Source organism: Ischnura elegans, chromosome 8, assembly GCF_921293095.1.
Source record: "Ischnura elegans chromosome 8, ioIscEleg1.1, whole genome shotgun sequence".
In the NCBI taxonomy this organism is placed as follows: domain Eukaryota; kingdom Metazoa; phylum Arthropoda; class Insecta; order Odonata; family Coenagrionidae; genus Ischnura; species Ischnura elegans.
Genome location: NC_060253.1, coordinates 114,496,834 through 114,730,766, shown reverse-complemented (window position 1 = coordinate 114,730,766; position 233,933 = coordinate 114,496,834). Strand labels below are relative to the sequence as shown.

Below are 233,933 nucleotides of genomic sequence, written 5' to 3'. Positions count from 1 at the left end.
TTCAGGTAAATGGAAGCTGCGAGTACAAAATTGTATTTATGTGTTCCTTTAATACCAAACACCTTGCTGTGGGATCGTGGTCTGTCAAAGTTTGCAGGGGCAAGGTGAAATACTACTACCATTTCCAACGAATGGGAAGTCATGGAGGTGATGTGGGTGCCGGGAGCAGCGTTGGGTCTGCAGAGACTTGAGGAGTCTCCTTGCACTGCATATCTCATAGTAAACATGTATTTGTTGTCTGTGTGAATTAAAGAGTTATAACAGAATGTTTGACTTGTTCCCCAACTGTACCAAACCCGAACCCAGGCTTTTTTATTTACGCTAAGCGCTTACAATTTGTGTCAGTGAAGTAGGATTTTCCTCAATTGAACACTGGTATTACCGCACTTTCCTATGCCTTAAGGCATTAAGTGAATCGTCACTTACCTTTTCACGACTGGTATTATAACCTCTAATTAACAATACCAGTCGTGAAAAGGTATGTGACGATTCGCTTTAGTTTATAAGGTTGTGAAATGGAGCTCCAACAAGCAGTGGATGAACTGCATATACAGCTTAATGGAGAAAGCGTGAGTTTTTGAGCCCGCACAATGGATCATGTGGCAAGAGCGGGGGAGAACTCGAGGAAGTCATATTCAATGATATTAGTGATTGAAAGCTTTTTCGGGATCCACAAGGGAAAACATTGAAGCTTTCTCCTCGCAGTTAGAGCGAATGGGAAGGTTGGATGGCTGGGATGATGAGATCAGGCTATAAGCACGCGGTCACACTGCACACTTGTGGAGGGGCTGGGAAACTCCTGAGGGCAAAGACAAGTGCGTGGGAGGTCTTCACCTACCCCATAGCAACGATTGAGAGACTGTTGGAGAGATATGAGGGGGTGGGGAATAGAAGATTTTACATGGAGATGCTGGCGAACCTGAAAATGGGCCCTGGGGAGCTAATAGAAGAGTTTGTACACTGCATCAGCATATATAAGTAGCCACACATGGAAGGAGGATGATGATGTCGCTGCACCTCGCTAGTCAGAGGCGAATGAGAGGGCTTTGGACGCCTTCCTGAATGGCCTGCTTGGCAATGTGGGGGAGCGCATGTACCTCAATATGCTGGAGACGTTTGGCTCTGCAGCCATGTGCATGTGGGAGGTCAAGGAGAGGATCCAACCAGTGAAAGAGGGGCACAAAAAAAGGGAGGATAGAAAAAAAAAATGTAGTTCATGCACCGCCCAAGTTCCCCATTACGTAGCACTTGCAAATATAGCGGACTGGCGGCAAGACGCTCTCACCCATTCCACCTCAGCAATAGTCTGTGATTAAAGCCCTCCGCGGCTCCGTCACAATACGCACCAAAACTCAAACACTCTGTGTATATGAACGTATATTATATAGTGTCAAGAAAGCCGATATCACCTGGATGACGCTTATGCAGGAAAATTGGTTGGAATCATTGAAATCGAATATTTAGTTGTGAATTATAAGCGTCAAGAAAGCCAATATCACCTGGATGACGCTGCTATGCAGGAAAATTGGTTGGAATCATTGAAATCGAATATTTAGTTATGAATTATAATAGGGTATCGCCATAATTTTTTCCAGAAATGACACTTTAAATTTCTAGCGTTTCAACTCAAGTCGTATAGCAGCGGTTTCTCCAATGTTGTATTTAGTTCTTACAAAATCCGTAGCGCGTCGCTGTTCCAATTATTTTCCGTTGCCCATGGTTGCCGAGTCGCCGTGTTGTGGGGTTGTGGTGCAGTGACCCTTTCACAGGACATAAATTGATGTGGTAAACAGGCCTTTATTAAACCACTGTGACCTCTTCAGCCGCGAGGACGCCTAAGGTTCTGTAACTTATTTTGGGAGATGTGCTGTCTTTGTCCTTAAACTGCCACTTGATTGCATTCATTCTGCTGTCCTTATATGTCTAAAGTCTTTTCAAATCCGCCCTCTAAGTGATTCTAACCGAGTGATTTTGCTAATTCAATCAACCAACTCTCTCTAAATGGATTGACGTTGTGAAGATATAGATCGTTTTTTCATTGAATCATTACTTGATATCGTGTCCATATATCACGTAATTGTTTTATTGTTATTCCATTCATCTTCAAACGAAGTCAGTTGCTTATAGAACATTCTACTAAGTAGATTGTTAGCCATTTAACATGGCGCGGAAGATATCAAGTCGTTTAGAAGACTTGGATCTAAGCCGGGAAGAATTGAATCGAATAGGGGAGGCTTTGAAAAAAGAAGAATTCCGTGATCTTCTTATGCAGTATGTCCGCGAAATTAGCGATCCAAATAATAAGAAAAAGTATGAAGAGGAAATAACCCAACTGGAGAACGAAAGGGGTGTTGACATCAAATTCGTTCATCCTGAGCCGCAGTATGTTTTAAAAACTTGTTTTAATCCAGGTGGTGAAAAGGTTTTTGTGAATATCTGCAGTAACTCCTTGGTTGGTAAACCGACCATAAAGCCCTCCCGCGACTCCAAGGGGTCCTCCGGTATCAGCTGGTCTATACCTCTAATCCAAGCACCTCCTCGGGAGGACCTGGATAAAGCGAGAGTGATTTGTACTGTTTATGATGTTTTATTCCACCCGGATACTCATGCGATTGCTGCCAAGGATAAAAAATTCTGTGCTATTTTGGAAGATACGGCTATGAATGCTGTGGAGGAAACTTTTTCTGTGAAATTGGATCGAAATTCTGTTAAGAGGCCTCGCATGAAATTCAAGGGCGTTCCAAGACCCACCGTAATTCGTTCCAGAATTCCAGAATCGAAAGCTGCGTTTGAAGATGGCGAAAACATAATTCAGCAGTTGCCTTATCCGTACAGCATGCCGCCGGAAGAGACGCCCTGCGCACGTGAGGTACAAATATTTTTCTATTTACTTTTTTATCGCGGATATCATCAGTATCCAAAGTAGTTCATTAAAAAAATAGCTACTTTGACGTAAAACATTCGTAATTTCACTTGTATCTCATGTATTGCTGTACATGTGAACCCAACGTTATCTTATAATCGTATCCGAAATTGAGAAAGGACGACGAGATAAATCAAGGTTCGTTTCGTACATCGATAGATATATACCATCAATTTAATGTCCGTGACTAATTATAGCATGAGCTTGACCTAATGTAATGATATCGATGCAGTCAGAGGAGTTGTTTGTGGAAGATTGTAAGTTTTACCATCAGGAGACTTAATTATCACTATGTACCTTTGCTGTCCTATATTTTATACTACATTTACAAATTACCGATGATATTTTATGCCTCCCTTTTGCTTCAAGGAATTAAGTCCTAAGTATGTCGATTAATTTTTTTTCACTACATTCAAGTTCTGGTCTTTAGCCAAATGGTCACGTTGTACATATTAGTAACGCACCAATTTATAGTCGCCATTTGTCTAATAATATAGCCTTAGATCTCGTTTAAAGTTACTTCAACGGAGAACCATGCAATTGGTTGCTAATATGCTATAAGTAAGTATGCAGTGAAAGTGTATTTCTAGGAAAAGAATGTTCTGCTCCGTAGCTATTATGGTACTATGGCCAACAAGAGAAACCAATATTTGGTTTCCCTCTTAGTTATATGTTTGGCAAAATACAAGTTCCATAATTTTATTTAAATATATTTTTTTTCGGTGGTAGAGAAAACACGAAAGTGGCATCAACTTCTCATGAGTTGGTGATGTCATAGTTGAGGGTCATTGACTCAATTGGAGAGAACGTTTCTGTGAGGGAAGGAATTTCTTTCAAGATAGTCAACAGTAAAGAAACACTCCTGCACAAGGCTCCTGAATTAGCGACCAGCAGATATGGCAACCCACTCTGCACGGGTTGCTCATGCCAGCAACTTAATCTGTAAAAGGGTTTAGGCTGTCAACTTGTCTGTGCAACTAGCCGTAGAAGTAGGAGATAGATGGAGAAACGGAAAAATATGGATCTATTTATTTTTTAAATTGTATCACAATCGTCTATAATGAAATTGGTGGATTCAATTCTTGTCTATAATTAATGTCTTCCTTTACAGTCATTTTCTTTTCAGATTCATCATGTATATTTTTACTATCATTCTCAGCATCAATCGTAAAGGTTTGTCCTCTGTTAGAGTCTATTGAGGCAGACTCTATCTTTGAAAATGAAAAGCATTTTCATTAATAATCTGAATGCATACATATTAAAATATTCTTCACATTCTTTAATCAAATTGTGGGTAGCCTTTGCTTCTTTCAACACGTCCCATTTACAATACAAGTACAATCTTCTACTCTTGGCCCTAGCTCTTCCCTTAACTTGAATCCAAGCTTGGCAACCATAAGTTTTTGTCCCTTATGGTTTTTCCCGGGAAAGACTCATTTTACTCTATTACGCAATGGCTGTTTTAGAATCTGTGGACACCTTTTCCTTATCAAAGCAGCAGTATTTAATGCTTCTGCCCAAAATTATTGTGGCACACTGGAATCGGCTGCGCATAGGGCCAAATCATATTTCTGAGCTATTTCATGACAGGAGGCATTGTACTACAGGGCATGTAAGACAATAAGCTACTTCTAGCACTAGAATACACTCAATGAGTTAAAACGAGATTTCTTCATTTTTATTGAGGCCTAGCCTCATTTTGGTATTAATTCCTTTGTTGGTTGATTCTTGGTGTGCCATGCAGTTTTTGGGCTGAATCGTAAATTACTTTTTCTTTCATTTTTATCAACTAACACACCTTTACTTATAGGTCAATGTTTTAGTGCATAAAGTATTGAACTGATTTAGGTAATTCCTTGGTGACTTGATATATGAGGAAATTTGATTCAAGCTATGCAATATTGTGATGCAATGTAACCTTGACGTAGGTCAGTACCATTCTCACTTACTGATCTAGAATCAAAATAAAATAAGCTCAGTGGTGAAATAATTGGGGTGAAACTCATTACCTTCTTACAAACAAATCATCAGTTTTTCTTTGTATTAATTACTAGCTGACCCGGCGAACTTCGTACCGCCTAACATTCAATGAACTGATAGTTTAGTTGCACCATTTATAAATAAAGAGCGGCTGTATCGTTTTAATCATATTTGATTTTTTATAAATTAAATGAGAAAATATTGATGAAATAAAAATTATACGCATTCAGTTGTTCGCTATTTGTGTTATTAACCGTAAAAATATGTTTTTAGGTCTAAGTCCGTAGCGTAAACTTGGCTCGTTCACGGGGCAGGTTAACGCAACGCTAGACCGACGCTTGACCGATGCTCAAAATAGTGTAAGAAAAGCTCCTATGAAGCAGCATTCGTATCAAATGGCTTTAGGCGCGCCAGTTGTAGTATCTCTGTTTGGAAAAAATACACTGCGTAAACTTGCTGCATGCGTATCAAATGGCTTTAGGCGCGCCAGTTATAGTATCTCTGTTTGGAAAAAATACACTGCGTAAACTTGCTGCATGCGTATCAAATGGCTTTAGGCGCGCCAGTTATAGTATCTCTGTTTGGAAAAAATACACTGCGTAAACTTGCTGCATGCGTATCAAATGGCTTTAGGCGCGCCAGTTATAGTATCTCTGTTTGGAAAAAATACACTGCGTAAACTTGCTGCATGCGTAGACGCACCACGGTGTGCCCTACACATTCGGGTGCCCCACACATGTCTTGCGTCAAGCGCCTTCTGATAAACAACAGTTTTTGTTTTGTTATCAGGCGCAAGATAAAGCGAATGAAGCTAAATAAAAATAGCGAAGCGATGCAGGGACGCAGCGAGGGGGGTTTTTGGGGGTTAAAACCCCCCCAAAAGTTCAGAGAATCTTTTTATAAAACATTTGGTTATTAATATTAGGGGGACGGATGAGTCACAAAATATTTAACTGTTCACACAGCCGCAAAACCTACCATATTGAACCTTTTATCCTAAAAAATGTCTGGGGAGGACCCCCACACCTCTCGCTTACCTTGGCGAGTTTTCTATACCCTACAGACCCGCCAGTATTAACTGCGCCTATCCTTAATTCCTAGCTGCGCCCTTGAAGCGAAGGAAGAAATACAGCGGATGGTTTACCGACTCGTAAACATACCACATATTATTTACCATGAGAAAATCATGGGTTTTCACTGACACATGAGAACAAACATCACAAAAACTGAAAGACTGACCATGCGATTTGTTAATCATTATCACGAATGCAGCACGAATTGGAAATTGAATATGTTTAAGCTCAAAAGGGCATATAAGTTGGGATCATGGAATCTTCGGATTGAGAACTTCCTCATCTTTGAATTTTCCTTTGAATATAGTGGCGTGAATCACTTTCATTATCAATTTCGTCCTAAAACCATAAAAATCTCTCAATCTTGATAATAATACCTTCCCAGAAAATTTCAACTTCGTTCGTAGTGAGCGCACTTCTATTCATTGTAGTGATGAGCGATATATCGCTAACTGTGATTGAATCACCGTTACTGAAAAGTAGCAGTCACTGTCGGTGATTCAATATTCGAAATCACTGTGATCGGTGATTCAATCACTGGATTCGGTGAAGATAGCTCTGGCTGCTACCAAGTGATATGCGATATATCGCCACCTGTGATTGAAGAGAAGTAGCCGATCACTGCCGGTGACTGAAAAAAATATCGAGTTACGCGAGAACAATAGAAACGTGTTTCGCGCTCCCCCCTCTTCTCACCCACTAACCTTTTTCAGCTTAACTCCTTTAAGGTTCCCAGTTCCTGGAGGTCAACTGCTGCATGTGTCACCTATTAGCCCAAAAGGTATCTTACAATGATATTCAGCAATTGCTATTACGCTTTTATTAGATTGAAATGTTAGTAATTTGCACGTAATTAAAAAAAACGAGACCAAACACGACGTATTTTAAGCAAGGAAATAGATGGAAAAATACGATGGTGATTTTTGGCGAAATGCGATATCCTCGTAGCTGAGCTTCTCGGCAGTTAATTCTGCATTTTGTTCCGAAAACATGATATCAGGTTGTTATCAGTTATCAATTTACGAGCTATACTATAAGTCTCACTTGTCAGAGTTACTGACGAAGGGATATCTTCTCAGGATTTTTGTTTCTCCCTACTAACAATCCAAATTCATCTGCTCATCGGGCGCTACGATAGTTAGAAAAGAATGGGTATCTTTAGGGTGAAAAATGTCATGGCGCAGTCATATATGGTCACGCTTCGCCCTCTGCAGTATGCTCTGCGTACCCCCGTACGCGATAGCATCAGTTCCGAACTTCTCCTCGTACGAGTGGTTCCCTACTCTCCAGGGTGGCTGGACTTCGAACCACCGAGTGTTTTCCATGTGGGTTTAATAAAGTCGGGTTCCATTTTCACTAGTTCAATTTTATTCGTCTTCGGACCATGGCCCCTCCGAAGAAACTATTGAGATCTTTAAGAGATGGACTGGAAATAATTGAACATGAAGAAAAGAATCCGGGCTAGATGCGCGTGAATATTGCAGAGCGCCTTGGGTTGTCCGCTAGCACATGACGGTAGGGGTGGGGGTAGAGTGAGCTACCTGGAGAAAACAAGTAGATATATGAAGGCGAAGATCCAGGTGGGCGTGCCACTGACGATTAACGCAACATTATTCACGCTTTACACACTACCTCAATTATATTAAAAATATATTCATTAGACAGGAACAATTCAAGTAATAGACTATTTTTGGCCTTCGTGATCCATCTCACAACCAGTCACTGCGCCGGCGAATGAGGTTGTTTTAGGCACAACATGCACATTGCTCTCGTGAATACGTGTACCGGAAATGGTGTTTGATGGATAAGAATTTTTACATCAGACTGAAATCCATGATAGCAGTGTAAATGCCGAGTGGAGAGCAAACATTTTTTTAGTGAGGTGGCGTTTTCCTTCAGAATTTTGAAAGAGATATGGGTCGAATCAACAATATGACCTATGTGTCTTGATAAAGTACTACTATTCCTGTTATTATCTAAAATATTGTTTGAAACCTTTAATGAATATCTGAATTACTCGCCAAAATCCTGCGTTTCCTGGGACATAGGCAACCTACCAAAAAATAAAGCATTGATCGTTTTTCCGCATTCATTTTATAAACGTATCGTTATTAGGAAAAAAAGTTTTTCCCCTGGTGGAGTTCCAAAAAAGGAGGGTAGTCTTAGAATCGTGTTCGTCTTAGATTTGTGCTAATACGGTGTATGAAATTGTTTTTCGATTTATTATGTTCTATAAACAATTTTCGTAAAATATTTTCCGTTAAATAAGAAAGAATCAATTTATTATATTCTATAAACAATTTAAATAAAATATTTTCCGTTAAATAAGAAAGATGGGGGAAATTCGGTTACTGTGCAGTAATAACAACGTGCTCAAAAAACTATCTCTCGGCGAGGAATTAAAAAAGGACCTCGGGTGTCCGGACGGAAGAAGGTCCGAAGGGTTTTCGGCGTCCAGGCAAGAGCGCGGTTGGGCTGGTCCTTTAGTCGGCCCTGAATTTTGCAAACGATAGATCACGTCATAACAGATATCACTTTTCATTGCGGAGTTAGTCGCGTACGTTAATTTTCTGTTGATATACGGCCAGTGATTTTCTTATTGTTGGCTTATTAACGGACCGTGAATTTAGCGAAATTGAGACCGTGAAAACCTGAAAAAAAACGTGAAAACCTGAAAAATAACCGTGAAAACCTGGAAAATAACCGTGAAAACCTGGAAAAAGCCGTGAATTTCATTGTTCAGGTAGAGTGGGAACCCTGTAGAAGTAGCTTATTGTCTTATATGCCCTGTAATACAATGCCTCCTGTCATGTAATAGCTCAAGAATATGATTTGGCCCTATGCGCAGCCGAAGGCTCTGCTAACTTCAGCAATTTGATTAGGTCCTATTCACTCTTAACCTACAAGAAATTCAAACAGTATTTCTATAACCTATCACAGAAAGAGGATATCTTTAATAATAGGGTAGTTTCCTTCATCAAAGAAAACGAAAGGCATTGATTGCGATTCGTTACCCACCATTAGTGTACTCATAATACACAAATTATTTGGTTTTTGAAATACCGGTTTAGACGAATGGCAAGGGTCAAATTTTATCCTCATTTGAAAAAGGCCAGATTGGCGCCCATGCGATTCCACTCCGCATGACGTCACAGGGACCTAGTTTCTACACGAGAGGATAGGAGTTATACATCGTCTGAGGTTACCAATGCATGCATGAGGCATAGGGCTCAGGGAAATATGTCTTAATAATCACCTATTAAAACTGGCTAAGTTCGGAAAGTTTTCTTCGTTTGATAAGGTATTAATAAACCTTTTTTAAGCCAAGCGCTACCATCCAGCAAGGTACTCAGCTATCCGCTAGCATCCTGCGATGTATCAGCGCTAAGCCTCACCTCAAGGTCACCTCACCGGGCGGGAGGGGGAACCAGAAATACGACGTACGGAGATATTTCCCGGCATTCATACTTAAGCGTCGCGTTTTCGCGCGCTTGAAAATTTTCACTTTTCATTTAATCGCGAAAAATAGATGTTGTCATTTAAAAATCTAAAAGCGTGAAATACGTACTCCAGGAGTAATAATCTTTCGATTAAAGCAATAAAAAAATAATAGGAAACCACCCTATTGTTGCAAATTATATAGAATCTTTAACTTGCTATCTGGCATGGAATGAAATGTATAAAAAATCAACGAAAATGTTTCAGAAATTCTTGGAAGAGTACCTGACCATGAAATTTTATTATTTATACTGTAAATTGATTTTTTTGTGTTGATAACAATGTTAAACGGAATCAATTTTTTTGTGCCTGATGTGTTCCTTTGTGAACACATTTATATTTTGTATTTGACAAATCATTTTGTATTTTCATAACTGATAAATCCAATACCTACACTTGCAAGGTCTGAGGAGAATAAATAATTATTATTATTATGTACTCTTGATTAAGGTATCTAAAACTTTGCTGTGATTCTAGTTGTCTCAAAGTTGAATTTAATAATGTTGTTTGGTTGATTTTCAGCTGAAATGCAAAGGGTCTGATGTTGGGAGTGCTCCAGAAGTGACTTTCATCCCTCCAAAGTACACATTAAAGCAGAGCAGTGATGTGGATATGTCCAATTATGAGCAGGTTCATCTTTCCCACCACGATGTAACCATTCCCCAGCGATTAGTGCTGATCGTGGATCTTCCTCACGTGAAGTCCTCCTCGGAACTGGACCTTGATGTTGAGGAACAGAGACTGTCATTAGTCAGCGCAGGGAAAAGAAGGTGGGTTACATCATCAACAACAGAAGGGATCACACTATCAAATATTATGTTTATTTATAGTGCAATGGGTGTAAAAAATGGATTTATTACTGCAACTTGAAGGGAAGAAAGTGTTCGAGACTGCCTGCAGGCAGTGCAACCATTGTTATAGCGCTATGTCATTTGCTCGGCCGATATTCACGCTGTGAAGGTAATGCTGTGTATTTGTGTTATTTATGATGAAGTGTCGAAACCAAACAAAACCATTAGTGGGAATGGTATGGACTTCAATTGATGCGATTGAGCTGAGTACTGCGCAAAAAATGGTCACAATATGAGCAGAGGCATGATAAAATGATTCTACAGCATGACAACGCTCAACCTCATGATGCCAAACCCATTAAAACCTGCCTGGAAACACTCAAATGGGAAGTCCTAACCCACCCTCTATATTCCTCAGATATTGCACCATCCGATTATCACTTTTATTTCCTTTGATGGCATATGGACAGGCTGATGAGCAGTTACTCGAGCATGAATACCTCAAAAAATGGCTTGATTCCGGGATGGCCTCGTTAAATGAACACCTTTTCCCATAAGGGAATTCAAACTGCCAGAAAGATGGGAAAATGTTGTAGCTAGTGATAGAAAATAATTTGGATGATTCATTTGTAAATATGTTTTTACAATTAAGCTGTGCTCATTAATAAAAACAGCGAGAACTTAGTTGCGTACCTAATGAATAATGTGGTAGAGTAGCAGCTATTTCATTTGGAAGTCACCAACAGCGTTAGAACAAAGAGCAAGTGTTAGCCTATCTTTCATAGCCTTGTGGCCAGGTAGACTCTTTTCTTCAGCCATGATAAACATGCGCCTAGGCATTTGTTTCCAAAATAACCCTGTTTCATCACAATTGAACCCTTGTTGCGGCAGATTTCCTTCTTCACATTCAATTCTTTTTTAAATCTCGTGAATATCATCTAATTGTTGAAGCTATCGAGACATCTTCGGGTCCAGAAAGTCTCTCACCTAGCATTTGTCATCTAGAAACGGAGAATTGAAGCAAGTAGGCCAAAAAAGGTCAGTTGGTGAGACTGGGTTGGGATGAAACACGCTTCAATTGTTCTCTTGTAATTTGATATTTTCCTTAAAGGAGACAATGATTTAAGGTCTCTGTAATTTTTGGAAACAAAAAAAAAACCAAAAGAGGCACGGGCTAATGGACGGCTGAGGGTGGTTTTCTGAAATCTCCGACGTAGTTACTTTTAACGTGGTTATTATTCTACGATGCTGAGATTCCCCCTATGATTCTCAATCTCTTGGGAAGAGTCACACTATGGGCCGTATTCATAGTCGCATCTTGATTGTTTACTTGAGACCGTCTTCATGAAGACCGCCTTATTGGTCAAGGCGAGCTTATTTGGTTGCTACTTTCATAGTCAACAAATAAGCTCGTCTTGACGAAGCTGGTCTTGATCAAGCTGGCCTTATTTGAAACAAGGCGAGCTTCGTCAAGGAAATGCTCAAGCAAATGCTTATTTGATCGACCAATCACCGACGACGTTACATTTGTTTACTTGACAACCAGCGCCACACTACCGCGGTAAATTCGAGTGACTTTAATAACATTCACGGAAGCGCGATCATGGCATTCGCGTCTAATAAATATCGACATAATACTCCAATGGAAAGGAAAGTATCCCTGGATATACTTGCAAATGTAAAAAAAGAAGATAAAAGAGGAGATATGGCAACACTTCGACGAAAGGAAAATGTTTGGCGACAAATACCGCAGATGTACCACACGTCGTCTGTCATAACGCGAGAGGTAGGTTAACATTTTATAATTTTACAGTATGGAATACCTGTGTGTTCATTTACTTTACCAGTAAAATGTGAGTGCACGAAAATTCGTTCATTTCAATGGCCTTTGCAGCAATAATATAAGAGGTAATTATTATGTTACAGCGATCGGAGGCCTAACACAAAACATGGTGGTCTAACATAAAACAGAAGGAGTGCATCGACCAAGGAAAAGCAAAATCGTATGAAAACTGGCGGAGGCAGGCCACCTAAATCCCTGGTAATTGATACAGAGGTACAAAATATTGTTCCGGATTTGATGGATAGAACCCCGATACTTTTTAATTCCAACATGCCTCCTGATGAAATTGCAGGTAAATATTTTGTGTTGCATAAATAGTTAGAAAATATGTCCACGAAAATTTATTCCTTAAAGAATGTGCATGCATACTTGCGGATTATATTTAAATTTAGATGTAAATAGAAGTTAAAAAAAATTAAGTATAGCTGAGACTTGAAATGGATAAACAAAATACGATTTTAAATTATGAAGATTAAAAAAACCGATGTAACTATAGGGCTTTCGGAAATATTTCATGTTATATTAGTGGCTTTTTATCACTGTCCTTCATAGTTGATTAACCTTTTCGCGCCAGGCTCCTTCACGGGAAGTTGCTTTTGGCTGTACGAAGGCTTTGAGCATTTCTTTTTCGCCCCGTCCGGAGTTGTTTCTCGGCAACGAATCGTCCAGGTAGTCGCTCCCTCCACTTAATGACCTTTTCTAGCGGGGTGCCGGACCCTTTCCCCGGCAACTGGGCAAATATAATCCTCGACCCTTTTCCCGCAGGCAGCCCATCACGGTGTACTTTTGCGGTCAGTTTATTGTTTCTAGTTCGATTGTAATTTTTTTAAATTTTTACCATTGCATTAAATGTCAGTTCATCAATGTATACCTTTCATTTTGCAATGCCTATAGAACTTGTAAACGAAGTTCTACGGTTATTTTTAGGGTTTTCAGCAAAAGGGCATTAGATCATAGGCCAAAAAATACTTTAAAGGGAATGAAATCTTTCAATGTTCCTAGCATACTTCTAGGTATTTACAATTTATGATATTCACATATTTTATATCCATGATGCCCAAATCCACACTCCTCATTCGCGTCTGCTCTCCACGAGTTCTCTGAAAACATGGGAATGAAACATTTCGAAGTTTTTAAGAAGAATATTTTCCCGAAAAATTCTCATAAAACTACTTGAATCAAACAAATTTGTTGTTTGAAATTGCAAAATTATATTTATAAAGCAATTTCACTTAGATAAATATAAATTAATTTTACGCACGAAATAAGAAAAAAAACAAAAACCTGTTTCTAGAGTCACTATCCTCGTCTTCATTAACACTTCTGGTGAGTATTTCCAGGATCGATTGATCTGCAATTAGCCTGGACATTTTCCCAGTGCAAGGAAATTCCCGTCCAGCAAGTTTGCCTAATGCTCCACTCGTCCAAGTAACTCTGAACACGTCGAGAACGTATGCAAAACTAACAAAAGCTCTAAGGAACCATCGAAAGGCACTTCATAAGTTAATTTTACGCACGAAATAAGAAAAAAAACAAAAACCTGTTTCTAGAGTCACTATCCTCGTCTTCATTAACACTTCTGGTGAGTATTTCCAGGATCGATTGATCTGCAATTAGCCTGGACATTTTCCCAGTGCAAGGAAATTCCCGTCCAGCAAGTTTGCCTAATGCTCCACTCGTCCAAGTAACTCTGAACACGTCGAGAACGTATGCAAAACTAACGAAAGCTCTAAGGAACCATCGAAAGGCACTTCAAGAAAAAAATCCTGGCTGTATAATTTCAAGAAAAAATGTAATTCCACCAAAACATCATTTGAAAGACAATCCTTGCAGAAGTAGGAAAGGGAATGCGTACAGAACATTTACGGTTAAATTTGAATACACGCCAAGAAAATTTTGAAAAGAAATTGAGCTATTCCGAGAAGAATGAGGTTATCATCTTCCACAGACATATTTCAGTAGGAGGATACTTGCACCAATATACTCTTGGGTGTGCCAGTTGGAGGGTAATAAGTTTTTCCAAGAAAACGTTAATGCGCTAATGTGTCCCGAAGTAAGCCCGTGAGGTGCACAGGGCAGACCACCTTAATGGATCCTGACCAGAGAACCAAGATATGAAAGTAATTACCTGGGTAGAGCAGTTCTCTTTCCATTCATGGTATGGGCTGCATCGCGCAGCAGGGTTCTACGGAAACCATCCCTTGTATAGGTAGCGGAATGCGAACGGGGAGTTAACGGCTATATTTGAATACACGTCAAGAAATTTTTGAAAAGAAAATGAGTTATTCCGAGAAGAGTGAGGTTATTTTCTTCCACAAATTTAAGTAGGAGGCTGCTTGCACCAATCTACTCTTAGATGTGCCAGTTGGAGGGTAATAAGTTTTTCCAAGAAAACATAAATGCGCTAATGTATCCCGAAGTAAGCCTGTGAGGTGTACAGGGCAGACCACCTAAATGTAACCTGATCAGAGAACCAAGGTATGAGAGTAATTACCTGGGTAGGGCAGTGCTCTTTCCTGCAATGGTATGGAATGCTTCTCACAACATGTGTCTACGTAAAACATTCCCTATTGGTACATTAAATTTACGAATTTTTAGGATATGCATTAATCAGTATTTATAGCGAAATTCGTTTATAATACCTTTGTATTCAAAGGTTGGTAAGAGGTTATTCAAAATAGTCGCTGTAATTTTGGCTCACGACAAAGAACTGAGAGAATCATATTTTATTACATTACGTGGGCTTTTTTTCATAGAAGTTAAATCGGATATTCTATCGAATTTCACCGCAAATGTACACTTAGAATGTAGCTAACAGAGTAACGTATATTTTTAGATGTAAATCATTACAATATCGCTCCTATAAACTTGCTAGTAAGTTATAAAAATAACAATTAAACATCTAACCTTAGCGCCTCCAAAAATTGTTCGATATGGTGATGATCAACTCTGTTAATATGAACGCTAGAATTCCGTTTAAAATTTGGAACCAATCAGCAGAACATACAGAATGTAGTTCCTTGCATTGATTTTCAATAAATGCAACATGAACGTTTTTAGTTATATTAACTTATAAACAAATAAGTGACCATGAGCACCTTCCTTGAGTGGGACACTGAGAGCCGGAATGGGCCGAGGTAATCCCCACACGGACAATAGGAAACGGTCGGACCTCTCGCGCCGAGGGACCCTAATGGCGGTTGGGACCCACTTGGCATTCTTGACCGCGAAACCGTGAAAACACGGCCTTTGGCTTTTTGCTTCGAAAAATTCAAGCCGTGAAAATCCGGCCTTCCATCTTTAGCATCAGAAAATTCAGGCCGTGAAATCACGCCCTGCGTAGGGAAGAGGTTAACATGTATTCGGTTTCCTTGGAATAATTAAACTGCAGATATTATGGCTACTGATGATCAACCTTACATTGCTGTGCCAATTAATTTTTCATTTTTTTGGTAGCATTTTAATTATGAAAGTCATATCAACATTCTTTTAATGTAATTGTTTTTTTTAATAGAAAAAGCAGACCTCATATCACAAGAAATAGGTGAAAACATTGAAGTAATATCCACAGGTGAGGTATATGCTTAAGGGATGGGTATTAATGATGGATATACATGCTATTTATTTGTAGTTACATTTTAAATTCTATTTTAAAATTATTTTATGGTACCTCAAGTATGTAAATGGAAAGATATAAAATTTTATAGTTTCATACTTCTCCTTTTGCAAATGCACACAAGGCAAGAATCAATTAAGTATCATATTCCTACCATTATCAAGTATTTTATTGAATTACAAAATTTAAAATATAGCTAAATAAACTTCAATCAGTGTTGTAAGTAAGGAGAGATGTTAAACTTGTTTACATTATTAAATATAACAATTTATTTGCTTCATTTATTAATTGTAGATACAAATGAAGTGGAGGTAGGCATGCATGACACAGTGTGGTGTGGCATCATTAGATCAAGGTGGGTGGATTGATTTTATCATACGTGTACATATATTTTAATTACACAGTACTTCTGTCAGCTGTGCAAAGCAGGCATTGTTTGGTACAATGGGTAAACCTTAAATTTTTTGATAATTTCACCCTACGACACCCTGACTGCAGCATTGATTGCCCTAAACATTATATGTTTCATCATGGGTTCATTCCAGTGGCTTGATTAGATGTATATCAGAGAGAGAAATATAAAAAATGAGCTGTGAGCTTGTAGTACAAATACATAACCTTCAGGCAGGTGAAGTCAGTATCGAGGTTGGTGTCCATCAGCTCTTATTCATTAACCAAAACACAATAAACGAACTAATGCACAATATTTCACTGAGGTACATGCATTATCTGTTAATGAATCCAAAATTAGGAATGGTTTTGTCGGTGATTACTTAAATATACATTTACAAATTTTAACTGCAAACAAGAATAAATTAATGATATAAAATCTGCTTTTAAGGGATAATTCTTTTCTCACAAATTAAAGGAAGATTTGATCAATTAATGCTTGTCCTATAGCAAAACCATCTCCTGGATGCAAGTCAGGGAATCAACTGTAACCACTTAATCTTCTCTATGATCATCTTCTATGAGAACATTATGGAATATTAGGCTCAAATTGTGCAGCACAGCACAGGCTACAAAGACACTTGCTGACCAGAGAAGTTTTTTGGAAACACTCTTTGAAAGGAATGGAAACCTCTTCTTCCAAATGCCAAGCACTCTTTCCACAAAGAAAAAATAAGGCTACAGTTAGCAGCATTGCCAATATGACTCCAAATAAGATTCCAATATATTTAACTTAAATATGATGTATTTAGAAGCGTTATGAAGTTATATTGGTTTCCTTTACTCGAGTATCTACTCTCTACAGGCATTCCAATTAAAGTGAAACACTATCTGAGGTGATTCCAATGTAACATCTACATTAAGTTACACTCCACCTAAATTATGTGGTCTCAGGAAAAAAACCAGGACTCTGTTCCTTTCAATAATATTCCACACCTTGGACCAGCTTCTCAAACAGTCCCTGCTGTCAATATACATATTCAGGTGTAAAGAATTCAACTTCTGAATTCTTTCATTCAATCAGGTTCTTCTTAAGGCAGCAAATAAATGCAATGAAAATTTGAATGATTAGGTTCACTCATCAGAATGAATGAAAAATAAAGAATTCAATAACCACAGAAACAACACTATTACTATTATCATATCCATGGATACCTTAGTATCATAAAATTTTTGGAATTTAACTCAATGATTTCCGGAGTAAATAACTAACCTTTTTATCATATCCTGATTTTAGAGGCCATGATGAGCTTTAAATGAAATTACCTCATCAGTTTTATTTAAGAGATTAAAATGATAGTGTTTTTGTTGATCACAAGATTGATTCTTATAAATTAGAATATGCAGTCTCCACCTGACATACCACACAAGTAATAAATATAACCCTTAGTGGTAGTTCCCTGATTATAAAACTGAGTAAATTTTCCTAAGTAAATAACTTTATTACAACTCCTGCATCATCAAGAACAGAGGGAGGAAAAAAGCTTCGCTAAATCCGAGTTATCCTTGAAAAGAGGGTGCTATAGGAAACTAATGCAAAAGAATGAATTATGAATTTTTGTTGCTTCTTTCATTATCCCAATTGTGTTACTGTGTTGTGTGTTTCGTTAATTGTAAAACATTGTTTTGTGTGTTACATTGATTGTATTGTGTTAGAATTATTTTGTTACGTACAACAGCAATTGTGTATTTGTGTTACATTGCTTCTAAAAATATAATAATATTAAACATTTGTAATTATTAGAGGTCCGTGAAAGTGGTTTTATTTTTTGCTAAAATTCGTTTTAAAACCATGTGATTTCGGTGTTATAGGAAATCTTGGCAGTGTTATTATAATGCTATAATATTCTCACGTTTGTACGCATTTTATTTTTTTATGGTACACATTTCATGAATACTTTACTTTTATTAAGCATTTTACATAACATTTAACACAATTTCGATTGTACAAAATTTATTGTGAAACTAAATGAAAGAAATGGTTCAAGGTATATGAATGGTTCAAGTATATAGTCTTGGTGAATACGATCGGCAAACTGCAAATGCCCACTACCTCGTATGTGTATACTTCGAGAGCCATTCCAGAATTTTTGTATTGTCAAGTTTCTCTACACTAAATAAAGCTTTTAAAAACGCTCCTGTAGTAGCAACAACAAGCTCCTCCTTTGCTTTCTTTGACTGAGTGACTGTGTTTTCAAATGATAGCTGTCGTTTGTGGGTCCCCTTTCTTTCGCATGTTTATGTGTATCGCTACTGATGTGCTTTAACAAAGTGTCACATCTTTCAAATTAAAATCTTTTATCACAAACTGCACAGTATTACTCTTTCACATAAAATCCTTCTCAGGTGAATTCACTTGCCCTGGTATGAACATTATCACTAGCTTTTGGCACTTTAAAATTCCTATCCTTTGTTCGATATTTAAAGCTGGAATTACGATAAAAAAAACAGTCCTACAGCAAAACACAACCTGTCACAATGGTGTTTTCAAACTGAGTGCTGGGTAGCTACAGTATAACCATAGTACTGTACAACTTACAAATTGGCCGAAATGTTTCATATAATGGGTTCCCTTTCAATACCCCTCACCCAGGTGTTGAGGGAAAGTAGGAAAGCAGCTAGATACAACAAAATTGCTTAATTTTTATTACGGCTGTTGCCAATCAGTCAGGAAAGTCAGTGAAAGAAGCTTATCTTAGTTAGCCACACTTAAAAAAACATAATCGGATTCAAAGAAACTTGAAAAATTACTTCCCATTTATCGATCCTGAAACATCTTGAATGAGACGCTTTCTCACCCAAAGAATTAGATATTAGATTTGGCCAATGTCGAAATGATTTATTTGCATTATAAAGTTCTTCCAAATAACCATATGTGTCTACGGATGTCTTCAAACGAATCGAATCGCGCAGTTGACCGCACGGTGCCGTTGACGGCCGCCGTGAGCACCACGGCACCCATTTCAATCCGGCCGGGCGGTGCGCCGTCTACGGCATGAAATACAGGCAGTGCTACATTGAGGCCGCTTTCTGACGAAACGACTTTTCGCCGGTCGCCGTTCACGTCGTGACGCCGTGAAATTCAGGCCGCTTTCAGACGAGACGACTCTCTGCTATGCTGTGGGCCGTGCAGTGAACGGCGGCCCGGTCCCAGCCAGCGGCCGTGTTTAAGTCAACGAAATTGTTACATTAGACCCACACTCAAGGTTTTCCTGCAACGAGTTATCCAATAACGCTGTCTTATGCGTCGCGGTGAGTCACCGGAATTACTACTCGGCATTGATGCGTGCCGGGCGCGTGAGCTTGTATTTCCGCTCTTCCGCGGCCGCGTTAAATTTCTTTCCGCACATTTTTAATCCATAATATCTAATTCTTCAGGTGAGAAAGAGCCTCATTCTAAATATTTAAGGATTGATACGTGGGAATCGAAGAGAGAGGCTGTGATAAATTTAACGGCAAATTCTGGCGGAGAAATCACTACGGTGCGCGATAATACGCGGATGCGTTATGCGCGAGACTAAACGAGCCAATTGACCTTGAAATCGTAATGAGAAAGTGCAAATGAACTTCGGCAGCGTTAAACAATGAAGGCTTAGGTTTTAATAGATTATGACTCATTAGTTGTGATTTTTTCGCTAATCCACCTAAAATCGCAAAATAACGCGAAATTTCGTTTTTATTCACCGATTTCGCGTTATTTCGTTTTATTTCGCGTTATTTCGCGATATCGCGTCTCGCGAAATTCACGGACCTCTAGTAATTATATCAAAGATTTGAAGAATATCATTTTCATGAAAACCTCCTTTTCTAACAACTTTGCAGGAATAAATGATTAAATGGGAGCCTGACATCATACCAAACCATTTCCTGGAAATCAGTTTGGATTTTACTTTCAGTAATTTGAATTCAAAGAGGCTCTTCTTTTATTGAATAGGTTTCCAACGTGTCGGTTATGACCACTTGTGATGTGGACTGACCCTTTCACAAGGGTTTTCGGAAACCATCACGAAAAAATATTTAAAATTACAATGATAATAAATACAATAAAAGTAGCAATGAATACAATTCCATGCTTTTTATATGGAGGTCATGGCAGCAAGAAAAGTATTTTAGTATTATGGCCCTAGGTAGGTCAAGAACCACAGCCCTGAAGGAACTTAATTGAACAATTAACCACAGTTGATTCTATAACAAAAACAGAGAGGTAAATACTCCCCACTGATTTTGAAATATACTTAGGGGAAGTACCGGTATTGGAGTAGGCCTACTCCAATATGTAAATTGACTTAAAAACAATCATATCTTATGCTTACATAATACTAATTGAGTACAGTGGAACCCCGATTTATCGTTCCCGCATTCATCGTTTTCCCGCATTCATCGTTCGCCGTCCCTGGTCCCAAAAAAGTCCCATAAAGACAATGTAATTTTTTCCCGCATCTATCGTTCCCCGAAGTATCGTTTTCCCGCATTTGTCGTTCGAAGATCACGGTCCCGATGTATTGTTTTCCTGCATTCATCGTTTGACAAAAATGAAACGACGTATTTATGATGTGGCATTCGCGGATTCGACCGGCACATAGTATTAATCTTCCCCAAGAGATGGAAGCACCATAGTGCCCTCCGGAGCAGCTCGGGGCCGTGGGATTGTCTACGTTGCACAGTTCTCACCGTTCTCACAATCAGCTACCCCCCTCCCATCAGCCCTTGTGCCCCACCCCCTCTGACTCTTTCTTCCTCTCTGAAACCAACCAAGAGGCATTTAACGACCCGGGTCACGTTTCGCGACTGGTTCGTGTTACGAAGGCCATAACTCATTAGCTCCGAAAGGAAATATCAAGTTACCCGAGAAAGATTGAAAAGTATTTCACCCCTCCTCCTTTCGCTCCCCCTGACCTTTTTCATCTTCAAAGCTAGCATTTCTGGAAGCCAATTGCTGTCTGAGTCACCTATTGGCCCCAAAGGTGAGTAACAAATGACTGGTAAAAGACGAGGCAGACGAAACTCGATACCCTGGCATTTGAGCTTCTTGGCCGTTGATCCAACATTTTTTTCCGTAAACAATATCAGATTACAAACTATGACTTGCTATAAATCTCTCTTGTCAGATTCACAAACATAGGGATATCTCAGGATATTTTGTTACACACTTTGGTCGCGCTTCACCCTCGACAATCGGCTCAGCGTCAGTTCCGAACTTCACCTCGTACGAGTGGTTCCGTATTTTCCTGTGTTCGCTGAATTAAAGCCAGTGTTTTCTTTGAGGCTTTGCGAAGCCTGGTGTTATTTTTATTAGTTCAATTTTTATTCGTCTTCTGACCATGGCCGTCCCGATGAAGCAAAAGAGAACTTTGAAAGATCGTCTCAAAATAATTGAAGAAGTGGAAAAAAATCCGAGGGAAAAGCGAGTTGACATTGCAAAACGTCTCGGGTTGCCAGCAAGTACATTGAACTCTATAATGGCCAAGAAGAGTGAGATTCGAGAGCAAATAGACAGATGTGGAAGCGCATCCAAGAAGAGAAAGACTGGCAAGGAGTCTACATTTGCCGAATTGAAAACGGTGCTCTTCAATTGGTTCCAGCAGGCACGGGAGTCTAATATTCCCGTTGATGGAGTGATGTTAAAGGAAAAAGCGAAGATTGTTGCCACCCAATTGAACGTCGAAAATTTTAAGGCTTCCAATGGCTGGATAAGTCGATTCAAAAATCGACATGGTCTTGTATTCAAGAAGCTGGCGGGAGAGAGTGCAGAAGTAAATGCTGAAACCACGGATTACTGGCTGGAAAGTCTGCCATCGATTCTGGAGGGCTACGATCCAGGAGATGTGTATAATGCGGATGAGACTGGTCTGTTTTTCAATGTGCTTCCTGATAGAACATTGGCCTATAAAGGAGAATGCTGACATGGAGGTAAATTATCCAAAGACAGGCTAACGGTTTTGCTTTGCGTGAATAGTGATGGCAGCGACAAGCAAGTGCCGATTGTGATAGGGAAATCGCCAAAACCGAGGTGCTTCAAAAACGTAAGAAAATTGCCGACAAAATATTACGCAAACAGTAAATCATGGATGACAACAGAAATTTTTATTTCGTTCCTCCATGCATTAGACGCGCAAATGGGGGGGAAAAATAGAAAAAATTATCCTCTTTGTGGATAACTGTGCGGCACACCCCAAAGACACGTCTTTTTTGAGGAATATTAGAGTGGTACGGTTCCCAGCAAACTGTACAAGTACGCTCCAGCCACTTGACTTGGGGATTATACGCAGTTTAAAAGCGTACTATAGACAATGCCTCGTACAAAAATCCATTTGCCTTATGGAGTCAGGAAAGGCAATGAAGAAAAAACTAAACGTACTTGAAGCACTCCACTATATTATGGCAGCATGGAAACAAGTGAGCCAGAACACAATTCAGAATTGCTTCCGTAAAGCTGGGCACAGATACCCGATTGATAATAATGAACTTGCAGATGATGATGTTGATGATTTTGGTCAAGAATGGGAAGAAATGTGTAGAGCCCAGAAATACGATTTTCAGAGCTACGTAGCAGTAGATCATCATGTGGTTACAAGTGGCACTGAAACCATTGAAGAACTGTGCGAAGCGCACACATCTACTGGGGCTGTAGAGGAAGAAGAGGAAAACGAAGTAGAAGTGATCCCAAGCTTTGTCGAGACTTACGAAGCTTAAGAAAAAGTGAAAGTGTTTTTCTATGCGCATAGTGGAAGCGACGAGGATCGTGAAAACATTTTAAGTCTCGAAAAATCATATTTTCGACTACGGCAGAATGCCGCTAAGAAACAGAAGACAATGCATGATCACAATGAAGACAATGCATGATCTCGACAAACTTAAGTTCAATGTTTTTTTTCAGCCTCTGTTATGAAATGGAACCCGACATCAGCAAGTAGCGTCGCCTTGGAGAGAGTGGAGAGGCAGTGGCTGTATCAAGCGGAGACTGCGTAAAGTATGCAGAGAGGAAGAATTCAAAAACTCGTGTTGTTTGTTTATTGACTTAATATTTTGAAGAATAAATTTATAAATATCATGAAGTTGTCTATTCCATTTTGCCTATCTGCCTTATTTCCACCTATGGTTCTCATTAAATGTATTATTTTTCTTTATTTTAATTGGATACGTCGGGTACTTATGTCATCGGAGAGTTTTCTTAAATAAAGGAGCGTAAAGTATTTTGAAATCTTAATTAATGGGCTGGTAGGGGCCCCGGCATTTTTGTAGGCTATTTCAAAGCCATCTATCGGAATTATTACGAAGTGGGTAATTTTTCTGGTTCTCCGGGTAGTTCCATTAATTCACACGTGGAGGCGCCAAATTTGCGCCTATATCATATTGGAACTGTTATAGGAGTCCTCTAAGACCTCTTGTATGAGCTCCTTCAGAGTCGTGTGAGACCGCGAAAAGAATTCCTATACGAGTGCATATGACCTCACGGAGACATCATTATGAGGCCATTTGGGACTCTTTTGTAGGAGTCCTACAAATTCGTCAGACTTCTTTATGACCTCATGCATGAGTCATACGTGTTTACTGGGGACTTCTTTCAAAAGCGTAGTGATTAAAATGTGAACAGTTTTAATAGTGTATCCTAGCCAAAAGTAATTCAATAGGTACTATTATTTAATGGGTTTTATCAATCATAATTTGTGTTTGTTCGACAAAGTTTGTTACTTATTAAAAACCACTAAAATTCCAATATGCTTGAGGTACCTGTAGTACCATAGAGTAAGTATGTACTTATTCTATGGTAGTACCTACGGTGTTTTGGCGCCCAGTTTGAAGAGAAGCGATGCATTCTCGAGTGAATGAATGAGTGCATGGAAATCAAATAAAAAACGCGATAAAATAGGGAGGAATTATTTATTTTTTTAAGCCTTATAATTTTGAAGAGGGCTTTCCTGATTTTATGACATCCCATCAATATTTGACTATAGCCTGAAGGACGCATTAAAACAACAAGGAAGTGCCACACCTACGACTAAAATATTTTCAGATTGGTTACTATTTTCTTCAGTTTCACCAAGGGAGTTCGTGTGGGGATTTAAATACCCACTGAGGTAAGAAAACAAAATTTTAATATATCAGCGCATGAAAACATTTCCCTCCTAGAAAATAAATAAAATGTTCCGTTAGTTGGCTCGTTATTTTTGGGTTGAATCCAGAACTTCTCATCCCAAGTGGACGACCGACGTTGGGTCTTGAAGACCACTGACGAGGGGAGATATCGTACCTCGATACGCCTTTGTCAATGCCATATTTTGACGGCAATCGGAATGCCGAACGCTTCTCGAAATGGGTACGGTTCCATGGAATTGGCCTTAGTTTGATTGAATTTTTATGTGGTACATTTAACATGACTTACATCATTTAAAAATAGCAACCCTCTCTCCATGAGGTATGGTGATGTAATGATTATCGTTGTGATTATCCACCGGGGAGGCAAGGGTTTGCGGCTCCGAGAGAGCGATGTATTTTGTCGTTCTCAAATAGATCAGTTTTGCCCGGATTCAATGTAATTTAAATTGTAGCAAGCCTAGGCCAGAGGATACATTTTTTACCGTCGTAATGGCTTCTGGGTATTGAAGCAATCTTATTCCGAACGCGGAGATGGGAAGACTACTCTAGAAAGTGTTGGTGCCCCACAGGCACAATTCGTCTTCGGAACTCCGACGAAAAAACAGGCCTGCAACAGATTTCGGAATACACTTCTGATGTGCACAAGTTTTGACGCAAAGCATGCGTATTTTAGCATGCAGTTGAATTTCGGTGATGAGAGATGGTCGTAATAAGACTGCCGAATCCGTCGTGGCAGTGTGAATGCCGAGACGGCGAGCAAACATTTTTTAGTGAGGTGTCGTATTCCCAAGGATTATTGAAAGATATATTAGTAGAACCAAGTATATGCCCAAAAGTATTACATAAAATTCAAATAAAATATTCAAATAGAAAACAGCTATATTCCTGCATGAATCCTTTATAGAATATCACTATTACGCGCCAACATCCTGCGTTTCCTGCCGCATAGGCAACCACGCCAAACTTTCCCGTATTCATCGTTTTCCCGCATTCATCGTTCATTTCGTCCATCCCCTTGAAAAACGATAGATCGAGGTTCCACTGTATCACTCACATTTATGGTATCGTACTCCAAACACCAGAGGCAATACTTACTAGTTGGTTCCTCTAATTATAGAAATATTGTTCATTATTGACAGCATATTTTTCAAAATTGGCATTTAAGTGATAATGGGTGAAAAGAAAATGCAAACATGGCAAATTTGTTAAACGAAAGACCCCATTCTGGTAGCATGACATGAAGAGATTATACTATTAGCTCAAATAGGTAATGTAACTGTACCTTCTCTATGTTGGCAAGGGAAGTAAGTATCGGCAGGGATAATTCCTTTATCGTCACTTACTCTATCACTTGCACTCAAAAGATGTGCTATACAAGGTACTCTTATAGGCTTTCTTAAATTAGACAGCAGCAAAAAGTAAACACATATTAAAAGCTTAGGCCAATCTCAAGCTGTAGCTTAATTTGATATTCGAACAGCATTTTAAAAAATTCTGCAACTGATACGCCGGGAAAACCTAAGATCATACATTTTAAATAATTGTCACCTTTTTAGAGCACAAAATATTTCATCACAATACAACTAAAATACCACAACTTATACACTGCCTCAATTACAGCAGTCTTCAAAGCAGCAGCTATTTACTTTATTTCAAAATGTATGCCTATTTCATTCTTATTGCACTCTCGAAGATCCACAAAATACATGTTGGTAGGAACAGACATGCATTCCACTAATTGGAGAAGTTAGAAATAACTGGAAGAACAGGAATTACACAGTGCAACTAAAGGATATATTTCTTTTCAAAAGGAACAAAATATTTCATAACTGATTGACAAGCACTCCAGTACAATGACTTTGTTTTAAATGTTAGGTACTCTCTGAAGAGTATACTACTGTCATGAATAATCAGATACGCATAATGACAAGGTTAATAATGTGTAAAACAATTAAAATGGAACAATTTATGCCACAAAAGGTTTGCACAGGAGCACAATCGCGAACTGTAGGTAACGGTATGTTACTCGCACTTTCTGACACCACTTTATCAATGAAATACCGTATAAGCGCGTGTAAGAGGCGCAACTTTTTTCCTAGAAATTGCAGCCGAAAATGAGGGTGCGCCTCTTACACAAACTTCTTATCTTCCCCCCCCACCCCCCTCCCCTTCACCGGTCGCAAGCCTAAGGGGAACTGAGTGGCCTTGGTTTTCAGTGTGAGTCAGTCATCTGTAATCCTCGGTCAAAAACAAGCGGCAGGCAGGGGAGTTTCTCCCTTTGTGACCTATTTTCAAAATGCTCCTGTTTGCTTTTCTTGTAAGCATCGCGCCGTTACGTCGTTACCCCAGAGGTGAACATGGAAGATCGCGCAGGGTTTTTTGCTCCGGAGGGCGCGCTAAATTTACTGCCACGATTGGGCATCTCGCGGCATTTATACTGCATATAGTAATCGGTTATCAAAAGTAGAGAAACGCGTATTTTTGAAGGACATACCTAGTTAATAGTCGATATCTGTCTTGCCGAGTAATTTCCATTACGCTGAGGACCTGATTTTCCAAAAATCATCTTCAGACGCTAATATGAGGATTATTGCAACTGAAAATTATATTGGTGTCAAAACCTGCGCTTAAAAAAAATTCGAACGAGTGTGTTCATTGTTGGACTAAATTGTGGATGGAAGAAATCAGAAATACTTATAAGTGAAGAGCGCGGAAGGAGAGGTCCAGGGGAAGGAGCGCGATCCCTCCGTCTTCGAAGCAATTAACGAAATACGGAGGGGAAGGAGCGCGCTCCCTCCCCTCCGTATTTCAAGCTACGAGGCTATGAGCGAAGGAGCACGGGAAGAACACGTCCGATCTCGCATGTGACGTCGTTGCCTTCAAAGCGAAGGGGCGAAGGCGCAGCAATGTGATATACGCAGTTTGCGTTGCCTAAAGTTTCCAGTCCGTCTCGTCTTGTTTGAATGCGCTTATGCTAAGCTTGTTTCTTCCGAAATTGTCCTGTTTGGACTATTTTGAATATTAGTAGCCTTGTTTTAACCATAAATCTTTGTGTCAATCAATTAGAGCTTAAAAAACTTAAATTCTGTCAGATATGCGTCGCGTTAGATCTCTTTCTTTTTTAGAACCTCGTGCGTGTCATACAATTATTGAAAGCTACCGAGATATCTTCGGGCTCAGTAGATGACTCACCTAGCATTTGGCCTCCAGAAACTGGGAGATTGATCAAGGTCAGTTGGTGAGACGGGGTAGGGATGAAACACGTTTCCATTGTTCCCCTGTAACTTGATGTTTTCCTATTTTCCTGTGGGGTCTCGGAAAGAAAAAAACGGCAGAGGCATTGGCTGATGGAGGGCCGAGTGTGGTTCCGCTAAATCTACAACGTGGTTATTATCCTACGGCGCTGAGATTGCCCCGATTGTTGTCCAAGCTCTTGGGAAGGTTCATGCTATGTGCTTGTCGTGTTTTGCCTTAAAATTTTCCACGGCTGCAATTCTATTGCAATACTCCCGCGAGAGCATTTAAACAAAATTGTTCGTGAATAGGACAAGCATCGTAGAGCAACGGCGTATGTGAAGAGAGGATCGGAACTCTTTCTACTCCCTCTTATGCCGCTATTACCGCTAATTAATATTGAAAGAGAAAAGTTCGATAACTGTCGAAATTCCAGGCGAACGTCTGCAACACCGCGCGATAGTTTAAAAAAATGCCGCAAATTTTTTTCTTCATATGCTCAAAATAGGGGTGCGCCTCTTACACACGCTTATACGGTATTCCACTCGAACACGTAATCCACGTCAAATAAGACCCATTGATATTCGAAATGTAATTACTGAAGCATATAAGGCGAGGTATCCTCTCCTTGCAATGAAAAACAATGTTTTACACGCACTTTACTGGTTGTCCACTTCCCATTTTGTGACAGCAATGAAGGGAATCAAGTCGTCAGAGAAGTTGGCACAGATATCATTAGACTTTACGGCATAACCCGCAGGATACGAATCAGCCACATTTTTACGTCTGTTGTTTCCTAAAATTTTTAATTTAATTTTGAAATTTTATACTTATGTAAAAGTTTAGTTTTTTTTCAAAAAAATTTGAAAAAAAATCAGGATGAAGGAACGTAATAGTATTTATATAAATCAAGAAAGAGATTTTACAAAAATTAAAACTGGAGATATGGTTAAAAAACTAATAATCATGTTTCAATTTTTTTGGGGCTATTGTCAATTGCAGAGGCCTGAAACTTGGGAGAAACACATAACTTTGGATGCACTTTAAGTGTATATTTTTTATTTTTTAAAATGTCTGGGGGCACTTTTCACCACCTTAACCTGCTAGACCCTTTCTCCAATCGCTTGACAGACTTGAGTCGGGAGAAACATTTTCTCCAGGAAAAACATTTTCTCCGGAACTGGGAGAATATTTTCTCCATTACCGGGAGAATGTTTTCTCCGTTACCGGGAGAAATGAGTTGCAGTCTTAGGGTTGGATGAAACGGTAGCTTCACGAGTCTATTTTCTCCCAACTCGGGAGAAAACGAAGTAAGAGACTTAGGCCCATGGAGCAGCAGGGGAGGGAGTGGAGTGAATTTCCACCACCTGAATTGAAGTGCATATCAGATCCAGATCTGGATCCGATCTGAAGAAATCCTCGAACTGTCCATCCCTAGATTTTACCCCATGCTAAGTCGAAGGTGTGTTATTTCACTCGTTCAGGTTAAGGGTTCAATTTATTCTCCCTGGGCCATCTTGCATTGCTAGGATTTTCTCTTGCTGGCAGTGCCAAAAGGCTTTGTCTAGATTTGAGCGTGGGGCAAGTAAGCTGTACATTCATGTTGCAGCATCCCTGCTGTGCAGAAATGCCCTAAATGGTATTGAAGCCACCAATTCTGTAAGTTATATCATTGTGCCAGTGGATATGAGGCCAGGGGGGTGTTTCAGAGTCTCGTAGGATTGGCGGCGTCGGAAACGGATTCATTCCGAGTCGATCGGGAACCTATCCTACGCTCGTCTTCCATGCGTTTCACACATACTATCGGAAAGCGTTCCGCTTTTGGTATGACGTCAACAGTCATCCTCCTCCGGGAAACGAGAAAACGTCACAATTTTCAAGTGACAAGTGAGCAGCGAAAATAACCTCCCGCAAGATTTGATACTTGACAAGGGAGGCGAAAGGTATATACGGGCATAAATAAGTGCTAATTGATACATTGTCACATAATTGACGTTGTTACCGGGTAAAATTATTTTAAAATTGTTCGTCTGTAGTTTTTTTAACGTAATACCCTGTCGTTTTGAGCAAATTACGGGAGTGAAGGAAAATTTTGAACGAGTTTGTTCTTTTCATTCTCGTGAGAGCATAGTTGATTGTTCTTAAGAACTAACCTACTGGTAGTCGTGATATCCATCATTTTTTCCAACAACATATGGTTTACTTACTCTATTGTTTAACCAAATTGTCATATTTTCATTCAGTATCTCAATTAAATATGAATATTGACCATCATAAACGAATAAAATAAATAGTGTCCATTATTAGTAATCGCTTGAGTTATGTACGTTAAAATAATGCAAAATAATTTGGTTAGTTTGTTATCTGTTTTGCATGTTCTCGGTTATTTCTATAACACCATTTTATTTGGTACGAAAATGACAAATTGTTGCTATCGATGCACCTTTAAATACATCTTCTAAATTATATTTCAGTGAGCGATAATTCTACAAAGAAAAAAATAGTCGCTGCAAAAGGGAATCGAACTCATAGTCTTTACCTCGCTGGTTACTGCCTTAACCCGCTGCGCCACCGTCACTTGTTTAATAAAGACAGAAATTTGTAACCTATAAATAAAAGGATGGTATGAGGGAGCTTCAGTATAGTTGATACCGTGGCTATTCCTGTTATGCTTGAACTAATATTTCACATTAAAATGAATATTTAGAATGTATACCATGGAATCAACTGAATTAGGTACATACCCACATCTAATTTCGATGTAACTACGATGCCAAGTCACACACACAATCATTTCAAACTAGACAATTGGTTATACTTCCAAACCCACGGACAGCTATTCAATGCGTTATGCTACCTGCATATTTGTAAGTCTTTACGCCATGCATTCCAACTTGTTTCACGTTCTTTTTGCCAAATTATTCGTCCAAATAACAACGCAAACGAACTTGTACCGTCAATGATACAGTCTGCCTATTTATCGCCTAATAATTTACACGAGAATTAAAGTCACTTACACTCATATTACTCTATCAGAATATCCACATATATCAGCACTCATGAAATAATGTTGTATGATTTTATTATAGCCAAATACTTAATAAAAAACAGCATTATAAGATATCTCCACTCGCAACCGGAATGAGTTTCCGTCACCTCTAGCACAATCGACTTCTATCCGATAGGAAAGCCGGCCTTGAGTCGATAGGAAGCCAGTCTTAAACGCACGGATTGCCTGGCCGATAGTAAGTGACGTAGAATCCGGGTCAAGTCTCCCGATCCGCTCGGAAAGGGAGACTCTGAAACACCCTGCAGGCCCTGATGACGATGAGAACCTGTGGCATCTCTGTTTTCTTGTTGCCTCTTAAACTGAAAAGTGGAACTTCTCCTTTTCAGGGTTTGTACTACTCTATGGTAATGATGATTGGAACAAAATTTTTTTGGTTGGTATATTTGAAGAAGAAAAATTTTGAATTTAAAAAAATTTAAAGAATTCAGAAAAGAATATGAACAAAAATTTGGGAAATCACTCAAAACAAACTAGGATATCATTTTAGTACCAAAATTATTGTCTTTCATACAAAAAGGAGCACATCTCTTAAACAGTTTCTGAGACATGAGGATTTTAATATTTTGCAACGAATCGCATCCATAGGAAAAATAACGCCTGCAGGTCCATGTTCAGTGTACTGTATCTAGCTAAAAGTTTTTGGACAAAACTAAAAATACTTATTACTTTGTCCTGAAGTTTGACGTAAGTTAAATTGAATAACATCTGAGACTAAGGAGGTAACCCCCCTGCCAGAATCGATATGGACTTGGCCCGTGGTTCATTATGCTCGTCCATGTATTGCGTAACTATGAAAGAACTAGAAAAGACCATCAACTGGGATGAAGGCTTCGAGTTAATCAATACTTTCGTAGAAGAGCACAATTAACCACAGCATATGACTACTGATGGGCACTGTGCGAGTGAGTCAGTTCAAATGTGTGACTCAGCAGATAGAGCTGTGAGGCGATAGAGTCTTACTTGGTGAGTCGCGACCCCTCCCCCCCCCTGCAGACTGCACATGACTCCCTCCGTGCACAATTTGCACGTTGGAGTCTTGTGCGGAGTGAGTCGGACTCCATGGGAACACAACTCCTTTTGCGCACACTGTGAGTTGGAGTCGTGAGCGGTGGAAGTTGGACTCCATGCGCACACAACTCCTTCAACAAACATTTTCCGTGTCAGGATCATCGCACATTTGGCGGGTCAAAGGGAACACAGGGCACTTTTCACAGGTAGTCCACAGATCACCTTTTCACACCACTTGAAATATTCTTCCGATTCATTTTCTTGGTACATATTACTCTAAAGAATCTAATATGACCCTTATCAAAATTCTCTCTCCTGCATTTTCCATGCATCATGAAAGAAAAATGGTTGAAGATACTCATGTAAAAGTTTTCGACAATGGCAAATTTATGAAAATAATAAGAGACACAAATGAGAAGTTGTTCTAACACTAACAATTAAGATTAATTGATGAAATTAATTATGAATTGTTAACATGATCATGTAGTTTCAGAGAGAATATTTTGTTACAGCAGAATTTTTTAAATTGCCGACATCTATGAGCACAGGAGACTGAATACATTTTCCATCTTCCATGAAAGATATTCGCGATTCCAGAGCGGAAGACGCCAACTACCGGCGAAAAATGTAAGCAGCACGATGGTAATGGAGTGAACTGTTTACGTGTAACTCATATGCCGAATATAAGCTGCGTTGTGCCTTGTAGTAATCCCTGACGCCTGTTGGCTTCTAGCCTGACAGTCATCCCTCTTTAATAGATCTTTCGCTAATTATCTCGCATTTCTGTGATACCTCCAAAACTGTATATATTATGTAACTCTTAGCTGTAACGTAACTGAATTTTCTTTTCTCACAGCTCAGCCTCTCACATATTCGAACTTAGTTTGCAGTCTTTTCCATCATTTCGTCTCGGGCATTAACTGTAATAACATCTTAACACGTTCCCTGCCACGCGCCGCCATAGGGCGTCTCACATTATTTTAAATCCGAGTTAGTGAGCCGCCATATGGCGTTTCGCATTGTTGCTGGACGCAACTAGTGAGACGCCAATGGGCGTCAAAGTAGCGTTTTCGTTGAATCATCAAGTGATGTATAGAACTTGAGATTTAATCTACATTAACTAATACATAGGGGCACCGAATTTTCGCGAACCGCGAAACGCGAATTATAACGCGAAATTTCCAAGGCTGCGCGAAATTCACTTGGTTCCACGAAATTTCGCGTTTAAGCATTTTTTCTGCGAATTTGGCGCGATATTTTGTACCATTGCCGATAAAAAATACCCCGTCACTTCAAGGTCTATTTATAAACCGGTATCAAGAACCGATCGCATAAAGTAGGTGCTTTGCAACCGGCTCGGAACGTAGCGAGGATTTGAATTTGGCGCCCAAATCCGAAATGGTCTGCAGCGTATTCATGGCCAAAAAGTGAAAAAAAGTCTTAAAAACGCATACATATATTACTTTCCGATTTTATGGCGTCCATGTTTTTTTTTCTTTTGCGAGTTGCTTGCTAACTCGCGCATTTAAAGGTTCGTCAGTTTGTCGCTCTCGCCAACATTGTAACATTCTGTAGCCGCGGCCACGTAGGCCGCTTTTAAACAATCTGACTTATCGCCTGCCGCCGTCCTTAGCACGGTGACGTTCTCTCAATTGACTATAGGCCTCTATGGATGTCTCCAAACGAGTCGAATCGTGCCGTCGACGGCACGGCGCCCATTTCAATCCGGCCCGGTGATGCGCCGTCTACGAGGTGAAATATACACTATGCTACATTGAGGCCGCTTTCAGACGAAACGACCTTTCGCCGGCCGCCGTTCACGTGAAATTCAGGCGGCTTTCTGACGAGACGACTCTCTGCAACGCCGTGTGCCATGCCATGGACGGCGCCCGCGGAAAAGCGTTTCGTCTGAGAGTGGTCTTAAGATTGATTCATGTATATATACAGTAATTCTTCAACATACGAGCAAAATGCGTTTCGAGAGCCAACTCGTAATTTGATAAACCTATGCAAGGCGTCGAAAAGGGTGGTTATCCTGCATAATGCAACACCGCATTACAATTTTGCGTTAATTCATGGCCGCTCAGTTTATCCAGTGTCGCTGTACCGGCGTGTTGAGCAGTTTATTGTTTAGGTTATAAGAACTGTGACAGTGAAGCATGCAAATAAGTTGTCAATTAAAGTAACAATTTAAGCTAGCCACATCACAGAATGTATTTTGATCTGACTTACAAGTTACAACAAAAAACCTGGTGAAAGAACCAGTGGCTGCCTGATGTAATGAGACACATTGGTCGATCATGCATTCTTAACAACGTGTTATTTTACTTGGCAAATAAAATTATGGAGGCATTTTTTTACAGAGCTTTCCTGCTGATTAACATCTTTCGTGAAATTATTTTCATTCACTTCTTGAGGTTGTTCATTTAAATTTGCCATTAATTTGCCAGATAATTAGAACTAAGTATCGAGAATCAGTGGGGGAGAACCAGACCTGTATCTATCGAGAATTGAATTCCTTTACCCTAGTCAGCAATGCACAGTTTGGAAAAGAAAATGAATCTTCTCTTAATAGCCTCAACATAATCTGTGCAACTTTTCATGTGTGAGGTCCTGAAGCAAATAGGTTTAAAGACTAATATGAAGTTGTCATTCCTTGTAAACAGTGACCCAGGGAGGAACATTATTACAGCCATGGGAAGATTATTCAACACAAGGTGTATATCGACAGCTGATGTGATGGACTTACGCACACTCGTTGCTAATGTCCCCATATTATCATTAACAGAAACTCATGAACTTCTTGGCTATTCTACTTTGAAGGATTCTGTTAGATCAGTTCAGGAAGAAGGAAAAGAATTTTCAGTACTTCCACTAATTCTTGCCCTTTAAAATGATTTTCCCCATTTTGTAGAAAATTGTGTGAAACCCCTGTGGATACCTGTGGCAAATGTAGATGCAGAAAGTGGTTTTTCCATGTATGGAAATATAAATAAAAGAACCACTGTACTTCCAAAAAATTCAGAATTAAAGTCAAGTTTGACCAATGGATCTCAATTCCAGTAAAAGAAGGATTCAGCCAATTTTAAATTCCAGAGTATGCATAATTTCAGATGGCATATTCCAAAAAACTTTTATAGATAGAAGCAACCCATTAGTAGATAAATACACATTTGCAAGTGTTGATATAATTTTTTTGTGTTAGACCTTAAAGACATTTGTTATCAATGTAATAAGTGAAAACCATAGGCGGATCCAGAGGGGGGGGCACAGGGGCACGTGCTTCCCCCCCAGACCCTCAAAAATGTGCAAGATTGTAATATGGCCATTATCATTACCATTATCATTGCGTTGTTGTTGTAATTATTTTTTAAATTATTGTTCTTGGGATAAAAAAGAATATTTATGACGAGTGAATTTTTATAACGAAACTATTTTTTGTGACGAAATGGTATTTTTTTGTGACGAAATTGAAATTTTATGACGAAATTTTAAACCGAAATTGACAGATTTTTATGACGAAATTCACAGTTTTTATTCACCGATAATCTTTGCCTCTACTAATACACTGATGAGACAATGTATTCTTCTATGAGGGGAGGCTATTGGTAACACATTTCAGCTCGAATTTCATGGTTTTTTTTCGCCTTCAGTTTCCCGTTTTTTTGGGAGTGGCACATTTCAATGGCTATATCTCTCAATGTTTCAAGTGGAAGTGTTGAGGTATTATATACCCACACAATGTTTCAAATAACATTTCAAGAGGTTTTATTGCTTCTGTTACTACATACACAATGTTTCAAAGCACATTTCCAGACCTTTTGTACCTTCTGTCAGTTGTGGCTCAGGCCTAACAGAGTGAGGAGCGTATACCAAATAGTGTCGCTGTGTCTGTGCCTTTGATACGGAAGTGATAACTAGTGTAGTGAATTTATCATGTGTACTACGAGACGCATTATCGGAGGAAAGAAACGTTTCAACGAAGAAGAAATCGAGCGTATGTTTCATTCTGACAACTCGGCCTCCACCGATGACCTCGAAGGATTTTCTGATAACGACACCGCTGATTCAGAGTGTTCTGAGGACTCGTATGCATCATCAGATAGTATTTCCTCTTCTAATACAGGTATGATCCCCCAACAAATTTTTAATCATTCTCTTGCTGTAGTGAGGTGTGTCATCCCACGTGTTCATACGGCTCTTGTAGCTTATTGTTTTGGAATTATAGAAAAGAGTAATTGATTTGTAACAAGTTATCCTACGAACCTTATACGCTATATTTTGCGCTCAGCTGTCAATTTTTTATTTATTCAATATTCATTCAAGATTTATTTTGAAGATATTTTAAAGCCGTTTATCAGTATGCTAATAATAAAATTGTAATAATCAAAACAAAATGATCATAAAAGATTCTAGCTGTAATTTTGACGACAGTTTGAAGAACTCTTACGCTTTTCTTCATTTTCCTCTGTAGATGAAGGCCACAATAGAAACAGAGTGAATGCCGACACTGATAATCAAGAAAATACGCCGTGGGGACAATGCATTGGCGGGCAACGTATAATTCCATTCACATATACAGAATTAATAAATCTAGAAGGCAATAGGAGTTCGCTGACGCCTACGGATGTTTACCAGTTATTGCTTACCGATGAAATCATCGATTATATGGTGACACAGAAAAATATCAATGCAAATAACTAGGTATATTGCATCCCACCAACTTAAACGCTCTAGCAGGGTAAAAACTTGGATTGACATCAATCAAAAAGAAATGAAGGAGTTTTTAGGCCTTCGCATTTGGATGGGACTCGTCAAACTACCTCAAATTACAGACTACTGGTCTGAGGCTACAATGTATGAAAACGGTGTTGCTAGGAAAGTCATGTCTTGCAATCGCTTTCAAATGATCTTAAAATTTTGGCATTTTGGTCCAAATGATCCTAACTTTGGCCGCCTTCATAAAATTCATCCCCTACTGGATATGCTTGAAATACGGTACAAGGAAGTTAAAACACCAGGAAAATTCCTGGTCATTGACGAGTCAATGGTACCATTTCGTGGGCACCTTATATTTAGACAATATATGCCCTTCAAGGCAGCAAGGTACGGTGTGAAAGAGTTCAAAATATGCGACCCCACAGGTTACACCTACAAGGTGATTATTTATGCTGGGAAAGGGACATGCACGTACGGTGCGAATCTCAGTATGGCTACTCAGATAGTAATGAATTTAATGGAACCTTATTTGGACCGGGGACGAGTTGTATGCACAGACAATTACTACACCTCCATTGAGCTTCTGGAAAAGCTTTTGGAGAGAAAAACTCATTTTGTGGGAGCCATTAGGAAAAACAGGAAAGGGATCCCAAAAGTAATTACGACTGCAAAATTAAAGAAAGGAGATATTTGTGCTATGGAAAACTTAAGAAGTGGAGCCACGATAATGAAATGGAAAGATCAGCGCGACGTCTTGATGATCTCCACCACCTTCACATCAGAGGTAATTCCAACGGGGAAAAGAAATCGAAGAGGGGAAGTGGTTACTAAGCCAAAGATGGTGATTGAATATAATAAAGTAAAGGGTGGCATTGACATCGCGGATACCCTTTCGTCGTATCATTGCACCCATCGAAAGAGAGTAAGGTGGTACCACAAGGTGGCGGATGATGCTCTTTTTGGGACTTGCATTGTTAATGCTTTTCTACTATGGAATGAAACACGGAGTCCAGGCGCCCGCATGATGTCTCTCCAGCAGTTTAGACGAGAAATTGTTGAAGAATGGCTGCATATTCCTCGGGATTCCGTAGATAGGACCACTAAAAAATCCACACACTACCTGGTGAATACTGATAGCACTGAAGGAAGTCTTCAAAGGCAAGTACTTTACAGAATCAAATTATCAGTGCATGAAATTGAGAATAAGTATTTTTCGCACTATTTTTACTGATGTTTCCTCATTTTAGAAAAGCCCGTGGCGGCTGTCGCGGATGTTACCAAGAACTCACCCGGACGATGAGCCGCAAAGTTGCCCTCAGTAAAGCCAAACGTGTTTCTACCAAATGCATGACCTGTCCGGACCAGCCATACCTATGCCTCCCATGTTTTAAATCTTTCCACGAATCATCTCCGGATAGGACAGCAAATTGTAGCTCATCAAAATAGATTGAAAAATATTTTGTATTAACTCCTATTGGTTAAATTAAAAAAGGCTATGTAAAACTGAGAATTAAAAGCATAATTTTCATTTAAAATTTGGGTTTACATTATTTTCATTCATAGCTTTGGAGTGCGCATTAATAAGTTGGAACGCAGATCCAATTGCCTAAGCCGCCATATGGCGTCTCATCAAATTTTAGGCATTGCCAAAAGTGGGAAGACGCCTTATGGCGTCGCACACGACTCAAGTCGCAGGTGATAGAGCATCATGTAATGAGTGCAAATATACCGAGAAATATTAATATATCCCAGGGTTAGGCTCAATACCATTATTGCCGTTTGGTAATAAGTTAGAAAAAATGCGCATGGCACATGCGGAACAACCCTGGGATTGTGGCCCGGCAGGGATGGTGTTAATAAGTCTCAAGCATTTATAGTTTAATATCTTTCTTTCCTTCTTCTTTCTTTTTCTGTCGTCGTACACTTTCATTTATATCCTTTATTTCATTCAAGAGGAAAATAAGCGGCAAGGTGACTGTCTTTCGGCGTTTTTTTGTGGAAATTCTTCCTCAAGAAATATTAATTAGGAAGAATGTGTCCTCAAAGCTAGGCGTAGGTATAGTTCCTGTCGGCGCTAAGGTGAAGAGAGAGGATCACGATCCAAAACATATTCATTGTATTTTGATATCCTAATTGGAGACATGGTGCAGTGAAATAAGTTGAAACATTTTAGTAGATTAATAACTTTTCTTACTTAATAACATTCTTTGTTTGAGAACTCAGTGTTAACTTCACCTCATAAAATCAAAGATTCCTTATAGTTTTCAGCACTTTATCAAGCAGGAAATTATCTTATATATAAATTTAGCAGCATTAAATTATCTACATTAAGTTTAATATCCCTATCTGGAGTATGATACATACAGATGACAATAATATATAAAGAAATAAACTTAACAAAAAAAAATTCAAAAACATTGTGCATGGGAATCACATTTTTACGACTAATTGATTGAAAAAAATACCTTTTCTTACTCATGCGAACGTTCCTCCATTTTTAATCTCAGTTCTGCAGAATTAGCTTCCCACAAAAAAAAACAAGTGATATTACTAGTTAACCCTCCTTTAGGACATTCATATTATATTATTTGTAACTCCTCAGAGTTTATGATGTTTGAAGTAGAAATCATTTATAAAAGTACCTAGTTAAAATATTTTCAATTTGTTACTCTCCCCACTGTGTGAGCAAAAAATAATAAACCACTACCTTTGGTGATAATAATAATGTATCTTTTAGTAACCATAGGTCATGTACCATTTGGTTCACTATGCTTCTTATATACGCTCCAATTTCCTTGCTCCTTTTACCTAGAAGAAGCTTCTCAGTATCAATAGGTTCTCATATACAGTAAAATTCGGTTATAACGCGGGTCTAGGGGGACATAGTTTACACCCGCGTTATCGGACAACCGCGTTATAACGGGAAATACGTGGGAAGCAATAAAAAAACCCTTAAAGGTAATTTTTATAGCCAATTTATTTGCGTAATACATTATTAAAATATTTATTTTATGATTTAGACGCTCTACTATAACGGGAGTTACTAAAATACTCTGATATTTTCTTTTGCCGCGATAGTTGATGGCTTTTCTTAGTCACGTAATTTTTTATGCTTTGCAAGTGCAACAGATGAATACTATCGCAATCACTTTGTCCCTCCAACCAATTCATCAATTCACTTATATTATGTAATAAATGGCCAATTTTTGGCATCTCGACCTCACATTCGTCTTCTTCATTCTCGCTCTCATCTTCCGATGATGCAGCTGTTTTTGCGCGGCTCTGGACTGCAGCCACAATTTCTTCGTCACTCTTATAAGCAGATACAGGAGTTTCCTCGTCTTCGCGAACCCAGGCCTCGAGATCACTCACAAATAGTTTATTAGAAAGAACATCTGAAGCTTCACGTGCGTCCTCTTCCGTGAAACCCAAAAACTCGTCTTCGTCTTCCATGCCATCGCCTGCTGTATACTCGCACTTTGACCAGCAATTTAGGATTGTAGCTGAAGTTATTTTCTTCCATGCCAATCCAATATTATAAGCCATATTCTTCAGGGTGACTGTTTTCAGATATTCTTGTACCTGCAGTTCTGAATTTATGACACTAGTGAGCAATTCCCGCCGATAATGGGCTTTAAATGCTCTAATTATCCCTTGATCCATGGTCTGAATAAGAGCTGTCGTATTTTTTGGTAAAAACGAAGCCACTATTTTGCCATCCCTCGATATCAAGAGCTCAGAAGACGGATGGGCCGGACAGTTATCTAACAGAAGTAGAGCCTTCTCTTCTAACTTTTTTGATCTTAAGTGGCTCTTAACCGATGGAACAAAATCCTCATTGAACCAAGATAAAAAAATGTCTCGAGTCATCCAGGCATTCTGACTGTTTTTGTAATTTATGGGTAGTGCTGTCATATTAACGTGCTTGAAGCACCGAGGACTTCGATTTTTACCAATGCACAGAGGTTTTAACTTGTGACTTCCTGATTTGTTCGCGCACAGTAATAAAGTCACTCTTTCTTTGCTCATTTTTATTCCGGATTTATTTGCCGACTTCTTAATATCAAGTGATTTTGTCGGAAGCAATCTGTAGTAGAGAGCGGTTTCATCGCAGTTATACAATTGCTATTCAGTGTACTCACCCTCATCAATCATCTTGCGTTAAGTCCCACAGAATTCTCTAGCTGCTTCACTGTCACTGGAACGAGATTCTCCTTGCATGTTAACTTGCGCTACCCCGTGGCGAATTTTCCTCCTCGATAGCCAGCCAGCAGAAGCAATCATGAGCACCACCTATTTGTTTATTTAATTTAATTGCCTGTGCTTTTAAAAGTGGACCGTATAATGGTACACCTTCACTGCGCTTCTGAACAAACCACGTGAACAAACATTCATCCACATCACCAGCAGCACTCAATCTGGCCTTTTTTCTATCAAGTCCTATTTCGTCATCCACTTGATCAACGAATGATCGTAATTTATCTTCTTCTTTCATCCAACCACGAATAGTTCCTTCAGGAACACCAAACTCCCTGAATAAACTTGATTTTGAATCACCGCGTTTCACTCTGTCGATTATGCCCAACTTTTCTTTTATTGTGTAAGTTTTCCTTTTGGCAGACATCGTTTTAACCCTAAAATCAATGAAAATTTTCGTAAAAAAGTAATTTTCATATTCATATTAAGACAAAGGTAAAAGAGCCCATTCATTATTAAATGCTCGAAGCCTGTGAGCATTGAGTACCTACCTTGGTTTGAGCGCTGCGGTGCGAACGTACGAATGAGAATTATCTCAATCTCCCAGAATCTCGAAAATTATTATAGCCGTGCAACACACTTTTCAGCTCGAGTTCACAAGACACAATGACCGATCAGGCATTACCGAGTTTTTTTTATGGCTACGAAACAATGTATGGAATACGTCGCCAACCGTGTTAATACAGTCGCTTGAAGTTGCAACGCGTCGGTAGTCACGCCGAGATAAAATTCGCCACAAAGTTACCTACCTCAAAAAAAAGGTCAATGTAATCATCTCGGGGGACATGGTGAGACCCGCGGTATATCCGAAACTGCCGTAAAGTGAGGTGCGTAATAACCGGAATTTACTGTAGTTCTGTGATAGTTGTTCTGTAGACACTCTACTGATAGTTAGATAGTGTGTTGATTAACATAATCTCAAATGATGACTTGAAGTCAGGTCCTTTCTTATAAGGCCAGCTGGATGCCTTCACATTATTTATGTCTTTTTGATGAGAAGTGTTTATCTATAAGTCTCTGATTAAGAGTATGGTGGATTGGAGAGATTGAATAAGGTGGAAGTGCAATATGGATATGGTGGCTGAATAAGCCAATGCAATCATTTCTTCCAATTGCACCGTCTCCTTCATCACTCCATCCACTTATAGCTTATTTCACCTCTCCACCTACATATTTTTTGGTCTTTCTCCAGTCATTAAGAACTAAACATCCAGTTGACATGCTAAAGTACAGACCTGACCTAATGGTATCATGCAGCTGCTGTACTAGTGAGTGACCATTCCAGCCCACTTAACTCTTTCTTACTTCCTTCTCACTGGCCCCTTTCCGTACAAATTACTCAAAATAGACTCAACCTAAATGAGTCTACTCTCAAATGTTGAATAAGCAATTTTGAGATGATGCTTCCTATCATTGGTGGTGAATACAAGTTACAAGTTGGGATGGCAATAAACTATTTAGGGAAAGTTAACAGTTACAAAGCGGTCTGAGAAGTACAGAATGTTTCTGATTATTGGTGGGCAATCCTTATCCCTAATTCCTACAACTGCTTCACTTTTTTAAATTGATGTACGAAATTGGTAAATTAAAATGCAACAAACCCCAACTGAACAGATAATACAGTCCTAATTATAAAACTTAATGGCACCCCTAAAAAGCCTAATTGGACCCTACATTAGGTATTTAAAAAATTAATCATGTACAATCACAACCACCCATGCACTGGAGAGGAAAACTATCTCAGGCAGTTCTTGAACCCATGGCCTTCGGCTTGCAAAGTGAGTCCTTTGTCCCACCACAACGAGGCCAGAATTATTGAGTTTAATTTACAAATACCCTTCGATGGCTGTCACTTAGTGTGACTGGACTCTTATCAAGTGATGGTGGAGTGGATAGATTAAATGAAGGTGCAACATGCAGACAATATCCTACTTTGACTCAGGATCAACTTTGTGAACACAACTTATATTAACATTTAAGGATAACAACAAAGTTTTTCTTTTCATCTATGATACACTGACAATCACTAAATTGGACTTATATCATCTACATACTGCAATATTTTGTTTACAAGTACCTACCTTAACAACTACAACTACTTTTTTCACCACTCCACTCCACTGTACTTTTCATCATCACAGCCCACTAACTACTTTTTGTCAATCTCCTCGACTCTGTCCCCCATTATTCATCAAAATTAGCGAACAACAAGTGACCTGGTAAAATTGATTCCATGAACTAAGGTACCAGCAATACCACAGAAAATTAGGATGGCCTTAAGCAAAATTGAAGAAAATTTTACGTGAATTCATTTTTTTATTATACTTTTTGGACATTTTAAAAACACGATACAAGAAAGAGGTAGGTAGAGAGTAACCAGGTTATGAAGAGTACATGAGTGTTGACTCTTAAGGAAGAATTAAGTGATGGGTTTCCTACTCAGATCAGGGACGTAAACTTGGGGGGAAAGAAAAACCATTTGTGGTACACTACATAGAAAAGTGACAGGTGGATAACATGAAGGGCTTCGAAGTCAATATAAAATAGGTTCAGTTAGCAAGCTCGTTCATAAAAACAAGGCCATTGAAGTCAACAACTATAATAATAATACTCTTTATTTGCCTAGAGATCATTTTACAGAACAGTGAGTTATGTACATGACACAAGGCACGTCAATTATTACCAGGGATTACCACATATTACAATCACTAAGGTTAAACATAGGACATATAAAACAGGAGAGAAACATAATCTAAGATTGAACTCGATCATGAAACAAATTTTGAGTTCATAAACTCCTTGATAGAATAAAACATTATTTTTTAGAAACATCAACAATTTCCTTTTGAACATCATTGTGTTCTCTTGATTTTTGATGTCAGGAGGGAGCCTGTTGAAAATCAACAGGTCATATGTTTAGGACCTTGAGCAGTGTTTAAGGTCCTGATAAAAGGTTGGTGTGGATCTCACAGTTCAATCATGGGCCCCATACTCACACGAGTGATTTGTTAGAGAGAGCAATGATAAAATGCTTATGAATTAAGTTTCAGTTAGCATGCAGTTTCATCAATACAAAGCCATTGAAGTAAAAATAAATGAGGACATTAAAAGCACAGTTCAACCATGGGTATAATAAGAGGAAGTTATATGGAGAAACCTGTTTCAAAAAAGGAATCTGAAGGGAATGTATGTGATCAGAGTTCCTATTTCAGGGTTCGATAAGGCCACCGAATAACATTGAGAAATGCTTAATTTCTCCTCATCGTCGTTTTCCTCAGTGAGACCATCGCCTCGTTAGTATTTTCCAAGACTCTTTACAAGCTGAAACATTACAATAGAGTTCTAAAATGAAGTTAATAATGAACCAACGGAATGGATAATTGTTCATCAATGTCATGGAGAGTGGTTCAAAAAACGATATACAGTGGAACTTGTTTAGTACGTTTCTGAAGGGACCACAAAAAATGAACGTACTAACCAGGAAAGTAAATAATAGCAGTCGGGGTAATTGCAATATGTGGAAAAGTCGTCATGATTACAATTACTATCGGTAGTTCTCGTAGGATCGCCTTCCTGAACTCTTTCCACCTTTAAATCACGAAAATGAGCGCTACATTGAAAAACAATACCATGTGAATAAAAATCACAATGTTTCATAGGTTTCCCGAAGACAATTACATGAAAACGGCATCTTTCTCCCGTGATTTATCCTATATATATTTATAGGAAGAGGAAAGTAAAGATAAGTCATTTCTTCTTTCTCACAGCATACTCGGAGAATATAACAACAACCCTGATTACGTCCACTGGTTGTTTTTAAACATCATAAAAATGGGACAAAATTGTATTAACCTTAAATTACGGCAACAGCCGTACACATTCGCTTCTGGAATAAAACCATATCGATCTATATATCGATTAATAACATGCAAGATTACGTAATTACAAGAAGATTTTATATTCTACAGTTGAAAGTTACTTTAGAAATTTGTATAGTAATAATAGTAATAATAATAATATTTTATTGGTCACAGAAAAGATATGAATATACATATATAGGACCCGTCAGGAAAACATAAAAAGCAAATCAAAAATACAAAGAAACTCACAATATATTACAATACATGTATATTGTGATAGATCACGGGTCTATTACAATAATATCGTGGAAGTTCTGCAGCGCGCGTTCGCGATAAAGGTATCTAAATACTGGGGATGGATTGACCTCAGTGCAGAGCACAGCACAAGATAGAAACGACCTCTTACAAAATGATCGGGTTTACACATTTATTTTCAAAATTGACCGTACAAAAACAAAAATCATAGAAATACCCTTTCCTAGTTCTAATGAGGGATGAATGATTTGACTTTTATGATGATACATAAATGAAAAAAAAAATGAATCAAAAGAGACGAAGAACACTACCCCACCAAAATTACCTAATTCTAATACAAAAAAAATCAATAGGATGAATGGATGAATGATGAATTTACAAATGCCAAAGAATGTACAGGCTCCTCGTCCGGTTCTGCGAAATGTCCAGCACTATCGCTTTGAATATGCAAACCTCGTGGACGGGAGATTAGTGATACAACTTTTCTCTTTGAATGTTGAAAAAACTTGGCAAAGGGTTGCGTGATATCGTTCCACAAATCACTAACTTCGAGTGAACAGCACTCGGGGTCTCTTCTTGAGGAATTATGTTGGATCGAGCAGGGAGAGTGGATAATGCACTATCCGGGGAGATGGGTTTGAGTATTTTACCGCGTCAATGGTGTGGTTCTCTGTCGAATCACCGTCTCGGCCGGTTGAGCCCAACAGGCTTCTCTCCGCCTGCGGCTTCGAAGAACAGCGGGCGAATCCCACGGTGAGTCGTGTACTCCGACTGACTCCTTATCTCCCGTTGACTCTCGCTCTTTGTGCGCCAGGCCTTATCTGGGCTCGGAAGGTCTCTCTGCTTCCGCGCACTTCCAAACACAAATGTCCTCCCGTCTCCTCGTGAACACCCGTTATATAGCGGCGTTCACGTGACATACCAAAAAAAATGACACTCGAAAAACCCTTGTACTTGATGGGGACGCCGCTCTAACAGTGCTGTGCCCGCTAAATTTAAATGAGCGATGGCTCAAACCTGGAACCGACCGCGATGAAAACATTGAAAAAACGACGGTGCAAGTCGTACCGTCACAATATATATATATATATATATACACACGTTTGAAATAAACTCACACGAGCATTATAAATAATGTAAAGGAACTTCTTCTTGCCCTGGGGTGGGCACACAAAAAAACTTAGAAATTGACAGAAAAACGAAAAATAAAATAAAAGTGAGGAACTTACGGGGAAAGGTTGTTTTTACAAATTTTCGATGGGACGCAGCCCATCTTTCTCAAGTGAGAAGAGGAGGGAAAGTCACGACTTCCTCCTCTTCTCACTTGAGAAAGATGGGCTGCGTCCCATCGAAAAAATGTGTAAAAACAACCTTTCCCCGTATACTATATATACTAATGTAATATATATATATATTACATTAGTTGCGAGGCATCCTCAAAGAATTCATCAATTGAATAGTAGCAATTATCTAAAAGATATTTTTTAAATTTTGCTTTAAAAAGGCCAGGTCTGATTTCGTCTTTGATTGATTTAGGTAATTTATTATAAATTTTAATACTCATATTGATAGGCCCTCTACTGAAGAGAGAGAGATTTTGTTGCCTCACTGCGAGCTCATTTCTACTTCTTGTATGATAATCATGAATATCGTTATTCATGGTAAGGCACAACTTTTGTTTTAATTCTCTAATTAACATCACATCATAATAAATATATATACAAGGAAGGGGAAGGATCTGTAACCTTTTGAAAAGATTACGGCAGCTAGCTTGTTTTTTAGCTTTGCATAATATTCTTACCGACCATTTTTGTAGTTTAAAAAGACGGACTGCCTTAGGGGAGTGACCCCAGGCTAAAATACCATATTTTAATCTACTATAAATGTGTGCATAGTAAATTGATTTAGCTGTTTCTATATTTGTGAGTTGAATCACCCGTCTAATTAAGTAGCAGCCTGAAGCCACCGAGGATGAAATACAATTAATATGGGTATCCCAGTTTAGATTTTCATTTATGGAGATGCCTAGAAATTTGGTATCAGTAACATGCTTAACAGTACAGGATCTCATGAGAGCTCAAGGGGAGCTCTTCTGGGATACAACCACCGGGGCCCGGAACCAAGCCCGAGGCTTATACGCCAGGACACCCGGGGAGGGGCTGGAGTGGAAGGAAAAAGGATGGAGACGCCGTCGCGATCGGAGCCTGCCGACGCCTCCAGGGAAGGGAAAGGGTTGGAAGGAAATGGGAGTAGGGATAAAGCACCCCAGTGCTATGGAAGCAAAAGGGGCCCTACCTAGCGAAACCATGCGTACGCAATTTTTCTTCCACCATCCCGGGGAGATTTTTCTATGAGGAAGAAAAATTAACAGTACAATCCGAAAATTTAATATAAGGGCTGTAATCAATTTTTTTTTTAGTAGGATGGAAAAATATAAAGGAAGACGTGGATTTATTTATAGCCACTTTGTTAGTTGAACACCATGTTTCCATTTTGATGACAGCATTCTGAGTGGGAACAACAATATTGCCATCACGTTTCAGTCGATGATTCGTATCATCAGCATACATAAAAATATTTCCTTTTAATTGTGAGGGTAGATCATTAATATATAACAAAAAAAGCAGGGGCCCAAGAATGGAGCCTTGAGGAACACCCCTCAATATCTCCTGGTGAGGTGAGGTATGTTTAACCATGTTATTGGTTATCATGGTTACTGCCTGGGTTCTTTTTTCAAGTAAAGACCTGATTAGATTGTTTGCAATTCCTCTCATACCATATATATGGATTTTTCTCAAGAGAGTCTCATGGTCAACAGAATCAAAAGCCTTAGACAAGTCATAAAAAAAATACCAACAGTATTGAGGTGATGATCATGACCTTCAAGAACAGAGTCAATAAATTTATAAATGGCAAATTCTGCCGAAAGACCACCTATGAAACCAAACTGAGATTTGGATAAGATGTTTTGTTTTTATCAGGAATGACATTATTCTTTTTGAAATGACACTTTCTAATATTTTAGAAAAAACTGAAAGTTTTGATATGGGTCGATAGTTTTCAATTGATTGAATATCACCCTTTTTGTGTAGAGGAGTTACAACTGCCATTTTTAGTTTGTCAGGGAAAATACCCGAGGAGAGAGAAGCATTGACCAAATGAGTGATAGGAGTAAGAAGATATCTTATGCAATTACCCTTCAGGAGGGAGCAGGGAACCCCATCCCACCCAGCTGGGTGTTTTGTATTAGTTTTATTGATGATTGATTCTATTTCTTTCTCATTAGTAGGGTAAGGGTACATGTTATTTAGAACATAGTTATTTTGAGGACAATTATCTGTATTGACTTGTAACATAGATGATGTTTTCAAGGGATTGAGAAAATGCGTATTGAAATTAACTGCAATCATGTCTGGGTCTGAAACAAGAATATCATTGTGTAAGATTTCTTTGGGTGATTTATTCTTTCTCAATTTTCCAGAGGTGTTATTTATTATATTCCAAGCTGTTTTTGATTTATTATCTGAAGAAGAGATGGAATTGATATTACAAGTCCTTTTAGTAGTAGTGATTAAACTTGAGTAGTACTTTTTGAAAGCAATATATTGTTCCTTAATATCATTGTCATTGGTAGCTTTGTAAGCTGACCACAGAGATTTTAGAATTTGTGAATTTTGTATTACTCCAGGAGTAACCCAGGTTTTATTTTGAGGCCTATTTGAACTAGCTTTTACAAGAGGAAAGCAACCATTGAAGAGCGTAAGGAAAATATCAAGGAAATTATTAAATTTATCATTCACTGATTCTGCACTATATACAGAATCCCAAGTAGTAAGTTGCAGATTATTGCAGAAATCTTCAATGTTTTCCAGGGTGAAAATTCTTTTTTTAGAAAAGAATGATTTGGCAAACGAGAGTGAGGATATTGGTACTTCTATGGTTGTAACTATGGCCTTATGATCTGAAAGATGGGACTCAATGGCTTGACCTATACAGAATTGTAGATTGCAGAATATATTATCAATAATAGAGGCAGACTGAACTGTTTGTCTAGTGGGGACAAATATTGTTTGCTTAATATCATAAACTGAGAAAAGGTCCCACAAGCAAGTAGTCATATTGTTGACCTGATCAAAATTAACATTGAAATCTCCACAAATAATGATATAATTTAGTTTATGAAAGCATTTCTCCAAGAGCATACCCAAATTCTCTAAAAATAAAGAAAAATTTCCAGAAGGTGATCTATAGACTCCAACAACAAATAAATGATACTTTTCAATCACCAGGTCCAATACACAGCACTCAAAATCCATGTCACAACACAGGTCCAAAGCAATTTTAGAAATGGAGGCATTTAATCCATTTTTAATATACACCAACACACCACCACATTTCATGTTCTCTCGGCAGTAGGAGGCAGCAATAAAATAACCATCAATGCAAGCACTTTGCACTTCGTCACACACCAACCAATGCTCTACTACACATACAATATCAGCATCTTGCTCTTTTAAAAATAACTCTAAGGTTTCATATTTGTTTCTTATACAATGAATATTTAAGGATAAGACTTTAACATGTCGCACTAGTCAGGATTTTTGGACATCAGTAACAGTGACATCATTTTCAGCACCTGTGTGCTTATTGATCGAATGATTTTTACCAAATTTAAATTCCTGAATCCCAATATTCTCTGGCCATAAACTTAGATCATACAGTTTCTTTGCAAGTTTGAGATCAACAGATATTTTGAATGATGCATATGGACCTTTAGCATTGAGAGGTTCCACTTCTACAGAAGACATAAGCATAGCATCCAGATATTTTTTTAATGTAAGCGAGTCTGTCTCAGGAGCCGCCAGCCGCCAAACATGAACATAAGCTTTTCGAGGCAATGCTTTTATAGGGCAAGAAATGTCACAACTGGCCGTGCCGTATAAGCGCGTTCGACGCCGTTGCTTCCGACTTATCACGTCAATGTAGCCGGCGTTTGAAGCGTCATGATCCACATGTTTACTCAGTTGGCTAGATGTACTTGTGAACTGCATACCTTGAGAACTCACACTCGGTGGATTGTTGTTGGAGGGTTGCACTGGTGCTTTCAATGTCGGCATTTCACGAGGGGCCCGCTCCGACGGTTCGCTCAAAGGTGCCGTACGAAGGTTATTAAAAGGCACCGGTTTATCATCACCAACACTTCTCGAGGGCACAGGAGCCTTCTTCATGGCATTAGCAAAGGTCACACACTTCGTTTGAGTCGGGATAGATTTTAAATCAGATTTCAAGGTCACCAATTCTTCCTTTAAAGACTGAATATCGGCCGCCATGCTAGAAACTTTGAACGTCGAAGCACGGCAGGAAAAACACTTCCAAAATATTTCGTGGCTCTCAAATAATGCCTTCAAAACTATGTCATTCAATCCCGTGCATTTATGGTGAAAGATATTCGGACATTGATCACAAACGATTACTTTATCCTTAAAATTAACGAAATCATTGCACGAGGCACACACTGGTCTTTTATCAACGGACGCCATCTTGGAGAAAAAAAAAGAAAAAAAAATGTCGTCTGCTTACGTGCCGAGATAACGTATTTTAAGCTAAGCATCGCGTGGAGATCCAGAGCATTGTCTGCTCCCGCAGCAGTAGTCAAATACGCTAGACCTAATCTAGACCATTTAAAAGGAGGCAGTATAATTCTAATTGTAGAATGTTATCTCAATTATTTCTACTGTTCCTTGGAAAAAGAAGCAATGCAGTGCTTCCATAGCCTTATCATGATAACTCGTGCAATGGGGAATTTTCACATTTTTTGAAAACTCTGTCAAAATGTAGTAAACCTCTAGGAAAGAATATCTACCGGGGGAAATTTCAATACTAGCGTTAGTTTTCAAGATATTAAAGGTCAAAGTGGAGGAGTGGGGGGTGCGAACGAAAGTAGTGTGTCCAAGAGGAGTGACGTCATTTCTCCCCAAACAGAGTTGCTAAAGTCCGAGGCATGGAGCTTCGAGATTGTTGCGGTATATGTACTCCAGGAAGACGGTATGTTTACCTATGTGAAGTGCTGTTTATAATATCGAATAATAAATATTGCGTGGTGCCTATGTGTTCAAATACATCTCAAAATTCTAATAAAATATTCGTCCTTATGTCGAATAGTAAAGCGAGAAGAAAGAAGTGGGTTAAGGCGATGAAGAGGAAGAACGATCTGTCGACGAAAACGACGGGATTTGTTCGTGAAGATCACTTTACCTTAAGTAATTACGACAGAATTATGCTGAGAAATGGCTTGAGCGTGTGGTGCGGAGGACGTGCAGTTGCCCTGTTCGCGCAGTACCCGCCTGTCGCTTGCATGCTGTTTTTGCTGAGTTATCTTAGGTTGACGGCCCTCGTAGTACCCGATGTCTTATAATTATTGTATGTTTTGAATTCGTCAATGATTAATCATGATAAGAATACTTAAAGGGTGCATACAGTAGGCTATCCTCCCTCTCTCCTAAATCAATTGATTCACATGCATAGTATTCCAACTGAACTCCCTCGAAACCATATTTGCAGTGTATAATTAGTAAGAAACTCACTGATGCATAATCACTACCTCCTCCAATCAACTGACTTAGAGCCATAGGAGTAAATACAACCTGAGGAAGTGGTGGATAGTCGACGTCAGGAAAAGTCATGCCAATTGAAACCAGAATCAAAAATTGTTGGTGTTCAGAAAAGAAACCTGTTTCCGCCAATGCTGCTACTTCTCCTATGAATATGATAAGTGACTGACATGGAATCAGGCAGGGAGATATGTAGCCAAAGGGTCAAGTACATTGTGTTTTTCTTGGAAAAAAGGCAGCATTGTATTTAAAAGTAGATTGTGAAAATTATTTTAATGTCAATATGCTATCAGGAAATACTGGGTTACCTGTTATTACTATGTTCAGGAAAATTAGACTCAACAAATCCTTCACTATTGTAGCCTAGAAGATCTCAATGTCTCACCCTCGACAGCGGCACGATATTTCTCTGCTTCCATTATTCCGGTGGCTACTCTTTTGAATAATCTAGTTTTTTTGGGTTGACAAAAATAAGATGTTGCTTAATATGCCAATTCCCTTTCCTGCTCACAATTCGCATGTAGAGTCAACTGTTGATTGTTTAGAAATAGGCATTGAAAAACCAGGTAACCCAATTTGCGCTGCGATAGGTATAAAGTAAAAAAGTGAATTGCGAAGGAAACTCTAAATCCGTTTTTTTTACAGTACTAATTAGTGCATTATACTGCTGATAGTGAAGAAAAATTAAAATAATGTTTATTCAAACGCAATTATTTCAAAAGGAATCATTTTTAACATTACTTTAAAATCAATGAATTGTTTATAGCTCAAATATTTCTATCTAAACTCAATAAAAAAAATAAATCATATGATTCTTCTTTAGAAAATTTCATTTCGAGGGGTAATGGTGGCCGGGCAATAGATAGTGTCATTCGCATAGACTGGATTTCTTGAGCAAATTCTAAAAGGCTGTGGGGTAAAAGTAGATCGCGCGTTCAAACTAACTGTTCACTCATTCAGTGGTAAAATTTGAGAGTTAATTAGACCACCAAGAGTTTCCAAGAATGTAGAGAGCTCTCAAGATGAAGTTAAGCTAACTAAGCAAATAGAAAGCTTTAGGACCCATGTGGAGAGAGTAATAAGAAAGGTTAGGGAATACAAGTTGCTTGTCCTTCATTCCTGCATTGACAACCGTTTGGTGCAAAAAAGCAGGATTAGAGGATAGCTTTAAAAGACAATCACCTCTACCATAACGATATTAGGGCTCTGCATCAATGATGGGGAAATGTTTTAGGAAGCGACGAAAAATACTTTGAATGATTCATTTATAACCTTTTTTAAATAGAGATGTATTTTTCATTTAAAAAACAGCGAGAGATTAGTTGCGCACCTAGTACTATTTAACATAAATGATTGAATTTTGTCATGCGTTTGCTAAATAGCATATAATTATTTTGTAGGTATCTAATAGAAGTTTCATAGCTAACATTAAAAGCTGTATTATCTTATGCTTATGCCTATCGTTAAGCAGCCACTATAAAAGCAGCTCCAAAAGTACATAACCTGTCAAAACCTGTACACACTTCAGACAGTATGCATACAGAACACTTCTTAAAACTGTCCATAGTATGATGTGTATAATGTGTACAGAAAGATTACCTTAAATCTGTGCACAGAAAGCATTTCACAACATACTGAATCAAAAAGCTGATATCATACAGAAAGCAAAAAATCAAAACTTGTACCATATAAACTATATTTGCACTCACTAGATGCATCAACATTTCATGCAGAAATTTTCAACGGAGGCCGAGTAGCTACTACTGTATTCGTAAAAGCTGGTCCAGTAATGCCATAATAAACTAGAAAACCTTACCGCGAAGCCTTCACTTCTCTAAATTCTGCAGCCAAAAAGTCTGGGTTACTTTTAAAATATAATGCCATCATTATGGAATTCACCTCTGGGAGATTATCGCAACAGCCTTTTCACGAAACTGTCTTCCATTTCGCATATATTCGATATATTCTTGTTCTACGAATACAGAAAATGGATAAAATATACTTGACGTGACTAAATAACGTCATAAAATGTCCGAGAGAAAAGACGGATTAAAAAAATACCGAAATATTTACTTACTCAACGACTGCTTCATTGTAGCTTCTGCGGCCGTACATGCAAAACGAAAACGCTGTAGGGAGAAATGACGTCACCAACAATCAGAGCTAACTTCGCGTTTGCAGACGCATTTCACTGTTTCAAATGAATTTCATGATAAAATCAATGTTTTACGGGATGTTTGATTGGTGAAAATGGATTCCTGGTGAAAATTGCTATAAGAATCATATATTATTTTGATGAAAAAAATTCATGCAACTTCCCCATTGCCCACTCATGAAATTTGTGCGCAGTGGGCACTCCAGAGGCAACAGAAGGTGAGGAGCTCGGGGTGGGGAAAATTGGGGCTTCTCATTGGCTGCAAATTTGCATAGTGAGACATTCCTGATAAATGGCCGAATTTTATTATTCATCACGTCATAAGAATTGAGAAATGCATTTGGATAAATCACGGTCGAAGAAAGAGATGTGGAATGAATGCAAGAATGTTAATGGCTAGTAATAATAAATTAAATCATGAATTCGAAGGTTTACGACCCTTAAGAAGATACTAGAGAACGAATTGCGGGTTGCATCACGGCAAGCAATTGAGCATACTAACCAGGAAAGTGCAATTTTTTCAAACGTACTAACCAAATACTTTACCTGTATTTTGTTTGGATTGTACCGGGACTGAGAGAAATTGCCGTACTAAGGAGGAAAACGTACTAACGAGGAACGTACTAACCAAGTTCCACGGTATATTGAATGAAAAAGTGCACTACATACGGAAAATCCTTTGTACTGTTAGTCCAGGAAATGAAGCATTTTGGCTTGCAATTTTTTCAAACTGAATCGATTTTCTTAAAACTTTCACAATAAGTAGGGAATATACCAAGAACCAAAATCTATATCATGCCGACGGGCGCTTTTACCCTGGGGGTGGTTTCCACCCCATCTCGGGGGTGGAAATTTTTAATTATATTTGGACCACAGTAATCGATAGAAAAGCAAATTCTAAGAATAAAATGTTTGTTCCATTTTTTTTGTCAAATAAATATTTTTTGAGTTATTCATGATTGAAACTAACACTTTTTTGACGGAAAAATCAACGATTTTAATCGATTATAGGGAAATAACTTGAAAAGTATTCATTTTATTAGGAAATCATTAATTAAAAAACTGTAGCTTGTTGAAAAGTAAATAAAAATCTTATTTTATATTTCCTTTATGACCAATTCGGACCGAGCTACAACTTGTTGATGGTTATCTATTGTTGGTCATACGCTAAATTTGAAAGATTCAATACCGAAAAGCGGGAAAAATGTATTTTTCGAGGAAAACTTACGCAATCTGTTTGAAAGTGTTTTTTAAAAACTTTCTTAAAATGAGAAAAAAAAATTTTATCATGAAATTTGAGCGAGTTATGATTAAAAATAAGATCAGTTCCTACTTTTTTCTACGAAAAAATCAGTGAAAACAACTCCTTATTACCACACTAGTCAAAATTGATCAATGCCCTTCAGAATTTCTCTTTATTTAATTATTGTTAATTGATCCTAGAAGTTTTTTAAATTTACAATTCTAAATTTTGAAAAAATTGGAGGAAAAAGTGAGAAGTCATTTTCTACAATTTCGTTAAAAATGCTCTTTTTTCAAAATAACTCCAAAAAAAACTGGATATATGAAAAAAATGCTAGAGTAATAAATTGTAGCTTCTTTATTTTCAAATATTTTGGTGTGTTTTAATTTTCTATACAATAAATATTTGGTGAGATATTGATAATTAAAACCTCTATTTCCAAGGGAGCTCCACCTTATTTAGACCATTAAGGAGGAACCTGCGCTTCGAAATACTGCTTTCATTAGTTAGATAAACTCGATAAAAACGAGTCATAATCGCTAAATTTGTCATTCATAAAAATTAAAAGTAATGCTAAATCAATCAAAATAGCTGTGCAATGCATGATTTTGACTAAAAATGGAATAATACTGTGATATGAAGAATGGCTGTTATATTGACTCTTAGGTATTGGAAGAATTTAAATACTTTCTCGGGAAATACAGTAAAGCTTTATAACTATATCATTTGTGATGAATAAAATGAACTTAACTAGTGAGACCTTTTGCTCTGTTAATTTCAACCTAATTTGGAAAAATGGTTTATTTATAATTGCTGATCACCAACTCGACAACGGTGCCAACATATCATAGTTTCACACGGGTTGAGCACCTTTGTTTATTTACTTTACCTCGTAGACTTACGTTGCATTGTGACAATGTTACTCGTTTTATTATCCACTTAAATTAGCCTTGAGTTATTAAATATACCTTTGGGCTGAAGTGATGGCTTCATTATGCCGATTTAAAGGCAAAGGCTATAGCGGGATAAGATGGTAAAATCTGCACTAGGCTGGATTCTTATTTGGGATTATGCACTCGAAAGTAATTATTTAGAAACCCCTTCAGCGAAATTTTTAGATGCCTAGGTGGTCTCACGGTCCTTTTATCGTAAAAAACGTGTTTTTTCGAAAATCATTTTTCCTGAGCGATGCTTTGCTTTAAAAAATCTGAAAAAAATCATGAAAGTATACTTTAATGTCCAAATACACCCTGATTTTTTTCATACTTTTTGGGTCAAAATTGAGTTTATGAAAAATATTTTAATTTTTTCATGAATTTTTAGGTTATGTTAGTAATATTTGGCAAACTTTTAAAAAATCATTTTTTGTGTATTTTTTATTGTTCTTTTGAATGGCCGTGTTAGATTTGCCATTTTTACTCCGGAAAATCCTCAAAATTTGAAAAAACCCAATTTTTGGTGTTTTTCCCCATACTTTTTAGCAGATAAACTCTACCGCATGTCAATTAATAATGATTTTTTAAATTATATTTTCGTTTTTTTACATGATTGGATCAGGTTTGCCGTTTGAGCTTTAAAGAAAATATAGCCCTGCGTCTTAGTGAGCTCCCTGAATACATGCTGCACGGTATACAACTGCTATGTATAATCTCTAAAATGATAAAAGGGAAAATATTAAAAATTAAATATTAACTATGCTTAATTAGCATCATTTTATTGGATTTTGAAATTTTATCGAATTCGTATTACAATTGTGGTAGATGCCGCATACTTTAACAGCTGATCAATGCGTATTTCAGCGTTTTAAAGGGGGACTTGGAGTCTTTGTAAAGATTATTTTGTTAAGATTATTTGAATGTGTTTGGGAGGATAATACAGAACTATTGGGGAATTGATGAGATATATTGTTGTAATGGCATGCTGGGGATATTGTTTAATTACGTATGCTGGATTGTTGCGAGGAGTGTGAAGTTTCGCTGAGGGAAATGTATTGTTGACAGTCGTCACTCGAGAAATGAACTTATCGGTGTTATTATCGGTGTGCGCGAGTGTACTGAATACGGCGAGTTATAACTGTGAGTGTGCGGAACTCTTAGTGAACTGAATTCTTTGTGAACTGACCTGTGAGCCAACTGAACTGTGAGTGGTGGAACTGTGCGTGTGCAAAAGGTGAGACTTTAGTACTTACGGTAGTTGTCTGTCTGTATATCTGCTATGCCTTGGGGGTTTCGGAATAAAAATGTTTGTTTTAACTATTGCGAATGAAATCAGATTTAATTATTTTGCAATTAATATATACTGTCAGTATCTAACTTGATAAATAATTCTGAAAGAATTTTTGCTGGTCTAATAATTTTTGACTTATACCTTGCATTACTAAGGTAATAAATAACTGCGGCTATGTAGTTTATGCAAAAAAACTTTATAATTTAAAAGATGAACTTGCTTTGATTTTTGATGGGACATATTTACGTCATCAAAAGAGTAAAAATAATGATTACCAACGCAGGTCATACTCTGGTCAGAAGAGATATCCACTCTTAAAACCGTTCACTATTTGTACAACTGACGGATTCATGGTAGATCTTCCTGGTCCTTTTCTAGCCACCGAAAATGACGCAACTATAATGCGTAAAGTAATGAATGATCCAGTTGGAATAAGAACTATCATGAAGGAAGGTGATATTTGCATTGTGGACAGAGGTTTTAGGGATGTGGTACCCTTCCTAGAAATTCTCGGATTCAAGGTTCTAATGCCTGCCTGAAAAGGAAAAAGATCTAATTTAAGTGCGATTGAATCCAATGAATCTCGCTTCGTCACAAAACTTAGATGGGTCGTTGAGGCAATTCACGGCATTCTTAGCAAAAAATATAAGCTCCTTCACCAGCAATTGGACAATAAGCTCTTACCAAAAGTGGGTTCATACGCTAAAATTGCAGGTTTCCTTAATAATACTTTTGGCAAACGCTTAAATTGTGATAAAGATGAGGATGGATTGCAGGATTTAATAATTCAAAGAATGCTTGATTCTAAATCTAACGAAAATACTTTAGCAGTAGAAGCTGAGACAGCTAGATGGTCAAGGCGGCCCACTTCTGCGGTAAAACTAACTTCTGAAGAAGTGGAAGATTTTCCAGAGATGACTGAGAGGGACCTCAAAATATTTTTTTCAGGGACCTATCAGTTAGGTCAAGCCATTTGCTACTTAGCTGAGTTAATGGATGAAAATGATAGCATTAATTTGGAGTATATTAGGATGAAACCTAGCATCATTAAAGTTTTCGTTAGGTCAAGACACATTAATAGTAAGACCTACAAATGTTATGTCGAATACAAGCCTAATTCAATGGGGTACAATGGAATTTTGCACCATGCTTGTGACTGTGCCAATGGATTAAGAACTGTAGGGTCATGTTCTCACATAGCCGCAGTTATTTATTACCTTAGTAATGCAAGGTATAAGTCAAAAATTATTAGACCAGCAAAAATTCTTTCAGAATTATTTATCAAGTTAGATACTGACAGTATATATTAATTGCAAAATAATTAAATCTGATTTCATTCGCAATAGTTAAAACAAACATTTTTATTCCGAAACCCCCAAAGCATAGCAGATATACAGACAGACAACTACCGTAAGTACTAAAGTCTCACCTTTTGCACACGCACAGTTCCACCACTCACAGTTCAGTTGGCTCACAGGTCAGTTCACAAAGAATTCAGTTCACTAAGAGTTCCGCACACTCACAGTTATAACTCGCCGTATTCAGTACACTCGCGCACACCGATAATAACACCGATAAGTTCATTTCTCGAGTGACGACTGTCAACAATACATTTCCCTCAGCGAAACTTCACACTCCTCGCAACAATCCAGCATACGTAATTAAACAATATCCCCAGCGTGCCATTACAACAATATATCTCATCAATTCCCCAATAGTTCTGTATTATCCTCCCAAACACATTCAAATAATCTTAACAAAATAATCTTTACAAAGACTCCAAGTCCCCCTTTAAAACGCTGAAATACGCATTGATCAGCTGTTAAAGTATGCGGCATCTACCACAATTGTAATACGAATTCGATAAAATTTCAAAATCCAATAAAATGATGCTAATTAAGCATAGTTAATATTTAATTTTTAATATTTTCCCTTTTATCATTTTAGAGATTATACATAGCAGTTGTATACCGTGCAGCATGTATTCAGGGAGCTCACTAAGACGCAGGGCTATATTTTCTTTAAAGCTCAAACGGCAAACCTGATCCAATCATGTAAAAAAACGAAAATATAATTTAAAAAATCGTTATTAATTGACATGCGGTAGAGTTTATCTGCTAAAAAGTATGGGGGAAAAACACCAAAAATTGGGTTTTTTCAAATTTTGAGGATTTTCCGGAGTAAAAATGGCAAATCTAACACGGCCATTCAAAAGAACAATAAAAAATACACAAAAAATGATTTTTTAAAAGTTTGCCAAATATTACTAACATAACCTAAAAATTCATGAAAAAATTAAAATATTTTTCATAAACTCAATTTTGACCCAAAAAGTATGAAAAAAATCAGGGTGTATTTGGACATTAAAGTATACTTTCATGATTTTTTTCAGATTTTTTAAAGCAAAGCATCGCTCAGGAAAAATGATTTTCGAAAAAACACGTTTTTTACGATAAAAGGACCGTGAGACCACCTAGGCATCTAAAAATTTCGCTGAAGGGGTTTCTAAATAATTACTTTCGAGTGCATAATCCCAAATAAGAATCCAGCCTAGTGCAGATTTTACCATCTTATCCCGCTATAGCCTTTGTGTCTGAAGTTGAAGGTAAGAGCTTGGATTATTTGAGAAAACGAAATGTGGCCGAAAGTGAACCCATCAATTCCATCGAAGCGATTCCAACGAGTGCATCTGTTGAAGGATACCGAATCGTCGACGTGCATTTTTAATTTCTTAAGGAATTTTTGCAATATTTCTCAACATAAAGTGTCCATAATTGTTTAAATAATCAATGCTTATGTCTTGATTTAAGAAGATTAAAGTCCCTGTCGTATGACTGACACAAAGTTCTTTAATGTTTATTTATTTGTAGATTTTCCATTCAATATCCTCATCCATACTATTAATAAGGAGTTGATTAGTGAAAATTAGAAACTAATGTTTCATTTATAACCCAAATGTAATTCGAATCATTAGTATAAGGATAATTAAATAATAATTGTTCCTAGTGCCGAAGTTTCAGTGAATTTGGAAGGCTGGCATTGCAGCTTCTACGGACTCACTTAGGTCAGCTGTCATCGATTGTTCAAGAATGTATCCTAATTTTCATCCTCCTGCAATGACATCATAAATAGGTAGAGGTATTTACTGTTGTTTCTTCAAATTATGCTAAATTGGACCTTTGATAAACGTATCAAAGTAAATTGTTTGGACAGTGAAAAAAGTACTCTTTTCTATTCTATTTTATACTTTCGAAGAATTGCATGGGTGAATATTCGATTAATTAGTACGTTCGCGAAGTTGTATTTCTAAATACTATATAGTCGGTACCCAACAGCAATATGCTTGTATCGTGGTACCTTCATTCATCAGTACTGTAATGGTTCAAGCCCCATTACAGTGCATTTCTACTCGGCGCATTTTCTTCCCTATCAGTTTACCCGCTCTTTCCACGACCTTTCCCAAAACCCCACCCCCAGACCATGGCCCGTGGAGGAAGGCGTGGATGAGTAAGAGGGGATGAATGTGTTTTCGCCGATTTTTGTATGGTTGTGTGTGAGTGTGTGTGTGTGGGAGGAAGGGAGCTCGGGTTTTTCCTGAGTGAATGGCGTGTTACTCCCCCCTTTTTTGTTCATTGTGCTTTACCCCCACCCCAAGTTGAGGGATAATAAAAGGTGGTGCGCGTAAGAGAAACCAGAGAATTCTTAAGTGACTGTCGGGCGGAGCCTGTGCCCAAAATCTGAGTGCGATGCACGGCATAGGAGACAAGGGGCCCAAACATCATTTCAGAAAGATTGATCTGAAAGAAGAATCCCCCCCTGTCCGAAGGAGCAAAGGACCAGCTGAAGAGGACGTATTACCTCCGTTCCGGATGCAGCTTCCTCCAACAAGGGAGAAAGGAGTGCAGTAAATGGAACGAGAGTTTGTTGGATCCAACCTGGTCCAAACTCGGACAACGATAAAGTAAGATTGCAGCTATCCCCCCCCCCCCCCCAAAAAGCCCCCTCGTGTCTCCTGCCAAGCCGTGTTTAGACAAACAGTCACGGAACGCACCCGTTACATTAGTGAAAGTGAAATTAATCACAAAGTACAATTAAAGTTCGCACCCAAATTTACATTCGTCGGGATGGACTATCATTTACCTCCCCAGTCAAGAAATCATTGAATTTGTATCATATTTACGTGTTCACCACCGAACTTTACTCCGTTGTCATCATTTTCTATATTGATTTTCATCTAGAAACCAAGTTGTATTGTTGTTGTTTTTTTTTATTTATTTATCATTGATGTTTCATAAGTGGCTTTCACCAATTCATATTTCATTAGCATATAAGAGGGTTCCTTTTGTTTTTGTCATATGCAACATTATTTTTGTGAATTATATTTTGTTTAATTGAAAGTGTTTGAGAGAGTGTTTTTGTTCTGATTTCCTTCACGGGTCACCCCATTGAAAATATCCTTCGTCCTTCCTTTCGCCCCGTCTGATTTCCTTCCCGTAAATGCGTGTTGGACGAGTGCATCAGCGCCCGAACGTCACCCATCAGTTTGAATCGGGAACCCCCCACCCGCAATCATCTTCACAGAAGGGGAATATTTTCTTTATTTTATGTGAATTACGAGAAGTGAGTGGCATTGTTTTGTCCCGTAGGTCCCATGCGGGAGGGATCTTCGCGGATTTGTATATTTCTTTTTATTTTTGTGCGACGTCTCCCCCCGGTTCTATTGTGGTATCCGGGCGAGTCGGGGGTGGGATGCCACAGTACTTTCATTTACCTGTAGACCTTATTCTAGACTTTTAATATCAATTAAATAGATGATTAAATACATAATGTGCTAGATAATGAACTTCTATTTAAATAAGTAATTTCTGCAAGTTGAAAACGATGTATATTTTTAGAAATAAACGTAAAACAATTTGAAGTACTATTCAGAAGAACAGATAAACTATCGCAAATCTCAATAAATTCTATCATTTTCGCTTTTGAAGCGATACGCTTACAATTTCAAGGGATGAATTGTATTCCGGTCATGATTATTCGCATGTTTAATAAAATTTAGGTGCATATAGGAATTACTTAAACAACCAGCACTGATAAATTACTACATATTTCGGTGTAAAGCACGTTTCGAGATGAACTGAATATTAGTTTAATGAATTCTCAGAAAAATGACACCGAAAAATCCAGTTCACTGGAATTATGCAGCAGTCGACAGGTGCAATATCGCTCTTCATATTTAACCTCCGTATGCTTTGCAACGTTGCCACTACCTCCGCAGCATAATGGCTGCTCACTCTGCAGAAAACCGGAAGTATGTTCTTTAAACTTAAATACTGGCGCTAACATATCGGTAACCCCTTCTAAAAAAATACATATATTGGGCATCGTGGTCTATTCTATGCTGTGCTAATTTTTCAACGATATATTTCGGGCCAAATTTGAGATAAAAAATGTTTTAAAAGGGAAGGTCATCATTCTTCCATAAAGACAATGTATTTCAAGGTGGAAATCCGTCATTTTCAAATCCATAAATCTTTTTTAGATGGCCGATGACATAGTAATATTTTTTCACTATTCGATAGAAAAAATAATGAGCAACAACATATGTGAAAATAGGGGGAGGTTTTCGGGCATGTTTGAAATGATGGTTCCTCCTTAAATCCCTCCCCTTTCAAAATTAATGACTCAAAAAAAATTTAATTCACATGACCTCGTAGTCAGTAAAAACCCTACAAAATACAATTTAAATGAACTTTCTAAAATAAAAAATAAAGGAGCTTTGTTTGAAGTACCAATCAAATTTATTTTCGAAAAATTCGAAATCCGCAATATAGAGCATAACATTCCTCATAATCAGCATATACTTGTCTACATAAATGTACATTTATTTGTTTATGTTACCATGACGAAGTTTGTTCTGTTTATTCTATTGTTATATCTTTTCAGTGCTGTGATTAAAATCATGAGAGAAAAAAGTGAATACATAATAAAAGGAGTAAGAAAGTGAATAAGAATATTGTGATAAATAATTTATATTTATAGGGTAAATAATTTTTTTTACACTAGCCCCCAATAAGGGTTGATTATTATGGGTTGAAACGCCTAAAAATTATTTTCCGAACAAAAAAATAATTGTAAAAATAATTTAAACTAAATTTGACACGTATTTAGCTTTAAAATATAATTTTTTAAGTTTTAGATTTTAGGGGTAGTTTTCACCCCTAAAAAATAAAAAGCGCCCTTCGGCATAATATAGATTTTGAAGTAGGGGGTATAATTAGTCTAATCCCAAATTTTTGTGCAAATCGATTCTGTTTGAAAAAATTGCAAGGTTTTTCACTTTTATGAGCTTCATTTCCTGGACTGTGTGATGTGCAAATACGATACTTATGAACTCGATAGATATTAAGGAAAAATATAACAGATAATGGAGCAAAATAGCCATATAAGGCTCATTGCGATCTAATCTATTAACATACTTTATCACCAATGTGTCCGCCATTTTGGTAAATTACGTCACCGACGCTAGTGGTGATTTGAGTCGCCAGTAACGTATCGGCAGAAATGGTTCCTCAGCTATATCACCTGTTAAACATTGTGACTATGCAATACATGATTGATTTGAGTCCAATTTTTCAAATTGTGTTCTAGGATATCTTGCATTTTAAATGTTTGTTCAGAAATCCCCCCCTCACCTCCTTCCCCTCTTCCCCCTCCCCTCAACCCAGAAGCACTTTGCTGAGTCGCACTGTGCGAGCAGCTCTCAGGAGTGTGCTATGAGCGGTGATGCAGCACCACAAAAAGAGTCGTTTATGCCATCACCACAGATGACGACAACACCAATCGAAGAACAATCAATGAGGGTCTGCCAGAATGGCACTCGAGTGCATTACTGCTAATCATTTGGCTCCATATTCTACCCCTGAGAACCATGGCATACTCTGCCATTTATATGTTCAGACCATTTACCCAAATTTAAATCCTGGTGGGTAACCCAAGAAACTTTGCTGCTAATCAATTACCTTATGTTAATTTATTGTCCTTTCTCTCATTTGAACAGGTATAAACTTGAACTGAGGCTTGCTTACCCAATTCAAGAAACCAAGGGAAATGCTAAATTTGATCGAGAAGCAGGGAAGCTCATAGTGACGCTATTGGTTGATCGTGAAAAGGTGGTGGTGAAGAAATGTGCGCTCTCCGAGGGCGATAGCGGAGTGGAGAGTGACTTGTGTTGTGGCCGAGGGAGCAGCGGCAGTGAAGAAGACGAAAGGGCCATGGAGGGAGGGGAAATGGCAGTGGAGGGAGGGGAATTGGCAGTGGAGGGAGGGGAATTGGCAGTGGAGGAGGAGCCTGCTCAAGGAATTGCTGCCAGTGATGCGAAATGCCAATTAAATGTTGATGCTGATGATAGTGTGCACTGCAACAGTGTTTCTGTTGGTAACCCAACAGTGCAACTACATATGGATGAGGTGATGACTGGATCAGGAAATCTGATAAAGGAAGCATGTGAAGAAGAAACGAGAGTTGAGCCAACAGGCAATGCTCAAGGTGCTCAATTCCCTCACAAAGTTCCCGAGGAAGGATATGTTATTGGTGGAATAGCTGCAGTGAAATGCCCAGTGACGATTCAAGGCTTGCTTCTACCCGGGATCCAGTATACTGTCCCTCCATTTTCGTGCAATTGTCTCAGAGAAGACGACTGTGTGATCATTACCTTTGTTCTTCAAGCCAAGAATGTTGATCCTTCTTCAGTGAAGAAAAAGGTGATCAATGAATTAGAAGTCCCCATCAATGCTGCTGTGAAAAATTCATCTCTGGGTTATCTCCCGTGTGGCATTTCTTTAGCTCCGGAAAATGGATCAGTGTGCAATGAATACCGGACTGTGGGGATGCTATCATCAAGTCCAATTGTCAAGCCTAGTGGTTTGGTGATTGGTGAGAAGAAACGGGAACATTTTTGTGACTGGACTGGATGGAGGAATGATGACAACGCAGTGGAGAGTCAATTGAGTGATAAGCTCAGGGATAGTATCGTGATCGGTGAAGAAGATGAAAGCCCTCCTTGTGATGCCGTATCGTGTGATACACATGTCAGTTGCATTCATGTAATTTTTTCATCTGTTGGTGCCGGTTTTTTCCCTCAAAACTTTGCTTTTTGTGTTGGATTTCCTCAGTCTGTGTGGCCTGTCACTGATGTGAATTCATCGGAAGCTATTTCTGTGAACATTGAGGTTTGGGATAATAATGTTGAGGTGCAGTTGAGGAAATCATGCAATGAGAGTGGAGAGACAAAGGACGTCGTATACTTTGTTGGAAAGGATCCGTGCAGTATGCAACCATATGCACTGCCTCCATTTGAGGAAAAGATGCTCGAATCGCAGGTATTTATTTCTTTGAAGTTATGGTTTAAAATTGTTTTATATCTTTAGAAATATTGACTTTTCATTTCCAGAAATGGGTAGAAGTACCAAAAAATACATAAATGGGCTCACTTAAAGTAAATTTTAAAAAGTTTTAATTATTTACAAGTACTGGTTACTATTGTAAAGAGTTACCAGATACAGTTACAAGTATAGTTGCTATTGCTTTTTGGATATTTTTGTAAAATGCCGCAAGAGACCTTTGCACCACAATCACTTAATTTTCAGTAATAACTAAGAAGCTACTTATGCAGAGAGGAAGAGAATTGGCAATTTAAAATTTCTGTGTGCAACATTAATAGGGTGGTTTCCTTCATCAAAGAAAACGAAAGGCATTGATTGCGATTCGTTACCCACCATTAGTGTATTCATAATATACAAATTATTTTGTTTTAGAAATACCGGGTTAGACGAATGGCAATGGTCAATTTTTATCCTCATTTGAAAAGGGCCAGATTGGCGCCCATGCGATGCCACTCCGCGTGACGTCACAGGGACCTAGTTTCTATACCTATATTATAATATCTAGAGGAGATAGGAGTTATACGTCGTCTGAGGTTACCATTGCATGCATGAGGCGCAGAGCTCAGGGAAACATGTCTTAACAATCACTTATTAAAACTGGCTAAGGTCGGAAAGTTTTCCTCGTTTGATAAGTTATTAATAATCCTTATTTAAGCCAAGCGCTACCAGCCAGCAGGGTACTAGGCTAGCCGCTAGCAGCCTGCGTCGTATCAGAGCTAAGCCTCGCCTCAAGGTCACCTCGCAGGGCGGAAGGGGGAACCAGAAATACGTCACACGGAGAGACTTCCTGACATTCATACTGAAGCGTCGCGTTTTCGCGCACTTGAAAATTTTCACTTTTCATTTAATCGCGAAAAATAGATATCGTCATTTAAAAATCTAAAAGCGTGAAATACGTACTCCAGGAGTAATAATCTTTCGATTTAGGCAATAAAAAAATAATAGGAAACCACCCTATTATACTGTATTTGCATGAATTTAACCCTGCAGGGCTCACGCCCCTTTTCAGAAAGCGAGTATTCGCTCTGAGCCTGTCAGACTCTATTTTCTTATTTAGGTCTTAGTCTATGAAGTGTCGATAATTTTTCTTTTTTTTGTTTGTTTAAATGGAATTAAATGTTCCATTTAATTAAAACAAAGCCCATTTACGCCTGATAAAATATTTAATTATCACTTCATTTCGGCAGGGATATAAAATACCTTGCCATTACTTGTTATTGATTTATTGACTCTTAAAACCCCTGCACAGTGTTAACCCTTTCGCGCCGGGCTCCTTCATGGGAAGTTGCTTTTGGCTGTACGAAGGCTTTGAGCATTTCTTTTTCACCCTGTACGGAGTTGTTTCTCGGGAAGGAATTGTCCAGGTAGTTGCTTCCTCCACTTAATGACCTTTCCTAGCGGGGTGCCGTACCCTTTCCTCGGCAACTGGGCAAATATAATTCTCGATCTGTTTCCCGAAGCCATCACGGCGTACTTTTGCGGTCTGTTTATTGTTACTGGTGTGATTTTAATTTTTTTTAATTGTTAGTATTGCAGCAAATGTCTGTTAATCAATGTAGACCTTTCATTTAGCAATTCCTCTAGAACTTTTAAACGAAGTTCTATGGTTATTTTTAGGGTTTTCAGCTAAAGGGCATTATATCATAGACCAACAAATACTTTAAAGGGAATGAAATCTTTCATAAATTTTTCGGTAGCAGTTGTGAAACATGCATATTACAGTGCAATCTCGATAAAACAAGACCCCACGGTGCTAAAATAAAGACTCGCTATAGGGGGATTTCATCTCAAATCAGGCAGATAGTGCAAAATCATGTCAGGTTACCATCACCGATTTCTCTGAAACTTATATATGTGAAAGCAGTACCCTTATGATGAATAATGATGCCTTTATCTCAGCTCAGAACTGAACCGTCATAAAGTTACTGTCCTTTGAACATTGCGGTGTCAGGCCTCAGAGTAAAAAATGAAAAATCACATAAATGCTGATTACTAAGGAACCATGGTCCATAAAGCAGTGGTTATAGTTTCATTTTGAAGAGAATTCATTTATGCATATTATGGCATAACTTGCAAGTCATTTGAAGCAATAATAAACAAATAGGACTTGTTTAAACAATAAAAATTAGTCATTATTTAACAATTTATTACTAAAAAAGGCCACCTTTTATTTTCTTTAAAATTTATCAGCGGGTAGTTTAAATGTTCTGCTTTCAATTAAAAAAATAAAAAAGGTAGTATTTTTATACTTTTTGTTTTAAGGCATGTCAAAGTTAGGCATGTTTTCGACTCTTTTGCACCAAGATTGCATACCTTCAAAAATGAAGTTTCATTCTACTTAGCATTCATAACAGTGAAAAGTTCATATCTGAATGATTGGTTACATCAATTGAGTGAAAGAAAGTTCAATCTTGTTTACTTCCATGGCATATAATGTGTGCAAACACCCACTGCTACTGGCTGGAAACGGTGAATGAGTCGCAATTTGCACAGAGTATTTTTCAATGGCACTTTACATAAGTCTTCTACTTTAGGCCATGTGTAACAATTCGATGGACATTGTGGATGTATAAGTAAGACACTAATGTCATTCTCTTCTAAACACACTGCAGTGATTTTAGAAATTCACCAGGTTTTTTGGAAGCACACGATGAAGTCATTCATAGTGAGATTTTGAGTACTGTATGTCTTTATATCTGATTTTGTTAGTGTCACAGCCTGTTTGATTGTGTGGATTACAGAGAGAGCTATAGTTGTCCCGTGTCTGTGAACTACCAAAACATGAAACTGCTGATGCCATGTACAGGTGCTCCTTTCACCCAATCATTTTTTTGTCTACATAGGGTGGTTTCCTATTATTGCTTATTGCCTAAATCGAAAGATATTACTCCTGGAGTACATATTTCACGCTTTTAGATTGGCCACTGGCTGCTTGCTGCCGAGCATGGCAGTAGCAGGTAGTGCTTGGTTTAAATAAGGATTATTAATACCCTATCAAACAAAGGAAACTCTCTGACTAAAAGCAGTTTTAATAGGTGATTTTTAAGGGATGTTTCCCCGAGCTCTTTGCCTCATGTATACATTGGTAATCTCAGATGATATAAAACTCCTGACTACTCGAATAGCATCTAGGTCCCTGTGACTTCACTTGGAGTGGCATCGCATGGGCGCCAATCTGGCCTTTTTCGAATGAGGTTATAATTGACCATTAAAATTCGTCTAAACAGGGATTTCTAAAAATCAAATAATTTGTATATTATGAATACACTAAAGGTGGGTAATGAATCGCAAACAATGCCTTTTGTTTTCTTTGATGAAGGAAATTACCCTATTCGGCTAGTTTAGCATGTGTCAAATGCAAAAGTTTGATATTAGGCAAGGATATACTCACATGTTCTACAAAGGACTTTTTTGAATTTACTTGCTACAATTGAAATATCTCAGGTTTTAGTTTGTGGCATAATTTTTGACCAATTCTTACAACTCTATCAGATGGCCCCTATTCATGACCAGTTGCACTGAACAACCACCTATGACTTTCTTCCCGTTTAAGACCTTTCTCCAAGTCAAATATCTGAAATCTGTTTTATTTTTTATTAGCGGCTGACCTTTATAAAATAAATATGATTTATTTCTCCATAAGATTATCTTTTTACACAATTGCTCTTATATTTGATTCATCCTAAGAAAAGCATGTGCAGTGTCATGTGAGAAATAATCTAAAGTGCCAGCATACCTTAGTTATTATATTCCACACATGTAAATATTGATATCTGTACTTTTTGCCAGTGATAGGGTTGTACATACTTAATCTGGAAGAATCACACTCCAATTCTCGGAAAAGTCAAAATGAAGCACCAATGCCACACCAATTAGTGTTACCAACTTCTCTTTTTGAATAGCTTCCCTTTCTATTTTCCGGATATAGTAGTGATCTATAGTAGTACCTTTCTTGGTTCAATCCTAAACTTCAACAATGAATTTTTCTGAATGATTCTCAATGGCAGTGAACACATCTTGCTGATTGGGAGTTACACAAGAACAATCTTTATCATCATCCAAGTAAAATGAGAGCTCAATGTCGATTGAGCACTATGAGGAAGAGGATACAATGTCCAAAAGTATACATCAGCATTGGCCCATATTCCTAGTTGTTTTTTAGCTATGCATGATATCTCAATTGTATGTTTGGTTGAAACTGGAAAAGCAGCCATATTATGTTGTTTAGATTAACTTGTGGAAAAGAGTGATAAAATTTGAACATGGTCACTGATAGACATTTCACTCTCGCTTCTTGAAAAGCTGCGGAGATATTATTTTCTCACGAAGTACATGTTTCACATTTATCACTTTCTTTAAGTAAGTAAATTCTTGCCTAATATGAAACTTGCATTTTACACATGTTAACTAGCTCGATTTAGACAAAAAAAATAATTAGGTGAAAGGAGCACCTGTACTCAAGATTTCACCATGAATGACTTCATTGTGTGTTTCCGAAAAACCTGGTGAATTTCTAAAATCACTGCAGTGTGTTTAGAAGAGAATGACATTAGTGTCTTACTTATACATCCACAATGTCCATCGAATTGTTCCACATGGCCCAAAGTAGAAGACTTATGTGAAGTGCCATTGAAAAATACTCTGTGCAAATTGTGACTCATTCACCATTTCCAGCCAGTAGCAGTGGGTGTTTGCACACATTATATGCCATGGAAGTAAACAAGATTGAACTTTCTTTCACTCAATTGATGTAACCAATCATTCAGATATGAACTTTTCACTGTTATGAATGCTAAGTAGAATGAAACTTCATTTTTCCCCCGTGAAGGTATGCAATCTTGGTGTAAAAGAGTCGAAAACATGCCTAACTTTGACATGCCTTAAAACAAAAAGTATAAAAATACTACCTTTTTTATTTTTTTAATTGAAAGCAGAGCATTTAAACTACCCGCTGATAAATTTTAAAGAAAATAAAAGGTGGCCTTTTTTAGTAATAAATTGTTAAATAATGACTAATTTTTATTGTTTAAACAAGTCCTATTTGTTTATTATTGCTTCAAATGACTTGCAAGTTATGCCATAATATGCATAAATGAATTCTCTTCAAAATGAAACTATAACCACTGCTTTATGGACCATGGTTCCTTAGTAATCAGCATTTATGTGATTTTTCATTTTTTACTCTGAGGCCTGACACCGCAATGTTCAAAGGACAGTAACTTTATGACGGTTCAGTTCTGAGCTGAGATAAAGGCATCATTATTCATCATAAGGGTACTGCTTTCACATATATAAGTTTCAGAGAAATCGGTGATGGTCACCTGACATGATTTTTCACTATCTGCCTGATTTGAGATGAAATGACCCTATAGCAAAATGTTGCTTTGCCGGAGGTGGAGCAAGTAATAGCCAATAAACCTATTGTCAACACCTATATAGGAACAGGATAGGTGTGGTAGCGGAGACATTTCTTTCCAATAAACTTAATCATAAATTTAGATAAAAGGCGATGTTGTTTTTAATCACTAAATTTCGTCGACTTAATGAAAAACTAGCCATTCAATTTACAAGTGCTGCACTAAATAAAAATCATGCAAAGCATGGCTTTACCAATCATTATTGTGATGCACAGCCAATGAAACCACTTTTCTGGGAAATTAGTGCATTTATGTGATCATTCTATTACCGTAAACTCTTGATTATACGAAGCAGGATATTACGAAAATTTTGATAATACCATAGAGTAAGTATATTCTAGAGGGCTCACGGCATAGGAGGAAATCGTATCGACTGTTTTAATTCTCAAACAGCGGATAGATGGCCCCGGAGTGGCGAGCAAGAGGCGAGAGAGACCACGTTCAAGGTCTTTTCCTGTCCCTTGCCTATCCTCTTTCCTTCCCGCCCTCCCCTCTTCCTAACCCTCCGCCAGTCTCCCAAGCATCAAAGAAAGGGAAGGCGATGTTTACATCGGGCTGAGAGAATAGGCTCACTCCTACCAGCAAGCAGAATCGGGCAATAGGCTGGGTCCTATAGGGGATTTTTTTCTCGCCTGGTGAGCTGCGTCTTACACGAATCTTCCCTCTGCTTGGCTTTCCTCATTCCAACTGAAAACAGTTTTACAACATGCAGCTGTAAATAAGTGTTTAAATTGTCTCATGCACTTCAAAGAATGCTGTCCGAAAGCCAAGCACAAGAGAGGGGGAATTTTCAGGGGGGTCCCAGGCCCTATAAATATATATTTGCATAACTAAACGAATAGGATATCAGTTAGATAGGGTCACGGAAGTATTCACTCCACCACCACAGTTTTTGATGAAATTGTGAGAGGAGATATGCTTGAATATCGAATTGATGTTGGAGAGGTTTTACATTTAGCAGTGTAATACTATGCGAGACAGAATGATTCCTTTGACGAAGTGCTACAGCCTTCCGCAATGCGTTACTGGAACATTGGCAAATTTGATACATAGATAATATCGCTGATGGTATTTTCATCTATATCTACATAATACCCTGCGAGCCACCTTTAGGGTGTTTGGCAGGGGGTGATCAATCACCAGCATGCAGCATGCAAAGAATTGCTTGCAAATTTTGTCGGAAGACATGATACTGAGCCACTTTGTGATACTTTCTCCACTCCATATAATTAGGCAAGGAAATATTACCTGTGAATTAGTTCTACACTGAAAATTTGATGCAAAAGCGGAGACATGTTTGAAGAAGGGGTGGGAATCAGGCATACAGAGTGGAGACAGTGGGAAAAGATACAAGTGAAGAGGTACGGGAAATCCACAGGGGGGGTTGAGAGGAGTAAAAAGAGGGGTAGGGTAGAAAGAGAGGTCGTTAGAAATGGAGAGGTGGCAGTAAGTAGCGAAGCAGGAAAGAGGCAGTGGAAAGGAGTAGCCGAAGGGTAGCTGAGAAAGAAGTGAGAATTATCAGGGGCACCGGGAAGGGATTGCAGGCTGAAAAAATGGTCAACACAATACGGAGAGAGAGAGGGTGGGCGGACGGAAAGAAAGACACTGTGGAGGTTGGAGTTGGTTAAGGAGTGGTTGAAGAAAGAATTTGACCATTTGTTTTCGGGAAGGGGCTCCTAAGGAGAGGAGAGTTGGTGACAAGCACTTGTTCACTGAGGAGAATATTTGTATTAATTTGTGCTATTTCAAATTGCTCTAAAACATCAAGCCTTGCACCCTTACTGAAGGGGTGTAGAAAATTCTGGTTGAAAATGGCAAGAATGTAAAGTCTGTTGCAAATTTTTGGTGAGAAGTGACGTTTCATCCCAATTTTCCTGCACCTTCTATGTTCTTTCATTCTGATGATGAAAATTCTGCCTGTTTGGCCAATGTAACACACGTTGCATGATTCACAATTAACTTTGTAAATGCCGGATTGATGGGTGGGTTCTACATATTTTGTCTTTGTTACGACACATAACTTTACCGAGAGTGCAAGGGTTGTAGAAAGAAACATTGAATTTATTTTTGGAGAATTTGTGAGCAAACCTGTTGGAAAGGTCTCCCACAAACAATGACCAGCACCAATTTTTAGAATTCTCTGTGATGGGGGAATGGAGCAAAGCTGTGAAATGGCTCGCGTTTTCTTCTTTCTCTGAAGGATTTTAGTTAAAGTATTTAAGCTGTAGCCATTTGAAATTGCAATTGATTTCATTGTGGAAAGTTCACAATTGAAATTGACTGCATTTAAAGGTAGATTGACCTATCTATGTAACATAGAATGAAAGGAGGATAACTTTTGGGAGGTTGGATGGCATGAGTAACTCGGAATAATTGTATCACTATAGCTAGTGTTTCTGTATACACCAAATTCATTTTTGTCGCCAACTATGGATATGGAGAGATCGAGAAAGTTTAGTTGCTTTATGGATTCTATTTCTATTGTAAAGGTAATACAGTAGACTCTCGTTATTGCGAAGTTCACGGGACCGAAAAACCGCAGGTTCGTAATAACAAAGTTCGTAGGAACGTTTCTTTTATGGATCTTCGAAAAAAAAAAACAGTATATTATAAACACGATTAAATTACGCGGAAGCATATATAAACAGAAAATTTGTTCCAGTGTTTCAACAGAAGAATGCAGCATGACACAATCGAGGGTTGATAGCTTCTCGAATGCAATAAATCCGATATACGAACTAGATGCGTTCCAAGACCTAGTTCCTAGGTTGATGAACTTACAGTCCGGGAGCCGAGAGTTGTCCAATGACAGACAAAATGGTCTAGGTCTGGGTAGAGGGCAAGGCTGCCAGGTAAGAAAGGGAAATGCTTACAAAGGATTCCGTGAAGAAAAGCACCGGAAAGGACGACGAGCGTGAAAGACCTAAAGGAACAATCACTTGTTTTGGTGTTTCCAAGAATGGGCTAGTTTTGGTGGATCAGGCTTATTTCGGTGCTCCTTTATGCATTTGACAACGTTTTATGGCTAGGCGAGGGCGTGAGGTTTGGGGGTCAGCGATTGGCTTTAAACCGTGCTGGCGCAGGGTTATCCCCCCTCCTATTGTGCCTTAATCGGACAACTCTCGCCAGCTGGACTGTATGTCAGTAATCGAGGAGTACGGTTATCCTGCAGAATGCAACACTGCATTACACGTATGCGCTAACTCACGATTGTGACGAACTGGTCTAGCGGGGCGTGCGATGCATCCGGAGCCGAAAAAATAGCTCCCCGCAGTGACAACGAACGGGCGAAACGCTGAACAGTTCCTAAATTCACACCGGATTTGATTATACCTTGTTCAGATTGTGATTACAGTGAGAGTTTCCCAGCACCACACCGTGTAGTATCGGCCAAATCGAAAGGTGCCAAAAATCAAAATTTGAAAATTTTGAATGCTCGTATCTCTGAAAATTCGTAAATCGAATGTGCATAGGAAGAGGACTAACTGTACATCCAATTTACGAACGGTTATGAGTGGGTCACCATGACTACACAGGAATGAAGCTAGTTATATGATGTTGCGTGAAAACTGAATAAAGAACCATAATTGACACTCTTAGGCACAGTACACGAGAAGAACTTGAAAGTGGCACGATTATTAAAACTTAAGTGTAGTGAATATCAACCTAAATGCCGTTGTTTATGCGTGGAACCTCATAATAAAGTTCATTTTTTAACCGCCGGGACCGGGACTGAGGTTCGTAATTTCGTAAAAACAAAAATTTCGTAGTAACGTTTCTTTTACTATAGCTTGGATAGACCTTTTCATCGGGACCAACGATTTACTTCGTAAAAACGAGAACTTTGTAATAACGTTGTTCGTATTAACTAGAGTCTACTGTATTAGGATGTTCAGCATTTAAAAGATACAGAAAATTCTCTAATTGTCTGACACTTCCGGTCCAGCGGCAGATGATATAGTCAACATAACGGTACCAGAAGATGTTGGATAAGATAGAATGCCCGAATCAAATAATTGGCGTTCTGAAGTGTCCATAAATATTTCGGCTATTACAGGTGAAAGGCAGTGGCGGCTGGTGGTAATTTATCTAGGGTGTGCATTAGAGCAGATATAGGATGATTTAATTATATTATGTTAATCCTAATCCATGAACGTCATATTTCGTCGTAATAGAATACATAGCAAGCAAAACATATCACTGGTACACTCTACCCTTAAAATTGCATGAACAGAAATAATATTAGCATGTATGAAAATAATTATTCTCAACACACCTTTACAAGTGACGGTAGTTGAAATTCATTCTCTTTTCCTTACACCCTATGAGGAAGTAGTGTAGAAAACGGCTATACAGATGGCTCTGTAGACGGACTAGGATCAGGATCCTGGGCGCAGGCAGTGTAGGTGGCGGCTACACCACTACCTGCTAGTCAGTCACCAAAAACATGCGCGTGCGCATTCGCATGGTTTTGAGTCTCTGCTCCCCCCCCCCCCCCCCCCCCCCCTCCCCGGCTTACCTCGTCCCGCCAGAGCTCCCTCAAGCGATCGCACAGACCGAAAATGCGCCCGGCATGATGCCACGGGATCGCATACTTGTAGAGCGGTGCATTCGAAAAGGAGATAGCTGTAGCGTTCGGAGGCTCATGTTTCTTGCATATGCAGACAGTACTTTTATCCTTCGCGTTGCAAAGGAATAGTTTTCTTTTATAATTTATTCATCTTTGGGTGTGCACTTGCTAACATGCGTATACGCACGCGCCTCCACTGGTGAAAGGGGGGACCATATCGCAAGGCCGTCAATTTGGTGATAAATATGCTGATTGTACAAAAAATAATTTTGACTGGCACACTGTTCCATTAGACAACGAAGTTCACAAGACACAGTGTTTTCAATGTTGTAGTCTCTCAGTAAGTCTCTCATAAGCAACAAGGTTGTTTGTATAGGTACAGAAGTAGATAGATTTTTTACGTCAAATGAAACTAGCTTGGAGTTGGATGGTAATGTGAGGTGTTGAAGTTTTGGTGACAAAATGATGGAGCTATTAATATTATATTTTGGTGAAAAACCAGGCAATTGCCTAAATATGATATTTAATTTAAGGGCTAACTTATAAAATTAGAGCAGGAAGATGAATCTTTTTTAGCACTTTTTTGGAATCTATCTGTTGGATTACGGGGGAGAATCACAAATGAGGTGTCCTCCAACACATTATCACATTTGGTGATGTATGAGACCTTATTACTGATTAGCACACTGTTCCTTTTTTCTGCTTTGGAAATAATCAAATCTTCTTATTTACCGTATAAGCGCGTGTAAGAGGCGCACCTTTTTTCCCAGAAATTGCAGCCGAAAATGAGGGTCCGCCTCTTACACAAACATCTTATCTTCCCCCCCTCCCCTTCACCGGCCGCAAGTCCAAGGGGAACTGAGTGGCCTTGGTTTTCAGTGTGAGTCAGTCGTCTGTAATCCTAGGTCAAAAAAAAGCGGCAGGCAGGGGAGTTTCTCCCTTAGTGACGTATTTTTAAAATGCTCCTGTTTGCTATTCTTGTAAGCATCGCGCCGTCACATCGGTACCCCAGAGGTGCACATGGAAAAGATCGCGCGGGGGTTTTTTGCTTCGGAGGGCGCGCTAAATTTACTGCCGCGAGTGGGCATCCCGCGGCATTTATACTGCATATAGTAATCGGTTATCAAACGTAGAGAAACGCGTATTTTTGAATGGCATACCTGGTCAATAGTCAATATCTAATATAGTAATAGTCAATATCGGCAGCCGGCCTCGGTGGCGGTGGGGTAAAGTCCTCGCCTGCCAAACCGTAGGTCGTGGGTTCGAATCCCTCCTGGGTAGGTGATCCCTATCCAGGGCATGGATGTTTGTGTTGTAATTTGTTAATACAGTGGAACTTGGATAATTCGAATCTCAAGGGACCAGCTAAAAACTTCGAATTATCCAAAAATTCGAATTAAAGAAGTTCTTATAACCGGGGAAGTAAACAATAATAACACGTTTTAAATGAAAACTATTAACTTTATTGATACTATTTGATCATTAATTTATTGAATAATGCCTATTACAGTAATAGTATACAATAAAAATAACTTTCAATCGCTCAAACGGCAACGAAATTAAGTAAACAATCTTAACTAACCTTAAAATGTCCTCAGCAATAGCTGAACTGCACTGCATGACTGCAGTTTGCAAACTACGCACGATTACCAATAGTCCATAGCGAAATAAAAGCAAAAATCTATACAGAACTGAAATATAAAACATCGATCAAAGAGAACTAAAAGTCTGGACACTATATTAACTGAATAAACAATAAACATAAATTTATAGGCCCTAACCTATTGTTTTACAAAAAAAGAAGAGATTTTGGCCTGTTTCTTTGAATTTAATCTCTCGGCCGTTATAAATGATGCTAAAACATCTAATGATTTAAATTGCACATCACCAACATTATTTCTGCTCTCCACAAATCGCCGAATTTCTCTCAGGTAGTCCATAGCGTCGGCTGCACTCGGTACTGGCGTTTCTTCTTCATCGGCTCGTGACCCCTCTATCTCGTCCCCCGATCCTTCATTATTTTGTGTCTCGGTGTCTAGGACTTCTGCTACGATGTCGGCGTCAGTTAGTTCTCCGCACACAGCGACATTCTCGTCCACATTCAGAAAGTCCTCGTACAAGATGATTGGATTGGGTGCCACATCCTCCCAGCCGTCGATTGGTAGAATTTCATCCAATTCCGTTCTTTCGGCGCTTTCTTCGTCGGTTTTAACAAAACCTGCCTTTTTAAAACAGTTTTTTATTGTTTCCGGTTTCACTTTGTCCCACGCTTGTTTACACATTCGCGATGCTTCTAAAATATCCAGCTTTATTTTGAGAGCGTTTCCTTCCCCGGACAGGATATTCTCAACCAACAAACCCCTGTAAAAGTGTTTTAAATTTTTTATGATCCCTTGATCCATGGGCTGGACAACAGAGGTCATGTTGGCTGCGAAAAAAACCACTTTCACATTTTCCATTACAGGTATGGTGTTGTGTGCCGTGCAATTGTCGATGAAAAGGAGAACCTGTCGATTTTCTTTAACAAACCTTTTGTCCAACTTCATTAGCCACTTCGCAAAAAGGTCACTTGTCATCCAAGCCTTAGAACTGCTGACATATTCTACTGGTTTAGACTTGACATTTTTAAAGCAACGAGGATTGGCCGATTTTCCTATCATTAGCAAAGGAAGCTTTTCCGAACCATCCATATTAGCGCCAACCAATAGCGTGATTCTTTCTTTGCTTAATTTCCCTCCGTGGCACTTTTCTTCTTTAAATGCAAGTGTTTTGTCAGGAGTGCATTTAAAAAAAAGACCGGTTTCGTCAACGTTAAAAATATTTCTCGGGTCTCTGTCCTGGATCATCTCTTCCAGATCTCTCTTCCACTGGTTAGCTTCCTGTAGGTTCACGGCCCCACTTTCACCACAGACTGCCTTAAACAAAATTTTATTGCTACTTAAAAATTCGAATTATCCAAAATAAACTTCGAATTATCCACGATGTTTTAGCATTGTTTTAATACAAAATGCTAGGGACCACGGGAAAAATTCGAATTAAAGAAGATTTCGAATTAAAGAAGTTCGAATTATCCAGGTTCCACTGTATTGGAAACCCTCGTTGTATAAGGCCGTTATGTGCTGTTTACGGGGGATGTGATAAATAAATAAATATCTGTCTTGCCGAGTAATTTCCATTACGCTGAGGACCTGATTTTCCAAAAATCATCTTCAGACGCTAATATGAGGATTATTGCAACTGAAAATTATATTGGTGTCAAAACCTGCACTTTAAAAAATTCGAACTAGTGTTCATTGTTCACTGTTGGACTAAATTGTGGATGGAAGAAATCAGAAATACTTATAAGTGAAGAGCGCGGAAGGAGAGGTCCAGAGGAAGGAGCGCGATCCCTCCGTCTTCGAAGCAAGCAACGAAATACGGAGGGGAAGGAGCGTGCTCCCTCCCCTCCGTATTTCAAGCTACGAGGCTATGAGCGAAGGAGCACGGAAAGAACACGTCCGATCTTGCATGTGACGTCGTTGCCTTCAAAGCGAAGGTGCGAAGGCGCAGCAATGTGATATACGCAGTTTGCGTTGCCTAAAGTTTCCAGTCCGTCTCGTCTTGTTTGAATGCGCTTATGCTACGCTTGTTTCTTCCGAAATTGTCCTGTTTGGAATATTTTGAATATTAGTAGCCTTGTTGTAACTATAAATCTTTGTGTCAAACAATTAGAGCTTAAAAAACTTGAATTCTGTCAGATATGCGTCGCGTTAGATCTCTTTCTTTTTTAGAACCTCGTGCGTGTCATGCAATTATCGAAAGCTATCGAGATATCTTCGGGCTCAGTAGATGACTCGCCTAGCATTTGGCCTCCATTAACTGGGAGATTGATCAAGGTCAGTTGGTGAGACGGGGTAGGGATGAAACACGTTTCCATTGTTCCCCTGTAACTTGATGTTTTCCTATTTTCCTGTGGGGTCTCGGAAAGGAAATAAAATGGCAGAGGCATTGGCTGATGGAGGACCGAGTGTGGTTCCGTTAAATCTACGACATGGTTATTATCCTACGGCGCTGAGATTGCCCCGATTGTTGTCCAAGCTCTTGGGAAGGTTCATGCTATGTGCCTGTCGTGTTTTGCCTTAAAATTTTCCACGGCTGCAATTCTATTGCAATACTCCTGCGAGAGCATTTAAACAAAATTCTTCGTGAATAGGACAAGCATCGTAGAGCAACGGCGTATGCGAAGAGAGGATCGGAACTCTTTCTACTCCCTCTTATGCCGCTATTACCGCCGCAGTTATCAAAATTTCCTCTTTCAATTAATATTGAAAGAGGAAAGTTCGATAACTGTCGAAATTCCGGGCGTAGGTACGTCTGCAACACCGTAGTATAAAAAAAATGCCGCCAAATTTTTTTCTTCATAGAAATGCTCAAAATAGGGGTGCGCCTCTTACACACGCTTATACGGTACCTTCTAATTGATTGATCAAAATCAACTTGGTTGTGATTAACTTACATATGGTGAGATGTACTTGGATTAGGAAAGGTATTACAATTATATCTGCACAATTTTGTTTGATGCCTACATTCTCGTGCCGGAGGGCTACTTGTACAGCAACTATGTCGAATTTTTTTTACATTATATGGAAGTGTTTTAACCTTCTAAAAACACATCACTAGTTTTTACTCGCCGAAAAATAAGTCCCTAACAATGGTGGAAAATTAGGGTTACACCTCGGGAAAATCATTGATAGATGACATTTCAGCCACTCAGAAGAAGTATCTCCGGAAAGGCTCGTCAACAGGTCGGTTGCAGTTCGAACTTTGGACTTAAAACTTTATGTTGCATGATCTCTGCATTCTCTTCAGGTTTCCACTGCGTCCGTTGGCTATTGGCGAGAACAGTTTCGACAGAAGCCAACGGACACGGTGGAAACCCGAAGAGAATGCAGAGATCATCTGATCAACGCCGCGAAAATCTTCGAACCTACTATATGTTGCATGATTGAAACAAATCCTGTATTAGTGTTGAAAATCAATGTTGTAATGGATAACTTGTTATCAAAGACAAAAAATAGGTTTTGGACTGTTACATTGTGTACGAAAAGCAATCAATATCTAATATACTGTAACGGTTAGCCACCAACCATTTTATTTTATGTTGTATGCTTTGTTTTGAACTCGCGGGCTATCGAATCGGATGATACCATGGCTGGTTTTCGCACACTGCCGTCCCTAGGGACGGCATAAAAAGGTGCGGCGGGTGAGGACTGGGGACAGAAAAAGGAGTGCAATGATGTTGTAGTGAGTGGTGAGTGAAATAATTTAAACCAAGGAAAGGAAGTTTGACACCGCGGAGCCATACGGACGCAGTAACGTCAAGGACAGAACGTAAAGTATCTGCACTCCATTCCCCCCCCCCCCCCCCCCCTGGGATTTCAAAATTTTCCAATTTTTTTTTATTTCTTGCAAATAACCACCTCCTTGGGACGTAGGCATCAGGGGAAGGGAGGACCCATTGAACGGGCTGGTTACATTGGCGCCCTGAACGTGGGGCTCGACGAGGTAGGGAAATACACGAATGACCCGGGTATGAGTCAAGAGAGCGGAGATAACCAAGGAACCGCATTTCACGGATACCGGAATAAGCCGCGTTCGCTCGATAGCGAAGAGGAGAAACTAGTGACGGGGTTTTCGGCCATAATGGACAGGTGGGAACTGGGCACTGGAAAGCAGGAGGAAAAAATATGAGAGGCGTCGAGAGGCGCGTCAGAGACAGAGGAACCAGCATTGAGGAGTATAATGGCGATTATACTGGAATGCAAGCGGGAAGTGAAAGACAAGGGGAGGAGAACGGAGGAAATGAGAGAAGAAATTAAAACTGAGATTCAGGGAATTCGGGAGGAGTTTTATGAGAAAGTAAACCTGATGTTCGAGAAGGAGAGGGCAGAAGTTAAACGGGAGTGCCGGGAGATGAAAGGGGAAATTCAACGGGTGAGAGCAGAAGCACAGAAGTCGCGGGACGAGACCTCAGCCGCTATAAGGGAGGCGACGCAAAGTCGAATCAGAGAAATGGACCAGAGGATGAGCGAAGTGGAAGGAAAAGTGGCGGTTATGGCATCGTCCCGTGTGGAGCAGGAAGGAAGAGAAGAACAAGGGAGCCGGGATGAAGCAGTGCAGGCGTTGAGGGCCGAGCTAGAAAAAGTGAAGCGAGCGGCGATGATGGTGATGCCCGCTCCGAACATTGTGGGAACTCCTAGTCGGATATCATTTCGGGGACGGGCGCACGAGCATCCCATCACATTCCTCAAACAATTCGAAGCGCACTGCAATCTGTATAACATACCCCAAAACCAGCAATCGCTGCTATTATACCAGCTGTTGGATGGGAGCGCGAAGACATGGGCTGATTCCCTTGCGCGGCTCCCGGACGACATTCAGGAATTCAGAGAGAATTTTTTAAGTCGTTACTGAAATAGTGCGACTCAATACGATTTTAAGGTGAGAGTAACGACGGGAACCTACCGGAGGGAACGGGGGCCTAGTATGCGTGACTATGCCACGGAAAAGATCGCGCTAATAAGGCTCTGTAACCCGCCGGTTGACGAAGGGGAAATAATCCACTTGTTAACCCGCCAGTATCCTCCCGCAATACGGAATTTACTGAAAAGCATGAGAATGGTATGCATCGAGGGATTCTTGGAATTACTAGGAAGATATGACCAGAGAGGGCAGAGCGAGAAAAAGTAAATTAAGCTATTCCAACCCAGCGGGAACCGGAGGGGAGGAGAAGAGAGGATGGAGCGGATGGAAGGAGGAACACAGGAGGCGGTAGAACTGAAGGTTTTTTCCAACCCAACGCGACTTCGAACGCACCCCCGGCACGAGAACCCGCGGTGGATAGGAGCGGGGCACGGCCAAGAGAAGGCGGTGGAGATTGGAGTACTCGGAGACAGTCTAATGCATGGCAGATGGCCCAGGTGACGGCGGAAACGTCCACCTCGCCACTGACTGATTCGGGAAACTAGGGAGGGTGGAGACGGAAGAGGCCAACGACTCCCACCCGATCGAAAGGCCCAAGGAGAGATGTGAGGCGAGAGTCAAGAGGGACAAGTGCCCAGAAATCGAAGTGGAAATACACGGAAGAAAGATTAAGGCGTTGATTGACACGGGGAGCAATGTAAATGCCGTGTCAGGTGGCGTAATTGTGGGGATGCAGGCTGCCGGAGTAAGAGTGCCTATGCTACCAATCACGCGTTCTTGGATTCGTAGCGCGGATGGAAGAAAATCCAAACCCATCACCAAACAAGTCATGCTAGCAATGAAAATAGGAGAAGCGGAATTAGAGGTTGTGTGCCTCGTGATTGAGAGCCTTATACGGCCTATAATACTGGGCGTCGGGTTTCTCAAAGACAATAATGCTGTGCTGAACTTTGCGAGCCACGAAATGGAGTTGGTTACGTCTTCGCACGGGCATTTAGTGGAAGTCTTCAGTGAGGGAGAGGCAGACGAAGAGGGATCAGTCACGCTAAAGTGTTCTACCGCCGTCATGTGCCCAGTACTCGCCGAAGAGATAAAAGCAAAAATAGAAAGCATGACTGACTTGGAAGAAGAGGAGAGGAGAAAAGTTTCCGCGTGCCTTCAGAGGCATGAGAAGGTGTTCGAGCGAACGGTGGGGCTGATAATAGGTTACGTCCACCGAATACGCTTATATGATGAAACTCCTTATAACCAGAAGTCATACCCCATCCCATTCGCCTACAGGGAGGAGGTGGAGAAGCAGATAGCCGAATTGATGGAGTTAGGAGTGATAGAGAAAGCGGCGAGCCCATTCAACAATCCGTTGGTGGTGGTCAAGAAAATAGATGGCAAGGTGCGAATTTGTTTGGACGCCCGCCGTCTCAACTCGGTTACCATTCCAGAAAGAGACGTACCGCCACGAGTGGATGATGTCTTGCAAATGTTTTGGGGTGCGAAGATATTTACGACGACGGACTTTACGAAATCGTATTTCCAGATCCCGCTGCACCCGGACGACCGGAAATATACGGCCTTTCGACTGGGGTCCTGTACATATCAGTTTAAAAGGGTTCCTTTTGGTTTAAAAAATAGCGGTCCCGCACTAATTAGGTATCTGGACGAGATTCTGGGGCCCAAGGTGTCGGCGTTTGCCACAGTTTACGTCGACGATGTAATAATCTACTCCTCCTCATTTGAAGAACATTTGAAGCACGTCAATATTATTTTTGAGGAGTTCCAAGCCGCTAATCTAACGGTGAACTTAGCCAAGCCACATTTCTTTCAAAAGGAGGTAACATTCTTAGGGTACATTATTAATGAAGGAGGGGTGAAACCGGACCCAGAAAGGATCAAACTGGTGCAAGATTTCCGCCCCCTCCCCCCGCAACGTGAAAATGTTACGAGGGTTTTTTGGGGCTATGTAACTATTATTCAAAGTCTTGCAAAAACTATTCCCAATTAACTGTGCCCCTACTGGGATTGCTTAAAAAAGGGAAAAAATGGGAATGGACCGCGCAGCATGAAGAAGCGTTCCTCAGGATGAAGGAAGCGTTCCTAAAAATAACCCTCTTGGTGCACCCCAATTTCAATCGCTGAATGGTGTTACAAACTGACGCCTGCAACTCCGGATTAGGGCTCACCTTATCGCAAGTAGACGACCAGGGAGAAGAGCGAGTGATTACGTTTGCAAGTCGGACCTTGAAGGGAGCAGAGTTGGCATATAGCACGACGGAAAAAGAAACCCTGGCGATCGTGTGGGCGGTGACAAAACTTCGCACTATACTCATGGGGCGGGAATTCGTGATCCGATCGGACCACAAAGCTCTCACGTTTCTCATGAAAGCACATTTGCAAAATCAAAGATTGCTGAGATGGGCGTTGACTCTGCAGGAATTCTATTTTAGGATTGAATACTGCCCGGGAAAGAATAACATCGCACCCGACTGGCTGAGTCGGAGCGCACAACTTTTGGAGGGGCGAATAGAGGAGAGAGCGAACGAATTTTTCATTGCGGCCTTAGAAATTGAAATACAAAGTTTTGCACGGGGAGATTGGAAGAAAATCGCGGAAGCGCAAACTCTAGACGAAAGAATTGGGCCCGTGATAAAACACTTGAAAGGAGAGGAGTTTGGTGGAGAGCGAGTGGAGACATTATCAAGGAAATGTCGATTGATTGGGCCTTACATATGCCGACTAACGGACCGCCGGAAAGGGACCTACAGGGTATGGGTGCCAACGGCACTGAGAACGGATCTTATTTGGCTTACCCACACAAAATATGCCCATTTCGGGGCGGGGAAAATATGTGCAATCATAACAGAAGCCTTCTACTGGGGGAAGATGCGCAAACAAATAAGAGCCGAAATAAAAGCGTGTGATATATGTCAAAAATCGAAATATCCCAACTGCCACTACGGCGGCCCATGGCACAGCATTTTGCCGACGAAGGAAAGGGAGTTAGTAGCAATTGACTTATACGGTCCGCTGCCGCGGGCGCGCCTGAAAAATCGATTCATCTTTGTAGTAGTGGACGTTTTCACCAAATTCGTACAAATCTACCCTATTAACAAACCAACCACGCAGAATTGTCTCCGCCAATTACGGGAAAGATATTTTACTTTATGCGGCCGCCCGGAGAAAATCCTGAGCGATCACGGCACACAATTTACATCAGCCCTTTGGGTACGGGAGTTGGATCAGATGGGAGTCCAGGCGATATACTCATCAATCCGCTACCCGCAATCCAACCCGGCGGAAAGGATCATGAGGGAGCTGTCCAGGGTGTTTCGCGTCTATTGTAACGACAAACACAGGACCTGGATCGGGCTGATTCCCCACATCAACGTGTGGTTCAATGAAATCCCACACGACAGCACCTTGGTATCCCCGTACGAGGCACAATACCATAAGAAACCCGATAGAGATTTCCGCGAAATTTTGGAGTCGCTGGGAGGAGCTTCCCTCTCATCAGAAGAAACAAGGGCGCTGGTCAGAGCGAACTTAGAGAAAAGTCAGAACAAAAGGAAAGGTGCGCAGAAACAAATGACTCACCAGTTCGGTGAAGGAGACTGGGTACTGCTTCGAACACCTGGAGTATCGGACGCAAACGCGGGAGTCTTCCACAATTTTTTTTTACTATTTTCGGGACACTATATCGTCCGCCGCGTTTGTGGAGTCAATGCGGCTCAGCTAATGAACTGTGAGGACGGTACACCCATAGGGGTATACAATTTTTTCAACCTAAGGCCGTACCATAGGAGGGCGGCAGAGTAAATAATCTCATTTCAATTATGAAAAATAAATCCTTCGCGAGTTTCAGCGACTCGCAAATATTTATTTTTGGGGGGCCATGAAACGGTTAGCCACCAACCATTTTATTTTATGTTGTATGCTTTGTTTTGAACTCGCGGGCTATCGAATCGGATGATACCATGGCTGGTTTTCGCACACTGCCGTCCCTAGGGACGGCATAAAAAGGTGCGGCGGGTGAGGACTGGGGACAGAAAAAGGAGTGCAACGATGTTGTAGTGAGTGGCACTCCATTCCCCCCCAGTGAAGACCCCTCTCCTCGTATACGGTGAACACTGTTCGTGTGTGGGAAAAGGGATTTTTTTTTTCATTTCTCTTTGGTTGTTATAACTTGGTCCTTTCATTGTTCAACAATTCTTTTTTGATGCTATAATAAATTGTTATTTCTGTATTGTAAGGTGGCTAACCGTCATTTCCATCCGAATCATCAGCGTATTTTACTCGTGGGCGAACCCCAACACCCATCTGGGATTTCAAAATTTTCCAATTTTTTTTTATTTCTTGCAAATAACCACTTCCTAGGGACGTAGGCATCAGGGGAAGGGAGGACCCATTGAACGGGCTGGTTACAATACATAGAATCAAATACAGTGGAACTTGTTTAGTACGTTTCTGAAGGGACCACAAAAAATGAACGTACTAACCAGGAAAACGTGCTAACAAAGAAAGTAGAAAATAGCAGTCGGGGTAATTGCAATCTGTGGAAAAGTCGACGTCATAATTACAATTACTCTCGGTAGTTCTCGTAGGATTGCCTTCCTGAACTCTTTTCACCTTTAAAATAAAGAAAATGGGCGCTACATTGAAAAACAGTACCATGTGAATAAAAATCACAATGTTTCATAGATTTCCCGAAGACAATTACATGAAAACGGCGTCTTTCTCCCGTGATTTATCCTATATATATTTATAGAAAGAAGAAAGTAAAGATAAGTCATTTCTTTTTTGTCACAGCGTACTCAGAGAATATAACAACAACCCTGAATATGTCAACGGGTTGTTTTTAAGCATCATAAATTTGGACAAAATTATATTAACCTTAAATTACGGCAACAGCCGTACACATTCGCTTCTGGAATAAAGCCATATCGATTGTTATATCGATCGATATATCGATTAATAACACGCAAGATTATTAGATAACGACGTAATTACAAGAAGATTTTATATTATACAGTTGAAATTTACTTTAAAAATTTGTATAATGTCATCTGCTTTCGTGTTGAGATCAAGTATTTTAAGCTAAGCTTCGCGTGGAGATCCAGAGCATCGTCTGCTCCCACAGCAGTAGCGCAGTAGTCAAATACGCACGTACTCCGTAGCATTGACGTCGAGTTTATGGAGAACGTGCAGTACTGCTTTAGATAAAGTTGGAATTGGATAAGACTCATTTCTTCATCATGATAACTCGTGCAATAGCAACAATTGCCCACTCGTGAAATTTGTGCGCTATGGGCACTCCAGAGGCAACAGAAGGTGAGGAGCTCGGGGTGGGGAAAATTGGGGCTTCTCATTGGCTGCAGTTTTGCATAGTCAGACATTCCTGATAAATGGCCATATTCATCACGCCATAAGAATTGAGAAATGCATTTGGATAAATCACAGTCGACGAGAGATATGTAGAATGAATGCAAGAATGTTAATGGCTAGTAATAATAAATTAAATCATGAATTCGGAGCTTTACGACCCTTAAGAAGATACTGGAGAACGAATTGCGGGTTGCGTCACGGCTAGCAATTGAGCGTACTAACCAGGAAAGCGCAATTTTTTCAAACGTACTAACCAAATACTTGTACCTGTATTTTGTTCCGATGGTACCGGGACCGAGAGAAATCGTCGTACTAAGGAGGAAAACGTACTAAGGAGGAACGTACTAACCAAGTTCCGCTTTATTTTATAACAATTAATGAATGGATAACTCAAGATTCTAACGCGATAAAATATTTTAGCCTACGGATTAGGATTCCCCATGAGGCCTACGAAGCAAATTTTGCTTGCACTTCCACAAAACTGCATAATAGGAGGTTTAATTCCGAAAAAGGGGAGAGCGGATAGTTTTGAATAGCCATATTTTTGTAGTGCCGCAACAACTTACAATCGGAATATGCCAAAAATACTCCATTCGATATTGCTGTGTAAATGCTCACCGCGTTAAATGTATCTTTGGTTATTTCGTTTTTCGGCCCCTGGGAGAAGGGATTCATTCATATAATGACGGCAAGAATTTAAGCAATGAGTGAACCCGGCCCCAATGGCAGCTGCTGTTTGTTTTACTTTTAAGAACCTCAACTAAATGTAAACTGACTAACACTTAAAACAAAACTTTCCTCAAACAACAATGCGTCTTGTTATTGACGAGACGACGATTATCACAACTATGATTAGAATAAGGTCTCAAGGAAAGACGAAACCATGCATCAGATGATCCCCGGCCCCATAAGACCCGAAGTAGAAACCTGGTAGAGCCGAAAGAAACCTTCTCATTTTCGACGTGGTAACAGAATGGGCCATTGCTCATCCAGCTATCAAGCAAACAAATCAAGGTCACCGACCACCCCTATTCCCAAAAATGCTACTGCTGATGCATACCTCTTTGTGTTCTTTTGCAGTGGCGCGCTTAAGAATTCATTACCAAATACTTTTAAGGTTTAGTTACCAACTGTGGTGAAGAGGCTATGACCGTTAGCGAAAGGCACACAGTGCATTGTTTTTCAGTGTAGAGATCCAATCTGGCATTCCTATTTTATTGTGATATTCTGGCACTTGGTGTTGTAAATAACATTTACACTTCACCAAAGTGAGGTATTTCCAAACTGAAGTCCTGAAGCACACTATGCGAAATGTATTTCATTCGATATGTTGATCGTTCAACGAAGCAATGAACATCAATAAGATTTATATTGTCTCTTGAAGCGAAAAAATCTTCCCTCACGGAAAATCTCTTCCTCGTCAAAACAACAGCTCACCTCGCCAACCCATCTGATGGCATAACGATCTCCTTGGGAGGCGGGAGCTTTCAGCGCAGACCCAGGCCAGTAAGGAAAGCCTGACGAGGTGCGGCCATTGAAAATTCTTAACTCCCCTTGTAATCGAGATAAAGTTACAATACTTTCACAAAAAATAAATGTATAGTTTTGTCCAAATTTCATATGCAGCATATATGGACCTATATCATAAGATACGAAAGTTAGCAGGCAATTGATTTTTACCCTGCAAAATTTCAGATTTTTCGTCCGAAAGATATATAAACACACATAACAACGTTGAAACTGAGTTATGGACAAATTAAAGTTTACCAGTATGGAAAAAAATGTGCAATAAACGTTTCCTGCAGTTTCAACTTTATACTAAGAACAGTCTGCCGGAAAATGGATTAGGAACATAAACTCAGAAAAGTCAAGTAACTAGCCGAAATTCGAGAAAATATTTTTTATGACAATTGTTATAAACAAAATCGAATAATTAGTGTCTCCACTAAAAGTAGCAACCCTTTCTGCTTCAGAATACATTTTTAGACTTGTGGAACGAGCAAATTCAAAAAATCGCATAAAATTGTTCCTAGCCATCTGGTTAATTGTTCCAGAACTACACCAAAAACGTGTACGATTTTTTTGACGTGTGGTGAGCCCTCTATATATACTTACTCTATGATAATACGAAGTGAAATTGTGGTTTGAAGGGGTGTTGCATCAACTTAAGCTTTAATTTAAAATTTTGGATCCAGACTCAATGTCTTCCGTAACTTTGGATCCAGTGTATTTCATCTGACCATTCCTAGTGGAAACCTTCTGTACTACCTACACTCACTATCCAGAGAAATGTAATTTGTGAAATATTTCTCAGATTTCTTTCCTCTGTTTGGATTATTTTCTTTGCTTAAGTTATCTTGTGTTGTAGTCTTTCAGTGACCCTGAGTTCAGTTCGCTCACCTCGGTGTCCGAAGATCTACAGGAAGAGGGGGGAACTAGGGATGAGAGTGATAGCTGTGCTGTTCTGAAAGAACCGGGTGAATTCAGCAATGAAAGAGTTCTTTCAGCCTCTGAAAAGAGGAATTTTTTCAAAGAAAGAACCCTGTCTGAATCTAGTGTGGAATCTGTGAGTAGAGACCATTTAAATTATTTATTTATAGCTAGTGACCTTGAAATTTTGCAAAAAATTTTTGCAAATATTTGAGAGAATTTAATTTTTTTATTTTCATCTCTAAAGCATTGATAAGTTAAAGTGTACCATAATATATATGTAGTACTAAGGAAATTCTCCTAAAACTCATGGAATTGGGCAGTTTTTAAGTGTTACCATAACCTTTTGAGTGAAAATTCACCTTTTTTTTTTTAAGTCAAGCAATGATAGTTTGAGGTAAGAGTATAACATTCTTTAAGTGTAATATCTAAATGAAGGTAAAGTTTTGTGATGAAAGTCTTCCCATTTGGTGATAAGTTTGCTTACTTACGCTTAAATATTGACTTATTAAGGTGTCTTTAAAGAAAAGTGGTGTGTTCACTTCATTCTACGCCTATGCCTGGGGCTTAGTGCAATTTTGAATAGCGCTGTTGGACCATTCCATGAAAATAGGTAATTCTTGGAAAAAAAATATTTTTATAAATGTAACTTATTATGGCATGACTTTCTTCTTATATTAAGAAGTATTTACTAAGATTTCAGTTAAGTATGGTTTAATACGTAGGTAATCTTGGTTCAAAGTTGTCTCTCCATTAGCTGTTCAAAAATTACCTTTTTCAATTGTTGTGTTGCCATACTAATGCTGGAATAAATGCTATTTGTATTTGCCTTTGCTATTATAATATCAAAATATATATTAACATATAAGATCTTTTATCGCAAAGTTATTTTTATTTTCTGTTTACATAATGTTAAAACAATGTTTCAAAAAATTATTTCATTGTTCTGTACTTAATGTGAAATATATAAATTTATATTTTTTCAGCAAATTTCTAGACAGGCAGCTACCCTAACGATTTTCTATACAGCTTTTGTGTGAAATTAAATGATTATTATGTCAATGTAAAAAAAACTAATGAAAGCTAATGTTCAGTTTCTCTCTGTCCCATATGAAATGTTACGTATGGGACATTACACCAAATAATGTGCAATATACGTAAAAATGCATTTATTATGTAAATTTATTACTACATGAAAATAAGAGTTAACTCTGAAGGAGAAAATGAAGCCATATTCACATTTACGCCAAAAAAGTCAAGGTCTACGGCAGTGAAAACTAAAAATTGTGCTCAGGGCACTCATGAATTTTTCAGCGAGGTTGGGGGTTTAGCATTGGTTGGCAAGAAATTAGGTTTATATCATGCACAAAGGTTAAGAAAACACTTAGCTGTTTCACAAAGTATAATATATTGCGACCGGTTTCGATACAGCGTATCATCATCTGGCCATTTTCTGCAGAATGCAGACCGGTGGCCCGCTCCGGCCACCGGTCTGCATTCTGCAGAAAAATCGCTCGTACCTTCATAATTCTCATTTCTATTGCGTGATACACTATATATTTTTATATTTACCTATAATACTTCTTTTATTAGGCAATTTGAAGTGATTTCAAATCATTAATATTTATTTTTTCGGTTTAAACATTTTTTTAGCTGTCCAAGGAACTTAACGGTATAAAACCTCAGTTTTGAAAACAGTTATTGAATGAAAAAACATGTTATCAATGAGTTTATTAACAAAATTAACATTGCTGGTTGAGTCTTTGAATACTATAAATTGGGTTTTTGATTGCCGAGTATGACAGTCAGAATTTCATTGAAGCCAAAGACCTACGTCGCACCTAGCACATTCTGGGCACGCGCGGGAAGAATATTCTTCATAAGAACATCGGCATCTATCAAACGGGGCAAATTGGTTATCACTGCCATCATACTTTATATCATCAGACTTTCTATGATTGGTTGCACTCGATAGGGAATGTTAAACACGACCACCAGGTCTGGGAAAGGTACATCTTCGTTACAAAAACACTTGTGCAATCTCTCGCCTAAAGGCTTACTGCGGTATATTTGAACCAGAATTTTCCATGCAGATCCAGGCATTTACAACAACTGAAGCATCAAGGAGGAAGATAGTTTCATGTGGACCATCACCATTTTTTTCTTCTGATGACATTCCTGTACCTGTTGATATTTTGATCCGTGAGATCAGTTCCGCCCAACTAAATATTGTAGCTAGATACCACTGCTGGCTGCCTAATTTGTACCATTTTTGAGGTAACACGCGGGAATCTCGTGACCTTTGTGAATAGGTGTACTTATTGGCAAGATGACTTGGCTGTCATCACCGAATAGTCATTCTATCTCACAACAAAAATATTGTCGTTCTTCTCCCGTGCGAAAGTATGGGAGCAGCTGCACTGCTTAGATAGCTGTTTTTTCGATCAATGGGTACTACTTTTGGATGTTCTTTTTCTCAGAACTGTTCCAGTACCCTCATATCCTTGAGATTTTGACTGACTTATGAGAGGAAGGCTAGAAAACAAATTGTCAAAATAAATGGAAAAGGTAAGATTTATTGCTTGCTGTAGTTAATTGTCCAACATGATAAGCAAATAGGAAGAGCATTTACCTACGAATTTATGGTAGTTATTTTTTTCTTCAACATTCAGTCCCTGCTGTATGCTGAAGTCCACCAAGTAATATTGAGGAGTATTCAAGCACCATACTTTAAAGCCGAAACTTAAAGGTTCACCCAGTATGAACTGTTTGCAGCCACGATTGCCAAAATATTTTATCATGGATTCATCGTATTTTAGCTCGGGGGTTGGCTCATAGTTTTCCGAACAAACATGCTTGATCATATTTATGAATGGCCTAAGTGTGCACATTTTGCCTCTGTTATCTTGGTGATTATTATTTGCACAGTGATAAACCCTTATTATATTTTGCAACCTTGCGAATGGCATTATACACCATAGTGTGTTTTGGATGTCATCGTCACTCTCCCAAAAATACTCTTCCTGCAGACAGCAATAACCACTCAGAATAGAAAAGAATAGAACAGAGAAAAATAAATTTCTTCCGTAGTGAGCATTTTGGAAACCTCAACAAGGGATTTACCGGGAAATGCAGCGAAATTCATTTCGAGGAATATATTCTTAACGGATGACACTTCATCTCATGCCTATGCGTACGCCATGGTCATTTTGCTGTCTCCTCTATCCCGTTCAAGACTGAAACTGACAGAGCTTGTAATGGTTGCTTGTTATCTTTCGCCTTGATTGTCTCCCAGCGACTTACGACCAGGGATTGGACTTATTTGGAAAATTTGGCCACGAGTTCAATGTGGTCGATGTGACCAAGGTTCAATCTACTTTTTATTATTTCAAAGTATTATATGCGGTACAAAGCGCTTCACTATGAGCTTCACCATTGTATTTATCAAACATCCTTTCCCCTTCCACCATGCCCTTGATTGTTGGCTATGTATACCAGTGGTAGAAAATAACCCTACCATTCTTCATACTAGATAGTTGAACAAAGTAAAACGCAAGAACTATGAATAAAAGTGTGCAATAGAATAAAGTGTATTTTTTGTACTAAAAATTAATAGAAATAGTACAAAAAATACAGCAAAAAATACTTAATTCGTTAAAATTCGATGACATAAGAATAAAATGAAAGGTTGACAAAATACTTAGCGTTTTACATCGAAATAATTTGATAACAGACCCAAAAACGACGTTTGTAGCGAAGGACACCCGCCAAAAAAGACACCCCCGGCTGCTGGCTAGCGTGCCCATATGGGATCACCCAAAAATAAATTCAAATTGCTTGTCTCACACGAAAGAAATCACAAAAAGGCTGGCAAAAGAAACCGAAGTTGACAACATTCATTGTTAGGATAAGATTAAATGCATATCCAATTATCAAAAATAAAAGGGAAAAAATCGCATTTACTGAAGACACTTTGCCATTTTTCCTCTTTTGCCTCCTCGAACAGAGTGAGTAAGAATACATATCCTGCCACAGTCAACTGCTGGTATAAATGCTGGCCGTAAGCACACGAATCAAATAAAGTGATACATTGTAATCATTTTTGGCGAAGACGGCATGTTTTATAATGTTTGGGTCGGAATTTATACGCAATTCTGTAGACGATTGCAGCTGTGCCCACGCTAGCCGTTCAAGGGTAAAGACTATGAAGTACTAGCAGAGGAGGAGTGGGTGTTGAAGGCTGAAAGTATGCAGTGTAATAAGCAGGAGAAAAAGTGAAATTTGAGGTGTGCAAAGAGGGAAGGAGGCTGGAAGATGAGTGAAGTGGTCAGACACGACTGTTTATCTCACGTACATTCTCCAAGGCAGGGAGGGAGGAACTCAATTTCTTTTTTCTCACTGTATGGTAGACCTCAGGTGTGAAATCACTGAGATAGTTGTTCTCAATTAAGTGTTTGGTTATGCTAGAATCTGCAGTTGCCTTATTTCTCCTCCTACAGTGGTGAAAACTAAACAATATGTAAATTTAACCTTAGTGATGCTAAAATATGAACTCTGGTATCATTCCCATTGTCTCTTTTGTTAACACTATACTTAGTAGAAATATTTTTGAACATACATAATATTTTGATAGCTTAATTATATTATAATTAAGCTAAGTTAGAACAAGTTAAATGATCATGAGAATAATGTTTATAAACATATTCTCTTCTTTTATTGTAATATGCTTATGAACTGTATTAGATAAATGTGTTTTTGACCATGTTAACTCTACATATTTTCAATAACTTTTAACTTGTAGTGTACAGTGTAACACCCTTGTCCTGTACAAAACAAAAGATAAAAAAACTGTAACTTAGTTGAAAATGTTTTGTTAAATAATGTTGAACATATTTACTTGAAGCATGCTTTATAAGGTATTTGCAAAAAAATCGCACAGCATTGTGAAAATCCTAATTGAGCTGAAGTACCATTTTTCATAACATGAGCCAAACAAGTGGTTGACCCAGCTTGTCCCGTACGTAACAGGCACTTTTTCTCTTGTAACAGTTACAACAAAGGGTTAAGGCCAAAGCTATCACTTGAAAGTAGTTTACGCCTACATCTAACAATTAATAGCAGTTTCAATAGAAAACAAAAAATATTAGGAACAGAAAAAATTATTTTAAAGTTGTAAAAATCTGCACAAATCTCCCGTATGTAACAGTGGAATTTCCAAATTTTGCTGTAGTGAAAAGTCCTTCATTGCGGAAACATCCCAGTGCTGCTTAGCCTGATCAAGTAACTTTAATATGGTTTTCTTATCGGAAATTCGTTACCAAACACCTATGTTACCGGGAACGAATCCCTCCTATCTTTCCAATTTAAAAATGGTCTCAAATAATGCAAATTTAATTACCCTAGGGAACATGTCATCCCTTGCACTAACCCAGGCACCCACCCACCACTTTTCACCACTTTTCAACAATTTCAGCCCAAAGGTACAAATGTTCACTTTGCCCAGATCCAAATTTTATTTTTCGTCATTTAGACTTAGAAGTGTTACATTTTATAAGAATATTATCGAAATAAGTCTTTACGCACCAAAATTTTTAAGTTATTTAAGATTTTTTTTGCCCAGTATAGGTGCTCGCAGTATTTTTTTTGCAAATCGCCCATGGCAACTTTTTGAAGTCTTTTTTTTTTTCCAAAGTATTTCACATTTTTTATAAATGGAGTTGATTTATAAGGTTACAGGTTATGCATGCAGGCATTTTCTTAGTTTATTATTTGGCATTTTTTAATTTTTCATGTTTATAAACTGCATGAAATTAAAATATGTAACGATATACAATATTTATCAACAGTGGATTCTTAAATATTTACCATATTTAAAATAATTTAAGTGTTAACAATTTAAATTACAAATAATTAAAAATATAAATGAAACACGGTATTGTACAATTTTACGATGACAGTGGAGAGGGATCATGAGTGATGATCTTGGAAGCACGCTTGAGGCCAGGTTCTGCAGGGCAATTGGTGCAGAAGGTGGTGACAAGGGTCTTACTCCCAATCTTTGAACACTGCCTGCGTTGTTGTTGGACCTTCTCTTGTTCCTCTTTTCGAAATTCTTCGGAATTAATCATAAGGAGGGACCCTGTGATAAAGGCTAATTTCTTCCGGTTTGGCCTTTGGCAAAGGTATCTATTATAGACAACTTGAATGAGTCCAAGCTCAGTTTTTTCGTGCCAGGCTTCTGTTCCGGGAGATAGGAATTCAAAAGCATTTTATGCATTACATGAATCCCTAATCTCTTGAATCATTTTAAAGTTTTATGATTACAGGGAGAATATGCCATAGTTGATAATTTCAATACCCCCGTGAATCTATTATATGGCGAGATAGGTTTCTTGCCACGTTTCAAAATAAGCATACTGCAGAAAATGTTAATCCTGGTGATCTTGTTCCGATTTAATATGCTCTATATATTGATTAAATATTTGTCTGTTATATTTTCAATCAAAAGTATTAAACATGCTGAGGGTGCCTTCCCCTCATCTGCAGCTGAAAGATTGCCACAATAGGAGGAGCACTTCTTTCTAAAATTAAAATCTCCTGAATTTTAATTGCATGATTTAAAGTTAGTTTTATTTCTTGTCAATCAACATAAAAAATCTTTGTTAACAATAAAAAAATATTAGAGTAAAAAATTTGAGACTCAAAATAATAGAACTTACTTGTATCACATAATTCCTTTCCAAGTTCCTGGAGCTCAAAAAAAAAAAAAAAAAATAAAAATCAAACAAAAGACGCCAGCACAGGCAGGGTTCGTATTACAAAGACAATAAATAAAAAGCTTCAAAAGAAAATATCAAGTTACTGGAGAATAATAGAATCGTGTTTCACCCTTCCCTCTTTCTCCACCACTGACCTTTTTCTGCCTACCTGCTTCAAAGTTCCCCATTTCTGGAGGTCAACTGCTGCATGAGTCATCTATTGGTCCCAAAGGTATCTAATAATGACTTTCCGCAATTGATATTACACCTTTATTGTGTTGAATTATTAGTAATGTGGGTGTAATTTTAAAAAGAATGAGACCAAAGGCGATGTATTTCTTACTTTATTTAAGCATTTTACGCAATGAAATAAATATCAAAATACTACGGAGACTTAGAATTCTGGCAAAACTCGATATCCTCACAGCTGAGCTTCTCGGAAGTTGATGCAGTATTTTTTTCGGAAAGCATATATCAAGTTACAATTTATGAGTTGTGCTATAAATCTCTATTGTCACAGTCACAGACAAAGGGATATTTTCTTAAGATATTTGGTTTCTCCCTGCTAGCAATTCGAATTCATCTGCTTATTTCGTGAGAACTTCCATAGATGGACTGAAAATAATTGAAGAAAATCCGGTAGGGAAGCACATGTATTTTGCAAAACGCCTCGGATTGTCCGCTAGCACTTGACAGCAAGAGTGGGGAAAGCGAGCTACCTGTTGAAAATAAGAAGTTGGATGAAGCCAAGTATCAGATGGGCATGCCACTGAAATGGCGTTTGGTAGATAAGAATGTATACATCAGACAGAAATCCATTGTAGCAGTGTAAATGCCGAGATGGCATGCAATCATTTTTTCGCGAGGTGTTGTGTCCCTTTAGAATATTTGAAAGAGACGTTAGTTGAATCAACTATATGCCCAATTGTTTCCATAAAATTAAAATATTCCATTAATCAGCTAAATTCCTGTTTGAATCCTTTAAAGGAAATCATAATTACTCGCCAAAATCTTGTGTTTCCTGCTGCATAGGCAACCAAGTCTATCGTTCCCGCATTGATCGTTTTTCCGCTTTCATCGTTCGCTGCTCCTGGTCCCAAATTAAGTCCCATAAAGACATTGTAATTTTTTCCCGCATCCATCCTTCCCCGAAGTATCGTTTTCCCGCATTGATCGTTTGAAGATCGCGGTCCTATCGTATAGCTTTCCCGCATCCATCATTTGACAAAAATGAGACGAAGTGTTTACAAGGTGTTATTTGTTGATAATAATGACAGACAGTTTGAATCTTCCCCAGGAGATTGAAATACTATATGGAGAAGCTGAGAGCTGTGGGATAGTTACATTAGTGCATTTTCTAAGATCCGCTATCCCCCTCCATTCAGCACTCGCCTCCCCCCCTCTGAAGCTTTCCTCTTCTCCGAAACAAAAAAAAAGGTCCCAGCTCGTGCAGGGATCGTATTATGAAGACCTTACAATTAGCTTCAAATAAAATATCAAGTTACACGAGAACAATAGAATCGTGTTTCATGCCTCTCCGATTCTCGCCCACTGAATTTTTTCAGCCTATGAATCACCTACTAGCCCAAAAGGTGTCTAACAATGAATTTCGGCAATTGGAATTATACTTTTATTAGATAGAAATATTAGTAATGTGCACGTAATTCAAAAAAGAATGATACCAAACGCGACGTATTTCTAATGTTATTTAAGCATTTTAAGCAAGGAAATAGTTAGAATAATACGATGGTGATTTCTGGCAGATCTGATATCCTCACAGCTGATTGTGAGCTTCTCGGCATCAAAAACGGGGCATCAGGTTACAATTTACAAGTTATGCAACAAGTCTCACTTGTCAGAGTTGCTAACGAAGCGATGTCTTCTCAGAGTATTTTGTTTCTTCCTATTAGCAATCCGAATTCATCTGCTCATCTGGCACTATACTCATTAGAAAATCGATGATCGAGGATAGATCGAGGTTCCACTTTATTCGAAATTCAAGGTATTCCAATATTTGAGCAATGATTTAATATTCGAATTCGATATTCGAGTTCGAGAAATCTGCTAATCGACCCATCTCTAATATTGTATATAAATAAATTATAAATTGTATATGGCTTCTATATAGTGCATATGTGTATTTACATATATATATTTAATAATACAATAGTAAGTAAGTCACTAGCACTAAATAAAAAAAACTTGTAAAAGGAAAACTCACACATGAAAAATAGTTTCTGTAGCTTTCAAAGCCTTTGGCCTCTTTCTCAATGTTTACCGAATGACTGGAAGCAGGAGCAAGGGAGAGAGGGAAGAGGAGATGGGCGTAAGCAGATTCAACCCTAATGTGTGTTACATGCATGCCAATTCAAGGGTGTGGGGGTTGAGGTCAGAGTCAGTGGGGGAGGGAGGGGGATGCAATGACTGAAACAATCATTGAAGAGCAAGTGGTGGGACAAAGAAAGACAAATGTGTGGGGGGATGATGGACAGCGGGAGGAAGGATAATTATTTATTCTGAGGTTAGGGAGGGTGGTGCATGGGCTTGCATAGAAAGCAGGCAGAAGTCACAGTGAAGAAGGTAAATGATGCTGGTCGAAGTACAGGTGGTGGTTGGACAGATCGGGAGGCATTTAAGTTTGGGGAGAAAAGAGGCTGGGGGTGGAGAAAATATCTTACCGATTCATGGCAGTTTAAATGGAATAATTTTTTTGTGACTGATGTGCACCTTTGTGAGCCTGGATATATTTTCATTGTGCTCGACAAATTATTTTGTATTTTCTCTACTGACGAATCTGATACCTACACTGTTGTTAGGCCTGTGAAGAATAAATTACTTTTATTATTATTATTATAGATGACGTCAAAGCAAGTGAAGGGGATATTGAAGAGGTCTCGAAGGGATTGCCTGGGGAGGAGTTTGTCCGAGTCGAGTGGTGGGGAGGAGTATAGCTGGATTGGCTCTACTCAGCACTTGTCTTCTGTCAATTCATCACTTACGGACATCAACCGATTCCCATTGGGAGAGAGTGTTAAGGAAGAGGCAGAGGAATATGATGAAGATGAGGAGGATGAGGAAGAAGAAAAAGTGAAGAAAATTGTTCGTTTTAGTGATGTCATCTCCAAGCAAACATTTCGGTGAGTTAATTTGTTCCAATATGTATTCATAGGCTCCTTTGAGAATATTTGTATACTGTAAGTCGCCATGGCTCTCTCGTCCAAAGGAGTATGGGGAAAGTCGCGCAGAAAAAGGAAGAACTAACATGTCAGAAGAGTGGCACTTTAATTGTTACTTCATTTGCGTACCCATGCCGACTGTCCCAAGGAGCCGTCGTCCCTCTCGTCAACGCTTCTGTTATTGGATCGGGTGCATGGCAAGATCCCTTTCACAGCATGTCTTACCTTACGTTGCAGGGGTTGGGAGGTTGGGAACGAAAAGGAAGCGCTGACTTTGGATGGGAATGGAAACGAGGCAAGGAATACGACAGCCACCTCAGGATAGATTGCTCCGAGTAGATTTATTCATTATTTTTGGTAATTATCATGTGGAGAGGGAAAAAAAGCAGGAAGTGATTAAAATGGCAGAGAAATGAGTTTGTGGTCAGGGAGAAACTCAGAATGAGATGTGAGATGAGAAGTGTTTGAAGGGCTGGCTGCATTGGGACAATGATGATTGTTGCCACCCTGGGGGCTTCTTCTGTAGCTATTGGGCTCAAATTGGGATGACATCAATGATTAAGCCACAGAAAGGTTAATGTTTGGGAGACCAATAAGTGACTGCTTGTACTGTCCACAAGTACCTAATGGCTCACTTCCTCAGGATCAGTTCATTTCCACCTCGCCATCGCTACAATACAATATAGCCCATCAATTACGTGAGGTGTTTTGGGATTATTGGACCCTGCCCTCTGCTCCCCTAGTGAGATATAGTGAGGTTTGGCTCGATCCCCTCCCTCTAATCTCATAGTAGTAGTTGTAGGAGAATTAAGCGTTAGGGTGAGTCGACGGTGTTTGGGTCACTCTGCCCTCTCATCTCACGTGACATTGTTCAAAATGCATTTTTTCAGTGTAAACACATTAATCTATGCTTTGTTGTGTTGGGTTTATGAAAAAAAGCGTATTGTTTTATTATTTTTATTTAAGATTAGTTAAGACTAGTATTTAACATTACTAAAAGCATAGTCTAGAATAACTTTTTACACTATTTCTTGTGGAAAAAAAATTACTTGATACATGTCCCCCCACCCCCACATGAGATTAGGTGATAGGGAGGGCGTGACCTCCCTATCACCTAATCCTCCCCTAAAGGCCTGCGTAATTAATCCATGTCTGCATAACCATTTGAAGATCCAGCAGCTTGCTGAATGTGGTAATCTTCATTCAGAAATACAAAATAACTGCCCTATCTGAGTGGCACAGTGTTGCGATGACTTGACTTTTTTTCTCTTACTAATGCTTAACTTCTTTTCTTTGTGTGCCTTGCTGTATTGTTCTATAAAATCTGTATATCAGGGTTCATGCCAGTCAGGGAAATGTGTGGGAAAAACTTGAGGGGAGGGGTTAAAAGACAAAAATCAAGGTTGAATGCAAGAAGCATCAATGCGTTTGAGTGGTTAGGTGAGTATATTGTTATTAGAGAGAAAAGGAAGGGGCCTGATCTATTTTCGAAGGAGTGCGTCTCAGCATTCTCATACTTTCTACAATTAAGTTAGCTCAGTGTTATCTCATTGCTTGTTACTTCCGCATTGCCGTAAGGCTAGCATGCTCTCAAGATATCTTATGGGATATTGCGCGTAATTACAGTTAAAGGCATTATAAGTACCTAAATTAGTCACCACAGAGAATTCACTGTTATTTAAATATCAATGCAGGAGAAGAAAATAGACTGTGGCATTCATGGGTTAGTTTATGAGGTATAAACCTTGACTTATAGGCTATAATGTGACTTAATAGGTGGGCGAACATGATGTAACAGCTCGTTTTTATGGGAATGTGTTCACCAAATAAACAGATTTTGTCATTAATTGAGACTCTCACCCCAAACTTTAGTGCTCAAATCATGAAATATAGTTAAATAATTGCAAATTAAACAAAATATGGATGCATTCATGAAGAAACAACATTTTTGTTCTTTAAAAATCGGTAATGTTTTTTCTGAATTATTATATTTTTTGCTATCATATGGGTTACTATGCTTCCAAAGTTTTTACATATGATCTTTAAATTCGGAGGTGGTGCCTGTGGATGCTTGGGATACCTGAGGATGCATGTAGAGTGAATGCAAATATGTCTGTGCAACACACGCTGTGCGAATACTCAATTGAAAGAATGGGATACTCCTCTTCCTGTGTGAAGCACTTTTATTTTGCCCTCGGCGCGTGCGTCACGCGACCATCTGCACTGCACTCCGTCACCACCCACCCACCCCTGCCCCTGTGTCACTCCAACCTAGCCTCACACACCACCCCTTGCACCAACTCCATCCAGAGTGCCATCTCACCCAGCAATTGCCCCTTTCCTCTATTATATGTATGTATCTATTTTCACTGCCCTTTTTGTATTCAAAAAGGTACCAAAGATTTGAGTCAAAAGTAATGATGAATCCTCGGTAGCGTTTTCAAGTTGTATTTCAGAGGTAAGTCTATTTCTTGTTTATAATTGGTTTGTCATCAGATCAATTTTTCTGCCCTGCTCAAGTTTGTATGATAATCTATCCCTCAATCTCTTTCATACTTATTTTTTCTCGGTTTATTTGTGTCTGTCTTTCATCCTTTCCTTGAATATTTTATTTGCTTGTTTAGTACTTTGCTGCTAATCCTCATTCTAGCAATTTATTTGATCACCTCATACACCTACTTCTCTTTTTTTGTGTCATGTGGTAATTCGTTTTTTATTGCAGTTTTCATTCATTTGAAGCAAGACATTTTATTGAATAGATTTGTACACCAAATTATATGCTAATATAGTTGATGGTTTCCTGAGGATTTTTACTTGACATATCGTTGGTAGCTATATTAATCAATCCAATAAAGATATTTTTTTTAAATCCTCTTTAAGTTCAAGGTGAAAAAAGGAAAAGTAACCTGCTACGGTTAAATGTTGACACTAACACACCTGTGGCTAAGATTGGGGTGGGCTCTATCCTCACCTATCAAAAGTGAACTTCAGGTTGAATCTCTGATTGATTGAGACACAGTTAAGGTTTCTTTTCTACATATTAAGGCCTTATTGCAACCCTGGAACAGTTCAATTAATTCCCTGACAAAAATCATTGTGAGACAACCACTTTAGTTTATTTACCCTCACCGTTGCTGTGTGTTAACTTCCTTCCTCCTAGGAATCATCCAGTGCAGTGGCCGAGCGAAGGGGGGTGGGGGGGGGGGGGGATAAAAGGGTTGGGGGATAAAACCCCTCAGAGCTGAGAGAAATTTTTAAGTTTAATCCACTTTATGTAATTTGGTTGATATTACTTATAGATAGAGATCCTTTAAATTCACGAAATGCGATATTACAAAATAAAACGAAATAACGCAAAATATTGTGAAATCTGTAAATAAAACGAAATTTTGCCTTTGCATATCTTAAGGGAATTTGCAAAAAATTCACTGAAATGATTCATAATTGATTAAAGCCTTCATTGTATAATGCTGCTGATGTCCATTCCCTTCATCTCATTGCGATTCAAAGGCCAATTGCCTTATTTTGTCTCACGTATGTTGAATTCGCGTAATATCCCGCACTATTTTGATGTCTCCGCCAGAATTTGCCGTTATATTAATCACCGTCTCTCTTCTCGATTCACATTTATCAATCCTCAAATTTTCAGAAACATCTAGAGTGGCGTGCTTTCTCACATGAAGAATTAGATCTTCGGAATCGATAATGTGCTGAAAAGGCTGCTTTCAGACAAGACGACTTTTTGCCGGTTGCTGTTCACGGCACAGTGCTGTGAAATGCAGAGAGTCTTCTCATCTGAAAGGGCCCTGAATTTAAGGAACGTGCCGTGAACGGCGGCCGGCAAAAAGTCGTTGTGTGGATTATGGGAAGTCCGCTTCCCATAATCCACCAAAGGAGTGCATTCTGATGGAGAAGCCATAGTCAGTCCACATTGTTCAATCCCCATACCCGCTAACCTACACAGTAAGTGTTTTGTCACTGGTACTGAGAAGTGGTGCCAAATTTTACCACCATTGGAGACACTTTTTTTCACTGCTGGAAAAGGTCATCAAGTTTAATTTGAGATTGTGGTGTGGCTTTTTATTGGTATGGATTTGAGTGAAAGATATTCAAAAAATTTTCAGGTCAAATGCAAGTATTCTTGGGCAAAGGAAGAAGAATCAGAGGAAGTTAAAGAACAAGAAGCGTGCTGCCGAGAGGAGAGCCAGTGAAAGTGAAAATTCCGTTGAGGAGGGGGAATCGGAGAAGGGGAATGCACCAACTCATCACGCTCAGTCCAGTGAAGTGCCAAATGCTGCAGGCTGTGTGAGGCTCAAGTGTCAAGGCTCCAAGAAGAAAGGTTGCAAAGGGAGAAAAACTGCAAACACCTCTCCAACGTATGAATTCAAAAGCGATCTCATTTTTCAGCTTGAGATGTGATCCACTTGATTGTTGATGGCTGTTAGGTGAAGTAGAGATGTCACTTGTAGATGGCGCTCAAATTCTAAATAAATTGGTGGGACAGGGTAAGGGTATTATAAAATTAAATAGTGTCCTTATTCCATTTAATCTAATTCATTTCCTAGAATGTCAAATTTGAGGTGCTGTGTTTGGTGCAATTTGTCAGATTAGTACAAATATATATTATGTAAGAACTTTCATTGTGTGGATATAAGTTTTGTCTAGTTATTCCATAGCACACCCTCACATAATTACTTAGGAAAGTTTTTCTTTGTTATTTCTCTCAGCAAAAATAAATATTATTTAGTTTTTGGCTGCTGACATGTTGCAAAGAAAACTTGCCCAGTGATTTCTTTTAGTTAACTAGTCACCCCAGACGGTACTTGGCTCATGGCAAAGTGTTCACCAGAATTTTCAAGACATTTTTTTGTCTGCAATTGGTTGTCGTGTGTTGATCAATGTCATATCTAGTTTTTTCTCCAATTTCAAGTTAATTTAAAGTTTCATTTCTTGTTTTGATAAAATGTCTTTAAAGTGGTAGAATATTTGTGGGTTAAGTTTTGGGTGCTCAAAAGTATTTTAAAAGTAATGCATGTAGCATAGTGAATTATGCATAGCGTGCAAAAAATCTAAGTACATACATAAATTTGTCAAAAATAAGGGGCATAATTATCCTGTATGTTCTGATGCATGTATTGTTGTATTAATTGAATAACCATGTAATTTTTGTTGATGCGAGCATGAAAACCTTAGTCTGCCCAATGTTCACAATCTGCTAAAGATTTCTGTTAATGGAAGTCGTGTGGATCATTGGTTTTGTTTTGGCTTCAACAGTGATCATTTTATGTACTCAATTTATTTTTAACTAGTCTTGTAATGTTTTCATGTTTAACTACACTTTTTTTCCTTGTTATAACATTTTTTTTCTCATGTTATTTCCTCTGTTCAGTGTAAAGTTTGGTTGTTATGTAATGGTGCGAAAGTATACATTTAGGTTCCACAAATTATTATATTATATTTCTGATAATACTTGACTGTATAATAGTTACAAATTCATAATCTACCATTTGAATCTGTGAATTATTTTAATTTGTCAATTCCAGTGATACCTACAAAATGTCCTTCTGTGATAATAAATTCCAATGCTGTTACTTCTGTCCATCTTTATTTCTGCAGTTTATTTTTACTACTGGATGCAGCCTGTTGGACTTTATACGAATACTCTCTGCTCCATGCCAAAGTGGCACATGTCCAATTTCCCCATGGGGCCGGAGCCTGAAACCCCCTTTACACTACTCATGTACCGACCTCAGTCGGAACTACTTGCGCGTTTACATGTCTCGTTACCATTGTTACTCAGTGCTGCCCTCAATGTTGATTTTTGTCTGTGGATAACTATCGACGAGACTGCGCGAGGAAATCGAAATTCAGGAAATTAAGTAGGAAAAGGATATAAACATTTTCATGTGCTAACACTTACACTAGACCAGTGTCTGTAAAACTTTTATGAATGTAGGATTCATTAAGAGAATATGTCCAAAATTTAACTACATTCATGCATTAACATATTCAATGCGGGCCCGATTTTCATTGAAGTCCTCAAATACGGCCTTCAAAGTAAGAAAGAAAAATAGAGGGAGATTTCCGCGCCATAACTTCCGTTCAAATACTGCTGTTTACAAACAGCGTTCATGGGTCGAAAGAGAGAAGCTTGCTGATGAAGGCCATGCACACGATCATCGGAAGACTCGGAAGTGGATATTAGTGACGTACGTACGGAGGGAGAGAAGAGGGTGGGCTCGTGGCCCGACCGGCAGAGGACGTCACTTGACGTACTCCGCAACTCGGCTTGGACGGGACCACGTCAATTGACGTGCTCTGCGCTGAATGTATTGAGGACAGTAGATACATTGCTCTGGTACATTCCAAATTAGAATATACTCTGCTGTTAACTGGTCACAAATTATTATAATAGAGACTCAATCCGGCTTGAACGTGTCCCATAGAAATACCTCAGATCTAATTATTACAAAGTTGGGAATCTCACTGTCTGATTACAGCACTTCATATCTTATATCTCTTGTAAATTTAAAAACCGTTACACGACAGACGACCTTCTAACGATTTCCTATTCCTCTACAAAATTATTAATTCCTATGTAGATTGTTCTTTCATTGGTAAATTTAATGAACCACATCATTGTTCTTGAAATCCTCACCCACTTATTGTTAATTAACTTAGAACAAATTATGCCTTCAACTTCCAATGATGAGGTAAATCTTAAAGTAGACTGAACTGTCTCTGAAACCTTGAATCGAGACTAGGATTCTTCACGAGAATAAGTAAAAAATGTTACAATATTCAGGCATTAAGGACAGTACATATTGTTCTAATTATGTATTAAACCAGAATAGGCTTAGGTTAATAAACTACATACAAGTGTCAGTTTCTCCATATCTTTATTTAAATTTAACAGTTCTTTGTGGCAAAGTTGATCGTGCAATCCAGTATATAACGGTTTTAATTGGTTTATATTATATGTCTGTTAGTTACTTTCCATCATCTGTGAATTTTAATGTAAGAATATCGTTAATTGGTCAATCCGTAAATAAATCAATAAAACTGGTTTTGTGTAGTACATTCACTATCATTTGTTAAATAGAACAAAACATAAAAAGAACTTTTTCCTCATCTTCTTCCATTGCCTGCTCAATACTTTCTACTAATGGAGGTGTACTTAAATGAAGCTGGTGACACCTACACTACCAACTTAAGTACAGAGCCAACTTAAGTAGTCACTTAAGTTACTAGTGTAGACCCGGCAATACGGCATACCATCTCCGGCATACGGCTCGCTAGCTTAGAAGGCATTGTTAGAATACATCGCGTATATTTATGGTCTACAGGTAACTTCCATCATTTAAGTTACCTGTAGACTACAGCCTTACATCGGTTAAGTTACCAGTAGACTTGAAATATCCCAAATGTATACGTCTACAATTTTTTGTGTGCTCTCAGGGATGTATAGCTTTTAAAATTCCCGGTTGTATGAGAGCATCACGAGGGAAAAAAAGTTCCTGAACAGGCCGCTTTCAGTCGCCAATGAGCATAATTTTCCCCCCACCGAACCATTTTTTTTACGCGCCCTCTTTGCATATTGTGTTTTTTAACTGTCTCTCATGCGATACCCATTGTACTGTGTGCTAGTGCTATTTAAACGAGTGATGTCAACAAATCAGCAATTCAGATGATTTAGGTAAGTAATTTATTTATTCCATAAATGCTTAATTTTTTATTTTGCAGACAGCACTCGTGTTATTTATATTTTATAGCGTTGGAAAAAGGTCTAGCTCCGGCCTTGCTAGTGACACCTATGACTTTCGTATGCCATGGAAAATTATAGGAAAAAATCATAACTACTTATAAAATTTATAATTTAGAAAAAAATAGAGGATTGAATTAAAGTAATTTTAAAATTAAAGTTGCTGTATAACAATCAATTTTATTTCATTCATAAACTAAGTGGTAAAAAACGTTCATGCAATTGTGTATGGACGTACTTGTGGCCTGTCTGACCACTTTGGCCTCTGTGTGCATGTTGATTTTGACACTCTTATCCCCAAGCCTCCCAATTGTTCTATCTCTCATTCATCTTCCCCCTACTCCAGCAGCTTCTACAAAAGATATATTACCGAGCAGAATATAGCAACTTTCCAAGAAACATTATATTCACATGATTGGTCTGAAATGTATATGTAGTTTGATGTCCTTTGATGATAGTTTTCAGTATTTCTATTCTACTTTTCAACATTACTTCGACATTTGTTTTCCTTTAGTCCTGAAGAAGGTGAAAAATCCTTTACTTTCCAAGCGTAAAAAGTCATGGATTACTGATGAAATTAGACGTCTGTCAAGTGAGATGAAGGAGGCTGCCATTCACCACAAACATAAAACTGAAGTGTCAGATCGATTAGAGTACTTGGCGCTTAAGAAAAGATACCGTAAAATTCTTCAAACAGCAAAAAAATCCTTCAACAATCAAAGAATAGTAAATGCTGACAATAAATCAAAAGAAATTTGGAAAATCATCAAAGAATCCAAAGCTCACCACAATCAACATTGCATCCTTCAATTACAAGACTCTAAAGGGGAACTGATCTCTGATTATACTACCATGTCATCCAATCTCAATGATTTTTTCCTGTCTCAGTCGGATCCCACAATCCCATGCAATTCCCCTAACTACTCTGTAACCCAATCGCCAAGCAACTCGTTGTACCTGCTTCCTTGTACTGAATCTGAACTGACCAATATTGTTAACAAATTGCCTAATAAAAATAGTCATGGATTAGATGGTATCCCCGGGAGAGTTGTAAAAAGATCTATCCTTGTCATTAAGGATCAAGTCCTATTCCTCGTTAATGAATCTTTAAGGCTGGGAGTTTTCCCTGACTCTCTGAAGACTGCCAAAGTTGTTCCTCTCTACAAAGGCAAAGGAAGCAAACAGGATATGAATTCATACCGTCCGATTTCCTTGTTAAACCAGCTCAGTAAAATTTTTGAGAAGGTCTTTTACAACCGTCTGGTATCATACCTTGAGTCATTTAGTCTCTTGTCCCCTTCTCAGAATGGGTTCAGAAAATCTAAATCCACATCCACAGCCACCTATGAAGTGGTGACCCACATACTTTCAAATCTGGACAAAAGAATGGAGACTCTGGGTCTTTTCTTTGACTTTTCTAAAGCCTTTGATCTTGTCAATCACCAACTACTCCTACTAAAACTGGGTTTTTATGGTATACGAGGTACTCCTTATAAGTGGATTGAATCGTATCTGAGTGGACGTCACCAACATGTTGTATTATACAAAAATGGCACTCAGTTTATCTCTCCTGGTAAAGAAGTCCTACTAGGTGTGCCACAGGGCTCTGTCTTGGGTCCTGTTCTGTTTTTGCCGTATATAAATGATCTACCAGGTACTCTTAAATCTGTCACAGGTGTCAAACCTATACTCTATGCTGACGATACTAATGTTATTGTATCTGCCCCATCATTGAATAGCTTGTCCCTTACAGCAGTCACTGCCACTAAACTCCTATATGAATGGTGTCAAAATAATTTTCTTAAATTGAACCTTGAAAAGTCTGGCCTTATTCATTTTTGTAACAAAAATAAAGAATCCGAAGCAATACCAATTGTTGTAGAGGGGAAACAACTCCCACAAATTTCCAGTTCAAAGTTCCTCGGAGTTATCCTGCACAAAAATATGACATGGGTAGAGCACATCAGCAAATTGCGCAGCAAGCTCAGTTCAACATGCTTTCTCATAAGAAGCATCAGGAACACGGTAAATAATGATGTCTTATTGTCCATTTACTATAGTGAATTTTACTCGCACATTATTTTCAGTATCCTGTTTTGGGGTTCCTCTCCCCATTCTACTGAAATCTTTAAAATTCAGAAGCGAATTATAAGGCTGATGTGCAATGCCCCCTATGATTCACCTTGTCGTCCCTTGTTCAAGAAACTGGACATATTACCACTACCATGTGTGTATATTTTTCATTTACTTGCTTACACAAAAAGAAATCTATTTCATTACATTAAGAACCGTGATGTCCACCATCATTCCACGAGGCAAATTGACCAGCTGCATGTTTCGTATGTGCGCACCAAGAATACCAGCGCTGGTCCAAATTGTATGGGCCTTCAACTCTACAATAAATTGCCACCTGAACTTAAGGCACCATCAAGTGTCACTACTTTTAAGACCAACCTACTTAAATATTTGAAATTAAGAATGTATTATTCTGTAGATGAATTCTTAAACAAATTTTGATGTATCCTGCATCATTGTATATTTGTATGTATTTATTGTATATACATTTTTATCTTGACGTGTCCTATATCCAGTGCACCCCTTGTACTTCTAGATCTCTGGACAAATAAACATTATTATTATTATTATTATTACTTACACAGAGTTTTCAGTTAACATTTATTTAACAATTTATGGTATAATTTATTTTTAAAAATCACAATGCATAAAATAAGAGGATACGAATCAACGGAGAAGTGAATATCATTTTATTAAAAAATCCCAATGCGATTTCTTTGAGAAATGTGAAAAATGTAATAGTGAATTTTCTATTTTGTACGGTGGGAGGAATGATTTTTACAAGCACTTGGAGATACAGGAACATAAAATATATTTTAATACTGCTGCATCTCCTTTAAAATGCAGGAAAATTTTTGTAAAAAAGGTCTTATGGAGACGAATGAAAGAAACTAGCATTAGCAGAAGGGCTTGCGAAGTTTCACGCTATTTTTCATAATCATTCTTTCAGATCTTTCTTTCTTACACTTTCACACTAAGCTATTTTACCCTGTACCTCACAAGTCATGAAAAAGTTAAATGACAAAAAAATTGCCTGTGCTAGAGCAATATCCGAGACAATAGTGTGCTATGTACAGTCACTTTCAAAAGTTTTAGACCTGAAGCAAATAGACTTGAAATAATGGAATGGAAAGGGAGGTCGTGTTTTAGTGATTTGAATTTGGCGGCAAATGCTGAGCTGCCGACGCTAGTGCCATCAGAACTTATAGTGGGCGAAACTCTTGTCAATGAGACGCTGCACATTTCAGTCTTATGTGAATTTAAGTGCAACACTACGGAAATTGTGGTGTAGTTAAAGTGGAAATGTTGTAAAATACATACTTCGATTTCGTGCATCCGTTTCGTTTTCGTATTTATATTATCCAATATGGTATGTACACCCTTACACTCCGCTACATCATCATTAATTGACATATTATGTGTAGACCACAATGTTTTTCTTCCCATTTCCAGATGCAATTTATGTTGCTCTTCAGTCGCCAAGGTAAATTGCGGCTGCAAAAATGGTATGTAGCTCATCCTGACAAGTTGAAGAAGAAAATAACTAGAGAACTAATCACTACGATTCTCGCTAGGAAACCAAAGATGTGTAGTTTTTTGGAGTGGCGTGATGTGAAAGTGGTGTACAAAAGGTTCGTGTCCTATGTTTACGAAATTCATTCTTAATTTTTAATGCGCTCTATTTTTACTATTCGAAATTAATCCTCGCAGGTATGCCAGTCTTTATTTCTGCTGTGCAATTGAACAGGAAGACAATGAACTCCTGACCTTGGAAATTATTCACCGTTACGTGGAGCTTCTGGACAAGTACTTTGGAAGTGTAAGTTGTTAATTTATAAATAAGGAATTGTTAAGTGGTCTTCGCCGATCTAATAGTGTGTTGTGTTACGTTTTTTAAGAAGTGTTTTGTACATTTGGACCTCAATTATAAAAATGCACATCCCTAATTTTTTAACTCCCTCAAGTCATCTATTGCAATCCAAGGATTATTGTTTTGTCGTATGAATTCTTTTCGTCATAATTGCATTACCCCAAAATGTAGTCAAAAATATGCGACCACATGAAAAATTTGAAACGCAGGACATTTGAAGGAAAGCAGGGCATTTTGGAAGAAAGCCTGATTCTAAATGAGTTCTCTTTCTGTTACATATTATTGTGTGAAACACCATGTTTTCGTGTGAAAAGTACTTATTTTTAATGCTCTTGTCAATATTTTCGATCATTGAAGTGAAATCTCCTTGAGCGGCTTTTTTAACTGCAACAAATATATGTTTATTTATTTGTAGAAAATATTTAGAAACCATTCATGATAATTAAATTCTGCTATCAAGGGTGATATTTACGATATTAACATTAGGGAAGGTGGTGAAAGTTGGACTTGTGGGCTGGTGGCATGCAGGCATTCTCGTCCCTTTTTCCTCCCTCGAGCACTATTAGCTCAGCTTTATTAGAGCAATCCCAAGGGTGACACAGTTGTTGAGCATGTGAGACCGAGTGTCAAATCTGCTGAGCCATGCCCTTTCAATTTAGAGGCGTCTTCAATCTAGAGCAAGGATTTTCCACCTCAAATCAGTCAGCTTGTCATCACATAAATGGTGACAATTTCGTCTGCATATGGTAATGCCCTTTTGGCAATGCCTCCTTGTTGCTGGTTTCATGGCTGGGTCACCATAACATGATCTTTGGCCAGTGCTGTGCCCTAGGGATGGTCATGGACAGGGTTTGTACTGGTCAGGAAATAAAAATTTGGACTGGAAGTCAGAGAAATAAGATGACGGTTTGGGAATAACTCCAGCTGGGCTATTCTGATTGATGGGGCCATACGTATAGCCGGCCGTAAGTTTTGTATGGCCTGACATGAAATTACAGCCTGCATCAATTCCTCTCTTCAGGGGCCATATCGTATAAAGGCCTGGCAATAAATTTGAATGCCCTTTCTGGTAGCAATTATGAAAATTATAATTGGTACTACAGTAAACTCTTGATTATACGAAGCAGAATATTACCAAATTTTCGATTAATTAATTAATTAAACTACAATTTTCGAAGTAAAATTGTAGTCCCGGCGAAAAGCATATGGTAAATACATGGCACTATTCAATAATACAAAATTATGAACATTTGGCTCAGTCCCCAGGAGCAAATGGCATTCGTTTATATGAACTACGGCAAAAAATTTGTTAACAAAAGTAGTTATTCCGGTGAAAGCAGCAAAAAATCAGTGCTTCTGACTGTGGTGCATCAAAGTGTGAAATCCTAAATGATGTTGCAACTTTGGAGGGAAAAACTAATAAAGAACCTATGGCAGGAATCAAGGAGATGTCGGAGTTCGGTAAAAATGTTGTGGCATGTTATGACACAATCTCCCCATTTACATGCAAACTTGTAAACATCGACAGTAATCATCGTAAGACATCATAAACGTTGACAGTAATTCATAGTTAAACATGTGAGGAAGGTTGCACAGGGTTTTTCTTACACTCTTACTTAAACCCTATATTGTAATTACAGTAAACTCTTGATTTTACGAAGTCAGTGGGACCGGAAAATTGGCACTTCGTAAAATCGAGTTTCGTAAATTCAAACCTTTTTCATAAGTCACGAAAAAAATGTTCGCTTTTGTTTTTTCTGCCATTTTATGTCTTTAGTGGTATTATTTAAATGTTTTCGGTGGTTATTCTCGGTATAATTCATAGAAAAGGCTTATTGTTATGGAATGAGGGATTATTCTTATGAAATCGAGGGATCCGGGTTCGAATCCCGGTCAAGGCGAATGATTTTTTCTCTGTGGATTTTTCGCACTATTAACAGAACCTTCTTCTCCACTCATCTTCAGAGATACAATATTGAATCTTGATTTAAAATTAGTCAACCACCCACTAGAACATTTAAAATCGTCAATTTTCTTTTGCAAGGCTATTTATTCGGCCTTTTCTTGTAATATTGGTCCACTAATTGGAAGATTTTGCTCACGGCACTTACAAAAGAAAGTGTATAGCTCCTCTTCAACCTCCGCGAACTTGGCGCAGCTCAGATATTTCCTTTTCAGCGAAACACCCGACCCGACTTTTTCTTGTAGTTTGCCGCTGTTTGCTAGAATTGTCGACTAAGTCGACAGTGGGATTCCAAACTTTTCCACTATCCCACTTTTAGTTAATCTCTTCGCCTCCACCTCTTCAATAATTCTCATTTTTATTTCTAAAGGTAATACTCTTCTTTTTCGTTTTAGGTGTGAAGGCTCCATATTCCCAAATGTCAAACACACTCGCAAAGAAAACGTTACTATTGTAGATCCAGAGAGGTGCTGGTTGTTGCTTACGCACTCGCAAGGCACAGACTGAAGCCCTTCGTGCCCTCGTGAATTTAGACAAGCCCATCCCGTACGATTCAGCGCTTTCAGGACGAAAGACAGTCTGACGCCCCCTTGTGGATAGATACCAATGTGCTTGGGCGAAAACTTTATGCACAGAATCGTCAAATCCCCATTCGAATTAGCAATAGAGGAGCCATTTCTCCCTCAATATAGTCTCGTGTATAAAATATGATATCATCAGCGATATCCTTACTACTTCTCTCCATCTCTCGTCGCTGACAACCGCAGTATTTTCCCCGACCTCCCCCCCTCCGAAATATAACGTTAGCGTCTAAAATTAAATATATTTCCTCTATCATCGAGTGCATTAATTCTCTTCCTTCCTCATATTTCCAACTGTTGATGAGAAAAGTGTTGTCACGAGGTTATTATTATAGATTATTAACCCGCAAGAACATTGAAATTTGAGTATTTTTATGGGCTTGTGACATATTCGAGGTATGATTCAATTACGTAGGGTTTAAGTAGGAGTGTAAGAAATACCCTGAGTGACCTTCCTGACATGTTAAACTAAGAATTATTGTCGATGATATGTTCACGAACAGGCAAGTAAATAGGGGCATAATGTCAGCCGCGATATTTTTACTGAACTCCTACTTCCCCTAAATTCCCACAGTGAGGTTTTTGGTGACCCATTTCTCTCCAAAGTTGCATTATCTTTTACGATTTTGCACTTTTGATGGACCACAGTTGAAAGCGCTTATTTTTTAGCTACCTACGCCTGCGTAACTAGTTTTGTTGACAAATTTTTCGCCCTGGTTCGTATAAACCAATGCCATTTGCTCCTAGGGACCGAGCCGATGTTCGTAAATTCAAAAAATTTCGTATAATCGAAATTTCGTAAAAGCGAATAGCGCCATGTATTTAGCATAGGCTTTTCGCCGGGACCGCAATATCACTTCGTATAATCGAAAACTTCGTAAAATCCTGCTTCGTGATGCACAAAGGTTAAGAAAACACTTAGCTGTTTCACAAAATAAAATATATTGCGACCGGTTTCGATACAGCGTATCATCATCTGGCAATTACAAGTATCAGTACACAGAATTTATACCCTTGAAGGCGTTAGAGGGGTGGTAGAGTGGAGGTGGAGAAAGGGGGGGAACTTCGGAGTACCCATTATTGGATGCAATTAGTTTGATTGTGTTTAGCTCCTTCATCCTGTTGTAATTCGACAATGGAATCAATCATAATCTGTGAAGCATACAATGTATTGCTGATAGTTTGTGAGAGAAGTGTTGTCTTGAATTGCGGTGTATTATTTGGTGGAGGGGGTAAGGGAAGGGAAGGTAGGTTTGGGAAGTACGTCGCTGATGGGTCACTGCACGGTGTAGCCGAGGGTTGGTGTATGATGACGAAATACCGGGAGGGGTGTTATGGAGTGGTGAGTGTCATCCGTAATGGTTTCTCAGAAAAAACATTGAAAAGTGGTGAATGGTGAGAATACAACTGCTCGTTAACTAATGTTATGTTGGGTGAGGTTTGGCCCACTAAAATTTCCAACTGCTCGAGTGCGTCAAGCCTTGGGCCGTTGTTTTCTTTATGTAGGATTATCGGTTCGAAATCGCTTGTGTGGTCGGAATCCAAGAGGTGTTTGGCAAAGTGTGAGTATAGTAAAAAGATTTTTTTAGTTTTAGCGCTAGAAACAGGCGTGCCATAAACGGAAATAAATTTTAGCACAGAAGAGAGAAAAAAAAACTAAATTACGAACAAATTAAATTCTTTTCGGGTGCCTGTCCAGGGGCCGTATTCTGTATTTCGATGGTACCGCAGCGATCGGTTTCCCTTTCAAGCCCACCGACTGGACATCATTCCGTACCGACAACGGTTTCCGTACCGACGATGGCACTTTCAGCAAATCTGTAAGGTCGTCGGTTCAAACCAGTCGGTACGGTTCCCCCTCCTTCCCAAACAGGGAAAATCCTAATATGTATATCCTAAGTTAGAAGTCATCTAACGTGTCTCCACCAATGAAAGAAGGGTAAAAACAAGTGAAGACTCATGTGCACAGTTTGTTGTCGTCGTTTTAAATCTTTTTATTTGCGGAAATTACGACTTATTGTTAGATTAAGATATTGGATAAGTAGTTAACAATGCTTAAATAAATTGTGTGGTAGTAATGCTGTACCTACAGAATCAAAGGAAACAATATTACAGCATCACACTATATTTTGTATTTCATGGACATTGTTGTTGCTGGAATGAATTATTGTTACTATCCTTGAGATCGTAGTTTCTTTTTTTATATATTGGTTCCATATATTGCTATTTATTCATGATTTGGTAGTATTCGAGAATCCAGACAAGCAATACGCCAACTATTGGCCGAATTCGGAAGTAGAGCTCCGAGGATACCTGAGGAAACCTCATTGACAAATCTTTGGTATTTCTGGGAATTTACTGATTTTTCTAATTATATTTTTGGTATTAAGCCATCATAATGTCGCAAGTAATATATTTTAAGCATTCATATTCATGTAAAATGCTTTTTCAGTAGCCATTTTTTGGTGCAATTCATCATTTACTGGGACGGTGGTTTGTTTATTTAATGCACTTGGGGTAACCGACGTATTGCAATTTTTCTTTTCCAGCCGGCTGAGAATAATGTTAGTTTTATCCATCAGTCACTCATTTATGGTCATTGGGGACCCTTTGAGTAATGTCCGTGAGATAGGAGAGGATATTTCAGCTGAAATTTATTAATGCCTTAATCTTAACGGCTATTTGTCGTTGCCCATGGGAATTGAAATACCTCCTCAAAGCAAGGAAAATATTCCTAGATATTTGCTACTTTAATCATCGCAGTGGCTCGACAACTCATTCGATCGCATCTACGTTTTCATCAAAACAATATCCTCGATGCGTCAGCCATATTGGAAAATTACTGTATAAGCGCGTGTAAGAGGCGCGCCTTTTTTCCCAGAAATTGCAGCCGAAAATGGAGGTGCGCCTCTTACACAAACTTCCTATCTTCCCCCACTCCCCTTCACTAGTCGCAAGCCCAAGAGGAACTGAGTGGCCTTGGTTTTCAGCGTGAGTCAGTCATCTGAAACCCTGGGTCAAAAACAAGCGGCAGGCAGGGGAGTTTCTCCATAAGTGACGTATTTTTAAAATGCGCCTGCTTGCTTTCCTTGTAAGCATCAGGCCGTCACGTCAGTACCCCAGAGGTGAACATGGAAAAGATCGCGCGGGGTATTTCGCTCCGGAGGGCACGCTAAATTTACTGCCATGAGTGGGCATCCCGCGGCATTTATACTGCATATAGTAATTGGTTATCAAACTTAGATAAACGCGTATTTTTGAAGGACATACCTAGTTAATAGTCGATATCTGTCTTGCTGAGTAATTTCCATTACGCTGAGGACCTGATTTTTCAAAAGTCATCTTCAGACGCTAATATGAAGATTTTTGCGACTGAAAATTATATTGGTGTCAAAACCTGCAGTTTAAAAAATTCGAACTAGTGTTCATTGTTCATTGTTGGACTAAATGGTGGACAGAAGAAATCGGAAATGCTTATAAGGGAAGAGCGCTGAAGGAGAGGGCGAGGGGTAGGAGCGCGCTCCCTCCCCTCCGTATTTCAAGCAACGAGGCCATGAGCGAAGGAGCAAGGGAAGAACACGTCCGATCTTGCATGTGACGTCGTTTGCTTCAAAGCGAAGGGGCAGAGGTGCAGCAATGTGATACATGCAGTTTGCGTTGGCTGAAGTTTCCAGTCGGTCTCGTATTGTTTGAATGCGCTTACGCTACGCTTGTTTCTTCCGATATAGTGCTGTTTTGACTATGTTGAATATTAGTAGCCTTGTTTTAACTATAACTCTTTGTGTTAATCAATTAGGGCTTAAAAAATTTAAATTCTGTCAGATATACGTCGCGTTAGGTCTCATTCTTTTTAGAACCTCGTGCGTGTCATACAATTGCTGAAAGATATCGAGTTATCCTCGAGCTCAGTATGTGACTCACCTAGCATTTGGCCTCCAGAAACTAGGAGAATTTAACCTGGTAGACGGAAAAAGGGCAGTTGGTGAGATGGGGTAGGGATGAAACACGTTTCTATTGTTCTCCTGTAACTTGATGTTTTCTTATTTTCCAGTGGGGTCTCAGGAAGGAAAAAAAACGGCAGAGGTATTGGCCGATGGAGGGCCGAGTGTGGTTCCGTTAAATCCAAGACGTGGTTATTATCATACAGTGCTCAGATTTCCCCAATTGTTGTCCAAGCTCTTGGGAAGGTTCATGCTATGTGCCTGTCGTGTTTTGCCTTAAATTTTCCACGGCTGCATTCTATTGCAATACTCCTGCGAGAGCTTTTAAACAAAATTGTTCGTGAGTAGGATTAGCATCATAGAGCAACGGCATATGCGAAGTGAGGATCGGAACTCTTTCTACTCCCTCTTATGTCGCTATTACCGCCATAGTTATCAAAAAAGGCGCACACTTCGACAGTCGACTGTCGAAATTCCAGGCATACGTCAGCAACACCACACGATTGGGTAACAAAATGCCGCAAATTTTTTTTTCTTTATAGTTTCGATGTTCAAAATAGGGGTGCGCCTCTTACACACGCTTATACGGCATGTCATTGCTTTCAGCGCCGCCATCGGTGATTTGAGTCTCGAATAGTTGTTATTAAGTAAGTTGCGTCTAAATGTTATCAATGGAAGGTTATGCCATTGACACCTTAGCAGACGAAAATCACATACCATGGAATGTGAACGTAAGCTTCAAAAGCAAATGTAAATGTTATATTAGAGGAACAAGTTAGGAAATTGTTATAAAAATATGGAGTTGGGTGTAATTAAAAGAAGTGTAATGACGAGGAAGTAAAGAATTTGTGATAGGGTGAAATACATATGTATAAGTTGCGCATTCCAAGTGAGAGAAAATGATAATATTGCGGTAAACCTCATACTTATTAACAAGTATCTTCTTTTATCGTCAAGGGAATCAATGGCTGACGATAAAATGAAATATAGTTGCCTATTGTAAATGAAAGAAACTGATACCGTTGCGGCAAACTTCATATTTAAATCAAAAGATCTTATTTCTATGTCGAGAGAAACACCAAATGATGATGGAGTGAAATAATAGTTGCCTATTCAGAGTGAGATAAAGTGATAACATTGCGGCAAAACTCATATATAATCATAAATATCTTTTTTATACCAAAGGAGCAAATAAATGAAGATAGAGTGAAATAAATCCTATTACAAGCGAGTGAAAGTGGTAGCATAAATGAGAGAAAGTCATTATATGGTGGCAAACCTCATGTTTATTAACCAATATCTTATATTTCTGTCAAGGTAATCAATATAGATGGTGACACAGTAATTATAGTGGCCTATTCAAAGGGGCAGAAAAAGATTACATTGCAGCAAACCTCATTATTTACTCGGTGATGAGATAAAAACAAATAAAACGTACAATGCGCAGCGGGGAGTTGATGAAACCCACTAGTCAGTGGCCGTACTGACCCCTTTTTGCTGTCAGTGCGGCTACCGACGATATCCCGTTCTCACGTCAGTGCCGCACCGATCGGGTTCGTACAGAATCGCACGACTGCTTGCCGGGAGTCGGTGTGACGTCCCACCCGACGAATCGGTGCTGCACCGATCGGTTTGGAGGTACAGAATACGGCCCCAGGTAAGGCCTCTCTGCCAACGATTCAGTCGAACACTTTCCCATCGTCGTCAAAGCCATTGATACCTACTGGGTGTGAGGTGCTGCGATTATAAAATTGTCTCTCGTTTTCTCTGTAGACTTTCAATAGAAATTTTTTATTTGCTTTGTCCTTTCCATGCTACTAATTATTTTACGATAATGGCTTGACTAATTTTTAGTGCTTAAATAACGAAAATATATTCTCTACATCAATGATACTTTGCATAATTTTCAATACGATGGAAAAACAAACTCGAAAACTATATGAGGATAAGGTACACTTTTGGGGTATCATTTTTAGAAATTCTAATACTTCACCTAAATATCTTGAGAAATGATAACACATTTGTTTTTAGGAAAAAATGAATGTGGTTAATAACGTTTCTCTCTTTATTTCCCCAATAATGAAAGATTCTTCTCCAGCCTTCCTCCGGTAGGACCCTTGCTCCTGTCGGCATAAGCAAATTTAAATTTTATCAGATACTACAGTGAAACCTCTATACAACGAACCCCTATACAACGAAATTTTAAGAAAACCCCTCTATTTCGAAGTCAATGGCCCGGTCCCGGTTCCTTCCAATGGATAATGCACGCAAAAAAACCTCGCGTAACGAACCTCCCTAACTACGAAAACTCCGTACAACGAAGTCCACCCTTGGGCCCAAAACAGGAAAAGTGCCCCTCTAGAACGAATTATTGAGAATAAACGCAGTATTTTACATTTTATAATTTTTCCTTAGATATTTACGTAATAAGCAGGAAGTAGAACTGCAGCGGAGGGTGCCGTTGACGTGCCTGCTAAGGCAATGAAGATAATATCGACGGCAACATCGGAAAAGGCGCAAGCTCAAACGGGCCCTCGGATTCACATGCATATTTTCTAAACGCGTGAGAGCGTATCACGGCCCCCATAAGTCATACTATGTAGAACTGGCTCGCCACCATCTGCTTGTCTCGTATCAACTCACTTTGTGACCCCTGTTCCGAAAGTACGTATCAAATGTCTCTTCGGAGTTGTTGCGAGCGAAGTTGGGAGGGGAGTTTCCTTTTTCTCCCCCTCCCCCCCAGTTAGTTGGACGATGAGAGCGGGTCGGATGACTGATGGACCGAGAGGGGCGGGGACGTAACAGTGGCAGCCGGCCAGCTGTAACCCAGTACAGAAAGGTAACCTGAGAAGATTTCTCCGTAATGTGATCTTGCTCGGTGAAGGCCATGGTCAACTAAGAGAACTACTGATTACTCATCCACTCCTCTATCACCCTTCTCAGCTAACGGGGAGCGAAGCATTGGCTTTATTTGTACCTACTTTTTCTTATGGTGGAAACCGTCGGAGTTGACAATGTATGTTTACTATGGCGAAGTATTTGCGCTCATTGGTGTTCAACCAATGAGCGCAAATTTTTGTCTACTCCATCCCCATCCCAGAGGAAAATCTGGAGAATCCCCTCCACCAAATATATATATAACCGTCTTTTCCTTGATGGATGTAGTCTGTTAACCTGCAAGTGGTGCGTTTGCTCGAGATCGTACATATATTTGCTCGATTGTTTGAGGATACCATCTTCATTGTGTTTATGGAACGCCCATAATTCGACGGGGATCTGGTCCAACTGGAAAAATTTCGAAGCTGTTTTGGATTCCACGCCGATCGCCAAGAAATTTAATACTTGTGACACGGATTGGGCGAATACGTTGCGGAAGACAGGTAAGACTGAAAGCATTTTATTTGATGATTCTCTGCCGATTTTTCTATTACGTCGTGAAATTATTTTGCCGTTTAAAATCACTGATGTTTTGAAGTATTGCATCTCGTAAAGTAATTCATCTGTTGCAATTGTATAATAATCAAAGGCAATTTATTTCACAATTTTGAATAAAATCATCAGTGATCCTTCAAGATATAGCATTTTAACTACGTTTTTGATAACAAAATATTGGTACTCAAAAACTGCAGCTCCACTTTCACGGCTAATTATTACGTTTTAGCGCTTTATCCTATTCCCTTCCGTAAATTCCCATCACCTGTGGCAATAAACCTCTTCCGTACCTTCACCCTACCCTTTCTCCTAGTGGCATGGTATGACGAATGGCCTGAGGTGCCTTGCCTATCACATCATACCATTCCTCTTCCAGTCCCCCCTTCCAACCCGCCACGTCCCTCCAGCGCACCCGTTCCCCACTTGACCAGTCACTAACTCCCACCAACCAAATTTTCATGCATGGTATATACCTGATGGCATCGCTCAGCAATGTCAAGTAACGTAAAAGAATTTATATTTTACATTACTTGACATTATTTACGTTTTGCTCAAAACCAAATATTTTTTTATTTATCGAGGAATCACTGATGATATAAAAAATGTGGCTAGTCTTCAACTTACATATTTTATCTTCATCGCAATGGATTCAGTAGTAACAAAGATGCGACTCTTCAGACTCGAATATCTTTCCTGTGTGCGAGGACAATTGAAGTCTGGAACTCATTCCCTGTTCGCTTTACTGATTACAAGGAGCTGAGAAAATATAGGAATAGTCTGTCCTAGTCTGCTTTAGTCATTACCTGTGGAAACGGCTGCACGAGTTGATTGTGACAACAGGACTTGCTTCTACGGTATGAACTGGAAAATATTTTGAGATTATTCTTTCTTCATTCTTCTATAAATTGAGTATTTTTCTGTTATTTTTATTCCTTCCTTATTATTATAATTATTCCTTTACAGTAAAATGGCCAATACCACCAAAAAACGCCGACAACTCTCCATTGAAACGAAGTTGCAAATTTTGGAATCGGTCGACACTGGAGAGAAAAAAACGGCAATTGCGGAGAGATTTAACATTCCGGCATCCACACTTTCCACAATTATTGCCAACAGGCACAAGATGGGAAATGGTATTGAGAAATTTGGTCCGGAAAGAAAGAGGTCTCGGTCATGCAAAAATGACGAATTAGACAGGAAAGTATTTGAGTGGTTTACGAAAGTGAGAAGTGCCAATTTCCCGTTATCTGGGTCCATCCTACAGGACCGGGCGAAAACAATAGCCCTAAAATTAGGGATAGATGATTTCCACGCCTCTAATGGATGGCTCTCAAGATTTAAGCGTCGGTGGAATTTGACGACTCTCAGGGTATGTGGGGAGGAAGCAGCAGTCGACGTGGCCGTGGTGGAGGAGTGGAAGAAAAATTTGCCTTCCTTGGTGGCTGGGTATGTTCCCAAAGACATTTTTAACGCCGATGAGTCTGGCTTCTTCTATAATCTCCTTCCGGACTCCACGTTAGCTACCAAGGGAGAAATTTGCCATAGGGGCAAACGAAGTAAAGAAAGATTGACCGTTCTTTTCTGCACTAACAGTGACGGGTCAGAAAAGTTGAAGCCTTTCGTGATTGGTAAGTTTGCTAGTCCGAGGTGCTTCAAGCATGTTAAAAAATTGCCATGCCATTATGGGAATAACAAAAGTGCGTGGATGACGGCAATTTTATTTAGAGAGTGGCTCGCATCACTTGACGCAGTCATGGGGGGTAAAAATAGAAAAATTCTTCTTTTCCTTGACGGCTGCACCGCTCACAAAACATCAGATATGAAGCTGAGAAACGTGAAAGTCGTACATTTTCCCCCTAATTGCACGAGCAAAGTGCAACCACTCGATCAGGGGATTATTTCCCTCGTGAAGAGGGCATATAGAAGGCAGCTGGTTGAATATCTTTTACCTAGAATAGGAAACACGGAAGACAAAGTCACTGAAGTGGAACATCCTGCAAGCCATTCAACGTCTCTGTGTTGCATGGGATGGAGTAGAGAAGAGCGCAATCACGAATTGCTTCATGAGGGCAGGCTTTCCTGGAGAGATGGACGTCCAAGACGACCCACAGCCGGAGGAGAGGGAGGAATGGGGCGAAGTCGCACAATTGTTAAACATTGAAGGGGTATCTTTCGAAGACTTTGCAAACATTGATGATGATCTCGCTGTTTTTGGCAAGAATGAGGATCCTGAAATAATCACAGAGACGCAGGATGTGAGCGATGAAGAGAGAGAAGAGTCCAGAAATTGCGTAGTGCGCCCCAGTTGGAAGGAAGTGGTGGATGCAGTAGATGTTTTGGAGCGAGTTTTTATTACTTCAGAAGATGGAATAGAAAATTTGAAAATTCTGCGGCAGGTTGAGCAAGCAGCCAGTAAAGAAATGAGAAAAAGGATGAGACACACAACTTTGCAAAACTATTTTAAATAGAATAATTTTGGATTAAAAAACTTAAAAACAGATACCGTCTCTTATTTATTAAAAATATTATTTAAACCCTTTTTTTCGAAATTTGTTTAAACTATCTGAAATGTACTCATTTGAAAAGAATATGGAATGTTTCGGCTGAGTCTCAAGACAGCTGACTGTATATACAGCGAGGACAGTAGACGATGCTGTATTTATATTTGTGAGGAGGTAAGTGAAGGAGAGATAAATCGAAAGGCAGATTACTAATACATGAATTTTGTCCTCCTTCTGGGTGTGTGTCAAATAAGTTGGGTTACTTGAAGAGCGGCAGACCACAGGGTCACGCACTGTCGGAGACGCATGAGATTTCGGTTAGGGGAAGGGGAGAGGAATGGGCGAGGGAGGGCTCCCCGAAGAAACGTGGAAGGGGAGGGGAGATAACAGCAGCATTGTAGAGAAACAGTCGACTAAGTGCGTAGTTCTTCTTCCTTTCAGAGGGGAAATGTTATTGAATAATAGACATTTTGGTACGAAATGTTTGGGAGTGGTTAGTTGTAAATCCACTCCTTTCCTCCTCATTTCAGTGCGTGCGTGGGGTTAGACTTCTTGCTGTGTCTAACTGGAAACATCTCCACTCCAAATTTTTAGCATGAAATATTACCAGTGCAACTAGAGTTTTCAGATTATGGATCTTTTAGTTTATTTATCGATAGTTTGGGCAGAAGTCCTTCAAGTGTCATAAAAGACGCGAAAAGGAGTGGGATCAGGTTCTTTCACGTGTTTTTATTCTCTGCTAACGTAACGTAACTGATTGCTAACGTAAGTCGTATTGAATTGGTTAGATAGTGCTTTAGTGACTAATTATTCCAGTTTAATAGTTTTGGCCTGCAAATGGCACATACGAGAGATACGTTCGGTAAAGGACTGAAAAACCACAAACCTCGCTTAAAATTGACTAACAATAAGTATGAAGAGGTGAACTGGATGAATTCCCAGCGATTCCAACTGTCCTTATACTCGGGGAATACTTTGTTGTTGTTTTTTGTCTATCAGTGGGTAAAGTAATTGCGTAAGCTTGGTTTAGCTGAGCATAGCCCAGGGCAGCCTACTGATGACGGTTCCGGGATTTCCTTCCTTACCTTATCCTCTCCCGAGGGCGTCGGCGGGCTCCTTTGTCGCAACGACCCCCTCCTTTTCCCTACCTTTTTACCAACCCCTCCTTGGGTAACTCGGGTCGGTAAAATAAGTCTCGGACTTGGTACTCGGGCTAAAGTTGAAACCGTATGGAGATTTTAGTCTCTCCTAAACACTGGATGAAAGGCGACAAAGCGTGGATTCAAATATTACCTGGCTTACTCGAGGATAGTACTGCGTTTTGGCACCGAGGAATGGGTGTACCAGCAGAATACCGATCGTGTCCAGCTTCTATTAAGTCATACCTGAGAGGAGTATCGGTCATACTGAATGCATTATCATCTGAGATTGCCATTGTTACTTCGATTGCCAACTTCCACGATTTTACTCTCGGTAACTAAGACGTCCCACCTAACTTCCATCGTCGTTTATAGACATTAGTACATACCGGTCACGAACATAGATATTTACCGGAATTTCAATAGGATGCCAACGATGCACTTTATTTCGTAAGTCTTTGGTCAATATTGCTCTTTCAGGCAAATTTGCTGCACAAAACTGCCATTTCATATCGACTTCAATTATTGCACTCAAAGAATAATGCCGACTAGATACTCAGGAAAATTATGGATCACTCTTTAAGACGTGATCCTTTGACATTAATTTTGGCGCTCCTTAAATTTCAGGCCATAGTTAAAGTAAGCGATGAGACGTAGAGCAGAATGGATGATGAAAATAGTAATTTCAATAAGAAATACGCAGATTGAAAATCACGCGGTGATAGCCACGGTATTAGAAGGTAAAAAATAAAAATTGTTTATCATCACTCTAGGGAAGGTTTTAATGGCGAATGAAGCAAGATTGATAAATTTACTCGACTTGCATCGTAAAGCACACGGAACTCTTTGTGCCTATGCGAAGACGCAACCCGCTCGTTACCCCTATACAACGAAACCCTCTACAGCGAAGTCATGATTTTCCCGGTCCCCTCAAATTCGTTGTACGGAGGTTTTACTGTATTATGATATAATACTTTGTAAGTGGGCATGTAATTGTTGTGTACAATACGCATTGTGCCAAACAAAGCAATTTGAAAACAACTTAGATTTTTTAACGTTGGCCAAGAAGTGTTAAAAATCATTTCCCACCCTAGAAACTAATTAGCGCAATGGGTCTGGTAGTGGCACCTATTGCGGCATTTTTACTTTTCCACAAGCACAACATAATCCAGTAGATTTACCACCGTATTTTTAACGCCTTACAATATTGAGTAATGATTTTTATTTCCACAATTATTACTGATTTGTCAACACATTAATCTACTTTGGGATTGTGGTTAAATGCTACCCAGGATCACTGGAGCACAGCATCTGGGGAATAGCTCAATTTTGTTGTGTCATGCTAGCTGATATTGTGTTTGATGTGCAGGAACTCACATTTGCAAGCCTATCTGCTCCATTTTCAGTTACTCTAGAATGCTTTTCTGAAAAACTTCAGAAAAGCATTCTAGAGTACAGGCACAGCAAAAAGGTGAAATAGTGAATTAATGCACGTTGCGTGGCTGCATTGGGGTGAGCATTTAGTTTAGTTTGGGTTCCAAAGGATAGAGGGGAGGAGGTGAAGCAAGCGAGGGCATTGGAGCAAAATTCAGACAACGTGGAGATGGAGACTGAGCTGAATAAGAATTTTGTGGAAACTAGTGCAAACAATGACCAGATCAATGCAATAATATGTTACAGTAGACTCTCGTTAATACGAACAACGTTATTACGAAATTCTCGTTTTTACGAAGCAAATCGTTGGTCCCGATTAAAAGGCCTATCCAAGCTATAGGCAAAGAAACGTTATTACGAAATTATGAACCTCAGTCCCAGTCCTGGCGGTTACAAAATGAACTTTATAACGAAGTTCCACGCATAAGCTATGGCATTTAGAAGCATATTCACTACGCTAAGTTTTAATAATCACGCCGTTTAAGTTGTCCTCGTGTACTGTGACCAAGAGCGTCATTTATGGTTATTTCTTCACCATTCGCGCAACATTATATAACAAGCTTCATTCCTGGGGAATCATGGTGACAGACTCATTGCAGCTCGTAAATTTGATGTACAGTTAGTTTTATTCCTACGCAAATTCGATTTATGAACTTGCAGAGATGATAGCATTAAAAAATTTCGAATTTGGCACCTGCTGATATAGCCGTTGTTACGCCGTCCGGCGTAGAGGAAATCGTACTCTGGACATAATCTGAACAAAGTATCATTCATTCCAGTGTGAAGTTAGGAACTGTTCAGCGTTTCGTCCATTGTTCCTTGCCACAGAGAGCGATTCTTTTCATCTCCGGCTGCGTTGCACGCCCAGCTAGATCAATTCGTCACAATCGTGAGTTAGCACACGATTGTTGTGAAGTGTTGCATTCTGCAGGATAACCGTACTCCTCGATGCCTTGCATACAGTACGACCGGTCTGATGACGGCACAATAGGAGGTGCGGATAACCCTTTGCCAGCACGGTTTGCAGCCAATCGCTGTCCCCCAAACGCACCTCACACCTTCGCCTAGTTATACAACGTTGTGAAATGCACACAGAGCAGCGAAATAAGCCTGATCCACTAAACAATCCCTTTCTTCGAATCCCCAAAACAAGTGATTCTTCCACTGGGTCCTTCACGCTCGTCGCCCTTTCCGTCTCCATTCTTCACGGAGGCCCTTATAGGCATTTCACTTTCTCACCTGGCAACGCTGCCCCGACCTAGACTATTCTGCCTGTCATTGGACAACTCTCGGCGGCGAGACCGTAGGTTTATCAACTTAGGACCCAGGTCTTGGAACGCATCTAGTTTGTAAATCGGACTTACTGTACTCGGGAGGATATCAACCCTCGATTACGTCATGCTGCATGCCGAAACTGCAACGATTTTTCCTGTTTATATATACAGTAAAACTTCGATTTTACGCACTTCGATTTTACATCAAGTCTCGTTTTTACGCAGCGGCACTCAAGTCCGGCCGGAAAGCATAGGGAATTGCAATGGTGAAACTTCGATTTTACATCTTTTCTTGATTTTACGCAGTTTTTCGATTTTGCGCAGCATAACCCCAGCCCCTAAGAGGTCGCTAATCTTGATTTTACGCAGTTGTCTTTCGGCTTGTTTTGAAAATCCGACTAGAGCAATATGCAGTTAGGTTATTATTTCGTCTCAATGAGTTGCAAAAATGAATACAGGAACCGTTGAAATGACATCGCGCTGTTGAGTGTGAAACTAAATACATCGCGAATCTAATTATTGCTTCCCCGTGAGCCCTCTCAGTAATATTTCAGGCTCCATTACGAACGCGAATGTCGCTCTTAGTTCAAATTCGCCGTAGAAGGATATCGAAACCTAAAACACACGGCAATCGCCGTGTATGCGTAACTACTTTTGATTAAGACATGATCCCTGGAGATATTAACATTATCACCTTTCGTTTATTATTCGACTTATTGATCGACGTTGTTCATATCCACAATAGGGTAGTTTCCTTCATCAAAGAAAACAAAAGGCAATAATTGCGATTCGTTACCCACCATTAGTGTATTCAAAATATACAAATTATTTCGTTTTAGAAATGCCGGTTTAAACGAATGGCAATGGTCCATTTTTATCCTCATTTGAAAAGGACCAGATTGGCGCCCGTGCGATGCCACTCCACGTGACGTCACAGGGACCTAGTTTCTATAGGAGAAGATAGGAGTTATGCATCGTCTGAGGTTACCAATGCATGCATGAGGCGCAGAGCTCAGGGAAACATGTCTTAATAATCACTTATTAAAACTGGCTAAGGTCGGAAAGTTTTCCTCGTTTGATAAGGTATTAATAATCCTTATTTAAGCCAAGCGCTACTAGCCATCAGGGTAGGTACTCAGCTACCCGCTGGCAGCCTGCGACGTATCAGCGCTAAGCCTCGCCTCAAGGTCACCTCACCGGGCAGGAGGGGGAACCAGAAATACGACTAAAGGAGAGATTTCCCGGCATTCATACTTATGCGTCGCGTTTTCGCGCGCTTGAAATTTTTCACTTTTCATTTAATCGCGAAAAATAGATATTGTCGTTTAAAAATCTAAAAGCGTGAAATACGTACTCCAGGAGTAATAATCTTTCGATTCAGGCAATAAAAAAATAATAGGAAACCACCCTATTATGAGCAACGGAATATCTATCCCCAACGCAAGGCTTTCTAGAATTTTGCCAACGCTATGTTTTCCGTCGCCCCAGCGAAATATAACCGCGAAATGAGTCGTTAAAAATACTCCCGTGCCAAAATTTTGGCTTCCAAGGTGATCCAAAAAAGATAGTCGTACTTCTAGTATGGACGTAAGTCGATGGTGATTCAACACGATGGTAAAAGCAGCCTGCATTGTCTCATTCCCAGGCTAACCCCACATCTGCGGGACAAATGGAGGCGAGGGAAAATTGCTTGCGCTGCGCGCTTATCAGAACCGACTCAACTTGTATCTCATTGTCAGACGGTATAAGTTAAACATGGTTGGAACTTGAATAGCTATTAGCTTAACTCCGCTTGGTGGCAGGCGTTTTAACGGAACGGGAGTTAATGCCCTCGGAGAATAACTCGCGTCGTCAATCGTCATGTAATCATTGAAGTCAAATTCAAGACGTGAGTGATAAGGCAGTCCCTTTAAACTCAGGAATGGCTTAGTACCATTAAATTGAAATACAAAAAGTATCCGGTGTTGTCATCAGATATGGGGAAGCAAAATATTACGTGAAGCTGATTGTGAGTCACACGGCTTGTGAGTCGAAGGTCCCGGCGCTGAATTCGCGGAAGAATGCCGACAGAGAAGCTATTCCCGGAAGAGTCAATCTACTAATGCTAAAATTTCATGGGGAAATGCTTTTTTAATGCATATAAATTATAAAGAAGGTTAATTTTTCAAGACTATTAGTCATTTTTTATCCATCACGGGCGGCATGACGGCAGTTGCGTGGTCATTTAAATAGCTCACTTAAAAAAAAGTGATCTAAGCACCGGAAAAATCTGAATTTCCGAATATCCCGGGTCCTGTGTGCTCCGTATTATCTATGGTATGCTATTTGGAGGTAACCAACAACTGGGGTCATTAGCGCCATGAAGTAAGGGCTGGGGGGATAGGTACCCTATGTTGGCATTAGCCAGGTTGTAATGATAAGCTCAAAAGGGACCAGGACTTAACTTCCCATCTGATGGACAGAGTGGTGCACTGGAAGTGCCCTCCACATTAGACTCAAGTAGGGATAGGGCCATCTCTGATAAGTCTCTGCTACTGCCAGGACTTGAACCCAGGCCCACAGGGTGTAAAGCCTTTGTGAAGTATTAGCAAAATTTTGCACCCTGTTAATGGGGTTAATTTGGATGACTATCCTCAGGTATCTCATTTCTGCAATCTCCAATCTTTGTTTGTCTGCTGGTGGTTAAACGGATATCCTGAAAACTGCTTCTAATGAGAATATTTTCGAAAATTAGCTTCTCTGCGACCATTTAGTATCACCATTCCGAAATTTCTCCTGGGTAACAGAAGTAATCTTAGTGCCAGAAATGCTGGCATTTCAACCATTTTGTTCAACCATGGGAAACACTGTTCAGGAATGTAAAGTTGTTTCTCTTAAGGTAACACGTCATCTGTGGTGTTGCTTTTGAGTACATAAGATTATTAGGCTTCATTTTCCGAGCAATAATGAGCTAGTATTATCCTGAAAACTATACTCCTCCTCAATACCAACTCTTGATTTTACACACTTTGATTTTACACAGTGCCCATATTTCGGTCCCTCCAACTGCGTAAAATCAAAGTTTTACTGTATTTCCACATAATTGAATCCCATTACTCACATACGGTGTTTTTCGAAGATTCCTATAAGAAACTTTCATACAAACTTCGTTATTACAAACTTTTCGGTCCGTTGAACTTAGTAATAACGAGAGTCTACTGTAATATATTTAGTACATAATGTCAAATAAATGTAGTTTTTAATGTCAATGTGTAATAGATGTAGTATTTTTTAGTTTCATAAGGCGCCAAATTCGAAATTTGAAATTTTTTAATGCTATCTTATCTCTGACGGTTCGTAAATCTAATGTGCGTGGAAAGAGGACTACCTGTGCGTCCAATTTACGAGCGTTAATGAGTGCGTAACCATGTTTCCACAGGAATGAAGCTTATTATATGATGTTGCACGTATACTGGATTATCTTGTACTGAAGAAAGAACCATAATTGATGCTCTTGGGGACATTACATGAGGAGAACTTGAACGTGGTGCAATCATTAAAACTTAGCGTAGTGTATATCCACTTAAGTGCCATTGCTTATCGGTGGAACTTCGTAATAAAGTTCATTTTGTAACTGCCGGGACCGGGATTAAAGTTCGTAATTTCGTAATAACGAAAATTTAGTGAAAACATTTCTTTTACTATAGATTGGATAGGCCTTTTCGTCGGGACCAACAATTTGCTTCGTAATAACATTGTTGGTATTAATGAAAGTCTACTGTATAAACAATAAAGGTACAGTACATAGTGTGCTGTGTTTGAGGATTTACTCATTTGAAAATGTTTGGTAAACATTTGGTGGCTTACTGGAAATACTTTTTTTGCGAAGACAATTGTAAGATTTGACCAAACGCTGTAATACCTAAAATAAAAATTCTATCGCACCTCTTCATTGGCTATAGAATATTGGAAATTTGGCTAGAAAATGAAGATGTCGCAATGAAGGCTCATTCATGTAAATTATAAGAATAAAATCTCTTCATTGATAGCTAAAGGTAATGAGCACCTCATTTTTATTTGCTGCATTTTGGTTCGTTACTAAGTCTTTTGTTCTTATAATGACAAAAATCTCTACCAGATTAGTGGATTTTATTAATTATTATGCAAGTTAACATGACTGTCTTACAACCGCATTTTTGATGCGAAATACCCATGCATAATTAAGCTCTATTTTATTATTCCTAAACCTATTTTGAGTGTTAAAATTCATTACAACCTGAAATTAGGGACTAAATAAACAGCAGAAAACCTATGACTTCGAAATAAAATTGGTTCCATGATGAGGATGTTCCTCCTTCATTTTTTTTTCGTATGAAGATTTTCACAGCTTCTTTTATCAATGTTGGTGGGTTTTTTTTGGAAATGCTGTGTAGGTAACGTTTTATTACTCAAACAACACAGCTAAGCCACGATGGATCGCTTCCCAGTCAGCACAAAAGGTAATTTAGACGGATATTATTTTGGTAATTTGGGGAAAAATTTACCCTAGTAACCTTTACCCTTTCTTTACCACGTACAACCACAGCTAATAAACCACAACACAGCTATGTACAACCGCAGCTAAGCCTAATAAAGTATTTCTGAGTCAAAAGCCAAAGGAAGAGAAAGGGAGAAAAATGTAGCTTAAAGCTATTTTCTGTGAGTAAGAAAATGTTACCTACGCAGCAATTCCGGAAAACAACCACCAACATTCCTCCTTCATTGTTTATTTGTCCACTCATGGCCAACGTTACGGTCCACTAGTCGCAAATCGCAGTTGAGGATCCAAAACAGCCAACTGTGAAGATGTGAATTCGATCTTTCATAAAATTATTTTAAGGAAAATAATTATCCAATGAAAATTAGTACTCTTCTCTATTTATTTACAAAAACAATCAGGTAATTTTTAAGTTCTTGAATTTATTTTAATGACCATAGGCTTTCATCGATGGTGTGTATATAATGTGAAACTATTTGCGAAATTAAATCAAAAATAATTTGAAAAATATCACTACAGCGTCGCTGTGGTTATATTGAACTTTACTTTTCTACTTTAAACTTTTCTCAACCTCATACAATTAAGTAAATTCCTCACTGTATATTTTTTATACTTCACTGTTGGCAATTCTGCACCCGAGTAATTACGTGGTAAAGAAAGGGTAAAGGTTACTAGGGTAAATTTGACCCAAATTACCGAAATAATATTGTCTAAATTATCTTTTGTGCTGACTGGGAAGCGATCCATCGCCATATTTAGTGAGCGTGATGTCAGAGTCCAGTAAACAATATGCTTCCATGGTGCCAGTACACTACTTGTCCCAGTTGCAGTCCTTGTGAGTAACTGAAGTGGAAAGGAATCAGTCATGCCTTACAAATGGTGCCTTGTGCCTTTGTCTAGAAGTACAACCACAGCTAAGCCTAATAAATGATTTCTGAGTCAAAAGCCAAAGGAAGAGAAAGGGAGGAAAATCTAGCTTAAAGTTATTTTCTGTGACAATTTGATGAAGAAAATAACCATGACAACAGCGTTTTTAATCTGTGAAAATCATTTTGATGCAATAGATTTTACTACGAATGGCATTTGTAATAATAAGATGATTCTTACCAGATATGTAATTATAAATATTGTGACATCTCTTTGAATAAAAATATATTTTACTCTTGTATCGATTAAAATATTTTAGATCAAGAACAATGTGGAGTATCTCAGTATGTCTCTCTTCCAGACCTAAGGAATGCAAACTAAATCGGCATTAAATATGTCAATGCATTTCATTTGGACCAAAAGATGGAAAACAAACGAAAGACGATATTAATGTAAAAAAAATGTGGAAGCTTGTGATGTGGAGGATTGTTTCTTTTTCTAGCAGAGTCTGTGGACTCCTTTTGAACATTAAAAAGGCAAAAAAAACAGAGGGAGTGTTAGACTTGGCCTTGGCCAGAAAGAGGAAATGAAAGCGTTGGAATGGGCGTTCTAACCATGTTGGAGAAAGAGTTAGTTGCTGATGTTCCCATAAATTATTGACACTAATACATCACGATGATTGAAGATATTTTCTTGTCCCTTATCAGCAAGGTTGAGGACAGAATAGAATGCGAGGATACAAATGTGAGGCAGTTTATTTCCACAAGGAAAATGTTTTTAATAGTGATGGGTCGGTTCGATTCCTCGATTCTTGGCCAAGAATTCTAAAATTCCTTCCCCGAGGCCAAAGAACCACCAAATTCCTTCCCTGGGAAATTCTGGAAGACTTGCATCTCCTACCCAAGGCTGAAATTAGCAGTGAAAAGGTTTCTTGCCATACCGCCATCCATTGTGTTCAGTGAAAGATTTTAGTTCGGCAGGAAAAATATGTGATGTAAAACGCAACAGGCAGTGTGACGATGCTTTGCTTTCTGAGCAAAAATTTAAAATCTGTAAAAGGAGATAAAATTTGTGAGACATTATTGATAATGATAAAATATTTACTATAAAAGGTGAGATATTAAAGGAGATATGTACTTTTATTTTAAATTTAAACATGAGTGCTAATATTCTAAAGTAATACCTATGAGGTAACACCACTTTTCAGGTATGTTCTGTTTTGAAATTTATCTATCATATTTTAATTACATGGTGATGATATGAAAGATGCTTTTGTCAACTGACTGAGTAATAATTTTTTAAGTGGTTGTCTTGTTGCCTGGAATTAAGTGATATTTTTCTTGGAGCCTATGGCATCAGAATTGATGGAATCGGTATCGGTAGAATCGGAATCGAAATGTAAGAATCTGGATCGGAATCGTTAAAATTTTGGAATCGACCCATCACTAGTTATTAATAAATGATGGGCATTGTAGTTTAGATGATGTTATGAATATTGCCATAAATGTGCATTGAAAACACATTTTTTTCTATCCTAATCGAAAAATGGTCCTTTGACTATATAATCATATTGATCGAAATGGGCGGCTCTAGTATTTCACTGGTTGTCATTTCTCCAGCTGTGTGCACGCTTGGTGATAACAAGTCCTCCACAAAGAAAGATCTGAGGTGTATGACGCTGTTGAAGTTGTTTTGGGTTTCCCACCGGATGAGGTTCTCCATCTCTGCCGACGACACGACAAAGCCTCCACAAAGCTAACCTGTAGAATTTCAGCCTCGATGGATGCCTTATGTAAATCTTTTATTCTTTCCAAAACACATCCTCTTGTATTGCGATCCTAATAAAGAAAAAGGTCTGCAGGCATTAAAAACAAACTTTATGTGTATTTATTATGGAAATTATTAAATTATTCACGAATAAAAAGAAATGGTTTACAACATATTCTCAGTCCTTCTGAACATACAAAATTTCACAGGAATCGGTACATCCGTTTCGGTGGAGTTCGTCTACAAAAAACCGTGACACGAGAATTTTATATCTATGTTAGTAATATATATGCAGACGATAAATAAGTTCAACCTGTGTGTCTGTGCTTGGTGATGCTTTTTTGTCAAAGGCCCTGTGATTGGTTGGTTTCATACAATTGGATGGAAATTTAGAACCTGTCCTATCCATTTGGACCATACTGAGTTTAATGTAAATGATTGGACCAAAAGCCAGTTGAATGAAATTTTAACCGTGGAAGACGGTGTGCATCCGTTGTATCAAAATTTGATGCAAATTTGACCGTGGGACACCGGCACAGTGAGCCTTATGAAGTGGGAGTCAACCATTACGCAATATGTACTACATAAAATTTAAAAACTGTTAGTGATGTTTTTTCAGGTGTACCTCTTGTGCTAATTCGGATAGTTGCACGACTTTGCATGATAGTTGCTGGACACACCTGAAGAAACATCACCAACAGCTACAATGATGCGTGAGAGCTTCTTTAAAACTCATTGTCACACCCGTTTTTGGAACACCCTTCAAGATATGAATCACATTATCTCCGTTATTGTTTGTTAGTGCCATGGAGCAAATTTGCTTACTCACATTCTGACATCACATCAATTACAAGACGTTCTTGTTGCACAAAATAATTTTATTATTTTCGCAAACTTGGAAGTGCTGTGGGAACAAAAAGATTGAAATTTATTAAGTCATATTTTGCATGCAGTAATGGCTTTAACTTGTCTATCAATAGGTGTAAAAAAAAATACTATTTTAATTTTATGAGAGCACCCCATTACAGCTGATATTTAGAAGGTGTTAGCAGAATGGTTTGGTTCATTTGTAGGAGACTGCATTTTCTCTTTGGAGAATTTCATGGTGATGAATTCACTGCATGTTTAGAGCATTTTAACCTTAATGCAGACAACATATTTTTCTGACGTAATCGGATAAGGTGAGTCTGTTGGATTCTTTTTACTTATGCTTCTCATTTAAACTGTTTAGCAATGAAAAATATTAATTTTCACATCACTTTGTATTAATTGTACATAAAAGAATCATTTGACATAAAATGTATTTAACAAGTTGGTCCAAGGAAGTACTCCTCCCTTCGTTTCGTTGTAGTCCATGATTATTTCTGGTTTCTCAGTGTGACCTATTTCACCAGAATGGAGCATTGTGGAAAGAAGTATTACGCTATTTTTTTTCAACAATCAAAACTAATGTGGCGTACTCTTTAAAACCAAAGAGTGCTGAACCGTCTGGTCTGGGCCTGTTTGGAGGAAACGCAGGAGGTAGAAATTTCGTATTCTTTCAAACTGTCCCCACTAAAGTTCATCCATTCGATAGGTGTATCTGGGCCAGTTCAAGGTCAGTGATATGTGAGTGTGTGAATAAGTGAATTTTTCCCTTAGAGTTCTCACAAGTAATATTTCTGTATAAAAATTTTCTGTCAAGGATAGAACTACAGACGAGGCTAAATTACGAGGTTGTTTATCACCTTTACCCAAGTATGGAATACCTAGTAAGGGAAAATAATTTTTGGAATCACAAATCGACCAAATTTTCATGCCATATTTGTCTCACTTTGATGGTAATAATATCGAAATGGTGTTAATTGCTCATCGACTGTAAGATTTTCACCTGGAACATGATACTATTTTAGGTTGTCATTTGTCTCATTCCTTACGTCATAGATAGGAGCCAATTTATCATTTATTCTGCACTCAACATGCGTCTCTTTAGTATCAAAACGCAAGAAGCGTAAAATATAAGTTGAACCTTTGCATCCCCATTGTTGCACGAAAGATAGAATTTTTCCCTTAGAGATTCATAATTAGAAAAGTTGGATTTCAAATGGCCAGCAGTTAGTAATAATCCAAAACAAGCGTACATCTTCCAACCTGTTTATGCATATGCAATGATGACCGTCTTCGATAATCCCTAAGCAATCCCAAATACTGTTGCCATGCTATGAAGCATATGCCAGTATTTGAGCAAAACATTTCAAATACATGCACTTTTTATGGTACTGTTTTCTTCACAGTGTAGCAAAAATGGCATTCTAAGTCGAATTTACAGAAGAATGAGTGCAAACATGAAGAAAATCAGACATCATCTAAGCATGATGTTGTTTTTTATGATTTTAAAGTATACCGGGGCTAGCCGCGGTGGTAACTTTTACGGGAGTCACCCGCAATGCACAATCGTGCGAAAGATCCACAGAGAAAAAATCATCCGCCTTGACCGGGATTCGAACCCGGATCCCCCGATTTCCGGTCGAGTGCTTTAGCCAGTTAAGCTACCGAGGCGTCATTCTTCCCTGTGGATAGTTTTCGGACACTACCGGACAAGGTGTTGTTACTGGACTGCTGAGCATATGCTGCCACAAGCAGTCCAAATCGTGCACACAGCGCCACAGCCGGAGAGCAGGCCCGCACATAGAACACAAAGAGGTGTTCGCTCTAGACTAGTTTAAAGTATACCGTGACTAGCCGCGGTGGTAACTTTTACGGGAGTCACCCGCAATGCACAATCGTGCGAAAGATCCACAGAGAAAAAATCATTTGCCGATTTGGACTGCTTGTGGCAGCATATGCTCAGCAGTCCAGTAACACCTTGTCCGGTAGTGTCCGAAAAATATCCACAGGGAAGAATGACGCCTCGGTAGCTTAACTGGCTAAAGCACTCGACCGGAAATCGGGGGATCTGGGTTCGAATCCCGGTCAAGGCTAATGTTTTTTTCTCTGTGGATCTTTCGCACTTTTTTTATGATGTTGTAAATATAAAAACGTAGTGTTAATGGTGTAAAATATTTGCCATAATCTGGCTACATTATTTATAAACAATGGTTCAATAAAATTAGTACTCTCAGAAGTGGTGAAGGATATGTGAGCACAGAAGGAAGGAAGAAGAAGCAGACTCGTGGTGAGTCCCACGGACTCACGTTGGCTAGATTTGTTGGAATTGAGGGAAAAAAATTTTTTCCAAGCTACTTTCATTTTGAAAGAAGTTTGAATTATGTAAAAATGTACAATCAGAAGAAGTCAAAAGTTTACGCCACGCTGACATTTCAATAACATAATAACATTCTCAAAAACGTGATGTGATGAGTCCGAGAGACTCAGCTTGCCCGTATTAGGGTGAAGGTGGACATCTTTTCGAGGTGGAAGTCAAGATTGCCGTCAGAGTGTCATATACAGTAAAACCTCTTTACATCGTAATGGAGGGGACCAAAATTTGGGCAATTTGATGGATGGAGGTTCACTATAGAGAGGTTTTAGTGGTAGGCACCATTTTTTCATATCCTTGGGAAATGAAGGTGCTACTGTCTTTTAAGCCATTATATTAATACATATATTTAAACATATATGCATGCATAAGTGAACATATATTTACAATTTTATGATTACACAAAAGTAAAAGTAACTTGTTCAAGAGGCCTTTTTAGAAAAGACATTAGTTATTGGGTTTGCTTAAAATTTTTTTCAAACTCTTTCAAAATAATGTTTTCAATTCCATGAGCTCTTTTTAATGTCATTTTGACTATAAATAAATCACTAGCTGTTTTCGTTAATGCCTTTTGACCTAAGAAATAATTCTCTGGTCTAAGGGTTGTAATTTACTAATAGTGTTCGGAGGAAAGTACAATAGTTTTATATTTCTAAACATAATTTCTCCATTCTCGTATTTCACTGCCTTAGTTTTTTTTATTTGTGCAGCCTAGATATACAGTTTCTTCTGTTTTTCCTCGGTTGTTTAAAATAGATATCATGGTGAATGATGGTATTCCAAAGGTCACTGCTACATCTTTCTTCTGCCTGCCCTTGTTGATGGCTAGGAAAATTTCTAATTATGTGGTATACCACATAATTAGAAATTATAATGTGGTATACCACATTATAATGTCAAGCAGTTGCCTTTTTTTATTTCTTGAATCCATCATCAGCCTATGATTAATTAAGTAATTTTAATCTTTTTTCATATTTTATGGCGAATAATTGAAAATCCTCCTTATAATATCTTTTAGAGAATTGATTTATAATTATTATAACATGTGACTTGTTTAAGATTATAAAAATTAATAAGCACGTGACTACTGCAAAAAATAGACAAGAAATTGAGCGTAATTTTGAAATTTTCGTTGAATTCCCATTCTCCAAAATACAATGCACCTAGCGTTACGAAGAAAAACTCTGTCGAGGGCACACACAAAGGCTAGGCCTGCGAAAGGACGTGATTTCCCGGTGAGAATGCTGGGCGAACTACTTCAGAATGCGGCGGCGACGGTAAAAAATTTCATTGCCCTACCGCGTATCAGCTAATTAGCTGTCTCCTTCACCTAACATTGTCGAGCATGGATTGATGTTCGTTCAGTATTGCTAGAAATTGACGTCCCGGACTCCCGATGGAAGAGTCAGATTTCGCGGCATAAATACGTATATGACTGTCGCTAAGCGCAATATATTGTAAACATAGAGGTTACTGGAGGGGGCGCGCCCTATCCTTTCCAATAGCGGGAAGTGAAGCCAGGGGGGCGTGGCCAAATTGCGCATTTAGCCATGATGCGCTGCCCTGCTATAACACAGAGTCTTACGGGGTAACGACAAATTTTTGCTTTTAACTCATTAAATAATACCTTTAGGCATTTTTCGCGAAAGGTACGATGAAAATAAATAGTAATACATGCCCAAAGAATAAATTTATGCTGGATCATAGCCGTTGTGACCTGCAGGAAGACAATAATCAACGGACAATGAGGTGTTTAGTCAAGCATAATTGACTCAATATTACTAGCTAAACAATGGCTGGCAATTCGAAAATTGCATTAATTTTAACTTAATGAATCTTAATCCGGAAATTAAAGATCGATTGAATATGTTGCTATGCACCGTCGTTACTTCTACGAACATAGTAATCACCATTGAACTCGTCATGAACTGCTCCTGTACGATAGAAATATTGACCGAACCCGAAGTTAAAATAAGTTTTACGACATTACGCAGAAATAACTCACGACTTTGTTTCATATAATTCCATTTTCACTGTCAAAGCCCCCGAAAAAGAACGGTGCTACCTCTCGTAATGCAAGTTAATGCACTACGAGTGCGTACGTCCGCAGTTGATCATGCTCAAGTAAGATTGACGGACAAAGGATTGCGAAATCACTACGTTTTCGATACAAATTATTTTATTTTTACTACCCAAGCCCCTGGAAAATATCCATACTACATCAAGTAATGCCCCTTTGCACGCGAGTGAACTTGTCTAAGTGCGTGCCTCTAAATTTAACTTGACGAAAAGGTCGAAATATTATGATTTTCAAAGAAAAACAAAATCAAGCATAAAAATTCATTTAATGGGAAAATTACAAAAAGATTAATTCACGACACAAAAAATTTTCACATTGTTCAAGTACAAGATTCAACTTTGGCAGATCAACAGCAAATGTAAACATACACAATGCATGGGTGAGGCCAAAAATGCAAAACCGAAATGCAAACAGCTAAGGCGATTGCAATTCATAATTTTTCCAGTGAGCAACTGCCACTCTTCATGATTCATCACAGGAAAGTAAATGGTGAAAGGTTTTCGGAAATGGCTTAATAAAAGGACCAGCAAACTTCCAAGGATATCCTGAAAAAAGTAGAAAGGCTGCGAAAGTGAATATGTATAGGTGGAAAGAAATTTCCTGTACAATAACCATTATTTTTATAAATACACCAATTCCAAAAAATATTACTATAGATAATGTATTTAAATTAAGGTACTAGCAATAATTACCACTTCCTGCCCCGTAAAGTTCATATGCTGAGAATGACAACCAAATAACGTAATTAACAGTGTTCTGTGATGCCTAAAGGTAATTACAAAGGGCAGAAGCTGGACTTATGAGAAAATTGACATTGTTAACTGCCTGCATATTCTTTGTAACAATGAAGTGTATTCTACCTAATTGCCTCATAACTGCTATGTCTTCTTCAATATTTTAACTGAAAAATTACAGAACACCACATAACTCCGCATAATACCTTACAAGCCATCTAAAAGATGTGTGTGACACGTGTTTCAGTCGCATTATTTCCCATCGTTACTATTATACTCGCAACAAAATAGTTAACATGACACTTAAAATATTATACTCGCAACAAAATAGTTAACATGACACTTAAAATACAAATAAAATACTTAATTACTACCGTTGACTAATAACATTATCAACTATTCGCATTAAAAGGCACCCCAAACACGAGCACGTTGTAGGTAACAAATTCAATATGTATCAGGTGTAGCGAACATCTCACGTTATATTGCATTTTTTTGACTATTTTATTCTATATTTTACTCACCGGTGGAAAGTAAGGCCTGTTTTCTTCCTTTCCGTGCGATTATTGCACCCGTAAGCCGAGCAGCAAACCATCTGCGAATGCAAAGTTTAAATAGCATATATCTGCCTAACGGAATGTTTCCGGATGTAGATAGTAATATCCATGAAAATAAACACACTAATAAATATTTACGTACCTTTATACGACCTCTGTAGCCACTGGTTTCAGAAAAAAACAATATTTACTTAACATGTAAGCTTACGGCAAATCGACGAAGCGGGGAAGAGCATGATGGCTAAATGCGCAAAAGTACCGTTATGCCTGGTTATGCCTGGCTTCACCTCAGAGCGCTTATGCCCCCTCCAGATACCTCTATGATTGTAAACAACGATCGTTCACGAAAGCATCGAAAAAATTACCAAGGCGGTAGTAAGAAAGTGCTACACGGGGAAATATGGGAATATGTAAAATAATTGCGAAACTGTACATATTTGATTTATTTCAAGTCGCGGTAAATTCATGCATTATTTTAATTTTAGAAGCGGAAGTAGCAATGCTGTCGAGTAATTCTGTCTCCATGGATGGGAGTGAAGTTAGTTGAAATATTTCCACCAGCAAGTGATTATAGGCTGCGCTGGTTACCTCTTTTATTAACTGAACATAGTATGTAGGCACTTACAAGAAAATAAAGCCATAAGTGAAAGAAAGCGAGTGCTATCGCGTGATTTTGACCATGATTCGAGAGAAATCGATGCGTTCTGTCTTCATTTACTTTCACTTAATATGATTAGGGTAGTTGGATGCCTTTTTCTTATTTACTGTTAGGTATGCTCTCACATGGAACGAAAATGGCCCTAACTAATGGTTAACGTGAACATTATTAAAGGTGTATAAGAAAAAAATAAGTGTGAAATATTTATCCCTGAAAATGTCATTCCATGTAGGTAATCGCGGCTGCATTAATGGTCTCTAGTTGTCTCGGTACGATTTGCGGAGGTAGTTAGGCCGTCGCGGGGGTGTCTCGTTGGTATGACATATGGAGGTTTTACGAGATAAAGAGGTTCGCTATATAGAGGTTTGCCTATAAATTTACATGTAAATCTGACGGGACCAGAGGGTTAGTACGAAGTATGGAGGTTTACGTTATAAAGAGGTTCACTACGTAGAGGTTTTACTGTATCATCCTATTGTATAGTATTCTGCGGCAAATATCAGGATAATGCCGTCGCTGTTTTATCACCAGTTATCGCTGTTTTTGCTGAGGTTTTATAGAAGATGTAGAGAGTGTTTTGAACTGTATCTAATTGTGATCACTTGCATGAGTGTATGTCATCTCCATGTTACACTTTACATGAAGTGGCTGGACAACTGTTTCTGTGGTCCGTAATTTCTACAGCATGAGCTACAGGTGGTGAAAAATGTTTATGTTTAGGACTCAGGAGCGACCCACTAAATGTGTGAAAATCCACAGATAAAAATCATTTTCATTGACTTTCATATCCCGACCTAGGCAAATGATTTATCCTCTGTGGAATTTTGCACATTGGTGCATTGTGGATGACTACATATCACCGTGTCTGGTCCCTGTATACTAGAACTCCACTGGATTACAGAAGCTATGCCCCTGGAGTGAAATATTCATTGGGGAAATTTTTAATTCTTGGTAGAGTGCAAAACCATGCCTTGCACTCCATCACCATTTGAGCTGCATGCTTACCACGTTCTCGGCATCTCTCATTTCAGGTTTGCGAGTTGGACATAATATTCAACTTTGAGAAGGCATACTTCATCCTGGACGAGTTGCTTCTCGGAGGCGAGATTCAGGAGACGAGTAAGAAGAATGTTCTGAAGGCAATTGCTGCCCAGGACTTGTTACAAGAGGTTAGTTATGGGGAGTATCCTCTTGAGCTTTGAGTGGCCCCACATTCACGTTCAAGTGTGCCTTGCGCTCTGTGCATTTGCCTCATTCCTTGTCTTCGTGGCATCAAAGCAAATGCTTCACTGTAAAACTACGGAAGTTATGTATTTAATGAATGTGCCATAGGTTTTAAGTTTTGAGTTTGCAGTCTTTGTATTGAAGTTGTTATGAAGTTTTAAAATTTACATGTAGATTCTCAGGTGTGAAATATTCTTTTGGTAGCTGGTTATTTAAAACTGTACACCAAATTTGGGGCTGCTTCAGAGATGATCAAAATCACCAAATAGCTTATATTGTGTGTAGCTAATGTGGCCACTGTTTTCTTTAGTATTATGATATCAAAATTTTACTGGTGAACCTGAAAACCCAAAGTCTTGGAGACTTTCAAACCATTTCTCATGCTCACTATTTCTCTGCTGTGAACTCAAAGCCACGTCCCCAAGAAGCCTCGCATTTATGTACAGTGTTTTTGTGTTGTTAGTGATTGTGTCGTTTGGTTCATGCTCAGTAGTGTAGTTGAGTAGGTAGGCTTTATCAGGATATTGTTTTTTTTTGGGAATATAAAACTTTTAGTGGAATTGGTAATGGAATTTTCAATTTCAGTCCTCTTTTTATGATATAATGCGAACGTCTGTTATTTTTATTGTGAGTTTATTTTATTAGCATTATGCTGGAATCTAGTTCGGCAAAAAAGCAGTTTAAGTAAAATTAGTCTTAAATTCAGATTGGCAGCTCACATGATATGGAATGACTTAGATTTTACTTCAGAAAGCCCTGATCATATTATCAATTGCAGCATGTTGCTTGATATGACTGCATGTAATATTATAAATTCTTTTCAAGGTACTCTAAAGTAAATTAACTATTTTTTGTTGCTAAGTGTTTTGTCTACTTGTTATCAGATAATGAGTGGTTAAGTATACTTTCCTATTGAGTGAAAGCATGGATTTAACAAATGCTTGGAATGCAAATTTGCCTTGAAGCATGTGTGGCTGTGATGAGCTTATAAGTTCCTTAGTCAACCAGCTGGAAAAAATATCATTTTTGGAACGAATTGACCTATCTAATTCTTTGCTTATGACATTGCCTGTAAGCTTTCATCCTTCCTTTATACTAAACTACATTATTTTAACCTCTTTATATTCTTAATGTACCCCTTTCTGCTAGGTCAAAAAGCAAGCAAAAGCTAATGTGAATTCTGTAGAAAGAACACCAAATTTATATGACAGATTTGAAACATGTTGTCATCATTTGATGTTGTTAAATGCAGCTTATATATTCAGGATTTTTTTTCCATTTCACTTCAGTAATAGGTGAAAAAACAGATCACAGGTTGTTGCCATACATAGCATTTACATTTTTATATTTATATATGTATTTAAATGAATCTAGTCCAGCAGGGCTATTCAGTAACTGTTTACGCGGTCGCGAAGACGAAAGATTTCGTGACGGGATCGCGAAAATCACATTGTTGCTATTCTGTAAGCCATTTCGAACATTCCGCCACGTAAGTTTCGTGCTTCAGTTTACGCGACGAGAGTTGTCAACGAAAACTCAGTTTCCGCCGCGTAAACAGCAGACCGCGGTAGACGACGGGGCCACATGCTGTTAATATATGTCATGTATTTGCTTTGCCATGTAAATAGCGTTGTTCATTGTAGTTGTGGACGTAATTTCATTTCGTGCAAGTAATATTTTTGCATATTTAACTGTTAATTTCATGAATTTTAAATTATTCTTGTCTTGTATATGCTTCTCATATTCTCTTTTCGGAATACATTCTATATTATTGGAGTTGGAGGTGATGTTATCTGTCATTGAGGAAATGTTTTATATTTTTCATATTTATCATTATCGTCCGCTTAATTGCATATCTCAATAGTACTCTATTTATTTTCAACCGTTTATCAAAGTGAATACTTAAGTTGAAAATGTGTCGTCGCATCTTGTTTTTAAGTCGTGTTTACAAGACATTTTCCCGTCGTCTGTTTCACTATGAGTGTAGATGATGTATGAGCGTAGATATTTTAAATGCTTTGTTCTACTTTTCCCCGGGACGGTTACAAAGTTAGGAAGATATTTGCTGGTTAAGAGGAAACGTATGTGTTCCATTCATGAATTTGCTGCTGCGAGTCACCTTTGTGGTGTTAGTCAGTGCTTTCCCACTTCGGAATGCAGTGTTACTCTATGAATACTAGTGTATATGCAAAAGGAGTATGTAGCGGGATTCAAGAACTTAGGATAAAGTACAAATGCTACTTTTAATATCCACTAAGAAGGTAAACAACTCGTAGTATGATCATAAGATTATTTTGTTTCTTCTGGTTTGAAAGGGCTCATGTTCAACATCAATGCTAAAATAACATGAATGAATACTGCGCTCTACAGTGTGTGTATACAGTTGTATAAGATATTTTTGGATGATGAAGTTGGAGGGACATAACTAGCAGAAAGACAGTTCCTCTGCTGATCAATATTTTTACTCAGGCTGGCGATGTATAAATATTCACAATTATTGCCGTATAGTGGGTGTATAATTTTTTCTCTACGTTGTGATGGCTATTGTTTTAACTAATCAAATACAAGATATTGACACTGAAAGGATATAACTGATAGGTGAATCGATTTTGTATGTTTATATTAGGTCCTTTTCGCAAATGAAATGTGCAGCTGCTGTGGCTGGAGGTTACCATGTCTAAACTGTGGATAGGTAGATGCTTGTATGACAGATAGACGTTTGTAGGCATGTTATTCATGTACATAGCATAGTGCGTACAACTTAAATTATTTTACCAAGCAGTCATTATTGAGTATACTACTGTTTTCAGTGTCATCTGTCTTGCGGCAAAAGATGACTAAGTATTTCTTGGCATAAGAGATTTGTTTTGTTCAAAATGGTTAGTATATACATTGGGGACAAGTGTCGTTTTTGTGATATCTATCATACAGGATGTTTCCTTTCGATTAAGCCTATGAGTCCATGGCATGACTATGATTATTATGGAAAAGAGAGCGAGAGTATTTATTCAATGGCCATTAGTGTGATGGTCCCTATTAAAGAATTGAGGCAAGTCAATCATCTTATTTATATTGATTGTGGATAGTGGTGAGAGGATATTGTCTAAGAGCCAGATACCTGTTTGTGCCTGCTGCAGTATCATGATTGTATAAAGGAATTGACTCCCACATTCTAGCCACTCAGAACCCTAGCTAAGGGATTTATGCTTTTATGAGAAATGACTCATTGTAAATCTATGAAATAAGACAGCCAATTACTTCTTAATGTGCTATAGATATATATTGTTCCATATAACATTTTGAGACCATTTATTGTTTCTGAGATTACAATTTTAATGTTCTCATAAGGTGAGGTGAGGCTAACCTATTTTCATTTGAATGTGTATCGTTAATTTATGTAACGATCGAATCTGATTGAAAATTATTGGTGTGAGAGCCCTAGAAATACTTAGGAGGAGGAGAGAGATGAAAGAGACAGTCTTGTGTGAGGGAACTAATGAATGTATATGACCCTTTTGTATTAACATAAGAAGTATTTCAGGGAAAATATTGGATAAAGATTTAGCTTGGAAGCTAATAAATATTTTATGTCCCCACATGATTCCAGCTCAAAGAGCTCTTGTAGTATGAATGCATTTGAAGGTATATTACTAAACCACATCAACCACTATCCCTATATAAGTTAGTGAAAATTGTACATGGAATACCTACCTAAATCTAGATATATTATGCACTGCAATTTTATGGGCATGGCAGCTACTGGTAGTGACAATAATTTGGGACTTGGCCATCCCTCTGTCAGCAGAGAAGTTGAGGAGGTTACAGAAGCATAGAATTCTCCTCCCATATTGACCAAAGATATATAATTCCCATCAATAGAAAATGAGCAGAGTAGAGTACCTAATATAAAATTAAGCATGAATTGCTGCTGATGTAGATGCCCATGAATTTTTGGAACAAATTGTGATGAGCCCATTACTGTTTACATAGCATTTTCCAACAAATTTATACTGTTGGAGAATAATCAAACCAACATTGTAATTTATTTTAATAATTTATCATGGATTATACCTTGACTGAAAATTATTCTCTTGGAGTGTTTCTAGATCATCATTACCTTACATGCCAGCCCTTCTCAAATTAATTGGTGATAGTCGAGGTATTCCTACAAATAGGCCTAACACAGTTAATAGGTATTTATGCATTCACAACAAAGGATCCAGTTCCTTTCGTTAAATTTCCTGCATTATAATATGGCATGATGTAAGTAACCGATTAATGGAGATGTTGCTCTGGATGTTCATAAACTTTACCTAGGCTGTTTCCATTAGTATGGGATCAGAAACATAGCATTGAAAAGAATTTGGTGATAATGCCACTCTTCTATTCATTTTACAAACTTTTACCAAATTACAGCTCCTCGCCCCCTGTAATTTAATGATTCATATTCGCTATATCATGAAACCCATTCTACATCCACAGCTCAAGTCTCTTGTAACTACTCTAATCCCATATGCTATGTAAATTCACTCAGAAGCATATTAACAACATGCTTGTAAGCACAAGCTCTTAATCAATTTGAAATGTGATGGTAACTGATACCACCTCCAGAACAACGGTTGCATTTCGTTATTCTTTATAGTTACTAAATAATTACAGGTAAGCTCAAAGAAAATAAAGTGAGAGAGTATCATTTCTAAGTCATTCCTATTTTATTTAACAGTAATTTGCAAGCATCAATTTTTCCAGATTATCAGTTATGTCGATACATATATGGAATCAATCAGCCATGCATAGGGAAATGAAATGTACTTGGGAGAGTGGATATCAGTGTTCGTTGTTTGGTATAAATTTGGAAAAATAATCATCTGGTACATAATTTAGCATGCATTATATGATATTAATAATATATTGGAAGTAATGACCTTGATTTTTTTAAAGTAAACTCCTTGCATCGAAAAGAAAGAATAATTTTTATATCATATCTGTATCCTTGAGCACCGAATATATTAAAAAGTGTAATGAATGATAGGTGGCTTAGGTAACCCACACCACCACTGGCCCCAGACTGGAAAACTATGTGGCAGGCCAAGTACCCCTGAAACTTATTAAACTGAAGCCCATAAGCAAATTATGAAGTCTATTGAGAGGTGCATGGGGGTTCTTAACTCTAGGTTCCGATGATTGCTGAGACATTGAGTGCTGGAGTGTACACCAATAAAATCGGGATTGATAGTTAATTCATGTGTTGTACTTCATAATATGTGTGTAGGGGCTGGTTTTCCCTTCCCAGACAAGGCTGATTATTATGGAGATCCCAGCTCTTGCAGAGTCCCTAATTCTTGGGAGAGGCATATTAAACAAGGCCAGAACTATTAGACAAGCGATTATTAACAGGTTACCTAATGCATTGGTAAATTACCAATTGATACACCACCATTGCTTTTGTTGGTGGTCAAACTACGGTTTTCCACCTTAAAATTAATCATGGGATCCCTCGTAGAAGGGATACCCTGTAGTTGCCACCAACCTCATCCGAATGGTCTAAAATGAGAAAAGAAATATTACGAATGGGTCATGTTTCATCCATTATTTTTTCATGCATTTTTCTGTTACTTGCATAAGACTTATAATTTCTTTCACTAGGTAGAAATTTCCCTTAACAATCATCACTGCTTGGGTCTCTTAACCTTCTTGATTGTGAGGTACTTCAGGATAAAAGTGGAACAGTCATCACTATATCTCAGTTTATATCAATTGCCACCCATTCAGGCTGTGCTTCCTTTTTCTTAGGAACGGTAGTAAGAAAGTGATATTTTTAGGTGTGCTGATGACTTTAGATACTGCAAATTTGCTACCTATATAATATTATAGCATGATTGATTTTTAAGAATCCAAAATTATGAGGTAGAAACTCCTTCACTTGACTTTGTACATAATTTAAAAATTCCCAGGGTATCTCTTAAATTGAAACTACTACAAAATGAAGAAGATTTGAATTTATTCAATAAAAATATGAACTTAATGTCACTTCTATTCTAAAAAGTTAGGTGTACTTGTATACGTTAGCGACAAATGTTGAGGCGCATTTCGTCAGTACCATAACTCTTAAATGTTAATTCCAGGATACAAATTGTGAACATTGAAGTCAGAGTTGCAACGTAATGATAGGCAGTCCGTTGTAAATAGATTTTTATGTTTATCTATTTTGAGGGGTTCAGTTCACCTTATTTTCCGTCTTCTTAGCACCCTGTTACCAGCTCTTATCCCGTAAAGTTATCCTTTCTTATCTACAGTCTTCCAATAATTAAGCAAACTATTCTTAGGACATCGCTTGCGGTTGATAATAATTTTCAAAGCATTTTACCACACTCATGAGGGCTGTTTACATTACTATTTTCATTGCCTATAACTAATTATCCGGCCAATTCTGCGATAACGATATGACGAAACTGACTACGGGTGAACCGGAGTTTAAGCCCCTTGTCGCATTAGCGGCGGTTTCTGGAACTATTTAAGAAAAATAAAATATATAAATATAATAATATATATATTTAATATAAAATATCTATCCACGTAAGATCGCCCGGGCGGGTTGGGTAGGACGGGTTGCACTAAAAGGAACGGGAAATCGTTTTATCAATGGTTTCGATAATGTTTTTTCGCAATAAATAGTTCCAGAAACCGCCGCCAATGCGACAAGGGGCTTAAACTCCGGTCGCGCCCTGACTACTTCAATTCAAATACTTGTATTATCATTAAAATGGGTCCATCAAAGCAAAGGCATAACAAAATCTGGCATAAGGAAATTCATAATAACGCCAAATTCCTCTCATTTACAAGTTTTTATCCCAATTACTCACTGTAATCTTAGGCGGCTAATCGCATACATATTTCCAACGCACTCACCTTCAACATTAATATACACGTTGAGCTCTCACTTATATTTAAAAGTGTACAACATACTTTTCATTAATCAACGCTATAATTCATAATAGCATTGCACTTACCAGCTGAATCTCGCTCTATTTTTGTTTGTCGAGGACAATTGCATGCCGATTTTCTCTGATTGGCTCGCAGTGACGTATTGCAGGAAAACTTCGGGTATCTTCGACTTCCCCACTACCGCGGAGGGGAAGGCACGAAAATGTTTTCGTGAAGCCTACTGAATAGCAAATTACGCGTCTTCGAATGTTTACGCGGCGTAACCACGTAAACGGAATCTTTCGTCTTCGCGACCGCGTAAAGAGTTACTGAATAGCCCTGCAGTAGTGGATTGAGCGTGTACTTTGTTGGTGCAGTACATTCAATGTGTGTATTTTGATCAGGTTTGGAGATGGTAAAGGATTCCTTGCATTATATTTGGTGCTTTGTTATTTCTTGTGCGTATCGAGGTATATTATTGCGGGAAGTGCTTCAAGGCCATTGTGTTTGTGACGTGCCTTGATATCTTCCTGCCCTCCTTATTTTTGTCCCAGGGGTCTTCAACATCAGGGGATAATTCTTGTAAACATTTATTTAATAAAATATATAACTACACTATTTTTGCAGCTTAATGATAGGATATCATTGGGATAGTTTTATTTATGCTTTAGATTCCTTCTGTAGTCTCCTCACCCTGTTGCATAGTTGGAAGAGGCTGATGTTTTTTTAGTTTTTATCAGGCATTATCATTATTATATCATGGGATTAGTATAATAGTAGCCATATACATATGTAGTATAAATGTTTTTAAGTAAAATACATTGTTCTGCTGTGGTGTTGGCTTTATTGTTTACCATGTATCTTTGAGTAGAAGTTAAATACTTAAATGTTACTCTACGACAATTTATGCCACTCATTTTTCTATACTTTCATGCTATTTTAAAAATTGGGTTTATTTAGAACATTTGGGGATATGTTTTTATAAACATTTAAAAACAATCCTCATATTCCCAGTAAATTATACTTGGAAATTATTTAAATTTATTTTTATTGGTGTTATCTAAATGATTAGCTGTTGATTTTTGTTAATGCAGTGTTGAAGACCTCTGTTCAAAATTATGCCTGCTGTAGTGTATTAAACTATAGTCGTTCATCATTTTCGTTTTACTAGTATTATGTTGGTCAAGTTTTAAAATTGGTTGAATTAACACCAGAGGATTTATTTAATTGATTCAGTTTGTTCTTTCTTGAGCCATCAATTTACAGTTGTGAAATTGAGGTGCATACGTGCATAATGTAAAACGGGGAAACGTGGGGAGGTCGGTCGTTGAGGAGCCACTGCTCATCCCGCTTTTCTTTTGCCGTGAAATTTGAAGTTAACCAGGAGTTTCATGAAATTTTCTGTGCTGAGCTGGTTGCTCTTGTCAAATATATTTGTCAAACTTCTGGTTTGATCGGTGATGATCTAGTAACTGGCTCATGAGAATGAAAAAATATTTTTTGGTGACAAATGATGCATTCTTCACTTTTATGTTTGAGGTGTGCCTGCTGGGTGCATGAGTAAAATGTTTAATTTTAGTTGTTGATTAACTCTTTGTTGTGATTAAATGTTGATGGGAAAATTATATAAAACTTTATATATGAAGCAAAACATTTGTTTCAGAAAAAGTATTGATTAAAAATTGTTTTCATCAAAAATAAGTCTCATTTTCTACAAATTCTTTTGATGCTCCTCTGTATCTTGGTGGATGGGTCCCCAGTAAACGTACATGTATTTTATTATTGCTTTAAAAACTAAGAGAGAATCGTATTAAGATTAGCTATATTTAGAGGAGTGATGTGCCTCATATCTATTTCTTTGTTTACTTGGACTACAACTGATATGCATATGATTTTTTAAACTGGGTTCGTTTGAGGAAATTTGATAGTGCATTCCACCATCGGATATCTACTAAATGTAAAATGGTGCGTTCTCACTCGTAGCATTGTACATAAGTGAAAATGTGAAAATAAATCCCTATCCAGAAGTCACTAGTGATTGTATTATATATAATCCTCCTCTGTAAATATTTGTACCTCCACTTTGTCTATTGTGTAGTATTCTCTTCAACGGAGCGTGTGCTGTTCAGCTGTAGATATATTGTCCTGACATATATTCCATTCCTGCGATAACTAATTTTAAACTACCTCATAAATTTCTAAAATAATGCTAGTTGTGTAGTGAAAAATTTCTTTTGGAGCATAATCATGAATGTTGCTTGCTTAGTTTTATGTCATTGAATACACACCACATGCAGTCAAATGAAAACAGTTTTCCTCTGACTACTCCCCAAGGATTATGCATTTGACAGTAAGGTATAAAAGTATTAAGTACTCATATGTGCCCAAAAAATGTTTTAATATGTAAGTCCAACTGTTTTTGTATCCTCAAACCTTAAAGTATTTCCTTAGTGAATTCCTTTATGAAAAAGACGTACATAGTAATTTGGTGTTTCTCGAGTAAATGTAGAACTAGTGGCGGTAAGGGTGGAAAGCAAAACTCCTTGTGGTTAGTTAGTGGTGTGATATATGTACACCCATGAACACAAGGTGTCAGTTGCAATGTGATGAAATAGCACTTGACAGGAAAGGTTGGTACTGAACACGAAATCATTGGGTTTGACACCTATGAAGGCTATACATATCAGCATACCTGATGAGAAAGATTCGCATTTTAAAAACCTTTGCTTCAAGTTGATTTTGTGGGTGATACTGCAGTCCTTTCCTAAAAAAACTAATTGCTAGGGTTGCAGCCAGAGTACTTACACAAGTCTCATTCACATCATGCTATGGAATGAAGAAAATTTTAATATCATTGAACAACTTTGTTATTAAACTTAGTTCATAATACGCCATTTCACAGACTCTTGTTTGCCTCTATGACATAGTTACATAATTTTGTTGCAAGTTCGATAAATAAAGAACAGTTGAGTTGCAGAAAGCATCAAGGTGCCAATGGAGTGGGCATATCCTTTGAGGCACACTTCTCTGGAAAAGTATGAAGGTGGTTAATTTTTTTAATAATTACGTGATTTTGGTGATTTTTGGACCCCCTTTGGTGAGATTTGGCCCGACCCCCTCCCCCGTCCCTCTAATCTAATGTGAGATTGGTGCAAATGCGTCTCTTCAGGGTAAACACATTAATCTATGCATCATTGAGTTGGGTTTATTAAAAAAAGCTTATTTTTTAATTATTTTTATTTAAGATTAGTTAAGAGTTAAAATAACGATCACTAAGATCACTATTTTACACTGTTTCTTGTGGAAAAAAATTATGTGAGACTCGCTCTCCCTCAGGTGAGACTGGATGAGAATCAAAATCCCCCCTAAATGCCTCACGTAAATAACGGATGCCCCTTTGCTGGGACTGCACCATGAGCAATACTTCCACTACTCCACTGGAATTGTATTTTGGCTGTTAATGAGCCAGACTCCCCTGTGAATGGAACTGAGGCCTCAAGTGAAATGATTGGTGTCTTATAATTTACAGCTGCTAGCTTTTATTGTAAAAATCTGAGAAGAGAGAATCCCCATGCTGCCATTACTCTTTGAGCATGATGTCAGAAACTTATCAATGAGCGTGAATACACTTGTACAATACACCCATGAAACCAATTTACGTGCTGAACTCATCTGCAAGTATGTATACCCAATCAGGGATTGACCCTTCTTGGATCCTCTGGTTTTCCTGAAGGTAATTGAAGCCCATTTCTAGATTCTATGGCTTTATCGCACTTCTGCGAACTTATCATCGGCATCATTGGGGATAAATTATCGAGAAAAAAATTCAGTCACATGTTATTCAACAGAATCATAGAATGTACAGTATAGTGTGGATTATCCGTAATTAGGTAAGGATAAGGCAAAATAGAATAAAAAAGGTGCAGAATTCATTTATGATCATTTTTATTATTACCACGATTGTCTTTAGGACCTATTGGAGAAACCGATTTTTTCATGGACACTTGTCCTCGTGAAAAGAGTAGACTGAAAATAAGGTGCCAAATATTTCAGTTGTCTCAGTGAACCCTAGACCCTCGGAGCTAGACCTTTTATTGGGAAGGGGGTTGATGGTTAAAATATGCATGATTTAATTGTCATTCTCTGAAGATTTTGCTAAGTTGTAGATCTTGAGAGTCAAAATTTCCTCCATTTGGTCAGGCCACAGATCAGTTGTATTTGTATTGTATTTTGGGCAAAGGTCTAGAAGCAAACTAGAAGCAGTGACCGTGCAAAGAGCCGCCAACTGTCACTCGGCTGGCAGTGGAATGGAATGCATGAGCTCTTGGCTCGAGTTAGCCGAGTGGGGCTGTGCTCGGCCTCTCACAAGTCCACGGCTGAGTGCAAATGGATGTTTACCATTCGCACTCAGCTGCTTGGGCTTTCACCTGCTCATTTGCTCAAAACTGTGACTATTATTGTAGGAATGATGTGAGGGAAAATACAGCACGATTTGTAGGGCGTTTGGGTAAGTATGTCTGCTCTTGATGATTTGTTGGCCACGGGTCTCTGATTATTCCGCCAGAGTGCTCTCCATCCAAAAGGTGGAATGTGGGAATGGTCGGTTGTGTAGCATGTGATGTGATGGCAGCCGAGGCTGGCGTTTTGCGGGTCGTGTGGTGCTTGGGGATGGACAGGCCATGCCCAGAATTCATTCCTCGAGCTCCCTCTTTGATTTTGTGACTGACTCCCTCTCCCTCTTTGATCCAGTGATGGGGAGGAAAGACTTTTTTGGCATTAAAACAATATACACAGTGTTATAGTTCTGAAGGCATTAAAAAAAAATCCTCATTTCAGAAGGATTTTGCACGTTTTTCAGACTCCCTCATTGACAATGACATTTAGCAATGTGGACGGACACAGTGTAACTGAGCCGCTCTAGCATCTTTCATTAATTAGTGTACTTTTTAATGTCAAATCTAGAGATGGGTCGGTTCCGGTTTGCGGTTCTCGGTTCTGCCGGTTCTTGGCCTGTGGAACGGGTATCGAGAACTGATCGCATGAAGTCGGTACTTCGGAACCGGCTTGGAACGGTCGCGTAGATTTGAATTTGGCGCCTGATGCCTAAATGGTCTGCAGCGTATTCAAGGCAATATGTGAAATAAAATTAAAAACAAATATATTACTTTCCAATTTCATGGCGTTCTCATTTTTTTTTCTTTTTAGAGTTGCTGGCTAACATGTGCATAAGGGTTCGTCAGTTTGTCGCTCTCCCCAACATTGTGGCATTTCCGTAGCTGCATAGGCCGCTTTCAAACGAGCTGACTCTTTACCTGCCGCCATCCTCGGCACGACGCCGTTCTTTTAACTGTCTATTGGTCTCTATAGATGTTTATTCTTGAGACAGTGAAGCATGCAATTAAGTTGTCAATTAATGTAACAATTTAAGCTACATCACGGAATACAATATATTTTGAAGTGACGCACAAGTTACAACAAATTAACGGATGATGTCGTCAGGAGTAGGGGGAGTTTCAGTATTGATCCTAATGCTATGCAGTACTGTACACTGTGCTCCAAGGATATTTCATGTGGGCCTTCAAAATCAACATCGGCCACAACTGTTTTCAGTGAATGGCTGTAGTAGTACTGCAGACAATATTTCTGCCAGAAAAAGAATAGATTAGACCCAGATAAGGTAAAAAAGTTGAAGTTTTACAATCAAAACCTAGAGAAAGAACCATTGGCTGCCTGATGTAATGCAACATATTGGTCGATCGTGCATTCTTTAACAACGTGTTATTCAAACTTTTTTACTTGGCAAATAAAATTATGAAGACAATCTTAAGTTTTTTTTCACGGAGCTTTCCTGCTAATTTACATCTTTCGTGAAATTATTTTCATTTATTTCTTGTGGTTGTTCATTTAAATTTGCATTAATTCAGATAATAAGAGTTCATCCTTGGAACCTAGTACATATCTAGATCCGAGAACTGATGGGGGAGTACCGAGGGGGGACATGGAGGACCAAAAAAATTTAAGAACCGACTCATCCTAAGTCAAATCCATCCCATTAAAAAAAGGCCATGCTGCCATTATACTGCGCCTCTTATTTTCACTCAGTTCAACAACATTTGTAAGTTGGGCAAGTTCTCCCGGAAAAAATAATTTTTTTCCATGTGCTGTGTTTTCATTAGCAAATTTTGTTCTTCCTTTGAAAGGCAACTGCTTTAGGAGGGGACTCACGGAGGGGGAACTGCCTTGCTGATAAGCCAGCAAGTAGTTGGTAATCAAAGAATGGATAACCATAAATGATGCTCCAGGTTGACATCCAGTTGTATGAGACAATGGATTTTGGAATTAGCTTTAAGCTTGCGTATTTATTTATCTTTGAGGTACTTGAGAGTGCAAACCTTCACGCAGCTGAGAGACATGCTAGTGGTAGAAAAGAATAGAATGTGTTTATCTTGATCTCCAGAATGATTTGTTAAGTTCTCAAGTTGACCTCGTAACAAATTGAATATCCTTTGGAAAAATCGTGTGCCTCACTTTGAAAATATCTGTGCTATACTTGACAGAGATTTTAATGAAGCTAATTGTTAGCCATATGGTGTTCTAATATGTTGTATCCCACTGTCTGCCATTTGGATAATGTCAGATTAGTTATCTCTCTGCATCATGAATTTTCTTGGAATCACTTTTTCTGGGTGTAATTTGATTTCATGTGTTGCTTAAGGATTGTTACTTGAATAGTTAACTATAAGTTGGAATATGGATTCCAGGTATAAGTTTAAAACTTTAATGAATATTTACTGATTCTTATTTCTTTCTTAATGTTTACTGCTCTTTTTAGAATAAGAACTGTAAAATGCACAATTGCATCTAATGACTTATATATTTTGCTTATTGCAAGTAATATAATTTTTTTACTATTAGCTGTTTGATTTTTTGGGTACTTTTTGCGATTCACTTACTTCACTTAGCTCTCTCACTATTTCCCTTGACTAATTTTTTCCATTGAAACTACCCAGCCAGCACAAAGGATGTGGAATTTTGAGTGTCGTGTGAGTGTGTGGAGGGTAGCACTGAATGACATTGGTGCTGTCGCAATGGAATGCCGTGGAGGTGCAAATGACATTATGCTGCGCTCTAAATTCACTTCATAACCACTGTTATTTTCAATCTCTCAGTCATGACGTGGTTTATAAATGTCTCTTATATTGTGTTTGTTAAGGAAAAAAATCTGATTAATTATTGAGGCCTATTTTGTGTGCAAGATGGAAGATTTAATTTCGGCCTGCAGTTTCCATCTTGGCCGATGCTACTATATATATATATGTGCCTTATTTTAGATGGAGTTGACATTTGCAAACAAAATATCCAATTTTAGAGACTTGGAAGCACTCGTAGAGTATTTTGTTGATGTAATAAACATCTGAGTGAACGCAAGGGGTATGAACTAGGAGCAGTTTGGATGCCATTGTAAGGACACCATCCCCTGACTGCATAAGTACTATCCTGCTTGCCACCTCAACAGGTGCATGGCAGGGAGTGTTCAGCCATTTACATAAACAAGGAAATGTTCATACAAATTTCCGCCTGGAATATATTGAATTCCTTTTCTGTTTGGGGAAGGAAATAATTTACACTCCCAATTGGCAAAATTTCACTCTCGATTTATCGTTTCTGTTGGACGTGGAGTAACATTGTTTTATGTACATAATGTCGAGCATGGAAGCTATCCATCCCATCAATTGGTGTTGCGTAGTTCAACATTAGTCTTCTCTCCTGGTTTGATGCAAAATTTGGACATGCTGGATCATCATCCATCACAGCCTTCTTTACCTTTCACTTTCCTTGTTTGACTAGGCGTTGGTTTATGTTGATGCTCTCCCCTGGTTCAATCGACTTGGATTCTTCTCTAAAAGGATTTGTAGCAGTCAGGGAAATGAAAACAGGGAATCATGATGAGGGAAAGGCTGCAGTGGCACTACGTAAAAGTTGATTTGGTGAGGTGGGCATTTTGTTTTGTTTGGGTTGGGAAAGAGGACGAGGAGATGAGGACGAAGGGTGGTGTTGACCTGATGAAGGCCAAGAGGGCTGCGAGTGGAGCGACTGACAAGGCTGCGCAAACAATGTCCAGATGGCTGCAATAATGGCAATCATTGCATAAAATAGTTTTTTTTGTGATAATTAGTGTGATTTTTATAATCTGAGGAATTTAAGCAATCCTCAACAATCAGCAAAGCAGGCATCGGGGGATCCGGGTTTGAATCCCGGTCAGGGCGAACGATATTTTCCCTGTGGATTTTTTGCTCACTTTGTGCATTGCTTGTAACTCCGTATAGTGGATAGTCCTGGTATACTTAAAAGTAACACATTCAATGCGGGCCTGAATTTCATGAACGTCGTCAGAATTGGCCGAAGGAAGAAAAATAGAGAAAGGTTTTTTGTGCCATAACTTCTGTGCAAATACTGCTGTTTACAAACGGCGTACATGGGTCGAAAGAGGGATGCTTGCTGATGAAGGCCATGCACACGATTGCAAGACTCGGAAGTGGTTGTTATTGGTCGTACGTACGTACGTACGGAGGCGGAGAAAGGCCGACTGGCGGAGCATGTCAATTGCAAAGTGTGCTTCAGTGCGCTGAATGTGTTAAACAATGACTGCTTAGATTTCTATTTGTCTTTGCTCTTGAATTTTGACTGGCATATGTTTCACTCCAGGAAGAAATACATTTTATTTGTGGAAAATAAGAAGTTGGTATGATGGCTGTTTATGATAGCCGACATCCTGACGTGCTGACTGGGTAGGGATAACCTAAGTAAAATAGTGTTTTCTTTGTGCTGTCAGTGTGTTTAATGGCTCTAGGTTATTGGTAAGTTGCTTCTCCATTTGATGCTTTGGGCGATTTTTATTGCAATATGAAATGAAAAGGAGAAGTGCTGGCTGAAGGAAACAATCACCCCCTCCCCTCCCGTCCCCTCCTCCCTTCCTGCCTCCCCCCTCCCCCCCTTCTCTCTCTCTCTCTCTATTTCTTTCTCTCTCTGTCCAAGGACGAAGCCGTCGAGGGAGCATTAAGGGACATAGGCCTCCTTTGATTGGGCCTCCATCGTCATTATCCATCCTCACCTGAGCTGCCATTGGTCTATTTGCATGGCCCTGTAGTAAATGGGAAAGTGTTGCAGATTTCATTGTACAATTCAGCAGCCTTGTCAATGTTGGGCTTGTGTCAACATGTGTGGGAAAAGGACTAAATTTTATGGCAATCACTCAGATTCCCTCTCTTGGAATGCATAAATAAATTTTTCCGTTCATAAGGCACGTCGATGTGATATCAAATCCTTCGTACACCAAATATTTTTGTCGGTAAAAAAATTGTGCTTAAAATTAACATTTAGGGAGCAACAATGTGTATTTTTAAACTTTTTTAGACTCTTGAATACCAAATATTCTAAATGATTGTCTTACTTGATGTTAGTAAGTCTAAAAAATTGTCATGTGTGATTAGGCAGCAAATTGTGTGCTGTGTGAACAATTGCACAACTTTAAGAGCTGCTGTGGCTCTTAGTGCATAATATATTTTTATGCACATTTGAAATGGAATAATAAATACATGTATCTTTTTCCTGTATTTGAGTGGTTCCATCTGTCTGTGTTCCATCTTCTCCTGTATGTTTGAAGTTTCCAAATCTAAGTGGTGCTCGTTTTGTCATGTAATGGAAGGGAGAAATTTATCATTGTGCATTTTGAATGTTTTCATGATGATCACCCCCCTTGCTCAAATGTTGCAATACTAATCTGCTGCTCCTCCTTTCAAAGAGATCAGTGGCAGCCTCTTCCTCTCTTGTCAGATTGAAATTCTTCTTGTAGCATTATGTTAGTGATCATGGGGTTTTCATTTCACCGTCACATGTATTTCCCTGAGTTTCTTTGGTTGTGGATAGTGAAGTTACTGTAAAATTATTTGATTAATTGACAAGGGTACTTAAAATGCTCTCTCCTCTCTGAATCGGCTCTCTAGGGCTGCTCTGTTTTACTTGCCTACACATATGCAGCTATTCCAAATAAAAAGGCAACTGATAGGAATCCCTATGTATCTTTATTTTGAATTATGGGTTTTTCTTTGTTTTTCATTTATGTGTGCTTTTTCTAAAATTTAATCCCAGAGATAAACTTACAGTACAATTTTTACAATGCACTTTACTAGAATTCGTACATTTTGGTGGCTATTCATTCATTTGCTCAAGTATACAGTGTATATTTGCCTGATCACCAAATGTTATCTAGGCATTTTTGTGTTTTGGCATATTTTCTATTTATTTGTAATTATTTTGTTGGTGTAGGACATTCCATCTGTGCTATTTGAATATCTTCAATTATATATCTTAGGGATGAGTCGATTCCACTTTTTTTCGATTCCGATTCCAATTTCGATTCCTTCAAATCGATTCCCGATTCTCGATTCCGATTCCATCGATTCTTACTCCTTATGGCAGGTGGGATTTTGATTTATCTGTAGCATCGCTGTCATTAAACTTTAAGAATTGAATGGAATAAAATAACTAGGGATGGACGGATCCAGGATTTTTGGAGCCAGATCTTTCGAATCGGATATTTTCGATTCCAAATGCATTTTCGAATTCCTGCCATTAAACAAAGTCATTATTCAAGTTTATTGCGGGTACATACAATCAATGGAATGCTTTTTAGATTTTCATACTCATTTTTATATTTTTATAAATTAAAAATTTTTTTATGGGCTTTCAAGTTGATTTTTAAAAACATCTTTACATACTCAGGGTCTAAACTGTTACGCTTGGGTTTGGAAATGAAAATAGGAAAAATCTTAGGATGAACCACTGACCAGTAGCGTAGCGAGAGGACCCCCCAAAATATAAAAACACAATTACTTTCCTTCATAAAAGGAAACAAAATATTAAAAATCATGAATTTACAAAAATGAAAAAAAAAAGAATCTCTGAAAAATGAAGTTTTTTCTATTATGAAGGGCGTTAAAATTAGTTTGAAAACCTCTCCTTTGTACCCTGTTGTTTAAAAATTTTCCCCCCTGGTTTTGGACCCCCCCTTAACAAAATTCCTGGCTACCCCCCTGCCATCAACTGAATTCAAATTTTCCTCACACGCGTTTCCCCCGAATTTTACTTTCTCATCGCATACGGACCTGTGTTTCATCCGAAAATGCTTCAGTATGGTGAGGTGGATTTAGCACATCCTCGCAATTATTTACGCCATAGTGCACGCACACTGCATTCATTGGTACTCCTGTTAATGGAAATGTTTATACACAATGAAAGACATTTTTATTGGTGCATCATTAAATTACATTGCAACTGCGCAATCAGCAACACAATTAAAAGTATTTAAAACGGTAATAACGTCACGTGCGACGAGGTGCTCAACCGCTCAGCATGAGGTAGGAGTGGGCAGCAAAAGCGTGTAAAGGAGAGGTGGAGGGGAAGGAGCAGTGGCGTAGCCAGGAATTTCAATTGGGGGGGGGGATCCAAAACCAGAGGGAAAAATTGTTGAAAAAACCGGGCACTAAATAATGGGTTTTAAACTAATTTTAACACTTTCCCAGAAAGTCACTCTCCTAGCATTTGTAGTCTAGAAACGGAGAATTGAAGCAGATAGGCCAAAAAAGGTAAGTTGGTGAGACGAGGTAGGGATGAAACACGCTTCAATTGTTTTCGTGTGATTTGATATTTTCCTTAGAAGACAATGATTTTTGGTCCGTGTGATTTCGGATGCGAAAAAAAAACAACAGAGGCACGGGCTGATGGACGGCCGAGGGTGGTTTTCTGAAATCTACGACATAGTTACTTTTGAAATGCTGAAAATCCTGGCCACGGCTGAAATTCTACTTGCAACCTCTGCGAGAGCTTTCAAACAAAACAGTTCATGAGTAGGACAATAATCGCATGCGACGGCGCATTCGAAGAGAGAATCGGAAATCTTTCCACTCTTATGGGGCGTTACATTCACTGAAGCTATTATTTAAAATTTCCGATCCAGATCCGATGTCTTCCGCGACTTTGGATCCGATGAAGGGCAATACCCGCGGGTATTTGGATCCGAGGTATCCGATCCGACCATCCCTAAAAATAACAATAGCCGCGGTGGCTACATTCTCGTTTGGCCGCGGTGGCTAAACAATAAAGTAGCGTTCATGGCGTCGATACATGCCAGAGCAGCCTGGCGGGTGCGCGGTGGCGGCGCAACCTGTCGAGTCCGCCCGGAAGCCGCGGCGGCTTATGCCAAGCAAGTATCAACTTCCTCAAGGGTTGCATTGATGAAACTGGGCTATACAAACGCGAATGTGTCTTTTTTTTATTATTGACGCAGGCGCGTGTTAGTCTAAAAAGTTACTAATATAAAAAAAACCGCTCTCAGCGCGTATTTACCTATAAGAAACTTTTTTCACAGAAAAACTCGCTCTCTGCACGTTTTTATTATCATCAGACTTCAAATATCATTCGAAAGTAAAAAAATATATTTCGATCTATTATACTTTAAAATTGGTGGTCCAGATGAATTCTCCGAATGTGATTCATAATCGTAACAATTTGATTTGCCGTGACCAGCGGTTAATAAAAGAACGGAAAACGCATGCGCTGCTTCCCGATCCCGTGGTTTCCAATTTTTTTTCTCTGAGAGTTGCTCATGAACACGAGGTATTTCAGGGTTCGTCGGTTTGTCGCTCTTGCCGACATTTTAATGTTTCCGAGGCCGCTTAGGTATGTTTGTCGCAGCACCCGCGTGCGGGGCGTATCCTCCGCGCGGGCAAGGCTGACACCGCGGCCGCTTAGGTGTGTGGCAGCATTTATGCCCCAAACTTATAGTCTATGCTCAAAACATTTATCTTCCTGGAATCGATGGAATCGGAATCGACTTTAGGCGATCGATTCTCGATTCCGATTCCGTGCCCGAGAATCGGTGGAATCGAGAATCGACATTTGGAATCGACTCATCCCTAATATATCTCTCTCTGGCCACGAACCAATTTGTCAGTGTTAAAGAAAACATTTGTGATCTAGTACTCTTCTCTTGCCTTGTCGGATGACTGTATTATTGTGCATTGATCCCTAGACTAAAGGTGCCTTATTACTGAATAACCATCCGTGTACAAGTCCCTTATTTTAATATCCACCGTATGGTAGGACATATGCCCTTAAGCTCTGCTTTTAATATATTATGTACCTCAGGCCTAAAAATATTCAAATCGTCTTGCACATATTTTCAGTTCTCATTTTGTCTTGCCTCTCTCTCACTTTGGCATCATTTCCTTCGTCCACATCTTACAAGGGCTGGAGTTCATTTTTTTAGTAACTCATACAACTTCGGGGAAGCTTTCTCTATGCTGTACGTTTATGTTATGTAAATTAATTTTGGTTCCCATGACAGCTTCTTTTCACGTCTCTAAGTGCATGAGGTCTCCCACACTTACATCCATATTTCAACAATATTTTGTAATTATTGATATCTTGTGCTGCTCCTGGCTGTGTCAATTTTATATCGGTTTTATGATTGATGCCTATGGTCTGGATGCAAAGGAAGCATTGACCATCTTCTGATGGACAGTCATCAAGTGGTGCCAAATATTTCAGCTCAGTTATTCCACAAATTAAGCTATATTGCCGAAGAGGCTCAATGATTATTAGTTTCTTTATTAATCTGTGTTTGGGATATTGGTCAAAGTAAAGGTTTCTCAAATGCATATTTCTGCTTAATTTTAACCATGTTTGTCATTATCAATATGAAGCTTAAAATGGTTTATGACGAGCTATACTGCTGATCATTAATAGTTTGAAGCTGTATTTATATCCAAGCCATAAATTAATTTTGCATTATTGGGCTTTACATGGATTCCTTGGTGAATTTGGACAGCCTATCATAATTATTCAACTAAGCCAAACTCAGCACCCCTGAAACTTATCTAATCGGAGTTATAGATATTGGAAAAAAAAGAACAATTGGCAAATTTTTAGCATTGTATTGTATTTCTACAACTTTTCAATACTATTCAGTGTGTATGTTCCACTCTTGTTGGATTGTAAGGTATCAAAAACAGATATCAAGTACGCAACCTAAGCAGATTAGATTAATCCTCACATGCTTAAAATACTTGATACCTTCTTAGTAAGCTAGTAATGGTGGCTCACACTGTGAGTGAACTGACAAGAATGAGTTAAGGTGCCTTTCACTTCTGGAGCGAGACGTTCTCTTCTCAATCGCCATTTCCGTGTTTCGTGTGATTTTGCAATCATTTTTTTTCAGTGAAAATGTCCTTGAAATTTATTTCTTTACTGTGTAGATTTGTAAAGCTGTATCATTTGGTGTTCATCTTTTTATTCCATGGCAAACCAATATGCTGAAAAATATATTTATATATTATATTTCAATGTTTTTTCATTCATATTTTGTAAAAATGAAAAAATATTAGAATCTAAGCTGACGACCAATAAGAATTGTACTTAATTATATAATTCTGAATAAACCATAAAATAATTGGATTTAATGTAATTATCATTATTTATGCATGCTGTGGGGATTGGATGTTGGCAGTTTCTTGTTTGTCCTGTTTGCTTTCCATGCGTGGTAATGGTACACTCAACTCTCCATTATCCGTGCTAACGAGTGCAACGCAAGCTTCGAATAATCAGCAGGAATAATCCAGAATGTTATGAATGTGGTCGGAAAATGGAGTAATTATGTTGTAATGTGGAAAATATATAAGGTGCATACATTTACACTAGGACTTAGATGCATAGAACTTTTTTCTATCAGTGTTGCTTTCAGAATGTGCCTTGAAATTTCATGCCAAGGGCGGGAGATGAGAAAAGGGTGTGATTATATACATCTGTGTAAAGCAGATGCTAGTTGGGAGCCGGATACCAAGTGAGAATGGAGTGTACTTAGGTGTCCATTGGTTTTTTTAATTAAAAACTTAACAACGATTTTCCACGAACAATTCTAGTTTCAATACATTTTGTATTAGTTAGTGGTCACTTGATGATAATGCAAAATGTGTTGAAACTGGTCATGTGAATGACATTGTTAGTGGAAAATTGTTAATAAGTTTAAAAATTACGTTATGTAACAAATCCATCAGATTAGTCCTGTATCAAGTATCTGGGTATGTGTCTATTTGTCTGTTTCCAGTGCCTTGCGCAAGGGCACGACTCTGATGAGCGTCTCGTTGTAATTTCAATTGGTAATCTTCTGAAGTCTGTCTTCCGTCTCTTCTCTTCATTTTTGTAGGAGGAAACACCGCAGGGTTTTTTTGAAGACCATGGACTGGGGTGAAGTGGCTGATGGGAAGAGGACGTGCGATGCGATGTGACTGACTGACTCACTCACTCACTCACAAAGAGACGACCTCTCTCTCTCTCTCACACTGTCCTATAGCCTCCTCACTCACATCGTCGTCCCCTTTTCCCTCTCAACAAATGCTTCCTTCTCTTTAGTAATCATCGATCATTTTAACATATGCATTTTTCAAGTTCAAATGAAACATTACTCTTGACCTTGACAAGTAAGTGCATAAAATGTGAAGATTGAAGCATTTCATCGTGGTGAATATTTATGGTATATCTTCCTCCAAAGTTGTGAGAATTTCTGACCTCAACACCCAAATTTGTTTCTCCCATAGCATGATGAAATTTCTTCAGAGGTGAAATGCTTAGTAACATAATTTTTATTTGTGTGTGGTTTATTTTTTTTAAGTGGTTAGTGTGTCCACGTACACGCTCTACTTTGTTTATCCAAGGTTTTCATTGCATAATCTTGGTTAAACCAGTTCTCAAGAACTTAAGTGAAGAAATTGTGTTATGAATTTTTAATACTTAGTGATTATCATTGCAATAAAATATAACTGCTTGTTGGAACGGTGAGGAGAAGAGTTTTCAAATGTTGCAAACGCACACACCGACCTCTTTGAATGTGAATTGAAGGATGGATTTCCATACTGATGAACATGCTTTACACATGTGAGACATACATGATCATATTGAGCCCTTGAAATTTTATTTCATTTGGCTTCATTTGCTGCTTTTGTTACTTGAATTGATTATACTAAGGTATGTGTGAGTACATGCAATAGAAGCAGCTGATGGCCGTGTGTAATTTTGTTATGTTTCATCTGCTACCTGCTTCTTGTACTTAAAAGATTAAGCCTATTGTGTACATTTCACTTGTTAGATGAGCATTATTTCACATTAAAGTATACATTCCATGAACATTGTACCGGAATATGTTTGCCTGCTGGTACTCCAGCACATTTTCAGATTTTTCCATCCTACATTATGCGACGTGTCAGAGATGGGGCAGGAACACTAGTTATTGTTACATATTCTACACTCCAACGGTTTTGTTTCGTTCTTATGCATGTGTACGTACGTAGGTGATTGGAAATTGCAAGAATGCTCCCAACATGAATGAAATTCAGTCTAAGAAGAGATAGATGAAACCATAGGACACTTTAACCCATTTATGCCAAAGGTTTGAAAAATGTGAATTTTAACCTGATTTTTACATATTGTAGATAAAAATACATATGAAAACAATATCCAAAAGAAAAAACAATGTATCTCTTGCCAATTATTAATTACGAGGTGTTCCAAAAATGGAACACTAGGCAAATCCACTACCATAAGGAACTCAATGGTAACTGGTAAAACATTAGTTTCAGACAGTTATTAACTCACTATTAAGAGTTATATCCAGGTGAACACTTAACATGCAATAATAAATTGCATTTTTTACATTGAAAAGTGTTATTTTGTGACATTGGACACAGCGAGTTTGCTCTCCTTGCTTTACAATCGCATGATTCATGCCGTCATGACGTGACGTGACGTCAGTGAGTCAAGTTAACGATTCATAGATGATCTCCCTTTCCCACCAGGCTCAGAAGTATTACCCTATGTCTCTATATAGTGACAGACCACACGGCGATGGAATTCAAGAAGATCCATAGGCTTCACATCGTTTATTTTATGCAATTGCTAAGCATTTTGTAAATCCACCTCAAAGCAGAATAACGGAAGGCTTGAGTATCATTTTTTTCCACGGCTTGTTACTTGTCAATATTTTCATCAGCTCGGTCCACTCCTCCCATATGCTGATTATAGACCTTGATTTAATTTGGCTGATTAACTTCTATCTTTTTTTCTGCTTTTGAGAATAACGACTGACAACTGTTGCAAAGGATTGACACTGGCACCACCACAAGATGCAACTGTCACAACACTGTTATCATTCCATCAACAAAAAATATTGTCCTTTCAATCAATTCAGTGATCAAATGTGACCCTATATTTTTTCTTTAGGGTAGCATCAGATAATAAAGGAGGTTTGTCTATGCGATTTTTTCTCGCTGTGCCTATTGCTTGGTGTCCCATTGAATGAAGTTTATCAAGGAGTGCAATGCTTGTGAAAAAGTAGTCGAACACAAAATGGTATTTACCAGGATGCTGCGTTGTGAGTGCCTCAGTAAATTGCAAAAAAACTGAAGCACCTATACCATATTATTGGTATTGAGTGTTCGGGTTTTTTCCTTGATAAGGCTGAAACCAACAAATGTAACCTAGACATGTTGGACCACACCAAAATATATACCCAAACCGAATAGGCTTACCCCGAATGAACTGTTCATACCCGTGACGACCTAAATAGGGAATCATGGCCTAATCAAATCTGAAGTATATTTCATTTGGTACAAATTTCATACATCTGCCATTCAGTTGCTCAATGAGAGGTCGCAGCTTGGAAAACTTGTCCATGAGGTTCATGCTAGAATTGTCAGCAACATACAAATTTGAAAATATTGTTTCAAATTGATCACGTCTCATTGCACCACTAATTAGAGAATTATGCGAATCTGGTCTTTACTACCAAAACATATGCCGTCTCGGAACAGAGACTCCACCACACCAGAATTTATACCCACTCAGGAAAATTATTCCCAAAAAACAACGGGACTCACTGACAGTCAGTTCAAGGTTTGCTTACTTTGTTTATTTGGTACTTGCAGCATATAAATTGGAATATTTGACAATCATATCAATCACTTCAATACCCAGAAAGAGTTTTAAATATTCGGAAGGGGTTTTCATTTTCGTGATTTTTTTCTTCTGAAACTCTACCTCCTACTGGCTGGGCAGTCAGGTCAGCTTTCTTCTATTTGCGCACCATTGGTACAGCAGGGGGGGGGATTTTGGGGGATAAACCCCCCCAGAACTCAGAGAAATTTTTAAATTCAATCCATTTTATGTAATTGGATAAATATTACTTGTACAATAGTGCAAGGATTAATAAAATTCCCCCCCCCCCCCCTCCTTAACCTTAAGTCCTAGCTGCGTGCCTGTTGCCCACGACTTTGGTTATCTTTGAGCAAGAAAAGGCTGAGGTGAATCAGAAGCTGATACACCGTCATTTTCAGTAGTATCACCATCCGGTATCAGCAAAAGGTCAGCATGGTCAAAGTTCTCGTCATAAGAACCATGAATGAGTTGAGCAGAAGTGCGCAGCAATAAACCGGGAAGATTATCAATTGTTCCAAATCTAGTTGCTTACTTGATTCAAAATTGAAGTGAATATTACAGAGCGCCTGAATGCATGCATAATAGTAGTGGATTTGCCTAGTGTTCCAATACATGTGAAATAAACGCTTATAACTAAAACAAAATATATTGTTTAAAAATTATCTTCCTTAAGCACAATAGGTTAACTATTACTGAACATGCAGGGAAAAATTTAGAACATTCGGGCGTAATGGTAAATAGTTATTAATATAACATTTGTGATGGTCTCAGAAAAACTGCCTTGAAAAAAAAGACTGATATTTCTCAACACACTGGCTGAGATGGGTTGGCAAAACTGACTAATTCTTTGCGCCCCGTAGTGCAATACACCTTAGAGGTATAGAAAGAAAAACCATGACATATTGGTGTGTAATGAGTCATAGTCATTAAATTAGAAAGTCGCGTCAGGTGTTCCAAAAATGGAACACTAGGCATTAATGGGTTAAAATGTTGAGGTGCAGCATACCCAGCCTGGCTTCACACCAACTTTTTATTTGCCATTTCCCTGATTTACAGTTTTTAAAAATTTCTCTCACTTTATGTACCTAGATGGCAAAACAGTTGCTGTGAAGTATCTTATGGAGAAATACACTTAGTTTGAGAACGTGTTCAGACATTGAAGGTGGGTTCATGGGGATAGACACACATCTCCGGTGCAATGTGTCAAGTGTGAGGCTAAAACGAGTCCAATGAATGCAGAGAGGAGGAGGAGGAGGTGATGATAAGAGCGTGATGACGCCTCCTGCAATAAGGATGGGATGCTGTCTTTAAGGCCAACCCTATTAAAACTGAATAACTAGAGAAATGGTAGATTATTCTTCGAACAAACCAGAGGAGATTTTTCTTTAGGTAAATAGGTAAGTGTCAATTCATTTCATATCGCTCAGGCAATATTGCTCAACATTTTTAATTATCCTGATTTTTTTTATCACTGGTTCCTACAAGAAGGCAATCACAAAACACTATTTGAAAAAAATTACAAGCCATACTTTTTTTGGGCAGCCTTTTCTGGAAGGGTGGCTGGGCAAATTTTGATGAAAAATGTGGTGTGCTTAGAGTTAAATTTCGAAGCTATTTTAAAAGATATCAGAATAATTAAAAAACGAGTGCATTCAGCATGAAATGAACTTAAGGAAACCATTTTTTCAATTTTTCTATCATGAAAGACAGTCAAAATCTTACATTAAGAAGTTGGGAAAAATTCGTCTACGCTAACTTTTTAACACCATAAATTTTAATGAAGGAAACGAGACTCACTATTAAAATGTTATTTCTGAGTTGAATACTTAAAAACTACTGGCAGTATAAGTCTTAGTACTGAGGATGCAGTCCTTTTTTTCTAGAGCTTGACAAACAATGCCAAAAGCCTTATAATGTCGATTTTCACTCGTCAATATCTAATAAGGGACATAATGAATAAGTGAAGTGAAAAATTTTTTGAATGTTCTTCACACACATAAAAATATCTCACCACTTAGACTCCTCTACATATTTTTACATTAGTGCGAGAGTGAATTTCAGTAAAAATTCAACCATTCTACAAGCTCCTGCAGTGCAAGATAGCACGCAGGGGTGTGATTAAATATAGTTACTTTAACAATAAGTTTTATCTAAAAATATATTTTTAAATTTTAGGCCTGACTTACATTTGTAATAAAAATTTATTTAAAAATAGAAATATTTCGCATGGTCTGCATCGTAACTGTCATCTGTTGTAAGATTAATGCACTTGCAGAGTAAGGTGCAGTTCAAAATAAGGCGGGCCTAAATAAAAAAAATACAATTGTAAATGTAATTGTAATGTTTTAGATAAACTTGGAAGTCGTGGATATTAAGTAATGGTAAGGAAAGAAATGCAGGGGTACACAAAAAAGATGGTGTGGCTGTGTGGTGTGGCTAGGTGTAGCCTTGGTGGCGTGCAGTAGAGCATGTGTGGAACGACTTGACTCTGTATTAGCACTGGTTAGCAAAAACAGGTTTCACACTGGTCTGGTGTTAAAAATTGGGACAGCAGGTCAGGAAAATTAGATTATGGCAAGGGATAAATTCAAGGGGCAAAGAAAAAAGACAAAAATTGTGTCTGAATGCACAGAGAACTGTTGCGGCAGAGTGGGGAGGTGGTTACATCATTGCCTTTGAGGCAGGGCAGCACATGTTAGAGCTGACTTGGCACAACACTTAACTTAATTTCACAGAATACTTTTATTTCCCTCCGGCTCAGAAAACTTAATCCATGAATGCAATATAGTGCAAACTAAAGCCATGCAATTCATCAGGAACTGCTGGAAGATTATATGGAAACCTCTAGGACTCGCAGGCTATGTGCTGAGCTTTTATTTCTTTATTTCCATTACCACATAAACAGCACATTTACGGCCTTTACAATGGGGAATTAACGATTGACAATGAAGGACATTCACACACGCCCACGCCCTGGATAAGGGTAACTTACCCAGGTGGGACTCCAACCCGCGACCTTCGGTTTGGCAGGCGAGGACTTTACCCCGCCACCACCGAGGCCGGCAAATTTTATTGCTTGAGCTATCAAGAACTGAAGAGAAATTATTCATAGTGACACAAACAGAATCATCAGAGAACATCCTTGCAACTTCTAAATCTAACAGAAACAAAATAAGGGAGTGCTCCATGCCAAATGGAGTAGTGTAGGTATTCATTTGTCTCTTCGAACATATGATGGGGACTTCAATAGGTGCATGGTGGGAGTGGGTATTCCAGTAACTCTTACGCCCATTTTCTTTGTAAAGGGCTCATGTCCTATCACACCCCCTACCACACACCTTTTGTGATGGTTTGTAGGATGTGATGTATACCTTGCTGCATTTTGCTTTAAATTTCGACTACTTTGCCTTAGATACCTATAAAGCACAAGTTATATTTAAGGAAATAGAACTGGGAAAGTGAGAGAAACTGAAAATTAGGTCAACCCTGTTGTAACTGTATTTGACAAAAGCACCACATTCTTACTGGCTTATAATTAGTACATGGATTTCTCTCTCTTCCGATGTCTGCCGACATTGCAGATGGTGCAGAAGTGCTGGTTCTGTGAGTGAGAGAGAGAAATGGGGGAGGGGTCAAGGCACTCATATCCCTCAAATCTTTTGAGAAAAGTAATCTTTAAGTGTAGTCCCTTCTTAGTGAACAAAGTGTATCCCATCAAAACATTTTTCTGGCCACATCTGCAGTTGTTAGTGTAGATACATCAGTGAAACACTTGAAATGGTAGTGAAAACCAGTCAGGAAATTTGAATTTTTTCATTTTAGCATTTGATTCTGACAAATTTTCCAAAGACCTTTTGTTTCATTTGTAAGTGTGTACTGATTGTCACTGCAACCATGGACCGATACATAACAGCAGGGAAAGATAGCAAAATAATTAACCGATTAAAGTTACATTTAATCTCTGTAAAAAGTAACTAGATATACATAGTTAAAAGTTACCTTTTGGAAAAAGCAACTTGGGTATTAAAAATTTGTTTATTCCCTCTCATCTCATGTTTCTGACTGCTGGGTCATGTCAGCTCCCAACGTCATGTTTTTTCTTCTGTGAATGCATTCTGAAATTTTCATGGTCACTCAAAGCAAGTCCACTGATGATGGCTTATCACCGTAAACTAAAGTATTTTACACAAGTGCTACTTTGAACAAATGAGCCCTCTTTAATAGCCGCAGGGGGTTTTGGTGACCCCTGCTATCGTGTTCAACAAACATTTGATGAAATGATATTGCTGAGGAGGCAGTCGTGGCATGCATTGTCTCGGAGTGGTCTCGTATAATCTCATCTCTGTGGGCGAGTAGTGAAATTTCTTGTACAGCCAATCCACTCGCCATTTGGATGTTTTGTCAGTCATTGCATTCTTGCTCAACTACCCATTCTTGAATATGCACTGTTTCATTTTCCCCTTCGTCTGTTTGACAAGCTTTGTGCCCAAATTCGAAAAGAATAACAGTCACCTAAATTTAAGAATTAAATAAATGAATTATCAGTTGTTAGTCAGATAATGAGATTTTACAAAATAAAAGTTTAAAGTTACCATTCACATAAAGTAACAATTAAATTAATTAGTTGGCTACATAATTAAAGATTGATCTTAATATGTAGTTAATTTTTTAAGAATTCAATCCCAACTATGTGATGGATACGATGCCACGTTATCCAAGTGGAGAATGAAGCGCAAGAAGTAGAGATTAGCAGTTTGCTCTATGTAATGGCATACTAGGTGTTAAGTAGAAAATATTAAATTTCTTCTCACAAATGCTAAGTGTCTCTGTAGGATTAAATTGCATTTTATGTTGACATGACCTAAGGAGCAATGAGAAAGCCAATTAGATTTTGGGATTATGATCTCACTAATTTCTGCTAGAAGAACAGTCTCTAGAGAAATGCAAGTATCAGAGGAAATGCAAAATACTCGCATGCGCTTCATGACCGGAGAGTTGATGAATGGCAAGATCTGAGCTGCATTCTCAAGGCATTAAGTCAAGGAATGCGGTTTAGGTGTTCCATCGACTCACATTCTTCATTCAGTTGGTAACTATATCCTCAACAAAGAAAATAATGGACTGAATGAAATAGTAGGTTATCTGTGCAATGGCAAACTTCAAAATGGTCGTCAAAATGGAGAATGTGCTTGGAGTAATATTTACACATCGACATAGGTATTTGATACCACCCCTATGAAAAAATTGTATAAAACTGTTTCAAATTTTTATACAATCTTATACATTGCCATGGCAATGTATAAAATTTTGAAACAGGTTTATACAATTTTTTCGTAGGGGCAGAGATTTTGAAAATGATGCATACACACAGTTCCATGCTACATATACAAATACATGAAAATTAGATTAAAAAATAGTTATATCAATTGTACAAAAGAAAAGCAGAAATAAATACGAGAATATTTTATTCAAAGTGTACATAAAAAAAGAGTATCCATATACCAATATCTCCTGTCTTCACAAATAGTTAAGATATCCAATTTGAAGAAATATATATCTTAGTTAACACATCAATAAATACATTTAAGAAAGGACTCTCTCATTAATGCATTTAAGTGCCTTATACATATCTAGGCCATTATTCAATGTACTAGATCGCTGGGCAAATAAAATAATAATAATAATTTCCCAAAGTAAGCGCCATAGCAAGCGTCACCATGGCAGCAAGATATCAGTTCCCCTATGAAAAAATTGTATAAACATGTATAAAATTTGTATAGATTCTTATACATTGTCATGACAATTGTCTAAGAATTATACAAATTTTATAAAGGTTTATACAATTTTTTCATAGGGGTTTCTCTTTTAGCCAAATAAAGCTAGCAGCCCTTGGCACAGCTCTCCTGCAAGGACAATTTTTTAAACAAGTCAATACAAAGCAAATTAATAAATTTTTGTTGGCTTTTACTACACAATTCCTCAACTGTCCAAATCCATGGTGCCAACAGCACTTTAAAATTTCCTTTTAAGTCTATAATACCGAAAATATCAATTTTCTTCGACAGCAATTTCTGACACTAATAAATTAATGGTTAAGGACTCCTCTGTGATAAGCATTTACGATAGACTGTTCCTTTCTTATAGTTAGAGAAGTTCTTGAAAAATTACAGTTCCAAGTGGAGCTACCATTTTCTGAGCGACAACAGCTTTACATTATTTTCATACAACATTGAAAAAAATTGTTACCCCCAGAATGATACTGAGGAAATGGATATTAATTTCCGTTGCCAGTTAATTTCATTAAAACTAATTGAGTATTTACTGAAGCACAACACTTCAAACTAGGGTATCTTGACTTTTTGTAAGGACAGTAAGCACAATCTAATATTGTAAAAATTCCAAGAGCTCTCTATGACACTAACTAAATGTTACCCGTAAAAAAGGTCAGTTACAAGATTCACAGACCTTGAAGAGACATGGTATAATCATGTTATTAAGGAAATTTTGGCCAGATATTCGGACCACTAATTTAATGCCTGGCAATCTTTAAAATGTTAACACGGAATATCTCCCCTGGGTTAAATGCCACCTCACACCAAATGTACAATTATCATAGTATTTCCAAGTGGCCACTACAATGAGGGCAGCACTGCATTGGGGTGTTGTCTGGAGGCAAAGGAATGCCACGACTGAGCGCAATGGAGGCACCAGACACAACGGCACTACAAGCAGCGTCTGGGATGCACGATGAGAAGAGAGGGCTGTTGTTTGCTAGCTGGAAGGAAAAGAAGAAGAATTTCTAAACAAAGTCACACATGGAGCACGGAAAAATATTCGTCAAGTTTGAAAGGAAAAACGCAAATATTTAAACAAATAACAAGTCAAGGCCAAAAGACAAAAGACTAATCAGCAGACCCTTCTTTCAAATTGAGCACCCAATGAAAACCATAGTTGGTTGTCCCCATTTTCTGTCTCAAACAACAGGGACCTCTGGCCTCCTGATAATAATTGAAGGTCAAATGCAGGGTAATAAGGAGCTAATTACATCATAATTGTCTTTGTAACTCTTCAATACCAAGCATCATCATCAGTCAACCATCGTGCGATTGGTTTGACGCAGCTGTCCAGTTCCACTCTCAGCTTGCCTTTTCAAGTTGACATGTAGAAATATGTCTTCTCAGACAGTGGCTCACAACCTCCATCTCATGTGCCACACTCCATTTCTATTGTTTGCAATTTTTTTCTCTTTCATTTATCGTTGAAGTCCCTGTTCCATAATGCTCAATGATATAGACACATATGTAAACACATTTTTTTGTTCTTGTGATGACGTCATTGTTCCAAATTGTGCGGTTCAATATTCCAATAGTCCTCTTTTTCTAGCATATATGGTTCTCCATTACTTATTTCGAGTTTCCATTGACCTGTGCCACTGGTCCTAAATACTTCAAATGGGAGACTTTTTTATGGTATTTTTGTCAATTGCTTAATCTCATTGCACTGCTGCCATTCATTCAGGTGTAAAGTTTACTTTTAGCCCCCATTTTTCAACATATCTACTCCAACAGTTTCCCGCACATGTAGCTGATATCCTCAAGATACAGTGAAATTAAGTCCTGGTCATCAATATAAGCAGATTTGAGAGAATTATAGGTACATATTATCAGAAGTATATTTCCACATTTTTTGGTCCATTCTCTTGGACTTGTGTCAATATATATTACAATCAACAATAAAAAGTTATGGTTCCTTTTCACACGATTTATTCAATACGACATGTTTCATCGCAGAGGCGACATCATCAGGCACAGAAATCGTTACAATAACAGTTATTTTGTTGTTTTGTTATTATAACGATTTCTGTACCTGATGATGTCGCCTCTGCGATGAAACCGGTCGTATTGAATAAATCGTGTGAAAAAGTACCATAACTATTTAGTGTTCAGAATGGATTTTCACAAAGGAAAGCCAGAAAAAATTGAATTTATTACAATCAATATTGGAAAAATCTCAAAGCACTGCACTGAACTAATAACACGTTGTTCGGTTAACCCAGTCTCAGATTCGCTTTGGATAAAGATGGCTAGGTGGTATTACTATGTATGTAGTAGCATTCCTGCAATACCGCCAATTGGGAGATCTGGGTTTCGATTCCTGGCTGAGCCAAATGATTTTTGCAAGGCAAATTCAATTCTCGGTGCATGTTTCCCTTAGTAAACACATGCATGAACTTTTGAGATCAAAGAGTTGAAAAGGAATTATTTCCACACTCTTGTAAACCTATGGCTTGACACCTTAGCAGTATTTCAATCTCCTCTTTTTTTTTTTTTTTTTTTAGTTTTATGGCTTTTTATTATTGTTTATAAACAGATTACAATACATTAAAAATTAGAGATGGGTCAAATAGCAGATTTCTCGAATTCGAATATTAAATCATTGCTCGAATATTCGAATACCTCGAATACTAAACGATGAATGCTGGAATGTTTGACTCGGTTGCATATGTGGCAGGTACACAAGATTTTGGGGAGTAATTTTGATTTCCTTTAAAGGATTCGAACAGGAATTCAGCTGATTAATGGAATATTTTAATTTTATGGAAACAATTGGGCATATAATTAATTCAACTAACATCGCTTTACCCCCACTACTTCTGCCAAGTGCTAGCTGACAATCTGAGGCATTTTGTAAAATACAAGCTCTTCTCCACCGGATTCTCTTCAATTATTTTCAGTCCATCTTTGGGAGTTCTCACGAGTTAAGCACATGAATTCGAATTGCTAGCAGGGAGAAAACAAATATCCTGAGAAAATATCCCTTCGTCTGGGACTGTAACAATAAAGATTTATAGCACCACTCATAAATTGTAACTTGATATATGTTTTCGGAAAAAATACCGCATCAACTTCGGAGAAGCTCTGGTGCTTATATCGAGTCTCGCCAGAATGCCAAGTCTCCGTCATATTTTGACATTTATTTCCTCGCGTAAAATGCTTAAACAAAGTCAGAAATTCGTCGCGTTTGGTCTTGTTCTTTTTTAAATTACGCGCACGTTACTAATATTTCAATCCAACAAAGGTGTAATATCAATTGCCGAAAGTCATTATTAGACACCTTTTGGGCTAATAGGTGATTCATGCAGAAGTTGACCTCCAGAAACTGGGAACTTTGAGACAGGTATGCTGAAAAAGGTCAGTGGGTGAGAAAAGGGGGGGGGCGCGAAACGCATTTCTTTTGTTCTCGTGTAACTTGATATTTTATTCGAAGCTAAGGTCTTCATAATATGATCCCTGCGCGAGCTGGGACCTTTTTTTTTATTTCGAAGAAGAGGAAAGCCTCACAGGGGGGGCTAGTGCAGAATGGAGTGGGATAGCGGATCTTGGGAAACGCGCTAATGTAACTATCCCACGGTACACATGCAGCAGTTGTCCTCTAGAAATGGGGAACTTCGAAGCAGGTAGGCAGAAAAAGGTCAGTGGGTTAGAAAAGGGGGGCGTGAGACACGTCTTTATAGTTCTCGTTTAACTTGATATTTTTTCGACGCTTAGGTCTTCGTAATACGATTCCTGCGCGAGCGAGGACCTTTTTGTTTGATTTTGGAGAAGAGGAAAGCGTCAGAGTGGGTTACGCGAGTGCTGAATGGAGGGGGATAGTAGATCGTGGGAAATGCGCCAATGTTACTATCCCACGGCACTGAGTTTCTCCCTACGGTAGTTCCATCTCCTGGAAAAGATTCAAACTGTGCCTGTGCTTATTAGCCTTAAATGACACATGATAAACACTTCGTATCATTTATACGAAACCTGCGCAAGCTGGGGGCTTTTGTTTGATTTCGAAGAGGAGGAAAGCGTCGGAGGAGAGGCCGAGGGCTGATGGATGGAGGGGGAAGTGGATTTTGGGAATTGTGCTACGTAGTTACTGTCCCACAGCACTGAGGTTTTCCTGGTGGGGGAAACCGGGGATTTTCGGATTTTTTCACCCGGATCAATTTAGATTCCCCACGTCGAACTCTTTTCACCGCTCTAACCCGCGAATTTGATGTAGTTTGTCAACTTGCCTAAAACGGCGCTGCATGCACTAAAAGACTAGAGTTCTCAACATTTTTCCGAGTCAACTACCAACGACGTGCGTGCGACAGTGTACGACGCAAAATTCAGAGTATTCGAGGCGGTACTTTTCGCATAACTATTCGGGACCTCGAATATCGAATACTTTCTAGTATTCGAGGTATTCGAGTATTCGCGGATACTATTTGCACATCTCTACATATAATACATTAAAAACATTCCCTTTACAAATTCTTAACACGCTTTTCACTATATAACCAACACATATTTTGACTTATTGGGCAAGAAAAGATAAAAGTGAAAAACCCTGATATTACAATATTTTAGAATAAAAAATATTTTTACAATTAGGAGACCTTCTGAGCCAAAGCAGGCTCATCCGCAGGTTCTCCATAATTCATTTGCAAGAATTTCCTGGATATAGACAGTTACTTATACCACTTATTTTATAAGAGCGCGACCCGGGTTTCAATGAGTAATCATCATCATCAGGCGCTAATTATAATTTGTTTATCTTGTTGTTAATCTTGTTGTTACCTAGTTACTTGATGAATTTTAAAACGGACGCCAGAATAGGTGAAAAGGATGGGTAGAGGTATTCATTTATAAGGGTACTATCTTGATTTTCAATAATTTTTAAAATTTCTAACTGTTCCCTAGAATCCAGTTCTCGGCGGTCATTGCAAAAATTTAAAATATTCATTTTAAAGTCGCTTCTGTGGCAGTTACATATTAAGTGCTTAGCAAAATTACTCTTTTCACCTTTATTATGTTTGTAAGCACTTAAATGTTCTTTTTTCCTAATTTCAAAACTTCTTCCTGTCTGTCCCACGTATACACCATTACAATCGCTGCATTTCAAAGAATATACTCCACATCTATCCAATCGGTCTATATGGTCCTTGCATTTAACGATCAGTCTCCTTAAGGTGGAATAAGGTTTAAAAGCCAAGCGGAATTTGTCCTTGGGTAAATGATGAGCCATTTTCAGAGAAAGTGCATCGAGGTACGTCACTGTGCACCACTGCTTCTTTTTATCCTCGTCCGCCGAAAACATTTGGTCGATAGCCAATCTTCTCTGTTTTTTTAAAATCAGTTTATCTATTAAATTTTGAGAATAACCGTTGGCAGAAGCAATTTGTTTAATGGTGATGATTTCTTTCTTAAAGTCTTCTTTGGAAAGTGGTATGCTTAACAGGCGATGAATCATGGAATGAAAAGCCATAAGTTTGTGTGAGTAATGGTGTCTTGAACTTGCTGGGATGACATGATCGGTATAACAGGGTTTCCGAAAAATGGAGAAGGAATGCCGGCATTTATCGAGTTTGATTGTAAGATCCAGATAATTTAAGCAATGGTTGGAGTCTCTTTCACAGGTAAATGAAATTGTAGGATGGATGTCATTCAAAAAACTCAAGAACATATCGAGTTGCCGATCAGTTCCATTCCAAAGCACAATAATATCGTCAACGTACCGGTACCAGTATACCACAGAATTTAGTAGGCTATGCCCTGAGCTAAAAATTTTCCTTTCCAAACTATCAACAAAAACATCTGCCAGCAACGGAGAAAGTGGTGAGCCCATAGCGAGGCCACTACTTTGTTTGTAAAATTTACCATCGAACTTGAAATAATTTTGTGCCACACACATTTTGAGAAGGGTGGATAATTCGTCCTTCATTTTCTTTGCAATATTGGCTGCCCCCAGGAGATCTCTTGCTAGGCCGGTTGCTTCCTCTGGTGGCACACAAGTGAAAAGGTTGACGATATCAAAAGATACTAGTCTTGAGTTCTTCGGAGGTATGATGTCTTTAATTTTGTCCACAAGATCAAGCAAATTTTTATACCACGCTTAGACATAAATGCAGAGTGCTGCGAGATCAGTTGAGTCAGAGAGTTAGTGAATTTTGTCATTTGCAAGAAGTTAAAAACATCTAAAAACAATAAAAGAAACGATAAAAAAAACTTATATTGCCTTAAAATTAAAAATTTAAGTCCTCAAGTAGATAATTTAAAAGTTTACTTTTGACAGCCGAATATGTGGTTAAACCATGCATTTCTTTAGGTAATTTGTTAAACAATTTAGGAACGGTAACCACAATTTTTTTTCACCGTATTGATTGAAGCATTTGGGGATTTTATATTGGTATAGATTCCTCTTTTCCATTTTATGAAAATTGTCTTTCAGTGTTTTATATTTATTGGAAAAATAATTGTCTATTACTTAAATATAGGTTAGAAGTTTTTCGAGTGGTAGTATTCTTAGTGTTTTATAGAAATTATGTGTATCGTGAGAGTCTGAGTTTGCTGACAAGTTATTATCATTTTTTTTGTTGTAAGCAATCGCTTTGATGATCCAGTATCATCAAAGCGATTGCTTACAACAATTTTACACACATCCCATAAGGCAAATTCAAATTTTGCATTTGGACCCACATTATGGGGTCTAAATCATAAAATTAGGTTTACACTCGACAAAACATATGAACTTTTCTGATGTGTGTCCCACATTTCATCAACATAGCACAACTTAAAGAACCTAAAATGATAGATCAAAAGTAAGACACAGTCAATGGGACAGTCTGTCTTTGAGTGCAATATCCCACAGAGCTTTTGCTAGGGATATTCAGATATTTTGCATAAGCAGATGGAATTATGCAAGGGAATGCTTTAAGACCTTTCTCTTTTGGCTCATTAACTTCAGGTATGACATGCATCAAATCACGCAAACAAAAAAAAACTTGCATAACGCACATACTACATATAAAATCCAACCATTTCTATCCACGGCTCAACATTGTTAAACATGCATGATCTTTGGTCAATCCCATAGTACTGCTCATTCCAATCAAAATTTCACCTTATTAGCAGCTTGCTCGGCTGGAGTGAGAACTTCCACATCAGCAGCAACATTTGTCGCCCATCGCCTTGAATCCACGGCTGCTGCTGACGCCCCCAACAATCGCTCAGACAATCCCGATGCAATTCGGGAGAGCACACAAGACAAGTCGAGCAGATTCAAGGCAGGCCGGAGTTTTTTCTCAGCTCCTCGTCCTCTGGCACACGGCTCCATTCCAGCCCACGCTGGATCCAAGTTCTCACGCAATACATGCAGCGTTCTACACGAAAAACAAGCAATGCCTAGAGAGAGGTGTGTTGCAAAGTTGCCCTTTCTAATGATACGAATGTAATAACAACAGCTTCATTATCCAAAGAAAGGGTGTATAATATTACAATGATATAGGATTCCATAAGAAAAGACAAAACATGAGAAATATTCATCCACGGTCAAACAACAGATCTAGCCAAAGCCAATCATACATCATTGACAGTTTATCATTATTTATTACAAATAGTTCATTTATCGCATCAATTCCAAGAATTCCTCCACATTATTACACGAGAAGCCCACAGAAGGGTTTTCAGTATTGTACAAAAACTGTTCAAATTTTCTACATCCTTAATGCTCTTGCAGAAACAAATGTAAATACCCATTGATTGAGGAACTTGGAGGATATATGTATAAAGGTTGGTAAGTACATTTAACTTCTTAAAGTAGTTTCTAAATAATGCTCCGGGGCATAGCTTCAGTATTCTCCCAGAAACTTTCTCCTGAATAACAAAGAATTTTTTCCAAGAAGACCTTATAGGTCTACGACAATTAGGCATAATTTTTAGGGATGTGCGAGTACTCGCAAAATTCAAGTCGAGTAGTTTTGGTTACAAAGCTGTTGAGGCCAGTAAGTTCAGAAATCTGCCTACAGGAAGTGCCGCCATGAAATTCATGTAATAATATTGTTTATGAAATTTATAAGCCGTTCCAATGCCTTGGCTTGGGAGTTTCAGCTAGCTGTATAATTATGTAGCAGTTAACCACTATAGCAGTCGACGATGCAGGCACTGAATACCTTTTCATATTCTGCTGTCTTTCGACTCGGCAGCGTATTCGAAGTGATAGGAGTGGACTGCTGCATCGGTCATACTTTCTTATGCGATATTTTTATACCCATCCCTATTTTCTTAACTCAAATGCCGAGATAACACACAGAAATTGCTAAGATTTCTATGAAAAAATATGTAACTTTTAGGTTTTAGCGGACAATGCCGGTTTTTTTCCCGTGTTTCATAATACAAGTAGTGCCATCTTTTAGTCTTTTCTATTCCTATGTACGCCCGATATTAAATTTTTTATATTCCTTTGCTGCCTTTATTTTCCTCTTGAACTTACAAAACAAGAGTCACTAAGGTTGAACAAACGAAGTGAAAAATTAATAATTTTTCTTTTAGTCTACAAAACTAAGCTATGTTCTATATTTCTTTCGCTTTGTCCTCTTAAATTCCAAGAAGATTCAAAGATCCATAAAAATCGTTGAAATAATTATTACTAATAATAATTCCCAAGGTTCTCAAATCTTGCAATTTTTGCTAGAAAGTACTTGTCCAGCCACACAAGTATGTAGCGAGAGCCAATTTTCTGCAGGAAGTAGTACTGTAAAATGGACACGTGAAAATCTGCAACCTAAACATATGGAACAAATAGTTTAAATGCTTGAGAATTTGAAAGGATCGAATATTACGATTCATTTAAGAATTCAATCCTTGTAACAATTTTACAAATTCCTTTACTCAGAACTCTTCCTAGCAGTTTGGATATGTGTATTTATTAAATTTTCGACAAAGTACTAGAGGTAAACTCATTTCAAATGAGCTCATGAAACTGTTCAGGACACTTTTATTTTCATTCATCTCCTAACACTAACGACAAAATAACCATCAACATTCCTCCTTTTCGTTTCCTTTTCACACATCATGCTAATCATTTAGAATAGAAAACTTACAAGGGGATTGGGAAAATGAGAACATGTTGCAACATGCGTTGTTGCATTAACTGGTCCAGAAATTACCATACTCGACTCGACTCAAATTGATACTCGCGAGTAGTTTTCGACTCGACTCGAGATTAAAAAGTGCTACTCGAACATCCCTAATGAATATAGTTAAAGAGTAGAAAGCAAAAATTGTCAATGCGTAAATAAGATACCTGTAAGTTTTCATCAGGCCCTCCCTCACGGACGCCCTCTCCTCCAGCAAGCGGTTAACTGCCTCCTGGAGGTCACAAGTTCTCTGGCTGAAAGCAGCTTTCCAACGTGCCAACTCCTCCACCATTATACTGAAAGGAACACAAGAGGAATTTTCGACACCCAGTAATCCTCCAGTAAATACATAAGATTAAAGACTGAATCACATGGTCATTTTTCCTTCCCTTTCCAGCAATATCTTGAGCAGTGATCTCTCCAATATGTAATGGGGAAAAATGACCATTTCACTTGCATCATTTGCCGTGGTATGGGTGGGAATCCCATCCTCCACTCCTTCAATCGACATGACCCATTCCCCGTCACCGAAGCCATCACTATTTCAACCAATCAGAACAAACTACTTTGGAAAAACCAACTTCGCCATGGGTGTACAGGGTTCAAGTCCCGATGGGATCAATAAAATCATTAAAAATAAATATCACAAAGCTGGCACAATAAGGTACACTTTGGAGGGATAACTTTTAATGTACAAGTACATAGTAATGCTCATCAGAGACCTACAAATAGCACTGGACGGCAAAAAATAATTTTTTCTCGAGCCCTGGTACCATTCCTGCTGATTCTCATGTAAAATGACCTCCTAATTCCGAATATGACACCTGTTTTTCTCTATCACCCACCATTTTCGGGGGGCAGCCCCCCTCTGATTTTCATCACTTTTGCAATTCTTTGTAGGAATGAAAAGGATTATATTAACATTTATATTTCTTACTAGGTTTTTGAGAGGTGAAAAGTTCTAAAACATGATAATTAATGATAAGAATGTAGATTTGGGGGGATTAGTTTCCGTTAATGATTAAAAAAACGCATTAAAAATCATCATTTCCTTTTTTTGCAATTATCTCACTTATTTTCTTCATTTATCAGCTCCCATTTCATCTTCCCTACCCGAAATATCCCAGAATGATGGAAAAATATATCAACAGCTCATATTAGCAATAATAAAAATATTTAAGAACACGGCATAGAAAAAATAAGGAAAATTTGCGCCAACAGTTCAGAAGGTATGCTACCACGCTGGCACCCTCAATACCACACGTGCATCGGCAAAGAGAAAAATAACAAATGTGAAGAACGATGAATAACAAAAGTAATTTGGTATTTGATTTCCCTTTATACACTGAGGTAGAAGTTTGTCATACAAAAACCAGCAGTAGGCCTCATATACATACCAACACGCCCGCATTCAACTTCTCTGAAAATCTCCTCTCCTTTGGTGATATCTTCATGGAACCGTTCCCAATGTTAATTTGAAACTGCTCCAAAATGCTCAATGAAAAGTTCCAGGTGTGAATGAAGGAAATGCATTTTTAGTGATACGTTACACCCCATGGCCTAATACGCTGACAGCAATTCCTCGACATGGGCGACATAATCATCACTTCTTTGTCACCCAAAAAGTTCTAACACACGTTTCAGAATCCAAGCCAAGCTCAATTCTATTTATGATCCAGGTGTTTCATAAACGTCGAATCTTGGAAAAGTTTCCTATTCTGGGGGCCCACGTATTTCTTCCTTGGTTTTAGCCTCACTAAAACGAAGACTATAAGTTAAAAATTGAAATTCAGCTCCTGTCTTGTCGATTGCTTTCACAAAAGATTTCATCTGTCCTAGTTTGATGTGCAATGGTGGCAAGTGAACATTTTCTGTCGGAACCAAGGAAACATAAGCGACATTTTTATAACCATGAGTGAAGCTTTCTCGCAGATGTCGAAGTCAAAAGGGCAAACATAGCTGAAGCGATGAGGATGATTTTTACACATGCATAATATAATTACACATTAAATCACGGTCATAATCACAACTCAAGCCCACATACTGTACAGTCACTCGGAAAAGGGGAGCTCCCCTGAAAATGGTGGGTGATGGAAAAGAAACAGAGTTCATAATCGGATTTAGGTCATTTTACATAATAATCAGCAGGAATGGTGTCAGGGCCGATTTTCATGCCGTCCAGTGTAGTTTGTCGTGCATGCCAGTATTTTTTTGCCCACCCCAGGAACCGACTAATAATTATTACAATTTTTTTTGGCTTGGTGACCTTTCCTAAAACCTGTTTCTATAATTGGTTTGTCAGTTTTTCTGACCGAGAGCACACAGCTCTCACATTTCTCTGTTGTTCCTCCATTGGCCTCCCTCAAAACGTGGACCAAATTCTCCCTTTGGCTCATGCATGCACAAAAATACCTTTTGGAGCAGCTTTCTGCATGTCGTTATCGAGTACTATGCTTTCTATGAGTACATATGTTCATACTACCCACAGCTACTTTCACTGTTTTTTTGTCCCTTGGCGCTCTCTTGACATCGACCCCTCATTCAAATGCATGGACACCCAGTTTGGTCCTTATCATGTTTCTGTATCAAGTCTTTTGCTTGTTTTGAAAATACCTCGTCTGATTTTAAATTGTCCTCTAAATTGTACACCTATTCTCATCAGACATACTCGCTCACTTTTCTTTGCACAAGACGAAATTTTTTCTTAAAACTTAAAAGTGGCTGACATATGTTGAACTGCCACCATCAGTGCTGAAAACTTAAAACTTAAGTGACGTATGTTGAACTGCCACCATCAGTGCCCACTTTTGCAATGTCCTGGTCATCACCGCTTTGTTCTGCTTCTGAGCTTCAACAAAACAATTGTATACTCACTGATCTATCATTTGCAGCTTATCGAAGCAAGTACATATCTCGGTTTTCAACATATTTTTTTCCACACTGCTAGCAATCCTTTGTGTCTCAATTTTGTTGAATTATTGTGCTGACGTGTGGTAATAGTCCAACTAGTTAGCTCATGGGCCAAGTTCACCGCTTTCATTTTCACATCAAGAGAGGTACATGATGCTAAGATTCCTTGGGACTAAGCTCATATTCGCTCTCCTTCAAAAGTGATTGATCAGATGTTTCAGTTGAGGTCCCCACTGCCAAGTCCTCTGCCTCTTCGTCAGAACAAAGGGAAGCGCCCACAACCTGTTCAGCTTCTTCATTCACGAAAAGTTCGTTCTTGCCAATGAACTAAAATTATTCCAGCATCTCGAGAAACCTCACAATGGCTTCTTTTCCAATGAATTGGGCTCATGGCGAGATAGTGTTGTCGAGATGAGGTGGTGGGTGCCAACAACGGTGCCACTTTCAACACTCATTTCCATTTACAGTAGAACCTCCGTTATGCGACCCTCAGTTATATGATGACCTCACTTATACAACGATTTTATTTGTCCGATGAATAATATGACCCCATGTATTTCCAACCTCAGTTATAAAAATTTTCACTTATACGACAAACTCGGTTACGAAACGAATTTTTCCACTCCAATGAGGTAAAATACCTCACTTATACGACTTGGCAGAGAACTGCGAGAAGATTGCGGTACGCGTGCCAATTTTAGTCGCTGGCGCGGGAGTAGTACCTGCTCATTACATAGATACCGTATATCTCCGAATATAGTCCCCCCTTTTTTTCCAAAAATGGCCGCGGAAAAGTAAGGGGGGGGGACTATAATCGAGTGTAATCCAGTTTAGCATACTAAAGGTGACCATAAAGTTATAAATAACGGCATAATGGCTAATGTTCTCGTAGTCTTTCTATTTGAGTATATTTATGAGGATTATAATCGGAGATATTAGTAAATACTGCCACGTTTTACCGGAAATTAAGACAATTTTTACCACAACTGTTGTACAGATACGATTCTTCCTATTCAAATAGCATATCGAATATGCGTTTTCACGGAATCCATCGGGTAGCCGCTAATTTTTCTTGGAAAAGTATTGTTAGAATAATTCAATCGACACTGATCACTTAATGATGCAAAACAGTAAATAATTAAAATGAAAACTAAACACACACTATCATTACATTAATCGAACACTAGAATTGAATCAATAGTATATGTACCCGTCGCTCATTTATTAATTACATGATTTAAATAATTGCGAAAAATAAACAGATAAAGTGAACCTTTCGTGACGATTTAGCATTTCATTGCGTCCGTAGCTACTATACGTCCATGTGCCCGTGCGGTTCGTGTTTACAACCACTGCCTTTACCGCCTTCGCAGGACAAGAATGCGCAATAGGTGATGCATTTGTTTCTGAAAAGGCGCAATAATCGACGACTTTAAACCAGAAGCGCCGGCATTACTGCATTTGATCGAAATACAGCGACTCAGCATCGAAAGTGTGATCAATTTATTGAGGATTATCTTCAATTCGCCAGGGTAAGTAGGATCGATAAATTACGTCGCATAACGTTTCGCAATTATTTCCGCGATATTTTCTTTATTAAAAATAATTTTACGTTCAACAGTGAGGTGATGGATCAAGTAGAAAGATGAGGATCAATCCTGCGGCAGATTAGAGGCCATCAAAGACGGAGTTCGATGCCAATTTAAAAATAGCCGTTGCAGAATACGCCGTAAATCATAGTATTTACAGCGCTTGCAAAGCGCTAATACATCGCGGAAGTCATTTCGGGGGTCTCGGTGCGGCAGATTCAAAGAATTAGAGGAAAATATCGTCGAATTTGTGCGCAAATGCAGAGCAGAAGCTCTTTGTGTAACTTATGCAATGATTCGCGACGAGGCATTGAAAATTGATATAATTTTTTTTCAGTTTTAATGTTTGTTGGAAAAAGTTTATTTCTTAATTTTATTACTTTGATATTTGTAAGTCCTGTAGTTTAATTATTTTGCTTATCAGGCATTTGATGGCAATATTTTTATAATATTTATAATTTATTTAACACAATTTTATTTAGATTTCCTAAATTCTTCAGGTCACTTGGATTTGTGATGACTTGATGGGTGTGTTACACTGGATCTAAGGAAGTTTCAGGGCCAAATGCAATACTGTTTATGGGCTTTAAGTTAAAGCTTATATATTGACATTGTCTGTAGTCATTTGGAAATCAAAAATATTAATAATTTGTGAAGGTTTAAAAAATACAATAGCCTTGGATACTTAAAAAATTTTTTCATTTCTTCATTACATCTGGTTAAGGAACTATAAATTACTGATACATGCAATGGATCACAACATGTTTTAGGTATAGTTATTTTGTTGTGATGGAAAATATGTGAACAGATTTGTTCTTAATCTTCACAGAAAATAATAGTTTTTATCGAATCTAGAATCTTAACTTGCTAACCACAGAAAAATTGCCTTCCTTTACATTTAAAAATTTTTCCCAAAACAGGTCTCAAAATTGGGGGGGGGGACTATATTCAGAGGGGGACTATATTCGGAGATATACGGTATGTCAATGAAGAAAAATAAGTTTAATAATGAGCGATGAGGTTTATTATATATTAATTTCAACTAAAGTAGATGATTGTTAATCCAAAATTATGAACTATGGAATATCTATCTATCGGAAGATTTTCTAGAAATTTCCCAAGGTTATGTTTTCTGTCACCCCAGCGAAATAACGCCTAAATGAGCAGTTAAAAATCATCCAAAAAAGATTATTGCATTTGCAGCATGGACGTAAGTCAATGGTGATTCAACACAATGGTAAAAACAGCATGCGTGGTCTCATTCCGCAGGCTAATCCCACATCTGCGGACGAATTGCACAAGGGGAAAGTTACTTACGAGGTGCGGAGATCGAAACAGACCCTACTTGTATCTCAGTAGGTTTAAATGAAACATAATAGGATCTTGAATAGGAATTCACAACACTCCGCCGGGTGGCAAGCATTTATTTTTTAACAGAACGAGAGTTAGTGTTAATGCCCTCCGAGAATAACTCAAGTCGTCAGTCATTACATAATCATTAAAGTCAAATTCAAAGCGGTAAAGATAACGCAGTTCCTTTCGACTGAGGAATAGCTTATAACCATTATATCGAATTACAAAAAGTGTCCGGTGTAGTTATCAGAAATGGGAAACTACATTATTCCGTGAAGACAAATCATGTGGCTTGTTAGTCGAAGTTCCCGACGCTGAATTTGTGGAAGAATGCCAACAGAGAAGCTATAACCGCTAGATTCAATCTACTATTGCTAAAATTTCATGGGAAAATTCATTTATAGGTGGGTAAACATTATAGAGAGGGGAGATTTTTCCGGGCTCTTAATCTATTTTTGTTCATTCATCTCTGACGGCAGTTGTGCAGTTATTTCAATTGCTCACTTAAAAGAAGTGATCTCAGCACCAGAAAAATCTAAGTTACAGAATATTCCGGGTACCAGTGGTGTAACTAGGAATTTGGCGGAGATGGTAGTACCTGGGGGGCGGCTACCCCTCCTACCCCCCCCCCCAGGCAACGGGGATTCCCAGAAAATAAAAAAAATGACATGCCTGTAAATATATTTTACATCGTTTAGCACTTAAAATTTAACTTTAAGCAGATACAGTTGCTGTATATCAAAGCTAGGCAATTTAAAAAAATATGTATTTCTATGTATGATCTTAGGTTTTCCCGGCGCATCAGTTGCAGAAAAGTTACTCAGGTTTTCCACCAGTTGATGTCGTCCATGTCTCCCGACGTTTCGATCCGCGACTTGCTAATCATCCTCAGGGGATCTTCCGAAGAACTTCTTCGGAAGATCCCCTGCGAACTTCTTCGGAAGATCCCCTGAGAACTTCTTCGGCAGATCCCCTGAGAACTTCTTTGGAAGATCCCCTGAGAACTTCTTCGGAAGATCCCCTGAGAACTTCTTCGGAAGATCCCCTGAGAACTTCTTCGGAAGATCCCCTGAGAACTTCTTCGGCAGATCCCCTGAGAACTTCTTCGGAAGATCCCCTGAGAACTTCCTCGGAAGATCCCCTGAGAACTTCCTCGGAAGATCCCCTGAGAACTTCCTCGGAAGATCCCCTGAGAACTTCTTCGGAACATCCCCTGAGAACTTCTTCGGAAGATCCCCTGAGAACTTCTTCGGAAGATCCCCTGAGAACAACTTCGGAAGATCCCCTGAGAACTTCTTCGGAAGATCCCCTGAGAACAACTTCGGAAGATCCCCTGAGAACTTCCTCGGAAGATCCCCTGAGAACTTCCTCGGAAGATCCCCTGAGAACTTCCTCGGAAGATCCCCTGAGAACTTCTTCGGAACATCCCCTGAGAACTTCTTCGGAAGATCCCCTGAGAACTTCTTCGGAAGATCCCCTGAGAACAACTTCGGAAGATCCCCTGAGAACTTCTTCGGAAGATCCCCTGAGAACAACTTCGGAAGATCCCCGGAGAACTTCTTCGGAAGATCCCCTGAGAACTTCTTCGGCAGATCCCCCGGGAACTTCTTCGGCAGATCCCCTGAGAACTTCTTCGGAAGATCCCCTGAGAACTTCTTCGGAAGATCCCCTGAGAACTTCTTCGGAAGATCCCCTGAGAACTTCTTCGGCAGATCCCCTGAGAATTTCTTCGGAAGATCCCCTGAGAACTTCTTCGGAAGATCCCCTGAGAACTTCTTCGGCAGATCCCCTGAGAACTTCTTCGGAAGATCCCCTGAGAACTTCTTCGGAAGATCCCCTGAGAACTTCTTCGGAAGATCCCCTGAGAACTTCTTCGGAAGATCCCCTGAGAACTTCTTCGGAAGATCCCCTGAGAACTTCTTCGGAACATCCCCTTAGAACTTCTACGGAAGATCCCCTGAGAACTTCTTCGGAAGATCCCCTGAGAACTTCTTCGGAAGATCCCCTGAGACCTTCTTCGGAAGATCCCCTGAGAACTTCTTCGGAAGATCCCCTGAGAACTTCCTCGGAAGATCCCCTGAGAACTTCTTCGGAAGATCCCCTGAGAACTTCTTCGGAAGATCCCCTGAGAACTTCCTCGGAAGATCCCCTGAGAACTTCCTCGGAAGATCCCCTGAGAACTTCCTCGGAAGATCCCCTGAGAACTTCTTCGGAAGATCCCCTGAGAACTTCCTCGGAAGATCCCCTGAGAACTTCTTCGGCAGATCCCCTGAGAACTTCTTCGGAAGATCCCCTGAGAACTTCCTCGGAAGATCCCCTGAGAACTTCCTCGGAAGATCCCCTGAGAACTTCCTCGGAAGATCCCCTGAGAACTTCTTCGGAACATCCCCTGAGAACTTCTTCGGAAGATCCCCTGAGAACTTCTTCGGAAGATCCCCTGAGAACAACTTCGGAAGATCCCCTGAGAACTTCTTCGGCAGATCCCCTGAGAACTTCTTCGGAAGATCCCCTGAGAACTTCCTCGGAAGATCCCCTGAGAACTTCCTTGGAAGATCCCCTGAGAACTTCCTCGGAAGATCCCCTGAGAACTTCTTCGGAACATCCCCTGAGAACTTCTTCGGAAGATCCCCTGAGAACTTCTTCGGAAGATCCCCTGAGAACAACTTCGGAAGATCCCCTGAGAACTTCTTCGGAAGATCCCCTGAGAACAACTTCGGAAGATCCCCGGAGAACTTCTTCGGAAGATCCCCTGAGAACTTCTTCGGCAGATCCCCTGGGAACTTCTTCGGCAGATCCCCTGAGAACTTCTTCGGAAGATCCCCTGAGAACTTCTTCGGAAGATCCCCTGAGAACTTCTTCGGAAGATCCCCTGAGAACTTCTTCGGCAGATCCCCTGAGAATTTCTTCGGAAGATCCCCTGTGAACTTCTTCGGAAGATCCCCTGAGAACTTCTTCGGCAGATCCCCTGAGAACTTCTTCGGAAGATCCCCTGAGAACTTCTTCGGAAGATCCCCTGAGAACTTCTTCGGAAGATCCCCTGAGAACTTCTTCGGAAGATCCCCTGAGAACTTCTTCGGAAGATCCCCTGAGAACTTCTTCGGAAGATCCCCTGAGAACTTCTTCGGAACATCCCCTGAGAACTTCTACGGAAGATCCCCTGAGAACTTCTTCGGAAGATCCCCTGAGAACTTCTTCGGAAGATCCCCTGAGAACTTCTTCGGCAGATCCCCTGAGAACTTCTTCGGAAGATCCCCTGAGAACTTCTTCGGAAGATCCCCTGAGAACTTCCTCGGAAGATCCCCTGAGAACTTCTTCGGAAGATCCCCTGAGAACTTCTTCGGCAGATCCCCTGAGAACTTCTTCGGAAGATCCCCTGAGGATGATCAGCAAGTCGCGGATCGAAACGTCGGGAGACATGGACGACATCAACCGGTGGAAAACCAGAGAAACTTTTCTGCTTTTGTATTTCTTTTTACTTCACTGAGGCTATGGGGGGGGGATTTATGGCCTCATCCCCCCCCCACACTTAAGCCACTGTGTGTGTGGGGCTGTGTGCTCCGTATTATCTATTGCATGGTATTTAGAGGGAGGAAACCGACAGCTGGGATCATTTCCACCACGAGGCAAGGGTGGGAGAATAGAAACCCTGAGTTGGAATTAGCCAAGTTGTAACAATTGCTTAACCAGGGCTTAATATCCTATTTGAGGACAGTGTGTTGCACTGGAAGTTCCCTCCAAACTCCTCTCAAGCAGGGATACAGCCATCTCTGATAAGTTTCTGCCATTGCCAGGACTTGAACCAAGGCCACACGGTGAGAAGCCTTCATGATACATAAGTGAAATTTTGCTCCCTAATTATGGGGTTAATTTGGATGACTTTCCTCAAGTATTTCATTTCTTCAATCTCCAATCTTTGGTTTGTCTTTAGGTGGTAAAATGAATTTCCTGAAAACTGCCGCTAATGAGCCAACTTTTTTCGAAAAATGGCTTCTCTGTAAACATTTAGCATCAGCATTCCGAAATTTCTCCAGTGTAATAGCCCTTCAGCTAAGTGCAAGAAATGCTAGCAATTCGACCAAGACGTTCAACCGTGGGTAATCAGGAATGCAAAGTTATGTTTCTCTTAAAGTAACATGTCATCTGCGGTGTTGCTTATGAGTAAATTAGATTATTAGGCTTCAATTTCTTGCCTCCAAATGAGTAATTACTTCCCGGAAACAAACTGGCCCCTATTGAAAAGGATTTCATGCAAAATACCGAAAAACCTCACATATGAAACTTTCTCACAAATGCAACTTTTTTTGGTTCTCCACTGAAAGTTTCATAAGTGAGGTTCTGCTGTATACTTGAGTGCACTACTGCCACAACAGTGCAGTGATGCAAACTTCTCAATCTCAGATCGTGCTTAACCTTCTCTTCACTTCACAGACCAAAAGCTGGGTTTTGAACTGACTACTAGACAAGCATGTAACCTTTGTAATGCCGTAATATTTATGGAAAGAGACACGTGCCTCATACAATCAACCTTGCACCCAGGGTTTTCCCCCTCTCAGCCTTCCGCAAATTTCTCCGGGTCACCGACCAGCCTCCTATTATACAAACTACATAGGGTTAACAGTCTTTCACTGCTTGGATTCTCCAAAGGAGCAAGGGGTGTAACGCCTGCGCAATAACAACAGAAGACCTTGCCTGGCCTTCCGCAGAATTTCCCGGGTCACCTACCAGCCCAAAGAAAGCAACCTCCCATCCAAACAAGAGAGGATTATCGGAGGTCTCTTAGCACTCGGATTCTCCAAAGGAGAGCGAGGGGTGGGGTTCCCTCACCTGTCCTACCACACAACTCCTTGTTTGCCTATATTCTTGGAAATATAGGTGCACCAGTGCACCTACGTCACCGTTGCACAGCGGAAAACCCTTCTCGAAGGTTTCTTTGGGGGAAAAACACTGATCTGACATTCCATCAAGGGTAGGCATGAGAGGTGGGCTAGGGTTGAGAACTGATGGTGAGGATAGTCAATAGTGTTTATTTGGTGAGAAGAAAGAGCTGACATTATAAATATATTAAGAAGTTGAATGTAGATTACCAGGAAATTCACATGTAGTTATGTGAGTCCCAAAATTTACCTGGTAAGGCACCATTTACTGCTTAAACCACAGGATAAAGTAATCATTTGCGATATTTGTGTCTGTGTTTATCACAACAAATGTACGGGACTTGGTGATTTATCGTTAAAAGCCCTCGGAGATAGCAGAGATATTTTCTGGAAATGCTTTTCCTGCCGTGTCAACAAGTTTTGTATTGCCAACATGGCGGCTGATATTCAGTTAATGAAAAATGAATTTAGTGCTCTTAAAGCAAAAAGTGATCTGCCATCTTTATCTAGAAAGACTGTGCCTTACGCAGATACTGTGAGTACTGGTGAAAAAACATTTTCTGAAAGCAACATTACGATCTCAAATGGTTCACTATTGAATTCGTCAACGCACGCAAAGAAAGAGAAGGTGATCTCTAAGTCAATAGTGCCATCAAATAAAGTGCGTGCGGACATACCTACTGCAGAAACTACAACTTCGGACTGCAATACTGCTGATGATGATGAAGGTTTCCAGAAAGTTCTCCCGAAGAAAAATAAGCGTAAGCGAAACATGGTATTCGGCTGCAATTCGCAGCTAGGTAACTCATGCAAATTTTTAGGTGTACCTCGTAGGACATCTCTGTACGTGGGTCGTATACGAGGTGGAGCTACGAGTGAGTACATACTTGAACACTTGACCAGTGCTTTTCCAGGAGAAGATTTTTTCTGTGAAGTTTTCAAATCGGGTAAAAAATATGTATCCTTCAAAGTAGATGCTCCCCTTAACTTGCGTGATAAACTTTTGGACGGCAAGATCTGGCCTGATGACGTGTGCGTTGGGAAATTCTACCCACCGAAAAAGTCAACATTTGATAATGATGATTCAGTGGTTAATTATCCTGCTGTAAATAATCTCACTACATCTGGAAAGATGAGTGAAGGTGTGCATATTGACAGTGCCAATAGTGAAACCAAGGTGTGCGATACTTACAATACGCGATCGAAATCGAAGTGACTAGGCCTAGAAGAAAGAAGCCACAGTTCGGTTAACATTTTGTACCTAAATATACAATCATTACACAACAAACTCATTGACCTTGAAATTGAAGCAAATGTTGACAAACCTGATTTTATTTGCTTAAGTGAGCATTGGATGAGTGATATTGAAATAACTTTTCCTGGGTATGTTATTGGTGATTCTTACTGTAGAACAAGTCATCGTCATGGTGGAGTAGTCATCTTTGTAAAAGATAACCTGCCCTTCAATAATTTGTCTGTAAAGACACACCATCTAAATGAAGATCTAATTTTTGAGTGTGCGGCCATAAAGTTCTCAACTGGAAACCGTACTTTTATAATTTTAGTAATATATAGGTCTCCTCTTGCCTGCTTCCATTCCTTTTTGGAGAAAATGGAAAACTTATTGTTATTCCTTACTGACTCACCTGAAAGGCCCAGCCTTGTTATTACAGGCGATCTTAATTGCAATCTATTAGCAGAAGGGAAAGAGCAAAAGCAACTATGGCACATTTTAAATGCCTTTAATCTTACTCCACTCGTCAACACCCCCACTAGAATCACTCATGACTGTAAAACGTTACTTGATAATGTTTTCACAGACTACAATGAAATCAATGTAAATACAAAAGTTTTTGACCCAGCTTTTTCTGATCATATGGCAATTATTTCTACTTTCATAATTCCAAAAATGTCACAGCCATCAAATCCCTGTCGCTATGCTAGACATTTTACTGACTCCAACATTCATTATTTTCAACTACTATTAAATAATCAGAATTGGGCAGAACTCAATCCGTCAGAAAATGTTAACAACAACTTCAATGAATTCTATAATATTTTCAACTCTTGCTTTAACATTGCCTTTCCATTACAACGTGTAAAACCCAGGAGTACTTGTAATAAAATTAAACCGTGGCTAACACTTGATATTAAAAATATGTCTACCATAATATGACAGATGTCAATTCAGGTCAAATCCTCAAAGGATACTATGCTACGTGAGCAATTCTGTGCCTTAAAAAAACAATACAGATTTTCGATCAAGAAAGCAAAAAGGCAGTATAATGATGAATATATTTACAAAGCAGCAAACTATTCTAGAGTGGCTTGGGAAATCATTAAATGTAATACTGGTTCTAACGTTGACATCCTGCCCTCTCAAATGCATGATATTTCCGGCAATTTACTTACCGATTTCTCTGATATATCTAATGCATTTAATCACTCATTTTTGAATCTGCCAGATACTAACCTTATTCCCCAAAGGAGCAACATAAAATATAATATTCGACATTTGAAGTCAATGTACCTGAAACCTTGCAGTGAAGATGAGCTAATCTCCTATCTAATTAAGGCAGGAAGGACAAGGTCTACTGATTCTGATGGAATTACAGGCAAGATATTAAAAGATTGTAGGGATATTATTGTAAAGCCTTTGCTCTTTTTAGTGAACCAATCTCTGACAGAAGGCTTTTATCCTGAGTCTCTAAAAATATCTAAAGTTGTCCCAATCTTTAAAAAAGGTGACCGAGACGACATTAGGAATTATAGACCAATATCTATAATCTCTCATTTTGGAAAAGTCTTTGAATATGTGTATTGTAAAAGACTGACTGATTTCCTTGAGATCAACAACTTGCTCTCATCTCATCAGTTTGGTTTTCATAAGGAGACATCTACTGTACAAGCACTTTTTGATGCGGTTGACTTTACAATTGAACAATTAAATGAAAATAAAAAAATAATGGGGATATTTTTTGATATGAGAAAAGCCTTCGACTCTGTGGACCATGAACTCTTGCTGTTAAAATGCTTATCTCTAGGCATCAGAGGTATCTCTTGAAATTGGCTAAAAATCTACCTATGTAGACGAAAACAGAAGGTAACCATTCGACAAAATGGCATAAATTACTCATCCTCACTTAGGGAGATTGACAAAGGTGTACCACAAGGGTCAGTACTAGGTCCACTGTTATTTTTAATATTTATCAATGACCTACCCAATAAGCTGATGGAAAACCCTAATAATAAGTGTATTTTATACGCTGATGATGTCAGTGTTCTAACATCCAGTAAAACTGAGATTGAAGTATTAAGATCCAGAAAACCATTAATAGAAAGTACAGTAAACTCTTGATTTTACGAAGTCAGTGGGACCGGAAAATCGGCACTTCGTAAAATCGAGTTTCGTAAATTCAAACCTTTTTCATAAGTCACGAAAAAAATGTTCGCTTTTGTTTCTTCCGCCGTTTTTTGTCTTTAGTGGTCTTATTTAAATGTTTGCGGTGGTTATTCTCTGATTAATTCATAGAAAAGGCTTTTTGTTATCGATTTATGATGTGAAAAATCGTTAAATAATTATACCACCATAAAATTCCCATTTCTTGTTCATACTTCAACATCAACGATCGCTTAAGAAATTCCCGACCAGTTTAGAAAACGTAATCAAATAATGAATTGCAAAATTTATTATAAGAATTTAATGTTATAAATTTATGGTTAGGAGCGAATAACAACTATTAAGTTCGCGTAAGATAGATATTTGTTTCCAGCACCCACGGAATGTTAGCGGCAGCCGGCCTAACCGCCATTTATGTCGCCCTCTATCGCTCAGTGACGAGAAAAAAAAAGAAAAACGAGGGCCTCCACCCGTTTCCTAAATAACCTTCGTAAGTTAATATTTCGAGTTACTCTGTATATTCAGTTGAATGTGCTATCTTTTCCATTGGTTATTTTTGTTGAGATTCAGTTACGATTCTAAATTTCGTAGGATATGATTATCTTCTGGCGAATATTTGAAGTAAATTCTGTTTGAGCTCTCCGTCCGGATACTGTGCTCCATCATCTTCGCAGACGTTGCTACGAAAGACTTTATTTTTCATCCGGACCATATTCTTCATACCTGGTGTGAAGTGCTATGTTCATATAGTATTTCTCTCTCTTCTTTTATGCCGACAGGAGCAAGGTTCCAACCGGAAAACGACAGGAGAAACATCTTCCATTATCGGAGAAATAAAAAGGGAAACGTTATTATCCGCATTGATTGTTTTCCTACAAGAGATGTTTCATCATTTCTCAACGTGTGTGAAGTATTGGTTCACTTGCGTGAATTCCTAAAAATGACACGCAAAAATCTGTACATTCACCTCATTTACTTTTCGTGTCCCTTTCTCCTCCGTATTGAAAGTTATGCAAAGAATTAGGGATGAGTCGATTCCACTTTTTTTCGATTCCGATTCCAATTTCGATTCCTTCAAATCGATTCCTGATTCTCGATTCCGATTCCATCGATTCTTGTTCATTCTAACTGGTGGGATTTTGATTTATCTGTAGCATCGCCGTCATTAAAATTTAAGAATTGAATGGAATAAAATAACTAGGGATGGACGGATCCAGGATTTTTGGAGCGAGATCTTTTGAATCGGATATTTTCGAATCCAAATTCATTTTCAAATTCCTGCCATTAAACGAAGTCATTATTCGTTTATTGTGGGTACATACAATCAATGGAATGCTTCTTAGATTTTCATTCACATTCTAATATTTTTATAAATTAAAAATTATTTTATGGGCTTTCAAGTTGTTTTTTAAAAACATCTTCACATACTCAGGGCCTAAACTGTTACGCTTGGGTTTGGAAAGGAAAATAGGAAAAATCTTAGGATGAACCACTGACCAGTGGCGTAGCGAGAGGAATATAAATATAAAAAACACAATTACTTTCCTTCATAAAAGGAAACAAAATATTTAAAAATCATGAATTTACAAAAATGAAAAAAATGAATCTTTGAAAAATGAAGTTTTTCTATTATGAAGGGCGCTAAAATTAGTTTGAAACCCTCTCCTTTGTACCCTGTTGTTTAAAAATTTTCCCCCTGGTTTTGGATCCCCCCTTAACAAAATTCCTGGGTACCCCCCTGCCATCGACTGAATTCCAATTTTCCTCACGCACGTTTCCCCCGAATTTTACTTTCTCATCACTTACGGACTTGTGTTTCATCTGAAAATGCTTCAGTATGGTGAGGTGGATTTAGCACATCCTCGGGATAACTTACGCCACAGTGCACGCACATGGCATTCATTGGTTCTCCTTATCTCAGTGGAAATGTTTACACGCAAGACATTTTTATCGGCGTATCATTAAATTGAATTGCAACTGTGCAATTAGCAACACAATTAACAGTATTTAAAACGGCATTAACGTCATGTGTGACGAGGTGCTCAACCGCTTAGCATGAGGAAGAAGTGGGCAGCAGAAGCACATAAAGGAGAGGTGGAGGGGTGGCGTAGCCAGGAATTTCGTTCGGGGGGGGGGGGATTCAAAACCAGGGGGGAAATTTAAAAAAAAACCGGGCACTAAATAATGGGTTTTAAACTAATTTTAACACTTTTTATAATCGAAAAACTTAATTTGTTAAAGAAAAATTTTGTAAATTCCTGATTTTTCAATATTTTGTGGGCAATTCCATGCGTGACGGAATTACCTTTGGAGAGAATTGTGCAATAGGATATTTCGATAAAATTGTAAAATAATAAAATATTGAAACACTTCTCGCTGTGCATAGTCAAAAGTCTTTTATGAAGATGACGATCATGCAGAGAAACGAAATTAATCATCAAATATCTTCTAAATTTGTCTAAAGTATGCCTGTGACGGAATTACTCCCACGTCAACCTGCTAGGTGTAATGACTTCAAACATCTTCAAACTCTGTGAATCTAAGATGAATTTTACAACTTTCTATATGGCTATGAATAATGTTTGAGGCATTGCTTATGATCGCACAGTTTGTCAAAACTAGAAATTATTAGTATGTATATAACAGTCAAAAACAAACACGTGACGGAATTACCGTGACGGAATTACCTTGACGGAATTACTGTGACGGAATTACCATGACGGAATAACCAATTGTTTAGACTTGTTTCAAACTCAAAGTAAAGGACCATTTAACTTCTAGCAACTCTGAATTAACAGTCAATAATTATGAAAAGGTAAAACAAAAAATGTAACTTCTGCATAATCAAATAACAAGTAATAAAATAAAGCAATAGTTAAAGGTGAAAAATATTTTTATTCTTCTACACTAATTTTTATTTTACTGCCCATTCACTGCATTATGAAAAACGTAACTAGTGCGCTTTCCAACCATGTGAAGTTTAGGCTGATGATCAAGGTGAACGACGTCTATTTTGTCAATCCAGCATCTGTCTTCTCTCTCCGGAAATATGTACACCATCCCCTTGCCGTCATTTCGGCGTAGGTTCAGTACCTCATAACAATTGGTATCTTCATTTGATACTGAAGCTATTTGTGATACATACATAAGTTTTTTCTTCTTGCCACTATGGCTGGCCAATATAAAAGTTCCAACTGCCAAGGTCTTCATTGAAGTGTTATCACACCTTTTATATTTTTTATGGATTTCTGATGGCTCAAATGAAATGTCGTGTAGTTTATTGCTTCGGTATAAGGTTTGAGTAAGACAGTATGCCTGTCTACTACTACAACATTATGGGTATTTCTGGTACCCAATATGCTAGATGACATACTTTCCCATCGTTCCTGATTTTCTTTTCTATGGACCTGTAGTTCATTACTTGAAATATACTTGATTTTAATTTTCTCATTTTTTGCACAACAGTATTCAAACATTGTCTTGGCTGATGAAATCTTGGCTTTTCCCGATAATATGGCAAGTCTTGCTTGTCTTTTAATTTCACCTCCAATTTCATCCACTGCACCTTTACCATGACTACTAGCAAAGAAATTCCACTCAATTTCTTGTAGAGAAAACAATTCATGTAAAAAAGCAATGTTTTCGAATAAGTACCTCTGCTTGAACTGGCTTGCTGCCCTATCAGAAAAGAATCTCACTTTATTGATGTTTGGATGCATGGTACGTAATTCTTGAAGTAATGATCTCAAAAAACCATCTACTGCATATTTGTCATGAGTCAATTCATCTGAAACGATTACAAACGACTGACAAGCATCCTGGGTCCACATACAAGCCGTGAAGAGAGTAACTTGCTTGTGGTTCCAATGAGCCGCTTGAATTTCATTTTGGTCGATTATGGTCAAGTTTTCTGCAAAATCAACTTGAATGACTGCATTCTCCTTGTCGCAATTTAAATTCGCATCCTTGAAGGCTGAACTTTGCTTTCTTTTGATGAATGTATGCCTTTTGAAAAAAATCAGTTGACTTTCGAGAACATTCACACAATCTTCAATTGTACCAATTGTAATCCTCATGGATATTTTTTTCATATCTGATTCCTCTTTTCTCCCATTGTTCCCACCTAATTTCAGTCTGGGGATGTTCAAACAAATCACAGAAGTTTCTTAGCTTGACTGCACATCCTTCACATTCACCTATCATGCAGAATTCTAACTCTTGGTCACATGAAATAGCATCCAAAAAAGGTCTGAATTCAGTGGGTATAATGAGTTGTGCATCTCCTGACTTTGACAGGGCCTTCAACAAAATCCTTTAGATTTCCATGATACTTGCAAGTGCAAGTCGTGTGAGGTACATCTGTCAAACATTTTATGTAGGTAGGACGCAAGCTACAGAACTTCGAAAATCCACATTTGAGATCCGGATGTTGTTGTCTTGAATGATAGTATGCTTATTTCAATGTCATAAGCATATACCGTTTCTGATACTTTATTTTGCTTCCATCTGGCTGCCTTGAAATTACTAAATCTTTTTGTCCTGGACACATCCAACTGATTGAATCTTGCAAATAGAAGTTCTAAATTATGTTTACAATATCACCTTTTGGGTCTTAGGTGGAGAGGGTTCATCATATTGTAAGTTGAGATATTGCAAAACTCTCTTAACTTTACGCGGACTCTTAGGGAGACATTTTTTGATTCTGCTTACAGCTTTTCCTGGACTTTTCCTACTTTTGTATGGAGATGTTAAAATGGAAGAGGTTTGGGCTTCATAACTTGGTTGGGTTGTGGATATTCTATTTGAGTCTCCTGGTTTCTCTGATGCACTGTCTCTCAGTTTTTGTTTGAAGCAGCGTTGAGCTAATCTATTTTTTTCTTTCTGATCTTTCATCTGCCTCTTATTCATCTGCTGCTTTATTCTACTTTTCCTCTCTCTATCCTTTTTTTTCATTTTTTCATGTAATCCTGCTTCTTTTCTTCTCTTTCTACTATAACGCTGTCTTTCTGAAGGTGTTTTAGCCATATTTATGTATTACACTTCAACCTGGAAAGAATTAAGTGGATATGATAAATATTCTAAGGACAGTTTCTAGAGGTTAATTTCCATTTCTGTGATTCAATAAGGAAATTTAAACATTGATTCTTATTGTAGGGCCTACTCATGCACATTTACTATATGCGTTGCCTATTTTAAGCTATATTTTCACATGGTAGAGATAAGGAGACTATATTCAACCGCACTTAAAATATTTTTAACAGTTCACCTACAAAAAAATTATCCCTTTACCTAACATAACCTAATGATAAATTTAAATATATAACATGAAATATCAGCTTAGAGGTTGGATATAAGGTAATTTATTCAACACAGCTATCTAAAAATAATGCTAATTAAAAACAGACATCACCTAATTTTAGGTAATTCTGTCACAGTAATTCCGTCACTTCGCAGTAATTCCGTCACGCTGCCATATGGGCTAGAATAAGCATTTTTGAGAGAAACTAAAATTAAAACCTTAGAGGGTGTCAGAACCTACCTTTCCAGGAGGAACATTATCCCTCTTTGATAATAAATAGTGATAGAACAAAAACAATTTCGAGTTTTTGTGACGGAATTACCATTTATGCACCTGCACATACATACATATTTTTAAGTCTTTATGCATTGCATATTTAAGGTGATGTTTGTTTTAAAATGTTGCCAAAGCTATACAACATAAAACAAAAAGCTCAATAAAAAACAGCTCACTTTCTTTGTTGATATATATTTCTTTTTAAACGATGATAAAATAGTTCATTACCAATCCGTGGCTGCCATCTTGAATTCAGCAATCAACAAATGAGTAACTAAGTTATTTGAACAAATTAAATACCGATTTCATAAAATTCAATCATTTAACTGTTGATATATCCAAATAAAATATTTCCCAACTAAATTTTAATTTGAGAGAAAAAGTTGACATTTTCATGGAAATGCCCTTGTTTTCTTTTGTGAAGGACAATAACTATGTTTTTATATTTCGGGGGGTGAGGTCCGGACCATCCCCATGGCTACGCCACTGGGAAGGAGCACGTGTAGGAGAGGTGGAGAGGAAGGAGCCCGCTCCCTCCGTATTTCAAACAACAAGGCTACAAATGAGGGAGTCGGACGAAGAAATCAGATCTTGCTTCAGTGACGTCGTTGCCTTCAAAGCGAAGCCGGGCGCGCTACGTGATATATGTAGTTGGCGTTTCCAATCCGTCTCTAATTGTTTGAGGGGTTAATGCTACGCTTGTTTCTTTGAAAATTATGCTGTTTGGACAATCAGTAAAGTGTAATTGTAGAATTGTAGATAGAAAACTGAGTGGCAATCAATTAGAGCTGAAAAATAAACAGAAATATCGTCAGGAATGCGTCAAGTTTGGTCTAATTCTTTTTTAAATCCCGTGCATAGCATCTAATTGTCGAAGCTATCAAGATATCTTCGGGCCCAAAAAGTCACTCTCCTAGCATTTGTCGTCTAGAAACAGAGAATTGAAGCAGGTAGGCCAAAAAAGGTCAGTTGGTGAGGCGAGTTAGGGATGAAACACGCTTCAATTGTTTTCATGTGATTTGATATTTTCCTTAGAAGACAATGATTTTTGGTCCGTGTGATTTCGGATACAAAAAAAACAACAGAGGCACGGGCTGATGGACGGCCGAGGGTGGTTTTCTGAAATCTGCGACGTAGTTATTTTTGACGTGGTTATTATCCTACGGCGCTGAAATTCCTCCGATGATTGTTCAATCTCTTGGGAAGAGTCACACTATGTGCCAGTCGTATTTTGCCTTTTTTATTTTCTGGCTGAAAATCCTGGCCACGGCTGAAATTCTACTCGCAACCTCTGCGAGAGCTTTCAAACAAAACGGTTCATGAGTAGGACAAGAATCGCATGCGACGACGCATTCGAAGAGAGAATCGGAACTCTTTCCACCGTGATGGGGCGTTGCATTCACTGAATCTATTTAAAATTTCGGATCCAGATCCGATGTCTTCCGCGACTTTGGATCCGATATATCCGATGAAGGGCAATATCCACGGATATTTGGATCCAAGGTATCCGATCCGACCATCCCTAAAAATAACAATAGCCGCGGTGGCTACATTCTCGTTTGGCCGCGGTGGCTAAACAATAATGTAGCGTTCATTGCGTCCATACACACTAGAGCAGCCTGGCGGGTGCGCGGTGGCGGCCGAACGCAACCTGTCGAGTCCGCCCGGAGGCCGCGGCGGCTTATGCCAAGCAAGTATCAACTTCCTCAAGGGTTGCATTGATGAAACTGGGCTATACAAACGCGAATGTGTCTAATTTTTTTATTATTGACGCAGACGCGTGTTAGTCTAAAAAAGTTACGTATATAAAAAACCCGCTCTCAGCGCGTATTTACCTATAAGAAACTTTTTTCACAGGAAAACTCGCTCTGTGCACGTTTTTATTATCATCAGACTTCAAATATCATTCGAAAATAAAAAATATATATGTATTTCGATCTATTATACTTTAAAATTGGTGGTCGAGATGAATTCTCCGAATGTGATTCATAATCGCAATACTTTGATTTGCCGTGACCAGCGGCTAATAAAAGAACGGAAAACGCATGCATTGCTTCGCGATCCCGAGGTTTCCAATTTTTTTTTCTCTTAGAGTTGCTCATGATCACGCGCCATTTCAGGGTTCGTCGGTTTGTCGCTCTTGCCGACATTTTCATGTTTCCGAGGCCGCTTAGGTATGTTTGTCGCAGCACCCGCGTGCCGGGCGTATCCTCCGCGCGGGCAAGGCTGACACCGCGGCCGCTTAGATGTGTGGCAGCCTTTGTGCCCCAAACTCAATGTCTATGCTCAAAACATTTATCTTCCTGGAATCGATGGAATCGGAATCGACTTTAGGCGATCGATTCTCGATTCCGATTCCGTGCCCGGGAATCGAGAATCGACATTTGGAATCGACTCATCCCTACAAAGAATCATTGACGTAGAGAAAAGATTTTCTTAGCTTTAGCCCTAAAAATAGTCGCGCAATAATCGTAAATAAATATAGTGAGGAAAGAGCAAAGAAAATAATTTCAATTGAAACGTCAGCAGAGAAGAAGAGAGGGAATTATAAGCGCGGCACCATTTCCCTGATAGTGGAAGATACTTCTTCAGCCTCTCTCCGGTTAATAACTTACCCCCCTTGGAGGTGAAGATGAACCATGCCCTTCTCCACAATCGGGGAACGTTCCCAGTGGGTGGGGTGAATAAGAGTGGGATGGGGATTGCCTGAGGAAAGAAGTGCGGTCAGCACAAAGGAGTGGTGAACAGTGGTGAAGGGGGCAGGAGAAAGAAGGGTGGGGAAATGGCCTTCAGCTCTGCCTCAGTCTACGTTTGGGGGCCGTATTTTTTGCGACGCACTCGACCTCTGTCACCTTAGGGGGGAGGGAGTGAATGGGAAATGCTGGGGAAGGAGGGGTTTGGGATGCGTAAGATGGGTGTCAGCAAGATCAGCAGAAGGTTGCGGGAGGAAGTAAACAAAGAATTTGGAAAGAAAGATCTCTCGGCATGGGAAAACGGGGAGACGCGCGAGAAGAAAGTTCAAGGTTAGAAGTGCGTCTTCATTACGAGTAGACTGAAAAATAAGTTGGTGGTTAATAGAGCCCAATACTTAAGATATTTAAGTTGTTTATTCAGGAAGGCCATTATATACACAAAAAGATACTACTAAAATATCAATTATTTTTTTCCTTTGTGCCCTTCTCCATCGCCGCTTCCACCATGGTTTCTCACTTGCATAAATGGGAATGAAATTGGGGACCTAACTCGTTAGCCAGATCAATATATCTTAATGTTTGGAGGGCAGCGAGTACTTCTTTTTTATTTGGTGAAATTGCTTCACTTTCATCTTCGTCGTCACTGCTATTATGACTAGTCCCGGCCGCTGCTTCTTCCGACGCATGTACCGGCGTCCCATTGTCGCAAGCCCTGAGATCATCGTCAAGGGCAATATAATCGTTTGATGTTGCGCGCTGTGCTCTTTCTGCTTTTTCCAAGAATTTTTCAAAATCATCTTTTAAGCCTCTAATCTCCTCTGCGATTTTATCCGCTGCTGCTTCCTGAATGTATAACGTAACGAATCAACCATAGCCGTGATATTATAGCAGTAGAATTACTAGTAGGCTAGTTGTATCAATTACCAACCTCGAGAACATCCTCATGGTGCGCTATCAAAGGGAATCCGGCCGATTTCCAGCAATTTGCGATTGTAGTGGAGGAAATAAAGTACGTCTTTGAACCGTGTTTCTGCGATGAAAAATGACAATTTTATTAACTTGGCCATTTTAGCAAAGTTAACAAAGTCGTTATTCCTCATCGCAGAAACACGGTTCAGAGACGTACTTGAATGCCTGATAGGCTGGAGTGCGATGCAAACAATTATTTTTGATGATGGCATTGATTGATAGATTTTCAAAATGCAGTCAGAGCGGTCACTTCTGGGGAGAAAAGGCCCCACGCTCGGAGGGTCGAAGAGAGGGGCCAGCGAGGGTGAGCTCGTCGAGGAAAGGGTCCCGGATTAGGGACCCTTCGAAGTGCTTCGGCGAAAAGTAGTCAAGTAGTCTTCGAAGTACGTTCACAGCAGCCTGCCTTGCGAACGTACCAGGTACGTTCACAGCAGTGCAAAGGGTTAATTAGGAGTGTACGAAATACCCCGCTCGGCCTTCCTGACATGTTAAACTACGAAGTATTGTCGATGCGATGTTTACGAATAGGCACGTAAATAGGGGCATTATATCAGTCGCGATATTTTAATTAAGTCCTACTTCCCCTAAATTCCCACCGTGAGGTTTTAGGCGAACCCTTTCTCTCCAAAGTTGCACTGTCATTTACGATTTCACACTTTTGATGAACCACAGTTGGAAGCGCTGGTTTTTTTTAGCTACTTACGCCGGCGTAACTAGTTTTGTTGACAAATATTTCGCCATAGTTCGTATAAACGAATGCCTTTTGCTCCTGGGGACCGATCCGAGGTTCGTAAATTCGAAACATTTCGTATAATCGAAACTTCGTATAATCGAAACTTCGTATAATCGAATAGCACCATGTATTTACCATAGGCTTTTCGCCGGGACCGCACTATCACTTCGTATAATCGAAAACTTCGTAAAATCCTGCTTCGTATAATCGAGAGTTTACTGTATGACTGAATGGTGTGCAAACAACAACCTGGTTCTAAGTGCTGAAAAAACGCAAGTGTCAATCTTCTCACATAGAAATTCTCCTTTACATGATGACTTTGATCTCGGTATGGTTAAAAACGTAAAATTCCTTGGTATTTATGTCGATTCTTACTTAAAATGGGAAACGCATATTGATTTCTTATGTAAAAAACTAAATACTGTTTTCTATCTGATGTCTGTGATCAAATATACTGTCAGTCTAGATGTGTTGAAGATGCTTTACTATGGTCTGTTCTACTCTAGGATATCATATGGTGTCATGCTCTGGGGTTCCTCACCTAAGTTGCACAATGCTTTTTTTATTCAAAAGAAAGTGTTGAGGGTAATGCTTAAACAGCATCACCGAGCTCACTGCAGACCTCTATTTAAAAATCAACATTTGTTAACTGTGCCTTGTATATACATATACCACTCTGTAATCTATGCAAAACAACACCTTAGCGATTTCATTCAAAATAATAGTATACACTCCTACAATACCAGAAAGTGTAATGATCTACATGTCACACAAAAAAATTTTACCCATACCGCCAAAGGACCCCGTGCAATGTGCACGAAACTATATAATAAGTTGCCTGCCTATATAAAATGTGAAAATAGAATACTTGTATTTAAAAAAATTGTTTTTACTTATCTTCTTGAAAAATGCTTCTATAGCATTAATGAATATTTGAGTACATAGCATGTAAGGTTTCACAGTGTAAAATTTTATATTCGATGTGTATATTGTACTTTAAACTAATATTTGATATTTTGACGTGTCCTATATACCTGCCTAGTGTGTAACTAGTGTATTGTATCACTGTGGACAAATAAAAAATTCTAATTCCATTTGGAGTTCCATTGAAAATCCAACAAGTACAGTGGAGGCAGTGGAGGTTTAGTGAGTCTGGCATTTTACGAGAATAGCATTTTAGGGAGTGATAATCTTTGTACTGCCAAATGGCCGACGTTTTACATGTAAAATAAATCAGATCTAGCAAGGTCAAAAAGTTCATTCCACAGTGTTCGTTTGGTATTACGACAGATATTTCTTGAGGGTGATGCACTGCTGAGCAAGCCTTAATTATTGTGATTTGCATTATCTGCTCATTAAACTAAAAATATAAGATGTGTGTCAGATCTACAAGACCTAAAGCCAGTTATGTCCAAGCATTTATGTGATTTATGGCTTTGAGTATGCTGGCACGAGTTCATTTGACATTCTTTTTTTGTTTGGCTCAGTTATCAGTGGGAGGGGAATGGGAGGAAGATATGACATTGGGAGAGGGGGAGTTAGTTCCGCCCTCATCCTCTTTGGCTGGCTTTGTCATTATTATAATATAATAGGCTACGTCTTAAGTATGGCAACTTACATATGTAGTAGTGAAACCCCCTCCATCTTTTCCAGTGTTACGTATGGAAGTTGAAAGCGCAACATTGTCATAGTTAGATCGGCGCCATTACATTGACTTTTGACTTATGGAAAGCTGAGCAATGTTACCTGTTGTTGCATGCTATCTGGCGATGTATATTTCGATAACCCATTTCTGAATAGGAATGTAGTTTGATCAAGACATCGTCCATGTAGGAAAATCACAGTTATTACCAAGATGGTAAAATAGCAATAAACCATAGGTTAGCAAGCGAGGACTCAGCACAACTGAGTAAACAACTATAAAGAAATTTGTAAAAAAACTCCGCGGATATCCGCGAAATCATCTTCTTAGCGACCAATCATAGTGAATCTTCATTATCTCAACTTCATACTCTCCAAAATTCAGAATAATTCAAACACAGAATAATTCGAACGCAGTGATTGTTTGTGAGATGGATCGCAAAGGCCAAAAATAGTTAATTATGTGAAATGTTCCTTTCTAACATTTAAATTTTTAATATAATCGAGACAATGGCGTAAAAAATGTAGCATTGCTCATCAGCGGCACGCCCACCTGATCCTCGGCTTCATCCCACTTCTTGTTCTCACGAAGTATCTCGCTCTATCCCCACCCCCTGCTGTCATGTGCTAGCGGACAGTCCGAGGCGTAGCAATACTCACGGGCTTCTAGCCCGGATTCTTTTCTTCATCTTTAATTATTTGCAGTCCATCTTTTAAAGCCCTCAATAGTTTCTTCGTAGGGGCAATGGTTCTAAGATGAATAAAAATAAAACTAATAAAAATGAAACCCGACTTTATTAAACCCACACTGAAAACACTCGCTGGTTTGAAGTCAACCCACCCAGGAAAGTCAGAACCACTTGTACGAGGTGAAGTTCAGAACTGATGCTATCGTGTACAGAGTACGCGGAGCATACTGCAGAGGGTGAAGCATGACCATGAAATTTATTTGTCCTTAAGAGAAGGCAGCTGACCCACTCATTTCTAACAAGGGGAGACCACGAAAGTTGCTCCGCCTTTTTCGATGCCGTATTTTTTATGGCCTTCGGAATGGTGAACACATCCCTGAACTAGTAGTGGTTCCGTTGAATGGGCCTTAGTTTGGCTGTAATTAATTAATTTTTATGCGGTACTTTTCATAATCCGCATATAGTCCCATGATATCACCCTCGTCTCAAGCGGATCGGGTGGGGTAGTGGTTAGCGTCAACGGCTGCCACCCGGGGGACTAGGGTTCAAGGCTCCGTGATGGCTTTTTATTTTCTTGCCTCCATTGTGATCATACGGCGTCAACTTTTTTATTAATTTTAATTGCGACAAGCATAGACATGAGACTATTTTTTTATCACCATAATGGCGTTAGGTATTTAAGCAGTGTCATTTCAAACACGGAGATACGACGACTACACTAGCATGGGGTTGGTGTGTGCCAAATTGTTAATTTTTTCATTGCTTATACTGATCAACTTCCACATTAAAAATGGAAACCACTCTTGCTAGAGCACATGCCATTAAAGGCTCGCGGCGACCAACAACATCCGTACAGACATCATTAATAAGAACAAAAAACAATTATAAAATGCCATATTTCTCGAACACTTGTAATTCACTTTACTCCAAAGGGAGTTTACTTACACAGTACCTATGTACTAAAAATAACCATTCCGAAATATAATTTCCATTAATAAATAGGATGAAATAAAAGTTTATGACCCTGGACCGGACGTGCTGGCGTATAAAATACGTCATTCTTCGAAAACCAAGGATTTCAACATCGTGCGTACATTCTGGGCCAGAATGGTCTCGTGTATTCCTACAATGTACTTTGACTGTCTATATTGCGAATTTTCAAAGTTCGAGGTACTGTAGCTAATTTTTTTTAGATCAGCAAGAGGAACCCGTCACACGTGGAGTATAAATTACGCCGGGAGACCGGCCGTATACCACCTCTGTACCTTTATATCTGTATCACCTATAAATGTATAAGATGTTACTAATTTCTACAAGTAAAGATTAATTTTAACAAAAATCGAGTATTATCATATATGCACATAACATAGGCAAAGTACGCCATTCGCCCTGTTGTGAAGCAATAACAATCGCGCCCGCTAGAGGGTTAAAAGCAACAATTACACCAAATGTGTCTTGTGCTCGCCGCTTCCCAAAATCTTCCGTAGCCCTTCCAATATAATAACAAGATATGCACCAACAAATGTCATTTCTACCAAAAAAAGCCACTGTTTTAGCCCCCCGTTAATCTTTCGTTATGTTTTTGAGTAGAAAATGAAGCCTTCACTTCTCCGCGTTGAAAATGACACTGCTTAAATACCTAAACGTCATTATGGTGATAAAAAAATAGTCTCATGTCTATGCTTGTCGCAATTAAAATTAATAAAAAAGTTGACGCCGTATGATCACAATGGAGGCAAGAAAATAAAAAGCCATCACGGAGCCTTGAACCCTAGTCCCCCGGGTGGCAGCCGTTGACGCTAACCACTACCCCAACCGACCCGCTTGAGCCGAATGTGATATCATGGGACTATATGCGGATTATGAAAAGTACCGCATAAAAATTAATTAATTACAGCCAAACTAAGGCCCATTCAACGGAACCACTACTAGTTCAGGGATGTGTTCACCATTCCGAAGGCCATAAAAAATACGGCATCGAAAAAGGCGGAGCAACTTTCGTGGTCTCCCCTTGTAAGTAGTAAACCTGATGACCTGTTTTGGGAAAAAAATGCCACATCAACTGCCAAGAAGCTCAGCAGCGAGGATATCAAGATTTGACAGGAATCACCATTGTATTATTCCAACTATTTCCTTGCTTAAATAATGTTAGAAATACGTCACATTTGGTATCATTCATTTTTGCATTACATGCTCATTACTGATATTTCAATATAATAAAAGTATAATAACAATTGCCGAAATTCACTGTTCTTTGACGCCTTCTGGGCTAAAAGGTGATTCATGCAGCAGTGTCTGTTGTTATCAGCCATAAATAACACATTGTGAACACTTCATCTCATTTTCATCAAACGATGGATGAGGGAAAATTATATGACGGGACAGCAATCTTCAAACGATCAATGCAGGAAAACGATACTTTGGAGAACGATAGATGCGGGAAAAAATTACGTTATCTTTATGGAACTTTATTTGGGACCAGGAATGGTGAATGATGACTGCCGGAAAATGATCAATGCGGGAACGATAGATGGGGGTTCCAGTGTATAACTGAGAACCAATGGGGGAGAACTGGACTGGTCTCGAGAAACGATTAAATAAGGGAACTCACTCATCCTTAGTATCTTTATCTTAATTTAAGTACAGTGAGTCCTCGTTCTACGTCACCCCGTTTAACGTCATTTCGCGATAACGTCACAAAAATTTTGAGACCGTCATTCGTTTATCGCACCTTCGCTTCGCGATAATGTCAAGGCTTTAAAATTTTGCGCGAGAAAAAAACGCGAAGCAGCAGGCGTTGAAGGTTGTTCGTTTTGGGGGCGGTAATACAGTCAGTCTAAACGAAGTGTAAAACGGTGTGTTTATTGATAATTGCGATTACGGTTTTAGCATATTTTCTGCTAAATGAATTCTTTGGTAGGTGCGCAAGGTTTTACTTGAAATAATGGTTTACAGGAACCTAAAAAGTGATTTCAAGGAATTTTTCCGTGCAGAACTCGGAGTTTTTGTTGTCACTTTTTTCGCCGTGTTCACAATAATTTTGGTTCCTGTATCTGCGACGATGTTTCAGCGATGATGATGCCCAGGCGATGCTCGCCCGGGCGACCACCATAGTGAAGCCAAAAAGCAAATGCAGGAAGATACAAAAATGGAGAAGGATTTACGTCAGTGCTGCTATTGTTGTCGATGAAGACAGGAACTCGTATTTATGCCATAGCTTGGTATTCCCATCGTAAAAAATGACCCAGATATGATACGCTAAAATTTTTTCGTGTAGGAATTGTGAGCTCTAGGAGCCGATATTCACTTTTTACATTGTTTCTCATGGGATATTATGTTTCGATAAACGTCATTTCGTTTATCGTCACATTGTTCAGGAACGGTAAGTGACGTTAAACGAGGACTCACTGTACATGGAATTATGAGGGTATTTTGTTCTCACCAGGCATTTACTTTAATCCTGGTATTGAGGCTGGTGTACTTTTGCATATTATTTACTCAAATACACCTCTCTCCTCTTTCTGATTAAACATGTTTTATTGACTACGTACTTAGGGGTGATCCAGGGTAAGCATGAATCAAGTCATTCTATTTGTCTAATTTCGAGATTATTCTCATAAATAAATTGTTTTTTTTTTTTTTTGAGGCATCCCAATCACAGGCAAAGCTTAAACAAAGGGTCAATAATTTGTTCTTTGGAATGCCTTAGAGTTGGATTAGTACACTTGATTAAACGGATAAGATATAATTATTATTATCAGCAAGTACTGCTTGATTGTAAAGAATTTCAAAGATAGCACACATCACAAATGCAAGGCCTTCCGAGAAACATGTGAATAAATGACGGTGCAGAAATTGGCAACAGAAATGTGTATCACATCACCTGCTTGCAAGGAATTTGCTTCGCCAGACCTCACACTGACTGGCAAGCCACTCGGTTTGCTCCCGATGCGTGGAGAGTCGCCTTGCTGACGAGAGGAGTGCACGCGACAGGTGTGCCTTGTCCTCCGTGAGATTGTGTACTCTGCTCTCCAGGTCCTCACCAACTGCAGCAACGAGCAGAGTCTTCAGCTCACCATTAACCTCAAAGACAAAAGAAAACAAAATGCCCAAATCAAAATCAATGCAAGTCAAAACTAAGGCAGATTTTCAGCCAATGATAAGAGTGGAGTAAAGAAATCAAGCCCGGAGAAAGCAAGTGAATACTATTGTGCACTTAAGAAAGTTTGTTATCAAAATATCCTGAAGAAGCCTCATAATCAAACACTTGAACATTATAATGTAGACGTCTGCCTCATCTATGCCAGAGTCTACTTCTGGGTCAGCAGATGAAATTGGCAGATGTTGGAGGCAATATTTTGGGATTCCCGTATTCTGGAGGAGTCCTTAGGCATTGCCCAGTAAATGCCATCTCCCGCCAACTTTCACTCAGATCGCTGTGGAATCGAATGCATACTCGAGCTTTGAATAGATTAAGACTGTGGCTGAGCTCCTCTGCTAACTGTCTCTGCCTATCCATGTCAGAGTTCAAGGTCAACTGCTGAGAATGATTTAGGGATTTGTGCGACTTTGGACCTGCATTCAGTTTCAAAGCTGCTTTTACTTACGTAGCAGGTTAAGATGGTGAAAAGTGCCCCCTGATACTTTGAGAAATAAAAAATATACACTTAAAGTGCATCCAAAATTATGTGTTTCCCCAAAGTTTCAGTTTTAAAAACTCAACAATAAAAAAAAACCCAAAAAAATTGAAAAATGATTTTTAGTTTTTAACCTTATCTCCAGTTTTTATCTTTGTAAAATCGTTTTCTCGATTTTAAAGTGTGTTTACAATTACGTTCTACCATCCCAAAAACATATATTTTTTTCGGCATGTCTATTGTTTTCTAAAATTTTTAATTTAATTTTGAAATTTTCAAAACCTATGTAAAAATTCAGTTATTGGTCCAAAAATTTTGAAACAAAATCAGGATGGTAGAACGCAATAGTAAATACACTTCAACCCTTTTAGTGCGGTGCACCGACATACCGGTTTCTACCGCTCGGCCGAAAAGTGTGGCGCACCGATATATCGGCTTTTACGTTATTGTTGTTAAATTTGAGGACATTGAAATAAAAAAACTTATACATCAGTAAACGTATTAAAATGTTGTGGTTATGAACCAATTTAATCTCATTAATTAAAAAAAAACTGCTTGAAGATATCTAAAGAATTAACTTATAAAAATTAAGAAATGTTTATTTTTCCTAGTTGCTACATTTTATTAAAATACCCTCCACATTTTTCGACTGTACCCCGGGATAGCACTAAAAGAGTTAAAATCATGAAAACGAAAAAAAAAATGAAATAAAAACTGAAGATATGGCTAAAAAACTAAAAATCGTGTTTCAATTTTTTTGGGGTTATTTTCCATTGTTGAGTCTTGAAAACTGAAACTTTGGGGAAACACATAATTTTGGATGCACTTTAAGTGTATCTTATGTATTATTTCTACTGTATAGATATAGATACCTTTTTCTTAACTTATACGCAACCAAACTCCACAAATGAAGAACCAAAATGCACAGAATATATCAGAGAACATGCGACGGCATATCTCACTTCCTAAATATTGCTATTGTTTCCTAAAATTGGTTTTTAAATAATAAAAAAAAAAAAAAAAAAACTGTAAATATTCCTGACGTTAACGGTGCACAAACTGATACATTTCTTCATTTGCAACAATATCTCGCATTGTTTAAATAACTTTTATCAAAATGCGGCTGATTCCACATTCCAGTCTCCTGTTGATACGTAAGTATGAGTCATCATGTGCGTTTGACAGAAGATAGTGTAATTACTTCCAATGTTGTGTTTAAAGAGGTCCTCTGACCTCAATTTGTACATGAACATTCCAATTAAATTTGCATATAAGACCGTGCCTTTTTTTCTACATTTTAAAATTAGAAACGTGCCTATCCCTCTGTGGACCTGCATTGAAAAGAGCGGGGGAAGCCCGCTGGGAGCAGGTCAGCACGCTCGTATTTTTTATTTCTCAAAGTATCAGGGGGGGGCATTTTTCACCATCGATATACTCAACGATTCGTCATTGTGTGTACTTGACCAATGCTTTCTGATTATTCGGCCAGAGTGAGTGTGTGGGCTTGCCACCCCTTTCTTCATTAAAAAAATGTGCAATGGGAAAGGACTCCCTCCCTGTCCAGGGCTCAAAACTAGGACGGATCGGAAAAATCGATTTTTTTCAAATCCATCTGGCCCAATGAAAAAAAGTTGTGGGACTGATCAAAAATAAGGCCTGAAAAATTTGAGACCTCTAGGTGAACCCCTGACCCTATATGTTATGTTTTTTATAAAATATTTTATGGTCATTCCCTATACACTTTGCCGAGTTACTGTCCTCTGGACTGGAACATAAATTTCGTGCATTTTGACGTATCTGCCACCGTTTAGCCACAAAATACCAAATTTGAGTCTGCAAAGAAAATATTCCAACGACCACTGTGCATCATGGCTAAGAGAGCGGCAGACCGCTCCCGTCCCCCCCTCCCCGTTCGCTTCTCCCCCTCCCACACCTCGAATACAGCAAAACTCATCCCACGTGTGCTGCTAGGAGGGCGTTCATCTTTGATAATATAAATAGGAAGATGGTAGAAGGTTGAAGGAAGATGGAAGGAAGGATGTGTTGTGAGACGACTTGTCCCTTATTTGGTGCCTCGTCGGCATTTAACAAATCAATGTCATTGACTTTTAGAGAAGTGATGAAATATTTTCAGATCCGAGAATGCACGAAAGGGCCTACGGTCTATGAAGAGGCCTCTCAAGTGGCTATAAAGGTGTGCGAACTATGTTGACGCGCTTCTCTTCCATTATGTCTGTGACTAAATGGACTTTGCTGTACCACAGAAAGTACTAAAACCTACAGAAAATGCAACTAGGCCAAAAGAAGGATTACATTGAAAAAGAAAACTCAAACACTTTAAAAGGAACATTTGAAATTATGCGATATTTGCGAGTGTAAGTGCAAGAATATAAAGAACAAGCATAAGGTTCCCCTAATGAAGACGCATTTTGAGAGACAAATGGACGAAACGTAAGATGATTACCAATGGATTGAATCCTAAAGAAACACGACAAATGAGGAAAAAGAAAGGAATCTTCGGAGAGCGTTGAGTCAACATCGTCAACTCTTGCATGGGAAACTAGTATCAAAAATTTTCTTCATCAGTATATCCAAAGAAAATTAAACTGACAAGAATTCAGCTGATTTGTATCTCTACGTTCCTCATGAAAAAAAACATTAAGGACTAACTCAAACTGGAACTTCTGCAGGGAAAATGCATCTGCCAACTGTGATAGAGGTATATGCAAGAACCAAGCAACAGCAATCATCGTCCCTGCAACTTTAGCTGATGCAAAAATCATAACTTTGTAAGATGCATCAAAGGTAGGACACCAGAATTACTTATGTAGACAGAAAAAGATGCTAATTACTATGAATACGAAAAGAGAAGTATCAAAGGGTGTCATCAAAGGGCTCCATTTTGATGGAATGAAAGACTTCACTTTTGTCTGATGAAATAAGGCAAGAGGAGTTACCAATCCAAGTTTAGAGGGGAATGTGTGGTGTAAGTTGAAGAAACAAAGTCCCGTCGGAGGATTAGCAAAAGTTATAAAATCAGTGATTCTCGATTCCTTTCCGAGTAAAAGTAGATACACAAAATTAAAAAGGATTTGAATATGATGGTACCAAGTGAATACCGCCCAAAAACGAGGCATCGTCCCTCTGCTACAAGCATAATTCCAACATCCCTTGCAGTGAGGGTAAACTCTTCTCGGGATTCCCACCGGGTTAATTTTTCCACAATGGCCAACGTTTCAAGCTCCGACTTGGGGCTCATCCTCAGTGCTAAATGTTGTTGAATCTCGAGAAGAGTTTATCCCCATCATTCGCCGTGAAAGCATCAAATCATATTTTATCCCTTGCAGTGGTCTATTTGCCAATTGCACTAAGTTGACTTAGCATTGCAACATAAAAATTGGGAGGGCCCAAAATTGAGGATCTATATGACAAGATACTTCAAGAATGACTCAACCATGATGTTGTACGGCTTGAACCTATATCATTTAAATTGTCTCCTGAAATTACTTAAATATGCTGAGCACTGATCAGCAGTATCTTTTGGAAATTTTCCATATGTTGTACATAAGAATTCACTATGAAAATTAAGAAAAAAAAGTTCATGTCCACCAGAAATCCAAACGCCATTTAATACGTATTAAAAATGTTTATATGCCCTTTTGGTTTTTAGTAAAGATGGTGCTGTAAATTTGTGGAGGCTCTTTAACTGGTTGAGAATCCTGCTGGAAGAGCTGAAAGCAGTTATATACCCCGTCATTCAAAGGAATGGATTTTTTGGCCACCCTGACAATATATGCACTACTTGCAATGTACATAATAGCTGATGAGTGCGAGGAGGTGAGACCAGATGGAAAAATATTAAAGGCACGCGAGAACATGCCTTGGTGACCAATCCGAGATTTTTTTAATAGCTGCATTTTAATATCGACATAAAAGACTACCCGCTGATGATAATTTGGGGAGAAACCATGATACCTCCGGTTATATCTGACCTTGGCACTGTGGAAATTCAAAAATCGTTTGAGAAACAAAAATCTTTGAAGCTAAATATTCCTTCTAATATACATGCAGTTGAAAGATTTGTGAAAGAGGTCACCCAAACTTTGTTGACAGCAGTGAAAGATGTGGAATGACACTGACATAAGAGATACAGACTGTAAAGCAGATAATTGAGTAATTTTTTCTTGATTTTCCTCCACAGATGATGCTGAAACATCAAATATTAGTTAGACTTACAAAGAAAGACGCAATAAGTGTGAATTTTGGTGCATTTGGGGCGTGGGAGAGGCGAGCAGGGAAGGGACGCGAGCGGCCTTCACCCAAAATCCATTTAGTCACAGCTGTCGGACAATACCGGAATAGAAGAGGTTATCCAAAGTTCGCACACCTTTATAGCCACTCAAGAGGACTTTTTATAGACCGTAGGCTACTTTCCTGTGTTCTCGGATCTAAAAATATTTCATCACTTCTCTAAAAGTTGGTAACATCGATTTGTTTAATGCCAACGGGGTGCCAAATAAGGGACAAGTCGTCTCACTATGAATCCTTTAAAACCTCCTACCATCTTCTGATTTACATCTTCAAAGATGAATGCCCTCACCACATAAGAAATGCATACAGACTGGAATAGAATGCATTACTCAGGCTGAGGAGGGTTGAGTGGTAAAATGTTTCCAAGAGAAGCCGTGAAAGTTTCATCTGAGGGAATCTCCAATTCGAATCATGTAAATCAAAGGCAATTAACTAATCAATCCACATTACCTGGGCCTGGAATTTCAGTTGAGCTTCTAGTTGGCCCCTCTCGTCTTTCAGCTGGGCAATCAGACCCTTCATTTGCTTGCAATCTTCTTCCCATCCATCACTAAACACACCTTCACTGTGCAAAATGCTGTCTAAGACAGATTCATTCTCCACCTAAAACATAAAAAGGATGCTGCCATCACCTATCAGCCACATATTGGCTTGACGTTCACCTTAAAACACAACATTCCATGAACAAACAGCCCATGAACAGAACACCTTGTGCACGGCTCCAGCACAGTTGTGAATATGTGGCTTTCAAATTCAATCCAGAGCTAAAATTACTACGGAGGCCTCCATGGTGATTAACCCTTTCCGCGCGGCTGGACGTGAATTCACGTCCAGCGATTCCTAGCTAATGGCGGCCCGACGTGAATTCACGTCCCATACCCGGCGGCTTTAATAGCGGCACCACTGCGTCCAAGTCGTTCGTAGGGGCTTTTGCGGGCTCACAGCCGTCAGTTACACTCCTACCATCGCTTGGGGAAGGTCAGTTCTTCTTGCTGGGATGAATATTACGGTCGAAGACGCTTTCACTTGGAGGTACGTAAACATTTTTTTTCCTTGTTCTATTTCATTTTCTGTTGTAAATATGCGTGATTTGCCTTTTATTTACCGAATTGTGTGTTGATGTATGTGTTATAGATATGTATTTTGATAACTAGGTTTATGTTTTTCAAGTTAAAAGAAAATGAAAATTTTCAGTTAATTTTTTTTTTCGACTTTTACGGCGATAAATTGTCGTTATCCAAAATATTCTTCGAATATTCCTCACTAACTAGCGATGAAATATGGCGATGAAGCATTGAATGCATTTTTTAATCATTTATTGTGCATAGATCCTATTTTTATTTTAAACACCCATGTGCCGTGTATTCATTATTTCTTCTTATTACTCCCTGCACAAGATACTGCAGCAGCAAATAATCGATTGCAGAATTCAGAAGCTGTAAATATCCCGATCCTGTGTTTTGATCTTCTTTGTTTCCTTCGTCTCCCTTCAATTTGGGTGAGTCAATGAGTAATTATGTTATACTTTTTTTGCTTCGAAATATTATTTTGCGAAACGTAGCTATTTTCTATTTTTGCTCAAGTAACATTTTCATTTATTTTATTTTTCAAATGACACTTATACGCTCCTAAATTTTTATATTTAATCCTCGGACCAGTGCATTACAAATTCATGCATAAATTGTTAATTTTTCTTCGTAAACTCGTTCTATTACTAGTAAGTATAAGCATATAATGCCTTCATTACTGAAGGATGAAAGTGCTGTTGCTGTTATTTGTGATTAATTACCACTATCATAATGTTGTAAACAAATAAAAGAAACGATATCAAAGAACATTTTGTATTCTTGTTAAAATTTTGCGGTCCTCGCTTGCTGCGTAACAAAATATCTTTTTTCATTGTGAATGACAATAACTTTGTGTTCTTGGTATCTGCATAATCAGGAAATCAAGAAAAATAATTATCCGTGGAAGTGTTGTCATTCCCGTTAGAGATTTGGCTGTTCAGGAAAGGATGTTTTGAAAGTTGGCGTTGAAGTGATCGCTAGCAATATCTTTAGTAGTCTTCGACATTTCACTCTTTTCAGATACCTTTCACTCTCTCCGCATATTCTTTTGTTTGATCAGTTGCCGGGGTGCCGCGCGACCTTCTTGGCCCTGCTTTCGGAAGTTTCGTAGACACAAAGAGGGTTTATTGCCACGTGAAAAGCATTAGGGATGAGGGTGTTGGGGCGGAAGAACCCTCAAGCAGGATGGCGTCAGAGGATATTTTCTTATTATGAAGCAGAGTTCAATGGACTACCGACTGGCTCGGGGATTCCCTCTGATAATATTTCGGAATGCATTTCATCTCCCGGCGGTAAATAGCTCTGCCCATGCTCTGTGTAAAACGGGACGGCCGCTGGTCTCCGGGTACCTGCAGGTCCGACCCTTATAATCCTCCGCAGGCAAACACCCTACCCCGGCCTATGACAATGGGAGTGGAGTAGATTTGAGTTATTCTTCGGCATTTAATAGCATAGCGATACCAGCTAAATGTTTTCTAATGAATGCTATACATACCATATTAGAAAGTGTTTTTAAAATGATGGAAAACGACACCAAACTCGCCATAGTTTTTTTTATAAATAAACAAACATCATTTTGCTATTTTCGCTAATTTATTCATTCATCATTGAACCAATATGTTACTAAAATCAGGTCTTCCTTTTTTTAATCGAGATCTTATAAATAGTGGAAAATTATATTATTATCCAAAATGTTTTTTTAGTCCATAAAAGTATGCCATCATACTATGCTTTCATTTATCATGTTTCAGAATGGTTAAAACTCGGGGAGGAAAAAAAAGAGGTGTGGAGCAATCCACCCTTAGGGAGAGTCCTCAACCCTCGACTTCTCAAGTCAGTCCCCCGCGTACTCCTGATCCTCAGGATATTACGGAGGACATTCCTCCACCGAAGTCGAGGAGAATGGCAGCTTCGGGAGTAATAACCTCCACGGAGGAACTCCGGAGGCTGCTGACACTGTTGTGAATAAGCTAATGGAGGTTCACCTTGATGCTGGCCATTCATTATTTATGGATAACTATTACAACAGCGTCAATTTGGCCCACCAATTACTGGAGCGGAAGACCTATTGTACCGGAACTTTGAGAACTAACCGAAAGGGTAATCCTCCCCAAATTAATTCAAAAAAATTTAAGAAGGGGGAAGTTGTGAATGCCTACACTGATGACAGTGTCTGCGTCATGAAGTGGAAAGACAAGAGAGAAGTACTGATGATCAGTTCGCAGTATAGCGGCGAAATGATCGATGTCCCCCGCCGAAGGGGAGGGGGAACCATTCCCAAACCCGAGGCAATTGCAAGATACAACGAGGCGATGGGGGGCATTGATCACACTGATCAGATGATGTCCTATTATCCAATTGAGCGAAAAACTCTCAAGTGGTACAAGAAGTTGGGCATTCACATCTTCCACCTTCTCCTCCTCAATAGCTATTATTTGAATAAGAAATTACATCCCAGATATTCATTTTATGACTTTCGGCTTTCGGTAATCAAATCTTTACTTTCACCTGATTTCACTCGCCCTTCAGGCCCTTCCCCATCAGTCCCTTCCAGAGGCGTAGGATTATCAAGGCATTTCCCTCACACCCTTCCAATTGACGAAAAAAGCAAGAGAAACAGAACGGTGCAAAGAAGGTGCCGGGAATGCAGGAGAAGGGGATAAGAAAAGACACAACGTTCTTTTGCCCTTCTTGCGAGGGACACCCTCCCCTCGGCGTCGACACATGTTTCATGGCTTTCCATGAAAATATGCGATTGTAAATATTTGTACATAATAATTTCAATGATGGAAACTGTATTTTTTTATTTGTGTATAGTTAATATGTTTTCTTGCTCTGCAGTCTGATGAAGCTGTAATTTCTGTTCTATTTTTACGTTTTTGAATTTGTAAATAGTATTGTAAAAGGATTTTGTGTTTATTTGGAATTTGTGCGATTGCATTTTGTGTATATTATTTATATGTTTAGCGCTATGTAAAAATAAATTATACTTGTTTTAAAAGTTTTTTTTTCATTTATAAATCCTGCTAGAAACTGTGTTAGTTCTTTCTGCAAAATTTCGTAACGAAATTTAAAAAAATATTAGATTCAAATGTCAAAATAGCATACAACATATTTCATTCTATTATTTCACAGGACAGAAGAACGAGTGCGGGAAATAGCTATTTAGCCGTTGTAGTTTTAGCAGATCGCGTTTTTAGCAGAAAAATATCAGCATTTGCAAAATAATTACAAAATTGATAAATTATGACTCTATGGAATTTTAAATAAAAATAAGACTTCATATTGCATTACTATATTTGAAAGGCTTTGCATTTTTTCTCAGCAAAAGGGGTAGCTAAAAACTTAGGAGAGATATATGGTCGTAAAGGGGCGTTGATACTACCCTGCACAACTCAGAGCGGCCTCAAGCGTATGGCTGAGGACGTGAATTCACGTCCGTTGAAAAAATTTAAATTTTTAGCATTAAAAAAATTTTTTTTTTTAATTCCTGAAGAATAATTGTTTCTTAGGTGCAGTATTACTGAAAAACCCAAAAAAATGCATTCAGTCAGGGAAAAGCCATACAAAAAATAGCCTCAGCGTTGAAAGGGTTAAATTGATGATTGGTTAATGGGTTAATTCCGTGTCGACTCATTTTTGGCAGACGCCAGTTTCGGGTGCGAAACTATCGTCCGCCAAAAATAAATTGACGTGGAATTCACCCAGAAACCTATCATCAATTTAATCAGTCCAGAAGCCTCTGTAGTAATTTTATCCACCTCTATGGGGAGGAGATTTTCAAGAGTAGTAGAAGATTTGAGAAGCTGAGGAAGAAGACATTGAAACTTCTGTCTTCTTTGGCTTTTCTCAAGAGATGCAGAGCACGATATGTACCATCTTTCCTCAACATCAAGCATCCTATCCAGTTCAAGAAGCCGATGAGAATTCTCCACTCACTACGAGTTTTGCTCCTCTGAGAGAATAATGGCAGTACACAGGCAGTGCTCTTCACTTCTGTTCGACAGAACTCTACCACCTTCACCTTGAGCTTAGCAACAAATTGAGACCATACGAATTTATAGACATTGGAGAGAGAATTACCTTCCAATCATCCTTCACCACCTTTACAGCCATGAGAGAGAAGCAGTTAAAGAAGTTCAAAAATTTGGTCAAAAAGTAACGTCCTTCGCCCCAATCCACCTTCAATGAAACAGATCGTGTGTTTGTAAATGTAACTCAGGTGAATCTAAGTGAACCTGCAACCTCAATACGTACTATCCAAAGGACTTAACTTTGCCATTGCAGCAAGAAGTATACCAAAGGAGGAAATTATCACTGGGGTAGAAAATGCTCAATGCAAGCTATGAAAATCAGTGGCCGATGAAATCTGGGAGGTCAGCCTTATAATTCGGAAAGTGAAACCTCCTATACCAAATTTATACTGACAAAGGGAATGCAACCTTGCTCATCTCAAAGGATGACTCCCGGAAGAAGGTTTGCAGTTTGCTTGACAACCCAACCTATCAAGAACTGAAGTCAGATCCAATGACGGAAATCCAGAGGAACATGAAGGACCTCATGAAGCATTCGTCAATACTTCAAGAGTAGGGATGACCACTGCTCCAGTCGGCTCCTAAACCTCCACGACTTTATGGCCTGCCTAAAATTAACAAGGATGGGATACCACTCTGGCCCATTGTAAGTGTAATTGATTCACCAACCCATAAGCTTGCAAAGTATCTAGCCCATAGCCTGCAGCCATTCTCAGGACTAACTGCCACCTATGTGAAGAACTCCTCCCATTTCATCAAAATTATAAAGGAAGCCAAGATTTTGGAAGATGATCTCCTTGTTAGTTTTGACGTGGTGTCCTTGTTCACCAAAAGACCTAATGAAGATGCCATCGAAGTCATTAAGACTCTGAAGGAAAAAGGCCTTCCGAAAGACATTCCAAAAATGGTGGAGTTTGGCCTTTGTATTTGCTATTTCTCTTGGGGTGGGAAATTATATAAACAAACGGACAAAGGGGCATCCATGGGCTCCCCTTTACCACCTGTCATTGCGGATCTCTACATGGAAGAATTTGAACGAAAAGCACTGGATTTTCTCCCTATGAAGGCAAAACACTTTGTGAGATATGTCGACGACACCTTCGTCATATGGCCTCAAGGGACTGATGAACTGAAAAGATATCTTGAGCACCTTAGTAGCCAAAATAGTTCCATTCAGTTCACTATGGAAATGGAAGAAAATAACCAACTTCCCTTCTTGGACGTTCTCGTCAAGAAGAAATCTCATGGCACATTAGGACATTCAGTTCATCATGAGGAAACATATACCAATCGCTGTTAGAATGCCAAATTACACCATCATCCCAGGCAAAAAGCATCAGTCATCAAAACCCTATATCATAGGGCAAATGCCATCTCGGATGCCGATTCAATCGCAAGAGAAAAACTAACCTCCTTACCACACTCCAAGGGAATGACTATGATTGGGAAATGATTTGGAAAATCGTGCGTAAGGAAGAAGAGAAACGAGGTGTGGCCTTTGAGACTGCGAGGGAAGGCCAGCAAAAGGCAAAGGCACACGCTCTCTTGCCATACATCACAGGATCTTCAAAGAGAATTGCTAGAGTTCTCGCCAAACACAATGTTTTGACGAGATTTAAAAGCTTAAAGAAGACCTCTGACCTCCTCCAGAGTGAAAAAGATCGTCACCCACCTGATATCTATGAAGGAGTTTATGACATAATTTGTTCTTGTGATCAATCATACATTGGGCAAACATCTAGATCCCTCAAATGCAGAATACATGAAAATCGTATGGCTACTGTAAAGAAAAATTTCCGCCTTTCTGCGGTTGCTGAGCATGCATGGTTGGACCCGGGCACGTCACTCTGTTCCAAGAATCAAAAATCATCACAAGAGAGAATAAATATTTCCCTCGGCTGATAAGGGAGGCGATAGAAATGGCAAATCATGAAAAGAACTTCAAAAGGGAGGACGGCTATCCTTTAGCCTCATCATTCAAACGGCTCTTCCAACAATGGAATTCAAACCAAGAAAATCAGCGTGCTCCAGACATATTATCATTCATAGCCCTGAATAAGGAATACATCAAATTGTTGGCAAACAATTTGCATATTATTCTCAGACCTATACTCCGAGAAGTAAAACATCATTGGCATTATTGTAAATGCTTCCTGTACAGTCAGCGGCACTGACTCCATGGGGCCCGAGCCCCCTCAATAATTCGTTATGGGCGTGAGGAAAAAATGTGTCAGGCTTGTCGATTTTCCCCAGAGTGTCCAGATATCGAGATTCAAGTAATCAGGATTCTAAAGTTGATCATATGACTCTTCTAAAATGCTTAAAAAACTTAAAACTCACTACTTATAAAATTTCCTGGGGCAAGATCCCCAGTTTGGGGCCCCCCCAATATTTTTTTGTAAGTCGGCACCCCTGTGTACAGTTAAAAGAATGCTTCATGAACATCTGAAAACACCTCATGAACAGCACGGAAATACCCCATGAACAGCTTCTTTGAATGGTTTGTGACATTTAAATGGGGCAAAATACAGTCTGTGAACGGTTCCCTGACAGTTCATGAACACTTCAGGAACAGATTATGAACACCTAGTTGAAAGATTCCTGTACGGTTGGAGAACGCTTCATGAACAGCTGAGAAACGCCTCAAGAATGGCTTATTTGAATGGTTCGTAACGCTTCATTTGGGCCAAAATACGGTCTATGAACAGTTCACCAACAGTTCATGAACAGGTTATGAACACTTCTGGAACAGTTCGTGAACAGCTCATTTTCACCAGGGATCCCACATCAAAAGGGCCCTTGGATTTTAGAGGAACTCATAAAAAGTCATACATTTTTGAACGATTCGAAATGGAATGTAAAATTTTAGCATCAAGGGGTCTATAAAGTTAATGCGAGATGGAAATGTGAGTATGGCCCCTGCAGTGCCATAAAAAAAATATTGCATGGTGATTTTTGTTTCCTGGGTTCATTAAGGAACATTTCCACCTGACTTTAAATAAATTAGGTAATATGGAACAGTGCGATAATAAATAAACAAGTACATTGAGAGAGTAAATTTGATTCGAAGATGGTCAAACTTTTTCATCATGTGCTCACTTTTCCTATTTTTCTTTTGAGGAGATTTTTTACGAGCAAATGGATGGGGTCGCAATGGGTTTGTCATTATCACCGGTGATAGCTAATTTCTTCATTTTGAGAGAAAAGCCCCCGATACTGCTCCCTGCCATCCGAAATATTTTTTCAGATATGCGGAAGATTCCTTTTCAGTTTGGCCACATGGTACGGCTGCATTGCAGGAATATTTAAAACATATGAACAACCAACACCCGAGCATCACCTTTACCTTGGAGGTAGAAGAGAACGGCCGACTTCCTTTCCTGGACATCCTAATGCATAGGAAAGTAGATAGAAGCCTAGGTCATTCCGTTTATAGGAAGCTAACGCAAACTGATCTGTATCTCAACGGACAGAGCCACCATCCATCCATCGCAGAAGGCCGTTGTATTATCTACCTTGGTCCATCGAGCCAAGTAAATATCAGATAATGTAAGCATCTCAGCCGAGTTAGACCACCTTAAACAAACATTTTTACGGAATGGCTATGGAAAACAAGAAATTTTTAAGGCCCTAAGTAGATTCAACATAAAACAAAAGAGTTGCCTGGATGAGCTGCCTGAAAAACCGCTGTCCAAAGCCTTAATCCCCTATGGGTCAACCATATCTGGTAAGATTCACCACATTCTACGACGGTATAACATCAAAACCATCCATGTGCCCCCACCTAAATTAAGGCACCGCTTGGTGAGGGTGAAAGATCCGATCGGCCTGAAGATACCGTGGGTTTATGGAATACCTCATGAATGTGGTAAAATATATGTGGGGGAGACAGGCTGAACGATTGAGACGAGGCTAAAAGAACACCAAAGATTTTTCACATTAGCGCAACCAGAAAAGTCGGCTGTGGTGGAACACAGCATCAATGAAGACCATGCTATTAGATGGGAAGATACAAAAACCCTTTGCCACACACAGCGTTACTGGGACCGCATAATTAAGGAAGCAATAGAGAACCGCCTCAATCCCAAAAATTTCAATTGGGACACCGGCTTTCATCTTAGCAATACATGGAGACCTGTAATCAGATATGGTAATCAGATATGTATGAAAAACATAAGGGATGAACGTGAAGAATTTCAAAAGACCTACAGCCAATCGGACGACACCTGAGCCGCATTGTTGTACTCGGTAAACGGTCGAATCGGTTCAGTGTGAAATTAGACTTTCAAAGAGTAACACGGCCTTGAAGATGGGAGAAAGACTTTAGTCGTCTGTCGAAACGTTGGCTTATATAAAAGCATTAACCTGGTAGGAAACCCGAGAAATATTCGTCAGAAATACATTGAGCATCTTGTGCTACAGAACTGAAGGGATAATTCCCAATTTTCAATTGCCCATTATAGACACTTGGGAGATACATGGCTCCAGGAAACCTGACCTCTATTCATAACAAAATGAATGACCTAATGAATTTATGAGCCATTTGGTGAGTTCCATTTGGATAACGTATAGGGTGATCAGGTGTGGAATGACCCTTTAACCACCTGTACATATGTATTTCCTTCCTTTATTATCCTTAACACTCACACTGATGATAACATGTATGCCTGCATGTTCTCCCTGTGTCATGGCATATTTACTATTTCTCTTCATTTTGCCAAGGTTGCTTTTTAGTGGAATGAGGAGTTAGAGAATAGGGTAGTTTCCTTAAATTTAAAAAAAACTAAGGGCATTGATTGTGATTAACCACCATTGATGTATTCATAATAAACAAATTATTTGGTTTTATAAATAACGGTTTAGACGAATGGCAATACATAGTCATTTTTAACCACATTTGAAAAAGGCCACATTGGCAGCCATGCGATGCCACTCCACGTGACGTCACAGGGACTTAGGAGTGGATTGGAGTTTTACATCGTCTGAGATTACCAATGCATGCATGAGGCACAGAGCTGAGGGAAACATCTGTTAATAATCAGGTATTAAAATTGTTTCCTTTGTTTGATAGGGTATTAATAATCCTTATTTAAGCCAAGCGCTACCTGCTAGCAGGTAACTCTGCTACCTACTAGCAGGGTACTCTGCCACCTGCTGGCAGAATGCATTGTAGCGGCACTCATGGCCTCGCGCCAAGGTGGCCTCACACGACGGCACCTGAAACCAGAATGATGTCATACGAGCTTTTCCCAGGATTCATACTTAGCCTTCGCATTTTCGTGCGCTTGAAAATTTTCTCTTTTCATTGAATTGCAAAAAATAGATATTGTCATTTAAAAATGTAAGAGCGTGAAATGCTTACTCCTTAATAGTAATAGGTAATCTTTTGATTTAGGCAATAAAAAAATAATAGGAAACCACCCTATTGGTTTGTCTATATTATACATGGTGAAATGTGAGGTGTGACTGGAAGTTTAGCATGGCCCACTCGTGGGTTACCACACAGGGTGGCGCCATGCAATCCGCAACTTGGCCCACCACATAACAAAGAGAAAATCTGTCGGCGTAAAACTTCGAGTGAATTTATTTTCTGTATGTTAAACCATCCTATTATCCCCTCCTTACTCCTGACATCACTTCAGCATGGAGTTTTACACTTTAAGTTGAAAAAAATGGCCACAAAATCGAAGACACAAAAAAATAAACAGGCAGATTCAAAATTTCGACCGTTCAGTCTTTCTCGGGAAGGAGACTAGTGGGACTTTATATGACTTCAAGTCTTCTTCCCATTGAAGACTGAGAAACGGTCGAAAATTTTAATCTCCCTGAGTATGTGCTAGTTTTGTGTCTTTGTTTCCATGGCCTCTCTTGGCATTTATTTACATTTATCACCTGAAGTGTCCTTCCAAAGTTATGTATTATACGTAAGTATGTGATAAGTACCACTGAGGCCTTCTAAGGTTAGAATGGACTTTGGGAGTCACTCACTAACTTCATTATTATCGTCAGCTTCACGACCTTTGGAAGACATTTGAGAAGCTTCATTACAAAGGCTGGAAACACTAGAGGACTTTCTGCTCGCGACAGTTCCTCCTCCACATTTATTTTTCACCCTCTTTTTCTCCGGTGGCACAATTGGGTTCACAGCCCCTTTGTAAGGCTCGTATGGTACGAATTTTGGTTCTCGACCTGGGGAAATACAGCAAACGAACGATTTAATGCCTTGTGCTTACATTACATACTCCATTGGGCTGTTAGACATAATAAAAAATATATTTACCTTTTAAGTTGCCGATAAATATTTTTTCTTTCTTCGGCTTAAAAACAGTATGAGGTATAAGACTGATTTTTTCAACCCCTATGTCAGGAGGCGGAGACGTATAAGAACTTTTGTGCTCTTCAGGCCTGTATATCAACTGATCGATGAGTGTATTACGAACAATGTTTTCAGTCTTGGGTTCCGGCTTTTCCATTCCATCCCCACTAGTCCTTAAAGGCGATGAAATTTGATCTTGGTAATCGACTGATTGAAAAAGGTGTAGAGAACGCAATTCAGGTTATTCATTTCAAAATAGGGCAGCTGTAACGAAACTTTTAGATCCACTTACGTCGAAGAGCATTGACAATTCTCGAAATTTTATCCTCTGTGCTCTCCGTAGGGCTTCCGGAAGAATCCATCTTGTGAGTGTCACTCATCACGCTGTAAAAGGAGTACCGACAATTAATTAATATGCGATTTCACTTTCCAAACTTTATGCTCCCATTTGTACAGCCGACAACACGGCCTTTTGTTTATTAGGCCATGCCCCGTTTACACCACGATCGTCGCGACGTTGATCGCGACTACTGCACGTTTACACATCTAAAAGTTACCATCGTTACCATCGTAACTCAGTGCTGCCCTCGTTGTGGAATTGTGTCATTTAACAACTGACGACGACACTGCGTGAGAAAATTGAAATCCTGGAAATTAACCTGGATCCGCCCAAAATAATTTTTTTGAGATTAATAATTCATATTCTAGGGGAATGGTAAGGGTCTCATTTTTACTACATTCTGAAAATATTTCGTTGATCGGTTGTGTAGTTTCCGAGATACAGGCTGTGACATAAATGTCACATTGGGCGGATCTGTTGTCTTTTGGTGCAAGGCAATATTTCCCCAGAAAAAGCAAATATTTTTCGCTTTTGAGCTCCACTGTTCATTTAAATGATAAAAAAACACTAGAAAAACATATTATTATTACGTACACTATTTTCAAGCTTTTGTTTAAATTTAAAGTAAATTGTTTAAAAATTTAGCAATAATTTTCAGAGTTCCATTGCCCGCGATTCATAAATTTTTCGATGTAAATTGTGATTTTTTAAGGTCTAGGAGTGTTTTGGATTTTTTCAATGCTATTTCACAAGTTTGGGGTATATTTAAATTAATAATGTTTATATTATAAACTTGTCAAATACACATAAAGAAAAATTATTTTAAATTTATGTAAAGTTTTCGGCAGTAGTGTTATGAAATTACAGAACCCTGAATTGGCACAATCAATGGATTTGTAGAAGGTACATTTAAATAATATTTTTACATGGCTAATAAGTAAAACAGTTGAAAATGCATTTCCCAGTTTTGGAAAATAAATAGAAAAAATATATACATGTTTGAAAAATATTCTCACAACATATAAGTGTGTAATACAGTATAAAATTGAATTAAATTTGAATCAATTTGTTTCATATAAACTAAAGATTGCTTTAGAGTTCAATGCCGGCGTATACGTACCATTTTGAGTGGTAAGTAGTAAAGCAATATTTGTCCATATTACATGCATCGCATGCAGTGCATTTGATGGAAGTGCAATGTTCTCCAGCACGGCGACGCAATCTTTTGAGACTAATTGATCATTAGCATCGTAACATATTTCACTGTCTGCCTCTGTAGAAAATGAAGTAGTACGGCGGCTATCCCAGCCGGCACAGCCCATACCGCATCTATATGTGAAGTGGATGCAATGCGTGACAGAATGCGCTAGGTACCAAATATCCTTCTGCCATCCTTTGCTAGTTGCGCCTATGAATGCCATATTTTTCATGATGTGGTTTAATACTTAAAAATATCTGCAAGTCCTCGCATTAATTATTATAAAATTTCAAGAACTATTATTATTATAATTATTCATTGTATTCAAGATTTTCACGGACATACGGTACTACCAATGACTACAGCAGTAGGTATGGACTTGGTGTTTGGTAGCCATATTTCCCTATCTCGACGTGTTGGAGCCTCGTAGATTGAGTGTTGTGTTGGGCGTGTTTTATAGTGATATTTTTAATTCTGACCATTGCAGCAATTTTGACTAATCTCCCGGTGTCGACCCTCGCTCACTCATTGGCCTCTACTCTCCTGGATTTGAAATCTGCGTTTGTTTTGGATTCCGATGGATAACTATGTTGTACCTCGTAGATTGAGTGTTGTGTTGGGCGTGTTTTATAGTGATATTTTTTAATTCTGACCATTGCAGCAATTTTGTCTAATCTCCCGGTATCGACCCTCGCGCACTCATTGGCCTCTACTTTCCTGGATTTGAACTCTTGCGTTTGTTTTGGACTCCGATGGATAGCAATGTTGTACTGAAGTTCTCATATGTTGTCTTGTGTACGCCTGTATTCCTGTGTTCGCCTGCCTCTTGTTTTATGCTGAGTCATTAAAGTTATATTCATGAAATAAAACGTGCTCTGATTTACCCCGAGTAGTGTAAAACAATCACGAGATAAAGAGAACCAGACAAGCAATATAGGAATACTAGTATGACCGAGTTCAATTTTCCGCCGTTAGATGGCAGCACTTTCGTGCATCCTCATCCTCACGGCATCTCTCTAAGTGCGGCGGTTCATCCCCTCGGCGGTGGACCGGCATATGGATGGCATCTGTATAAAAGGATGCACTCATACTCTTTGCATCTGGATGACATCCAGCTGCCAAAAAGAAATTTGATGGTTTGTGCCGGCTGGGATACTTGGTTTTGCATCGATGTATGGTCAGTTATGTTTGCACTATTATACGCCTGATCACTAATTGTGACATGCAATGACCAGATTTCGCTCGTGAACAGATTGTGAACAGCTTCAGATTGTGAACAGCTACATCCAAAAGTCAAGGAAAATATTCCACCATTACCACCAAAACTGATTGTCTTCCGCCGAATGAATTACATGCAAGGATGGATACCAAAATACTCCACAATCATACCCCTGCCAAAAGAGAGTTTTCTCAGTGGGAAAAATCCCCCTGAAACGTCCCAGACGGCACAGGAAGTTTTCGTACCTAAATACGAGGGTGGACAATCAAGATACAAAAATCGCGCTTAGGAAGTTACTTAGAAGGTTTTGTTTCTTTATTTCCTTTAATGACGAATAAAGATGCAAGAGGACTGGCAAATTCATATGCATCGATAAAATTGTATCTCATCGATAAAACTGTATTCGGTCTGGGACTATTTTCTTACGCGGGTGGTGCCATCTGGTGCCATCGTGCCATATCCTCCTAGAAAGATCACAAGCTAGCACAAGGCGTTGGAGATCGCGTCGTTTACGTAACGTCTTACCACATTTCAGGGATTTTTGTGGTTAAGTTTGTGAAAAATAGAGTGTCTGGTAATAGTGAAGTTTCCCTTATTCTTTAATTTCATTCACTGGGCTTCAGAAACGTGTTTGTGAGATATTTTTGTTAAAAATGCCTTTCGTGTGTTTATTGTCGGGATGACGTAATGGAAACTCCGGGACATGGTTCAAGGTTTTAGCTTTCCAAAAGATCCTGAGTTGAAGAAGAAGTGCATTTGGGCGATAAGAAGAAAACATTTCACCCCTACGAAAAGCTGTGAGGTATGTACTCTTTCTCGCTGTAATTATTTGGATGTAATTTTAAGTTAGAAGTGGCTTCGGGATGTTGATGCATCAACATCCCGAACTATTCAGTACTGAAGTACTATAGTACTATTCAGTACTAAAAATGGTGATTCAAAATATTGTAGCAGCAATTATTTTGAAAATTCTTGCATTTTAGTTGTCTTTTTTGTATTAATTCATTCGGTAAACGTGTGGTTAAAGGAGAAACTAGGAATAAGCTGCCAAGTTTATAGGTTCGAATATTGCTTCTTAGCTTGCCCTATGGTGTATTACACGTCGGCTTTCATCATTTCAAATTATCTTATGCTATAGTTTAAAACAATAAAAATATCAGGCATAAAAATATTTACTATATTTACGAGCCTAGTAATTTGATTTCTCATGCAGAAATACCAAAAATTGGAAATGATTTGACCTAATAAGTTACATGGTATTTTATTATTTATTAATTTTAGGTGTCTGAGCTTCACATCGCACCTTGTAATATCAGAATATA

General features: G+C 38.7%; 4 protein-coding genes, 2 long non-coding RNA genes and 1 pseudogene across 11 annotated transcripts; 4 read left to right on the top strand and 3 right to left on the bottom strand.

The window, feature by feature from the left end:
* The first annotated feature begins 1,721 nt into the window (after positions 1 to 1,721).
* LOC124164342 (protein kintoun) lies at positions 1,722 to 105,130 on the top strand. 4 transcript variants are annotated; one of them, XM_046541622.1, is made up of 6 exons: positions 1,725 to 2,869; positions 9,997 to 10,244; positions 63,967 to 65,287; positions 89,544 to 89,741; positions 99,220 to 99,500; positions 103,664 to 105,130. In XM_046541622.1, the coding sequence occupies exons 1-6, from the start codon at positions 2,162 to 2,164 to the stop codon at positions 103,956 to 103,958; spliced, it is 3,051 nt and encodes a 1,016-aa protein (XP_046397578.1). In that variant the 5' UTR covers positions 1,725 to 2,161; the 3' UTR covers positions 103,959 to 105,130. The 4 variants fall into 4 exon arrangements, with proteins under 4 accessions (XP_046397579.1, XP_046397578.1, XP_046397582.1 ...); XM_046541626.1 differs by lacking the exon at positions 1,725 to 2,869 and adding an exon at positions 2,986 to 3,061; XM_046541625.1 differs by lacking the exon at positions 1,725 to 2,869 and adding an exon at positions 3,398 to 3,484.
* Positions 11,324 to 16,216, top strand: LOC124164343. Of its 2 annotated transcripts, XR_006866029.1 has the most exons (4): positions 11,324 to 12,051; positions 12,192 to 12,400; positions 15,623 to 15,679; positions 16,019 to 16,216. It is a non-coding gene; the product is annotated as an uncharacterized LOC124164343 (long non-coding RNA). The 2 variants fall into 2 exon arrangements; XR_006866028.1 differs by having other exon boundaries at positions 11,324 to 12,400.
* Positions 105,131 to 110,577: 5,447 nt separating the features above from the next.
* LOC124164257 (AP-1 complex subunit sigma-2) lies at positions 110,578 to 166,316 on the top strand. 2 transcript variants are annotated; one of them, XM_046541499.1, is made up of 5 exons: positions 110,578 to 110,746; positions 110,830 to 111,008; positions 111,088 to 111,196; positions 142,961 to 143,098; positions 159,114 to 159,691. In XM_046541499.1, exons 1-5 carry the CDS (start codon positions 110,744 to 110,746, stop codon positions 159,156 to 159,158), a joined length of 474 nt encoding a protein of 157 aa, XP_046397455.1. In that variant the 5' UTR covers positions 110,578 to 110,743; the 3' UTR covers positions 159,159 to 159,691. The 2 variants fall into 2 exon arrangements, with proteins under 2 accessions (XP_046397455.1, XP_046397454.1); XM_046541498.1 differs by lacking the exon at positions 159,114 to 159,691 and adding an exon at positions 165,340 to 166,316 and having other exon boundaries at positions 110,579 to 110,746.
* LOC124164256 (tigger transposable element-derived protein 6-like) lies at positions 121,797 to 123,595 on the top strand. Its single transcript, XM_046541497.1, has 2 exons — positions 121,797 to 122,018; positions 122,128 to 123,595. Exon 2 carries the CDS (start codon positions 122,132 to 122,134, stop codon positions 123,323 to 123,325), a length of 1,194 nt encoding a protein of 397 aa, XP_046397453.1. The 5' UTR covers positions 121,797 to 122,018; positions 122,128 to 122,131; the 3' UTR covers positions 123,326 to 123,595.
* Positions 148,099 to 149,425, bottom strand: LOC124164259. Its single transcript, XR_006866004.1, has 2 exons — positions 148,591 to 149,425; positions 148,099 to 148,488 (listed from the first exon to the last, which is right to left on the bottom strand). It is a non-coding gene; the product is annotated as an uncharacterized LOC124164259 (long non-coding RNA).
* Positions 166,317 to 166,675: 359 nt separating the features above from the next.
* LOC124164493 lies at positions 166,676 to 168,514 on the bottom strand (annotated as a pseudogene).
* Positions 168,515 to 173,570: 5,056 nt separating this feature from the next.
* LOC124163452 (golgin-45) lies at positions 173,571 to 230,414 on the bottom strand. The gene is made up of 8 exons (XM_046540371.1): positions 230,147 to 230,414; positions 229,819 to 230,061; positions 229,531 to 229,727; positions 218,888 to 219,040; positions 213,373 to 213,572; positions 183,231 to 183,359; positions 181,050 to 181,308; positions 173,571 to 174,897 (listed from the first exon to the last, which is right to left on the bottom strand). Exons 1-8 carry the CDS (start codon positions 230,232 to 230,234, stop codon positions 174,733 to 174,735), a joined length of 1,434 nt encoding a protein of 477 aa, XP_046396327.1. The 5' UTR covers positions 230,235 to 230,414; the 3' UTR covers positions 173,571 to 174,732.
* Between the last annotated feature and the right edge of the window lie 3,519 nt (positions 230,415 to 233,933).

Bases quoted from the DNA above. Each gene is read 5' to 3' on its own strand.
- LOC124164256 (XM_046541497.1), top strand. From the start codon at position 122,132: ATGGCCAATACCACCAAAAAACGCCGACAACTCTCCATTGAAACGAAG.
- LOC124164257 (XM_046541498.1), top strand. The intron at 111,197-142,960 runs GTAAGTTGTTAA...CTCTCATTTCAG, and splicing joins TGGACAAGTACTTTGGAAGT to GTTTGCGAGTTGGACATAAT. The intron at 143,099-165,339 runs GTTAGTTATGGG...TCATTTTTGTAG, and splicing joins CCCAGGACTTGTTACAAGAG to GAGGAAACACCGCAGGGTTT.
- LOC124164342 (XM_046541622.1), top strand. From the start codon at position 2,162: ATGGCGCGGAAGATATCAAGTCGTTTAGAAGACTTGGATCTAAGCCGG. The intron at 65,288-89,543 runs GTATTTATTTCT...CTTGTGTTGTAG, and splicing joins AAAAGATGCTCGAATCGCAG to TCTTTCAGTGACCCTGAGTT. The intron at 99,501-103,663 runs GTGAGTTAATTT...AAAAATTTTCAG, and splicing joins ATCTCCAAGCAAACATTTCG to GTCAAATGCAAGTATTCTTG.
- LOC124163452 (XM_046540371.1), bottom strand. From the start codon at position 230,234: ATGAGTGACACTCACAAGATGGATTCTTCCGGAAGCCCTACGGAGAGC. The intron at 230,062-230,146 runs GTAAGTGGATCT...TTTTTCAATCAG, and splicing joins AATTGTCAATGCTCTTCGAC to TCGATTACCAAGATCAAATT. The intron at 219,041-229,530 runs GTTAGTGAGTGA...TTTATGTTTTAG, and splicing joins AAGCTGACGATAATAATGAA to GTGGAGAATGAATCTGTCTT.